This window comes from Schistocerca cancellata, chromosome 3 (genome assembly GCF_023864275.1).
Source record: "Schistocerca cancellata isolate TAMUIC-IGC-003103 chromosome 3, iqSchCanc2.1, whole genome shotgun sequence".
Lineage (NCBI taxonomy): Eukaryota > Metazoa > Arthropoda > Insecta > Orthoptera > Acrididae > Schistocerca > Schistocerca cancellata.
Genome location: NC_064628.1, coordinates 66,189,739 through 66,471,530, shown reverse-complemented (window position 1 = coordinate 66,471,530; position 281,792 = coordinate 66,189,739). Strand labels below are relative to the sequence as shown.

The following is a 281,792-nucleotide window of genomic DNA, read 5'->3' as shown; positions in this document are numbered from 1 at the left end:
AACAATGAAACATAAGGAGCTACACGAAACGCGGCACAGGTTCAGTGCTGTAAACGTTATAAAAATTAATTACCAATATAGCTCTGGGTACGGGAGACCCAACAGTAGAAATAGGAGGTTAAGGATATTGACAGTGCAGCCCATAACGGGCGATTCTGCCGACGGCCGACGTCGCCCAGCTCGCCCCAACATTTCAAACAGTGCTATAAATACGGCCACGGTTTCAGGTGTTGTCGACAGCACCTGGCATAACACAGACATTGGGCGAAATGCAATCCAGGTCAACGCCATCTTCTTTGTTTGAAGGAAAAGATAAACGCAATTGTTTGTTATTAAGATTTTTTATGTTTTAAAAAATATACTGCACACCCATTGCACGCCCTTCTACCTCCACCGCCCCCCCCCCCCCCCCTCTATAGTTTGAGAACCACTGCTGTACGAAGACTGGGATCAGTGCCACTCGCCAGTCCTGAGTCAGGGTCCACTGTTGTTTTTTGGGCGCACCACTGGCGATGCGCCTCCCTCTCCTTCCGCCTCAAGGGAAGCTGCAAGAATGACCCCAGTGCTGACAGTCCGTGGCGCTTCACACCTTATCACACTGTCCGTGTGGCGCGAAAGAAGCCTACTTCCTGATCGGGGTACGGTCCTGCGTGGCGGAGAAAACATTGTGTCTGTCCCCCACTTCTCCTTCCTGGCCGCTAATCGCGAGGGACCGTTGATATTCAGTGAGTGAGGTGGCACAGTGGTTAGCAGGCTGGACTCGCATTCGGGAGGACGACGGTTCAAATCAGCGTCCAGCCATCTGTGATTTTCCTAAATCGCTCCGGACAAGTACTGGAATATATTTATATTAGGGTGACCAAATTATTTTCGGTGAAATCCGGGACACATTCACCCGGGTGCCAATGGACACCTCATTCCACATGTACCAGGTTTCTTAATTTTAAATATTAATGTTTTGTTGATAAATTTTGTTAACCCGATTATTATAACTAATGAGAGGATAGAAAAGATTGATATAATCTAGATTATCTGTATAATTAATGACATTTAATAAACGTATACAGTAATAAAGAAATGTATTACGATTTTACAAAATTTTACACCCATTCAACTTTTAATCAATTAATATTAACATGAGCTTTAATATTACTGAGCACTTGTAGATGGAATTGACTGTCCTCGGAGAAAAGGGTATTTTTCACTGCCTCCAGCCTTCTTGATCGTGTCTTTGTTCTTTTAGACACGGTGATAAAACTCGGCACAATCCATTTTGTAGTTGTACAGGATCTGCAGGATTGCTTCAAGAGAGTCCACCTCCATTCTGTTTCTTTCATCAGTCCACTGGATATTCATGAACGAAAATATTCTTTCCACATTGGCATTATGGTCTGGGATTGCAAATAAATACCTTGTAATTATTACCAACTCAGAGTAATGCTGAAGACAGTCATAGCTTTTAAAAAAACTCATCCACTTCTCATGACATTCTAATGGTGTTCTTTTTTCATCATTCCACTTGTGAAGACTTTCTTCAACAAAATTAGTCAGTATGCCGAACTTATCAAAGAGAATGGAATCATCGATTTCAATCTCTTTACTCTTCAAATAAGAAACTATCTCTTCAACACTTTCCCATTTTGGCACTCTCTTCAGTAACATCCAATCAAACACCGGCGATGAGGGTAAATATGAGGCGCTCCACTTGCTGAGATATTCTACACAAGTGTCATAAAACTTGTAACTTCTTATCAACCCTCCTTTCCGTTGCTTCTTATAGTTCTGCTCTTTTATGGACAGATTTAACATTAAAAGAAATGAACTGCTCTTCTCTCCTCTTAGTAACAGTTTCCAGAATATTTTTCAAAACATCATTTACCTCTATTACACTTTTCGTGCTTCCCTCAATTTCCTTTATCCCATGCTGCAAAGTGCTAAGATGACTGTGAATGAACCATAAGTAGGCTTCACTTAAAGGGTTACTGAAAAACTGAACCAATATTTTGGGGGCTTTGTCTTCATTTACGAAAAAATCTTTTAACGGTTCAAACAGGCGGATTACTCTTTCAACTGCTGGAAACAGTGATAACCAGCGAGTTTTCGAGTGACACATTACATTCATATATTCAGTTCCCACATAATCACAGAACTCCTTAAGCCTCTCTGTTCTAACAGAATATATGTAAAAGTGTGAGATACCTTCATGACGATAGTTTCAACATCACAGCTTAAACTGTCAGCAGATGTCTGCACGCTATTGTGTAAAACATGTGCAGGGCAACCTATGCCATCAATGTTTTCATGCAATGTTGCCTTTAATTTGGTAAATACGTTGCATTTGCCTTGTCTTTTTCAACCACCAAAGTTTATGTTGGTGTTGTCTCCACAAAATGCCACACATTTATTTTTCTCAGGATCAAACATTTCGATAGTATTCATACAAAATCTTGTAATTTCGTAGGATGTTTCATTAGGTAGGGAGCCTACCTTCAAAAGTTTGGTCTGAATTCCCTGATTAATATCGAAAAACTGAACAACAAACGGAAATATTTTAGTGGCCTTATGATTGCTGGCATCAGTGGATATCCCGTAGAAAGACTTTTTTGTGTATTCAAGGCTTTCCTTTACACTCTGGGGAGCAATAACTCCTTTCACTAAGGCTGACACTTTAGTTCTTGCTGAACTAAACTTTTTAGCAATGGAAGAATCATCAGACATAATGCTGTTAAGCTTATTAGTACAATCACTAGATCTATAAGTTTGGTGATGTTTTACCGTGTGGTAGGCTAGTGTAAGCTCGGCTGCTCGAACTTTCGTCTCTTCACGTGACTGATGTTTCAAAAAATAATTTTGTAGAGTTTTACTGCAGCTCGGTGCCCTGTATCTGTTAATGTTTTTCTTTGACCTGATGTGATCAACTATGTCGGAACGTCCACCATGACTTATACTAATAAAACAGTTACATACGGAACACACTGCTTCGTAATCAAAACGACCTTTCTTAATGAAATTCCATTCCTTGGAATAACAGTCACTGAACTTGCAGGCACGTTTCGGCATTGCGTTTCACAGTACTGTAGCAAAAATACCACTAATATGAGAAAAAATTATTGCAGTTTGTCTGACAAAACATCAACTACCACACTGTTCTGAAAATGAGTGTGTGAGTAAGTGGCGCGACAATCCGACGGTTTCATAGCTCTGTTACAATAATACAACGTACTACCTGTTGGCCAAAGTACCACTCAAAGTAAATTATTGCCTGAGTGTATCAATACTGATTCTGTGATTACTAGTATGGGACAATGGAGGTTTTAGACAAATAAGCTAAAATATATTAATTTCTTGTGTTGTATTTCCTTTAATATAGCGAAATCCCAAAAATTTGAGAAAGTTTAACGAAATGTATTTAAAAACTGAATTCCGGGAATTTGGGTCACCCTAACTTATATGGATATGGTGCCTGTTCTTTAGGACATGTCCGAAAGAACAGACACCATTGATGACCTGCAGCCGTCTAGACCGAAATTAGAATTATACACTCCTGGAAATGGAAAAAAGAACACATTGACACCGGTGTGTCAGACCCACCATACTTGCTCCGGACACTGCGAGAGGGCTGTACAAGCAATGATCACACGCACGGCACAGCGGACACACCAGGAACCGCGGTGTTGGCCGTCGAATGGCGCTAGCTGCGCAGCATTTGTGCACCGCCGCCGTCAGTGTCAGCCAGTTTGCCGTGGCATACGGAGCTCCATCGCAGTCTTTAACACTGGTAGCATGCCGCGACAGCGTGGACGTGAACCGTATGTGCAGTTGACGGACTTTGAGCGAGGGCGTATAGTGGGCATGCGGAAGGCCGGGTGGACGTACCGCCGAATTGCTCAACACGTGGGGCGTGAGGTCTCCACAGTACATCGATGTTGTCGCCAGTGGTCGGCGGAAGGTGCATGTGCCCGTCGACCTGGGACCGGACCGCAGCGACGCACGGATGCACGCCAAGACCGTAGGATCCTACGCAGTGCCGTAGGGGACCGCACCGCCACTTCCCAGCAAATTAGGGATACTGTTGCTCCTGGGGTATCGGCGAGGACCATTCGCAACCGTCTCCATGAAGCTGGGCTACGGTCCCGCACACCGTTAGGCCGTCTTCCGCTCACGCCCCAACATCGTGCAGCCCGCCTCCAGTGGTGTCGCGACAGGCGTGAATGGAGGGACGAATGGAGACGTGTCGTCTTCAGCGATGAGAGTCGCTTCTGCCTTGGTGCCAATGATGGTCGTATGCGTGTTTGGCGCCGTGCAGGTGAGCGCCACAATCAGGACTGCATACGACCGAGGCACACAGGGCCAACACCAGGCATCATGGTGTGGGGAGCGATCTCCTACACTGGCCGTACACCACTGGTGATCGTCGAGGGGACACTGAATAGTGCACGGTACATCCAAACCGTCATCGAACCCATCGTTCTACCATTCCTAGACCGGCAAGGGAACTTGCTGTTCCAACAGGACAATGCACGTCCGCATGTATCCCGTGCCACCCAACGTGCTCTAGAAGGTGTAAGTCAACTACCCTGGCCAGCAAGATCTCCGGATCTGTCCCCCATTGAGCATGTTTGGGACTGGATGAAGCGTCGTCTCACGCGGTCTGCACGTCCAGCACGAACGCTGGTCCAACTGAGGCGCCAGGTGGAAATGGCATGGCAAGCCGTTCCACAGGACTACATCCAGCATCTCTACGATCGTCTCCATGGGAGAATAGCAGCCTGCATTGCTGCGAAAGGTGGATATACACTGTACTAGTGCCGACATTGTGCATGCTCTGTTGCCTGTGTCTATGTGCCTGTGGTTCTGTCAGTGTGATCATGTGATGTATCTGACCCCAGGAATGTGTCAATAAAGTTTCCCCTTCCTGGGACAATGAATTCACGGTGTTCTTATTTCAATTTCCAGGAGTGTATTAATACCTTCAGCTGGTAACAGGCTTTGTTATATATCAACGGGGACAGGTGAAAATGTGGCATTACCGGCAATGACCTTCTTCTTCTGTACGGATGCACACATATTCCCCGAACTCTTACGGGACTTGGTAAGAATGTCTTCCACGAGTAATGAGTGTGTTGCGGTGGAACACTACGAATATAGTGTGTGGACATACAAGGTGAGAATGTGGGTCCTGCGGGAGGCGTGCGCGAGATAGTCCCTGCAGTCGCGCTCTCCTCTGTGCCCTCGGTGGCTCAGATGGATAGAGCGTCTGCCATGTAAGCAGGAGACCCCAGGTTCGAGTCCCGGTAGGGGCACACATTTTCACCTGTCCCCGTTGATATATAGCGACGCTTGTTAGCAGCTGAAGGTATTAATATAATTCTAATTAAGTACTGGAATGGCTACTGCGGTATTGTCCGAAGATCGCGACGCCACACCAAGCCGGCAACGCGCATCGATACTGCAGACGTTAGAGATATCTCGCTGCAATCCGCAACGACTAGTGGAAGCCACATCCTCTCTCTCTGCACCAGAGCACCGTCACACGGAGGTCGATATACGAGGTGAACATCAATAAAACAGACGAACTGCAGGTACGGATTCCAGACTGGAAATGGAGGAAAAAAGGTCCTTTGAACATGTGTCCAGAAATGTATCGTTGCCAGGGTGCTGACGAATAACGGTTGCTCTAACCAAGTGTCGTGCATGCCTTCTGCGTTGCAGGCTGTGTGATGTAGATTGCAATTTTGCTACCTACTTTGTATTTCTGCACTCGATAATATTCATTCGCACATCAAAATCTTGTCGAACACTTCAAGTGAGTGTGACTTTTGTTGCATGTCGTCTTCATGGTGGTGCAGCTTTAATGAGCATGCCCTCTCTCTTAGCACCGCAGCGCCATCACACGGAGGTCGATGTAGAGCCGAGCGTGGACTCACTCTACCCCAGTTCGTGATCTCCGATGAAGCAGTTGACATCATCTACTTAGAACATCATCTACTTAGACACCTAGTGCTATTCAGGTCTCAGATATAACTGTGTTTTTGCAAATGTTGAACTCATACTTCAAGAGAAGAGTCTGCAATAGCGTGCATCAAGTGATGCTTTACTGTTCAAAGACAGTGAGATGTTGGACGCTCTGGAAAGTAAAGATAGTGAACGAATGGAAGACCTGTGTATTACTCGGATCTTTTCGTATGGAGGGAGTACCTGCACACGTAACGGCCAGAAGAAGATTTCTACAGCTCTCAAAGGCCACATAACAGCTCGCCCATTAGCGTTCAGTGATGCACAGTGTTGACAATCCCTAAGGAACAAGTGACGCTTGCTATGGAATCACTGCCAATTGCTGCGGAACAACTGACACTTGCTTTGGAACACCCGACCAATGACAGTAAAAGGAAATGTAGAGGACGGGACGTGTTAACTGCAGTATGCACGAACGCTTTGTGTGTATTCCACAGGCCATGCTGTACGGTGTGTGACGAAGGTTGTTGTGGAACCTGTTAGTGTGGCACTCCATGTGGTACAGCAACATGACTGCAAGACCTCATTTCAGTGCTTCAGATGCTGGATGTGCAATTTAATGGCCCGAAGCTGGCAAAGTGTCACTACTGTGGCCACAGTAATGGGTGTGCCCAAAAGTGTCATCTCGCGATTGAAGAAGGCCGCTGAAGGTGCAAATGCTATGCGAAAACATGTCGGTGGTCGTGGACGGACCATCACACCACACGAGGATCGACACGTAGCCCTAGTAGCGAATGGGAACAGACGCCTCACTCTTAGGCAGATCGCTGTAGACCTAGCAACTACACTCCTGGAAATGGAAAAAAGAGCACATTGACACCGGTGTGTCAGACCCACCATACCTGCTCCGGACACTGCGAGAGGGCTGTACAAGCAATGATCACACGCACGGCACAGCGGACACACCAGGAACCGCGGTGTTGGCCGTCGAATGGCGCTAGCTGCGCAGCATTTGTGCACCGCCGCCGTCAGTGTCAGCCAGTTTGCCGTGGCATACGGAGCTCCATCGCAGTCTTTAACACTGGTAGCATGCCGCGACAGCGTGGACGTGAACCGTATGTGCAGTTGACGGACTTTGAGCGAGGGCGTATAGTGGGCATGCGGGAGGCCGGGTGGACGTACCGCCGAATTGCTCAACACGTGGGGCGTGAGGTCTCCACAGTACATCGATGTTGTCGCCAGTGGTCGGCGGAAGGTGCACGTGCCCGTCGACCTGGGACCGGACCGCAGCGACGCACGGATGCACGCCAAGACCGTAGGATCCTACGCAGTGGCGTAGGGGACCGCATCGCCACTTCCCAGCAAATTAGGGACACTGTTGCTCCTGGGGTATCGGCGAGGACCATTCGCAACCGTCTCCATGAAGCTGGGCTACGGTCCCGCACACCGTTAGGCCGTCTTCCGCTCACGCCCCAACATCGTGCAGCCCGCCTCCAGTGGTGTCGCGACAGGCGTGAATGGAGGGACGAATGGAGACGTGTCGTCTTCAGCGATGAGAGTCGCTTCTGCCTTGGTGCCAATGATGGTCGTATGCGTGTTTGGCGCCGTGCAGGTGAGCGCCACAATCAGGACTGCATACGACCGAGGCACACAGGGCCAACACCCGGCATCATGGTGTGGGGAGCGATCTCCTACACTGGCCGTACACCACTGGTGATCATCGAGGGGACACTGAATAGTGCACGGTACATCCAAACCGTCATCGAACCCATCGTCCTACCATTCCTAGACCGGCAAGGGAACTTGCTGTTCCAACAGGACAATGCACGTCCGCATGTATCCCGTGCCACCCAACGTGCTCTAGAAGGTGTAAGTCAACTACCCTGGCCAGCAAGATCTCCGGATCTGTCCCCCATTGAGCATGTTTGGGACTGGATGAAGCGTCGTCTCACGCGGTCTGCACGTCCAGCACGAACGCTGGTCCAACTGAGGCGCCAGGTGGAAATGGCATGGCAAGCCGTTCCACAGGACTACATCCAGCATCTCTACGATCGTCTCCATGGGAGAATAGCAGCCTGCATTGCTGCGAAAGGTGGATATACACTGTACTAGTGCCGACATTGTGCATGCTCTGTTACCTGTGTCTATGTGCCTGTGGTTCTGTCAGTGTGATCATGTGATGTATCTGACCCCAGGAATGTGTCAATAAAGTTTCCCCTTCCTGGGACAATGAATTCACGGTGTTCTTATTTCAATTTCCAGGAGTGTATTACCGGTTCACCTATCTTTTGCAGAATCACATCGCGACGATGATATCAGATTGGTTTTTAGGCCCAGAAGCCTGTTGAATGCCACGCCATCGCCGAGAAACAATTCGTTGTTGCCTGGAGCATGTTGGTTGGGTTCAGTGACAGTGGCCCCAGAGTGATGTCCTCCGATGAATGCCGCTTCACTGTGGCAAGGGATTCTGGCCACTGGTTAGTGTGTGGAGAGAGAGGAACACGTTACACACCAGAGAATGTTCACGATTGTCTTGGGTATGGAGGAAGGCGTTACGTTGTGAGCAGGCATTATGCATAGCGGCCGAACGTCTCTACGTATCTTTACGCGAAGTACCGTTACAACACAGTGGTACTGCAGGCAGATTATTCTGGACTATGTCCGTTTGTTTATGCGTGTTGCAGGTTCCGACTTCCTGTTTATTGATGTCAATACCCGCCCACACTGAACCACTAAGGTGTCGGACACATTGGAAAGTGAAGATATTGAACTATGAAATGGCCTGCGTATTCCTCGGATTCAGACCTTATGCAACATGCCTGGGATCCTCTTGGCAGACGTTTCCCTCAACGAACACCTCCGACCCGGACCGTACAAGACCTGAAAACCGCCTTGAAAGGTGAGTGGGACAATGCCCCCACGGACTCCTCAACAGTTTCGTACCCACAGGAACGACAGGTGCAAAACGTGCATTAGTGCCCGAGGAGGAAATATTGCATATAAGAGTACGATATCGACATTTATGTTGGGAGTCTGACCTGCGTCAAACATGAATGTTATTTACGTCTTTTCTCCTGCTTTCCCATGTGGTGAAATCTGTAACATTTTTCGTCGTTAATTTACCATGCCACCTCTATTACGTATGTACTTTGTTTCATGACACCCATCATTGCCTGTGATTATTCCTGTCCAACAATATCTCTCCTTAAAAAGCCGTGTAACGTGTTGTTTCATATGGCATTATTGACTATATCGCATCGCAACTGCGACTGAAGTAAACAATCAGCTATAACTTTCCAACCGATATTGCATCTCTCTGTAAATCATTATATCTGCCCTCTTAGAAATTTCTTGTTGTGGTCTTGCCATCTTCGTAAAGATCATGAAGGTGTTTCTCACTCTAGAATTTGCACCTTTTAGCCCCAGTGCGATTGTGTTGGCCTAATGATTTCCATTCCATGTTGCATGGTGAAATGTCGAGAATTTGTCTGTAACCGATACTACGTTTGGGTCCTCTGGTGATTAGGTCAGAATCACGCTTGGCTGTCGCCAAAAGACAATGCAGAAGAACTTCACATAGTCGGAGCGATCTTCCCCTTTACTTTTCGTTTTGCTGCTGCCAACAAATCGCAAGCTTATATACGCAGATCACTCGGGATTACGACAGTGTAGGTCTTCAGGAGAAAAAGGGTTTCACTAATTTTGGGAAATGGTAAATGCGGAAAGACGGCGAAACTGCAGTTTGAACAAGTTAGCGCATGCAACCGTAATTCTAGAAGTTAACGTCAACCTACAGCAATTACGAATGCTCTGCCTATCGAGCGCGACTGCTTTCCTCTAACTCAGGAACTTACGTAATTCTCTTCAACTGTCGTTCGTATAGTGCCCCCTTAATTAGCTGCCGTGATCTGTATCAATAGATCTCGCCCGTGAGCGAGGCACAAAAATAATCCACTCGGTTGCTTGCCGAGACGTTCGCGTCATGAGCGCATAGTGGTTCTTGCCAAGAGTGTTGGCCAAAAAGGAAAACAAATAACTGTTTGCAACAACGGTACGCAGTTACCACGGGCATGAGAGACAGAAACTGATTAGCAAGGAGCCCAGATATAAAGATGGACATAATGAACCATCAAGCCTGCTACTAACCAAATGCGATCAGGAGGAGTATCTTCGCAAAAATGTGATTGTCTCAAGAAACATTTGAAAATAGAACCCAGCACATTAAGTTCCACACAGATGAAATTAAAATCGATTATGTTCCAAGGAAGTGTAATACGACTTCTAATGTTTTCAATGCAAGTAAACGATTTGTCAGATAGGATCAGCAACACCACTAGATTTCTTAACATGAAAGTACCAGCTTTGGACGATTGTAAGATATAAAGACTTGGACAATATTTCCAATTGGTGTCGTCAAATGTAGCTCGCTTTAAATGTGGATTAATATAACATCTGCAAGAGAGAGAAAGTTGTATTGTATAATATTATTATAGAAGCCTTAAATAATAAAATATAGCCATTCGGTATTTCTTGTGATCTTTCCAAGACGTTTAATTGTTGCTGTCTAAGAAAAACTCAAGCTTTGGCTTTACACACGGCTGGTTTTAATCATACTTCACAAAAAGAATGCAAGGGGCTGTGCTGAATAAATACTCAGACTATGAATGAACAATGCTATTGTTACGATAAATCCAATTACAATAAATCAGAGAGAAAACAGCAGAAGAGAGTTATAAAATGGTTTTCTGAAAATGGACTCTCCCTAAATTTTGAAAAAAAAAAAAAAATAAACCATATTAGGTCTGTACAACGCATAGTCATAACAACAACTGATGCAATACTTGAGCAGGAGTCCGCAAATAGGGTAGAACGATCCAAATTTTTGAGTGCACTTACTGATGAAAACTTGAACTGGAAGAAGCGTATTACTGAGCTCAAACAATTAAGTCCAGTTACTTTTGCTCGTCGTATAGAGGCTAATCTTGGAAACGAACGAATCAATGTGCTGACATATTTTGCATATTTCCACTAAATAATGTGTTATGAAATAATTTTCAGTGATAACTCATCACAGATAAAGAAAGTACTGACCGCACAAAAGCGAGTAGTAAGTGCAATATGTGGTGTTCACCCACGGACGTTGTGTTGGTAACTCTTCCAAGGAGCTAGGTATTTTAACTGCACCGACACAATACATTTATTCGCTAAAGAAATTTGTCGGACATAATGCATCAAAATTTGAGAAGAATAGTGAAGTCCATGAACACAACACTAGAGGGAAAAATAACCTTTATTACACATTATTAAAGTTCTCCTATAAGTGACTCAGAAAGGAGTTCAATATACAGCAACAAAAATTTTTGATCAATTACCTAACAACATAAAATGTCTGACAGGTAGTACAGCAAATTTTAAATTTAACTTAAAATGTTATAAAAGAGCCGTTCAAATGATCCGTGGAACATGTAACTAACTATTACGACATTATTGGTGAACATTTATGAAGCGATGTGAGATGGGACAAAACGGTAATATCAGTATTGGGAAAGGCTAACGGAAAATTTACATTTGTTGAAACGATTCTGGAAGAAGTGTGATGCATCATCAAAGGAAATAACGTACAAGATAACAGTGTGACCAAGTCTAGAGCACCGTTCGAATCTTTGGAGTTCTTAGCAACAGACATAGAACTAATTGAGAGACACGCTGTTACGATCGTAACAAGTCGGTACAGTCCAGAAATGTCACAGAAATGTCTGGCAGTTTTATTTGAATTCGTTGAAAGAAAGACTGCGTTGTTCCCGCAAAATGCTATCGGATAAATTTCCAAAACCTGTATTCGAAGAAGAGTGTGCGACCATTACACTGGCACCATCGTAAAACGCGCGTAAGGATCATGAGAAATAGATAAGGGAGGTTAGAGCACGAACAAACCCATGTAGACAGTCATGTCGCCCAATACGCTAACGGACCTGGAAAGAAAGTTGATAATATCGGCACCATGTTTCCTCCACCGTGCACTGTGCAGTTTCTTGCAGAGTATTTGCGTTTATGTAGATGTAGAAGCCTTGTGTTTGTAGTTTTATTGCCAGTTCGGCATACTTGTCTCACCAACATATTTGCTTTCCATTATCCACAGGGACAGCAATGTTCTACTTCTGTGTGATGCATCGATTTGCTGCTGGGTTTACGGACCAATTGAAGCGAAAGAAAAGGAAAACAACTGTCGAATAATACCAGGTTCCGCTGATCAAGTTAAATGCAAAGGCCTGAATCGCTTTTCCTAGTCCGGAGTACACTGTTGTGTTTCATAAACGGTCTCTTGAAATCAGCTGTTCCGGTTGCCTGTTTAGTTAGCGCAGTAACTGTTTCTCTTCCGTTAATTACAGGAGACGAATGATTTGTTGGTTAGTCCAGTATTTTCCTCCTTCACTGCACAAAATGTGACTCTGTCCAGATTTTAAGAAAAGGACAGATACCTACAACTCAAATATACTTAAAATAAATGGTCGAGCAATTACATGGGACTGAACAACGATTGTGGCAGGGGAAATCACGAATCCAGGGGAATGTATTTTAAAAAGGATATATACCGACTGTAACATCATTTATGTACTTAATTGCTTGGTGCATACCACAGACAACCTTCGTAAACACAGGCAGCGACAATCTACGCACATCCATGGCAGACATCTTACTTGCGAGACTTAAAAAACACAAAACCCTTATATGTATGTACCAGTTCAGTTATTTAACATGATACCAACACAAGCAGAAGGTGTGCCACTGTATGTCTTCAGAAACACTGCAGAAATATGGCTTAAGCAATAAGCAATAACCCAATATACGTGTGACTGCTAACATCCTATCAGTTAGTCAATGTTCACTAAAACAAATTACAGATACTTCTTTTAATTGATCTGACAGTAATACTTCTAGATCATTAATTTTCTTCTGCAATGACTGCACATTTTGATGGACCAATTATAAACTTGGGGTTTCTGCTTGGCATATCTAATTCATCACTTGCCTTATTTGTCTCTGCCTTCCTTTCGTTTTAATCTGAAGAACACTTCTGGGATGACCTAAGATGAGGACATACTGGCAAAATAGGAAAAAACAAGGGTAGAAGACGAATTTAAGTCGTTACATGATCTTAGTTGGTCAATACAAAAGTAACAAAATAAAAAATAGCTTCATACAAAAATCACACATCATGTAAACACTGTCTCTAGGCAGCTAGGTCACACTATTAAATGGCTGAACTTCGCATTTAATACTAATGCACTCTTTCTGGTTGACAACAAAACTGCAGCCGATGCTGGAAGAGGAATTTTTGCTTTAACCAATGTGCTGATAAAAGATTTTCGTTGTGTCGTGTATCTGCCACATAAAAATAGTAGATGTAGATGATTCATGTCTCCTTCTATATTTCATAAACCACATAATGGGGATTCCTTCAGTCCTATTCACAACAGGTGAGTAGGTGATTTCCTTGGTTTAAGTGCACGTGCATAATCATAGTTATTAATCGTCTGCTCCTACTCCACTCAATAAACCAAGGGAATAACGCTATTTTAGGTTTCAGCTGGCTGCTTTGTACACCTTTTGATATCTTGGTCGAATCGCATTGCGTCTGCCAGTCATTTTTCGCTTTTTTCATTGATTAAGCACAGCCTTCTTGATCAGGAAATATACTATCTGGGATTTCGCATAAGTTCATTTCTCGATTCGCTAAGCTATCTACTATTTCAGTATGTAAGATGCCACTGTGCCCTGAAATCCAGAAGAAATTTGCCTGTTTGTAACGACTTCTTTGATAATGGTTATGATGATAGGTGACACACTTTTGTTCCATTTTGGTTTATTACTCTCTTTAGTACACTCGCGGAATTGGTTAATATCACCATACTGCTTTTGTTTAAGATATGCCGTATTTTACTGATTCCCTAACTGAGATGCTTCTTCGTAATAGCTTGGTACTTCCTTAGGTACAAATCATCGGACTTGATAATTTTCTGTATGTTGCACGTTCTACTTTGTCACCATAGACGGTCCAAATATTTAGCAAAATTTTAATTTCATTCTTCATATCTGGAGGACCTTTATATTGTAAGATATTACCAGGGATTAGTACATTTCCTTCTCGACAGCTGACTGGACCTAGGAATTTTGGTAAGATGTTGTATTTCTGTAGTTTATTTTCATACATGGTCCACTAGTCAAGGTTTTTCATAATCAATGGTTTTCTTCTATTTCCAGAGAAATAGTCAATTTTTTCGGTGTCTGATCCATACTTCATTATGCCATTGATCAGAGAGTGTCTTGTCTGTGAGCTTCGCTTCAAAATGAATTTATTCACAAGTTTTCTCCTGCTGATACTCGGTGGTAGTTCCCTTGCCTCAACAAGAAGAGCATTCGTAGGTGTGGGTAGCACAGCGTCAGTGCATACTCGAATATTAGTTACTGAAATCTGCCCAGCTTTGATATCGAATTTCTTGTCCCATCATGACAAAACATGCTATCCATATTCCAAGATTGATTTCACAACAGTCCCATACAAATTGAGCAGAATTTTTAGGTGAGCTTTCCACCACATGCCAACCACACATCTCAGTGCATTCATCATTGTTTCTATCTTAGAAGCAATATCATTTATATGAGGTCTCCTTGCTAGCATCGAGTCAATTCTCATGCCTAGAAAATTCGCTTGACTCCTGATTGAGATATTTATTCCACCAACCCTCATACTATGTAGGCAATTTCCAACTCTTCTTTGCATAAAAATAACTACATCGTGATTTTTCTAGTGTTATCTCCTGCCAAAATCTAAGGTTTGATACAGCATGATCCATTATTTCTTTTGTTGTTCGTATGGAATAAGCGGTCGAATACAGGCAGATATAATCAGCGAACTGTAAGATAAATACTCTTGGTGAGAAACATTTTTTAGGGCCTTGCATATACACTATGAACAGGAGAGAATCCAGTGCCACTCCCTGAGGGAGAAGTATCCAAGAGCCGATGGCATGTCCATTGTTCTTAACACAGATTCCTATTTCTGTGAGCAAAGATTTAATTCCACAAATTAGTTTCAGAGTGAAACCAGTTGAAACAAATTTTCTTTACAATACTGTGATTTTCACATTGTCATAAGCTCTAGCAGTATCACAGAATACCAAATCCAGGAAACATTTGTACATGGAGCTCCATTGAAGGCCAACTGTCAAAATTCTTATTTTGTCAAGAGACTCTTTCTTTCCAAAAACGAAACTGATTCTTGGGTTGAACATTATCCATCCACCATTCTAATCTGTTTTTAACCATTCCTTCAATGGTCTTTGAAAACGTGAAGTTAGTGGTATTGGTATTGTAACATGATGGGTTTACAATTTTGTGTTGGTTCAAGGATAGGAATTAAAATCCGCATTGTCCATTCTTGAGGTGCTGGACCACACATTCACATTTCATTGTACAGCCTAAGTAGTATAGAAACTGCCTCATATTACAAGTTTTGGATCTTGTTGTAATGTATTCCGTCGATACCTGGTGCTGTACTGGGTGAATTTTGGAGAGCAGTAATCAGTTCCTGTTCTGTAAAAGGGGTACACATTTCATGCTATGTTCCATCCTCAGGAACGAAAAAAAACGTCGTTGCAGGTTGAAGCTGGTGCACTTCTGTCCAGGAACTGCTCTAACCAAGGCATTTGTTTTTCGATGAATTTGTCTTTGATTTACTATTTCTAAAACATATGATCTGATCATATATTTTTTATTGAACATAACTTTCCCTCTTACACGCCTTCAAAACTTTTTTATTGTTGCTTCTGTTCGCTTGTAATGTAAAAAAATTTCTAACGTTGGTGAATTTCTATATTGCAACAGAGATAATCTTCATGCTAAAGCCCTGGACCAGTCTGTGTTCCACCAGACAGCTGCCGGCAATTTGTCTTTATCATTGCTTCTATTCTGTAGCTGTTCATGTGATATCAATATGATTATATGTGAGTGCAGGCTTTCTCGGCGGATTTCATATATGAAGTCTTAACGGGTTGTCAGTCGAGTAGCGTCGTCGTCTCATAGCAACGTTTCGATGGAATGCGTCTCCATCATCTTCGCCTGAAGATAATGGAGACGGATTCCATCGAAACATTGCTACGAGACGACTACGCTACTCGGCTGACAACCTGTGAAAACTTCATACATCATTATCAATTGCTGTTAACTAAATAACTAAGCATAGCAATTGATTCAAATTTTATCTGTGCAATCTTTAGACATTCGTGTAGGAACCCATTTCCCCGTTTTCGAAGATCCATATCCATTATCAAGATAAACCCGAAAATCAAGGTTTTTGGCTACCAAAAGAACCATTTGCGGGGATGGCGAATTCTATAACTTCTATTCAGTGTAAACGGTCGAAATTTTTACCATGTATTCTCAAGATAATGTTCTCAGGGAACCCTGAAACTTTTTTCAATATCATTATCCTAGATCCACAGGTTCAAAGTTACCATACTTATGCATGTTTACTATGCATGTAATATCCAATCTGAGGCATAAAAGTAGTTTTAATGGATGTATTGAACAGATGTTAAGGTTTCTAAGATCACTGCAAGGTTTCTGAAGTAACCAAACTATGTTTTTAGGCAGCATTTTTTCACCAATAAAATTTATGGCACACTGTCTCTTTATGATGGGTACTTATCACCCATATAAATATGCCCAAAGTGGTACTGCAGTGACGAAAAACTGGCTGTAAATTGTCTTAAAATGTCTTAAAAAAACTTAAAATGACTGCCAAAAATTACATAAAACTGGAAAGTCTACAAATTCAGTAAAATATTTCTAAGAATATTTTTACTCTTTTAAAATACAAATCACAAGCTGTGCGTTTTTGATGAACTGGGATCAATGAGGAAAGGATCCAGAAAAAATGTAAGACAAACGATTTTGTGTTAACCTTATATAATGTGTTCTAATTTACTGTTTATATGTGTCAAAGTATATAAATGTGTCGAAATACAATAAATAATTTACTGACCTATAGAATTCGTTTTACCTATGCAGTACAACATGCTGTAGCAGGTAATAATTGAACCAGCGGAAAAATCCGCTGACAGGAGCTCAGAAAAGGCGAATATCTTCCTGTTTAAAAGACTCTGACAGAAAACACCATTTGCCTCAGTCCTCATTCCGCCTTCCTCATCAAAGATTTTGTCCTGCAAGCTGTTCAAATACTGCATAGCACAGTGGAAATAATGCTTACTCCCTCACCATACATCCTGCCGTCCATGTCAACGATATGGTGTGTGAAGCCAGATTATGAATCTACTGCCCCTCGTCGATGATTCCTGTGTAATAATTCAATAACAACTGATTAAAATTTGTTTTTGTCCTCTAAGAAGACTATCTTCAATAATCACATTTCCATGATTCAAGGCAAACTATTTCATGAGTATTAATTAGCAGTTAACATCACACCCTCCACTTGTCAGAATTTCTTTGCTAGGCTTGAAATTCAGTTCTGTATGTCATGATCTGTGAAGTTTTCACAAAGTTGGTGTTTCACTGTATTGCTCGTAATATCATGGAAATTGTTGCTGAATAATAACGTATTTATTGAGTGAACTTTTCAGGACTTTTTTTAGGTAAATAGTTCTGTTCCACTCATCTCAGTATCGAGCCCTCCTAAATAATAAATTGCACTGCTCATGTGGTAAATAACAGGAAGTTAAGAAGAGTGCATCAAGCAGTTAATCTACTGCTGTTGGCCTCATCTATCATATGTTAATCACAAAGATTATAATGATCCCAAGAAATGACAAGTAGTGACAGGTAATAAAACTGCAAGAAATTGTCTTGTAACACTTTCTGCCAAAGCATCTGAACAATTTTTTGGATTCAACATACAGGTTGTCTGTATTTCATTGTTCATATATAGTGAGTACATAAAATTTTGTAAATATAGCTGGGTCACATATATGCACTAAATTTACATATAATACTTCTCCCAGAAGACGAAAACTGAATTTCGGAAATTTTTTTCCACTGGCATGTTTATACCTTAAGGCTTGAAGCGGATTTGCTAGGCCATTTAAATATGGCGTCTGGAAAATAGCTGTTCCAATTTCTAATTTAGTCAGCACAACCTCTGTTTCTCTTCAGTTAAATAATGCAGGTAGACAGCTTCATGCTTAGTCTAATATTTATACTTCTCCATCACTGTACAAAAATGTCACTCCATCCGGATTTTTAAAAACAAGTCATAGCCTGGCAACCCAAGCATATTTCAAAGCTACCCAGTGTAGCCAAGCGGTTCTAGGCGCTTCAGTCTGGAACCACGAGACCGCTACGGTCGCAGTTTCCAGTCCTCCCTCAGGCATGGATGTGTGTGATGTCCTTATGTTTGTTACATTTAAGTTGTTCTAAGTTCTAGGGGACTGATGACCTCAGATATTACGTCCCATAGTGCTGAGAGCCATTTGAACCATTTGAGCATATTTTAAAAACAACTGTGCGAATACATGGGAACGAAAATCGGTTGTGGAAGTGGAAGGCTGGCAGCTATAACCGGATTTCGAGAACCGATTTTGGAGTGTGTACATGACCAACCAAAGCGGTATTGGGAAACTGGATTATGATTTAAGACCAACTCACAGTGGCCATCACGTCAGGTCACATTACATCCCGTCAAAACATTCTGCAATGCATTTCAATGGTGGCATCCACACTGGCTGTCCTGTGACATCATGTCCTGTCAAGGCTCCATCAAGGTGTCTTAGGGAGAAAGTTTTGACAGCTGACATCATCCATCCATTTTTGATCACGTGACTCCCAAGTTCAATTCCTCCTGATGCATGGCCACTTGCAGATCTCCTTAATTCATTTCATCATGGTGTTTGTGGTTGATGCATATTGTTTTTGTTTTTATTATTTATTGGAGATTGTTTTGTTTCATTATTTATTTTGTTAAAATTTATAATTTTATTATAAATAACCAAAGAGTAATTGAAGCAGTGAAGCATCAGTCTTAACTGTATGAAATGAGCATATTAAATTACTTACCATCTACTACATTTATAAAGTGGCTTTTTTATACATAGCAGTACTGTATTGATATTTTATAAGGAAATGGATTGTCGTATGGCTGCAGCTTGAAGTGAAAAAAGTACTGTGCATAGAATCATATTGATGAGTAAGTGGAATTTATTTGTATTTTGTCATGCATTTGTAATGTTTCTTAGGGAAATGGACTGATAAATCAAACAATGAAACAATAGCAAAATGCTTTTTTGTGAAGTACAATAGGAGTAACATATTATAGTTGTTTCTTTAAATATGTGTTTGCTGCAGAGTTATTTATTGTTAAGCAGCTGCCTTGTTTGTGAGTGAGACCGATTTTCAAGCATCATTTGTCAATATTTATGTAGTTTCAGTAACTATCCCCAGTACAAATAAGGCACTTGAACTGTTAAAAGCTGAATACAATATATAAAGATATAAATCTTGAAGGGAAAGGTATTGAGGGAGATATCACTATTCTGCAAAAATTTGCACTGGATTGGTAACTAAACTTAACCTTAAACAAACCATTTTTTCAGAGGATGTGATATAAGCTCATAACACTGTGTTGCTTTCAGTAATTTTGGGTACAATTTGACATAACTAATGAGACTGGTGTTTCGACTTCCGAAAATACTTTTTCAATGAATATTCCTATTCCTCAAGCTCCTTGTATAGTGTGTGAAATTCCCTTTCTCTACATTTAATGACATTTTTTGGACCCACACACTTCTTTTTGCATTGTTTTGCACTTCTGTCTTTATTCTTTAACATACAAGCTGTAAATCATTTGAGACCACGTATATAACCTGCTGCATTATGTATGTGCAATTTCGCATTAAAAACACCTAAAAATGATCTCGCAAGCAGTTGAGGACAGCAATGCGAGTTGAGATCAAGTGATCTGAATTGATTTGACATGCCGTAATGTGACAAACAGTGTGAATATACCTTGAAATGATGGTGCCATGATGTGCCGGTGCTGTGATGGCCAGTGTGAATTAATCATTATGAAATCCAGTTTTGAGAAACCCATGTAAACATAGTGAATGGATATTGTACCCTGGATGTATCAGCATAGACAGTATAATTAATTCTAATATGATGACAGAAGGAATTATGATTTATCCATGTGTTAACAACTTGGCTTTTATTTATGAATGTTAATACAAGAAATGCAATAATGACCACACATTTATAAATTCATCACATACGGAAAATCATTGCTGCCCGATCAACAGACAACACATCTATATGCCACTGCCACATGAACTCGACTTGTAATCACCAGTTGACACAAATTGCAAATGGGCGACATGAGCGTGGTCTTCCTGCCTTTGGCCACCTTTTGGGTGGAAACAGTATCTCCCAATAGAGTCACTTTACTGTTAGAGTGATATTAAAAAATTTCTGATGTGAATCATATTTCAGTGTAAGCACTATGAGAAAGGCAGCGTCAATTTTTTAAAAGAGCTTTCAAAATATGCTGTCTGCCGCTTTGCACTTCACCAGGAGAGCATATAATGTAGAAGCTAGAACTACAGCACAAAAAGGTATAAAAATCGTGAAGGAATGATAGACACTAATATTAATTACAGAGCTTAATTAAATATTTTAATATGAACAAGCCATTAGCTGTCAATCTGGGTCTAGTAGACTAATTAAATACACTCCTGGAAATGGAAAAAAGAACACATTGACACCGGTGTGTCAGACCCACCATACTTGCTCCGGACACTGCGAGAGGGCTGTACAAGCAATGATCACACGCACGGCGCAGCGGACACACCAGGAACCGCGGTGTTGGCCGTCGAATGGCGCTAGCTGCGCAGCATTTGTGCACCGCCGCCGTCAGTGTCAGCCAGTTTGCCGTGGCATACGGAGCTCCATCGCAGTCTTTAACACTGGTAGCATGGACGTGAACCGTATGTGCAGTTGACGGACTTTGAGCGAGGGCGTATAGTGGGCATGCGGGAGGCCGGGTGGACGTACCGCCGAATTGCTCAACACGTGGGGCGTGAGGTCCCCACACTACATCAATGTTGTCGCCAGTGGTCGGCGGAAGGTGCACGTGCCCGTCGACCTGGGACCGGACCGCAGCGACGCACGGATGCACGCCAAGACCGTAGGATCCTACGCAGTGCCGTAGGGGACCGCACCGCCACTTCCCAGCAAATTAGGGACACTGTTGCTCCTGGGGTATCGGCGAGGACCATTCGCAACCATCTCCATGAAGCTGGGCTACGGTCCCGCACACCGTTAGGCCGTCTTCCGCTCATGCCCCAACATCGTGCAGCCCGCCTCCAGTGGTGTCGCGACAGGCGTGAATGGAGGGACGAATGGAGACGTGTGGTCTTCAGCGATGAGAGTCGCTTCTGCCTTGGTGCCAATGATGGTCGTATGCGTGTTTGGCGCCGTGCAGGTGAGCGCCACAATCAGGACTGCATACAACCGAGGCACACAGGGCCAACACCCGGCATCATGGTGTGGGGAGCGATCTCCTACACTGGCCGTACACCACTGGTGATCGTCGAGGGGACACTGAATAGTGCACGGTACATCCAAACCGTCATCGAACCCATCGTTCTACCATTCCTAGACCGGCAAGGGAACTTGCTGTTCCAACAGGACAATGCACGTCCGCATGTATCCCGTGCCACCCAACGTGCTCTAGAAGGAGTAAGTCAACTACCCTGGCCAGCAAGATCTCCGGATCTGTCCCCCATTGAGCATGTTTGGGACTGGATGAAGCGTCGTCTCACGCGGTCTGCACGTCCAGCACGAACGCTGGTCCAACTGAGGCGCCAGGTGGAAATGGCATGGCAAGCCGTTCCACAGGACTACATCCAGCATCTCTACGATCGTCTCCATGGGAGAATAGAAGCCTGCATTGCTGCAAAAGGTGGATTACACTGTATTAGTGCCGACATTGTGCATGCTCTGTTGCCTGTGTCTATGTGCCTGTGGTTCTGTCAGTGTGATCATGTGATGTATCTGACCCCAGGAATGTGTCAATAAAGTTTCCCCTTCCTGGGACAATGAATTCACGGTGTTCTTATTTCAATTTCCAGGAGTGTATATATAAGGGATGATCAAAACGTTACTTTTCAAAGGCCACACAGTTCCGAATTGGTATGTCAATCAGGCAAAATTGTCATGAACATGGATTCAGTCATTCCACTGATGCATCGTGTAAGAGATAACCATTTGGTAAAACAATGTGTCCTGCTGTGTGAAGAGGTCTGTAACTGCCTGCTGCACATCCTCTTTTGACAGGACCCATCTACCCTTCAAGGCCTTCTTTAAATGTCAGAAGGCATGATAATCACATGAGGGAAGGACAGGACGGTAGGGCAGGTGCTCGAGGGTCTCCTACTTCTGTGTTACAACATTTGTGATATGGGAATGTGTGCCGGCCGTTGTGGTCTCGAGGTTCTAGGTGCGCAGTCCGGAACCGCGCGACTGCTACTGTCGCAGGTTCGAATCCTGCCTCGGGCATGGATGTGTGTGCTGTCCTTAGGTTAGTTAGGTTTAAGTAGTTCTAAGTTCTAGGGGACTGATGACCACAGCTGTTAAGTCCCATAGTGCTCAGAGCCATTTGAACCATAGGGGAATGTGTGTTATCATGAAGCGATCAGCACAGAACTTGGTGCACCATTCCACAACTGTGGTTTTCGACAGACATGCTGCCTCATGCCATTCTTCATTCTCCTATGGATGTCTACCAGTGTTTGTCTTTCTATAACCAAGAAAAGAATAACAAGAGTGTTAGTCCTGTTTGGACGCATTTGATAACAACAATTCCATAGTTCACATTTATGCTTTTACCGCATGCACATTGGAAAAAGATGAATTCCACACTAATACCATGCCTTTTTTTGCTTTATTGCTATTTCATACCACTCAGCCCACACAAGCAGGGTGTGGGCCGTCAGCAGTACAGTATACTACTCTCCAGCCTGGGTCACTTTAAAAATACACCATAGAGAAACAAAAGTCCAGAATTAAAAATTAAATGGCCTTCACCATATTGCTGCAACGAATAAAAAGTAACATGCAGTCAACAGGCCACGCGTCGTTCTCTAAAACGGCCGATAACTCGAATGGCAAACCCAAGCGGGAACATAAATGGTTAAAAAAAGTGGGCATTCCATCAGGAAATGGCAGACAGTTAAAACTGAAATGCGCACAAAGTGGTGGGGGAGTGCCACTTAACAAATGGTGATGGCTAAAAAGGCAGCGCCCAATACGCAACCTAGTTTAAATGACCATCTCGCCACAGGACTCTGAGAGGACGTCGTCCAAGCCTTGGGAGAGGTTTAATAACCTGGAGCTTATTCCCAGGATGGGAGGAACAGTGACGATGCCAAAGTGACACCACCTCCTGACAAACAGCAACACAGAGATCATTGAAGGAATAGTGAGCTGAGGTATGAGGTGTGCAGCCTTAGCAGCAGCGTCAGCAGCTTGTTTTCTGGCAGACTGACATGACCAGGAATGAACATAAACATCAGAGCGGCCCCATCAACAGTGAGCAAGTGACAGTTTTCCTGGACGCACTGCACTAAGGGATGGCAATGTACAGCGCACAGAGGCTTTGAAGGGCACTGAGAGAGTCTGAGTGAGGACACAATTGAAAAGGGGCGAAGAGCTCTGCTGTAAATACTGAGCAGTGTGCTGAAAGCTGATACTGAATAACGTCAGCGCCAATGATGAAGGCACACCTGACACCACAGTCAGTCCATGAGCCATGAATGTATACAAAGGTACTATACGAAGTTCCTTGTGAAAGTCGTGAAACTGAAGATGATAGAGTGAGGCTGGAGTAGTGTCCTTAGGAACGGAATGAAGGTCAAGGTGAACACTGGCCACTGCATGAAGCCAAGTTGGTAAAGGGTTCACACCCACTGGAAAAGTTGCAGGTAGTGTGAATTTAAGCAGCCAGAGCAAGGGCCAAAAGCGAACTCCAGGACATAACAGAGCAGAGTGATGCGCCCCATACTGGCGATCAAAGGAGTCATCAAAGAAGGAGGCATAGGATGGGTGGCCATGCATGGCAGACGAACGGCTTACATTCCTGCTGAGTAAAAGTCAGGGCGGTAGGACAGTGGTAATTCAGCAGCTTCTACATATTAGTATAAAAGGCATCAGTGGCCAAATGGATGCCATGGTGGAGGGTAGTATTGAGACAGCATAAGAGGGACAGATGTGCACATGCATAAACAAAGCACCCATAGTCTAGTTTTGAACGGACAAGGGACCAGTACAAACAGAGGAAGGTGGTTCGATCTGCACCCCAGGAAGTACCATTGAGGACATTTAGGACATTGACAGACTTGTGTACAGCAGGCTGCCAGGTAAGACACATGGGAGGAGCAAGAGTGTTTCCTATCGAGCATGAGCCTCAGGAATTTAGTAGTTTGAGTGAACGGAAGAGCAACAGGCCCAGGATGTAAAGATGGTAGGAGAACCCAAATGCGTAGCCAGAAATTCATACAAATGGTTTTGTAAGTGGAAAAACTGAAGCCATTGTCGATGATCCATGAGTAAAGACGATCGAGACATTGCTGAAGACGCTGCGAAATGAGACAAATCTGTGGAGAACTGCAATAGATCGCGAAATCGTCAACAAAAAGGGAGCTGGAGGTGCCCAGCAGGAGACAGGCCGTTATAGGACGACGCTCAGGAAGGAACCCTGAGGCACACCATTTATCTGGATAAAGGTGTCTGACAAGGCAGAACTGAAACAGACCTTGAAAACTCGGTCTGTTAAAAATCTCTCAAAGAAATGGAGCAGGCAGCTACAGAAGCCCCATATGTAGAGAGTACAGAGGATACTAGTCCACCCAGCCATCTTGATTTAGGTTTTCTGTGATTTCCCTAAATCGCTCCAGGCAAATGCCAGGATGGTTCCTTTGAAAGGGTACAGCCCACTTCCTTCCCTGTCCTTCCCTAATCCGATGAGACCGATGACCTCGCTATTTGGTCTCTTCCCCCAAACAACCCAACGCAACTAGTCCTCCAGCAGGTATTGTAGGCTTTCTCCAAATCGAAAAACACCTCACAGTCTGGGATTTCTGCAGAAAACCATTCATGGCACAAGTGGACCAAGTGACGAGATGGTCAACTGCAGAATGTCTTGCTCGAAATCCACATTGTGCAGACCCACCATCCCAGCTGGGCATGAATCATACATTCCATCACCTTGCAAACACAGCTGGTGAGTGAGATGAGGTGGTAGCTAGAAGGAAGGCGTTTTTCCTTACCAGGTTTTGGTATGGGTATGGCAGTGGCTTCACGTCAGAGTCTGGGAGACGTGTCCTCTGCTCAGATGTGGTTGTACGTATTAAGCAGAAAGTGCATGCCTGCAAGAGAAAGGTGCTGCAACATCTGAATGGCAGCAGCGACTGCCCCTGGGGAGGAGGATTGGGATGAAGTGTGAGCACTATCTAGCTCCCTACTAGTAAAGGTGGCATTGTAGCACTCACGATTCTGACAAGATAAGAGCCTCCTCCGTTTGTTTCCAATGGAAGAAGGCAGGGTAATAGTGGGAAGAGATCGAAATTTCCGCAAAATGCGGGCCCAAGGTGTTGGAGGTAGCAAAAGGGTCCATGATGATATCGTCTGCTACTGTAAGGCCGGTAATTGGGGAATGGACCTTGGTCCCAGAGAGCTGTTGGAGGTTGGCCCACATGACAGAGGAAGGGGCAGAACAGTTAAAAGAACTAGTGATTGAAATACAGCTAGCTTTTTGCCTATCTCGAAGAACTTGACGACACTCTGTGTGCATCTATTTGTAATTAATGCAGTTTGCCATCGTAGGATGACAATTAAAAACGTGGAGACCACGTCTCCGCGCGCAAATTGCGTCGCGGCATACCTCAGTCCACCAAGGGACTGGGACATTGCGTGGTAAAGAGGAAATGCGAGGAATGGAATGCTCTGCAGCGGTAAGGATAACATCTGTGAGATATTCCACCTAGTCATCACAACTGGGGAAATCTTGTTCATCAAAGGTCGCCAGGGAGGAGTAAAGCCGCCAGTCGGCCTTAACTGCCATTTGGATGTGCACGCTGTTGAGGTAGGAGTCAGCAAATAGATAGCACATGGGAAATGGTCGCTCGAGTAGGTGCCAGAAAAAACAGACCACTCGAGATGATGGGCAAGCTGGACAGTGCAGAAGGTTAGGTCCAAATGGGCATAGGTGTGCGAGGAATGTGGGTGCTCCTGTGTTAAGGCAGAAGAGGTTAAGTTGATTAAGAAATTCAATCAAGATGGCACCTCTCTTACAGGTTCTGGGAGAACCCCAAAGGGCATGGTAACCATTAAAATCACCGAGCAGCAGAAATGGGTGAGGTAGCTGCCCAGTAAGCTGGAGGAAGTCTGCCCTGGTGACAACGAATGATGGAGGAATATAAATGGTGCGAAGGGAAAAGGTCAAGTGAGGAAGGAAAAGGCAAACTGCAACAGATTGAAGATGGGTAGCCAGGAAGATGAGTTGACTATAAACATCATCCCGTATGAGCAACATGACTCTCCCATGAGATGGAATGCCGACCTCAGGGGGAAGCTCAAAACGGACCAGGAAAAAATGTGAAAGCTCAAAGCAGTCATGAGGACGAAATTTTGTTTCCTGAAGCCAGGAGCATCCCACTACATGAGGTCCACAGACGTATCGGCTTTCTTGTGCTGTCGACCCGCAGGGGAATCGAATGCACAGAAATGGTTGGTGGTGCGCACCGGCGACGCAGAGGCCGGCCGGGTGAAGGTATCACATGGCGACATCGTCAAAGACGATCTTTGAGTCAGTGAAGGAGAAGACCATTTGTCTTTGTTGGTCTTCTTCCAGCCTTTCCGGTTAGCAGAGGAAGACTTGGGTGTTGGTTGGCTAGAAGGACATAGGAAGTCTTCACAGGAGTATTCGTTCTGTCCTTCCTGGTCTGCTGGTTGTGTAGCTGGTGACATCGCCCCTTGAGGCGAGAGTTTGATGGCTTGTTGCACAGCTGGACGAGGGGACAGCGCTGCTACAATGATTCTGGGCAATTTCACAACCTCAGAGGTTGAATTTCAGGTCGCATGTCTCCATGGCCATGTCCTTCATGGGGCGAGATGTAACAAGAACAGTACTACAAGTGCCAGACAGTAGAGCACAGGATTTGAGACTAGCCAACAACTTGCGAGCGACCGGGTAAGGAACTTTTTCCTTTACCTGGATCTCCTGGACGGCTCACTCACTGAGATACATGGGACAATCTTGAGAAGAGGCGGTGTGGTCGCCATTGCAGTTGATACAGTGGGGAGTAGGAGGTGAACAATCACCGTCGTGCATGTCCCTATCACAGGCTAACATTTGGCTAGGTGTCGACAAGACATTTGAGTGTGGTTGAAATGATGACACTGGTAGCAGTGCATTGAGTTCAGAATGTGCAGTCGAACTGTGATAACTTCGTAGCCTGCTTTGATCTTGGAGAGAAGCGCCACTCGATCAAAGGTGAGAAAAAGTATGTGTGTGAGCACTAAGGAGACATCTACCTATTTAATCACCTGATGGATGGCAATGATGCCCTGATCAAAAACATATGTTTGGATTTCTGCCAGTCAGACCATCGAGCAGCCTAGTGTCAATAACACAATGGGAAGAGTTCAGGTTCTATGGGCCTCAACACGAACAGGATAGCGATGGAGAATTAAGGTGGCAAGCAGTTGTTGTGCTTGAGAATCAAAAGTAGCTCCAAAAGCAAAGAGCCATTCCGTAAACGAGAGCAGAATTTCACAGTTCTGGCAATTGCATCAACACCCTTCTGGATAATAAAAGGATTTACTGTTGTGAAGGACTGACCATCTTCAGAACTTGGTGCAGCTGGAAAGGCCTTTGAATCGTTAGCCTCATTCTGTTTACAATTTGTAGACTTTAATTGTGAAGATGACTGGCTCATTGCGAGGAAATCCCCCATGACTGCCAGTGTCTCCGATGGCACGCTCCTTCCAGCTGGAGACCCCCTTCACAAGTGGGCACAACTGTCTTAGGTGGCTGTTCACACCTCACACCTCAAGTCGCGCCTACCGAACACCTGACAGATGGACCAATTGGCAATTAGGTTAGATAGCAGCTCAGGTAATCACCCTTCCCTGGGTCTGGCCTTCCCGGGGGGTACGTGTGAACCCTACCTGTCGACCCGACCCAGGGCTGGGAATTACGCTTTACCCAGTGACCTGTAACACATCAGACATGTGGCCTGGCCTTCAAGAGCGCACAGGGAGGAAGAAGAAAAAGAGGAGCCTCAAACGCCGAAGCCGAGGAAGGATAGGAGAAGGTGAACAAAGAAAGGGAAAGGGAACGAAAAACAGTCATGAGAGTGTTCCTATGTCAGCTGCAGACAATGCAGAACATTCCCAAAAACATCCCAGACACGTTCCCCAAGGGAGGGGATAAAGAATAGCAAGAGGATAGACATGCAGCACAGAAGGGAAAAGATGCTGCAAAGGCTGGGGCCAAGCATGAAACCACCAAAGAGTGGCGAGCCCTCTGGGAAGGGGGGGGGGGGGCGAGTTGGGGAGATGAAGGTAGGCATTTGGGTGGACAGTGGAAATATAGAAGGTGGGAAAGACAGAGGGTGAGGAAGAGTTTGGTGTGTGGGCAGGGCAGTAGTAACAGGAAGAAAGAGATGGGGAGAGAGGAAAGTTGAAGTTGGTAGGAAGGATAAATTTCAGGATGGGTCTCATTGCCTGGGAGAGGAAGAACTAATAGAAATTTGGTGGGGCTGATATCAAGCAACATTTGCATGGTAGAGAAAGTGTCAGATCATGGTTTTATAGGTGTGGAGAACTTCCTTGCTTAACCCATGAGAAGGTGCACCTTAGAAAGTTACACAGTTTGGTGCACCAGAGCAAAATGCTCATGCTATTTAAATCGTGTTTTTTAGAAAAAGGTAATATAATACTATTACAAGAGGGTGCTTTGTGTTGTTGCTCCGGATGATGATTACGCGAATATTTTGTCAGGATTTGTAAGTGGCAGGTCCTTGATGTACGGCAATATGCGAACACCGAGAAGTATGTTTAAACAGTTTTATTAACAAAAGGCTGATTATAAAACACGTACTCTACATGCACCCAGTATCACTGTGTCTGCCATCCTAACACCGACTAATTACGGTCATATTGAAAGGCTCCATGGTGAGCTAAGAAAAGAGACATATTCGCGCCCGAGTCCGCACTAGTCAGTACTTAATCTTAGTCAGTACTTAAATCAGTTTACACGATTTCTGTTTTTACCATGAGTGAGAAGTGTGCGACATGCTGTAGGATCGTTAGTTCCAGGGTATGGTGTGATGGGTGCTGTAGTTTCTTTCATTGGGCCGAATGTAGTGGCGTGGGAAATGGCGACATAAATGAGGCTCACCAGTAGTATTGTAGGATCTGCAGTAGAGATAGGAAAATACTGGAACAGGAAGGGAAAATTGCAGCTCTTCAAGCTGACCTAGACAAGGCAAGGGAGGATCTGGACAGGTTAAAGAGGGAGAAGGTTGAACAGAGGTGGGAAGTGGCAACAGGTAATAGGGGGAACAGGCAAAGGAGAGCATCAGACAGCTTTGTCATAAATCTTAAAAATAGATTTGACCTGTTGCCTCAGTCAGAATCGGATGAGCCTCATGTAGCTGAAGCTGTAGAAAGGGCACAACAAGCATTCAAGGACTTGAAAAAGGTAGGGAAATCTGTAAAGAGAAAGAAAGTTCTGTTGTTAGGTAGTTCCCATGGTAGAGGTGTTGGCCAACTACAGCAGGAAAATCTAGGTCCAGAGTACCAGGTCACAAACTTTTTCTAGCCTAGTGCAGATCTGGGTCAGGTAACAGAGGATGTAGGTTCCTTATGCAAGGATTTCACAAAGGAGGATGCCGTGGTTATAGTGGGTGGTCCAGGAAATAGCATTGACAGAGACTCTGAATATTCCATAGTTACCTGATGAATATAGCATCAGCAACGAAGCATACGAGTGTGGGATTTGTATCTGTGTTGAGACGCCATGATCGGCCTCATTTGAACTCTTCCATAGGGACGGTGAACTTGGAGTTGGAGTGGCTGCTTAGGACAGATATAGGGTCCCATATTGGTTTGATCTCTGTGGATGTTATCGATAGGTGGGACTACACTAGGCATGGCCTTCACCTCAATAGGAAAGGGAAGGGAAAACTGTCTGGGTTGATTGCAGAAAACTTAACGGAGGACACTGTCACAAGTGGTAAAATACCAGTGGTCACAGGTGTCAGAGGGATGCCTTTTTTAGGATAGGGAAGGGGGAAAGAAAAATAGTTTTAAAAGAGATTGGCAGACACACTCAGTTTGAGAAGACAGATGAACTGGAGTCAGATTTTAGCATACAGCCTCCATTTAAACAATGTTTAACAGAAAGTAATCAGAAACTGCCAGTTCATCTTCACCAAAGCAGATATAATCCCATTAATATGCAGTATCAGTTATCTTTATTACACCAGAACATTCCGGGACTCAGAAATACAGTTGATGAACTACTCTTTTGTATCGCTGAATTGAATTCAACTAACCAAAATTGACATCATCTGCCTCTCTGAACATCAAGTGACCACTGGTATAGATATGTTAGACATTTCAGGATTTAAGCTTGCTTCCTACTTCTGCAGAGTAGATATGAATGGAGGAGGAGTTGCCAGATTTATTAAAAACAGCCATAAATTCAAGAACATTGACATTAATAAATTCTGTTTAGAGCAGCACTAGAAGCATGTGCAACAGAAGTAGAGTTCCATAACAGATCCTATATAATAGTAACTATTTACCGAGCACCTGCAGGAAATTATAATCTATTAATAAGTCATCTAGAAGCTCTTTTGGGTTATTTAACAGGAAGAAACAAAGAAATTTTGATTGCTGGTGTCTTTAATACAGATTTTCTAATGCAATCTTCCAGTAAACGTTCACTGCAGTTAGTAATGTTGTCTTTCAATCTAACTCACACTGTAAACTTTCCAGCTAGGATCACTAAATCCTCAAAGACAGCCATTGATAACATTTTTATAGACAAATCAAAGGAACAAAATCATATTATAAAACCTGTTATAAATGGACTATCAGATCACGACATGCAGCTCCTTGTTTTCGATGTAAATTCTAAACAGATTATCAAGACAGTTACATCTGAGTACAGGAGAGTAGTCAATCAACCAAAAATTGAGTGTTTTAGAAAACTGTTCAAAGATATGAACTGGAAAGATGTTTATAGTGCTCATGACATGAATGAAAAATATAACACACTCATGAACAATGTCAGTACCATGTTCGAAAACTGTTTTCCTCTAAAACCTCTAAAAGTTACTCAAATTAAACAGAAGTCTATAATAAAACCATGGATTACACAAGGAATAAAGATTTCCTGTAAGACAAAAAGGAAAATGTATCTGTTGACCAGGAATAGCTCCAATGCTGATGATTTAGCTAAATACAAGGAATAGTGTAAAATATTTAAAAAAAGTAATTCAGACATCTAAACAAATGCACTACAAGAAGAAGATAGCAATGTCAGGGAACAAAATAAAAACAATATGGGATATAGTGAAAGAGGAGACTGACAGAACCAGAAAGGAACAGGAGCAAATAGCACTAAGGGTAGATGACACATTTGTAACCGATGAGCATAGTGTGGCAAATCTACAGTATTTAACAAGTACTTCATATCCGTTACTGATAGAATTTGGCTGTCAGGATCAGTAAATAATGCCCTTGAATATCTGAAACTAGCCTTTAAAAATAGCTTCAGGTACATGAATATGTCACTCACTTCACAAAAGAAATAACTTCTATAATAAAATCTTTAAAAACAAAGCACTCTAGTGGTTATGATGAAATATCAACAAAGTTAATTAAGGCATGTTCTTGTGAGTTTAGTACAATTCTAAGTTACTTGTGTAACCAGTCAATTATAACTGGAACATTTCCTGACTGGCTAAAATATGCAGATGTTAAGCCTCTGTTCAAAAAAGGGGATAAAGAGATACCATAAAACTACAGACCGATTACACTTTTGCCAGCATTCTCAAAAATTTTAGAAATAGTAATGTACAGGCAGCTGCTCAACCATCTGACCACAAATAACATATTATCAAGCACGCAGTTTTGATTTCTGAAGGGTTCTCATATCGAGAAGGCTATTTACACCTACAGTGAAAATGTACTTCATTCATTAAATAACAAGTTACAAGCAGCAGGTATTTTCTGTGATTTGTCAAAGGCGTTGTCGATTGTGTGAACCACAACATCCTTTTAAATAAATTAGAATTCTATGGTATCATGGGCAGTGCTGCAAAATGGTTCAAGTCATACCTCGCTAACAGGAAACAAAGGGTGTCAGTGCAAGAGACTAGTGAATTAAGTCATCAGTCATCACCAGAATGGGAAGAAATTACATGTGGTGTCCCACAAGGATCCATCTTAGGGCCATTGCTTTTTCTTGTGTACATTAATGATCTCTCATCAGTTACACTGCCAGAAGCAGAGTTAGTTTTGTTTGCAGATGACAAAAGTATTGCAATAAATAGTATGCCGAGTGTAGTTATAGAAAGATCTGCTAATGATATTTTCATGGATATTAACAAATGGTTTAAAGCCAACTCACTGACATTAAACTTCGAAAAGACTCACTTTATGCAATTCAGAACCTGTAAGATGTTTCTACCCAGCATTTGCATAAAGTATGAAGAAGAGCAGATAGAAGAGGTTGACAGTCTTAAATTCCTGGGATTACAACTTGATAATAAATTCAGTTGGGAGCAGCACACCACAGAATTGCAGAAACGCCTTAACAAATCTGTATTTGCAATTCGAGTGTTAGCAGACATAGGCGGCATAAAAATGAAAAAGCTTGCATATTTTGCCTACTTTCATTCCATAATGTCATATGGTGTAATATTTTGGGGTAACTATTCGAGTCAAAGAAAAGTTTTCAGAGTCCAAAAGCGTGTAACACGTATTATTTGTGGAGTAAATTCACTTACATCCTGTACAAACCTCTTCAAATAACTGGGTATACTAACTACTGCCTCTCAGTATATTTACTCCTTAATTAAATTTGTCCTAAATAATATATCTCTTTTTCCAATAAACAGCTCAGTTCATACATACAACACCAGGAATAAAAATTATCTGCACAAGGACTTAAAAGCACTTAGTTTAGTTCAAAAAGGGGTCCACTACTCAGGAATACTCATCTTCAATAATTCGCCAGCAAACATAAAAAATTTAGTTACAAATAAAGATCAGTTTAAAACGAGCCTGAAAGACTTACTAGTGGCCAACTCCTTCTACTCCATTGACGAATTTTTTAATAGAAACAAATGATGTATTGTATATATTCATACTATTAGTATTGTTATTTCAGCTTCAAAAAAAAATTGACATGTTCCACATCCATGAGGATCTCCTCAGCATGGACATATGGAACGAAAAACTAATCTAATCTATTCTAGTTAATACTGCCCGCTGCAGACGGTGGCCAGTCGCATACCCTCGTCGCTGCGCGGCCAGAGTAGTGTCTACTGACCACACAAATTTTCAACATTCCAGACGGGTTGGCTGGCGAGCGCGTTTTAACGTACTGCACGGTTGCACGCAATCCGTAGACCCTTACACTATAATAAAAAATCATTATATGAAATGGAAGACACTTATCTACGTAATCATAGTATTTATTAAGGTATAAGTACCAAAAAAATGCAATCTTAGGCATAAAAAAGTCTTGTGAACTTTGGTTATTTACTTATGACACATATAACGAATACATTATATAAAAAATCAAAAATTGCATATAATTTCATTAATCAGTCTTCCATAGAATCTGGAGAAATATGTCTTTCGTAGCATCCCTTGCACATGAATGTTACATGCTTAGTGTAGAGTGATTTGTGACACAAATTACATGCTTTTTTAGAGTGTCTATTCTTCCTTCTTGGACAAAGTGCACAAAAGTCACTGGTCCTGTCTCTCTTTCCATATTAGGATGTGGTATAAACCGCTACATTCGTAACTTGAGATCTGATGAAATGCTCTGCAGTGTTATTCTTCTTGAAATATGTGGTTTCACCATCACTAGAGCCAAATATTTCAGGAATACACGTCTTACATTTTGTGTGGGTTATGTGTATATAATTTGCGCGTTGATCCCAGTTATATTCAAAATAGTGAAGAACAGTCTCATTGGCCACCATGAAGAAATTCGCGCAACAGAGTAATCGTCTTTCTTTTGGTCAACAACGTCCACACCTCCTTTAGTACTGTTGTAAAATATAACACTTTTTGGTTTAGCTTCAGTATTTGTCTCTTGATCGATATTATCGTCGTTGTGGAGTGCGAATAATATAAGTACAATTTTCTTCGTCTTTTTCCTTGGTACTAAGATATGATACATTGTTTTCACCAAAACCAAAAATAGAACTTGGCAATGGTCTGTTCTTTGTTGAAAAAAGTAATGGAGGGATTTCTTTTCTATTTTTGCGTAATGTGCCGACTGCTGTTGTTCTGTAGACATTTTTCAATTCTATGAATAGTGGAATGGACGTGAAACAATTGTCCAGTGTTATGTTCCTACCACTGATCAATATAGGAGCAGCAACCGTCTTAACCACGTCAGCAGCCGCGTTGCTCAAATTATAAGGTCCCTAGAGGCTGATTTCCGACAAATATCTCCAACTTACACGTATAAAAGGTTTTCGCATCTACGAGGGTGTAGATTTTTATGCCGTATTTCGCGGGTTTATTTGAAATATATACCCGAAACTTACAGCAGCCGCTGAACGACCCCAACATTTCATCAGTAGTACAGTACTCTCCAGGTGTATAATTGTCGTTCCAGTGTCTAAACATGCCCTAAAATATTTCTCGGATAGGCACTAGGTTATCAACTTGCTTTATTGCCTCCCAAGTATTAACATCATCAAAACATAATACTCGAAATTAAGAAGTGCTTCTGGACATTGTTGCTGTATAAAAAATTATAGGCTGTACCATCATCAGTCCACATTCTTTCACATTCAAATGATTTGTTTTCTTCAAACCAGCCATGTACAACAATCCAATGAATGCCTTTATTTCAACAACGAATCCCGTTCCTGTGAAAATTTTTCTTGTAATTTTGTGATATACGTATTTCTGTATATAACTATTTTATCAATTATTCTATCATCCAAATACATAGAAACACATTGTAAGGGAGTTTGTGCATTCTTAGCTGCTTGTTTGACCCCTGGCAAATGACTTACGATATTCCAAGTCCTAGTACACATATTACTTATGGATTTGTGTATAAGCCATTTTGTAGACCCATCTTTTCCAGTATAAAATGGTATCCTACCTCTTCGTTTGTGTGGCTCTTCATGTGCAGCTTCATCCGGAGATTGTTCCATATCTGTCTGATAGAGACTATCAATATCAGAGCAGTTGATTTCAGGATTGTCTACATGATTGTCATCTGTATCATCCAGATCCAATATACATTCTTCGTCCAAATCAGAGTTTTCCAGCCATGCAAGTATTTGTTTTGTTTGTCAGTCATCAATACTGATTGTTGTCAGCTGTATATAATAAAGAACATTATTGCTAACAATAAAATCACCTTCGGCTTGTTAAAATGTAATAAAGCAAGAAATAAACATTTACATAACAAGAAAAAAAATACTTACATGGATAGGAGCACGATGAGCAAAATGCTGCACTTAACAGCGCGATGGCACAACCAATTCGCTGCGAGGTTACAGGCACACTGAGCAACGTGAAAGTGTGTTGTACGGGGAGGTAATGAATGCTTAGGAAGGTACTGAGATGCTCCCCGTGCTATCGTGTTAACAACAAACAGTTATCGAAATGAATTTATATGTGAGAGAAATCCTCATAGCGCACCTGCTCATGGGTTAAATATCGGTGCTTATATACCCACATCAGAGTCCAGCTACATTGAAAGTACACTGCAGCAACGCCCTCAAATGGAAACTTGATCGATTCTTATACAATTTCAATCTGATGACTGACTTAAGAATGTGTGTCTTAAAATGTATGTATGAAGACGGTCAAATGTTACTTGTTGCAATCAATCACCTGCCTTACAACATACCACATCCTGTCATATGTTACACAGATGATACTACACTTTTTACCTCTCATCATAACATCTCTGAATTCAATCAGAAACCTAACCTAGTAAAAATAGAATCTGCAACGAACCATACAAATGTTGGCTTGGTTCCTGCTTTCATGCTGTATGACTGGCCCCAATTGAACAGCTCTGTCAGGAGGTTCAATATGGAGCTAGATCAGCTGCTTCAGGTGGCTACTTTGTCAAGCATATGTTTGGTTCCTGCTGATGGTATTGGTAGGTGGGACTTCCCAAGACATGGCCTGCATCTCAATAGGAAAGAGAAGGGGAAACTGGCTGGGATGATAGCAAAATCTTTAAGGGGGGGGGGGGCACTGAAACTCATGGGAGCACTTTTTTAGGCTAAGATCAGTATCAAATCATCCTACATTGATTGAAATAAAGCTTAATGAAAAGTTCAGACAGGCAGGTACTACAGATGTGAAAATATCACAACATTCTCATAACAGTACAGTGAAAAATAATGTTAGTATGTCACAAGGTTCACATAAAAGCACAGTAAAAACTTATTTTAATATATTGCATCAGAATATCAGAGGATTAAAAAACAAAGTAGATGAGCTTCTTGTTTGTATAGAAGATTTATAAACTGAGGGTGCAATAGATGTACTATGCCTGTCTGAACATCATATAGTCACAGGTATGGAAATGGTAAATGTAGGTGGATATAAGCTTTCAGCACATGTAAGTAGAGACACTATGAAGAGAGGAGGAGTTGCCATATATGTTGAAATCAGTCATAGTGTGAAAAATTTTAAAACTAGAAAATTTTGCGTAGAGCAACACATAGAAGCATGTGCATGTGAGCATAAACTAAATAAATGCACTTTTATAATTGTAGCTATGTATAGGTCCCCATTGGGAAATTTTCAACTATTTTTGAAAAACTTGGATTATTTTTTGTGCTAACTGTCAGACAAAGGAAAGCAAATTATTGTTTGTGGGGATTTCAATGTAGACTTTCTGAAAGAGTCAGATAGAAAGCTTGACCTTGAAGTATTACTTGGTTCTTCCAATTTGACACCAGTTATTGATTTTTCAACTCGGGTGGTACAGGAAAGCAGCACACTGATAGATAACGTTTTCATAGACCAAGATAAATTTAACCAAATAAAACCTTTTGCTGTTAAGAATGGTCTGTCTGATCATGATGCAAAGGTTGTTACAGTACATGGTATAGCTCCATACAGTATTGCAAAACAGTCCTCCAAAATAGTGTGTTCCATTAACGATTTAACATTTCAAAATTTTAGGAAAAGCTTGCAACAGTTAGACTGGGTTGAGGTGTACAGGGAACATGATGCTAATTTAAAATTTAACATATACAATGATACCTTTGTGAATATATTTGAAAACAGTTTCCCTAAGAAAACAGTGAAATATAACTATAAGAAACCATGTAAAAAGCCATGGTTTACTAAAGGGATAAACATATCTTGTAAACAGAAAAGGGAAATGTATCTTATAGCTAGGAGGAGTAATGATCCCGAAAAAATGAAACATTATAAAAAGTACAGAAGTATGTGCATTATGTCTGCGATTAACACATCTGATAATAAAATTAAAACAATTTGGAATATTGTGAAAAGGGAAACAGGGCAACCGAGAGCACAGGAAGACTGTATTTCTATCAAACAATGAAAAGTTTGTCAGCCAGAAGTCAGAAGTAGAAAACATTTTAATAATCATTTTTTAAGTGTTGTAGAGCAAATAGGTTAGAGCTATTCATTAGAAAATGCAAGGCAGTATATGAAAGAGGCAGTACCTATGTAATTTGATAAAATTTGAATTCAACCCACCCTTCTTACTGAAATTAGGAAAATAATAAATTCACTCAAAAGTAAAAGCTCACATGGAATTGATGGCATTTCCAACAGAGTTCTAAGAGCTTGTTCCCAACAAATAAGTAGGATTCTCAGCCACATATGTAGTAGCTCACTGAAACAGGGAATTTTTCCAGATAGACTGAAATATGCTATTGTTAAACCATTGCATAAAAAGGGGGATTGATCTGATGCTAACTACTACCACCCAATCTCACTTCTGACAGCTTTATCCAAGGTTCTTGAAAAAGTAATGTATTCAAGAGCAGCATCACATATTTGTAAAAAATGAAGTACTAACAAAATGTCAGTTTGGTTTTCAGAAAGGCTTTTCAACAGAAAATGCTGTATATGCTTTCACTGATCAAATATTAAATGCAATGAATAACCGAACATCATCCACCGGGATGTTTTGTGAGCTCTCAAAGGCTTTTGATTGTATGAATCATGAAATTCTTCTAGATAAGCTTAAGTATTGTGGCATGAGTGGGACAGTGCACAAATGGTTTAATTAATAGTTAACTGGGAGAATGCAGAAGGTTGAAATTAACAGTACAGATAGTCTACAAAAACCAGCAGAGTCCTCTAACTGAGGAGGTATCAAGAATGGTGTCCCACAGGGTTCAGTCTTGGGTCCTTTTTTGTTCTTAATATATATTAACGACTTGCCACTCTATATTCATGAAGATGCAAAGTTAGTTCTTTTTGCTGCTGATACAAGTATAGTAATCACAACCAACAAGCAAGAATCAGCTGAGGAAATTGCAAATAATGTCTTTCAGAAAAAAGTGGTTCTCTGCAAATGGTCTCTCACTAAATTTTGAGAAAACACAGTTATACAATTCTGTGCAGTAAATGGCATAACACCATTGATAAATATAGGCTATGAACGGAAGTCTGTTGCTAAGGTAGAATACTAAAAATTTCTGGGTGTGTGCATTGATGAGAAATTGAACTGGAAGAAACACTTCTGCTGAAACGGTTAGGTTCAGCTACTTATGCCATTAGGGTTATTGCAAATTTTGGAGATAAACATACCAGTAAATTAGCCTAATATGCCCATTTTCATTCACTAATTTCATATGGCATCATATTTTGGGTCAATCCGTCATTAAGAGAGAAAGTATTTATTGCACAAAAGCGTGTAATCAGAATAATAGCTGGAGCCCACCCAAGATCACCTTGCAGTCATTTATTTAAGGAACTTGGATACTCACAGTACCTTCGCAATACAAATATTGTCGTTCACTCTTCACCAGGCTCAACATACTTATATATATATATATATATATATATATATATATATATATATATATATGTGTGTGTGTGTGTGTGTGTGTGTGTGTGTGCTGCAGAACTTCATATTAAAAATAATATGACAGAACTTGTTGTTAGGGGGAAGTTCATGACCACAATATTAGGGTTAAATCGAAGTTAGATATACCTGGGTACAGGTTAATAAGTTGTACAACTGGTTAACAGATCACCAAGTCCTTTAACCCATACATGTATTTTTTCATCGTTACTGTTACGACAGGAGCGGGTATACAATGTAAAAGGCATATTACTATATACATAACTAGGTCTAGATTGGGTCTTAGCATCTATTCCACAATGCCAGGTCTTTTAAGCAATGACAACTCGGTCGGCGAAAGATTCTAATAGAGGTAAAGAGGCATTTTCACATCGGACGATAGCGAGAGTAAACCATCCACTTCCAGTACTCCCTGTGGCAACGTCAAGACTGAAATTAACTCGACATCCACGGAAAAAAATCGGTCCAATCAATATGATACTTTGTGCAGTTCCATTTGTGTGATACTTTGATTTACCAGATTATTATATTAACTTTAAGAAACTGTTACTTTTAATTGTATTATTATGTACTTCGTGAACTTTGTAGAACTAATATTTAATGCTACACATTGTACTACTGTGCATTGTATATACTTTATATTGCATGAAACTGATGAAACCTATATCATTGTGAACTGATTTACGGTGAATAAAGATTCTTGATTTTTGACATATTTGTAAATCCTTTTAATTTATGACTGCTAGAAGGCATGCATGCTACATGCTAACAGTAAATTAACAAAATAAACGGCTGTCAAGTGACGAGCAAGGATGTTAGAATTTTTCAGTTTTTGATGTATGTATGTTGTGCAAAGATGATAAAAGAAGGTAAACAACATGGCGTTTGTGCGCGGCGTAAAGACTAAAACAGTTGTTTGGAACAACTTAAAACAACAAGTCCGTTTGCGTGTTGTGCTGTGCTGGTATTTTTATTTTTTTATATAGGAATGTAGGGCTTATGTTACTCTAACATGTGACATTGGCAGTGAAACGTTTGTACAATTTAAAGCTGCAGCTTATGAATTAAAATGATCAGAAGAAGGTAAGCTCCTGCCAAGTTTATTGATGTACTTGTTGTAGCTGAAGTTGTAAGCTTGTCATGGCTCTATCATGATGTCTTTTTATGTGAGTTTTGAAGCGGTAACTTTTCCTCGATCGATAATAAAACATCCGATGTACTGCAAAATTTAATTGTGTAGTTTTCTAGACCCTACTACTACGCTGAATGTATTTTAAGTATGTTAATATTGGTGGAACAGCCAACATCGCAGTATTTCCTGTTTATGAAATTATATGCCAAAATTCAATGTTCTTGTTGACTCATTTTTAGACCGGTGCAGTAATTCTACAAAATGCTGGCATTTTATTCGAAGAAACAGTTAAAATGATCCGTAAACGTTAAACTGGATGTTGCAGGAAAGAGAAATTTAAGATTTTGCGTTCACCCAAGTATTTTAGCATTGCAGCAACACCCTTGCAGCAATAATTATACATATCGCCAGTCTCGTAAGTGTTTGGCCAGAATTTACTCTGTTGTTTGGAAATATCGAGTTAATTTTATCTCAAAAATGTTAAGAATGTAAAAAGTGGTACGATCTAACCTAATATATAAGATAGGTGGCCATACCATTTATATTACATGTTATTTTACTAAGCCCTCTTACTCTTTGCTCTATCGTAAAGTCAATGACTTGTTTACGCAGTCCGGAAATTCCAAATATTGGATTTACATTTCTCTTCAGAATTATATATGGTGACTGAATTGGTGTAATACATTTTTTCCCCCAATGGGAAAGGTTGGGTATGGAATTTAAGTCAGGCATTTGTTGATGCTACATTGGCTTGTTTACTTAAATAGGAAGATCTCAGGCTGAAAGGCAAAACATGCATAAAAATTCTTTAAAATATGAAGGTATATGTTCTACCACACATCAAGATTATTTTGTCTGCAAAGAAAACAAACAGTCATTTGGTTACATTTTATGTTTGAAGGCTACTGAATCTGAAAACTACAAAAGAACAACTTCTGATTTTGTACACTCTCCAATGGACAAATCAGTCACGTTACGTTCATCATCATATATCTTCGCTCTGTTTTTTTTTTTAAAAAAAAAAAAAAAAAAAAAAAAACAACCACACACTTCCTGCACATTGATGCAGTACTATGGTGTATATGTATGGCAAACATCTGGTTGCAAAGTTAGTATTCCTGTTGCATCATTTGATAATATGATCACTGTCACTTTTGGTATTAGACTACTACAGTGCAAATACCCGAACAGTTATGTGCCATGTCTACTTTTTAACTTTGTCAAGTGTTCATACTGTTCAATTCAACTGTGTTTTAAGCACTTAATTGAAACACTTTGATGACAAAATAGGGCCTAAAGGAAAAATATATGATAATGCAACTTCTATTTTGGGAGATATGTCTGTGTAAGTAGCGCTCATGTTAAAATGTGGTGTTTCGATCTAATTATTAGCTTCTTTCCAAATAGTACCTCATTTATGTCTTATGAATCTGATAACTTGCTTGTCTGTTACATGGTATCGAGTCTTTAGCAACTTTACATTTTCTAGCCTTCAAACATAAGTTCTACATGAATGGAGAGTTTTACAAATAAGTGTGATCTTGGAAGGAGGTAAAACAGGCACATCTCCATATTTTTATTTCGCTTTAGCCGTTTGGTATGAGATACTTACTGTTTCACTTCAGTATATTATTAAAGTGTAGTGTTGGGTTTCCAGAATTAGTCATATTTCCATGAGCAGATAGTGGTAAAAAATGCGATGATGGAATTTAAACAAGAAGTAACTTAAATATTTCGTGGGTCGACAGAAGCGTCCGATCCCACGCGTCGGCTTTGACCCGTGACATAAGGGTGTTGTGTGTGACGTCATGACGGTGCGGAGTTTGGTTTGGAGTGTGGCGTGTTTGTAGATGTCGTCGTGTTGTGATTTGTTGTGCTCTCTGGTGGTATGGTCAGGGTTTTCGTTTGTGTGGTGTAATGGGCTCAGTTTGCTTTTGCTCATTAACAAGAATTGTTCAAGTGTTGGCTGTGTTTGTAGTGGAATTCGTTTCAGTGAGTTAACGATTTTGTGTGAAGGTTAATTTAGTGTTGTTCGCTGTACATCGTGTGGTAATTTTAGTAAAATTAATCGGTTGTTGTTTTTGTTCAGGAATGTATATGACGGATAAAATTAACACTGCGCAGGTCAAGGGAAGTGTCCGATCCCAATGTCTGGCTATGTATGTTGGTAATGGTATCGGGAGATTTTTTTGAGCTATATAGGCCAAGGGAAGTGTTTGATCCTAATTTATGGGATCGGAAGCTGCTGTTGAGCTGTATAGGTCAAGGGAAGTGTCAGAGTCCAGATGATATTGTGTTTAGGGGTATTTGGAGAGTTTTGTGATGTCGGTTTTTTTCGTCGTTTTGTATGGGGTGGGTGTCTGAATTTGTTTATATTTAGTTTGCCCCCACCCAAAAACACCCCATTTCCCACGCTTCTCCCGTTAGTGTCATTAGGCTTTTTTGGAAATTGTGGGTGTTTGTTTTTCGATGTATTTTTGTCCTCATAATGTGTATGTAACGACTTTATACGTGCCATATTGGAATCTTGGTTTGTGGTCGTTTCTGCCAAATTTGTGACGTCATGGGTCAAAGCAGATGAGTGGGATCGGACACTTCCGTATTTCCTATTTCGTTTTAGGCTAATTTGAATTCCTGCAAAATTTTTGTATAGGTCAGTTTTTTCATTAGGCCTAATTATGTCTGCTGCATATTAACAATTATCATTGGGCTCATTAAGTTCTGAATGTGGGTTGGAGTTTTTGGCATGCCAGATTTTATCGCCATTTTATTCAAGTTTACAATCCATTTTTTGTAAGTAGCAGAGACAATTGCTGTTGTTTGCCACTAACTTATGTTCCTTTATTGAACCCCTCTAAAAGTTCAAATGCGTATGTTTTGAAGACTGGGGCTATTTAATGTAAATAATTATGTAAACTCATCAGACTATAAAAATATTGGAACACTTTTTATAGCCTGGATAATTGACCTAACTTTTTACATTAAATACACTAAGTTGTCAACATTTAAAAAGCCTGAAAAGTTGTTGATGTAAAATTTTGCATTTATGGCAACTACCAGCTGTGAGAGTGAATACTATGTAGTGGTGTTGTGGACACGTAATGCAGTATGAAAAGTATTTAAGTGGAGCAGGGATCAATGTAGAATCTTAGGCCACATATTGAGAAATCCAGTGAAATAAGTTGCTTCGACAAAGAGCAGATTGTTATGGCCTAGCACCTGGGAACTAGCATCTTGGAAAGAGTGAAGCTGTTTGCATGGTACTGTTTGAGCATCTAAGGAAAATGATAGAAGGATAATGAAACAAAGATTATGCGACAAGGTGGTGGACTGATGAATGAGTACAACACTGATGCAGGCACAAGTGTTTGAGAGCACAACATCCAGTGCACATTGTTGAAGGGATTCATGGTAGACAACAGTTGTATGTTCCTACATTTGTCTTACAGTGTCACCAGTTATGGTTGCAGTGGGCTTGGGATCATCAGTATTGTATCATGGATCAGTGGCAACATACTACCTGTTGGCTTAATTATGTTCCTTGTTACATCATGTTGATGGTGGTGTCAGGATACACCATGAAGAAGGCAAATGGTTTCTTGAAATGTGTACCATGTCACGGAGGTGGGCCAGTAGGGGCACTATTATGTTGTTAGGATCAATCACCTGGGTGTCCATAGTGTGCAGTATTCTTTCTCCCAGGAGCTAGTCCCAAAATGTATGCAGGAGAACTTCTGTGAAGGTTGGAAATCAGGACATGGGGTATTGACAGAAGGGAAGCTTCGAGGGCGGGTTATGAGTCGTGCTTCGACAGTTCATTCCTAGAGCACTACCTGCAAAACACAAGTGTCCCGGTTTCGAGTCACAGTCTGGCACACAGTTTTCATCTGCCAGGTAGTTTCATATCATTGCACACTCCGCTGCTGAGTGAAAATTCATTTTGGAATATGATACATAATTGGCAGAAAATGAGACAATTTGATTGTGTAAACTAACTGGCTATGTTACAGCTCCACCCAATCACTGAGGTGAAATGCAGTATTAAATACATCACTGGGTGAGAAAATCTGTTGTCGTTTTATTGCACAATTGTCAATAAATCACTGGAGACAGTCATATCCATTAAGTTCCAGGGACAGTGAATATGTGGTGGTTCAAAGTGGAACAACCATATAAAAATAATAATAGTAAAGTAAAATACCAGACTGATTTATTGGAAAACTACTCAGGAAGTGTAGTCTATCTGCGAACGAGTTTGCTTGCAGCACCTGACCAATACTTGAGTATTTGCTTCTCAGTGTAGGGCACCTGGAAGGTAGTATTGATAGAGGAAATAGAAAAAATACAAAAAGCAGCAGCTTGTTTCATTTTGAGTTTAGTTAGTAGGTTCAAAAGTGTTCCATGATAAATTCATATCATTATTTGAAAATAGTTTTCCACATTAGCTAACCAGAAAGGAACTAAACAGCCATGTAAAGAAAAAGAAAAGTAGGGATCCCGCAGTAGTTGCACACAACAAAAACTACTCAAAATTACTAAAAATGATTATTAAAAAAACGTGAAACATGCACACCAGCCTTGGAGATTGGCCTTTCGGAGAGTGACCTCAGGTCAGTTTTGCGGGAGAAGGTACTTCGCACCTGGGGTGAAGAATGGCGCACCCTTCCTTCACCCAACAGATTTCGGGCCATCAAGGAGGCTACCAGTGCGTGGCGCTTCTCCTTGCAGGTCTCTTGCAAGGACTGTGTTGTCCTCTGCCGGCTGCAAATTGGCCACACCTAGATGACACACAGCTATTTATTGTGCCACGAGAACCCACCTTTATGTCGCTGCAGGTCAGTTTTGACGGTGTTCCACATCTTGTTGGACTGCCCGCTTTTAACTCCGCTCAGGCAGACGTTTGCGCTGCCTGATACGCTTCCTGCACTTTTATCAGATGACGTTGCGATGGCAGATTTAGTTTTGAGTTTTATTCATGCAGGGGGTTTTTATCGCTTGATCTAAGTGTTTGTCCTTTTTTTGTGTTGAGTCTGGCCTTTGGCCTATGATTTTAGACTGGGTTTTTAGTGTGTTGCATGGTGGTTGGCTTTTCCTTTTTTGTTTCTATGGTCAGCCAACCACTGTCACACTCGGTATGATTATAATTCCTTTTTTCTAGTCTCTGTCTGTGTCTTTCTTGTCCTGTGTCGTCTCTTGTCATCTCCGTTGTTTGTTTTTATTCTTTGTGGGAGTTTCAAGTTCATGGAAAAAGGGACCGATGGCCCTAGTAGTCTGGTTCCTTCAATCCCACAAACCAACCAACCTCAAACTACCATTCTGTTATTACTCTCTACTCCATGGTGGTAGTCTTTCATGTGGACTGACTGAGGAAGAATGCCTTAACCCTTTAAGTGACAAAAGGTTTTTCTCAGCACAACAGTGAAATACATGGCAGTATGTTCCTCTTTGGGGATAGTAATGAATAAACGTGGTCAGTTTATTATGTTTTTTCAAGTATACCATGAGGTATGGGGTAGTAAATATTCGTAGGAGTGAATGAGGAAAAAACAGTTACGGTAATTCCAGTTGTTTGCCATTGATATGTATCTAGTAGTGTCACTTAAAGCATTAAATTGCTGCATACTATGTTGAAGGTCCCTTGTGCACAGTAACTTCTTATATTCATATGTGCATTTAAAAATCCAGTGCGATAATACAAGAGTCAAGACTTCCTACTCCTAGAGGATATAACACACATGGCAAAAATAGGATAAACACGGAACAAGCATTTTGAGATGTTTGCACACTGGTAAACTCAAACACCTTCAGTGAATAAATACCTATGAACATTACACTTCAAGCAGTAACCATTAGAGTACAACTGAGTATACTGATGACAATCTGTAGTTTCTACAGTCCACTTTGTTGAGATAGTATCTACAGAGAAACAGAAGACTGGGTGAGGTAACGCAGTGGTTAGCACACTGGACTCGTATTCGGGAGGATGGTCGTTCAAACCATTTAGGTTTCTCGTGATTTAGGTTTTCTGTGATTTCTTAAAGTTGCTTCAGGCAAATGCTGGGATGATTCATTTGAAGGGGCATGGCTGATTTCATTCCGCATCCTTCCCTCCCCCCTGTGGGACTGATGACCTTGCTGTTTGATCCCCTCCCCATAATAAATAAATAAATAAATTGTTAACCAAGAAAAGGAAGAGACAATTAAATAGTTAACCTATCTTTGACTGTATTGGGAAATTTTAATTACCATAATTACATAAGCAGCAGTTCGCTAATGACGCATAGAGGCCAACTACTAGAGAGGCTGTTCTCAGGCGCTGATCTCTGCCTAATACATTCGGGAGCCGCAACACATTTCAGCACCACCTATAGGTCCTATTCGGCAATAAATTTGACGATCTATAGTCCTAATCTTGCACCTGTGAACCTGTGGAACATTCACAATGACTTTTGTGATAGTGACCATTAAGTGATTACTGCATTGGTTCCAAATTTACACCACACAGATTCTTTATCATGTTGCTCACTGTGAAGGTGCAATTGGAATGCTTTCACTTCTAAAGCATAGTTCACAATAAATACAGGGGAGAGTAGTAAAGGTAGTAAAGATAGAAATAATCATTCAAACTGCGAACACTATAGCAATGTTCTCTTCAGGCCCTCCTAGATCCAGACAGATGACTGTTCCACAGTGGTGTAAAGAAATTGCAGATGCCTTCAGAGAATGACAAAGGACTCCACAGTGACATAGGCAAAGGCCAAAAGCACTTTACGTAATGAAACAAAGGAGGACTGTTGGGAACATGTTTCTTCAGTGACAGTACATACCCCAGTTTCACAAGTGTGGTCCAGATTATGACGAATTAGTGAGTTTCAAGCCACTAATAGCATCTGGAAAATCGTCGACAAAGCAGGAATTAACACTCATTGCCTAGACATTGCTGAACTTCTGGCAATATATTAAGCAGAAATGTTTGCATTCACAAATTACCATCATATTTTTGCTCAGTATCAGCTTTTAACAGAATGCAATACCATATCCATATCTTTTACATCAATAGACCTTGCAACTTACAGTGTGCCCTTTATGACCTGTAAACTAAATAATGCTTTGAAACAATGTACAGATACATCCCCAGTGTCAGACAGCATTCATAATTAAATGCTTTAACATCTTGGTGAACTGTCTTAGAACAAACCAGCTGGCAGCAGTAAAACTGGAAGATTTCCAGTGTGAACTTCGGTTTCGTTCAATTACCTGTATGCAGTACTTTGTCACGAATGCCTCCATGGTATGTTCCCCAACCAGTAGTTAAGATGGACCCAGGATGTGATACCAAAGACAAATAACTCCCAATTTTTATCACTATACATTTTATTCAGTCATGCAAAAGTATCATCATTTTATTCTCCCTTTACACAGATGAATCCAAAGATAATGAAAGAATTGGCTCAGCAAACATAGATAACTGAAATGGAGAACAACTTCCTGTATTAAAGGAATTCAAGCTTCATACTGTAGGGTTAATTCCCATCCATAAAGCACTTCAAAAAATGACTTTCCCTTTACAAAATTTCATTATATGCAGCGACTCCTTGAGTTTTTTGCAGACAATGCAAGTGCTATCCAAAACATCCATTGGTATCTGCTATTCGTGAGCAATGGTAAATCCTCTGCGGCACAAGGATACCCTGCTTGCTGAGTTCCACCATCATTCCAGGTAAGCTGTGACAATGGAAAAACACTAACTAGATATTCCAAGTACTGAATTTCAACACGATATCATGAAGAAATGGGAAGACAAATTGGACACAGTCCAATAAACTGCTGACTATTAAACACACTACCAAGGTGTGATAGACTTCACTACAAAGCTCAAGAAGGGAAGACGTTGCCTTATGCCATCTCAGAATTCAACATTCCAAAATAATTAGTGAATTTCTATTAAGACACCACTCACAGTGCATCTGTGGTGACATTAATGGTTCACTGCGTCATAGAAGAGTGTACGACTAACCAAGATCTTTGACATCAGATGGACCTAAGACACAATCTGTCAGAGATTCTAGTGCATGATGAAATGGCTCTAAGACGTGTGCTACACTTTCTATAATTAAGTGGATATTACAAAAAGATTTAAAGGCATTATCATTGCTCTGGGAATCACCCTGTCTGGAGTAGGGACTGCAGTGTCTTCCTTGAAGAAATGAAGGTACAAGAGATCAAAGCAATGAAACACAGCCTGTATAGTGAGGCTAAAAAGATCTATAGTGGCCATACATCCACCCACGTATGCCACATCCTTTACTTCAGTTATTAAACAGCTGGTTCATGAAACCGTTGCTGCTACATGAACTTGGGGTTGCTAGTGTCAGCACTTGTACCTGTGTTTGTCAATGCTCTTGTGCTGCAGCAGTTACTTTGAAGACCACACCTCTCCCAGAACATCAGACAAGGCTTCAATAACCCATGTTGCGGAGCTCCCTGGGGCGGAGCTCCTGGGGCTGGTCTAGCGCTGCCACTATCATGTCTGCGCTTTTGGCATCAAGGTCTCTCCAGGCAAAAAAGTCAAAGGCAAAGAATCTGCTGCTAATGGAGACGGGAAATAAGCAGTCTGATGTCGCTCTCTGACATCTCTCATGATTCATTTTCGGAGCCGACAGACGATGATGTAGGCCTGGGACAAGGCCAAACCTCCACTCATTGCGGGCACCCTTTGCTGGCAGAAGGAAAGGGTGAAAGTGCAATCCCCATGATAAATAGCTCCCGTAACATGTGGAGGAACTGAAACTCCTGGTGCAGGAATGCTCCTTGTGCTTGTGTTTGCAGGAAGCATATGACGCCTCTCTATTACAGGGCTGTACCCTTCATCACAAGGATGACCTGACAGACTGAGAGACTGCTGTGTTTCTCAATACTGAACATGTCCCAGTAGTTACCAGAGCATTGCATTAATGAACTGTACAGGAAAGACCCTAGAGTGCATGATCAACCATAATTTGGTTTGGATGTAGGCTGGGCAGCTCCTTAGCTGCTGTCGGTGTGGATTCAGGAGATGTCGGACAACTGCCAACAACCTGGCCCTGCTAGAGTCGGAAACCCAGCTGACTTTCCTATGTAATGGGCTTTGCCTAAGGATATTTTTTGACATCAGTGAGACATACAACACTACTTGGAGGCACATTATTCTCAGTTGGTAACACCAATGGGGCTTTCATTGCCATCTCCCTATCTTCATTTGGTCCTTCCTCCCAAGATGCCTTTTTAGGTACAGCGTGGGTGAGGTGCTGTCAGATAGTTGTAAGCAGAAAACTGGTAAAATGTTAAGTGTTGCTCTCTTTGTCACTATCCATTAACAGTATCACATACACGGTGTAGAGTCCTGTCCAATGTTTCTTATTTGTGGATGATTTTGTGGTCTTCTGCTCTTCATCCAATACTGCAACAGCAAGTCATCAGCAATTTGTCATTTTACACACATTCATTTCTTCTAATATGTGTAGTGGCACTGTCGAATTCACCATTGAGTGCCTTTAAGCTCTAAAAGACATAAGATTTTAGAGCAGCTACTCAAGCATACAAATCCATAGACAATATAAAAACAGAGCTTGTACAGACACTGGTAAGCCATTCCACTCAGTATGGATGTAGAATACCAAAAATTACAATAACAAATTTAATGATTAGCCCACATTTGGCCCAAGTCATGAAATGTGTTCAAAGAGGCTAAAGATAACCCACTACAGAAAGAAAAGAAACGAGTGCATATGTGCCCTACAGTATATCGAGCCAGCTACAGAAAATCACTTGCACACTAAAAAGGGAACCAGAGTGTTTGGGGGTCTGAACACTTGTTTACTAAATTCAAAATTGCTGTCGTAGCAGTAGATGGCCACTCACGATAAAGTCCACTGTCTTGAAGTGAGATGAATTCCCAAATGGTTGAGTGGCTGACCACTTGAACTCCAACCAGTGTCTCAGTGCTGTCCATATATTGTTGCTTGCTACCTCCCTATCTTTTGGCAGGAAGGTAACCTTTGATTACCTGGCAGCTGGTCAGAGACATTCACCATGAATAGCCATTATCGATATAAGTGAATAGACCCAATATGGAACATGCGTGGCTCGATCCTGTCCTCTTAAATTGGAACAGGTGGAGGTCTAGGTGATGAAGTGTTAGGGATCTCTCAGCATCCTGGCCGTAGTGAAGTTGGATGCCTACCCTTGTTATACTGGCCACCCTACCTCCAGTGTGGTGCAAGTGTGATGTCATTCCTGGCAGTTTCCCAGTTATTCTTGATGGCTTTGGGATCATTATTCTTAGCCAGGAGGTCATTGACGGACTAAAAGTTTGACAGTGGCGAATTAACAGGGAAGGTAACAATTAACTTGTCAAGAGTGGTCCTATGAGATTCGTGTACAGCAGTGTGGAAAGTGAAATTAAGCCATCCTTCATCTGAGACTCTGGGGGTAGATGATCAGGGCTGACTTAAAAATACAGTTAACATGCTCAGCAAAGGGAGGCTGTGGTTAGGAGGGGTTTGTGGTGACATGTGTTATAGCACTGGTAAAACGAAACTTCTGAAATTCCCAAGACACAAAAACTGGTAAATTCTTACCAACTAGAACTCTTGGGCTCCCAAAAGTAGAAAAAATGTGACAGATGTTTAATGGTAGGAATTCAAACGTCTCAAAAATGAAATCGACAGGAAGTGCAAAATGGCTAAGCAGGGATGGCTAGAGTACAAATGTAAGGATGTAGAGGCTTATCTCACTAGGGGTAAGATAGATACCGCCTACAGGAAAATTAAAGAGACCTTTGGAGATAAGAGAACCACTTGTATGAACATCAAGAGCTCAGATGGAAACCCAGTTCTAAGCAAAGAAGGGAAAGCAGAAAGGTGGAAGAATATATAGAGGGTTTATACAAGGGCAATGTAGTACAAGACAATATTACAGAAATGGAAGAGGATGTAGAGGAAGATGAAATGGGAGATACGATACTGCGTGAAGAGTTTGACAGAGCACTGAAAGACCTGAGTCGAAACAAGGCCCCGGGAGTAGACAACATTCCATTAGAACTACTGACGGCCTTGGGAGAGCCAGTCCTGACAAAACTCTACCATCTGGTGAGCAAGATGTATGAAACAGGCGAAATACCCTCAGACTTCAAGAAGAATATAATAATTCCAATCCCAAAGAAAGTAGGTGTTGACAGATGTGAAAATTACCGAACTATCAGTTTAATAAGCCACAGCTGCAAAATACTAACACGAATTCTTTACAGATGAATGGAAAAACTAGTAGAAGCCGACCTCGGAGAAGATCAGTTTGGATTCCGTAGAAATACTGGAACACGTGAGGCAATACTGACCTTACAACTTATCTTAGAAGAAAGATTAAGGAAAGGCAAACCTACGTTTCTAGCATTTGTAGGCTTAGAGAAAGCTTTTGACAATGTTGACTGGAATACTCTCTTTCAAATTCTGACGGTGGCAGGGGTAAAATACAGGGAGCGAAAGGCTATTTACAATTTGTACAGAAACCAGATGGCAGTTATAAGAGTCGAGGGACATGAAAGGGAAGCAGTGGTTGGGAAGGGAGTGAGACAGGGTTGTAGCCTCTCCCCGATGCTATTCAATCTGTTTATTGAGCAAGCAGTGAAGGAAACAAAAGAAAAATTTGGAGTAGGTATTAAAATCCATGGAGAAGAAATAAAAACTTTAAGGTTCGCCGATGACATTGTAATTCTGCCAGAGACAGCAAAGGGCCTGGAAGAGCAGTTGAACGGAATGGACCGTGTCTTTACAGGAGGGTACAAGAGATTAGGAAATGAGACACTTAAAGTAGTAAAGGAGTTTTGCTATTTAGGGAGCAAAATAACTGATGATGGTCGAATTAGAGAGGATATAAAATGTAGACTGGCAATGGCAAGGAAAGCGTTTCTGAAGAAGAGAAATTTTTTAACATCGAGTATAGATTTAAGTGTCAGGAAGTCATTTCTGAAAGTATTTGTATGGAGTGTAGCCATGTATGGAAGTGAAACATGGACGGTTAATAGTTTGGACAAGAAGAGAATAGAAGCTTTCAAAATGTGGTGCTACAGAAGAATGCTGAAGATTAGATGGGTAGATCACATAACTAATGAGGAAGTATTGAATAGGATTGGGGAGAAGAGAAGTTTGTGACACAACTTGACCAGAAGAAGGGATCGATTGGGAGGACATGTTCTGAGGCATCAAGGGATCACCAATTTAGTATTGGAGGGCAGCATGGAGGGTAAAAATCGTAGGGGGAGACCAAGAGATGAATACACTTAGCAGATTCAGAAGGATGTAGGTTGCAGTAGGTACTGGGAGATGAAGAAGCTTGCACAGGATAGAGTAGCGTGGAGAGCTGCATCAAACCAGTCTCAGGACTGAAGACCACAACAACAACAACATGTTTAATGGTTATGCTAGATATACCTGACCCGCCTGTCAGTAGCCAAACGAATCAGGTAAATGTGTCCACCATTACTAACATGTAACTGTTGATTTGTTTTGTGCAGAGTAGGGAACCTATGTAATCTGTGAAAAACCTTATTCATTGGGTACTCCAACCTATCAGAGCTAAGCTCCCCTGTCTGTGTCAGGTTTGGGCTTAGCTCTAATGCACTGTTCATACTGGCCAACTAAAATTCAGATATCATCGTTTGACGTAGACCAGGTGAGATGTTCCTTAATGTTCATGATAGTTTTGAATACTCATAGGTGTCCTCTACATAAGGAATGATGAAAATACTTTAATAAGGGATGAATCAACTCCCGAAGCAGGCAGATTTTTTTTCCTTTTTTGTTATAGCGGGTGTGATAGCAGAGCATTCCTTGTTTGAGTGAGTACCCTGGCAACTTCTTTCCCTCTCTAAGTGCTGTATGTCGTGTAACTGAGCTTCAGCATACTGTTTCTCTGCTCAACTTCTGGACAGACCCATAATCTCTCCAAGGATTGCTGGCACACAAGCAGGTTGCACAGCACTTTGCCGATAGACCTCTACCTCATCCTCAGGCTGAAACATTCGACTAAGGGCATAGGCCACTTGGTTATTTACTCTTGTTATAGGTCACACATCAAAAGGGAAGGTGAAGATTGTCAAAGTCCACCTGACTGTTCTCCCCATCTTCAGTAGTACAGCTAGTACCCAAGTCATTGCGTGGTTTTCCATCTCTAAATTGAATGGCTTATGCTCAAGATAAAACATTAAACATTCAGAGCCAAGTAATACAATGAGATCCTCTGATTTGTACACAGAATACTTGCTCTCCATGGCTGATAATGACCAGTAGGTGTACCATATAGGCTTTCTCTCTCCCCTTCCTTGTCATGGAGAATCAGAGCTGTGACACCAGAATTAGATGGGTCCATATGCAGAATGAATTCTCCATTGAAATAAGGCATGGTCTGGACAGGTATGCTAGCTAAAGCTGCCTTCAAGGCATCGAAGGATGCCTACTGATTTTCACCACATTGGAAACATTCTCCCTTCCACTGTAGCTGGTTAAGAGGGGCAGCCAGTTGGGCAAATTGAGAATGAATTTATGAAAAAAGAATTATCATGTCTATATGTTTCTTGTCCTTATGTCTGGGGAACAGGTAAATTTCTTTGGACTCTCAGGCCTTCATCGAACACGATACGACACAGTAACGAAAGCTTCTTTCGATCCAAGGTGACTAGATGGTTGTACAATCAGCCCTACTTTACGTAGACAGCAAAGGACTTGCCGTATGTGATCCAGGTGCTCATTTAAAAGGTTTTGCAGTAAGCCACCACATTCCCCAAGTAGTTTTAGACAAATTTAAAATTTAGGTCACCCAGTATCGAATTTTACATTCTCAAGACAGTACAACTACCCTGTAGCCCATCTGAATGGAACACATTTGTACGTAATGAGGTTCCAATCTCTTTGGTGAGAGGCAGCTGGTGGCAGACCTGGTTCAGGTTGAATATCATAAAGTACTGTGCACTGGAAAACCATGTGAAGCAATTATGCAGATCAGGCAGTGGTACTAATTCTAGAACAGCCTTTTGATTGAGGACCTGATAGTCAACCATTGGATGGCATCCTTCCCCAATGGGTTTGGGTTCTGAGATCATTGGTGATGCATAGGGGAATAGTGAAGGCCAGACTACTCCGTCAACCTGAAGTTGGTCAGTAACTTTGCTCACGTCTCTTGTCTTGGCTGGTGACACTCTATAGGAAGACTGTCGTACTGGAACCTGATCCATGAGCAAAATCTTCTACTGTGTGTTATTGGTCACCCCCAACCTATCAGTCAGTACCTCTGGATATCGTCCTGAAACCTCCAACAGAGCCCACCCCTGCGCTATGCCTAATGAGAAATATCAAAGTGCAATCCCTGTGCTTCCACAGAACGACTTCACAGCATCACTTATATTTACACAAAAGATACTTCTCACGTAGCCTAAATTTGAACGTGATTACACTATCTACAGAATTCAGTACATACCCAGTTTACTTGAGAAAATTGCATCTCAGGAGCACATCTGTGCTCAACCCTTCTATTATGGGAAACTCTAGGGTACAGGACAGCCACTGAATTGCTAAGATGCAGCTGAACCTTCCCCACAACATGTAATCATTTTCCATTTACTGTGTGACATGACATGTGACCTCTCCACACAAGGAAGCCTTGAATTCACTAGATACATATTACTCCACAAGTAAATGCACACACTGATTCTTGGTTCACATAGTGTGCATGAAAGGTAGATCAACCTGCGAAAGAGGTCCAACTTTACCACAGGATTTTGATAACATGTGCACGCTCCTCCACTCACCTGCACCAGAATGACTCCAACACTGGATTACCTTCCTCTTAGGGTACTGGGCAATCCTGTGCTAAATACCCTGCCTGGTATCACCGAAAACTCAATTTCACTTTGTCTGATGTAGGATTAGGTTGGCTGTACTGAATGGTTGACTTTTCCACCCTTAGGTTAGAAGTAGATGATGCCTTACGATACTTTTCATCACTGAAACAGACATTTTCAGTGCTCACCACTAACCTAAGTTATCTAGCTCAGAGATGATTGGAGGCTTGCTATAAAATGGAATCCTCATCTATGTAGTCGTATCCCTTATGATGCGTTATTTACGGCTTCCGACTCCCACACTTTAAGGCACAAAGCCATCGTGGCGATATGGGTATCCTCAATGTGCTGCACCAGGGTTTCTGTATGTCCCTGAACCTGATAAGAACATTGACTCATAAGAGCATTGCAGAATTGGCTAGACAAATTTCCTTTAGTCTTCTTTGGAACCCACTTAATGATTCACTTTTCTCAAGTGCTACTGAAACTATTCTGGTTAATTTACCATGAGCTGAAGTAAATATCCTGAAATGTCACTCTATCAGTGACTTGCAAGGTGGCTGCTTGGTCCCACAAGCACACAGCCACATAGAACCTCTCACTTATTCATTCACATCAGTGGATAGGCTCATGATTTCCTTACCAGAGACCAAAACAGGCGAGGCAACTTGTTAAAAAATCCCCTACCTTCTGCTGGACCCCACCTTATGAGCTTGGATGTTTGCTGCTGATTGACCTGCCCAGAGGCACAACTGTCTTTCTGTGTTGCACTTTCTTGCCAATTCAGTAAGCTACTTTTGAGTTGAGGATGGACAATGTTATCCAGCAATTCTGTAATTGCTGATTTCTGTTTAGAATCTGAGTGTACTAAACTGAGATAAGTCTTAGTTGCCTAATTGATTAAGCTTGGCTTGGATTCTAAATACCTGAGCACATGTAGGAACATTGGCCTGTATTAATTCAATGTTAGCTTGCACACCCATCTAGAGTCAGTTGTAAATAGAGCAACTGCCACTTACTCATTCATAGTGTCAGTTGTAATGATAAGCCTTCAGACCAACGCCCTTCATAAGCGTTGATCCAGTTCAACCACACTGTCCTTTCTGCCTACACCACATGTAGCTATCTCATATTGCAATTGGGCTTTTGTAAGATAAAATACTCTGAAGACTTGTCTCTGATCCATGACTGTCCATGTTTTGACAACTCTCTGAAATGAAAACGAAAATACACAGCACACAGCAAAATTGTATTTCCATAAATAGCAATTTATTACCTCTTAAATAAAACAATCTCTGAACAGCAAAAGGTATCAATTAAGTTGGAAGATTCAGTGACTTTTGATCAAAAATTAACTCAAAAACAATTACTACAGTTTTCAAAATCTTAAAAGCTCAGAACAATAGTACCACACAGCAGTGCCTAAAATAAGATACAAATACGATTCAGGGCAACACTAGCAATTTGTGATGAAGAGATTCAGATCAAGTGATAACAACAACAAAGATAATAATAATCTTGAATAACTACACTATGTGATCAAAAGTATCCAGACACCTGGCTGAAAATGACTTAAAAGTTCGTGGCGCCCTCCGTCAGTAATGCTGGAATTCAATATGGTTTTGCCCCACCCTTAGCCTTGATGACAGCTTCCACTCTCGCGGGCATACATTCAGTCAGGTGCTGGAAGGTTTTTTTGGGAATGGCGCCCATTCTTCACATGGAGTGCGACACTGAGGAGAGGTATCGATGTCAGTCAGTGAGGCCTGGCACGAAGTTGGCATTCCAAAACATCTCAAAGGTGTTCTATAGGATTCAGGTCAGGACTCTGTGCAGGCCAGTCCATTACAGGGATGTTATTGTTGTGTAACCACTCACCCCAGGCCATGCATTATGAACAGGTGCTCAATCATATTGAAAGATGCAATCACCATTCCCGAATTTCTCTTTAATAGCAGGAAGCAAAAAGGTGCTTAAAACATCAATGTAGGCCTGTGCTGTGATAGTACCACGCAAAGGAACAAGGGGTATAAGCCCCCTCTATAAAAACACGTCCACACTAAAACTCCACAGCCTCCAAATTTCAATCAGGGTGTATATGACCCGGGACAACCGGGAGATCCAGGAAAAACCTGGGAATTTTTTCATGCGGGAGAAAACCGGGAAAAACCTGGGAATTGTTTAGAATTGCTGGAATTTTTCATTGTTTTAGTTTTCAATTAATTTTTTGTAATTTTGACTGGCAAGAACCAATACTCTAACAAAGGATATTGTTGTATGCCGCTACTGCAGAATAATACTGCAGCAACGAAACATGGAAAAAAAAAAAAACTTAAGTTGCCTAGGAAATGCACTGTATACAACAACAAAACAGTGCTCATACAAGCGTAAAGTGTGTCAAAGGCGTTAGGAACACTATGCAATGCTTTATAACAACAAATTGCCTCCGATGAGCGTGACGTGACAACTGTTTAAATTAGATTCGTTTGAGCAGTTGCGGGCGGGCTCTTGCGCATACGCAGTTGAGTCGCGTATGAGTAGTACTTTCTCCTGCTTCTGGTGACGGAAGTGTGGCTGGGCGCCACTACTTAATATTGCCCCTGTTTGGAAATATCGTAGATCCGGGGCTGATGATGCACAGAGCAGTCAGAGTTGTGGTGGGGAGGTGGGTTGTCTCCACGTGATCTATGTTTATGTTCAGTGATTTTGTTGTATCATCTTTGTTTATTGCTCTCACATTAAATGATAACAAAACAGATTTTTGTGGTCAGGAGCTAGCAAATGAATTAAAATACGTTTGCATAATTACGACAGGCTAAAATATGTTAATAGATTCAGATTTTATTTCCACCTTTGACAGTCAAGCATTAATTGCCTTACAGAGCAATGAAGTTATTTTTGCCGGTTTGCGAAAGAAATTTGGCTTTTAAAATCCTTTCTACTTAGGCAGTCAATTTATTTGAAACCAAGTGTTTAATTTCACACTATTCGCTAGTTTCAACTGTTCACTGCATTTCAAGTGCACGTATGGCATAATGCTATAATAAAGAACCAAACATGTGCACTGGTACTCCAATAAAATTTACATACGGATATGCATGTGAAGCCTAATTATGCATTTAGTATGGTTTGCGAAATCCCAACGCTCTTGAAGTATCCTTTGATGTCTTGTTTCTTTTATGACATAATGTAAGATCTTTTAATGTTTTACATGTACAAACATATGGGCTTCCTATGTCGTCGTAGCTGCGCAAGCACGGTGACGCCAGTTATCTGGTGCTTTCTTGCAACTGCTGAAATGAAACTATTTCTAACAGCTCGCGGGAAAATATTGTGAATGGTGGTTTGAAAAGCATTACATTCAAAGCAGATTTCCTTTTATGCAAGATGAACTACGTGCGAGAATGTACGATGAATTTCTTAAAACACAAAGAGTTTTACTGTCATTTAAAAATCAACTCTTTGAGGATGACCATTTAGAAGAATTTTGAGCCTAGAAGGTCAGACATTATCGTCGTTATTAAAAATTTTACTGGCACATTTGTGTGATGTATCTTAAAGTGTAACACGCGCATAAAAGATCAACATTATATGTGGAAGCTTAACTTCTCTTCCAACTTATTAATCTTAGAGACCAGTATTCTATGTGAATGCTATGTATATTAATTTAAACCATTAACTTTTCTTACTTGTGTATTCGCGCTAATTAAGAGCGATCTTGCTATTGGCTGACTACATCACGTGTCCTATTGCTGTCATCAGCTGGCGAGATCACGTGAATGAGCTATGATGCTTGCAAAAGCGCATCGCAATCTCGAATTCAATGCTTTGGAAAGTGACATGCTTTGTTTGGTGGAATTTAAATTTATACCTTTGTAATATGAAAATATGCTGCGTATATGTTGCTGCAAATCAAAGGTCTTTCAAAACGTGTTTTTCCCCCCTGAGTTTCGTTTTCTAAAGTGCCGGGAAATTCTATATTGGTATGTTGTTGTGGCCTTCAGTCCTGAGACTGGTTTGATGCAGCTCTCCATGCTACTCTATCCGGTGCAAGCTTCTTCATCTCCCAGTACCTCCTGCAACCTACATCCTTCTGAATCTGTTTAGTGTATTCATCTCTTGGTCTCCCTCTACGATTTTTACCCTCCACACTGCCCTCCAATACTAAATTGGTGATCCCTTGATGCCTCAGAACATGTCTTACCAATCGATCCCTTCTTCTAGTCACGTTGTGCCACAAACTCCTCTTCTCCCCAATCCTATTCAATACCTCCTCATTAGTTATCTGATCTACCCATCTAATCTTCAGCATTATTCTGTAGCACCACATTTCGAAAGCTTCTATTCTCTTCTTGTCCAAACTAGTTATCATCCATGTTTCATTTCCATATGTGGCTATGCTACATACAAATACTTTCAGAAATGACTTCCTGACACTTAAATCTATACTCGATGTTAACAAATTTCTCTTCTTCAGAAACGCTTTCCTTGCCATTGCCAGTCTAGATTTGATATCCTCTCTACTTCGACCATCATCAGTTATTTTGCTCCCCAAATAGCAAAACTCCTTTACTACTTTAAGTGTCTCATTTCCTAATCTAATTCCCTCAGCGTCACCCGACTTAATTCGACTGCATTCCATTATCCTCATTTTGCTTTTGTTGATGTTCATCTTATATCCTCCTTTCAAGACACTATCCATTCCGTTCAACTGCTCTTCTAAGTCCTTTGCTGTCTCTTACAGAATTACAATGTCATCGGCGAACCTTAAAGTTTTTATTTCTTCTCCATGGATTTTAATACCTACTCCAAATTTTTCTTTTGTTTCCTTTACTGCTTGCTCAATATACAGATTGAACAACATCGGGGATAGGCTACAACCCTGTCTCACTCCCTTCCCAACCACTGCTTCCCTTTCATGTCCCTCGACTCTTATAACTGCCATCTGGTTTCTGTACAAATTGTAAATAGCCTTTCGCTCCCTGTATTTTACCCCTGCCACCATCAGAATTTGAAAGAGAGTATTCCAGTCAACATTGTCAAAAGCTTTCTCTAAGTCTACAAATGCTAGAAGTGTAGGTTTGCCTTTCCTTAATCTAGCTTATAAGATAAGTTGTAGAGTCAGTATTGCCTCACGTGTTCCAATATTTCTACGGAATCCAAACTGATCTTCCTCGAGGGCAGCTTCTACCAGTTTTTCCATTTGCCTGTAAAGAATTTGCGTTAGTATTTTGCAGCCCTGACTTATTAAACTGATAGTTCGGTAATTTTCACATCTGTCAACACCTGCTTTCTTTGGGATTGGAATTATTATATTCTTCTTGAAGTGTGAGGGAATTTCGCCTGTCTCCTACATCTTGCTCACCAGATGGTAGAGTTTTGTCAGGACTGGCTCTCCCAAGGCTGTCAATAGTTCTAATGGAATGTTGTCTACTCCCGGGGCCTTGTTTCAACTCAGGTCTTTCAGTGCTCTGTCAAACTCTTCACGCAGTATCGTATCTCCCATTTCATCTTCCTCTACATCCTCTTCCATTTCTGTAATATTGTCTTGTACTACATTGCCCTTGTATAAACCCTCTATATATTCCTTCCACCTTTCTGCTTTCCCTTCTTTGCTTAGAACTGGGTTTCCATCTGAGCTCTTGATATTCATACAAGTGGTTCTCATTTCTCCAAAGGTCTCTTTAATTTTCCTGTAGGCAGTATCTATCTTACCCCTAATTCAAAGTATTGATGACTTTTACAGTGCCGAGGAAGAGTGTACTGTCACTTAACACGGAAAAAGTGTATTTTTACCCGGGAGAAAGTTTATTTTTAACCGGGAAATCGGGGACTTTTTTTTCCCTTGATCACGTATACACCCTTTCACTGTTGGCACTACACACGCTGGCAGATACGTTCACTGGGCGTTTGTCATATCCACATTCTGCCATCAGATCGCCACATTGTGTAACCCCCTGTGGATCCGGGGGGATAGAATAGGCCCAAGGTATTCTTGCCTGTTGTAAGAGGTGACTAAAAGGAGTTTCACATGTTTCGGCCTTTGGGATGGTCCCCTGTAGGGTTTCACCTTCATTCTTCAAAATTTTCCTGAAGAGCGTACCAAGTGGGGAACGGCTCTTTACATGGTTCATTGTGTCCATCGTGCATTGAGATCTTTAGCCCACTTTAAGCTCACTTTCTTATCGTTGCATTGCGGTCCCACCCATTCTCCATCACTTGGGTGAGGACACTTTCATGGGAGTGTTTTCCACCATGCACTTTCTGCGTCAACGATGACCATGGACTTCTTTGCACCTGATATCCAGCATGGTAGCCGGTCTGTTGTTGTGGGGCTGCCATATACCCTGTTGGTTGTAGACCCCTGACCACACAAGGATCGCTCTGCTGATGCCTGCGCCATTAACTCTCCACATATGCTGAGGAGTAGATGCCCATCCCCCTGGGGCATCGGGACTCCAGGCAATGGCCATCCTGCCACGTGGCCTTTGCTGTGGCTGGGTGGCACCCATGGGCCATGGGGAGGGTTCCTGGTCGGAGTGGGTGGCATCAGGGCCGATGACACGCGATGAAGCATAGTCCATCATCTCTTGCTGGTGGTGAAACACCAGCAGTCTCTAAGCGTTCACGAGCTCAGTTCAATGCACAGAAGTACAACCTCTAATTGTTCCCCTCCCTGGCCACACCATGGGAAGAATGTCAGGCTAAGGATGGCAGCAGATTTTACTCGTCCCGCTACCTTGTATGTTCGAGTGCTGATGGGGAATGTTTCATGGTGATGAAGCCTCAGTTTTTTGTTGAGCATTTAGAAGACAAGTTCGGGGAGGTGGAGGGCTTGTCCAAAATGAGATCTGGGTCAGTCTTGATCAAAACAGCATCCTCTGCCCTGTCAAGGGTGTTACCGCTTGTGACAAGCTGGGGGATGTTTTTGTTACCATCAAGCCCCATAAGAGCTTAAATATGGTCCAGGGTATCATATTTCACAAGGACCTTCTTTTGCAGTCTGACGATGAGCTGCGCGCCAATTTAGAGCAGCGAGGTGTACATTTTGTCCGGCGTGTCCACTGGGGTCTGAGGGATAATCAGGTTGCCACTGATGCCTTCATCTTGGCCTTAGAGGGTGATACATTTCCCGAGAAGGCCAAGGTGATGGTCTACCACTGTGATGTAAAGACCTATATCCCTCCCCCAATGCGGTGCTTTAAGTGCTGGAAATTCAGCCATGTCTTTCCCCTGCACTTCCATCATCACATTCCAATAATCCATGTGCCCCGCCTCCCATCTGTGTCCACTGCGAAGAGCATCATTCGCCTTGCTCACCAGACTGCAGGATTCTCCAGAAAGAAAGGAAAATCATGGAGTACAGGACCCTGGACCTACTGGCCTAGACTGAGGCTAAGAGAAAATTTGAACGCCTGCATCCTGTGCGTATGACATCGTCTTATGCTGCCACTACAACAGTTCTGGCACCATCAGCTCCGCCAACCCCAGTCACCTCTCAGAGCTGGAAGACTACACCTGCCCCCTTGATGGTGGGGGGCATTTCCCTCCCTGTTGCTCCTGCACCATCTACTTCGGGAGCACCCCCCATCAACCATCTGGGACGTCTTCTTCGGCTTCTCTCGTTAGGAAGGGGTCCCTTGGGTTACTCCCTTCCCAGGATTCTTCTAGTGGGAAAGAAGACACCCGCCAGTGGCTGAAGAGCCCAAAAGCAGCTGGTCGTAAGGCTTCACACTCATCCACAGCCCCGGAGACTGAGCCAGTGAAGTCCTCCCAGCCAGGGAAACCCAAGGAGCAGCAAGAGAAATCCAAAAAGAATACCCCTAAGACCAAGGAAATTGCAGTGGCACCCACACCACTGCTACCTACAAGCTCTGCATCTGAGGATGGGGTGGAGATTTTGGCGTCCGCTGAGGACTTAGATCTCGCCAGACCCTCAGACACAATGGATATAGACTGCTCAGGCAATAAGTCAGTGGCAGCAGGTGACTCCTAGGTGTAAACTACCTCATTGAATGTTCAGTGCCTTCCCAGTCTCATGATGATGTCATCCTCCAGTGGAATTGTGGCGGGTTTTTCCACCACCTGGCTGAGCTATGCCAACTGTTAAGCTTTACACCTATTATCTGCATTGCCCTCCAGGAAACCTGGCTCCTGGCAATGCAGGCCCCTGCCCTCTACGGCTATAAGGGGTATTACAGGAATCATAGCAACTATAATTGAGAGTCAGGTGGAGTTTCCGTGTAAGTCCTAAACTTAGTCTGTAGTGAACTTGTGCCCCTTCAAACCCGTCTTGAAGCTGTGGCTGCCAGAATAAGGATGATGCAGGAAATGGCTGTCTGCAATGTGTATCTTCCTCCAGATGTTGCAGTACCCCTGAATGTATTAGGTGCACTGATGGATCAACTACCTAAACCTTTCCTACTTTTGGGAGATTTTAACGCCCATAACCCATGGGGTAGCACTGTGCTTACTGGCCGAGGCAGAGATGTCGAAACTTTACTGTATCAGTTTGACCTCTGCCTCTTAAATACTGGGGCCACCACGCATTTCATTGTGGCTCATGGTAGTTGCTCGGCCATTGACTTATCGATTTGCAGCCATCTATTCACTGGAGAGCACATGACAACCTGTGTGGTAGTTGACTACTTCTCCATTTTCCTGCCACAGCCCCAGTGTAAGGCCCCTGGACTTCTGTCCTTATGGTCTTTAAAGGAGGCTGACAGGGAAACTTTCACCTCTGCTGTAACCACAGAATCTCCCCACACGGTAACATCGATGTGATGTTTGAGCAGGTGACTACAACAAATGTTTCTGCTGCAGAAAACACGATCCCTTGCTCTTTAGGGTGCCAGAGTTGTAAGGCAGTCCCTAGGTGGTTGCCAGAAGTTGCTGAAGCAATTAAGAAGTGTCAGCGAGCTCTACAGCGGCATAAGCAGCACCCTTGCCTTGAGCATTCCATAGCCTTTAAATGGCTCCATGCCCGCGTTCGCCAACTTATCAAACAATGGAAGCAGGAGTGTTGGGAGAGATACGTCTCGACCATTGGGTGCCATACATCACCTTCCGAAGTCTAGGCAAAGACGAAACTTCTTTTTTGGTACCAGACCCCAACAGATGTTCCTGCTGTTACCATAAATGGTGTGTTATCTACCGACACAAATATGATTGCCAAGCACTTTGCTCGAGCCCTGCCTTGGAGAATTACCCCCCAGCCTTTCGCACTCTCAAACGGCGGCTGGAATGGAAGGTCTCCTCTCATTCACTACATGCCACAGTGAATCCTATAATGCCCCATTTACAGAGTGGGAGCTCCTCAGTGTCCTTGCACATTGCCCCGACACAGCTCGTGGGCCTAATTGGATCCACAGCCGGATGATTAAACATCTCTCATCTGACTACAAGCAACATCTTCTCATCGTCTTCAACCGGATCTGGTGCGATTGCGTCTTTCCATCACAATGGCGGGAGAGCACCATTATTCTGGTGCTCAAACCCGGTAAGAACCTGCTTGATGTGGAAAGCTATCGGCCTATCAGCCTCACCAATGTTCTTTGTAAGCTGCTGGAATGTATGGTATGTCGGCGGTTGGGTTGGGTCCTGGAGTCACGTGGCCTACTGGCTACATGTCAGGGCGGCTTCCGCCAGGGTCGCTCTACCACTGATAATCATGTGTCCCTCGAGTCTGCCATCCGAACAGCAACACCTGGTTGCCATCGTTTTTGACTTAATGTAAAGCATACGACACAACCTGGTGACATCATATCCTTGCCACATTGTATGAGTGGGGTTTCAGAGGCCCGCTTCTGATTTTTATCCAAAACTTCCTGTCACGCCATACTTACCGTGTCCAAATTGGTGCCTCCCATAGTTCCATCCATATCCAGGAGAATGGAGTCCAGCAGGGTTCTGTATTGAGTGTCTCTATTTTTAGTGGCCATTAATGGTCTAGCAGCAGCTGTAGGGCCATGCGTCTCACCTTCTCTGTATGCAGACGACTTCTGAATTTCATACTGCTCCACTAGTATCGATTCTTAAGACTGATTTTTGACGCTCAATTAACTTGGCTTCCTCATCTTCGTAAGCTTAAGCAGAACTGCTGGCAGCACTTCAGTGCCCTCCGTTGTCTGAGGAACACCAATTGGCGTGTAGATTGCTCTACGCTGCTGCAGCTCTACAGAGCCATTGTCCAATCCTGAACTAACTATGGGAGTGTGGCTTATGGTTTGGCAGCACCTTCAGCATTGGATTTACTCTACCCTGTGCACCACTGTGGGGTTCGATTAGCGACAGGAGCTTTTAGGGCGAGTCCAGTGACCAGCGTACTGGTGGAGGCTGGGGTCCCTCCTTTGCAGAGGAGACGTGCACAACTGCTCGCCAGTTACGCAGCACACATCCGTAATTCTCCTGAGCATCCAAATTGCTGTCTCCTTTTCCCGCCCGTAGCAGTCCATCTCCCGCATCGGTGGCCCAGGTTGGGGTTAACGATTGCGGTTCATATCCGGTCCCTTCTCTCTGAGCTGGAGTCCTTCCCTTTACCACCTCTACTTGTGGTCCATTCATGTTCACCTCCATGGTGTATGCCTCGGCCGCAGATTTGGCTGTACCTTAAACATGGCCCTAAGGACTCAGTTAACCCTGCGGCTCTCTGCTGTCACTTCCTCTCGTTTCTTGATGTGTTCCCGGACTTTGAAGTGGTTTACACAGACGGCTCGATGGCTGATGGTCGCGTTGGCTTTGCCTACGTTCATGGCGGCCGTATTGAACAGCATTCCTTACCTGATGGCTGCAGGGTATTCTCTGCAGAGCTGGTGGCCATTTCTCGTGCACTTCAGTATCTCCGTTCGTGCCCCAGGGAGTCTCTTCTTTTATGTACTGACTCCTTGAGCAGCCTGAAAACATATCGATGAGTGCTACCCTCGTCATCCTTTGGTAGCGTCCATACAGGAGTCCATCTGTGTCCTGGAACTGTCCAGTTGTTCAGTGGTGTTCGTCTGGACCCCTGATCACGTCGGAATCGCAGGAAATGAACTTGCTGACAGGCTGGCCAAACAGGCTACACGGAAACCACTTCTGGAGATGGACATCTTTTCAACTGACCTGTGTTTGTTATTGCGCCGCAAGGCTTTTCAGCTTTTGGAGATGGAATGGCAAAATCTCAGTACCACACAACAAACTGTGAGCCATTAAGGGGACCACAAATGTGTGGAAGTGCTCGATGAGGGCCTCTTGCAGGGATTCCGTGTTTCTCTGCCGGCTCCGCATTGGCCATGCCTATGTGACCTATGGCTACCTCCTGCGCTGCGTGGAGGTTTTAATGTGTTGCAGGGTGACACTGTTCCTTTTTATTTTTGTAGTCGGCCAGCCACTGTAATCTGCGTCCTTGTTTTACTCTCTTCTAACTGTTTCTTTTGTTTTCATGTCTTCTTTTGTTCCTTTTAGTGTTCATTGCCTTTCCTTTGTTCTTACGGTCTTTCCTTTCTTTCCGTTTTGTGTTGTCATGTCTGTTTTATTCCCACACTTCTGGCATTGTTTTTTATTAGGAACAAGGGACCGATGATGTAATTTGGTCTCTTTCCCCCTCTTGTAAACCAACCAACCAATCGCCACATTGGGTACTGTGATTTGTCACGCCACACAACGTTTTTCCATTGTTCAGTCGTCCAATGTTTACGCTCTTTACACCAAGCGAAACATCGTTTGGCATTTACCGGTGTTATATGTGGCTAGTGAGCAGCCACTCGACTGTGAAATCCAAGTTTTCTCATGTGCCGCCTAACTGTTATAGTACTTGCAGTGCATCCTGATGCAGTTTAGAATATCTTTGTGATGGTCTGAATAGATGTCTGCCTATTATACATTATGAACTCCTTCAACTGTCCGCGATCTCTGTCAGTCAACAGACGAGGTTGGCCTGTATGCTTTTGTGCTGTACGTGTTCCTCCACTATTGCATTGGAAACAGTGGTCCTAGGGATGTTCGGCACTATGGAAATATCGCATACATACGTATCACGCAAGTGACATCCAATCACTTGACCACGTTCAAAGTCCGTGAGTTCCACGGAGTGCCCAATTGTGCTCTCTCACGATGTCTAATGACTACTGAGGTCACTGATATGGAGTACCTGGCAGTAGGTAGCAGCACAATGCACCTAATATGAAAAACGTATGTTTTGGGGGGTGTCCGGATACTTTTGATCACATAGAGTATATTAGTGGCCTGTGTCAAATCAGGTCATTTCAGAATATGCTCATTAGAATACAAGAAGCCCTACCAAAAATATGAGGTTCATTCCAGCTGGAGATGCATCACGCTCATTCGGCTTCTTATGCCAGGAAGGGGTCCCTCGGGACACTCCCTTCCAAAGTTTCTGCTGATGTGCAACCAGACACCAGCTAGTGGTTGAAGGAACCACAGGCTGCTGGTCATAGTGCTTTGCGATCTCCCTCAGGCACTGAAACTCTTTCAGGAAAGCCCTCCCAGCCATCCAAACCCCTTTGGAGAAGAAAGACGAAAGGAAGTCTTCGAAGAAGGAGATACTAGTGGCCGCCACACAGCTGGATTCACATGTTCTGCTTTTGTGGCCAAGGAGTATATCTTGGTGGCCCCTGAGGCTCCAGATTGCACCACACACACCATGTCTTGGAACCTGTGTGTCTTGATACCATCACCTCTCCCCTGGTGGCCGCAGGTGACCCTTGGATGTAACATGCCTCCTTGGTCCCTTCACGCCCTCACAGTATACCAACAGCATGGTTCTCCAGCTGAATTGTAGCAGTTTCTTCCACCACCTTGCTGAATTATGACATGTCTTAAGATGTTCCCATACTTTCTGCATTGCCCTTCAGAAAGCTTGATTTCCAACAATGTGGACCCCTGCACTTTATGGCTACTGGGTATCTACATCTACATCCATACTCCACAAGCCACCTGACGGTGTGTGGCAGAGGGTACCTTGAGTGCCTCTATCGGTTCTCCCTTCTATTCCAGTCTCGTATTGTTCGTGGAAAGAAAGATTGTCGGTATACCTCTGTGTGGGCTCTAATCTCTCTTGATTTTATCCTCATTGTCACTTCGCGAGATATACGTAGGAGGGAGCAATATGCTGCCTGACTCCTTGGCGAAGGTATGTTCTCGAAACTTCAACAAAAGCCTGTACCGAGCTACTGAGCATCTGTCTTGCAGAGGCTTCCACTGGAGTTTATCTATCATCTCCGTAATGCTTTTTCGATTACTAAATGATCCTGTAACGAAGTGCGCTGCTCTCCATTGGATCTTCTCTATCTCTTCTATCAATCCTATCTGGTACGGATCCCACACTGGTGAGCAGTATTCAAGCAGTGGGCGAACAAGTGTACTGTAACCTACTTCCTTTGTTTTCGGTTTGCACTTCCTTAGGATTCTTCCAATGAATCTCAGTCTGGCATCTGCTTTACCGACGATCAACTTTATGTGATTATACCATTTTAAATCACTCCTAATACCTACTCCCAGATAATTTATGGAATTAACTGCTTCCAGTTGCTGACCTGCTATATTGTAGCTAAATGATAAAGGATCTTTCTTTCTTTGTATTTGCAGCACATTACACTTGTCTAGATTGAGTTTCAATTGCCATTCCCTGCACAATGCGTACCATTCCCTGCACAATGTGTCAACTCTTTGCATATCCTCCTGCATTTCAGTACAATTTTCCATTGTTACAACCTCTCGATATACTATAGCGTCATCCGCAAATAGCCTCGGTGAACTTCCAATGTTATCCACAAGGTCATTTATATATACATATATTGTGAATAGCAACAGTACTGCGCACACCTCTGCGGCACACCTGAAACCAGTCTTACTTTGGAAGGCTTGTCTCCATTGAGAATGACATTCTGCGTTCTGTTATGTAGGAACTCTTCAATCCAATCACACAATTGGTCTGATAGTCCATATGCTCTTACTTAGTTCATTAAACGACTGTGGGGAACTGTATCAAACGCCTTGCGGAAGTCAAGAAACATGGCATCTACCTGGGAACCTGTGTCTATGGCCCTCTGAGTCTCGTGGACGAATAGCGCAAGCTGGGTTTCACACGATCGTCTTTTTCGAAACCAATGCTGATTCCTACAGAGTAGATTTCTAGTCTCCAGAAAAGTCATTATACTCGAACATAATACGTGTTCCAAAATTCTACAACTGATTGATGTTAGAGGTATAGGTCTATAGTTCTGCACATCTGTTCGACGCCCCTTCCTGAAAACGGGGATGACCTTTGCCCTTTTCCAATCTTTTGGAACACTACGCTCTTCTAGATACCTACAGTACACCACTGCAAGAAGGGGGGCAAGTTCCTTCCCATACTCTGTGTAAAATTGAACTGGTATCCCATCAGGCCCAGCGGCCTTTCCTCTTTTGAGCTATTTTAATTGTTTTTATATCCCTCTGTCATCTATTTCGATACCTACCATTTTGTCATCTGTGCGACAATGCAGAGAAGGAACTACAGTGCAGTCTTCCTCTGTGAAGCAGCTTTGGAAAAAGACATTTAGTATCTCGGCCTTTATTCTGTCATCCTCTGTTTCAGTACCATTTTGGTCACAGAGTGTCTGGACATTTTGTTTTGATCCACCTACTGCTTTGACACGAGACCAAAATGTCTTAGGATTTTCTGCCAAGTCAGTACATAGAACTTTACTTTTGAATTCATTGAATGCCTCTTGCATAGTCCTTCTCACACTACATTTCACTCTGTGTAATTTTTGTTTGTCTGCAAGGCTTTGGCTATATTTATGTTTGCTGTGAAGTTCCCTTTGCCTCCGTAGCAGTTTTCTAACTCGGTTGTTGTACCATGGTGGCTCTTTTCCATCTCTTACGATCTTGCTTGGCACATACTCATCTAATGCATATTGTATGAAGGTTTCGAACTTTGTCCACTGATCCTCAACACTATCTGTACTTGAGATAAAATTTTCATGTTGATCCATCAAGTACGCTGAAAACTGCTTTTTGTCACTTTTGCTAAACAGAAAAATCTTCCTTTTTTAATATTTCAATTTATGGCTGAAGTCACTGATGCTGTAACCGCTGTATGGTCGCTGATTCCCTGTTCTGTGTTAACTGTTTCAGATAGTTCGGGTCTGTTTGTCACCAGAAGGTCTAATATGTTATCGCCACAAGTCTGTTCTCTGTTTAACTGCTCAAGGTAGTTTTCAGATAAAGCACTTAAAAAAATTTCACTGGATTCTTTGTCTCTGCCACCTGTTATAAACGGTTGAGCCTCCCAGTCTAAATCTGGTAAATTAAAATCTCCACCCAAAACTATAACATGGTCGGGAAATCTACTAGAAATATTTTCCAGGTGTTCTGCCACAACAGCTGCTTAGCCAGGGGGCCTATAGAGACATGCAGTTACCATGTTTGAGCGTGCTTTAACTGTGACCTTCACCTAAATTATTTCACATTTCGGATCTCCGTCAATTTTCTTCGATATTCACTATAAATACGCCTCCCCCTTCACTGTCCAGCCTGTCTCAGCGGTATGCATTCCAATCTGAGTTTAAAATTTCATTGGCATTGTGACCGTTTATTAATGAGAGCAGTTCTGGGACCTTTCTATAGACACTCCTGCAGTTTACTATTACCACATTAATATTGTCATTCCCTGTTGTGTTTTGCCTACTGCTACCTTGTCACGTCTCAGGAGGCATCTTGTTGGGCCTAGGGAGGGAATTCTTGAACTAAAAACTCACATGGGCCCTCCACACGTACTCTGCTACCCTTGTAGCTGCTTCCTGCATTTAGTACATGCCTGACCTATTCAGGGGGACCCTACACTTCTCCACTCGATAGCGGAGGTCGAGAAATTTGCACCCCAGATCTCCGCAGAATCGTCTGAGCCTCTGGTTTAAGCCTTCCACTCGGCTTCAAACCACAGGATCGCGATCGGTTCTGGGAACGACACTACAAATAGTAAGTTCAGATTGCACCCCATGAGCAAGGCTTTCCGCCTTCACCAACTCCGCCAACCATCTGTATGAACTGAGGATGACCTCTGAACCCAGACGGCAGGAGTCATTGGTGCCGACATGAGCAACAATTTATAGTCGGGTGCACCTAGTGCTCTCTATTGCCGCTGGAAGGGCCTCCTCCACATCTCGGATGAGGCCTCCCGGCAAGCAGACAGAGTGAACACTGGCCTTCTTCCCTGACCTTTCTGCTATTTCCCTAAGGGACTCCGTCACCCGCCTAACATTGGAGCTCCTAATCACTAATAAACCCCTAAACCCCTCCCCGTGTGCCTGCTTGGACCTTGCTGAAGGAGCAGCCACATGTCCACTCACAGGCAGAGCGGGCAATGCCACACGGCCAGCCTACACATTGACACTCTGCCTCGGGCGACATGAACGCTGTTGAACCCGCAATTCCCCTTGGGGAGAGGGTGGCTCAACCGTGCCCGGTATCCGCGAAGATGTTTCGACAGCAGGGACCATGGGTGCAGCATGTAACACCTGGGTTGGACCATGCAACGCACCAGACTCCCCACTGCCGCCACACTCAGAGGCAGCAGCCTGAAGACGGCTGACCGCGGCCATCAGCACGGTCAGCCGTTCGCGAACAGTGGCCAGCTCCTCCTGCATCTGTACACAGCAGTCACACATCCTATCCATCCTAAAAAATCAACAGTTTACTGTGGAGAGTTAAGTAATCAACTTTTAATTAGACTGCTAATTCACTAAAGGCAGCTGATAGCTGACTAAACTGTGGTTACTAGACACATTTTGTTGGAAACAATGAAAATAAGCACTAACTGTCTCTGGACTGTATTCAAAACAAACACGAAATCTATGGAACACTATTACTAGTACTCGAAAATTAAAGCTTCCTTAAAGCAAAAAAAAAAAAAAAAAAAAAAAAACACGGACAATGAAGTGACAAGTAAGAAAAACATAGTTAATGCTTAAATTTACGTAGCTTGCTGTGCGGGAGATGTGAACCAAACGGCAGTACGATTTTAAGAATCATGCTGACTATGTTACAGTGTTGGGTGGAGTTTCCACGTATGTTCTGGATTATGTATATAACGAACATGTGCCTCTTGATAAAACTTTGGAGGCTGTGGCTGTTTGGGTTAGGGGAATTTTAGGGTTTTAGCATCTGTAATGTTTTATCCCCCTCCCAATGGTTGAGTATCTCAGAATGTATTGTCTGCATTGTTTTTTCGGCTCTCTTCCATCTATCCTAATTTTGGGTGACATCAATGCCCATAGTGGTCTGTGGGATGGACTCGTCTCTGGTGGTGGTGGTGAAGATGTCGAAAACTTACTGGTAGCCCCACACACTGCAGTGTGGTACATGGAACTTACTCGGCTATAGATTTTTCTGTTTACAGCCCTGGTCTTCTCCCATCCATCCATTGGAGTGTCCATGATGACCTGTGTGGTAGTGACCACTTCCGACTCTTGCTGTCGCTTCCTCAGCATCACTCCTGTGAATACCTGCCCAGATGGGCTATCCACAGTGCTGATAGGGATGCTTTCACCTCCTATTCTCAGCTACTCACTATATGGGGGCATTGTTGCACTTGTCCGGAGTGCAACAACAGATGTTCTATTGGCAGCCGAGTTAGCAATCCCTTGTTTTTCAGAATTCCTGCTTCGGAAAATAGTACCTTGCTGGACTTAAGAAATTGTAAAGGCAATTGGGTATTGCAGGCAGGTTCTCAAACGCGATAAGTTGCATCCATCAATGGAGCATCTCATTGCCCTTACATGGTTCAGTGCCTGGGTCGCCACTTAATAAAAAGACGGAAGCAAGAATGCTGAGAATGGTACATTTCAACCATTGGACAACATATGCCTCCTTTACAAGTGTGGGCGAAAATCATACACGTTTATGGATACTAATCCTCTGCAGATGTACCTGATATTTCCATAAACAGTGGAGTTTTCACTAACCCAGATGCCATCACTGAACATTTTGCTCTGTCATGCTTGATCTTCTGCATCTGAGAACTATCAACCTCCCTTTTTTGTCTGTAAACAGCAGATGGAATCATTACACTTACCTTTCACTATATGTCACCTGGGGCCCTATAATACTCCATTCAGTGAGTGGGAATTCTTCAGCACTGATACAGCCCCAGGGCCAGACTGCATCTGCAACCAAATGCTCAGGTACTTATCAGTGGATTGGTAACATCATTTTCACACCATCGTCAACCATATGTGGAGTGTGGGGAGTTCCAAATCTCAATCGCAAGAAAGCATCATCATCCCATTACTGAAACCAGATAAGTGTCCCCTGAAGATGGACAGCTATCACCTAGTTAGTCTCATCAGTGATCTGTGTAAGTTGCTCGAACATGGTGAGCCGGTGCTGTGTTGGCTTCTTCAGTCTCGGGTCCTTCTGGCTCCAACCTAGGGCAGTTTTCACCAAAGTTGTTTCACTGTTGATAATTTGGTTTGTCTGAAGTCTCCCATCCAGACGACTTTTCACCAACATCAACAGCTTACTGCTGCCTTCTTCTATGTACAAAATGCTTATGATGTCACATGGGGACACCATGTCTTCACTACCTTTTATGAGTGGGGTCTCTGGGGTTTGCTTCCGATTTTTGTCTAGAACATCTTGTCGCACCATATTTTTTGAGCATGAGTTGGTGTTTCCCACAGTACCTCCTATATCCATGAGAATGTGGTCCTGAAGGGCTCTACATGAAGTGTCCCTCTCTTTCTAGTGGCCGTCAATGGTCTAACAGTAACTGCAGAGCCTTCAGTATCACCCTCCTTGTATGCTGACGACTCTTGCTTTTACTATTGCCCCTCTAGCGTGGGTGTTGCTGAACGCAGACTGCAGGGTGCCATTCGATAGGTGCAGACGTGTACTCTCACAAACGACTTCCAGTTTTCAGCTGCCAAGATGTGTGTGATGCACTTTTGTTTGTGTCGTACTGTTTGCCACAACCAGAACTTTATCTTGATGACCAGTTATTCAATGTTGTGGAAACATATTGCTTTTTGGGACTGGTCTTTGATGCCCGGCTGACATGCCTTCCTCATCTTCATCAACTTAAGCAAGGGTGCTGGCTACAGCTTAATACACTTGGCTTCCTCAGTAACACCAGCTGGGGTGCAGACTGCAATACCCTTCTGCAGCCTTAGGAACCCTCATCCTGTCCCATCTTGATTATGAGATTTTGGCATGTGGTTCGGCATCGCCCTCAGCATTACAGTCAGTGGATCAGATGACCATTGTGGGATCGGACTTGCAACAGAAGCCTTTTGAGCTAGCTCTGTGAACAGCCTACTTCTGGAGGCTGAGGTCCCTGCACTACGGATCAGGCCACAACAACAGCTACTCAGTTATGCTATACAAGTTTGCGGCACACCTAAGCATCCGAACTATTGTCCTTTCTTCCTAGTAGGGAGGTCAATTCCCACAACAGTGACCCAGATCTCTGGGGTCACAATTGCAGTTCGACTACTTTGTCTATGCTCTGAACTCCGCAGCTTGTGGTCTAGTGGCTAGCATTGTTGCCTCCGATTTTGAGGATCCCAGGTCGAGGTTTTTCTCTGCCAAAGGACTGGGTGTTTGTGTTGTCCTCCTCATTTCATCATCATTTGGGAAAAGTGGCATGACTGGACTGTGAAAAGATTGGGAATTTGTACCGCTGCTGATTACTCTGTATTTGAGTGCCCCACAAACCAAATGTCGTCATCGTCATCATCATCTGCTCTGCACTACAACTTCCCACACTCTCACCTCTGTTCAGGGAGTGTTCATGTAAGCATCTATGGCATGTACCTCGACCTTGGATCTGTCTTAATTTATCCTGTGGACCATAAGATCCAGTTGATCCCCATGGTATTTCACCATCTGCTCCTGGCTGCCATTGATGTATTTCCGTGTTTGGAAGTGGTATACATTGACAGCTCAACAGTTGGTGGATGAGCCAGTTTTACCTACACACATGCAAGGTGCAGTGAAATACATTCCCTGCTGAATGAATGCAATGTCTTCACTGCTGAATTGATGGCCATCGAATGAGCCCCTAGCCATGCTCATTCTTGCACCAGCAAGATGCTTCAAATCTGCAATGACTCCCTGAACAGTTTTCAGGCTATAGACCATTACTACTCTTGTCACCCATTAGTCATGTTAATTCAGGATCTTGTTTCTGCCCTCCATCAAGCTGGACAGTCATCTTTATTGGGGCCTCAGGGAATGAACATGCTGACCAGTTGGCAATATTGGCTAGTAGGATGCTGATTTTTGGAAATGTATGTCACAGACTTGGACATTCGGTCGACAATATGAGTTTAATTGTTGGAGGTTTGGAGCTTCAAATAAACTGAGGGCAGTAAAGAAGACAGTGCCACGTGGCACTCTTCCTTTTGTGCTTCTCGCAAGGAATCCACTGTCCTGATTCAAAAACCTGAAATTGTATTGTATTATAATAAATACACAAAGCGAGTGGATAAGGTAGACCAATTACTTAGTTCTATCTATCTATATTCGGATCCCGCTCCAGCTACTGCCGGGTCTGGGTGCTGACGAGTCCTCTCCATTTGGTTTGGTCATCCCACCACTTTTCTTCCTCCACTTGCTGCCAGGCCACACCTCTCCTTTCCTCAGATATTCTCACTCCCATTTTCCACCATTTTCTTGGGCGCCCTCTAGGTCTTTTCCTATCCATCTTCAGTTCTTCCATAATTTTGGGGAGTCTCTGCGCCTGCATCCTCTTAACATGCCCATCCCCTCTTATCATCCCCCCCCCCCCTCTCTCTCTCTCTCTCTCTCTCTTCCAATTTCTTCTCTGATACTTTCTTGTTTAAGGTCCTTTCTAATCTCTACATTCCTTACTCTGTCCATTCTTGTTTTTCCCTTGAACTGCTCTGAGAAATTTCATTTCCCCTGCTTGCAGTCCCCTTCTGTCGTTGTCCATGTTTCTCCACCATAGGTGACAATAGAGAAGTGATAATTCTTATACATAAGGAGCTCTGCTTTTTCTGAAACTTCCTTATTCCAAATCAGGTGTTTTATTGTTTGGTAGAAATTGCCTGCCTTCTGCAACCTCCTATTAATTTCATTGGATATTCTTCCCTCACTAGATATTTCACTCCCTAAATAAGTGAAATTTCTACCACTTTGAGGGGTACTCCATTCAAAGTAATATTTCCATTGATCGCCTTGTCTCTTCCAAATACCATTACTTCACTCTTATCTTTATTTATTTTTAACCCATACCTTTTCATTATTTCCTTCCACACATCAAGTTGTAACTGTACATCTACCTCTTTATCACCCCATAATACCATATCATCTGCAAAAATCATCTTTTTGTCTTTTTCTTTTATTATATCTTCAACTGCCCTCCATCACAACATTAAAAAGTGTGGGAGATAGAATACTTCCTTGCTTAAGTCCTTGTCTTATTTTGAAGTATTCAGAGTTCCCCAATGGTGTTCTAATTCTACACTTGTGTCTTCTGTACATTGTCTTTATTACAGTAATATATCCATCTTCTATATATATTTGCCTTTACAAATGTCTGCTTGTGTCTGTGTATATGCGGATGGATATGTGTGTGTGTGTGTGTGTGTGTGTGTGTGTGTGTGCGCGCGCAAGTGTATACCTGTCCTTTTTTCCCCTAAGGTAAGTCTTTCCGCTCCCGGGATTAGAATGACTCCTTACCCTCCCCCTTAAAACCCACATCCTTTCGTCTTTCCCTCTCCTTCCCTCTTTCCTGACGAAGCAACCGTTTGTTGCGAAAGCTTGAATTTTGTGTGTATGTTTGTGTGTCTATCGACCTGCCAGCGCTTTTGTTTGGTAAGACTCATCATCTTTGTTTTTAGATATATTTTTCCTACGTGGAATATTTTTCCTACGTGGAATGTTTCCCTCTATTATATATATTCTTCATTTCTTCCCAGAGTCTTTCCCTGTTAACTGAGTCACATGCCTTTCCTATGTCTATAAAAACCATTATCACCCTTTTGTTATACTCCCAACTTTTTTCCATCAGTTGACGGGTAGAAAATATCAGGTCGATCGTGCTTCTTCCTTTCCTAAACCCATGCTGTTCTTCACTCAGCTCCATTTCCTTCTTTTCACTTATTCGATATAGTAAAATTCTTTCAGAAATATTGGCTGTATGACTCATAAGGGTTACAAAGTCTTTTACTGCCTTTTTTGAAGATGGGAACAGTGTCTTTCTCCAGTCTGCAGGTATTGTACTATTTCTCCACTCTCTTGATAGTACTCTATACAGCCACTGCATTCCCACTGGACCTGCTGCTCTTATCATGTCCACTGATACTTCATCAGGTCCTAGGGCTTTCCCCCAATTCATCTTCTTCACAGCTATTTCCATTTTTTCCAGTGTAATTTGGCCTAATTCTGCTTCCCAACTTCTCTCAATTTCTCCATTATTTGTTCTTTACTCGTGTACCTGCTCCTCAGTGTTTAACAGTTTCTTAAAATGTTCTTTCCAGAGATCTTTTATATTCAATGGGTCTTAAATCACAGTACTGTCCTCTGTTTCCATCTTTACTGGTACTTCAAAGCCTTCCTCTTATTTTTCATCATTTTGTAGAACATTTTCTTATTGCTCTTTACATCTTCCTAAAGATTTTTGTAAACTCTTCCCACGCCTTTTTCTTTGCTGTTTCCACTATTTCTTTGCACTTCTTCTTCTCCTCTGTATATCTTTTATGGTCTTCGTCATTTTTAGTTTTCCACCACTTTCTCCATGTTCCATTTTTTTCTTCTAACTGCTTGGATTGTGGTATCATCCCACCAACTTGTCTGTCTTACTTTTTCCTTTCCAGTGTTCTACCACATACTTTTTGTGCGGCTTCGACTAAAGTGTCTTTGAATAAACTCCGTTCTTTTTCTACATCACAAAAAACTTCTTTTGGAAACTTTTGTGTGATTGATTCTCTATACTTCTCAGCACTTTCACTCTCCTTCAGTTTCCAATCCCATATCTTCATCACTTTCTTCTGTTTTCTGTTTTTCACCCACTGATTCATTTTCCATTGTCCCACCAGTAATCTACGGTCTCCATCTGCACTCACACCTTCACATTTGTTACTTTCTCTCCTCATTCCCTATCTTCTAGAATATAATCAATTACACTCTTGGTTCTTCCATCCCAACTGTATCTGGTGATAAAATGACTTTCTCTCTTCATAAACAAGCTGTTTGCTATTTTCATTCCATTCCTCTGGCACAAATCCAGGAGTATTTCCCCATCTTTATTTCTGCCTCCATATCCAAAACATCCCAACACTTGTTCAAATCCCTTTCTGTCTTTACCTGCCTGTGCATTAAAATCTCCCGACTCTATATTAGCACACTCTATATGGTTCTCTAACTAATTTTCAAAGTCCATCTTCTCTTCTTCATGACATCCCAATTGAGGTGCATAAATCTGGATAACTTTTAGTGTTTCTTTTTGGAATCTCAGGTTTAAGATTATGATCCTGTCTAATATATATCTCACACTTTCAATACATACTTGTACATTCTTATTCACCATCAGTGCCACACCATTTCTTCTAAACCTGCTATTCCCACTCCAGTACAGCTTTCCTCCTCCTCTCAAATTCTTCTCACCTTTTCCCTTCCACTTTGTTTCGCTTAATCCCAATATATCTAACTTCCTCTCTGTTAGTACATCTGTCATTTCTTCCATTTTTCCATTAAGGGTTAATATATTAAGGGTGTCAATATTTAGGTTATTTTTTAGTCCGGTTGGTTTCATCTTCTTGTACTGATGTATATCATCAGGTCTCCCATCATTCGCCCCAGTACTTGAAGAAGCAGTGGGGTCACATCCTGAATGGTTCATTCCGAGGCTCGTCTGTGTTTTGAAAGCAATATATGAAGACTTTCCTACTGGCTTGTTAGGCCTAACGCAAGAAAGGATTTTCTGTTTGGGTTGTCTCCCTTGGCCTTTGGAGTTTCTCCTCCACCACAAGGCAGTGGTTCCCTACTCATTTAATCCCCAGAAAGGAGGATTGCCTCATCTGCCAGCTATGCCGTTCTGAAGTCTTCCTTCTCCGCCGTCGCTGCCATTGAACTCTTCACACGTAACCCTGGGCATGGGTTCCGTGTTATACCCAATGGGATTGGGTCCCTGCTGGAACTCAGCCATCCTAACACTCCGGCCTACTGAAGTGTAGGATGCCCACCCCTGCGACATGGATGCGCCAGACAGGAATTACCCCAGTGGAGGAATAGGGAAAGGACCCTACCAATTACGTAGTTACTACACAATATTTAGGAAAACAATTAAAAAAAAGGTCAAAAAATTGTTGTTATATATGTTTGATTGCCCTTTATATAATGTGTTCATACTGTATCAACATTACAATACAAGATGCAAGAGTCTCCACTTTAATGATTTCTTTTTTTTTTTTTTTTTTTTTTTGTACTGAAAATATGTGAATCTTGCCTCAAGAATCATTTACCTGCTTCTGAAGAGAACATGGAGGTTGTCGTTACGTCATCTGCTCCCAGTTGTGATTCAGTCAACAGAGTTTCTGGGAAGCTAAAGCTACACCAGCTGACACACATTTCCAAAAGCAACAATTTTAAACAAAGAAGGTGCCATGTATCTTACGCAAACAGAAAAGTTAGAAATACATAGTATTCAAGAAAATACAATAAATAAATATATAAAACGAAAAAATCTTGCTTTGGTTACATACAGTTAAACCTTTTTTTGTGGGATAAATTGGGACTGCATAAGCAGCAACTAATAAGAAAACTGTTCAGAAACTACAAACCACGGGTGGTCAAGAGTTCAGGACCTTGCCCAGGCCTTAGTGCCAAAGTGCTCAGCCTTGATTCACATTTCCCCCACTGCCATGCCATTCTGTCGGAGTATGGGGAGGGGAAGAGGGGAATACAGTGAACATGCCACATTTAAATGACAGTGCAGTTGCACTGCATGTGACTTGGTTTTATTTTTCTTATTCTCAACAACATAGATTACAAACAAAACAAATTTTCAGTATTAATTATATTAGAGAAGGAAACTTGCTACTTGCCATATAGTAGAGATGCTGAGTCGCGATAGGCACAGCAAAAAGATACACACAATTATATCTTTTGGCCATTAAGGCCTTTGTCAGCAACACACACACACACACACACACACACACACACACACACACACACACACTCAAACGCTACTTACTTGCACACACGTCTACAGTCTCGGACAACTGAAAACACACTGCAGTGTGGTTTCAGTTGTCTGAGACTGCAAGTTGTGTGTGTGTGTGTGTGTGTGTGTGTGTGTGTGTTTGTGTGTGTGTGTTGCTGACAAAGGCCTTAATGGCCAAAAGCTATAATTGTGTGACTCTTTTTGTTGAGCCTATCGCGACAGCGTCTCTGCTGTATGGTGAGTAGCAACTTTCCTTCTGTGATATTGTTACATTTCATCCTGGATTTTAGATTGTTTGATTTCAGTATTAATTAATTATTTTTGGCATTCTAAAGACATAATTTTTATCTGGTGCAGACTGTCAGCATATGGACAGATGCTGACATTTTCACAGGGTTTCCCACTCAGCTTGTCACGTAATCATGACTTATTTAGTTTCAAAATTGAAAAGAGATCTTTCACACAAATATTTTGATCAAAATGTTGTAGCCTTTTTGCAACCACATTAGGGAGACTTGGGAAATCTCCCTGAGGAAAGCAAGTATACTCTTCATGAACAGCTTTAACGTAAAAAAATTTGTTATTGAAACTGGAATTACCTTGCAGGTCGATCAATTGTGCCTGCATAAGCACAGGGTGCTTTCAACTGAAACGTCAAATGGTCTCGAAAAGAGATGTAAGACTGACAGTGTCCTCAGAATCTTTATAAAACTATTCTTTTAATTCTTCTATCCTTGCACTTTCTTTAATGCCAGTGAGCTTAGAGAACTGGAGTGTCTTTGTCAGAATGTGTCCCTTCTACAATGCAATTTTCTTTTTAAATGCATCCCCATCATGTCAGAACTAAGTTGTTTCTCACCTTACATTGTCTTACTGAGGGCAGTGTGCAGTGAAGTCCACTTAAAATGCGAAGTCTGCAACCCATTCTGGATGTTCTAGTTTTCATTCCTGCACTCGTTTTTCATTTATACGCTCAACAATTCTGCGTTTTAAATTGAAAAATGGTTCTAGGCATACCCCTTGACTTCAACATACTTTGCTGTAATATATGAATTCTCCATTCTCTTCGTTCATTTACATTGAAAAGTGTTGCAACTGATGAATAGGGTAATGGATGCAACTTCAGGAATTTTACCATTCGTACCACCAGTTTCTTCAAATGCTCCATGCCAACAAATGTAGCACAAAGTACTTCTCGATGTACAGAACAATAAATCCTGTCTGTTGACTGTTGTAATTTTTTGGGCTTTCATTGACATCTAAATGTTTAAATTCTATCTGTGTGATACTGTAATGTTTCATAGCAAATAAGCAGTACTCATCGCTTATGCGAATTGAGAATTCTCATCCCTCTCTTCTGTCATTCCCATTCATTTTAAAGTATTGTGGTGAGAGATCGCTAGAGGGCCTCTTTTTGCAGCCACTGCACCTGTGAGTATCCTTCATACCAAATAGTGAAGGATAAACAGCACTGGCACCACAACGAACAATTCTGCCAAACTTGAGTTGTCTGACCAAAAAATGCCACAGCACAATGCTAAATGAAATGTCATACCGCTCTGGCTACTTCCGAGAAGGCTCCAGCAAACCCGAGTGACAGGCTGGGCCTGAGCTTGCCTGCAACCTGCAAGTGCTGCATGCATGAAGTTTAGTGTGCAGTGGCTGGCCTTGGTATAAATAGTTAACAACAAATAATTGTTTACAACATAGTAAAGAAAATTGTTATGCAGTGGAGAGAGAATGAATAAAAAAGTTGCACAAAATAAATAAGGCCCCTCAAAACCAGTATGAGTACACATCCTTCAGATTATGGGAAAATAGAGGGGCAGGATTGAGACCTTGTGGGAACTGACAATGAGATTAGTAAAATTGAGGATGTTTGCACTCCTGAAGATCTTGAAAACCCACAGCTGACAAGTAACGTAATCAGGGTCAGTACTGCTGGCACCAAACAAAAGAATCTCGATTAGATGTGTGGATAGCATAGTGTTAATACTTAAGCCATACAGCCTTGTTGTCATCTTCTGAGAGACTGTTCTCTAAAGCAGGGAATGTTCTCTGTTAACAGTGCAAGAGCCTGAAGAGGAAACTGTTCTCAGAACTCTTATTTTCACAATCTGTATCCATAAAGTGACATGAAGTGTACTTAATTATTGCTGCATTTATTGGTTAATAAATTCGATATTAAGTGTATTTGTGTGTTGCTTTTTATGCTGTTCTATAAACTCGTCTTTTGAAATCAATGATTTGAGCTCCGTTATTACTGACCATCAGTGTTTAGACATCAGTGAAAGGACAAAAGGTAAACTTATCATGCCTTGATGATCATATAATAATCGACAGACTGCTCTGTCATCGTCAGTCATTCTTCATTGTATGTGATATGATGGGACATTGGGTCAGTACACTGCCTCCCGATGTGTTGTAAATGTTCCAGTCTTTGGAGCCACTACATCAGGGAGCTCCTCAGTTGGAATCATGAGGTTGAGTGCAGCCAGGTCCAGTCCTCCTAGCAAAGAAAAAACCCTGGAATCAAACCTTGGTCTCCTGCATGAGGGTCTCTCTCATTGACCATTTGGCTATGGAGGCGAGCAGACATCATCGATGAAATCAAAATCGGCATCAATAATTTGCCAGCCTCACACATCTGTAATTCAAATCACAAAATTCCTCATCTGCTCAACTTCCTGGTTGTAGTACAAACCATCCAGTGAGTACACCTAGCAGAGAAATCTGTCCAAAGCATCCAAGACACCCTTTTTCACATACAATATCTAGAGGAGAAGGTGATATCCTGCTGCATACCAGTACATCTGGGAATTTGTGCCAATGGATTGGATGCAGCAGCCAAGGAGGCCTCCGCAGTACTTATTGTTCCACAATGTACATTTGCATACATACATTCTCCACATGCTACTGCCAGTGCATGGGAGAAGGTACTTTTTACCACTGTTAGTTATTTAGTTATTCCCATGTTTGTTCTACTTGTAATGGAATAAAGAAAAATGATTTCTTGTATAGGGAAAGTAGGTAGTGTCACTTTTTTTTTAATCGGATAGGTTCAACAACTTAAAATTCTTTGAAGTATGATCCTTGTGCTCCAATTTATTTTTGTCAGTGTGATTTCCATGCATCATATGGTCCCTGGAACCATCAACTGGGATGCTGTTGAAGGAAGCCGTCGAAGTAGCTTTGACAACATCCACCGAGATACTTTCCTTTTAGGTTTCTTTGCAGCTGAACGAAAAAAATGTTAACTGGGGCTGTGTTAGGACTATAGGCAGCTTAGCAATGTTTGAGACCAATCTGGGTCAGATAGGCCATGACAGCAAAGGGGATGTGAGCTGGCCCATTGTCTGTGTGGAACTCCTTTTGGACACTGGTGACCCTGTGATTCACTGTCTGGAGCTCTTCCTTGTAAAATTGAGTGTTGACAATCTGGCCAGCGGGTATGCACTTTTTGCATAAAAAGAAAAAAGCAATGAGCGTGGACTTAACCTGGGACTTGCTCATGCTAACCTTTTTCTGGCACAGTGAATTCCGCACTCTGCCTCTTTGACTCCGGATCATACTGAAAGGCCCGTGACTCTTTCCCAGTGATCTCATTGTCCAGAAAATTCGGACCATCTTCACAGAGTTGTTTGTGTTCTTCATGCACTTCCACTCTGTATTGCTTTTTAACATCAGTCAAAACTCGGGGCACTAGTTTTGTGCAAATCTTCTGCATTGCCAGGTCTTCCGATACAATCTCATGAGCAACAATTTTTGACAATTCCAGTAATTCTGACATAAAGTGAATACTTATTTGCTGGTCATGAATTAAGTAACAGGGACACACAAGTCACTTGGTTGTCCATTCATGATGTTGACGGATGTCCTGCATGTACCTCATCGGTGACCATCTCCTGACCTTGTCTGAACACAATGTGCCACCTCTTTACTGTGATATGGAGGCAATTGTCCTCAAAGGCTTTCTTAAGTGTTCCAAAAGTTTGCAGCAATGCGTTGCTGAGCCTCATGCAAAACTTTATCACATAGTGTTACTCTAAAGTTTCCTCCATTGTAAGTTCTGTTGTGCGACCACCACATAGAGGTTCACAAAAGAAGTTATCCAACCCACCAAGAGCATAGAGGTAACTGAGTGACTACCACCCTTGCCAACAGGTCCGACTGCTCTGTGACATATAGTAGCATCACAAAAAAACGTAGTGCATTACTTTCTGTTCAGTACTCCGTGACTACCCAAATTTGACACACATCCACACAGATAGATTCAAAGTCAATGATAGCATCAGTTTTGCATTTGGACACTCAAGGGGCTGCAAGTAGTACTCTCTGCCAAGTGCATGCAGTGTATACACTGAAGAGTTGGTCACCATACTACGAGCTCTGCAGGTACATTAAAACTCTTGCCACAAAGGGTTTCCAGGTTTGTATTGACTCCATGAGCTGTTTAAAAGGCTTATTTCAATTGTTCCTTAGAAACCTTTTGGTCACTGATTCCAAGCCCTATCATTTGACCTGGAATGAGAGTAACATTCTTCTGGACAGTGAGCCACATGGGTATTCAGTGAAATGAACTCTCTGATGAATTAGCTGAAGAAGCAATCATGGGAGACAAACTTGAACTCGGAAGTACTGGACACAGGGTTAAGACTGCAACTGTGATATCAAATTCGAAAAACTGGGTCAAGGCATACTTCTTTCCGGGCCTCTCGATGACATGCCATTTTACTATGCCGACTGCTTTATCAGCCACACCAGATTTACTCAAGAGTGCCTTTTGCATCAAGAGGACTCCCCTCAATGCAACTGTGGTAGTCATCGCGTGATTGCTGATCTGAGAAAAGAAACAAAGTTCTATGTTTCCTGAGGGAAAGTGAATTTTATAACAAAATTTAATGCATCTTCACATTCGGTGTCAGGTATGGCTATGGGTGCAGTGCTTCCCACTGCTGTGTGGCCCCGAGTGGCCTCAGGCTGCTTTCTCCTCCGCACACTATGTACTTTTTAAAATTTTTGTGTATGTGTTTTATTTAGCTAACTGCCTAAGTGAATTAGTTCCCTAGTCCATACAGTTTGCATTTTCTCACCCCATTCCAATGTCTTGCCCCATTTTAGTTGTGCTATGACGACCCTTCTTGGTGTATCCTTCAGTGATGAGCTACAGTTTTTAGCTGCCTGAGTTTTATCTAACTTTTAACTATCTGGCCAAAGCTACTGTCACGTATATTTTCAACCAGCAGATGCAGTCACAGACCCGGGAGTTGACAATTTTCCTTTTCTCGTGGAGACAGAAAACAAAAAAATGACGATCTCCTTTTCTCATTCCATTTCCTTTTAAAATCATTTTCCTGTGAATTGAGGGACTGATAACCAAGTAGTCTAGCCCCTCTAAACCCATAATCATCATCCCCTCAGGGTCCTTATGACTCTTCCATCAGTATGTGCATGGTGAGCAAAGCATCCTAAGCTATTGCAGCACCTCCTTCCTTTCCTGTGCCCCTATCTCTCATTTCTGACTAGCCTTCTTTCTCTTGCTCTCTTCCTCATGGTGAAAGCCTTTGATGTCCACCTGGCTCTCCCTAGATTCTGCCTTCCTTTTCTGGAATGTTCTTTCATCCCCCGTGTTTTGGCTAAAATAATTTGTGGGCCCCTTTTAAGCATGTCCCCCCCCCTCCCCCAATTTTTTGAGGTGTGGACTGGGGAAGAACATTTTAAATAGTGCATACTACATGCAGTGTTAAAAATCACATGCACACAATATCTGTGTAGGCTCTTATTTGTCCTTCAGCACTGTAGTCAATCTGACTTGATGGGCTCGCTATGTACCTTTTTAATTGAGCCCCCTGGAAACACAGGGATCACCCTGCTAATCTTGAGCTGCTAGCTCCCCAAGCATGCCAAAGAGTGGATACCCATCTTCCTGGGACATCAGGACTCCTGGCAGTGGTCACTGTGCCAGATAGGCATGGCTGTCATTTGCTGATGCTCATGGGGAAAGCCCTTGATTGGAGTAGGTGGCATCAGAGTGGTTGTTTCACACATGGAAATGTGTTACACTGAGATGACAAAAGTCATGCAATAGCTATAGGCCCATATACAGTTGGTGGTAGTATTGTTTGTATAAGTTATAAAAATGCAGTGCATTGGTAGAGCTGTCATGGTACTCAGGTGATTCATATGAAAAGATTTCCGATGGCATTATGGCCGCATGACGGGAATTAACAGCCTAGAATACGGAATGGTAGGTGGAGTTAGATGCATGGGACATTCCATTTTGGAAATTGTCGGTGAATACAATATTCAGAGATTCGCAATGTGAAGAGTGTGCCGAGAATACAAAAAATCGGGCATTACCTCTAAAAATGGACAATGCAGTGGCCAAAGGCCTTCACTTAATGACAGAGTGCAGTGTTGTTTGCTTAGAGTTGTCAGTGCTAATAGACGCACAACACTGCATGAAATAACAACAGAAATCAATGTGGAATGAAAAACAAAAGTATCTGTTAGGACATTGCAGCAAAATTTGACATTAAGGGCTATAGCAGCAGATGACTGTGACTGACGCAAGTGCCTTTACTAACAGCACGACATTGTCTGCAGCATCTCTCCTGTGCTCGTGACCACACCAGTTGGAAACTAGACAACTAGAAAACCATGACCTGGTCAATTTCAACTAGAAAATCATGGCCTGGTCAGATGAGTCATGATTTCACTTGGTAAGAGCTTACGGATGGGTTTAAGTGCAGTTCGGACTCCACAAAGCCGTGTACCCAAGTTATCAACAAGGAACTGTGCCAGCTGGTAGTGGTTCCATAATGGTGTGAGCTGTATTTACATGAACTGATCATTGACTGGAAATGGTTGTGTTCGGATAGTTGGATTTCAATTTTTGTTGTTGACAGTGCACCATGCCACTGGGCTGCAGTTGTTAGTGATTGTTTTGAAGGACATTCTGGACAGTTCGAGTAAATGATTTGGCCACTGAGATCACCCAACATGAATCCCATTAAATATTTATGGGACATAATCAAGCGGTCAGTTCGTGCACAAAATCCTGCACTGGCAACACTTTCACAATTATGGATGGCACAGAGGAAACATGGCTCAGTATTTCTACAGGGGGACTTCCAACAACTTACAGAGTCCATGCCACATCGAGTTGCTGAACTTCGCTGGGCAATAGGTCTAACACTGCATTAGGAGGCATCTCATGACTTGTCACCTCATTGTGAATTACACCAGAAAATGGCTGTTTTGATCCAGCCATCTCTTCAGATAGGCATCTAAACTTCTATGCTGAATGTTACAATCCTACTGCTTTCCCTACCCTGGCTACCCCATGGGAAGAGGGATAAGCCATACATCTTAGGGCAAAACAATAAATGCGATACTTACTATGTACTGAAACTGATGAGGATACTTTTACTGTGACAAAAACATTATTTTTTTTTGAGCATATTGAAGGTAAATTTGGAGAAGTTGAGCCGTTCGCAAAAATAAGCAGTGGATTGGTACTGATGGTGCTCCTTGTGTTGCACAGTCTACAGCTCTTCAGGCTTGTGAATGTCTATGTGAGAGACCAGTGACCGTTGCATCACACAACTTTGAATATAGTCCAAGGAATCGCCTGCCACCGAGATCTTATGCTCCAAATCGACAAGGAACTATGGGATAATCTTGAGTGGAAAATCATACATTTTGTCCAATATGTCCGAGACGGTTCCTAGAATAATAGACTAAATGCAGGCACCTTTTCCTTAGCCTTTGAAGGGAGTGTCCTCTCAGAAAAAGTCAGGCATGGTGTATAGATGTTATGTGATACCTTACATCCGACTGCACATGAGATGCTTTCGATGCCATACATTATCCTACTGCACGACAGACCCAAAATGTGGGAACTGCAGACGGTGACTTCATGAAGGTAGGTAGACCTTCTTAGCGGTCACTGTTGTGTCAGATACATGAAACACCATCCTGTGTGTACACCTCTTTGCTCAGTTTTCAAGAAAGTAAAGAAAAAAAAAACTGGAATACAAATCTCTTGGGCACCTGTCATGTACTGGGACATAAAAATATGAATGATTACATCCTGTTGATATGGCATCCCGTTACGGGAAAGTCATAGCCATCACTACCTCTTTTTTTTTTTAACCAGTTGCCCACTGTCCTCCTCTCTTGTGATTCCCACAGCACCATCTTCAGGAACCACTTCCCAGATGCAGGCAGAGAAGCAGCTCCCTCTTCCAGTGTCTGCTGGTGACAGGGCTCCATCTTTTTTATCTTGGTCCCAAGTTGTCTATATCCCAGGGAATGAACTGGCCAACTGTTCGGCCAAAGGAGCGATTACTCATCCCCAATTCACTTTGTCCGTCCCAGGTGCGGATTTGTGGCTGCAAATAAGACGTCTGCTCACTTGGAAAAGGAATGACGTGGTTGGCTACTCTCCCCTCTAGTAGACTCCACAGGATCAAGGAGACTATGCGACATAGCACTCTTCCATCCGGTCCTCCTGGAAAGAATCCACAGTGCCATGTTGCCTCTTCAGTGATCGTAACAGGCTAACTCGTGGTTTTATTTTATGTAATGAGCCACCACCATATTGTAGTTGCAGAGCCTTACATCCTAAAAGCCTCATGTCCTGGTGGAATGCCCCCTTCTTTTGGCCCTCTATGCTAAGCTTGGCCTATAAATTTATTTTGCTTCAAATATTAGCAGACACTTCGCAGATGATTGAACTGGTTCACTGTTTTCTCTGTGAAAGTGGTTGATTTCAGAGATAAGGTTTGAAGCTACATTCAGGGCAGTGGCTGGGCACTTGGGGTTGTGGCTTATCCCACTGCTTGCTGGGTCTGGGGGACTCCAACCAAACCTCCTTGACTAGCTCACTGTTCCACCCCTCTCGTACTCTGTCTTCATTGTTTTTAGGTGTCACAACCTGTTTTCTAGGACTCTGTTGAATGATTGGTGCTCTTTAATACCTTGACAAACTGGGAACAGGGCTGGGATGGCTGTGGGTCTGACGACTCCTGTCGCATGCAGAGCCTTGGGAAGCTTACCTGCTGCCTTACCCATTTCCCTCCACTTGTTCTTTTTACTGACAGTCCAACTGATGTCCATTACATTTTTAGTCATCCCAGTTTTTCTGTTTTGAATTTGCCAACTATAAAACATCCTTTGGTCTATGTATTCACCCTTGATTGGGCCGGGGTGGGGTTTTCTTACCATTGGGTGAGCCCTGGGATAACACTGGTTTGTTGTGACATCTGTACTGGTCTGATCCATACACTTCTGTCAATTTTTGATCAGCTCTGGCATCAGTATTGCTTCCAATGTCTCTGTCTTATCGTTTCTATGTACTTTCATCATCAGAATGTGTACTTCAGGGGTGTGTCTAATGCCTCTGAATCGAGGGACTGATCTTGTTGTTTAGTCCCTTAACCACCAACCAACAAACCATAATCATTATCTAAAAGTAAAGGGGACCTGTTAACACTGAAAATGTAGAGTGTTGTAGCACAGCCATAACTGACTGCAAATTGAGTACATACATGAGTATTTTCATTTATGAGTTTTACTTACAGTCAGTTACGATAACCTGAACATAAGACTAGCTTAGAACTATCACAATTGTGATGATCACCTGAGGTTGCAACTAGCTGCAAAAAATGTCTGTCTTGACTACAATCATGTCACTTCTACAATATTTAACATTTATGGGATGTGTAATGAGGAAAAGTTTGTAATCATATTTGTTTCAAATTTTTCCTTACTTTTTGACATTTTTTACGCAAATTGGTAGTTCCTTATGAGATTTTAATCACTGGTTTCATAATCCTTTACCTGTACAGACCATGACATTACAAAAATTAACTATGAAAGAGTTTCAAGTCTGACATTGTTAGTGCATTACTTGACTCTAGCATTGTAAGGGAATAATGACAAGTGACACACTAAATTGCAAATCTATACTTTGTTGGTAAACTTAAGGAGCTTTCTCTAACCCACAACTTCACTAGGAGCACCTAAAGGCTGTTTCACAGGGTTATACAAACGCTACTGCAGCACACCTTTTCAACGAGTGGCAATGCTGTGCTTAGACACGCCTGGAAACTGTGTTAACAACATATGAGGTACAGAAATTAGTAACTAATGTAACAATGCAAGAAATGCACATCAACAGAGTCTACATAAATCACCAGACACTGCTCTGTACTGCTATACAGGAAACTGATTCTTTACCAGAGAAGGAAAGTTGCTACTCACCATATAGTGGAGATGCTGAGTCATGATAGGCGCAACAAAAAGATTCACACAATTATATCTTTTGGCCATTACGGCCTTTGTCAGCAGTAGACACACACACACACACACACACACACACACACACACACACACACACACACTCAACTTGCACATACGTCTGCAGTCTCAGAGAGCTGAAAAGTGTAGTTTCAGCTCTGAGACTGCAGACGTGTGTGCAAGTTGTGTGTGTGTGTGTGTGTGTGTGTGTGTGTGTGTGTGTGTGTGTGTACTGCTGACAAAGGCCTTAATGGCCGAAAGCTATAATTGTGTAAATCTTTTGGTTGTGCCTATCGTGACTCAGCATCTCCGCTATATGGTGAGTAGCAACTTTCCTCCTCTGGTATTGTTACATTCCATCTTGGACTTTCCATTGTTTGATGAAATTGATTCTTTAGCCATCCTGTACAGCAGGTAAGATGTTCTTCTGGGAAAGCCCACTTTCCCCACCATGAACTTGGCTTGTTCTTTGGATTACAGACAGATTAGATCTTAGATAAGAGGAAGACGAGTACCTGCAATCTGTAAAAGTATCATGCCTTTGAAGTGGGTGTTATTCAAAACAAACTTTTGAGTGTTGGTTCCAATATGGTACACATTTACTTTATGAGAGAAAATGCCTTTGATGTTATTTGGTAGCAATAACTGTAGATTAGTGAGTACTTGCTTTATGGAACTGGATGTTCTCTCAGTAGATGGATTTTGGTTCTGTATACTTGATAAACTGAGAAACATGGCCTTCATTTTTATTTTTTATCAAATTTTGCTTCAACAAATGAACTATCACACAGGACAGGATATATATGCAGGGCTTAATGCCAACCAGGCTGCTGGAGTCCTCAGGGGATTCACATGCACTTCCCACATTTCAGACATCACAATGTTTCGGTAACATCACATTTGCCATTTACAATCTTGATGAATTAATGAAAGGGGTTAACATACCATGAAACCGAGCTTTGTTTGTTTAATTGACATGATGTCTATGGCTCATTGCAATTCTTGAAGTTTACAACACATTTCAAAGTTTCTACACAATAGGTATAATCACAAATATTACACGTTGTTTTCTAGAAAAAATATTTTGAACTGTGTTAGCTTTCTAAACTCTCCACAGTTCTGTGCAGCTTCATGAAGTAATATAAACAGTAGAATTTCTCTCAGACAGGACCATTGGGGTTTTGCCCATGACGTAATGCATTCCTGATTGGTGGTTAAACACTTCATGACACTTCCAAAATTGCTTGCTTCTCTTACAAGTAGTGGACTATATCCAGCTGTGCTTGTGTAGTAATAACAAGATCATTGGTATCAACACCAGTTACCTGTCCAACAATGGTTTCCTTGAATTGAGGAACGGATTCTTTCTTGAATTCATAATAAATGTGTACTGCATTCAGTATTAAGTTCATGTGAATCAGTATTTGTATGGCTGCCAGTATTTCAGTACCATTTTATCCTGTGATCTGCTAAATCAACAAATGGTGTGTATTTGTTATAGGTTCATTCCACATCAAATCAGCCAATTTTAGAAATGATCCCCACCTGACCATCTCCACTTTTGTTAAAACTTTTACCATAGCTGCAGGCACGTCTTAACAGAAGTTCTGTAAAGCTTTAGCTCAAGATATGGTGTACTTTTGATACCAGAACTGTCAGCTTGGAGGTTGCTCAGCTGATGTGCGTTTTATCACGAATAAGTCATTGTGTTCGACAACACTATATTATAAGTTCATTATTGCAGTGAGAAATCTGCAAATTGGTATTTCTACTCGACTTTTGGTGGTGTGTTCAAATATGACATGGATAAGATAAATGAGGTAGCACACATGACAGAAAAAGGGAGAGAATTGCTTGTGTAATGTTATAAATCCAAATACTGATGAAATTAAGCTGCTGCTTGCACCTGGTACATTTAGCCATGTTGGATCTGTTACTGACCTTTACATTTTTTTTGATTATGTATGGTCGCCTTTATGAATTGAATTGTTCTGGTAGTCCAGCTACACTGCCCTTCTGCTATGTACGAACTTTCTCTTCTTCTGGCTTTGTTTGTTTGCAGAGTGATGCTAAAATATGACATCAGAATTACTGTTTCGAGCTATGAAATAAACTTCGAACTCTTAAGATTCACTTCTCTATATTTTAAATTCTTTCGTTCTCATGACAACAGATCCCCTTAATTACAACTCGAACTAATGTAAACTTTCGCCACAGTATTATGTGTATGATCTGCAGGCCATACATAAAAGTTCCACCTTTTTACACCAGAAAGTGATTCATTTATTTCAAGTCCCCATTGACATTAGGTGCCCTCTTACTCCAAGCTATCCATGACAGTACCAACTGAATGTCGAAGCATATCTGTATCCTTGTGCAGCAAGCGAGTGGTGCTGATCCGCTTAAGACTTGTCGCTGCTCACGGTTCTGCTGCTCGCACAACCTCTGTACAAATATAACCCGGGGTGCACAGTATCTGCTCCTTTTTTCTACACTGCTTAACATATATTAGTTACTACAATCCACTTTAGATGGTATGAATTTCTAAAACCCCGAACTCAGGGATTGTAATATGCCAGAACAATTGAGAGGTATGGTTTGGGGGAGAGAGGTGATTCATGCCGAAGCATGTAGAGAAACACTGACAAGTATGTCATTAAATTTATTGGATCAAAAATACACAGTTGGCCTTTCGCTGATAACGGTGATGGGGGCGGCACAGCATGGGGGTGTGGGTCAGCGTCAATGACAGTGCCAGAATTTGTTATGGTGGCATCTAGTCATCCAGCCTTGCAGACACAGTGCTCCTACTCATGCCACAACTAAGTGGCTACCATGTGTGTTGGCTGCGCCATTAGCCCAGGGCGTGGCTGACTGGTCCGTCAAATGCAACTTGTGGACCCCTTGTAGAGCACAAAAGGGAAAGAGGGCAGCTCGTTCAGTGACCGCAGGCAGCTTTGCATCCCGGAGGCCGCCAGCTTGCACCCCGTCTCCACCCTTGTGGATAGTGGCTTGCAGTTTGCTGGACGATGTTACCCAGAGAGCAGAGGCCAACAATATTCTTGCTCCGCATACCGGTGCAGCTCTAAGGTGTGTGGCTACCCCACCAAAGCTATGTGCATACACACAGCAGAGGTTGGTGATAGATTCAGCAGGCTGGTTGATTGTTGATATCCATCACCAGAGGTCATCGTGGTTGGCCTGCTACTTAAGCAGTTGTAATTCTCTCCAGTTCTAGACATGGACAGAATCTCCGGGCTCACTTATGTATACTTTTTTCCCCTACTCCTCCAGTTTAGTTCCTCTGGAGGGGACAAATGGAATGCTCTTTAATAATTAAGTCAGTATGCCTCAGCCTGCTTCAGCTCCTACACTTGGCACTGTTGTAACTGCTACAGATGGGTTCTTCACAGCATATCAGGGCCCTGTGCTGCCCTAATTACTTCGAACTTGTATACAGTGCCCACTAGACTGTGCCTTCTCACCTGTGAGCCGTGTCATAAACCTGCCTCACAGAATTGTCTGCTAAATATCAACAGTGCCTGTATCTGCCATCCAATGTGACAGTTGGTCCCTTCCAGCTGCAGCTGCAGGAAATATACAATAATTCTCCAAATCCACATCTGTACCTATTCGTGGTGCACCAGAATATTAATAATGGAGCAGAGGATTTGATAAAATGACCTGTTACACTACATATGCTCGCACTCAACCTAAAGATTTCATGCCAAATTGCCTATTAGTATTTATCTATTTTGTATACTCAGCACATATTTTGTTTATATGCCTCCACTCCATTTCATAATTTACTATATTTAAGAAAAAACATTAAAAAAATGCATGATTTCTCACAAGTATTTAAACTGAGAAACCATTTTTATTTTCCATATTTTGTGTTCGAAAACCTTGCTGCTTGTTTGTTGCATGTCATATATTCCATTTTTTCGAATAATATTTGTAGTCCTACTTTTTCCACAACTTCTTTAAGAATTTCAGTTTGGTTTCGAGCTGTGGTAATATCCATACTTAAAATTGTCAGGTCATCTGCAAAGACGAGGCAATCTGCTCTATTATTACTTCTACCTAACTTGAATGATTAATCTATATTTTGACTCAACTTTTGCTCTCACCATTCTGTAATTACCTTTCCCAAAACACAGTTAAACAGTAACGGGGAGAGCCCATCTCCCTGTCTGACACCAGTATTTGTATCAGATGGTTCAGAAATTTCCCCCATGAATTTAACTTTAGAGTTAGTGTCAGTTAATGTTTCTTTAATCAGTGTTAGTGTGTTGTTATCTAGCCCTTGTTGTTCCTTTAAAATTTGGAAAAGATTCACAGGCAACTGAGTCATAGGCCTTTTTAAACTCCACAAATGTAAATACAGTATTGTTACCAGAAATCCTTTGATGCCTAAGGATTAGTTTTAAATTATGAACTTGTTCAGGACATGATCTATTTGGCCTAAAGCGTGCTTGGTATTCACCAATTTTAGATTCTAACTGTTCTTGCGTTTGGTCAAGTAAACACTGTGGGAGAATTTTGTATGTGACCGGGAGAAGAGAGGTTTCTCTGTAATTATTAGCATCAGTTCTGTCCCCTTTCTTATGAGTGGATGAATTAGGGCAGTTATCCAGTCCTCAGGTATTTTCTCTGTTTGTCAGATATGTCCTATTAGTTGCATGATCTCTTTTATAGTGTTAGGGCCAACTCTTTTTAGTAGTTCTGTAATCATCCTGTTTTCTCCAGATGCTTTATTGTTTTTAAGTCTCTTAATTTGTTTAATTAATTAGATTTTGTCTGGTTCTTTAGGATTCAGGGTTGGTGTTATCAGTTTGCCGTGGTTGGAATTTGTTCACTGGTTCTGGACAGTTGAATACTTTCCAAAATAATTAGCAAGTACCTTACAATTTTCCTGGTTGTTAGGAGCCAAACTGCCATTTTAATTTTTAAAGCAAAGACTTTGAGGTTGGTAACTGGTTAGTTTTGTTTTTGGAATGTTTTATAAAAGTTTATTGTATGAAGTCTTTTTTTATTTGTAAAAGTTGGGCATTTTCTTAGTTTCTTGTAGTCTGTTGGATTAATTTAGATGTTTCATTTCTTACAGTTAGAAAGGTGTTGTACGTATTTTCAGTTATGTTACTTTTCCACTTTTTGAATGCCTCATGTCTAGATTTAACTGCTGTTTCACAATCTGCATTCCACCAAGTGTGTTTTTGTTTCTTTCAATGTGGAATTAAATTTTGTGCTGTTTGATGAGCTTTTCTTTTAGGCTTTGCCGATTGTTGGATTGTTTTTTGCCAGGTTTGCTTGTTAGAGTTGGGGTTATTTTAGCAATGTCACATTTTGGGATAACATTTCTTGTTTTGAAGAGTTTTTGAGGTTGAAGTTTAATTTTTATTCACGTTAAATAATGGTCAGAATCAATGTTAGCCTCTTTCCTATCTCGGATATTTAAAATTTCTTTGTAGTGAGGGTATGAAATTGCTACATGATTGATTTGAAATCCCCCAATGAATGTATTGGGTGCCTGCCAAGTTTTGTTTGTTTGTTTGTTTGTTTGTTTGTTTAGAAGGGTTCTTTTTAAAATGTGTTCATATGATTTTAAGGTTAAAATTTTTGCATGTTTCAACAAGTTTTTGGCCATTTTGCTTTGTCCATTTATGCGTAGGAAATCCATTCACTGTTTTCTTACATTTTTTCTGTTTATGTAACTGAGCACTAAAATCACCCATTAAAATTTTAACATGGTTTGAGGGAATTTTTGGGATGATGCTTTCTAATGTTTCCCAAGATTCATTAACTTCTTCTGGTTTTTTATGGTTACCCTCATTTACTGGCATATGGGCATTAATTAAAGTGTACATTTCATTTGCACATTTATGAGAAATTGTCATTAAGTCTATTATTAATGGGTTTTACCTCCTTTATTGAATTTAAAATATTTTTGGAGACTGCAAAAGCAACTCCCAGATGTGGTGTATTATTAAGTATTTTTTATCAGTTTTTCTTTTAAAAAGACAATAATTATCGAAATCTATGGTGGTGTTGTCCGTCATTTGTGTTTCTTGAAGTGCCAAAATTGGAATCTTCTGTTCTTTTAATGTATTTCCCAATTTATGAAGTTTACTCGGTTGCAAAAGTGTTTGTATGTCAAGTGTTGCAAAAAATGCATTTGAGTTGGTTTTAAATTGACCAGAGGACTCAGACTTCCTCTGTTGAATCACATTTCATTTTAACCTGGCTGCACCAGAATCTGAAAGACCAGTTGTGCCAGTGATACTGGCAAGGTCAGCTTCTTAGACTTTTGGTTACAAAGTCTTGAAGCCTGGAAAAAAGTACATTGTTCGTTATAAACATCACATGTCATATTTAAGCCTTACACCATGTCTCTTTTTTTTCATAACTTCGCTCGGTAGGTGTTGTACTTTATCTCATTTAAGAGATCAGGTTGCTTTAAGAGATTCTAACTTCTTTGCATGTATATATTCTCTTCTACGTACTTCCATTACACTTTCCTGTTTCAGAGGAATCATAGATTGACTGTACCTCCTTTGTTTCAAGTACACATCCAAATTTCAAATGTTTTTGCATTAATATGCATGGAGATCCATACAATGTAATAAGGAAAATTATCTATCATGACTAGCTAGGAAACCTCATCTTTGGTGTGATCAGTTGTCACTTCAACCTTTTAAATCGTCTCTTTGCATAATTGCTGACCTCTTTCTCTGGGTAGGTACTGTACAGCCTTATTTTTATTCATGTGAAAGTGCCTCATACAAATTCCCTACCAATATACGGTGCAGACCATTTCTTTCCCAAATGTACCTGGCCGATGGCAAAGATTAGTCTCTATCATGGCTCTGTCTATCCGCCATTTTATTTCTACCTTCTGTATTTTTATTTTAAAGCAGTTGATAGCACCTCCTCAACTTTTCTGCTATTTTTCCCCTTACATTGGTTCAAAGCGGTTCCTTCACTTGACAATACCTAGATGTCAACCTATACTCTTCCTCATTTCATATTGTACAATTCTTTATGCTCTGATTATATCATTTTACTTGAAGCAAATCCACATTCTTATAATATTTTATACAATAATTTCCCAACTTACCTCTGTAATTAAATTTCAGAGCTTTGTACCTACCTTTGTATAATCTACCATGGTGCATGCTCATCACTGTTTAAGTTTATTAATGACATTATTTGTTAGTACAAGTGAGACATTGTTACTTCATGTTTCTAATTAATGTATGTTCTTGGGTCCATGCATCTAAATGACACTAAAATCACAATGTTTTTAACATGTCTTCTGCTTTGCACTTGCCTATTCCGCCAAAAATGTTTGACATGCCTAAACCTACTGGCACTTAAATTACTTGTTATGGTTTCAACGTCTTATGTTACATGGGAGTAGAACGATCTCGGCAATGGTGTGAAAACAGGTTGAAGGTAAATGGAAATGAGGTTTCCACAAAAGAGACTATTGCTTATGGCAAGAGAGGAAAATAAGACTGGAGCTCTCAAAGGAGAAGAAAGAAAGGCAAAAGAAGAATAGATTTGTTGAAACCAAAGAAGAAAAGACAGACTCCAAAGACAGATCCACATCCCCCCCCCCCCCCCCTCACACCACCCCAGAAGAGACCCCGTCTGGATAAGCTCTTCACTGAGATGCTGGAGAATGAAGAGTGTTAACATGCCCTACAGAGTGGATTGTTTCTGCTTCACTGTACAGATCCCAAAAATTGACTTCAGCAAACCCCTATTGTATGCCTGGAGACAGTGATCTAACACTACACGTTAAAAAAATCTAATAGTATAGAAACTAGTCATTAGATTGATTGTGTATCTATGAATTCTTAAAGTTGATGTAACTCAGTGTCATTGATATTATACTTTATGTGCATTTAACAGCTGACCAATAACAGTTGGTAGTGTTTTATGATTTGTTCATTATACTGCATAACAGAAATAACTTCTGATTATGTTCTCTTTATTTTACTTTTAACAAGGTAGTGGTTTATATGTCTTTGGTATATCTACATCCCTTGTATAGTCCATTTTCTTAATAGTCATTGCGATTGACCTGCAACCTACATCCGTCTGAATCTCCTTAGTGTATTTGAAGTAATGCGCTAGCAGAATAGAAATGTGGAGAACACAAGTCAGAAAACAATTTATTGGACTCACAAAAACAAAACAATAATAGTGTCTCCAAAAGAACAACAGACTCGATCACAAGTGCGGATCATCACAAATATAAAATAACAAATAATAATAGAAAAGACCCGACTCTTTTCGCGGGCAGAGATCACTGTAAAACAATTCTACAATATCAAGATGTTCGTGAACTACTCTAAGTCCATGTGCAAGAGATTGGTCAGCTAGAAGAGGCGTCTGACTGTGGCTGCTGGGATGGCACCTCTGTATACATCCAAACAGTGCATCAAACTGCCCTTTGCCAGCTGTGCGCCACCCTATAAAGCCTCTTCGGCAGATGTTATCTGCCAGAACCCTTGTGATCGCATGCTGGCATATCAAAGTAGTTCCTGGGCTAGCTGCGACCTTTGATGAAGCTGTTCTGCAGGCTCCGCGAACGGGTAGCAGTCCCTGGCAGCCATTTGTGGAGACCTGGTGTTGTGTTGTGTTGTGTTGTGGCTGCCAGTAAATATTTGTATTGACAACATAGGCTTTCCTGGTGAATGTACGCCCTGTGATGCAGGCATCCCGTGTTGGTTGGACGTGAAGTCTGATGCCTGTGCAGTAGGCATTACAATCTATGAACTGCGGCCACAGCAGACCTCCCTCCCCAGCTCCCACCCTTCAGGGGTGAGTGGAAGGCTCATTTCAATGTTGGGCCCCAGGGCCATCAGCGACAGGAAATCGGGGGCAGTCGAGGTGCAGGATCCAAGTCCATGGGTGTAGGGACCCTTGCTGGAGGGTCTGCCTGGGGTGTGATCGGTGTTGATGGCGAAGGTAGTGTTTGGGCTGGGAGAGGAGCACTGTCATCCTCGAGGACTGACAGCCGTGGAGATGGCAGAGGAACCACCTGCGGGCCACCCCGGGGGTGAAGCTAGTTGCTGTGCTTCCAGCACACTGTGCCATCGTTGAGGGTGACTGCCACCATAGTGCGGCTGATGAGTGATGAAACCCTGGCAGGGACCCACCGGGAACGATTGCTAGTGAACACCCTCACCCAGACCAGATCCTGCAGAGAAAAATGGGGCCATTGTGGAACACGGAAGAGCTGGGCGGGGAGAAGATGGAAACAGGAGGGACAAGGGGACCGATGAGGGCAGCCGTGAAGTTTTTCAGCTGAGGATGACCCATCCTGAACAGTGGATCGGTAGAAGAAAAGAAAGATGGTAAGGGTGTCACCCAGGGAGTCTTAGGAACACAATTTCGACACCTGGACTTTGAGTGTCTGGACAAACCGTTTGGCTAATCCGTTAGATGCAGGATGAAAGGGAGTGGTATGAATCAACTGGATGCCCAGGGAGGTGCAGAAGGAGGTAAATTCAGCAAAGCTAAATTGAGGGCCGTTGTCGGTCACCAACGTCTCCGGAAGGCCCTCAATGGTAATGATGTGGGAAAGAGCTTGGATGGTATAGGCATATGTCGTGGAGGACATGCGGGAGACATAAGGAAACCAACTGCTTGCATCCACAAGGATAAGCTAGGGGGAGCTGAGGAATGGGCCTGTGAAATCCAAGTGCAAATGGGACCAAGGAGAAGGAGGAGGAAACCACGGGAACAAGCGTCAAGGGGGCGCTGACTGGTGCCATTGACAATAGGGACAGCAAGCCATTTTGTCAGGACAATCCCCCAATGACCAACGTGCAAGAGCTCCAAGGCCCGTTGATGGAGAGAGGGTGGCAACACAACTCGCCAACAATCACCACCACCCAAGATGAGGAGAACCCCATCTCTGAGAGACAGGTCCTGGCAGCGGTGCCAGTAGGCCAGACCTCTGGCTGTGGCATCTGACAACAGTCTGATGGCCACCCATCCTGAATGTGGTGCATCAGCACCTGGAGTGTCGGGTCGTCTGCCATGCGACTAGCTAGGCATCTGGTGGAAAATCAGCTACTGCCTTGACAACAGCGTCATCCAGGTGGAAACAGGCAACCGGGTCAACATCGAACTCGGGGTCGGCACCCACCGGGTGACAAGAGAGGTGATCCACATTGCCGTGGAGAGTTGTGGCCCAAAAATGGATGTCATAGGAATATTCCATGAGGAACAATGTCCAGTGCTGGAGGCTGCGAGCTGTCCTTGTGGGGATGGCGGATATAGTGCTGAACAATGAGACCAGGGCTTGTGATCAGTGCATAAGGTGAAGCGACTGTAGATGAAATTGTGGAATTTCTTAAGCCCAAAGATTATGGCCAAGGCCTCCTCCTCAATTTGGCTGTAGTTACACTGAGCCAGGGATAGCATTTAGGAGATGAAGGCAATTGCTGTGGTGATATGTGAATCGGCGTCGCGGGGGGGTTGGGCGGTGAAGACCTGTGCCAGGTACTGCATCATGGGAGCAGAGCAAAGGGACTGTGCAGGAGCATAGATAATGGATAAGCAGGTGTCTAAAGAGGTATCTTTCAGCTTCAGAAGATCAGTCTGTAAGGTATCATTTGGGGCATGGACAAGAATCGTATCACAAATGAGAGCCAAACCATAAGATTGCTTGCAATGGGGATTACCACAGAAAAAACGACAGTCATGGGAGAGACCTTGCAGCATAGAAATCCATTCCCTGACAACAGAACAACTTCCAACGTGCCACCGCCACATAGACCTGAGTCCAATAGGCTAGAAGTCAACACCTTGGAGGAGGGAGCATGAGGTTCTGCATCGGGAAGCAACTGTTGCAGAAGATGATAAACTTCCGGGCCCACATAGATGAGAAAAAATGTGCGATGCTGAATGTCACCTGTGACATCATGAGCAATAAAGTGTTGCTCCAGATCAGTCAAGTAGTCCCCCAAGGCTCAAGGGATTTGTCGAACTTGGGAAAGGCAGGGGGTGCGGCATGGAGCCCCAGAAGCAGGGAAGCTGAGTGGGACCCCTGCATAGTCACCCCACAGTGGAGGGTGGACATCCCCTGTAACTGCTGAATAATGAGCTTGTTCATTTGTTACGTACTTACCAACAGCGCTATGACTCGCACTAAGGGTTCGTCAATACCTGGAATGCTGTCTGCCATAGTGGACAATAACAGAACAGTGTAGGAAACACTTAAACCAACTCTTCGCCACTGAATTATCTGCACCAGCAGAATAGAAATGCGGAAAACACAAGTCCGAAAACAGTTTATTAGACTCACGAAAACGAAACAATAATACAATCTCCAAAAGAACAACAGACTCTATCTCAAGTGCGGATTGCCACAAATATAAAATAATGTATAATAATAGAAAAGACCTAACTCTTCACGGGGAGAGATCACCATTAAACAATTATAAAATGTAAAGATGTTCGTCGACTGTACCATGTCCATCTGCAAGAGATCGGCCAGCTAGAAGAGGCGTCAGGCCATGGCTGCCGGAATGGCAGCTCTGTATACTTCCAATCGGTGCTTTGAACTGCCCTTTGCTGGCAGTGCACCATCCTATAAAGCTCATTTGGTGGATGTATCTGCCAGAAATATTTGTGATCATGTGCCTGGTGTATCGAAGTAGTTCCTGGGCTAGCTGTGACCTCTGGTGAAGCTGCAAGCTCCACAAACAGTTAGTGGTTCCTGGCGGCCGTTGGTGGAGACCTGGTGCTGTGTTGTGGCCGCCAGTAAATATTAATATTGACAATGCAGACAACGTAGGTTTTCCTGGTGAATATACGTCATGCGATATAGGCATCCCATGTTGGTTGGACATGAAGTGGGATGCTGATGCAGTAGACACAATCATGTATGAAGTGGGCGGCCACAGCGGTATTCATCTCTTGGTCTCACTGTACAATTTTTACACTCTACGCTTCCCTCCAGTACTAAATTGATGATCTCTTGATGCCTCAGAACGTGTCCTACCAACTGATCCCTATTAGTTATGTGAGCTACCCATCTAATCTTCAGAATTCTTCTGTAACACCACATTTTGGAAGCTTCTATTCTCTTACAATGTCATCGGTGAACCTCAAAGTTTTTATTTCTTCTCCATGGATTTTAATTCCTATTCCAAATTTTTCATTTGTTTCCTTCACTGCTTGCTCAATATACAGATTGAATAACATTGGGGATAGGCTACAACCCTGTCTCACTCCCTTCCCAACCACTGCTTCCCTTTCATGCCCCTCAACTCTTATAACTGCCATCTGGTTTCTGTAAAAATTGTAAATAGCCGCTCACTCTTTGTATTTTACCCCTGCCGCCTTCAGAATTTGAAAGAGAGTATTCCAGTCAACATTGTCAAAAACCTTCTGCAAGTCTACAAACACTAGAAAAATCTACCTTCTAGGAGAAGTCGTAGGGTCAGTATTATCTCCTGTGTTCCATAATTTGTATGGAATCCAATAGGGAATCCAAACTGATCTTCCCTGGGGTCGGCTTCTACCAGTTTTTCCATTCGTCTATAAAGGATTGGTGTTAGCAGTTTGCAACTGTGACATATTAAGCTGAAAGTTCGGTAATTTTCACACCTGCCAGCACCTGCTTTCTTTGGTACTGGAATTATTATATTCTTCTTGAAGTCTGATGGTATTTTGCTTGTCTCACACATATTGTTCACCAGACGGTAGAGTTTTGTCCTGGCTGGCTCTCCCAATGCTATCAGTAGTTCTAATGAAATATTATCTACTTCTGGGGCCTTGTTTTGGTGTAGATCTTTCAGTGCACCATCAAATTCTTCATGCAGTATCGTATCCCCTTTTCATCTTCATCTACATCCTCTTCCGTTTCCATAATATTGCCGTCAAGTACATCATCCTTGTATAGACCTTCTATGTACTCCTTCCACCTTTCTGCTTTCCCTTCTTTGCTTAGCACTAGCTTTCCGTCTGAGCTCTTGATGTTCATGCAGGTGGTTCTCTTTTCTCCAAAGGTACGTAAATTTTCCTTTAGGCAGTATCTATCTTACCCCTAGTAATATATGCCTCTAGATCCTTGCATTTGTTCTCTGGCCATCCCTGCTGAGCCATTTTGCACTTCCTGTCAATCTCATTTTTGAGACATTTGTATTTTTTTTGCCTGCTTCATTTACTGCATTTTTATGTTCTCTCCTTTCATCAATTAAATTCAGTATCTCTTCTGTTACCCAAGGATTTCTACTAGCCCTCGTCTTTTTACCTACTTTATTCTTTGCTGCCTTCACTATTTCATCTCTAAAAGCTACCCATTCTTCTTCTACTGGATTTCTTTCCCCTGTTTTTGTCAATCGTTCTCTAATGCTTTTTCTGAAACTCTCTACAACCTCTCGTTCTTCGTTTTATCCAAGTCCCATCTCCTTAAATTCTTATCTTTTTGCAGTTTCTTCAGTTTTGATCTACAGTTTGTAACAAATAAATTGTGGTCAGAGTCCACATCTGCTCCTGGAAATGTATTACAATTTAAAACCTGGTTCCAAAATCTCCGTCTTACCATTATACAACCAATCTGAAACCTTCCAATATCTCTAGGCCTTGTCCACTTATATACAACCTTCTTTCATGATTCTTAAACCAAGTGTTAGCTATGATTGGGTTATGCTCTGTGCAGAGTTCTACCAGGTGGCTTCCTCTCTCCTTCCTTACCCACTGTTCATGTTCACCGACTACTTTTCCTTCTCTTCCTTTTCCTACTGTCAAATTCCAGTCCCACATGACTATTAAATTTTCGTCTCCCTTAACTACCTGAATAATTTCTTTTATCGCATCATATATCTCTTCAATCTCTTCATCTATGGAGCTAGTTGGCGTGTAAACTTGTAGTATTGTGGTAGGCATGGGCTTCGTGTCTATATTGGCTACAATAATGCGTTCACTATGAACTATGAACCATGAACCATGGGCCTTGCCATTGGTGGGGAGGCTTGCGTGTCTCAACGATACAGATAGCCGTACTGTAGGTGCACCCACAACAACGGGATATCTGTTGAGAGGCCAGACAAACGTGTGGTTCCTGAAGAGGGGCAGCACCCTTTTCAGTAGTTGCAGGGGCAACAGTCTGGATGATTGACTGACCTGGCCTTGCAACACTAACCAAAACGACCTTGCTGTGCTGGTACTGCGAACGGCTGAAAGCAAGGGGAAACTACAGCCGTAATTTTTCCCGAGGGCATGCAGCTTTACTGTATGGATAAATGATGATGGTGTCCTCTTGGGTAAAATATTCTGGGGGTAAAATAGTCCCCCATTCGGATCTCCGGGTGGGGACTACTCAAGAGGACGTCATTATCAGGAGAAAGAAAACTGGCATTCTACAGATCGGAGCGTGGAATGTCAGATCCCTTAATCGGGCAGGTAGGTTAGAAAATTTAAAAAGGGAAATGGATAGGTTAAAATTAGATATAGTGGGAATTAGGGAAGTTCAGTGGCCGGAGGAACAAGACTTCTGGTCAGGTGAATACAGGGTTATAAATACAAAATCAAATAGGGGTAATGCAGGAGTAGGTTTAATAATGAATAAAAAAATAGGAGTGTGAGTAAGCTACTACAAACAGCATAGTGAACGCATTATTGTGGGCAAGATAGACACGAAGCTCACGCCTACTACAGTAGTAGAAGTTTATATGGCAACTAGCTCTGCAGATGATGAAGAAATTGATGAAATGCATGATGAGATAAAAGAAATTATTCAGATAGTGAAGGGAGACGAAAATTTAATAGTCATGGGTGACTGGAATTCGATAGTAGGAAAAGGGAGAGGAGGAAACATAGTAGGTGAATATGGATTGGGGGAGAGAAATGAAAGAGGAAGCCGCCTAGTAGAATTTTGCACAGAGCATAACTTTATCATAGCTAACACTTGGTTCAAGAATCATAAAAGAAGGTTGTATACATAATGGTAAGACAGAGATTCAGGAACCAGCTTTTAAATTGTAAGACATTTCCATGGGCAGATGTGGACTCTGACCACAATCTATTGGTTATGAACTGTAGATTAAAACTGAAGAAACTGCAAAAAGGTGGGAATTTAAGGAGATGGGACCTGAATAAACTGACTAAACCAGAGGTTGTACAGAGTTTCAGGGAGAGCATAAGGGAACAACTGACAGGAATGGGGGAAAGAAATACAGTAGAAGAAGAATGGGTAGCTTTGAGGGATGAAATAGTGAAGGCAGCAGAGGGTCAAGTAGGTAAAAAGACGAGGGCTAGTAGAAATACTTTGGTAACAGAAGAGATACTGAATTTAATTGATGAAAGGAGAAAATACAAAAATGCAGTAAGTGAACCAGGCAGAAAAGAATACAAACGTCTCAAAAATGAGATCGACAGGAAGTGCAAAATGGCTACGCAGTGATGGCTAGAGGACAAATGTAAGTACGTAGAGGCTTATCTCACGAGGGGTAAGATAGATACTGCCTACAGGAAAATTAAAGAGCCCTTTGGAGAAAAGAGAACCACTTGCATGAATTTTAATATCTCAGATGGAAACCCAGTTCTAAACAACGAAGGGAAAGCAGGAAGGTGGAAGGAGTATATAGAGGGTCTATACAAGGGCGATGTTCTTGAGGACAATATTATGGAAATGGAAGAGGATGTAGATGAAGATGAAGTGGGAGATATGATACTGCGTGAAGAGTTTGACAGAGCACTGAAAGACCTAAGTCAAAACAAGTCCCCGGGAGTAGACAACATTCCATTAGAGCTACTGACGGCCTTGGGAGAGCCAGTCCTGACAAAACTCTACCATCTGGTGAGCAAGGTATATGAGATAAGCGAAATTCCCTCAGACTTCAAGAAGAATATAATAATTCCAATCCCAAAGAAAGCAGGTGTTGACAGATGTGAAAGTTACCGAACTATCAGCTGCAAAATACTAACACGAATTCTTTACAGACGAATGGAAAAACTGGTAGAAGCTGATCTTTGGGAAGATCAGTTTGGACTCCGTAGAAATGTTGAAACACGTGAGGCAATACTGACACTTAGAAGAAAGATTAAGGAAAGGCAAACCTACGTTTCTAGCATTTGTAGACTTAGATAAATCTTTTGACAATGTTGACTGGAATATTCTCTTTCAAATTCTGAAGGTGGCAGGGGTAAAATACAGTGAGTGAAAGGCTATTTACAATTTGTACAGAAAGAATATGGCAGTTATAAGAGTTGAGGGACATGAAAGGGAAGCAGTGGTTGGGAAGGGAGTAAGACAGGGTTGTAGCCTCTCCCCGATGTTATTCAATCTGTTTATTGAGCAAGCAGTAAATGAAACAAAAGAAAAATTCGGAGTAGGTATTAAAATCCATGGAGAAGAAATAAAAACTTTGAGGTTCGCCAATGACATTGTAATTCTGTCGGAGACAGCAAAGGACTTGGAAGAGACAGTGTCTTGAAAGGAGGGTATAAGATGAACATCAACAGAAGCAAAATTAGGATAATGGAATGTAGTCGAATTAAGTCGGGTGATGCTGAGGGAATTAGATCAGGAAATGAGACACTTGAAGTAGTAAAAGAGTTTTGTTATTTGGGGAGCAAAATAACTGATGATGGTCGAAGTAGTGCAACCGAACTCGGGCTCGTTTACTACCTATTTTTCGCGTGGCTCATCTGTAAAGGGGGTTGGTAGTAAATGGTTGCATTTGCGCCCCTATTATTGAGTCTGATATTGGCTTGCTTTTGAAGAGCAGTGAATTGAACTATACACGTTCAGATTGAAACTTATTTATTCAAAAGAAACGCTTTAACGTTGTGGCCATGCATTTTTAAGTTCACAAATAATAATCGGTGCAATTCGTACACTGTTTGTCTCACACCCACACACTTTCACGTTGTTCCTTCGCATACCCTGGCGTCCATGCTTGCACTCGCGGCACTTTTCCGCTCCCAACTCGCCACCACAACGGCCAACCACAAAAGACCTCGATTTTCCCGCTCACATCCACAGTCCTGAGTCGGGTCACATGACACCACAGTAGTCAAAATAATTGCTAAACATGGCCACAATTTGTTTACAGTATTTTATAATATTTAAATACTTAAATCTAAATACATTATATAATTTTACAAATTATCACCACACTTATATAATTCGTTGCAATTAAAAGAAAACCAAAACACTATCCAACGGAACTACAATGTCCATCAAAACACAAACAAATATTTTCCGGTCTATTCTTGCCCAGCATACCATCTCTGCTGCCGTGCTTCAAATTTTAAACCACTTGAAAGAGTTCCATATTATCCCCTGTTACCTTACATACCCCCACTTCATGGAGACATTACCTTAGTAACGGCAACATGAAGTAGCACCAAATGGAGTGAACCCATATTACTTTATATATTAAACATTTTAATTATAACTATAATGGCACCAAAACACGTAGAACAGTGTTATAGTGGTGAGTTAATCAGTGTATGTACTGTCATTAGGAAACATACATACATAATCCAACAATGTATCCAACTCAAATATACAATTAGATAGTATCCTATTGAGTGACTGGGCAGGCAAAATAAATGCCCATGTTAATCTATATGTAGGTTGCCCACCACTGCACGTTAACACTTCCACTTTTTACACAGTTGTTTCTGTAAGTTGCATGAAGTTGTTGTAACCAGATCCTTTTGTTCACAGGTTTATGCATTGGAATACAGTCTTTCCAAACTTGCCAGCCAACAGCACTGTGGTTCCTCTCATTAGCCAAGCCATCCTATCAAAATTTAATCAAATCCTCATAAATCTTGGCTAGACATGCAGACCCACATTTCCCAGGAATCAGGCTATCCAAATCCTCCCTGGAACATCCTGTTTTCACTGATCAGTTCTTATTGAGGTTTGTACAAATGACAAACATGCACATAAATCAAACACAAACATGGCATAGTTAAATATATTCTATTTCACCCTTCAAATGTTCCCAGATCAGGACCTCCGACACTTCTACCCCCACGCACCAGTATCAACTCCAGGTGCCACAGATACATCAGGAATTTTAATCAAATCTTTTTTTTTTTTTTTTTTACAAACTATTTGCAGATTTCCTCCCTCCTATATTCTCCACATATTTATACAGAAATAGACTATATGTACAGTAGGTTTCAGTTCCCGTATGACTTTCAACAAGGCTTCTATCACACCCACACCAGTTGTGCAAATCCATTGGACAACAGATTCCCTTATTGCAAAAATATACAGTATAATGAAGTTTGTTGACCACCAACAATGGCATCGCAACATACACAGTAACACAAATAATACTCCAATTATAAATACACGTATACATAGCCCCCAATAATTTTTTTAACTCGACAATAGTGTACATGGGAATCTCACTTCCTTAACTTTTATTCTTTTACCACATATTTTTTCAACTCCGCTACATTTCTCAGTCCAAATGGCTTTTTGGACACTGGATATACCAACCTATATGCATTAGGGTGTGGACAACCCGTTATCTCAAAGGGTCCATGGTATAATTCAAATAACTTTTTGATTTCGCCATCAATGTCACTGGATTTTTTCTTGTTCCTCACCAGCACCTTATCTCCCTCCTTGAACTTTGTTGTCTTATACCTTTCTCCATGCCTCCTCTGTCTCTCATGTCCTTTCTTTAACATTTGCTGTCTGGCCACCTGCATCTTCTCTTGACTTGTCAAGTCTTGAGATGGAGGAAAATCTATGTGTTCTGCTATTAGATTGTCAGGCTTGATATCTTTCATGAGCTCATAGGGTGAGAATCCTGTTGCACAACTCTTCACTGTGTTCATAAGATCCTCAAACACAGTTATATATTCTGCTCAAGTACTATGCTTTTTACTGCAATATGTCCTACATAGCCTACCCAGCTCCCTCATATACCTCTCAGCAGGGTTTCCCGCAGGGTGATACACTGAAATCCTTATATGCTTCATCCCAGATCTTTGCATAAACTTCCCCCACACACTAGATACAAATTGTGCTCCATTATCAGACAGAACATTCTCTGGTTTTATAACATTCACAAAGTAATCTTTCTCTAGCTTGTTAATTATATTCTGGCTAGTGGCCTTTTTCAGTGGATACAGCCTTACAAACTTTGAGAATACATCAACAGCTAAAAGAACATACTTTACACCCCCTCGACCTGTTGGCAGCCTCCCAAATAAATCAATAGCCAGCAGTTCACCATTTCTTTTAGGAACAATATTCTGCATCTCTCCTTGTACTGCAATAGTATTATACTTCACTTTTTGACATTTGTCACAAGAAGCCAACTGTCTCTTTACTCTCCTGGCCATGTTGTTAAAACTAACATAGTCCTGCAGTATTTCCAAACATTTTTGAGCCCCATAATGCCCATGGCTAAGGTGGATGTAATTTATTAATTTTTCCACGTGCTCATCTGGAAAACATACCTTCCACTCCTCTTTGTCCAAATTTCTTCGCCTAAATAAAATACCTTTATAAATTCTATAATATTTAGCTATTTTTTCATGTTCTTTACTTCCAAAGTTTGTTTTGATAAACTTCAAGGTTTGGTCCCCATTCTGAAGTCTCCTCATTTCCTTACAGATGGATCTGATTTCCTTCTCTCCACCCACTCCTTTCATATACAATATCTGTAGTTCTTTCTCTTCTCCATTCGCTTCATGTTCTTCTCCAATGAAAGGTAATCTTGATAAGGCATCAGCCACATTGTTGTCTGTGCCCTTAATATATCTTATCTCATAGTTAAACTGCTGCAAAAACATGGCCCATCTCATGAGTCTATTATTTAACAGTTTACATTCTTGCAAATAGCTCAGAGCCTTATGATCTGTGTAAACAATCACTTTCCTACCTTCCACATATATCCTGAACTTCTGAAATCCAAAAACTATGGCTAAAAGTTCCTTCTCTGAGATACCATACATCAATTCATGTTTGGATAGCATTCTGCCTGCAAAAGCGATTGCCCTGTGCTCGGTCCTCCCATCTACTACCCTCTCCTGAAATAGCACTGTCCCTATCCCATAATCTGAGCTGTCTGCCCCAATACAGAAAGGCAAAGACAAATCTGGATAGAACAAAATTTTGCTGTTTTTTAAGCTATTCTTGATGGCTTTAAATTCCTGGTCACAGTCAGATGTCCAGCACCAGGTTACACTTTTCTTTAATAGTCTACATAAGTTAGGTGAATTCAGGCTATAATCACTTATGTACTTCCTATAGAATGAACATAGTCCTATAAATGATTTCAATTGTTTCCTGTTCGTTGGCACCTTGCAGTCAACAATAGCCTTGATTTTCTCTTTATTGGGCAGAATGCCATCAGGAGTTAACTGATGACCGAGAAATAGTAATGTTGCTTGAAAAAATTCACACTTACTTAACTTAAGGGTCATCCCCCCTTTAGATATAGCCTTGAATACATCCTCCAACAGCTGACAGTGCTCTTGCCAATTGCTACTCGTAATCAAAATGTCATCTACGTACACGGTCAATTTTCTCATTAGTTCATCACCCAATACATGACGTAAAGCCCTTACAAAAACTGCTACAGATATTGATAAACCAAATGGCACAACTGTAAACATATAAGTCCTGCCCTCAAATAAGAAAGCAGTGTACTTTCTGCTCTCTTCAGCCAATTGCACCTGCCAGAACCCTGAAGTCAAATCAACACTTGACAGAATTTTAACATTATAAAATTTTTGCAACAGCTCATCCATGTTCTCTGGCTGATCATTTTCTTTGACTATTATTTTATTTAGCTTTCTTGCATCCAGTACTATTCTTATAGAACCATCCCTCTTTTTCACCACTACTATTGGATTACAATACTCACTCCTCCCCATTTCCAGTATGCCCCACTTCAACATCATCTGTATCCTTGCCCTTACAGCCTCTCTATTAGCTATTGCTATAGGATAAGGTTTGGCCCTTATCACTTCATGTGGCAATACCCTCAAAACATAACTGAAATCTACGACTTTTCCAGGTCTGTCAGAGAACACATGCTTATGCTTACACAACAAACCTGTAAGCTGCACCTTTTGTTACTCATTTAAATGTCCCATTTCATTCACTTTGTCATGTATCTGCTGTTCAGTGCAGATCTCATCACCTACCTCTTCTATCCTTTGTAAATGAGTAATAGTCTCACCTCCTTTTAATTCCCCTTTAAATTTTATTCTTCGTCTATTTCCACCAGCATCAAATTCTACCATTCTGTCCTTTACAAAAATGCTACAGTCGTACTTGTACAAGAAGTCCATACCCAAAATTACATTCAATGCCAAACCCTTCACCACAAAGCAACTAATATCAAAACAATACTCATTACTATTAAATTCCAGTAATACTTCCCTGCTGATGGGCTTGCTACATGTCCCAGTTGCTGTCTTAATTTTGACTCCTGTAACTGGTAATTCTATTAATCCTAAACCTTTAATTTGCTGCCAGAAAGATTCAGAGATTGCAGATAAACTTGAGCCAGAGTCTAATAATGCTATATCTGCAACTCCTCCCACACTGATATCAATTATTGGCTGTATCACCTCTATTTCTACTCTGCTCAGCCCTGATTCCTGTAATAAATCTCTTTCTACTTCACTCCTGCTTTCCTCTTGCATAATGCAAATATCTTTAGGTCTTTCTCCAAAACATACATCAGTATCCCCTTCTAACAGATCCTTAATAGCAAACTCAACATTCTCTTCTTCACTTAATTCTTCCAATTTTCTGGCAATTTTAAATTTTATTTTACCCCATTCTTCAGGCATCAAAGCTTTATGTAATTTTGCATAGGACACCCAATCACTCAAATCATAATCAGCCTCCTCCTTTCCTAACCATCCACAATTAACATCTTTGAGGCTTGCATCATCAGTTAAGAAAACATAGGTTTCAATTTTATCTTCTGGGCAACCTACAGCAACATTCTCCATATCATTACACATTTCCATATCCACACTGAAGTCATTATCACTACCACAGTTAACACCTGCACCCACAAGCACAGTAACCTTATCAGTAGGTGATTTACCAGCATTTTCCACATTGTTAAATACACCACTCATATTAGCCTTTACATCACACTGAATAACCCTCGCCTCACCTTTTCCACAATTCTCCATACTATTTCCAATAGACATCTCTACCCATTCATCACACCCATTATTACTGTGAACATTGCCCCTTAATTCCATATCCACTTCTGTTCCCCCTTTTGATGAAACTACCTCTGTCTCTGATCTTTCAATGAATTTTGCTGCACACAAACCAATATTGTCCTCCTCTGCTTGTAATTTCTCTTCCCTTTTAAACATGTCATCAATGTAAAACTCCCACTGTTCATTGCTGATATTAGCCTTGTTCCCTTTTTTCCTCTTATACTTTTTATCTGTATTTCTATAATTGTTAAAACCCCTCCATAGATTTTCATTTCCTAAGACAGCATCCATATGACATATCCCAATTTCCCTATTTTCCTTGCTGACTTTATTACTCATCCCATCATGTCCTTGTCTGGCCCTGTTCACATAATTACCAGCCCCCCTGCGGACCTTAAGTGAGGCATCAATTAGTTTTTTGATTGCCTACCCTGTCCATTTGCATCTGGCATTCCTACTCTCATACCTTCTCTATCACTCCTCATCTGATCAAAATTGTCTCTCCTCCCTCCAAAATTTCTGTTATACCTTTGTGGCTTGCTTCTCCAATCTCTATCCTGATTATTCTGATCACTTCTATCTTCTCTCCACCTGTTATGGTTATTACTATATTCATAATTAATACTGTTTCCCCTTTCATGATACCTTCCACTCTCCCTATGTTCCATGTATTTAGGTCTGTAACACAATGCCCTGTCCATATTATCCACAAAATTAAGAAATTCTTCCACTGAATCTGTTGCACTGTGAATCAAATCCCATTGCAAATGCTCTGGTAATCTTCTCTTTAGTGTAGATATTTCTGTTAATACACCCAGTGGCCTATCCAGATGATTTAATTTATTCAGTTCTCTAACACAGAACTCTCTCATACTTTCCTTTCCACTCTTGTAACTGGATCCATTCAAAAAATCGTTTTGCAATCTTAATTGTTTTGCTTGGCCCCAGTATTTGTTCAAGAACAGGTTTTCGAAGGTTTTAAAATCACAAAATTTATCGTCATTTTGGTTTGCCCATGTTTGAGCTCCCCCTTCCAACTGCCTCTTAACATATTTAATTTTTGCCTGCTCACTCATCCCTGTCACAAAGTTATCCTTACATGCAGCTAGAAAGTCACCTGCATGGTATTTATTCTTCCCATTAAAAGGTTTTGACTGAAATCCATGCCCCAGAGGATATCCCAACAATAAATTTCCATTCCCTGCTGCCACAGTATTAACTGTTTCCCTCAAGACATTTATTTCCCCTTCTAATTCCTTCTTATTGTCAGTAATTCCCTTATGGCAATCCAGCACTTCTATCTTAATGGATTCAATGTCTGCCTCTGTTTGTCTTTGAAATAATGTGCATTTCTGTTCCTGTACCTGAATCTGCCCCACAAGATTACTTTGCACAGTGTCCACCTTGGCTACTAGGCCTCTTTCAACCTCATCAACTCTCTCAATAATTCCCTCAACAATTTTAACTGTGTTTTCAACTTTATCTGTAATTTGAGTGAATTTGAGATCTAGCTGATCAAATTTTTCACTCACTGTCTTTATTTTATCACTAAGCCTTAATTCCATATCCCCTATTTTCGAATCCATTTCTCCAACTATTGCAGTTTTTATATTCCCTATTTTCGAGTCTATTTCTCCTAATGTACTAGTAAGTTTTACAAAAAATGTGCTGAGGTCACTTCCTGGTATCCAGCCTATTTCTTTTGGCATGCTAGGGCTACTACAGGTACTCCTAACATCCACTGATTCGCCTTCACTTTGAGATTCACGAGTCTCATCGGCCATGGCTAATGAAAGGACACAATTTTGCAATGTAGCTGCTGGCTGTACTTATCTTTTAAATCCTCGTGTGACGCGACGTCTGCAGTGAGCTCCGCAGCACAGCTATGCAATGAATCTTAATCGGCAGCATGGACACACAGCAAACTCAATCAGGAGCGAGAACACGTTGCGTAGGCCCCTGGCAGCATGTAGTCGTGTTGGTCGGTGGCACGGACGACGGCGTTGATCGTCGGCAGCACGTGGATACAGCTTCGACTGCTTTACCCGTAGCAACACATGGACGTGGCACGGACGACGGTTTCTTCTCGCGGCAGCACGTATCGCGGCACGGACGACTGTTTTACTCGCGGCAAACACGTGGTCGACTCATCAGACTGTGTAACTGACTGCTTCACAATCGTGGTGGCCTTATATCGGCGTAACCACGGGGCAGCGCGTATCTTGTCCAGCACAAACACTCCGGTACTGCTAATGCACCGATTTAGCTCAGAGCCCCCACACTGACTGTTCAAAAGCCTAACATCAGACGGACATTCGATTCCGAAATACTATGGAATATGGAAGAAAGTCCTATCCCGGACGAGCCCCCAATTGCAACTGAACTCGGGCTCGTGTACTACCTATTTTTCGCGTGGCTCATCTGTAAAGGGGGTTGGTAGTAAATGGTTGCATTTGCGCCCCTATTATTGAGTCTGATATTGGCTTGCTTTTGAAGAGCAGTGAATTGAACTATACACGTTCAGATTGAAACTTATTTATTCAAAAGAAACGCTTTAACGTTGTGGCCATGCATTTTTAAGTTCACAAATAATAATCGGTGCAATTCGTACACTGTTTGTCTCACACCCACACACTTTCACTTTGTTCCTTTGCATACCCTGGCGTCCATGCTTGCACTCGCGGCACTTTTCCGCTCCCAACTCGCCACCACAACGGCCAACCACAAAAGACCTCGATTTTCCCGCTCACATCCACAGTCCTGAGTCGGGTCACATGACACCACAGTAGTCAAAATAATTGCTAAACATGGCCACAATTCGTTTACAGTATTTTATAATATTTAAATACTTAAATCTAAATACATTATATAATTTTACAAATTATCACCACACTTATATAATTCGTTGCAATTAAAAGAAAACCAAAACACTATCCAACGGAACTACAACGTCCATCAAAACACAAACAAATATTTTCCGGTCTATTCTTGCCCAGCATACCATCTCTGCTGCCGTGCTTCAAATTTTAAACCACTTGAAAGAGTTCCATATTATCCCCTGTTACCTTACAGTAGAGAGGATATAAAATGTAGACTGGCAATGGCAAGGAAAGCGTTTCTGAAGAAGAGAAATTTTTTAACATCGAGTATAGATTTAAGTGTCAAGAAGTCGTTTCTGAAAGTATTTGTATTGAGTGTAGCCATGTATGGAAGTGAAACGTGGACGATAAATAGTTTGGACAAGAAGAGAATAGAAGCTTTTGAAATGTGGCGCTACGGAAGAATGCTGAAGATTAGATGGGTAGAGCACATAACTAATGAGGAGGTATTGAATAGAATTGGGGAGAAAAGGAGTTTGTGGCACAATTTGACAAGAAGAAGGGACCGGTTGGTAGGACATGTTCTGAGGCATCAAGGGATCACAAAATTGGAGGGCAGCATGGAGGGTAAAAATCGTAGAGCGAGACCAAGAGATGAATACACTAAGCAGATTCAGAAGGATGTAGGCTGCAGTTGGTACTGGGAGATGAAGAAGCTTGCACAGGATAGAGTAGCATGGAGAGCTGCATCAAACTAGTCTCAGGACTGAAGACCACAACAACAGCAGCAACAACAACAACAACAACAACAACAACAACAGTAGCTTATTCATGCTCCTATTTCTTTATTCATTATTAAACCATCTCCTGCATTAACTCTGTTTGATTTTGTATTTATAACCCTGTATTCACCTGACCAGAAGTCTTGTTAGTCCTTCCACAGATCTTCCCTAGTTTCCACTGTATCTAACTTTAAGATATCCATTAACCTTTTTAAATTTTCTAACCTACCTGCCCAATTAAGGGATCTGTCATTCCACCCTCTGATCTGTAGAACACCAGTTTTGTTTCTCCTGATAAAAACGTCCTCCTGAGTAGTCACCCCCTGCGGGTTCGGGGGTAAGAATAGGCCTGCAGTTTTCCTGCATGTCGTAAGAGGCGACTAAAAGGAGTCTCAAATTTTTCGGCCCTTATGTGATATTCCCCTCTTGGGTCTGACCACCTTATTTCAAAATTATTCTAAACAGCAAGCCAATTGGGGAAGGGCGCCTTACTTGGTGCATTGTGTCCATCGTGCATTGAGACCTTTAGCCAGCTTATTCGTCGTTGCATTGCAGTCCCGCTCGCTTGCCATCTCTTGGGTGAGGGCACATTCCTGGGTGCGATTTTCACCATGCACTCTGCAGTGTCGCTTTCTGCGCTGACGACAACCATGGACCACTTGCCACCTAATATCCATCACGGTAGCCAGTCCGTTGTGGTGGGGCCGCCATGTACCCTGTTGGTTGGTTTTTTCCACCATCTTGCTGAGCTCTGACAACTTCTCAGCTTTCACCCTTTCCTCTGCATTGCTCTTCAGGAAACTTTGTTTCTGGTGATGCGAACCCCCGCCCTCCGTGGCTATCGGGGTTATTATAAGAACTGGGCAGCTTATGAGAGGGTATCTGGTGCTGCCTGCATCTACGTCTTTCACTCTCTTTACAGTGTGTCTGCCCCTGTACAAACACTTTTAGAGGCTGTCACTGTTCAGGTGTGGATGCCTCAGGCTGTTACTGTCTGCAGTCTCTATCTTCCACCGGTTGGTAATGTCCCGCAGCTTGCCCTGACTGCACTGATAGCCCAGTTGCCGCCACTTTTTCTGTTACTGGGCGACGTCAATGCCCATAACCCTCTGTGGGGTGGATCAGTGGCAACAGGCCAAGGCAGCATCATTTAGCAAGTATTGGCACAGCTTGACCTTTCTCTTTTATACACTGGTGCCTTCACATTTCAGTGTGATTCATGGCACTTACTCAGCTATCAACCTTTCGATCTGCAGCCCTAGCCTATTACCATCTTTCCAATGGAGTGTGCATGACAACTTGTGTGGTAGTGACCACTTTCCAATCTTTCTGTCACTGCCACAGTGTCACTTTTCTGGGTGACCCTGCAGATGGGCTATGAATAAGGCTGACTTGAACTTGTTCACCTTCATTGCCACTATTGAGCCTCTTTCCAATGACTCCATTGATGCAGTGGTTCACTTGGTCACCACCGGCATTGTTACTGCTGCAGAATCTGCCATTCCCTGTTGTTCTGGGTCCCCTCGGCGGAGGACTGTGCCTTGGTGGTCGCACAAGATCGCTGAGGCAATTAAAGATCGCAGGCAGGACTCCAGCGTCACAAGTGGCATCCCTCATTGGCACACTTCATCGCCTTTAAATGGCTCCATGCGCAAGCCCGCCGCCTCATTCGCCAACACAAGCAGGAATGCTGGGAAAGGTATGTCTCCACCATTGGCCTCCGTACCTCTCCATCGCAGGTTTGGGCCAAGATTAGGCGACTCTATGGCTATCGGACCCCCGTCAGTGTACCTGCGCTTCCACTGAATGGAGCAGTCTGTACTGACTCTGACACAATTGCAAACCGCTTAGCGGAGCATTTTGTTCAGAGTTCTGCTTCTGCAATTTACTTACTGGCCTTCCGCTCCCTGAAAGAGCTGTTGGAACGTTGGAGCCTTTCATTTCACACGCGCCATCCTGAATCGTACAATGCTCCATTCAGTGAGTGGGAATTCCAAAGTGCTCTAGCAGCTTGCCCTGATGTGGCTCCCGGGCCAGATCGCATCCACTGTCAGATGCTCAAACACCTCTCGGTGGACTGCCAGCGACGCCTCCTAGACCGTTTCAACTGTATCTGGGTTGAGGGTGAGTTCCCGTTGCAATGGCAGGAAAGCATCGTAATCCCCGTGTTGAAACCTGTCAAGAACCCACTGGAATTGCACAGTTACCGCCTCATTAGCCTCATCAACATTCTTTGCAAGTTGGTCGAAGGCATGGTGAGCCGGAGGTTGAGTTGGCTACTTGAGTCTCAGGGCCTTCTGGCTCCATCTCAGGATGGGTTCCATAAGGGCCGCTCTGCCGCCGATAATCTGGTGCGCCTGGAGTCTGCCATCCGTACGGCCTTTGCCTGCCATCAGCATCTGGTTGCCGTCTTTTTTGACATGCAGAAGGCATACGATACGACACGGCGACATCACATCCTCTCTACGCTTCATGGTTGGAGTCTTCAGGGTCCGCTCCCGATTTTCATACAAAATTTTCTGTCACTTCGCTCCTTCCGCATGCAAGTTGCGGCCTCCCATAGTTCCTCCCGAGTTCAGGAGAATGGGATTACCGCAAGGATCTGTCTTAAGTGTCTGCCTCTTTTTAATTGCAATTAATGGGCTCGCTGTGGCCGTGGGAACATCTGTCTCAGCTTCCTTGTATGCTGACGACTTCTGCCTATACTTTAGCTCCACTGTCATTGCAGCTGCTGAACGGCAGCTGCAGGGCGCTATCCGCAAGGCACAGTCTTGGACTGTAGCGCATGGCTTCCAGTTTTTGGCTGCCAAGACCTGCGTTATGCATTCTGCCGGTGACACACTGTTCACCCTGAGCCACGGCTTTATCTTGATGGCGAACCTCTTGCTGTGGTGGAGATGCATCGGTTTTTGGGGTTGGTGTTTGATACCCGGTTGACTTGGCTCCCTCATATTTGGCAGCTTAAACAGACGAGCTGCTGGCATCTTAACGCTCTTGGTTGCTTGAGTCACACCACCTGAGGCGCCGATCGGTCTACCCTTCTATGGTTGTACCAGGCGTTATTCAGTCCCATTTAGATTATGGGAGCTTGGCTTACGGTTCGGCATCACCTTCCACATTGCAGTTGCTTGACCCCATCCTTCACAGCGGGATCAGACTCGCCACTGGAGCTTTCTGGACAAGCCCTGTCAGCAGCATACTTGTGTATGGTCCCTCCATTGCGGTTCTGGCGATTACTGGCCGCTTATGCTACACACATTTGTAGTTTGCCTGGGCATCCCAATTATCATCTCCTGTTCCCTCAGTCGGTCATCCATCTTCCGGCACGACGGCCCTGGTCAGGGTGTACAATCGCGGTTCGCACCAGAGCTCTTCTCTCTGGGCTTGAGGTTTTCCCTCTTCCACTTTCCCTCTTCCGCCTCTTTTCTGGGCCCCTCTGCGTATACTTCCGTGGTATGTGCCCCGCCCATGCCTTCGGCTTAATTTGGCACAGGGCCCGAAGGACTCAGTCCCTCCTGAGGCCCTGCGCCGCCACTTTCTTTCAATCCTTGGCACATTTCAAGGCTCTGACGACATTGTCTGTACTGACGGTTCGATGTTGCTGGTCGTGTTGGTTATGTTCTTACTCTAGGGGATCATTATGAACAGCACTCACTGCCAGCTGGCTGCAGTGTTTTCGCTGCCAAGTTGGTCGTCCTCTCTCACGACCTAGAGTATATCCGCTCCTGCTCAGGTAAGTCCTTCGTTATCTGTAGTGACTCCCTGAGTGGTTCACAAGCTATCGACCAGTGTTTCCCTCGCTCTCGTCTGGTGATGGCTATCTAGGAGTCCCTCCACACTACTGCCCGTTGTGGCTGATCCGTTTTCTTTGTATGGACCCCGGGTCTTGTCGGCATCCTGGGAAATGAATGTGTTGATACGCTGACCAAACAGGCTGTCGGTGCACCAACCTTGGAGATTGGCCTTTCGGAGAGTGACCTCTGGTCAGTTTTGCGGAAGAAGGTACTTCGCACCTGGGGTGAAGAATGGCGCACCCTTTCTTCACCCAACAAACTTCGAACCATCAAGGAGGTTACCGCTGCGTGGCACTCCTTGCGGGTCTCTCGCAGGGACTCTGTTGTTCTCTGCTGGCTGTGCATTGGCCACACCTGGATAACACACAGCTATTTATTGCGCCGCGAGGACCCACCTTTATGTCTCTGCGGGTCAGCTTTGATGGTGGTCCACATCTTGTTGAACTGCCCGCTTTTAACTCTGCTCAGGCAGATGTTTATGCTGCCTGATACGCTTCCTGCACTTTTTATCAGATGATGTTGCTATGGCAGATTTAGTTTTGAGTTTTATTCGTGCAGGGAGTTTTTATCACTTGATCTAAGTGTTTATCCTTTTTTTGTGTTGAATCTGGCCTTTGGCCTACTATTTTAGACTGGGGTTTTTAGTGCGTTTCTTGGTGGTTGTCTTTTCCTTTTTTGTTTCTATGGTCAGCCAGTCACTGTCTCACTCGGTGTGATTTTAATTCCTTTTTTCTGGTCTCTGTCTGTGTCTTTCTTGTCCTGTGTCGTCTCTTGTCATCTCCATTGTTTGTTCTTATTCTTTGTGGGTGTTTAAAGTTCGTGGAAAAAGGGACCGATGGCCCTAGTAGTCTGGTCCCTCCAATCCAACCAACCAACCAACCAACCAACCAACCTGAGTAGGCCCTGCCTGGAGATCTGAATGGGGGAATATTTTACCTCCAGAATATTTTACCCAAGAGGACGCCATCATCATTTAACCATACAGTAAAGCTGCATGCCCTCAGGAAAAGTTACAGCTGTAGTTTCCCCTTGCTTTCAGCCATTTGTTGTATGTTACAAGGCCAGTTCATTCAATCATTCAGACTCTTGCTCCTGCAACTACTGAAAAGGCTACTGCCTCTCTTCAGGAACTACATGTTTGTCTGACCTCTCGACAGATATCTCTCCATTATGGTTGCACCTATGGTATGGCTATCTTTTATCGTTGAGGCATGCAAGCCTCCCCACCAGTGGCAAGGTCTGTGGTTTGTCATGGTTTGGATGTGGTAATACTTAGTATTGTATATGGTCCACTATAACAAGGAAAAAATTAGTGTTTTTCCTTCTTTATGTTAGAACTGTGGTGTACTTCTTTCTCTGATATCAAGTCGTGTATTAAATGCCTGGTTCTTGCATTCTCATGATATTTACCTAATTGTCTTTTAACTGTCTGCTACTACATGGAACTTTGTGAGAGAGCAGTTGTATATAATTACTAAATATGGAGCTATTGTATCCGCATACTCTGAAGGGAATCTGACTGGTATACAATCTGGACCAAAGGCCTTGCCTTTATTAAGTGATTTAAGATGTTTTGCTACACTGAGGATATCTACTTCTATGTTTCTCATCTTGGCAATTGTTCTTGGTTGGAATTCATGAATATTTACTTCAAATGTTGATGGTGTTAGGACAGCAACCAGCCACAAATTTACTTTGAGTTCCTTTATTCAAAGGAAACCGTTACCGGTTTCGAATCGTTGCGATTCATCATCAGACGGTTTACATGCTTTCTTTCTGACATTTGGTGTGTTTTTTATAGATTAATTGTCCTAAAATATAAATAAAACATAATTACAAACACGGATGGTTGCGTTGCAGATTTTCGTTGCATGTGACTTACGTGAAACGTCGGTTTCGAGTGATTGTTTCCATTTTTCCTTTGAATAAAGGAACTCAAAGTAAATTTGTGGCTGGTTGCTGTCCTAACACCATCAACATTTGTCTTCAAAAACAGCCACGGTCTCCAACATGTCATCATATGACAAAATTATATTTACTTCATATTTTTTGGTGAAGGAGTTTTGGAAAACTGTGTTTTAATAACTCTGCTTTAGTGGTACTGTCATCAGTGACTTCGCTGTTGTTATCGTGCAGCGAAGATTGTCTCTTGCCACTCGTGTGCTTTATGTATGACCAGATCTTTTTGGATTTTCTGCCAGATTCCGAGGTAGAATTTCATTGTGGAAGTTATTGAAAGTGTCTTGCATTTAAGTATGTGCTAAATTTCTAACTTGTGCAAAGCTTTGCCAATCTTGGGAATTTTGCATTCTTTCAAATTTGGCGTGCTTTTTTCGATGCTTCTGCAACAACGATATGACCCATTTTGTGTACCATGGGGGATCAGTACCATCACACATTAATTTATGTGGTATATATCTCTAAATTGCGGTCGATACTATCTCTTTGAAATCATTCCACATGATGAGATCAGAAGGAGTGAAGACTACCTCTTAAAATGGCAATAAGAGCATTTTTACTAGCTTTTTAAAATAGATGTACTTTGCATTTCTATTTGATGGTTGTGGGTGTTATGTTATTCAGCCTAGCAGCACTAATCCCTGTATTTGTCATGATACTCTCTATTTGTCCAGGATTACTTGTTGCTAAAAGGTCAAGTATGCTTTCACAACCATTTACACTTTGAGTGGGCTCATGAACTAATTGTTCAAAATAATTTTCTAAGAAAGTGTTCAGTACAATATCGGATGACATTTTATGCCTGCCGCTAGCTTTAAACATATCATTTTTCCAGCATATCGAGGGTAGATTGAAGTCTCCACCGACTATATTTGTATGGGTGGGGTACCTATTTTTCACGTTGTTGAAGCATGCAGTATTTTTGATTCTAAGCCACAGACAGTTGTTTTGAGGAGGCATTTGGGATCTTCTCTGAGTGTAATTCTGTCTATCATTAGCTGAAATTCTTATATATTGTATATACAGAAACTGAATGTGCTCCAGAACAACTGACACACATACGTTTTGGACTTAATTCACAGAATTTAAATAGCTCTTTTTGGTGCTTCTTGAACTTCTGTCCTTCAATTCTAGTAGAAACTTAATCTTTGAGCCCACAATACATCCTGCTATACTCACCATCTTCATAAAATTGTAGAACTTTTGACTATTTGGTCCAAAATGTGTTTCTTTGCTTTCTTTCAGACAGTCCAAGTATTCCCCTTTCTTTTTTAAACTTTTTGGCAATCTTCACATGGCTTTTACTTGGTTGCATCACTTCATCAAACTCGAAACCACTGGTGTTGTCGGTTTTGTTACTGACAAGAGCCTGTGCTTCAGCGATCTTCTGCTTTGCGTAACCATGCCTGCTTCAGCTACTTTCATACCTTCACCATAATGTAATTCTGGTGATGGTGGTGATTATGATTTGAATTTAGCATTTGCTTCTGTTCTGCATGCTGTACCAAGCTTCTGGCCATGCTTCACACAAATCTCTGTCAAATCTTCAAGCTTCTTGACATTGGGGTCATTGATTGGTTGAAGGCTATTTTTTCCCCCCCCTTCAAAAAAGAGTTGCAGCAACCAGTTAAACATGGATCTGTGGCAGGCATAATTCCACATCTTGGAACTGGATGGAAAGTTCCATGTAGGCATTCACAGTAATTAAGCTTGCTAATTAATTTGACTAAATAGCATAAATTATCAGTTTAAGTTTTAAGCCGAACGCGTGCAAAGATAAATGCAATGGTTATTCTTTATTTGTGAAGTCAAATGCCATGAATAGGCAGGTGTATAAAATAAAGTTCACAGCTTTGGAATAATTTCCAGTTTATAAGGCCTTCGTAGCAAATGGATTATCTTAGATCCATTTACATCAGACACCAGTTTACTGTAACAAAGTTGCTTACATTTGAAACTAAATAATATCCCTTAAACGAAAGATACCAACAAGCAAAAACAAGTTCCTAAAAGATAAGAATCTGCTCAATCTAATGAAATTAGTTAGGAAAAAATTGGTTGGCCTCTGTTTTGATATATATGACCCCAAACTTTGGTGAAATTTGATAATTAACTTGTACATCCAGTTTACGTCCAACTATCTAAATAACTAAACGAGCTTGAAGGTTAATGTTTATCATGTGGCCCTATATCGACTTCCTTGGGGAAAAAATATAATGACACAGAAATGTTTCAGGCAAGCTGGAGATCAGTGATTGAAACTGGAGTAAGTCTGAGTGTGTTAAGTTTTTTATTTTTTAAGCAGTAATTGTGGATAATTTGCTATCTCATTGACATTGTTCATGTCATATTCGAATTTAAAATCAAAAATTGAGTAGAAATACCAGTTTGTAAATTTCTCACTGCAACAGTTAACTTATAAAATGTTGTCAAACATGATGATTTATTCCCGATGATATACACATCTGCTGAGTGACATCCAGCCTGATGGCTCTGTTGTCAAAAGTGCCTTGCAACTATGGTAAAAGTTTTTAACAAAACTGGAGATGGCCACGTGAGGACCATTTCTAAAATTGTCTGATTGGACATGAAATGACCTTATAACAAATACAAACGGTTTGCTGAGTTAGCAGAGCAGGGGATGAAATGGTACTTAAATACTGATTGCCATGAGCATACCGAATGAAGTACATATTTATAATGAATTCAAGATTAGAATCCATTACTTAATTTTTTTTTGAAAAAGTTAAACATCTAACTGGCATTGTTTACAGTGATTTTGTTAATTTTACACTCGTACAGCAGAAAATATTCCACTATCTATAAGAGAGAGAGAGAGAGAGAGAGAGAGAGAGATTCTGGAAGTGTTATAAAGTGTTTAATCATCAGTCAGGAATGCATTATGCCATGAGCAAAACTCAGCGCTTGCAGGCCTCTGTTGGCTTGATACGGAAGACCATACACTGTTGTCCATGCATAGCTGAAGACATATGTGCCAATAAGTAATTAATAGTATGCTGACACTATGGCCTCACAAGGAATGAAGGTGCTGGAAGGTAAAGGTAGCGAATCCGTGAGACCACTAAAACTTGAACCCAACTAGAATTCTCGCAAGAATAATATGAAATATAAATTACCAACTAACAGATAAGATCCAGTATATTACAAATATTTAAAAAAAAATATATTGACCCTAATGGATATTCATTTCATCCTATATGTGGAACGCAAGGTGTTGAAGAGTTTTGTATTATATGTTGACACACATACATACCCAGTGTTCATTCTGATATTATTGTTTTGTTGCAGAAGGGGAGAGTGCGAGATAAGACTAGTCAACATATTGGTAAGTGATAAACATGAATATATTATTCTTTTCTATTATTTTATAGTGGCTTGCTCTGTGGGGCAGGAAAGGTGTCTTGCAAAAGTGTCTTGCGGCAGGCCAGTGCCCCTGAAAAGTCTGGCGTTCCTCCACTAGTTGTCTGGGACATCACATTATTTCTCTTTCTCATGCAAACACCAGCAACATTTATTAGGACAAAGGAAAAATTTGACATCACAAAACAATTAATAATTCAGTACCACTTTGATAAATATCTATTTTTGCTTACGCCCTTATGTACATTTCTACCTATAAAAGGGTTGCCTTTTTATAAGCTTCTACACAAACAATGAAGATGCAATTTTTTTTCCACATGAAGTATTTACCTTTAAAATCTGTACACTTCTGCATACATTCAACTGTTTCTGGAAACATTTTTTCCCATGCTGTTGTTGGTCCATCAAAAATGTGATTTAGGAAGGATTCAGCAGTTTCTCAGACAATGGAAAATCCAGGATGGAATAATGATAACATTACGAAAAGGATAGTTTCTACTCACAATATAGTGGAGGTACTGAATCATAGATAGGAACAATGAAGAAAGACTGTTAACAGAATCTTTCAGCCAAACAGGCCTGCATCAGAATTGAACAAACACACACACACACACACACACACACACACACACACACAAAATCAGTCTGACCACCAAGGTCTGCTAACACATCAATTAATGCTCACACATTTTTCATTTTACTTACGGAAACAAACAGTCGTCATTAGGCAATAAATAAATGAAGCGAATATTAGCAACAAGGCATCAGTTCGGTGATTTTTATCGTATCAGGTAATCAGTTGCTCAAGATGAACTCTGGTGCTTTGTGAAATCGCTTCCCAGGCGATAACTCCAGGTGTTGGTTGTGTGTGTAGTACGCAGACAGGTAGGTTGCAGGCCGTTGACGGGCCTCCTGTCCAGAAAGAAAGGAAAATCATGGAATACAATAATCTGCACCGAATGACCTACACAGAGGCTAAGAGGAAATTTAAAAAGCTAAACCCTGTGCATGTGACATCGTCTTATGCCGCAGCTACAACAACGGTTACAGCCCCATCAGTTCTGCCATTCATGGTTGGCCCTCGGCTGCAAGACTACACCTGCCCCCTCCCCCCCTTTTTTTAAATTATTTATTTTTATTTTTTTATTTTTATTTATTTATTTATTTTTTTTTTTACTTTTTTTTATGTTCTTGGGGCGGACGTCGTAAGACATCCATTTTAAGTTCGTCTTTGATGTGTTAACTCAGTTTTTTTATTACAGAGGGCTGCTAACCCTCTGACCGAACACGCTGAGCTACCGTGCCGGCTGCCCCCTTGATGGTTGTATGCTCTCCTGCCCCTGCTGCTCCCACAACGCCTGCTTCGGAAGCAATGGCCCCCTCAACCAACAGGGACATCAGACCCCACTTCTCAGCCAGTGAAGCATTAGTCTTCTTTGGCTCCTGTCACTAGGAAGGGGTCCCTTGGGTCACTCCCTTTCAAGGTTCCTACCATGTGAAAGAGGATATTTGCCAGTGGCTGAAGAGCCCGCAGGAAGCTGGTTGTAGGGCTTAAATGAAGTGAACTCCCGAAACCTTTCCTACATTTGGGAGATTTTAACACCCATAACCCCTTGTGTGGTGGCACCAGTAATCACCAAGGTAGAGATGTTGAGAATTTATTGTCTCAACTCGACCTGTGCCTCTTAAATACTGGTGGCCCCACATATTTCAGTGTGGCTCATAGCGCTTACTCAGTCATTAATTTATCACTTTGCAGCTCGGGACTTCTCTCATCTGTCACTGGAGAGCCCCGACGAGTTGTGTGGTAGTGTCCACTTCCCCATCTTCCTGTCTCTCTACCAGCGTCATTCCTCCAGATGCCTACCCAAAATAGGCTTAAACGAGGCAGGCTGGGAAGCTTTCTCCTCTGCCATCAATCTTGAATCTCTCCCACATGTTAACATAGACGTAATGCTACATAGAGAAACCTCATTGGTCGTTTCTGCTGTGGAAAATGTGATCCCTCATTCCTCAGCGTGCCCCCAGCGAAAGACCGTGCTTTGGTGGTTGCCGGAAATCGTGGAGGCCATTAAAGAATGTAGGTGGACTCTACAGCAACAAGCGGCACCCATCACTGGAACACCTAATAGCTTTTAAATGTCTCCATGCCTTTGTTTGCCAGCTCATAAAAAGATGGAAACAGGAGTGTTGGGAGAGGCATGTCTCAATCATTGGGTCACATACATAGCCTTCCAAAGGCTGGACAAAGATCAGACGTGTCTTTTGACACCATCTAATGGTTTCTTGGACAACAAGAGACAGTGCGGTGTTGGGTTGCACGACTTGCACATCTCGTCCAGTTGACGTTTACAAATTGTGCGTGCAGTCTATCCTCTTCTTTGGGTTATCAGCTATGTAGCTCTTGCCGTTTAATTCTTCTCCGAAGACTGTATCAGGTTAAGGGGAATATTATTAACCAGCTCTATATTCTTGAAATAAATTATGTACTTGTTGGCTCTTGTCAGATAAACAACCATAAATTTTTGACTCTAGTCCCAAAGAAACAATTGTTATGTACAAACTCCAGCAAGCCAACTGGTCCAAGATAAAAGTCAGAATCATTCATACAGTTACATATGTTCTGCCTCATGCAGACCCAAGACATAAAGTAAAAGTCTGTATAACACACGCTTCATCTGTCTCCGTAACAATCCTCATGCCACCACGCACCATGGAACATTATCCATATTCTCCTTGACTTTTTGATGTAACTTCTAGGGTGCTGCTTGTAACTACTTGTCGAGGCCACTCATCTGTCACAGCTCCTGGCTCCTCGTGAGAGCTGTCCTTCCTGCTCATACAGACGTGTGGCGCAGTAAAAAGGCTCTCTCACCCTTGTCATTACAATATCGGGCGTTCAAGATGGTGAAGAGCCAAGTGTTTCTAGAATTTACGCTGAAATTCTCGAAGCACTACAACCAGACCCCAACAGGTGTCTGTGACATATCCATCAGTGGAGCTTTGTCAACCAGTGCAAATGCAGTTGTGAAACACTTTGCTGCGAACTATACTCAGACCTCTGCATTGGAGAATTACCCCACCCCTCCCTCCATATTTTGTACCCTCAAATGACAAATGGAAGGGAAACTTCTCTCTCGTTCACTACAAGCCACAGTGAACCATATAATGCTCCATTTACTGAGTGGGAGCTCCTTCATGCCCTTGCACATTCCCTCGACACAGCTCCTGGACCAGATCGCATCCACACTTACGTGGTTAAACGTCTCTCATTGGACCACTGCAATATCTTCTTGTCATCTCCTTGTCACCTTCAGCCCCATCTGGAACGATGGCATATTCCCATCACAATGGCAGGAGAGCAACATTGTTCCAGTGCTCAAACCTGGTAGAAAACTGCTTGAAGTGGATAGCTATTGCCCCCTCAGTGTAACCTATGTTCTCTGTAGGCTGCTAGAACTTACGGTGAGGCAGCAGTTGTGTTGGCTCCTGGAGTTGTGGGGCCTACTGGCTCCATCCCAAGGTGGTTTCTGCCAGGGTTGCTCCACCACTGACCACTTAGTGTCCCTAGAGTTTGCCATTTGAACAGCCTTTCCCAGATGCCAACACCTGGCAGCTGTCTTTTTGGATTTAAGAAAAGCCTACAACATGACCTGCCAACACCACATCCTTACCACATTACATGAGTAGGTTCTCTGGGACCGACTCCCAATTTTTGTCCAAAATTCCTATTGCTCCTTACTTCCTGTGTCCAAGGTAGTGCCTCTCGTAGTTCCCTCCATATCCAGGAGAATGGGATCCCGTAGGCTCAGTATTGAATGTCTGTTTAGTTTTAGTGGCCATTAACATTCCAGCAGCAGCTGCGGGGCTGTTCATCTCACATTCTGTGTATGCAGATGACTTTTGCATTTTCTATTGTTCCTCCAGTAGTGGTGGTACTGAGTGGCACCTGCAAGAAGCCATCCAAAAGGCACAGTTATGAGCTCTAACCCACGGCTTCCAGTTTTCAGCTGCAAAGTTGTGCGTCATGTTCTACTGTCGGTGTCGTATCATTCATCCTAAACTAGAACTTTACCTTGATGATGATCCACTCACTGCAGTGGATACATATTGATTCTTAGGACTGGTTTTTGATGCCTGATTGACTTGACTTCCTCGTCTTCATCAGCTTAAATGGAAGTGCTGGCAGCACCTTAATGCCCTCCGCTGCTTGGGCAAGACCAATTGGGGTGCAGATTGCTCTACACTGCTGCATCTCTACAAAGCCCTTGTTCAGTCTTGCCTTTGACTATGTTAGTCTGGTCTATGGCCCAGCGGCGCCCTTAGTTTTGCAGTTGCTGGACCCAGTGCACCACTGTGGGGTTCGACTAGCAACGGGAGCTTTTAGGATGAGTCCAATAATCAGCCTACTGGTGGAGGCTGGGGTCTCTCTGTTGCAGATCAGGTGCTGACAACTGCTCACCAATTATGCTGCACATATTTGTAGCTCTCCTGAGCATTCAAATTACTGTCTTCTTTTCCCACCCAGAGGGGTTCCTGTCCCGCATCAGCAGCCCAGGTCAGGGATTATGATCACTGTTCACATCTGATCCCTTCTGTCTGAACTAGTCCTTTCCTTTACCATCTCTCCTCTGGGTCCATTCACATACACGTCCGTGGTATAGGCCACAGCTTCATCGTGACCTTTTGCTTGGCCCTAGTGGCTCGGTTCCTCCTGAGGATCTTAGTTGCCACTTTATCTAGATTCTTGAAACATTCCGTGCCTCTGAAGTAGTCTATGCGGATGTCTGACTCAATCTCTGATGATCACATTGGCATTGCTTGTGCTCACACAGGACGTATTGAACAGTGCTCCTTGCGAGATGGCTGCAGTGTTTTCACTGCAGAGCTGGTGGCCATATCCGTGCTCTTGAGTGTATCTGTTCCTACTTTGGTCAGTCCTTCCTTGTCTGTAGTGACTCCTTGAGTGGCATACAAGCTATTGACCAGTGCTACCCTTGCCATCCTTTGGTAGCAACCATCCTGGAGTCCGTCTATGCCCTGGAATGGTTTGGCCGTTCAGTGGTGTTTGTTTGGACCCCCGGGACACATCAGAACCTCAGGAAATGAACTTTCTGACAGGATGGCCAAACAGGCTACTTGGAAACTGCTTCTGGAGATCGGTGTTTCTGAAACTAACCTACGCTTGGTATTATGCCACTAGATTTTTGGGGTACAGAATGGCGTAATCTAGGTACGCCTAATAAACTGTGTACCATAAAGGAGACAACAAATGTGTGGAAGTCCTCCATGCAGGCCTCTCGCAGGGCATTGTGGTCTTCTGCCGGCCTTGCGTTGGCCACACTTGGCTAACCCAGGCTATCTCCTCCCCTGTGATGACCCACCCCAGTGTCAGTACGGCAGCTGGTTGACAGTGGCCCACATTCTGTTGCACTGTCCAGCTTTAGTTGGCCTATGACAGAATTTTCAGTTATCGTCAGTTTTAGCTGACAACGCCTCATCGGCTGATATAGTTTTGCATTTTATACATGAGGTGGGAGGGTTTATTGTTCCATCTAAATTTTAGTGCATATCCTTTGCCCATCTGTGTTCTCTACCCTAGTGCTTTTAGGCTGGAGGTTTTTGTGTCTTGCAGAGTGACTGGCTTATCCTTTTTTATTTTTGTGATCAGCTAGCCATGGTCATCTGCTCTACTGTTTTAATCCCTGCTACCTAGGTTATTTTGTCCATTGTAGTGTTTCTTGCCCTTCTGTAGTTCTTGTGGTTTTTCTTTTCTCCAGGTTTTGTATGATAAGTCTCGTTTGATTTATTCTTTCCCTAGTGGACTTGTTCTATAGGAACAAGGGACTGGTGACCAAGCAGTTTGGCCCCTTCCCTACCACCCCCCGTTAAACAAACCAACCAACCATCCTCATAGTGGCATTACTAAGCGCCACTCATATGCGACTGGCACAGAGTTTGAATGGACATCATCTTTCAGATGTAGAAGCACACCTCATGGTGTTGCAATATTTTTTCTGTCAGTGTATGTACAAGTTTCACTTATTGTAGTGTTGTATATGGAATTTGGACTACCTCATTTTTGAGGTTTTCTGTATACGAAGTGATACAAACATGATTTTGAGTTTCTGTCAAATTTTACAGAACGATTTGGAAACAGATCTTTATTCACAGCTAAATGTTCATGCAAGATCGAATGTACTGCAGCACGAAGGTGCCTCTGCCGCATGGTAAAACAAATGCTGATCCTTTTCATTCATGTAGCACATTGCATCACTGGAATAACTGCGTCATTGGAATAACAACTGATTGCTGGGTTGGTCTTCTCAAAATCTATCGATGGCAGAAGCATGAGCATGACAAAATTCTGCAAAAAAATTGTAAACATCATTTTCTGAAGGTGATTATCAAATGTGGAATGAAACAGTTTGAGCTGTGAGGCTTTTACAAAAGTCTTAAAAAATGATCCAACAAGAACTTCCATGTGAAATTGTTGTTTCAATTTCCCCTTCATGACACTATTTTTTAAAAGATCACTCTAAATAAACTACTTGGCCAATTTCAAATACTTATTTGCAAGACGTTGCAGTAAGTTGTACACTATAGCCAGCCAGTTACTACTGTACATATTTGTAATACTGAATACTGTAAAAATATAAAAGCATTTCTGATATCATGTAACTACACAGTTAGCAGTGTGTTACGTCTGAAAACATTACCAGCATTACATAAACAATCAAAGATAAATATGCTGAATTGGCTTGAATATAAGTTGCCCATTTTCCCCAAAATACAGCCATGAAATATTAGAGAGGGGTTTATCCATGTGACACTACTACTGGTATACTTTTACGTACTAGAAACTTCAATTGTAGAGTTCATTTCTTGGTTCAGATTAGAATAACAATGTAGCGAGAGTTTGGGAATCAATTGGTGTAAGTGAAATAATACTGTAACTGCCATAGTTTTTTATAGCAAGCAGGGTGTCACAGTGGTTACCATACGGGACTTGTACTTTGGAGGAATAGAGTTCGTGTCTGCATTTAGCCATCCAGATCTAGGTTTCCGTGACTTTCCTAAATTGCTCCAAGGAAATGCTGTAATGGATCCTTTGAAAGGGCATGGCCAAGCTTGTGTGCCGTCTCGACAATGTGCTGTCTCGACCTTGATATCGATGGAATGTAAAATCTTGATTTTCCTTCCTTCATGTCTTCAGTTATTGATGTTTCATTTATGTAGTGACTGTTATTGTCTTCACAATGTATTAATTTACGTGACATGACTGACACAGCTTTTGTGTAACTGAAGAGGAACCCAAAAAGATATTCAGATTGGCTTTTAGAAGGGCGTCATGCATCACTCCTTCAGCCATATGTATGAAAGGATTTTCTCTTCATGGCAAACAGTGTCACCAGATTTTATTACCAAAAGGTTAAAGAAGTGTTGCACATCCAGTGCCGTGGATGATAAAGAAAATAGAGTGCCATGGGATGAGCATGATGTAAATACTGGCAGTGGTATAACAAATACTGGCAGTGGTATAACAAATACCAATGACGAAGTTAATGGTTACATTAACGAAGACTGTGTGATTTATTTACATAACAACATTAAAAAAAATGTGACAATATTGTGAACAATTTTCGAAAATGGGTAGTGCAACATAAAATATTCTCCATTGAGTTCATATTTTTCTTCCCCCTCCAAAAAATTAAAAGGTGTGGCTTCAGTTAGACTGCAGCTTATATTTGAGCAAATATGGTTGTTGTTGTTGTTGTTGTTGTTGTTGTGGTGGTGGTCTTTAGTCCTGAGACTGGTTTTATGCAGCTCTCCATGCTACTCTATCCTGTGCAAGCTTCTTCATCTCCCAGTACCTGCTGCAACCTACATCCTTCTGAATCTGTTTAGTGTAGTCATCCCTTGGTCTCCCTCTACGATTTTTACCCTCCACACTGCCCTCCAATACTAAATTGGCGATCCCTTGATGCCTCAGAATATGTCCTACCAACCGATCCCTTCTTCTAGTCACGTTGTGCCACAAACTCCTCTTCTCCCCAATCCTATTCAATACCTCCTCATTAGTAATGTGATCTACCCATCTAATATTCAGCATTCTTCTGTAGCACCACATTTCGAAAGCTTCTATTCTCTTCTTGTCCAAACTATTTACTGTCCATGTTTCACTTCCATACATTCAGAAACGACTTCCTGACATTTAAATCTATACTCGATGTTAACAAATTTCTCTTCTTCAGAAACGCTTTCCTTGCCATTGCCAGTCTACATTTTATATCCTCTCTACTTCGACCATCATCAGTTATTTTGCTCCCCAAATAACAAAACTCCTTTTACTACTTCAAGTGTCTCATTTCCTAATCTAATTCCCTCAGCACCACCCGACTTAATTAGACTACATTCTATTATCCTCGTTTTGCTTTTGTTGATGTTCATCTTGTACCCTCCTTTAAAGACACTGTCCATTCCGTTCAACTGCTCTTCCAGGCCCTTTGCTGTCTCTGACAGAATTACAATATCATTGGCGAACCTCGAAGTTTTTATTTCTTCTCCATGGATTTTAATACCTACTCGGGATTTTTCTTTTGTTTCCTTTACTGCTTGCTCAATATACAGATTGAATAACATCAGGGAGAGGCTACAACCCTGTCTTACTCCCTTCCCAACCACTGCTTCCCTTTCGTACCCCTCGACTCTTATAACTGTCATCTGCTTTCTGTACAAATTGTAAATAGCCTTTTGCTCCCTGTATTTTACCCCTGCCACCTTCAGAATTTGAAAGAGAGTATTCCAGTCAACATTGTCAAAAGCTTTCTCTAAGTCTACAAATGCTAGAAACGTAGGTTTGCCTTTCCTTAATCTATTTTCTAAGATAAGTCGTAGTGTCAGTATTGCCTCACGTGTTCCAATATTTCTACAGAATCCAAACTGATCTTCCCCAAGGTCAGCTTCTACTAGTTTTTCCATTCATCTGTAATATGGTAATATGTTCATAAAAGTTTACACCCTTAATTTTTCATAAAAATTTTTGAAAGTGCTGTTTGAGGGACTAAGAGGTGAGGTCTAGATTTCTTAACCCTTAAATGTATGAATTTTTATTTATTTTCATTAAAAAAATTTCCACTGTTGTGTTTAGGAATGATAAAAGCCAGAAAAATAGTTAAAATTTATTTCAAAATTTGGGGCTCTTAGATACAAATTAATGGTTTGTAGCTGAATGGCTACAAAATGCATTTAGTGGTTAACTGACATACCACAGTGAAGTGACAACTTTGCATCAACTAGTGCTTGGTGAACATTGCCATACACTGTCACAGAGACTTATTCACCGACATTAAGCAAGGAATAATAATAATAATAATAATAAAACCCGTGGAGGCCCGGGAAAAGATTAGGCCTCCGGTATGTTCTGCCAGTTGTAAAAGGCGATGAAAAGAACAAACCACTAATAGGGCTAACCCCCCTTTTAGTGTGATTAGTTGGTTCACGACAGAACTAATGAAGCCTCGGACAAGCGCTGTCATGGTCGGGGACTACGCTTGAACCTACGCCCGTCCACAATGATAACGACACTGCTAGCCACACGGAAAATGATTTAAATCCAAATAGAGGTGTTTTGCAGGATATGCTTCCTGCAACCAACCTAGCAGGAAAACAAAGACAGAGGATGAGATTGCCAGATGAAGTTAACTGACACCTCATGTTCTGTTATTACCAAGCAACAAACTTAGGAACCAACACAACTGGATACAGATCACAAGTATATACAACATTTATTACCAGATACCCAGAATTAAAATTTTTAACAGAACAACGACTATCTGATCAGATCCGTGTAGTAATAAAAATAACAGGATACCCCAGTCAGAATTCGAAAACATCAAACAACAAGTACAGCAAATACTAGAACAAAATAATGTGCAATCAGAAGAAGAAGAAAATACAGTGATGGACTCAAACATCCCAGAGCAAACAAACAAAGAACAACACGCATCAATTAAACAATCAGAGGGAAACGAAATCTTAAGACAGCCACCAGAACAAGCACAAATAGAACACGAAGTGACACACGTTAGATATAGAAGAAAAATTTCAGCTTACATATATAGAATACAAAGACACAAATACAGACATTAGACCATTCTTGCATAGACTGCCAAGTAACCCACAAGTCGAAACAACAATAAAAACTATCAACACAATCATACACAACAAAATAAATGAAAACACAACTATGGAAGAGTTACAATTACTTGTTTATATAGGAGCACTCACTACCCTAAATATACACACTAGGCAGAGATCAGAACCAACCAACACACAGAAGAAACCCACAAAACCAGCATGGCAACACAGGCTACAGATCAGAATAGAAAAAATGAGAAGACATCGGACAGCTAACACAATTTATAAGAAATGAAATGTCAGAAAAAAAATGAAAAAGGTTAGGTAAAATCTCACAACAAGAAGCAATAGAGCAATTAGATGAAAAGAAGCAGACATTACAAGCATTGGCCAAACGACTTAGAAGATACAAAAAAAGTGAAAATAGAAGGAAACAAAACCAAACATTCAACACAAACCAAAAGAAATTTTACCATACAATAGATAACACACACTTTAAAATAGACAATCCACCAAACAAAACAGACATGGAACACTTCTGGAGCAACATATGGTCAAACCCTGTACAACATAACAGGCATGCACAGTGGATACAAGCAGAAACAGACACATACAAGATGATACCACAAATGCCTGAAGTGATAATTTTGCAACATGAAGTCACCCAAGCAATTAATTCTACACACAATTGGAAAGCCCCTGGAAAAGATAAAATAGCAAATTTCTGGCTAAAGAAGTTCACCTCAACACATTCACATCTAACTACATTATTTAACAGTTACATTGCAGACCCATACACATTCCCTGATACACTCACACATGGAATAACTTATCTGAAACCTAAAGATCAAGCAGACACAGCAAACCCAGCAAAATATCGCCCCATAACATGCCTACCAACAATATACAAAATATTAACTTCATTCATTACACAGAAATTAATGACACATACAACACAGAACAAAATTATAAATGAACAACAAAAAGGCTATTGCAAAGGAGCACAAGGATGTAAAGAGCAACTGATAATAGATGCAGAGGTGACATATCAAGCTAAAACTAAACAAAGGTCGCTGCACTACGCATACATTGATTACCAAAAAGCTTTTGATAATGTACCCCACTCATGGTTACTACAAATATTGGAAATATACAAAGTAGATCCTAAATTGATACAGTTCCTAAAGATAGTAATGAAAAATTGGAAAACCACACTTAATATCCAAGCAAATTCATATAATATCACATCACAGCCGGTACAGATTAAGCGTGGAATATACCAAGGAGACTCATTAAGTCCTTTCTGGTTCTGCCTTGCTCTGAACCCACTATCCAACATACTAAATAATACAAATTATGGATACAATATTACTGGAACATACCAACACAAAATCACACATTTGCTATACATGGATGATCTAAAACCACTGGCAGCAACAAATCAACAACTCAACCAATTACTAAAGATAACAGAAGTATTCAGTAATGATATAAATATGGATTTTGGAACAGACAAATGTAAGAAAAATAGCATAGTCAAGGGAAAACACACTAAACAAGAAGATTAAATATTGGATAACCACAGCGACTGCATAGAAGCGATGGAAAAAACAGATGCGTATAAATATCTAGGATACAGACAAAAAATAGGAATAGATAATACAAATATTAAAGAAGAACTAAAAGAAAAATATAGACAAAGACTAACAAAAATACTGAAAACAGAATTGACAGCAAGAAACAAGACAAAAGCTATAAATACTTATGCTATACCAATATTGACCTACTCATTTGGAGTAGTGAAATGGAGTAACACAGACCTAGAAGCACTCAATACACTTACACAATCACAATGCCACAAATATAGAATACATCACATACACTCAGCAACAGAAAGATTGTCATTAAGCAGAAAGGAGGGAGGAAGGGGATTTATCGACATAAAAAACCAACATTATGGACAGGTAGACAATTTAAGAAAATTCTTTATAGAACGGGCAGAAATTAGCAAAATACACAACACAATCACTCATATAAATACATCTGCTACGCCACTGCAATTTCATAACCACTTCTACAACCCTTTTAGATCACATATTATCAAAAGATACGAAGAAGGTAAATTGGAAAAAGAAAACACTATATGGCAAGCACCCGTATCATCTAACACAGCCACACATCGATGAAGACGCATCCAACACATGGCTAAGAAAAGGCTATATATACAGTGAGATGGGAGGATTCATGATTGCAATACAGGATCAAACAATAAACACCAGATATTACAGCAAGCATATTATTAAAGATCCCAATACCGCAACAGATAAATGCAGACTTTGCAAACAACAAATAGAAACAGTAGATCACAACACAAGCGGATGTACAATACTAGCAAATACAGAATACACCAGAAGACAAGACAATGTAGTAAAAATAATACATCAACAACTTTCCATACAACATAAACTAATAAAACAACACGTTCCCACATTCAAGTATGCACCACAAAATGTACTGGAGAATGATGAATACAAATTATACTGGAACAGAACCATCATAACACATAAAACAACACCACATAACAAACCTGACATCATACTCCCCAATAAAAAGAAGAAATTTACACAACTAATCGAAATATCCATACCCAATACAACAAATATACAGAAGATAACAGGAGAAAAAAATTGAAAAATACGCCCAACTGGCTGAGGAAGTCAAGGACATGTGGCATCAGGATAAAGTTGACATTATACCAATTATACTATCAACTACAGGAGTCATACCACACAATATCCACCAGTACATCAACACAATACATACATCCAAATTAATATATACAACTACAGAAATCTGTAAGTGTTGATACATGTTCAATTACCCGAAAGTTCCTAAATGCAATGTAACATACCATACAGTTAAAAGGAAGTCACGCTTGATCAAGGTCCGCGTCACTTTCCATTTTTAACCAGACGTAACGCCTGAGGAAGGAAAGAAATAATAATAATAATAATAATAATAATAATAATAATAATAATAATAATAATAATATAAAATTAAAAAAAAATTACATAACCTTCAGTAGGTTACGAAAGCAACACAAAAATTCACTTAAATGCAGCACAGAATTAATTTAAAAATTTTCAACATAATTTAGGATGTACAACAGTCCTATTGCATATGATATTCCTTAAAGCACTTTTTATTTTCGTGAAAGCATAATGGTACTACAAACTTTTCACAATAAACCCATGTAAATCCATTACATCCAGGAAATTTACATCTCTGCCTTATTTTACAGTGAGATGGGAAATGACACACTTGGTCCAGTCTTACATCCTTTGGTGGCATATGAGCAGTTGGTCCTCTACTCTTCTTTGCTTGGATCTGTTGTTCCAGTTCATTGCTTGGTCTCCCATATTTTGGTGTTGTGGTCCCAGCATGGCACAAAAACTCAGCAACTTCCCTGTGGAATTTGCTTATCTTTATGGTCTTTTGATTTCCTTTACACTCTGCTACTGTTTTGTATAAAATTTGTGTATTTACTATGCCCATATCTAACAGATGATAGAATATTCTAAGATAACACTTAAGAAATCTCATAAGGATTGTATGTCTGCCCATAATACTGTTCAATAAATCTACACCTCCCATATGTTTGTTGTAAAACTTTAACAATTGAGGGCATGGCACTGTTATTCTTGTTTCTGTTTTCCTATTATACCTGCTAACTTCTCCCACAGGTTCCTTTCCATCAAGAGTAGAAAGAAGCATTACAGTTTTGTTGTATTTCCAAGCAACATTGGAGACTTCAACCCATCACCAGTTACCACACATTCAATACACGTACTTCTTTCCAGTTTTTTCAAATCTTCTTCTTTTGGGAGCTTGCAATGTGTCACTTGTTTTCTTCTCACAGTTCCTAAACAATAAATGCCCTGTTTATGTAAGTAAACTAAAAGTGGTAATGATGTGTAATAATTGTCACAATGAAGTTTATGGCTTACATTTCTTTGCAGTACTTGGCTAAGGTGAATAACAGTATTTGCACTGGCTCCTGAATCCTCCTCCACAGGCAATCTTTTCTCAGGGCAGTTTTTGTCACCAGTGAAAATTTCAAAATCATATGCGGACCCTGAGATTCCACTATTAATGAATAGCTTGTACCCATATGGATGTGGCTTATTTGGCATATATTGTTTGAGATAAGTCCTCACTTTTGTGGAACACATTTGCTCATCAACAGACACACATTCTTCAATAGGAACTGTTTGGAATCGAGATCTCAGCAGGTCAGTTATACACCTCAACTTGGAAAGTCTATCATGGCCATTTTCTCCCCTTAGGAATCATGTTAACGTTGTCATTGAAATGAAGATTTTCTCTGATGAGCTAAACCTACCAACTGACATTGTACTACTGATCAATTTATTACCAATGACAGTATTCTGATAATCTCTTGTGTTGGGCACATGTACAACAGACATTACAATACAGATACCAATAAAATTTCTCATGTCATCACAGGATATAGCTAGTGAATTATTGGGATATTTCTGAACACTGTACTGTGTGATTCCTCAACAATTATTTCAAAAAATTCTGGCGGTAACATGTGGGTAAAAAAAACTGATAAGGAGTATATAAGTTCATTATTTCAGCTGGTAACACTGTGGTTCCATGAAATTTTGACTGGCTTTCAGAAATAACTAAATGGTTCTCTTTCCAAACAACATTTCTGCATTTCTTTGGCACACTCGTATGTGTGAAATTGGATTTATTGTTAGTATTTGCAAGTTCCATATTATTTCTTTCACTATATGGTGATATTATCAGTGCACTATTTTCAGAAGAAATAGGTAGGTCTGCCCGAGGAGTAGATTGTAAGCTTTGTGAAGTCTACATCATTCCCGTACTTCATCTTTCATTATTACTTCTGTTGCCAGAATCTTCACATTCTTGTGTAAAGTAAGTTGGGTCTTGTGAAGAGTCATCAGATGATGGGTGCAGACTATCTTAACTGCATAAAGGGGTGTCCAGCCACTCCAATATATCTTTTTCCCCATCTCTTTGTGTCATGGTTAGGTTGCATTCTGAAATATGGTAAATGCATGTTGTAGCTGATTAGCTACAAACAGTATTTCATGATTTTCTACACTTTAAACGTTACAGTATAGGCCTAAACATATTATGATTTAAATAGTTCCACATTCCATAGTAATGCCCCAAAAAATTTTTAAACCCAGTTATCAGTGTACAAACACACAAAATTTCTGGACTTAAGTTTTCTCAAACAAAACGCGCAGTTCAGCAGCAACCCAACTGTACAAAACATTGATTGTAGCAGCCTTGTGGTGCCATCTGCCAACTGTTGCAGTTTTCTTGTACTGTGTATCAAATTGAGAATATATACAAACGAAAATGGCACATATTACAAGTGAGAAACAAACTCATATGCTATGAATCGAAGAGGAATGGTTTGTAACTGATCAGCTACACTGTGCATGTAAGGGTTAATTTTTTCCCCTACAGAGGAGATGACAGTATTATGTTGATAGGAGAAGTATTCATAAAGTTTTAGTTATTATGTATTACCTAATTATTTCTTTGTTTTTCCGCAGGTACATGTCACATTGGTGGTGTGCATTGAAGTCCCCAAGCCACTACCACGTCATGTCAAATGAGCCAGAACAAAAAGGTGCAGGCCATTGATAAGGTGGAAGTTATCATTATCAGTGTTCTGCCCTAGGGCAGGTCTTCACATGTAGCTCTCCATGCAGTCCTGTCATTTGCTATCTTCTTCATTTTCTCATGATTGTTTCCTATCCACATACTATCCACCATCTGAACTACTTCTTCTTCTTCTTCTTCTTCTTCTTCTTCTTCCATTCACTGTTCCTTCCATAGCACCTATCAGTTAACAATCTCTTCTCATTCACTGTCCAAGCCAGTTGTGTTTCTTCTTCCCGATTAGCTTTAAAATTTCTTGGTCTTCCACCGATCTTCTGCAGCATCTTATTTCTCACTTTGTCTATCCATTTTATCCCTTCCATCCTGCTCCAAATCCACATCTCAGATGCTTCTATCCTTTTTTCTCCCTCTTTCCTCAGTGTCCGTATTTCAGCTATGTATAAAGCTTGGTCCATATGAAGCACTTTGCCAGTCTCTCCCTCAGGCTCCTGTCCATGCACCCACAGGAAAGCCTCCTCTTCTTATTAAATGGCACCTTGGCAATTGCTGTGAGTGTTTTCACATCCTTACTACATCTCATGTCTTCTGGAATAAAGCTTCCCAGATATTTGAAAGCACTAACTTGTTCTGCATCTTCCTGTCCTAACTTTACTTTCCTTGCATGTATCACCATACATTTTGTCTTATTCTTTTTCATTCTGATTTCCTCACTGGTCTTATTTAATTTTTTTTAACAGTCCAGTCATAGTTCTTTCACTCTCTGTCAATGACACCATATCGTCTGCAAATACATTGTATCCTCCTACCACCAACCTGCATTCCTCTTTTTTGTTTCAGATATTTCTGAATGATATGCTCCAAATATATGTTAAACAAAACAGTATTGAGGAGAGACAGCAGCTTTGCCTCACTCCCCTTCCAATTGGGTGTTCCTCTGTCATGGGGTGCACTATTTTGTTTTGGCTTCTCAAGTGACATGAAAGGGTACTGTGACATGGGAATTTCAATGTGTACTGGGACTGCAGATGCTCAGGAGGAAAGAGGTCATGACTGGTTGGGTAAAAGTTTAATGAACTTCATGTTTTCTCATTGGAGGCTGTTTTTCACATTATCTGTCCTCTATTTCCATAAATTCTGAGCGTAGTTCTGCAACCACTTTTGGATGTGGTGCTGTAACATTGTGACGTAGTGTATGAAAATCTTAGTTTAACCATGCAGATCACGAAGATGGTACAAACGCATACAACCGAGCAAGGTAGCACAGTGGTTAGCACACTGGACTCACATTCAGGAGGACAGCACTTCAAATCCACATTGGGCGATCGAGATTCGGGTTTTCTGTGATTTCCGTAAACCCCTCCTGGCAAACGCAGGAATGATCCCCACGAAAGGGCATGGCCGATTTCCTTCCCCATCCCTGACACAATCAGAGCTTGTGCTCCATCTCTAAAGAACTCTGTGTGTGTTTGATGGTAAACCATAATATTCCTTATAAATGTATACACTGAAAGTTGTACAAAGACTGTAGAGATTGACCAATACCCTTAAAATCTGAGATGCATAGCGTTCTTGGTTTCAGTGAGTCACTTCCTGAGACTGACTGACAGTCCGCCCACTTAGCTGAGTGGTTATGCGCTTGCCGGCAATGCAGTGGGTCCAGGTTAGATTCCCGGCCACACTGGAAATTTTCTCCACCCGTGGACTAGGTGTAGTGTTGTCCCCATCATCACCAACACACAAGTCACCCAGTGTGGCGTCACATGAAATAAGACTTAGAAGCAAGTGGCCAAGCCCTGATAACCTTGTCCACAAGATCCCAAAACATCACCACCACCCAGTGGCTGAATTTCCTCAGATGGGCCCTCCTAAACAACATTTTTTTTTTTTTTGGAAGGTTCTTGAGACATATTATTTTTGTAATATTTGTATGTTCTGGAATTTTCCATGTCTGTAGAAATACCAGCATTCTAGAATATTCAATGTGTGTGTGTGTAAGTAGCTGCTCCCGCCATCTAGGTAAGTTCTGTTCTGGCTAGTAGGTGTTCTTAATAAACATACTTTCAGTGTATTTCATTCATGACCATGATTTTGTTTGGTGGGGACGTCAGGTATTTCAAAATATTTACCTCACCATGGCTCCAGTTAGGCTAAATAAAAGCCATCATTTATACAGTCAAGAACCAAAATACGAGCAGTACACCATTCATAAGATCTGGATGTTCATGAGACATATGGGTACTAAAACAGCAGTAAGTCGTCTGCTCATCAGACATTTATCAGTGTTTTCCAGAGGCATTGGTCAGGGCCACACAAAGTGACTGAAGGGATTCAATCAAGTCACTGAATACAACAGGTGGGATGATGTGTTTGGCAAGTGTGTGCTTTTGCATGGATGGAACAGCCCAGCAGTATTTTCAGAAGAATGAGGAGGTGGTCAATAGCTGGGATAAATTCCAGGCCTAACCGAACAAAACATTTGGCAACACTCAGCAGCAAGTCCATTAGATGAACAACAACTGAAGAACAGGGCCTTTGTCATGTGGAAACGACCCAGTTGCACACACAGGTTGTTTAGGCCTTATGCCAGATCATGAATACAAATATGACAGAAGCCAGCAAAATGTCACACTTGATTAAAGGAGTCACAAAAGACTTGTACCGAGCTCTTCTGGTAAAGGATGTCATAATTACAGAGGAAAAGCAGCAGAAAAGAGTCAGACGAAAGAAGTGTGACCGACTGCTGAATGTGGTTCATGTGGCAGTTGTGAAAGACCACTAAGAACTCAACTCTCTTTTACCTTCTTAGTAAGAGAAGAGAAACAGCAATGTATGGCAGCCAGAACTGTCAAACCAAACGTACAAGGAACAGCAGCTATGAATGTAGACATGCAAACATCTGGATGTATTAGAGAATGTCAAATGAGGTGTATTGGTTGTTGTTTTATCAGAATGTAGTCATAATGTTATTTCGGATGGGATTTCTTGCAGGCATCACAAACAGTCATAGATGGTGGAAGATCAGGTCTCTGTATTGATGAAGCTGTTCCAACAAGCACACATAACAAGGGTTGCTCAAGGCGATGGTTCACCATTGAAGATGTTGTCATCATCATCATCATCAAGACAAGTTCCAATTGTCAGTCATGATGTTCAGTTAAACTGTGTAGCTTTTGCTGATTTCCAAATGCTAGTCAGGTTCACAAAAGAAATTTACGTGCATGTGATAAAGCATTGTAGATTGTCAAGGAGAACTTTGGATCACTGACTGTCGTGAGCAACTGCAGCTCATCCCCAAAGGCATGTGCATAAGGCAGCCAAACAGATTTGGAAAGCACATCTTAGTATCATCAGTGAAGAATTGTGTTCCAGTTCCACTATAGATAATGCAGGGTAGGAAGCTACTATCATACTGCCAATAGGATCTGGCCCAACTGAAATACAATGTCAGCAAATAGTGAGTCATTCTCTGTCGGTATTCGTTTGCTTTCAAATGTGTAGCAGAGAAAAGACAGACCAAGTAACCCATGTTCAAACACTTTATCAACACTAGTTAACTAGCATTTACATTGTGTGTCATCAGCTTAACAAAGGGGAATTTGGAAGACAGAGAAGATGCTGCAAGATGACGTCATTGAACCTTAAAGGAGGCCTTTGTCATCTCCAGTGGTTCTGGTAAGGAGGGGGATGGCACATGGCATATCTGTGCTGACTACAAACGTCTGAACAGAACTACAAAGAAGATGTCTGTCCATTCCTTCACACTGATGACGCCCTAGACTGCTTAAAGGAGCAAAGCTTTTGGAACTATTGACATGGAGACAGTCTTCTGGCAAATTAAGATAGACAAAGTTGACTGGGAAAAGACTGTCTTCATAACCCCTGACAGACTCTGAGTTTAAAGTTAGGCCATTTGAACTGTGTAATGATCCATACGGTGTACGACCTGCTTTGACACCTTAAATGGTTCGCTTGGCTACCAGGATGCCTCTTCTTCTTCTTCTTCTTCTTCTTCTTCTTCTTTTTTTTTTTTAAAGACATTTGAAGGACATCTAAGCTGCCCGAGTGCTCAGGCTGCATGCCTCTGCCTGAATCTGAAAAAGTGCCTCTTTGCTGCCCAAGAATAAAAATCTTGACGCATCTAGCAAAAAGATGGGGAACCCAATGTGATCCAGAGAAAATGAGAGCAGTCACAGATAGTTGAAATTTGCTCATACAACAGACAATACATAGAGGACTTCTGTACCAAGACAAGTTCCTTGCAAGAACTAATGCAGGGAGATGGCATGATTTCCTGAAATGAAATGCAAGAAATATCTTTTCTTGTCCATAAGGGGTTGTAATATCTTCTCCAGTCCTAGAATTGGAGAATGCTGAGACAGAACTTCACCACACAGATGCTAGCGGTTGTGGGACAGATACAAATTCAGGAAGGTGCTGAAAGGGTGATAGCTTATGCTTCCACATTACTCAGCAAGTCTAAGATGAACTGTTATATGCAAATTAGAAAGAACATTGCAGTCGTGTGGGTCATCACAAAGTTCCAGCCATATTTATTTGGCAATCCATTCACCATTGTGATGGACCATTGATCTCTGTGCTGGCTGACCTGCGTGAAGGATCCATCAATTTTATTGTGGGCACTGAGACTGAATGAGTACGGTGCACAGCAGTATGCAAAAGCAGATAGAAGCACAAGGCCGCTGACTGCCTTTCAAAGAATCATTTGGCCAAACACATCATGAATGAAACCTCTGTCATAGCTGCATTAAATGACATTGCTTCTGAACAGAGGGGAGATCCAATGCTGCAAACTGTAGAAGCCTGAAAGAGGAGGAATGGACCAAATGAGAATTCTAAACGATAAACAAAACATGATCTGTTGGGCATAAATGGTTGGCCATCATCCCAGCTAGTCTTTGGCCAGTTATTGTGAAGTATTTCCATGGCACTGTAACCTCTGGTCATCTGGGATACTTGTGGACAGAATTCGACATACGTATCACAGAACATGTCTGTAATGATTTGTGAGACGCAATGTGAGTGGCTGTAAGGAACATCATCAACAGAATCACATGCTGCAGTTACCTGTGAAGCACTTCATAGCTATCCTGCTTGCAGCAGTACCACTCCACCCAAGTGGAATCGAGCCCTTGGGGAGGGTCCCAAAATCAACTAACAGGAATCTTTGCCTAATAGTCTGCACTGACTGTCTTAACAGCAATGGTGTCACCAAAGTTGTACCAGCTGTCCAAGCTCCAGAAATTGGAAAGTTCCTAGTAGAAGACATCATTTTGGAGGCCAGAGCTCTCCATGTGGTACCCTCTGATTGTCAAAAAGTGTTGCATTCGAGAGTGGTATCAGAGGAAATTACGCATTGCGACATCATCCACATGATGACATGTCTACCATCCACAGACAGATGGCCTCACAAAACATTTTAACAACACATTTGCATATATGCTTTGATATATGTTGATATCTAACAGAAGTATTGGGATACAATACTTTTTGCCATGACTTTCACATACAACACAGTGAAACAGGACGCTACAGGCTTCGCACTGTTCTTTCTGCCCACAGTCACAAGGTCAAAATGACAATTGATGCACTGTTGCTGTTTCGACTGGATGATACTAAGGATGATTTATTACATTACATTACATTTATCATTTTCCATGGATCCCTTGGAGAGGAGTCTCTGGGATGTGGAAGAGTCAAAGTTCCCCCCTTCTCAGATACATGGGTATTGTACAGTTCTAATGCAGAAAGAGTTATGAGCTATAATCCTTGTGAAGATGTTCTTCAATGGAGTAGGAGGGATTGGTCAACAGGAAGTTCTTTAATTCACTCCGAAACTGATATTTATCACTTGTAAGACCTTTGATATGCTCTGGTAAGTTATTGAATATATGAGTACCCATGTATTTGACTCCTTTTTGTACTAATGTGAAGCTTTTATAGTCCTTATTCAGATTCTTTTTGGTTCTGGTATTGTAATCATGTTTTGCACTATTTTGTGTAAAAGGAGTCATGCTGGAAATGACAAAGGACTTCAGTGAGTATATGTACTGAGAAGTAATAGTTAGAATACCAAGTTCCTTAAAGAGGTCTCTGCATGGTGATCTAGGACTGACACCAGATATAATTCTAATGACTCGTTTCTGAATTTTGAAAATGTTCTCTTTGTGAGAGGAGTTTCCCCAAAAGATGATTCTTTAACTCATCAGTGAATGAAAGTAGGCCGAATAAAGTAACTTCTTCATTTTTAAATCACCTATTTCTCCTATATGTGTATTGCAAATGTAGCCGAACTAACACTTCATCACCAGGACTAAAGAAGTGAGGCTGCTGGATCGCGTCGGACACCGGATGACCATGGAAACACCAAGAATTACATAATGCCAAGTACTGGCCAGTGAGATACGGCATGAATGACTCAGTTTAGATTTTTATGCCTGTGCAGGAAGTGGCTAATGCAAAAGTTACTGAAGTGCTACTGTGGGCTGTATTGCATACTTTGTCCCTTGTTGGACATCATGTATGAAGTCGAGGATTATGACCCTTCTCGAGTAGACAAAAACACAGTATGAAACCCTACAACACCCAGAGGTGCTGATCATTGATGTGGGGTCAAAGAAACTGAAGACCCAGTCGATTACTGCAAAGCTTCTTTGGAAGGGATGGGGGCTGTCTTCAATGTGCATCATAGTCAAGAGCATGTAATAACATGATCAGAACATAAGAATCCATTAGACTCCATTAGGGCTATCATACAAAGTCCATTGACAAGATCTAAATCCAGGATGCTGCAGTCGGCTCCAGTGAAAACGTATGAAACAGCAGGTTGTTGTTCCTTGGAGGGGGTGGGGGGGAAGAGAACAGAGAGCAATGCCACAAACTGTTGTGTAGTGTGGAATAACAGTGTCAGAGGGTGGCTTTTTGTTATTTAATGTTTATCATTTCCAGAAGGTTCTTGAAATATATTTGTATATTCTGGAATATTTTATGTTTGTGTTAATACCACATTCTGTACTATGTGATGTTCAGGTCAGTTCTTTTATGGCTGTATGTTGGTGATGCTAATAAATGTGTTCTCAATTCTAAGTGATGCATTCCATTGACAACCCTGCCTTTGGATTTGGACTTGATTTTTGTTTTGACATGACAGTATCAAAACAGGAATTCTCTGTCTTTAAAGTATGGTACAATCCTATAGTCCTAATCTTTGGAACCGCAAATATCAATGCTTTGGCCATGCCACATTACCATATTTACCACGTATGTGTCCTGACCTTACACATCAAAGTTTTTTGTTAAGAAGATATGTTACATAAGTTACCTTCAAGTTCTGTAAACTATTCCCATAGTTATTATGTGTAGACGAGATGCAACCCAAGGAAAGAAGGGTCCAAGAATTGGAAATTCCTAAATCTTTACTTACTGTCAGATTTTAACAGATTTTTGTCTGTGAATTAAGAGTTGTACGGAGGAAGTGATTGTAGAGTTGATTAAAATTTGCATTGCTGCATGTTAGACAATTTATATTATTGAGCAAATGACCAGATTCCTTTCTGGAACTGACTGCTTATGTAATGAGTAGTGCAGGTCATTTTTTTTCCTAGTCTTGTAGCAGAGTACATCATTGTTCTTCTGTAATTGTGATGGATTGTTTATGAGGAATTTCAGTAATGATGTTATGTGTTTTGAAGCAGCAGTTAAAATTCGTAACTCCTTTATGAGGTATCTAAAGGGTAAATGCCATTGAACACACATCACATACACTGGGAGCAAATTAATTGGAGACATCTACCCAGTAGTATGCAGGCCCTCTTTTGAAGTAACCGCATTTCTTGACAAGAACACCACAAGAAACAGAAAGTATTGGAAAGCCACCCTGATCCAAGGGTACTTAAATGCCTCCCATAGCTCATAAAGATTGACTAGAGCTAGTTCAAAGGTGTGCATTGTGGGGTTCAGACAGTCTTGAAGTGATTTTTTTGTGTATGTCAACGCTTGCTGTTGCCCAACATTATTCATGTACCACAACTTCTACTAAAAAGTAAAAAGGTTGCATACATCCAGTTTACAATGTAAATGTTTAACAACTCACACTTGACACACAAAACATGACAGTTCTGTATCGGCTATCTCCTTTTTTCAATAAATACGCACAGGTCTCAAACTGTTGTAAAGCCCAAGGCACAGAACTTCACGTGGAGGGTCTCCATGCTGTGGTGCATGGTGCTACAGACCCCTGTACAATTCTTTTACTCATACATCCCTAGTTTATTAAATACACTTGTACCATTATGGCTGCTGCACCTGTAATTGAGAAATCATGTCAACTTTTAAAATACTTATTTTTAATATTTGTTACTGTAATTCTCTTTTTTATTAATTGCATGTTCAATGTTTGTATTCAATATTTCTTTTTGCATACTCAGTACGAACGACATTGCTTGACAATTGCAAAGGAAGAATTGACACATATTAAGAAACAACTTCCAGCTGCTACAGAACACACAACCATTGTTAGTAAAAGGAAATGTAGAGTGTGAGACATGTTAATGGCCGCGAAGCCTGTACACAAGCACCCTTTATGCTTTCGACAGTTCAAGCAGTGCCGTGTTTCAGAAGGTGATTGTGTGTGGATCTGATTAGTGTGACATTGTCATTCTCACAGTTAAAAAAGACCGCTGAAGATGGAAATGCTATGCGAATGCATGCAAGTGGCTTTTGATGGACCACCACACTGCAAGAGGATTGATACGTAGTCCAAGTGGTGAAAAGGAACAGACGTCTCACTGCTACCATTTACTGTGACCATTTGCAATAAAATGATGCATTTTCAGATTTTCAAGGTTAGCCACCAACACTTTAAAAAACTCTTTCATGATTGTATGACTGTCACCATTTCAGTTCTGTCTTGTTCACCCATTGTTTGTATTTTATATTGTCAGGCATCAAATCCTCTTCTTTGGCTTCTTCAAACATGTCAAATAAGGCTTGTTTGCCTGGACAATCTTCACATTATCGCTTGATCATACAATTGTAATTGTCAATATTGCATACCATAACTTCCAAAAGGTCATTATAGTCAACTCTAAGATTGGCCCCATCTATCATCAACTTTACGTTCTGATGATGCAAACACAAACATTGTGGGTGCCAGATGCCCCTGCAACAATACACCACCTTGGTCTCAACTTGCAAAACTTTGATCTTCCAATTTTAATGTCAGGATTTTCTTTTTTAAATTCAGTGAATATTTCATTTAAATTACACAATATTAACCTTTTTTGTCTTTGAATCTTAGAACCATTTTCTTTCACAGAAACAGTCTTTTTTGCAAGATACCAAACGGATGTTATTGTCATCATCATAACACTTAATACCTTTATTGATTGTGTTTTCATCTGCCAAATTAGATGCATTTTCTTTTGTAATGCAGGTAAAATTCCCTGTTCTTTTACTAATTGCCTTGTTAGCTTTACAAGACGCTTTGACACATTAAATTCATCACTAACTTTTGCTAGACTCCAAGAATTTGGCAGTAAACTGATATTCTTAATTTTATCCTATTTGTTTGAAATACTGCATTTAGTATGTAGTTTTTGTATCAAATCATCATGTTCGGTTGGTGAAGTTTTAGAACTTCAATCTGTTTTAGTACAAATTGTATTTTGAAATGAAACTTCAAAATTCTTTTTGACTGTAGCTGCCACTTTCTCCATTTTTGTATTCAAGGCACTTGGTGTTTTAGCTTGACTTAGTTTTCTAATTTTACTAGCAGGGAATATACCCAGGATTTCACAAGCTGTATCTACTTTTTTAATAGTTGCTGATAGGTCACAAAATTCTGTATCTGAGGTTTCACTATCCTTTCTGTTGTGAATTACAAATATCTTAGAATAACATGTTCCACATAATGATTTTCTTGGTATGAGATTGACTAACGGGCTTTTATTTTTAGAGTAATGATCAAATGTTATTTCTCGAAGACCTTTTGTTATAGGTTTCTTACGTTTCTCAAAAAGGTCCATGCAAGACTGACCAAAAAGGTGATGCTTTTTTTTAAGTATTTCGTTTCATGGTACTTGCATGTTGATTTGACCTCTGGGCTGACTCGTAAGTAAAACAACACTTTTTCTTCTTCACTGTAACCTTCGATCAAAGTAATGTCTTCAGGATACACTCCATACACACTTTTATGACATGCTTCATTAATAACAACACCAACAGAATACTGAGACACCATTTTTCTTTTGCACACTTCAAGAACTTCTAGCTAAATAAGTGTGAGTAGACAATTGTTGGTGTAAGGGGGAAGACAACAATCAGACTTGCATAGGCTTGCAGATGCAATTGTTAGCCGGCTGAAACAATTACCACAGCATTGTTTTGACAAATAATCATTAGCCATCTAATGTGGTATGTTACATTATGTAATTGGTATACTTTATTTGATTAGCCTACGGGATATCGCAGATGTTAAAAATCGTGTTTGTTACTCATGTTTGTAATCTTTTTTCCATAACTCCCAATTGAATCTCAAAGTTGAAGTTTATACTGAAGTTTGATATCATGAAGGTCTATTTTACGTGGTCCCCAAACAAAGATATTGCAGGCTACGAAATTGAAAAATTAAAAAAATTCATTTTTTAAAATAGTGTATTTTTTAAGTGTAAGCTGATCGCCATTAATACTCTATATAAAAAGTAACTATACTATACAGTGTAATAGCAGAAAAAATGTTAAAGCTGAGAAATTAATCTTTCTTTGGAAAACTGCTATTCAAAAATTGAGTTTTTTTAATTTGTTGCTGTTGAACTATTAAAAATATATTGAAGAATACATTCAGCCAAGTGATAATGATGTTAATTTGTAGGCTAGAGTGTGTTGAATTAAATGCATTTTATCTGAAAGGCTTAGGAAAATCCACTACTGAATAATTGTAAAAAATGTAGATGCTTATAAATACGAAAAAACGCATGCAGCCTGGAACAAATATGGCCACTATTCCAAAATAATAAACAATAATTTTAAAAAAAATGTTTTTGTGGCTACTAAACATTGGGGAATTCACCCAGCAAATATAAATTATTTCTGAGATGTTCAAGCAACCAGTGCTGGACCACTTGGTATGGATTGACCCAATGATACTTGCAAAGTAGAGAAGGGGCGGTTTAGCTATGATACTAAAATTGAGGAAAAATGCTGTCACATCATTGACTGGTATTGGAATTACTGTAAAATTGCTAAAATTGTTCGCGCTACCTACTGTGATGCTCATTATTACAGTACATCGGCGGTGTCTTTTCCATCCCATCCAACCACTGACAGGCTATTGGTTACCACATAATGATTGAATGACAATGCTTGTTTGAGTTGGAAAAAGAATTTTGTGGATTGGTGACACCTTCTGAGGGTTGCTAGCACCAAAACAGAGATAGCATACATGAGTGCAATATGAGGAATCAGTCAAAACGGTACGCAGAGCCATCAGCTATTCCGTCACTGTGACAGATGAGTTTAAATGTACAGGTAGCCCAGTTGATCTACCTTCAAACTTCCTGCCAGGGGTTCTTGGCAGGGGGTGTGGCTCTTTCCTGCAATCTTCGGTAATGGTACTCGTGTCATCAGCTGACGTCACAGCACCCATCTTGAATGACATCAATTGCATCACAGTGCAACGTCTTGGATAACTGTACTTTATGGTGATGTCCTTGTTGTCTGTGAGAGACTGTGGATCAGAATGTCTTAATGTCAGTTTCGAACCTGACACAGACCTCGAAGTTGTGGCATAAAAATAAAATGTTTGGCAGTGTACAAAGCTTGTTAGAAAATAATGTTTCAAACAACGAGACAGGGCCACAGGGGGGTCTCCTGTGACTTACCATATAGGCTGTGGCATACGGTCATCCTCCTAGAGTACAGGTGATGGAACTTTAAACTGGTCTGTGCAGTTGATCAATACCTGTTTCTTTAATAGGATCGTCACATGTGCTCGCTGCCTGCATGCATGTGGTATTTGTTTTCAATACATGGGAGGAGAGAGATGTGTTGAAAATGTTGTCCAGTTCTCTGTTGGTTGAAGTTAGTTGAGCTTTTATAGTTCATAATTTTCCTCTGATGAATGGTGCAGAATAACGAAAATAACATGTTAGGGAGATAGATGTGAATGGACATGGGCCTGTATTATCTGTATCTAGTTTGGGGACGTGCCACACTGTGCCCGTTTCCATCGGATGGTCAAAACATGGTCCTGTCATACTAACTCAGGTCGCTCTGTTTCTACACAGGTTGCATGAGGTGGTGGATACGGCTTGCTCCGACTTCTACCCAGTTCCGACTTAGATTGGAACGATCACATGCGCAAAGATGCAGCAGACGCAGGATGTGTAGGGACTGACTAAAAGCGTGTTGAAATTTTACTGTGGCAGACAGGTTCGAGAAAGGTGACTCGTTGCGAGAAATGTGAGTGCCAGAAATAGGATTCACTTGTGGCTGTAATCATTAAATGACTTCTCCATAGTATCGAACGCAGGTATGTGGTTGAATGAAGAAACTCGATTCCAAATCCCCAGACAGCATTTCTAGCAGGTAGCGTAGCATTAGAGATCTGAAAATTTAGCCTACATTTCTTACGACGTCAATCAGCACACCATCTACTGATTGTGATCCTTCTCAATCAACCATTGCCGATAGCCCAGTGGATATATCACCGAACCTTTGACGTGGGATCGAGACAGAATGCGTTACAAATACTGTAGCTGCGGTGGTGTGAGGGATTCGCAAATACCGGTTTCATACCACATTCCTTAACCAAATTACTTTCTATATTGGGAAATTTTATTATGAGGTTGTACCGTCAGCACCGTGTAAACGCACTGTTGATCCAATACTCCAGCGATCGCTGTCACGGTATATGTCTGGACAAAAAACTACCTCATTCAGAGGTAATGTCATACCTCGATTTGTAAAGTGGGTATATCATTTAACATGGATACTGGTATGCACCTGTAGAACCAAGCATGTGACAGTAGTTGTTTGGATCGGGTTTTTTAATATCTGGCAGTTTGTACGACGATTAAACCTTTCTAACACACTTACATGGATATTATGTCTGTTCTTTCGGACATGTCCGAATAGATAGTCTGCATGTTAGTACTCGTTAGTGCACATTAGCCCGCCAACATGGGTTGGTAAGGGGATGTGGCTGTCGGTTGAGGATCGTGGTGGAGACTTTATTTCATTCCAAATCCAAGGGGCCATGGCACTTGCGAAAATCTGACAAAATTTGAATTTCCCTCCAGGGAGGGGTGTGTGGTGTGGCAGTAATTAAGTAGTCAATCAAATTGATAAGGGTGAGAGGGGAGTGCCTATTCCGATAACTCAGACCTGAAAGTGTACCTGTAGCAGCGAGGGAGGAGGGCGTTGGAGGAGGTGGGGAGGGGAGCGACAATAGGTTAAGTGCCTGTCAATCAAAAGGAAATGGGGGTGACACAGAAAAGCACTTAACAGAACAATAGGTTTGCCCCTGAGTACATACCTGGCCCTGATGTAGGCAACCTGCACTAACAAAATGGCTCGTACGAAGGTAGCTCTATTACTGACGTATATTGACAGCAGGTTGAACATTTTGCCGTGAACCATTAGCACTGCTGGGTACACATGCACGCTAGACACAGCTCACAAATTCCATTAGGATCCCAAGGAACAATGTACCCTGTGTTATTCTGGGAAGTATTGCAACATCTCTCTCTCTGTGCTGGACCCTATGTGTCATCGCGCCAGCAATAGTACCTAGGTGAATTTGTATTTCGACAGGAATTTCTCAGATGTAAAGTATGAAACAGATAGCGGTGCCTTATCCTTGCTGGACCCGAACGGTCGCGTCGTAGCTTCGCGGGGACCGCTGATGCACCCTGACTCCAGCGTTGGCGTCAGGCACGGGATCTGTGTTTTACTAGCGCTCTTTTGTTTAAACTATATTCCTTCTACATCTACATAAATAGTCTGCTAGCCACCAAGTGGTGTGTGGTGGAGGGCACTATTCATGCCAAAGTAATATTCCCCCTCCCCCCTCTGTTCCACTCACAGTTCGCATGAGGGAAAAACGACTGTCTGAACGCCTCAGTACGACCTCTAATTTCCCTTATCTTTGAATGGTGATCATTGCACGGTACCTCTGTTGCAAGCAGATGACGCCAAGTGGCTAACCTGATTTTACTTTTCACCCATGAAAGTGGTTTCTATTTGTGTCTGTGAAGTGGCCCGCTTTGGCATCGTTGGCTGTCTGAGGGGTTCAAGAACACCTTTCGCCTGCTCTGGCCTGGTGGACCTACGGCGGCCCTTGCTCGGTGGTGGGGCCTGGCTCCTACACTTCCCATATTTTTATTCTTCTCATTCTTTTATATTTGTCATTTCTAATGTTTTGTCATTCCTAAAACTTTATCGCTGTGTCCGTTATGCTTATTACCGTAGGGTGATAAGGACGAAATACTGCTGGTCGGTTTAGTCGATGTCTCTCCCACTGCATACCATGCCCTGGGAATGTGCAACTGCACTCTGGGCGTAGCAACTTGTCCACGTTACTCTGTCTCACTCCTTTCCTAATTCTCCTTGCTTATATCTCTCTTACTGTATCTTGGTTACTATAGGGCTTCCCAGGATTTGCCTTTCGTGTCGTTCCTTTGTGGATTATTCCTGGTTCAATACGTATAAGATGAAGGGACTGATGACCCGCAGTTTGGTCCATTTAACTCCAGAAAAACCAGCCAAACCAACCAGCTGACACGATTATCCATCTCAGCCGCTTGCCTGTTGTCCCCCACATCTGTATAACCCAGGGGCCATGGGTCTCACTGACACCACTCTCTTCCCTCACATTACGCCTCTCTCTCTCTCTCTCTCTCTCTCTCTCTCTCTCTCTCTCTCTCCGTCTCCGTCCCCCCTCACTCCTTCTCTCCCCCCTCCCCCTCTCTCCAAATGACAGTGCGGAGCTGTATCAAATGCCTCCCTGAAGTCAAGGACCATAGCATCAGTCTGAGCGTCGATGTCTATGTTGCTCTGGATCGTACAGACGAACACAGTGAGCTGAGTTTTGCAGGGTCTTTATGATTTTTAATACTTGTGAGTTTCGTTCTGCAAAAACATCATAGTACGTGAACATTTTCGACACTTGGAAAGGTACATAAACTTTTCTTGAAAATTAAAATCTAGTTCACCAGACACGAAAAGCCACTGTACTTGCAAAAAACATAATTATGCAACCATGGACTGCACAAAGCCTTGCCACATCATTAGTAGTAATGCATGAGGATAAACCAGTGAATAAAACAAGATTTTTCTGAATTCCTAGATGTTCATATTGATAAGAATCTGAAGTAAAAGTCTCATGTTGTATATCTTCTTAAACATCTCTGGTCCGCTACTTTTGTGTTACGGATAATAGCCGAATTTTTAAGATTAAAATGTCAAAATTTTAATCCGCTTTTTGAGTTGCGTAGAAGCATGTAACAAGAATAATATGTGGTGCCCACTCCAGCTCCTTTTGTAGAAGGCTTTCATCAATTGAGTGTACTGACAACAGTCTCACCGTACACTTGCTCTCTTATGAAGTTTGTTCTCAACAATCAATCACAGCCTGAAAACATAAGTATAATACTAGAAGGGAAAATGACTTCCATTACCCATCAGTCAAAGTGTATAACAGAAAGGAGCGAGGTACTCAATCATAGAAAAGCTTTGACCTCTTACCCAGGGATGTAAAAAAAAAAAAAAATTTCAAATGTAGAATGATGTCATATCTGCTTGACAACTCATACACATCGTTAGGTACGACTTGTACACGTCATTACGCACGGCTTCGTTGTTGTAGTACGTGACAACTTCATGCATATTGGATGGTGGAGATGTTTATGTGGTTTTACTATTCCACAGGGTTTGTTGATGTTGGGGAATAAAAAGAAAAGTCAGTGGCTTTTGATGATCCAGTGCCTGTCAGAAGCGTGTTGCATGACCTCTGTAGACAGATATCGTCACTTTACTTTCTCAATTACTTAGCCCCTATGATGTGTGTCGTTGAGTCCCTCGCATCCAGCCTCACACATGCCAAACAGAGCTCAGATGATTGGTGAATAGGCTTACTGATTCGCAACAAACATTTGAAATTGCAATGTTACAGTGACTAATATGATGCAGTTTCTAACAAACAAAAGGGATCTGCTAGCACATGAAGCAGACATCCATTAAAATTATGACAGTATGCACGTAGAGTAATTGAAAGTGGAACTGAGATTCATTTGAAGAATCCTCAGAAAGTATTCCATTGACGGAGGAGATAGCTTACAGAACCCTTCTTCTTCGTCAGTGGAAAACTTTCTGAGGGTTCTTCAAAGAGCTTACAAAACCCTTACCGAGCGAGGTGGCGCATTGGTTAGCACACTGGACTCGCATTCCAGAGGACGAAGGTTCAAATCTGCATCCGGTCATCCTGATTTGGGTTTTCCTTGAGTTCCCGAAATCGCTTCAGACAAATGCCGGGATGTTTTCTTGGAAAGGACACGGCTGACTTCCATCCCCATCCTTTCTTAATCCGATGAATCGATGAGCTTGCAGTTTGGTCCCCTCTCACAAATCAACTAACCAACCAACAAAACCCTTGTTCGACAAGTACCTGAATATTTGTCTCCAGTCTGGGATCTTGCCAAATAGGACTGGTAGAGAAAATAGAGAAGAACCAAAGGAGAACAGTGCGTTTCATGTTGCAGAAAGGTGGCAGGGATGCTCATCCAACTCCAGTTGGCAGACATTACAAGAGAGGCAGTGTGCATTGTATTGTGGTTTAATGTTAAATTTTGAGAGCGCTTGTTGCAAAAGGGTTCAACCAATATATTTCTTCCTCCTACATATCTCACTCTTGGAACTGTCATTACCCGTGCAAGCTGATTCACTAGCTCAGATTATTGTTTTATAAAACTGCAATGGCTGTATATCTTCCCGTTTCTGGTCAGAATGTTTCTGTAGGAGTTTTTTATGTATATTGTGTTATAGACTGGAAGAGTAATGCCTTTGATCACAGTGTGAGGTGTCATTTGAGCCATCTTTTACACAGATTTTGATACTTCGCACTATCGTTATAGGACTGTTTCACAACAATCACTGTAAGAAGCCCGTGAATATGGAAATTAGTCTAAAATATTGGTGTTGTCAATGCACAAATGAAATATTATGAGCTCGAAGCATATACAGTATAAGGAATTATCTTGCCTACTGATGTGGTCTCCTTCTTGCATAATCAGGAAGCCCAAGATCAAACAAAAATTCTGTGACATGAAGATTGTTGCTCGTTCTTTGATACGGCCATTTATGAATTAACTGACTGCAAGGCTTGGTCTGTTCTGTTGCACGACAAAGAATTCAGTGCTACGTAATAAGAAGAAATGGGTGATTTCAATCTTGTTTCACCTGATCCTGATAAACTTCTGCTTCTAATTGATAATTAAAACTAATTTTCGTAAAAATTATGAGTTAGATGGTTTTGATACTGGACGTCTCACTCAATGAAGGAGTCGCAGAAGACATGTACCACGTTCTACTAGCAAATGACACCCTAGAACAGAGAACTTCATCAAGTGACGCTGGTGCTTCAAGGAAATGCAACCGAAAGTAGTCGGTTGAAAGAGGTGTATCCGACTGCCGAAAGTGGTCCCAACGGCAGTTCTACAAGACTACAATGATATTGCCTCTCACATACACCGCCTGGTGAGAGAAGACAAACTACATTTTATGGCGGCCAGAACTGTGAAATAGAATAACCAAGAGATAGCAGCTATGAATGCCGTCTCCATACAGCAGGAGTTAATAGAGACTGTTGTAGATGGTGTGTGTCGATCTTTAGCGCTAATCTTCGCTACCAGTCGAGCGCACCAGGGAGAGTGGATTCCGCCAACCCAGCAACCGACCCTGCAGATACAGCCCTAGCTGCCAATTACAGTGACCTACAGAAAAATAGATGTTTGGAAGACAGAAGACAACATGCCGGTATGTTTTCATTGCAGTCTCCTATGGCACTATAGCAAAGAAAGAAGACAACCTTTTGATGACTACTAAGCGACCAGACGCCGTCCATCACAACAGTTCTGTTAATGCCAGTCAACTGCAAACGATTATAGTAGACCTGTGGGACGAGGCCCATCGCCGTACCAACACACTGTAGCCATTCCCTATTGCCATACCCAAGTACTAGACATTCAACTAGCCGTCATACTGAGGAAAAACTAAATGCAGTGGCCATCTGTGGAGTTGATACCGCCAAAGACTCGAATCCTTCATGGTAGACAGTCCCCAAGATGTCAGGAAATATCATGGACATCATCATCTGTGGCCAGCCTGTCTGGTCTCTTGTCGACAAAGGGGCTTCCTTTTCTGTAGTGTCATATGCTTATTGCCGTCACCTCAAGAAGACTTACATATGTTCCGTCATACGGAAGCGACTACACTGAAAGTCGCAACTGCGAAATATTTCCAGCAGCAGGAACATTATTGCTTGACTAACTACGAGCAACAGAACACAGCCCTCTGAATTTGTCACTTTATCAGAGTGTAGTCACAATGTCATCCTGGGATGGGACTTCTAGCAGACATGCATCATAAGCAATCATAGACTGTGGAAGATCAGAGCTCCAGATTGACGAAGCTATTCTAACAAGCACGCCAAACAATGGTTGCCCAGGGCAGTTGTTCGCCGTTGAAGACTTCATTATCGCACCTTCATCAACGAGACACGTTCCTGTTGTCAGTCGAGGTGCTCTGTTAAACTGTGAATCTTTAGTCGATTGCAGAAAGCTACTCATGTCACAAAAGAAATGTACCTACTAACAATCAACATAAGCATTCTAAGTGGACAGTGAGAACATTGGATCAATAATTGTCACAAGAAACCATAACTCATCCATAAAGGTAGGTACATTGGTACAGTCCAACCATTCCAGGAAGAGCAGTTTAATGTCATTAACGAAGAATTGTGTTCCGCTACCACTACAGACAACACAGGGGAGGGAGCTACTATCCAACTGCCAATAGAATTTGGCCTGACTGAGAAACATCGCTGGTTTGTGACAGCAGTGCTGTGTCAGGTTTCAAATGCTTTCAAGTACGGAGTGGAGAAAAGACAAATCAAGCTGCCCATGGTAAGGCACCATATCAACTCTGCGGTTCAGCCACCCATTAGTCAGTGCTCCTACACAGTGACACTTAATGATGCATAATTCAGAAGCAAAGAAGAAGCTGCAGTATTACATCATTGAATCATCAGTGTGTGCTTGGTCCTTTTCTGTAGTCCTTGTGAAGAAGGATGGCACATGGCATTTTTGCGTCAGCTACTGGTGACTGGACAAAATCACGAAAAAAAGCCTACACGGTGTCACTCATTGATAACATCCTAGATTGCTTGAGAGGAACAAAGTGTTTCTGAACTATTGACATGCGGATGGGTCACTGAAAAGTTGAAGTTGACCGGAAAAAGACTTTTAATAACTTCTGACGACCTCTGAGGTCATTGTTAACACTGTTTGGACTATGTAATGCTGCAGCCAACGTCGAGATTATGATGGACAGCCTGCTTCAACACCTTGAATGGAGGCCTTGCTATCTGGATGACATCTTCTATTTATTTTAAAGTTATTTGAAGGGCATCTAAGGCGTCTGACAGCCGGTGTTAAAGTGTGTTCTGACTGCAGGCTTCTGCCTGAATCCGAATAAAGTGCCTCTGTGTCTCCCAAGAAGTAAAAAATCTTGGGGCACCTAGTAAATTGCAATGGAGTCCTTTTCGATCCAGAGGAAATAGAGCAGTCACAGATTTTCTGACTGCTCGGCACAGTCATAATATAAGTTTTCTTGGAGTGTGCTCGTACTACCAATGATTCCTAAAGGACTTCACTAACACTACGAGCTACTACTGAATTAGCAATACACTGATAATGTTACTCCTGCGAAAAGATACTTATTTGATCGTGATCGTGTGTAATGGAAAAGTATCGGGCTATTTTTGTTTCTCTAAAGATTTCTATAGAATGGAGGCTGTAGCAGAACAGAGGGCAATCGGACCAATGTTCTATTAGTAATCATGTAAATACCTAAAAGGAAACGGTCGCCAGCCTAAATAGACAAAGTTGTACCAAGTATGAGAATGGTTCATAAAGGAAGTTAACAACTGGGATTGAATTTACTTTATACTGAAATTCTGTTTCGCTGATAGATGAAAGACAGTAGCGCAGTTTAGCATGTAAGGTACCAGTGATTTGGCATGAACTGCACAGGAGCAGTATTAATATGTGTAGGTAACAACTGGTTCTCAATAACACGTACTATCTGTACATTTCAGTAAGGAGCTAGTGATCATTATAGGTAAATGATTACTAGTGGTGGAGCATTACTATCCTGGACAAGGGGTTCTTTTGTCAGTTTAATTATTGGAAATTACTACCATTGAAACAGTTGTCATGTAGTTGTCATGTACTGATCGTTATTTGCATTCTCAGAGAGTGTTCACTTACTTACACTATTTAACTCAAATGCGATACCTGAATCAAGTGTAGTTTGCTTATTGGAGTACACACACGTTATAATAATGAAAGTTGTATTCCTTGATTATTGTTGTTGTAAAATGAAATTTAAATCTAGCTCAGCTATTAGCATGGGGACCTACAAACTAAGCTGTCAGTAGACACAGATGAAGGCTGAACACTTCAGTCACAACACAATACAAGAAACACAATTAACTATATACATATGAAATTACAAACACTGTTACTGCATAATAATTAGTCCTTGCACTGGCTCTTCAAACTGTACTAGACTGTAATTCAAAACTTACGACCGAACGAAATGGCGCGGTTGTTAGCACACTGGACTCTCACTCGGGAGGACGACGGTTCAATCCCGCGTCCGGCCATCCTGATTTAGGTTTTTCGTGATTTCCCTAAATCGCTTCACGCAAATGCCGGGATGGTTCCTTTGAAAGGACACGGCCGACTTCCTTCCCTGTCCTTCCCTAATCCTATGAGACTGATGACCTCGCTGTCTGGTCTTCTTCCCCAGACAACCAAACCCAAACTCAAAACTTACGCTTACTGAGTAATTATGAAATTTACTACTTCACAGAGTTTATTAACTGCAGTGAAACTGTACTGTAATGACTTCTCAGCTCAATAAAATAGGATACTGGGAAATATCGCTGCACTTGCGGTAGGACCTTGTCTAGGTAAACGACTAGGGATAAAATATGTGTGCTCAGCACAAAGTTTACACAACACAAACTGATTATTGGAAAAGAAATCGCATAAATGGTCCAAGCAATTATACAGTACTCAACTGGTAATTAGAGATAAAAGTCAGCCTCTTGTGCTATTCAGAAATGGCGGCGAAAGTATTCATGGTTCCTGCTGTGTAACTAGCCGTGAAAACTCGCTTCCTAGGGTTGAATTTTCGTAGTACTGGGCCAGCCAAATATTCCATAAATAGTAACCCAAATTACGTCCATACCCCAGGGTGTATCATATAACCTTGCAGTTCTTCTTGCCTTGTACAGTTCACAACATGCGATTACTTTGCCTGACAGCCACCCACTGACTCATGCCACAAAGGAGTTTTGCAGTTCAACCGCCAGTTTCGTTGCAGGTTTCCCTCCACATTTTATATAATTACAAACCTACATGCCCTACGCGTGAACCAGTATTACAAATAAAATTTTAACTTTTCCATACTTTTGTAGCACATTATGTTTGAAACTACATTCATAGATTAATTAGCATTACATAAATTATAAAAAGTAATGTAAAACATTGAGATGGATGTTATGTCAAAGATCATGGTTATACACAAGTCACATAAGTAGAAACAGACAAAGTAGTTAGATAAGACCATCATTGGTGACAATAGTGTTAAAACTTCTGTACCAAATCACGCTCCTTACTGGTTCGACTTCAGGGAGACGCCAAATTTTCCTAGAATAAGGAACACCAAAGATCTTTCCTTGTCCTTAAGGAGGTGCTAACGTCTTCTCCAGTCCGAGTATTGTATGCAAGAATGCCAGTACAGAAATTCAAACCAATACGAGAGCGTATGGGGGCAGATGCAGTCCTAATACAAATCTGAAAAAGTGATGCTTCCAGTGTACTGTCAAAGTCAGAATGGACTACTTTACATCCGAGAAAGCGTGTCTTGCATTTGTTCGGGCTAGCAATGAATTTCGGCCGTACTCACTTAGCAAACCATTTGCCGTTGTGAAATACCGATCTCTGTGCTGGCTGATTAGCCTGGAGGATCCGTCGGGTCGAGTGGCGAGATGTGCACTAAGGATTCAGGAGTATGACGTCGCATCGGTATATAAAAATGGATGCAAACAAAGGACACTGCCTGGTTGCAAGGAACCGTTGGCGGAACACAACAACATGAACGAAATCTCAGTCGTCGCTGCATTAAATAACTTTGCCACAGAAGAGATGAAAGATCCGTAAGATAGGTAAGTAAAAGATATCTTAGTCTGGCCACCGTTAGCTGCTTTTCTGGAAGAATTGTAAGAGGTTGAATACTACAATTTTTTGAAACTCGGCTCAGAAATAATGTTATAATCCACGAAATATCACTATTTGGGCATTACGAATAGTCAGTACTGAAGAGTGAAAAATGAGGTTGAAGAACTGTTTTCCGTGCACAGTTCTCCATTTCCAAAGGCTAACTGTAGATAAAGGCATTTTATGTAGACACAGGTAGCCGAACAGCTACTTTCTATTATTGTTGTAAAGTATGAAATGAACTTTCAAGTTTTTAATTTAATACTGTTACCGTAATTTCCTTTCTCTCTTATTATTTCATAGAAATGGCAAACAAATTATAAGCTTTCAGGTAAATCTGTAGCGTTCTCTTTTGGTAGTTCCAATGAACAACGCGTTTTGAAGTCAGATATATTTATTTACTTTTTAATTGGTATTTGAGTACAATGGACTTTTTCCTGAGATAACTAATAATGTTATTTCAAATGAGTAATTTAGATAGAAGACAAAATAAAAATTTACCAGGAAAAATTACATGACAGTACTTAAGATATCAGTAATGAATTAATCCACTGGTCAATTTTTGTTGTCCAGCGTGTTTATAAACTTTACTCGTTCTACAATGTGTTGATCTGCAAGTCGGACTCCTTCCATGAGAAACAGTATCAATCGATGGCGATACCAATCTTTCAGAAGCCGCAGAACTTCCTAGCAAAGGTAAATATTTTTGAGTTACAAATGACAAGTCTGGCATGCACCATTTATTCTGCTCCTGAAAAGCGAAAGGATCACAGTTTCTGGGTAGTAGAGAATGCTGAAAGTATAGCTCTATAAAATAACTTTCAGGTTCCTCTAGGCCACTCTTAACTACTTCTTGATTAGGGTAGTGAGTAGAGGGATTTTTGCCAATCTTGTAGGAAATATTTTCACTGGGGGAGCGGGGGGGGGGGGGGGGGGTACTGCTAGGAGAATGTTGGGAGAACGGAAGAGGCTCTCTCCTGGAACTGCAGAGTATACAGTAGGAACATTTTGATTGGTGAACAGGAAAGGACAATCTGTGCCCTACAGGTACAGTTGGACAAAGCAAGGAAGGAACTCATAAGGATCAAGGGAGATAGGGTGGAGGAGGGTGGTTGGGAACTGGCACGTGATAGGAGGATAGGAAGAAAGAGAACACGATCTGACAGTTTTATCATCAATATCAAAAACAGGTATCTACCACTGCCAGAGTTAAGTGGAGAAGAGCCTCACGTAGAACGAGGAGCTGGAAATGTGCAGCAAACTTCAACAGAGGCCAAGAAGCCTAGGAATGTACAAAATGTTAGGACGAAGAAAGTGCTGCTGCTAGGTAGTAGCCATGGGCGAGGTGTAAGCCCTCAGTTACAGGAAAGTTTAGGGGCAGTGTACCAGGCTACCAGTATCTTCACGTCAAATGCTGGGCTAAGTCATGTGATAGAGGACGTAGGGTCTTTATGTAAAGATTTTATAAAAGAGGACCATGTAGTGATAGTGGGTGGGGTCGGAAACAGTTTGGACAGGGATGGGGCATACGACATAGATGGTGACCTGGACAAGATACCTTCTCTGACTCATGGCACCAACGTACACTTTCTTGAGCTGTTCCAGCGTCATCATCGACTACACTTTGATGGAACTGTGAGGCGAATCAGGATTCTGAGGACAGCGAACTTTGCTCATGTTTCTCTGGTGCCTGTCGGGACTATCAACAAAGGGGTTTCACTAGGCATGGCCTACACCTAAACAGGACTGGGAATGGAAGATTGGTACAGCTGATTCATGAAAGTATTGGGGGGGGGGGGGGGGGGGGGGGGAGGATCTCGGGCCACACATGGTCAAATACCTGTTGTCATAGGTAGGAAAAGTAGGTCTTCTTTTAGGATAAAGCCAGACAACAGGTTCCCTTGCCTAAAGAGTATCTCCAGCACTTTAAAAAAATACTGAAACAATCACTCACAAGACAGATTTTAACACCTCAAATATCACATATACCAGATGTCACAAAGAAAAACAAACCATTGGAAAGAGTAACATGGGGCATTTGACAGACTTAACAATCCTCCATCAAAACATGCAATCAGTAGAAAATAAAATAAAACTATTAGAAGTTGATCTCCAATGTTTGAACTGGATAGTAGTTTGTATTACTGAGCACAGGTGTAGAGACACAGGAATCCAACATGTAGTATTATCATTGTATGGAAAGGCAAACTCTTACTGCAGAACTACTTCAAGGGGTGGAGGATCATGCATTTATATCAGAAAAGAAACATTTCAAATCAAGACATGACCTCAGTACCATAAGTGAAGACAAACACTTTAAAATATCAGCTATTGAGTTAACAGGGCTTGATATCACCAAGAAATTACTCATTTTGTGTGTGTGTATAGATCTTCCAGTGGCAGTATGGACAATTTTTTCAATAAGTTAACAGAAGTTCTAGATAAAGTCTCAAGTACAAAGGTCAACAGAATCCTGTGTGGCGAACACTAATATCATAAATGAATCCAGCAGTACCCACATAAATATCCTTCAAAATTTTGGCGTGTCCCTATGGGTCAGTAGTGTAACAAGGGTTACCACAGTGACTGCATCAGTAATTGATCATGGGGCCATAAATATGGACAGGAAAAATATGATGTAGCTATAAAAGATCTTGGACTATCAGACCATCTCTGTCAAATAACAACAGTAAAATCAGGCATCGAATCATTTCCTAAACGACAAACGACATCTATTAGAAATCAAAATAAAAGATTTTTCAAAAGAACTAGAAAAACAAAGCTGGGATGAAGTGTATGAGGAAACCGATGTGAATATGAAATTCTCTAAATTCTCCACATCGTTTAAATTGAACTTTGAAAAGGCATTTCCAAAAGTATGCTTGTCTGTATCAACATCGCACAAAAACAGATTGATAGCAGGTATGAAGAAGTCCTCCCAAACACTTATACACATCGATTCCATGAAAAAGTTTTGAAATGATCCAGAATTCTTAAATTTCTACTATAGATACAAAAAGATCTATAGGAGGGTGCTGAATGCTGCAAAAAAGTCAATTAATGACAAAATAATATATAATGAAGAGAATAAAAGCAAAGCAGCCTGGGATGTTATAAAAAAGAAAACGGGGAGAGGCAAACAAACACAGAATAATATACTGCTAAGGTAGGGGGATAAGGTAATAAATGATCCACAACACGTAGCAAACTATGTAAACGAGCATTTTTCAAGTACTGCAGAGAAGTTACAGCAAAAATTCCCCCAAACAAATATAACACCTGTATATAATGTTGCACTAAATACAATGATCTTACCTCCAACCACAGAGAATGAATTCAGTAAAACAATTCAAAAACTAAAAAATAAAATGTCTGTAGGGTTAGATTAAATACCTATGTCTGTACTGAAACAATGCATAGGGATTATACAAGGCCCCTTAACAAATATAATAAATGAATCCTTCACATCAGGGACATTTCCAGAGCAGTTAAAACAGGCAAGAATTGTACCTTTGCTTAAGAAAGGTAGTGCAGATGATATAGAAAATTACCGGGCCATTTCCCTGCTGTCACCATTCTCAAAAATAATAAAAGCAATTATGAAAGACAGGTTAATGAAATACCTGAATAAATACAATCTTTTAAGTGAATCATAGTTTGGTTTCCGAAGTATCAAAAATACGGAGTCAGTCCTAGTAGAATTCACAAAAGTTGTACTTCATGCTCTTGATAAAGATGAGTTTGTCACAGGCATATTTTTGGATTTCACTGAGGCGTTTGATACTGCCGACAACAAGATTCTATTAAATAAATTAGAAGCATTGGGAATAAGAGGGGTAGCTAATGACTGGTTTCGATCATACCTAACAGATAGGGTACAAAGAGTAGAAATAACACATACTTCAAATAGATCTAAACATTTGGTGAAACACTTATCAGAACCAAAATAAATTAATATAGGGGTTCCACAAGGTAGCATATTAGGACCAATACTGCCCCTGATATACATAAATGACTTTCCCTGTAGTGTTACTCGTGGTGAAAAAATCCTCTTCGCTGATGACAGCAATATTATAGTCACTGAGGAAACGAGAACTCCTTGCCGAGAAAGCAAATGAAACTCTCAAGGAAGTTAAACATTGGTCAATAAGTAATAAGGTGACATTGAAAATAAAGAAAACTAATGCCATGAACTTCAGTTTGAAGAGGAAAAATGGCAATGTTAAATTAAATGGAGATGGCACCTCTATAGACTGTAACAAAAGCTTAATTTCTAGGATTGATTATTGATTCTCAGTTGAAGTGGTGTGAACACACAAAGTGGTGTTAACACACAAAGGTACTTTCACACAGAATGTCATCAGCATGTTATGCCCTTAGACTCCTATCATCAGTGTGTAACATGCAGTGTCTTTTAGTTACATATTATTCATATGTACACTCAATTCTTAGCTATGGCATTCTTTTTTGGGGAACAAATGCACAAAACATGAACAAAATTTTCGAACTCCAGAGAAGAGCCATAAGAATTATAGTAAAGATCTGTTCAGAACACTGGGGATTTTAACTGCTTCATGTGAATACATTTACCAGTCAGTTGTATGCATAAAAAATAACATTCGTAATTACTGCACAAACAGCTCAGTCCATGACCATGCAACAAGATAGACTCAACTTACATTTACCAAGAAAAAAATAAACAAAACTCAAAACAGCATTTTCTACCAAGGAATAAAACTGTACAATAAATTACCAAAAGAGATCAAAGAAATTGCAAAAATACACTTATCTAAAAAGGCAGCTAAAAAGTGCCTGTTATGCAATACATGTTATACATTGAAGGATTACTTAGCTAAAACAGTGTAGGGATTCGGTAAAAAAAAAGTTATACAAATAAATAATAAAAACAAAATAATAATAATAATAATAACAATAATAATAATAATAATAATAATAATTTTGCAACATGAAGTCACCCGAGCAATTAATTCTACACGCAATTGGAAAGCCCCTGGAAATGATAAAATAGCAAATTACTGGCTAAAGAAGTTCACCTCAACACATTCACACCTAACTAAATTATTTAACAGTTACATTGCAGACCCATACACATTCCCTGATACACTTGCACATGGAATAACCTATCTGAAACCTAAAGATCAAGCAGACACAGCAACCCAGCTAAATATCGCCCCATAACATGCCTACCAACAATATACAAAATATTAACTTCAGTCATCACACAGAAATTAATGACACATACAACACAGAACAAAATTATAAATGAAGAACAAAAAGGCTGCTGCAAAGGAGCACGAGGATGTAAAGAGCAACTGATAATAGATACAGAGGTGACATATCAAGCTAAAACTAAACAAAGGTCCCTACACTACGCATATATTGATTACCAAAAAGCCTTTGATAGTGTACCCCACTCATGGTTACTGCAGATTTTGGAAATATACAAAGTAGATCCTAAATTGATACAGTTTCTAAACACAGTAATGAAAAACTGGAAAACCACACTTAATATCCAAACAAATTCAGATAACATCACATCACAGCCAATACAGATCAAGCGTGGAATATACCAAGGAGACTCATTAAGTCCTTTCTGGTTCTGTCTTGCTCTGAACCCACTATCCAACATGCTAAATAATACAAATTATGGATACAATATTACTGGAACATACCCACACAAAATCACACATTTGCTATACATGGATGATCTAAAACTACTGGCAGCAACAAATCAACAACTCAACCAATTACTAAAGATAACAGAAGTATTCAGCAATGATATAAATATGGCTTTTGGAACAGACAAATGTAAGAAAAATAGCATAGTCAAGGGAAAAAACACTAAACAAGAAGATTACACATTGGATAACAACAGCGACTGCATAGAAGCGATGGAAAAAACAGATGCCTATAAATACCTAGGATACAGACAAAAAATAGGAATAGATAATACAAATATTAAAGAAGAACTAAAAGAAAAATATAGACAAAGACTAACAAAAATACCGAAAACAGAATTTACAGCAAGAAACAAGACAAAAGCTATAAATACTTATGCTATACCAGTATTGACCTACTCATTTGGAGTAGTGAAATGGAGTGACACAGACCTAGAAGCACTCAATACACTTACACGATCACAATGCCACAAATATAGAATACATCACATACATTCAGCAACAGAAAGATTCACATTAAGCAGAAAGGAAGGTGGAAGGGGATTTATAGATATAAAAAACCTACATTATGGACAGGTAGACAATTTAAGAAAATTCTTTCTAGAACGAGCAGAAACTAGCAAAATACACAAAGCAATCACTCATATAAATACATCAGCTACACCATTGCAATTTCATAACCACTTCTACAACCCTTTAGATCACATAACATCAACAGGTACAAAGAAAGTAAATTGGAAAAAGAAAACACTACACGGCAAGCACCCGTATCATCTAACACAGCCACACATAGATCAAGACGCATCCAACACATGGCTAAGAAACGGCAATATATACAGTGAGACGGAAGGATTCATGATCGCAATACAGGATCAAACAATAAACACCAGATATTACAGCAAGCATATTATTAAAGATCCCAATACCACAACAGATAAATGCAGACTTTGCAAACAACAAATAGAAACAGTAGATCACATCACAAGCGGATGTACAATACTAGCAAATACAGAATACCCCAGAAGACATGACAATGTAGCAAAAATAATACATCAACAACTTGCCATAAAACATAAACTAATAAAACAACACGTTCCCACATACAAGTACACACCACAAAATGTACTGGAGAATGATGAATACAAATTATACTGGAACAGAACGATTATAACAGATAAAACAACACCACATAACAAACCTGACATCATACTCACCAATAAAAAGAAGAAATTAACACAACTAATTGAAATATCCATACCCAACACAACAAATATACAGAAGAAAAGAGGAGAAAAAATTGAGAAATACATCCAACTGGCTGAGGAAGTCAAGGACATGTGGCATCAGGATAAAGTCGACATTATCCCAATTATACTATCAACTACAGGAGTCATACCTCACAATATTCACCAGTACATCAATGCAATACAGCTACATCCAAACATATATATACAACTACAAAAATCTGTAATTATTGATACATGTTCAATTACCCGAAAGTTCCTAAATGCAATATAACATATACCATACAGTTACAAGGAAGTCACGCTTGACCGAGGTCCGCGTCATGTTCCATTTTTAACCAGACTTAAGTCTGAGAAAAAAAAGTCAAAGATAATAATAATAATAATAATAATAATAATAATAATAACAATAACAAACCCGTGGAGGCCCGGGAAAAGAATAGGCCTCCGATATGTTCTTCCAGTCGTAAAAGGCGACGAAAAGAACAAACCACTAATAGGGCTAACCCTCCTTTTAGTGTGATTACTTGGTTCAGGACAGAACTAAAGAAGCCTCGGACAAGCGCCGTCATGGTCGTGGACGACGCTTGAACCCTATGCCCGCCCACAATGGTAACGACACTGCTAGCCAACTGGAAAATGATTTAAATCCAAATAAGGTGTTTTGCAGGATATGCTTCCTGCAACCACCCTGGAAGGAAAACAAAGACAGAGGATGAGATGGTCAGATGAAGTTAATCGACACCTCATGTTATTACCAAGCAACAAACCTAGGAACCAACACAACTGGATACAGATCACAAGTATACACAACATTTATTACCAGATACCCGGAATTAAAATTTTTAACAGTACAACGAATAGCTGATCAGATCTATGTAATAATAAAAAATAACAGGATACCCCAGTCAGAATTAGAAAACATCAAACAACAAGTACAACAAATACTGGAACAAAATAATGTGCAATCAGAAGAAGAAGAAAATACAGTAATCGACTCAAACATCCCAGAGCAAACAAACAAAGACCAACACGCATCAATTAAACAATCAGAGGAAAACGAAATCTTAAGACAGCCACCAGAACAAGCACAAATAGAACACAAAGAGACACACGTGTTAGATATAGAAGAGAAATTTCAGCTGACATATATAGAATACAAAGACACAAATACAGACATTAGACCATTCTTGCATAGACCGCCAAATAACCCACAAGTCGAAACAACAATAAAAACTATCAACACAATCATACACAACAAAATAAATGAAAATACAACTATGGAAGAGTTACAACTACTGGTTTATATAGGAGCACTCACTACACTAAATATACACACTAGGCAGAGATCAGAACAAACCAACACACAGAAGAAACCCACAAAACCAGCATGGCAACACAGGCTACAGATCAGAATAGAAAAACTGAGAAAAGACATCGGACAGCTAACACAATTTATAAGAAATGAAATATCAGACAAAAAACGAAAAAGGTTAGGTAAAATCTCACAACAAGAAGCAATAGAGCAATTAGATGAAAAGAAGCAGAAATTACAAGCATTGGCCAAACGACTTAGAAGATACAAAATAAGTGAAAATAGAAGGAAACAAAACCAAACATTCAACACAAACCAAAAGAGATTTTACCAAACAATAGATAACACACACATTAAAATAGACAATCCACCAAACATAACAGACATGGAACACTTCTGGAGCAACATATGGTCAAACCCGGTACAACGTAACAGACATGCACGGTGGATACAAGCAGAAACAGACACATACAAGATTATACTACAAATGCCTGAAGTGATAATTTTGCAACATGAAGTCACCCAAGCAATTAATTCTACGCACAATTGGAAAGCCCCTGGAAAAGATAAAATAGCAAATTTCTGGCTAAAGAAGTTCACCTCAACACATTCACATCTAACTAAATTATTTAACAGTTACATTGCAGACCCATACACATTCCCTTATACACTTACACATGGAATATCTTATCTGAAACCTAAAGATAAAGCAGACACAGCAAACCCATCAAAATATCACCCCATAACATGCCTACCAACAATATACAAGATATTAACTTCATTCATTACACAGAAATTAATGACACATACAACACAGAACAAAATTATAAATGAACAACAAAAAGGCTGCTTCAAAGGAGCACGAGGATGTAAAGAGCAACTGATAATAGATGCAGAGGTGACATATCAAGCTAAAACTAAACAAAGGTCGCTACACTACGCATACATTGATTACCAAAAAGCCTTTGATAATGAACCCCACTCATGCTTACTACAAATATTGGAAATATACAAAGTAGATCCTAAATTGATACAGTTCCTGAACATAGTAATGAAAAATTGGAAAACCACACTTAATATCCAAACGAATTCAAATAATATCACATCACAGCCAATACAGATTAAGCGTGGACTATACCAAGGAGACTCATTAAGTCCTTTCTGGTTCTGCCTTGCTCTGAACCCACTATCCAACATGCTAAATAATACAAATTATGGATACAATATTACTGGAACATGCCAACACAAAATCACATTTGCTGTACATGAATGATCTAAAACTACTGGCAGCAACAAATCAACAACGCAACCAATTACTAAAGATAAAAGAAGTACTCAGCAATGATATAAATATGGCTTTTGGAACAGACAAATGTAAGAAAAATAGCATAGTCAAGGGAAAACACACTAAACAAGAAGATTACATATTGGATAACCACAGCGACTGCATAGAAATGATGGAAAAACAGATGCGTATAAATATCTAGGATACAGACAAACAATAGGAATAGATAATACAAATATTAAAGAAGAACTAAAAGAAAAATATAGACAAAGACTAACAAAAATACTGAAAACAATTGACAGCAAGAAACAAGGCAAAAGCTATAAATACTTATGCTATACCAATATTGACCTACTGATTTGCAGTAGTGAAATGGAGTAACACAGACCTAGAAGCACTCAATATACTTACACGATCACAATGCCACAAATATAGAATACATCACATACATTCAGCAACAAAAAGATTGTCATTAAGCAGAAAGGAAGGAGGAAGGGGATTTATCAACATAAAAAACCTACATTATGGACAGGTAGACAATTTAAGAAAATTATTTATAGAACGAGCAGAAATTAGCAAAATACACAAAGCAATCACTCATATAAATACATCTGCTACACCACTGCAATTTCATAACCACTTCTACAACCCTTTAGATCACATAACATCAACAGATACGAAGAAGGTAAATTGGAAAAAGAGAACACTATATGGCAAGCACCCGTATCATCTAACACAGCCACACATCGATGAAGACGCATCCAACACATGGCTAAGAAAAGGCTATATGTACAGTGAGACGGAAGGATTCATGATTGCAATACAGGATCAAACAATAAACACTAGATATTACAGCAAGCATATTATTAAAGATACCAATACCACAACAGATAAATGCAGACTTTGCAAACAACAAATAGAAACAGTAGATCACATCACAAGCGGATGTACAATACTAGCAAATACAGAATACACCAGAAGACAAGACAATGTAGTAAAAATAATACATCAACAACTTTCCATACAACATAAACTAATAAAACAACACGTTCCCACATCCAAGTATGCACCACAAAATGTACTGGAGAACGATGAATACAAATTATACTGGAACAGAACCATCATAACACATAAAACAACACAACATAACAAACCTGACATCATACTCACCAATAAAAAGAAGAAATTAACAGAACTAATCGAAATATCCATACCCAATACAACAAATATACAGAAGATAACAGGAGAAAAAATTGAAAAATACGTCCAACTGGCTGAGGAAGTCAAGGAAATGTGGCATCAGGATGAAGTTGACATTATACCAATTATACTATCAACTACAGGAGTCATACCACACAATATCCACCAGTACATCAACGCAATACAGCTACATCCAAATGAATATATACAACTACAGAAATCTGTAAGTGTTGATACATGTTCAATTACCCGAAAGTTCCTAAATGCAATGTAACATATACCGTACAGTTAAAAGGAAGCCACGCTTGATCAAGGTCTGCGTCACTTTCCATTTTTAACCAGACATAATGTCTGAGAAAGGAAGATGATGATGATATAATATCCAACATTCCACGTAACACCTTTACTTTGTTTTTTCCTTTCTAGAAATACGTACCCCAAGGTATGGAGCACAATACTAACACCTCTTCCTCTTTCTGAGCTCAACATCTCACCCATTATGGAGGGATGCTGACTCATTTTTTCATGATAGCAAATGGGAAGTTGCGTTACAGAAACTGTCCCAGAGACCACCTGTGTGTGTGTGTGTGTGTGTGTGTGTGTGTGTGTGTGTCTTAGTGAGTGAAGTGTATGCAGTGACTGATAGTGAGATATGAGTGAACAATGTGGCATTACATTATTTAGTAAGTTATTTGTAAAAAAAGTTTTGTATACCAGGAGTAAATCTAATGATTGTCTCTATCTAGAAGTTTGTAATTATATGTGTACATGAATTAGCTTATTTTAAATTGATCTAAATTTGTAAATACCTTGACACGTCCTATATCCTTGTAAAAAGAGATCTACGGATGAACAAAGCTGCTGCTGCTACTACTACTACTACTACTACTACTACTACTACTACATAAGTGCTGACCAGAGAGCGTTTGCAGTTGGTTTGACACCTGCCGTAAAGGTGAAAGTTTACCGATTTTGACTATTTTTTTAAATCCTGGATCTGATAATGTACAAATGGACAGCACAGTGTTACATAATACATTAGCACTTCTGTCTTAAGCCTGCTCAGAAGATTTTGAGTATTGTTAGTGCATTTTACAGAATGGTTACTCATCATCATCAGTTATCTGCTATATTAGCAGGTCCTTTGCTTCTCCATTTTCTGCGATCCATTGCTTCCTTCTTAAGGCTGCTGTGTGTTGTACCGTCCATAATGTCATCCAGTATCTGGAATCCCTTCTTTCCTCGCTTCCTTTTCCCTTCTACATAACCTTCTAAAACTGTTTTTATCAGTCCGTCATTCTTTCTTAATATATGCTGAATCCAATTTATTTTTCTTCTCTTTATTACATCTAGTAACTGTCTTTTCTCTCCCACTCTTCTCAGTACTTCTTCATTTTTTACTCTGTCCATCCAACTTACTCATTCCATCCTCTGCCATGTCCAGATCTCAGAAGCCTCCAGCAAAATAGGTATGGTTTTCTCTAAATCAACAAGTTTCTTAACACCTGCGTTCATGTTGTTCCCACCAGCTGTGCAGATACCAACTATTTTTGACTTCGGTCTGCCAAATAGGCTACTTTAAGGAGATCTTCTATTTCTGCAGCAATATAATCGCCAGTCTTCCTATCACCGAATGCTGAAAATTATTCGTTCTGGCTAGGTATTGATTTTAGAAGGATCTCTAACAATAAAGTATGATTAGTTACAATAGACTTTTCATGTGACTCAGATATTTTAAGAAGGTAATATAAATTACTTACCCTTAAAGTGTAACGAACGACCAAAAATACTTTTGAGGGATTGGTCAGAGTACAACATGCTGCAGAGAGCAAAAAGTGCTTTACATTAGCCAATGTTGGATTATCCATTTGGAATGCTGCTTTCTAATTATTGCTAAATTCCGAGTCACCAGGAAGACGACCAGTTTTGGTTGTAATAGAGCTTTTTTTTTTACCCGTTTAGTAGTAAAGAATAAAAAACATGTTAAAACCGAGACAAAAAAATACCCGTTATCCGAAACTAAAATATTGGTTTTAGCCGGTCGGTTTACTCATCCCTAACATCGGCTAATGAAGCAAGAAGTTTTGTCACAATCATGTTTTTCAATTGCAGGCTCAAAAATTGTGGTTAAGGTACATACATATTCTATACACCATTTCATTCTGCAGGACATCTACCATAGTGATATCATCGGAGCCATCTTGTCTGGTTCTTCCTTTAATCCAACATTGTGGGGATCACAAATACTTGAGCAGTACTGTATGTGGTTTCCTTTATAGATGAGGTACAATAATTCCGTAGAATTCTCCCAATAAACCGAAGTCGAATCATTCGCCTTCCCTGTAATCATCGTTACGGGCATGTTGCATTTCGTGTATCCTAGTATCCTCTGGTAAACTGCCATTTGCTTTATCTGCAACTGATCGTATACTGTCGTTCCAATTCACATCTCTAAACATTGCACCATTTTGGTACTTTGTCAAGATATATCTAAATATTACTACAGTTTCACATAATAGAATTGTCCTCATAAATCATACGTAAAGAACTTGACATTGCAACAAACAGAATAGTTTGATTTGTCATGCCTGTCAGAATTTTCTTTTATCAAGTTGCAAGGCTGGTTAGATACCCAATAGGAACACGTTTTCCTTAACGGACATCGCTGCACTGAATCAAAAGCTTTTTTGAAAGTGAATAAACACAAAATCAATCTGGTTTCCTTTGTCCATAGCACGTAGGATATTTTTGAGGAGGGCAACCTGAGCTTTACATTGGCAATGGTTTTGGAATCCATGCTTATTTCCACCGAAAAGTTTTTTCTTTCTTTCAAGTAGGTAATAATATTTGAACTCTGAATATGTTCTCTAATATTTTGCTTCAAATAGATGAGAGTTATAGAGGACAGTAGTCATGTGGATCAGTTGCCCTTAATTTTTTTGTACACAGGTGTGGCCTATGCTCTCTCTCATTCATGGGAAACGAATCAGTGCTCAAAAGATGTGTTGTAACTTACGCTCAAGATCAGAGCTAATTCAGTCATAAATTCTACAGAGAACTCCACAGGGACTCCATCGGCACTTGGGCAGTTTTTGTGTTTTTGATTTAAGCTGCCTTTCAACACCGCTTGCACCGATGCTTACGTAATTTATTTTACCACTTGTACAACTACTGATTGAAGGAACAGAAAATAGCAAAACAAAAGGCGAACTGTATCTCAGTTCTTATCTCAGCTACATGTCTGCCACTGAGAACATATTATAAGAATTTCTTCGTGTTTTGTGGCGTTTTGGGATGAATTTTGTGATACCTTGCCTAAAAAAAAAATAACACATTGTCATTCCCCATCAGGACATTCGTACTTTGTTTTTTACATATTGGCCTGGAGGTGTTTTTTCATAAGAAACTTCCTAATATAGCCTTTATAACACGGTGGTAGAACTCGCATTTAATTATAATGCTAGTTACATAATTTTCCAGAGCTTTGGGACTTTTAGCTTGAACTTGAACCATAGGATGTCTAGATATCACTGCCCAAATAAGATAATTCTTAATCGTGTCTAAGAAATTAGATATCGCCTGCTTATATATTCAATGTTTAGACTATGTTGCTTACTGTTGAAGCCGTTTGCGCATAAGGTGCTATTGTTAATACAACTGCATCGCGATACCAAATACATTATTTCTGATTATTGCTAACAAACCTTTATGATCAAAAGTATCCTGACACCCACAAAACATACGTTTTTCGTATTAGGTGCATTGTTTTGCCACCTGTTGCCAGGTACTCCATATCAGCGACCTCAGTAGTCATTAGACATCGCAAGAGAGCAGAATGAGGCGCTCCGCGGAACTCACGGACTTCTCACGTGGTCAGGTGATTGGATGTCACTTGTGTCATACGTCTGCACGTGAGATTTCCACAATCCTAAACATCCCTGGAGATACTAGAAGATATCAGATAGATTATATAATGGTAAGACAGAGATTTAGGAAACAGGTTTTAAATTGTCAGACATTTCCAGGGGCAGATGTGGACTCTGACCACAATCTATTGGTTATGAACTGTAGATTAAAACTGAAGAAACTGCAAAAACGTGGGAATTTGAGAAGATGAGACCTGGATAAACCGAAAAAACCAGAGGTTGTAGAGAGTTTCAGGAAGAGCATAAAGGAACAATTGACAAGAATGGGGGAAAGAAATACAGTAGAAGAAGAATGGATAGCTTTGAGGGATGAAGTGGTGAAGGCAACAGAAGATCAAGTAGGTAAAAAGACAAGGGACAGTAGAAATCCTTGGGTGACAGAAGAAATACTGAATTTAATTGATGAAAGGAGAAAATATAAAAATGCAGTAAATGAAGCAGGCAAAAAGGAATACAAACGTCTCAAAAATGAGATTGACAGGAAGTGCAAAATGGCTAAGCAGGCATGGCTAGAGGGCAAATGTAAGGATGTAGAGGCTTACCTCACTAGGGGTAAGATAGATACTGCCTACAGGAAAATTAAAGAGACCTTTGGAGAAAAGAGAACCACTTGTATGAATATCAAGAGCTGAGATGGAAACACAGTTCTAAGCAAAGAAGGGAAAGCAGAAAGGTGGAAGGAGTATATACAGGGACTATACAAGGGCGATGTTCTTGAGGACAATATTGTGGAAATGGAAGAGGATGTAGATGAAGATGAAATGGGAGATATGATACTGCGTGAAGAGTTTGACAGAGCACTGAGAGACCTGAGTCGAAACAAGGCCCCGGGAGAGCCAGTCCTGACAAAACTACCATCTGGTGAGCAAGATGTATGAGACAGGCGAAATACCCTCAGACTTCAAGAAGAATATAATAATTCCAATCCCAAAGAAAGCAGGCGTTGACAGATGTGAAAATTAGCGAACTGTCAGTTTAATAAGTAACGGTTGCAAAATACTAACGCGAATTCTGTACAGAAGAATGGAAAAACTGGTAGAAGCCGAACTCGGGGAAGATCAGTTTAGATTCCGTAGAAATCTTGGAACACGTGAGGCAATACTGACCCTACGACGTATCTTAGAAGAAAGATTAAGAAAAGGCAAACCTACGTTTCTAGCATTTGTAGACTTGGAGAAAGCTTTTGACAATGTTGACTGGAATACTCTCTTTCAAATTCTGAAGGTGGCAGGCGTAAAATATAGGGAGCAAAAGGCTATTTACAATTTGTACAGAAACCAGATGGCAGTTATAAGAGTTGAGGGGCATGAAAGGGAAGCAGTGGTTGGGAAGGGAGTGAGACAGGGTTGTAGCCTCTCCCCGATGTTATTCAATCTGTATATTGAGCAAGCAGTAAAGAAAAATTCGGAGTAGGTATTAAAATCCATGGAGAAGAAATAAAAACCTTGAGGTTCGCCGATGACATTGTAATTCTGTCAGAGACAGCAAAGGACTTGGAAGAGCAGTTGAACGGAATGGACAGTGTCTTGAAGGGAGGATATAAGATGAACATCAACAAAAGCAAAACAAGGATAATGGAATGTAGTCGAATTAAATCGGGTGATGCTGAGGGTATTAGATTAGGAAATGAGACACTTAAAGTAGTAAAGGAGTTTTGCTATTTGGGGAGCAAAATAACTGATGATGGTCGAAGTAGAGAGGATATAAAATGTAGACTGGCAATGGCAAGGAAAGCGTTTCTGAAGAAGAGACATTTAACATCGAGTATAGATTTAAATGTCAGGAAGTCGTTTTTGAATGTATTTGTATGGAGTGTAGCCATGTATGGAAGTGAAACATGGACGATAAATAGTTTGGGCAAGAAGAGAATAGAGGCCTTTGAAATGTGGTGCTACAGAAGAGTGCTGAAGATTAGATGGGTAGATCACATAACTAATGAGGAAGTATTGAATAGGATTGGGGAGAAGAGGAGTTGTTGGCACAACTTGACTACAAGAAGGGATCGGTTGGTAGGACATGTTCTGAGGCATCAAGGGGTCATCAATTTAGTATTGGAGGGCAGCGTGAAGGGTAAAAATCGTAGAGGGAGACCAAGAGATGAATACACTAAACAGATTCAGAAGGATGTAGGCTGCAGTACATATTGGGAGATGAAGAAGCTTGCACAGGATAGAGTAGCATGGAGAGCTGCATCAAACCAGTCTCAGGACTGAAGACCACAACAGCAACAACAACAACAAACATCCCTAGGTCCACTGTTTCCGATGTGAAAGTGAAGTGGAAACGTGAAGGGACACAGAGCACTAAAACGTACAGGCCGACCTCGTCTGTTGACTGACAGAGACCATCACACAGGAATTGCAAACTGCATCAGGATCCACTGCAAGTACTGTGACTGTTAGGTGGTAGGTGAGAAAACTTGGATTTCATGGTCGATCGGGTGCTCATAAGCCACACATCACGCTGGTAAATACCAAACGAAGCCTCGCTTGGTGTAAGGAACGTAAACATTTGATGATTGAACAGTGGAAAAGCGTTGTGTGGAGTGACAAATCACGGTACACAATGTGGCGATCCGATGGCAGGCTGTGGGTATGGCGAATACTCGGTGAACGTCATCTGCCAGCGCCCAACAGTAAAATTCGGAGGCGGTGGTTTTATGGTGTGATTGTGTTTTTCATGGAGGGGGCTTGCACCCCTTGTTGTTTTCCATGGCACTATAACAGCACAGGCCTGCATTGATGTTTTAAGCACCTTGTTGCTTCCCACTGTTGAAGAGCAATTAAGGGATGGCGATTGCATCTTTCAACACCATCAAGCAGCTGTTCGTAATACATGGCCTGTGGCAGAGTAGTTACACGACAATAACATCCCTGTAATGAACTGGCCTGCACAGAGTCCTGACTCGAATCCTATAGAACACCTTTGGGATGTTGTGAACGCCATCTTCGTGCCAGGCCTCGTCGACCGACATTGATATCTGTCCTCAGTGCAGTACTCCGTGAAGAATGGGCTGCCAAAGCTGTCATCAAGGCTAAGGGTGGGCCAACCCCATATTGAATTCCAGCATTACCGAAGGAGGGCGCCACGAACTTGTAAGTAGTTTTTAGCAAGGTGTCCGGATACTTTTGATCACATAATGTCAAAGGTTTTTTTTAGGTTAGACAATTCCCTCCCTGGGCCCGACAAGACGCCTTCTGAGACGCGGCAAGGTGGTAGTAGGCAAAACGCAACAGGGAATAACAATATTAATGTGGTAATAGTAAACTGCAGGAGCGTCTATAGAAAGGTCCCAGAACAGCTCTCATTAATAAACGGTCACAATGCCCACATGGTACTAGGGACAGAAAGTTGGCTGAAACCAGATGTAAACAGTAATGAAATTCTAAACTCAGATTGGGTTGTATACCGCAGGGACAGGCTGGACAGTGAAGGGGGAGTAGTGTTTATAGCGATAAAAAGTGCAATAGTATCGAAGAAAATTGACAGAGATCCGAAATGTGAAATAATTTGGGTGAAGGTCACGCTTAAAGCAGGCTCAGACATGGTAACTGCATGTCTCTATAGGCCCCCTGGCTAAGCAGCTGTTGTGGCAGAGCACCGGAAGGAAAATTTGGAGGCCGGCCTGAGTGGCCGTGCGGTTCTAGGCGCTACAGTCCGGAACCGAGCGACCGCTACGGACGCAGGTTCGAACCCTGCCACGGGCATGGATGTGTGTGATGTCCTTAGGTTAGTTAGGTTTAACTAGTTCTAAGTTCTGTGCGAATGATGACCTCAGAAGTTAAGTCGCATAGTGCTCAGAGCCATTTGAACCATTTTTTGAAAATTTAGGAAATATTTCCAGTAGATTTCCCCACCATGTTATAGTTATGGGTGGAGATTTTAATTTGCCGGATATAGACTGGGAGACTCAAACGTTTATAACGGGTGGCAGGGACAAAGAATCCAGTGAAATTTTTTTAAGTGCATTATCTGAAAACTACCTTGAGCAGTTAAACAGAGAACCGACTAGTGGCGATAACGTATTAGACCTTCTGGTGACAAACAGACCCGAACTATCTGAAACAGTTAACACAGAACAGGGAATCAGCAACCATACAGCGGTTACAGCATCGATGGTTTCAGCCGTAAATAGAAATATTAAAAAAGGTAGGAAGTTTTTTCTGTTTAGCAAAAGTGACAAAAAGCAGATTTCAGAGTACTTGACGGCTCAACAAAAAAGTTTTGTCTCAAGTACATATAGTGTTGAGGATCAGTGGACAAAGTTCAAAACCTTCATACAATATGCATTAGATGAGTATGTGCCAAGCAAGATCGTAAGAGATGGAAAAGGGCCACCGTGGTACAACAACCTAGTTAGAAAACTGCTGCGGAAGCAAAAGGAACTTCACAGCAAACATAAATATAGCCAATGCCTTGCAGACAAACAAAAATTACGCGAAGCGAAATGTAGTGTGAGGAGGGCTATGCGAGAGGCGTTCAATGAATTCGAAAGTAAAGTTCTATGTACTGACTTGGCAGAAAATCCTAAGACATTTTGGTCTCATGTCAAAGCAGTAGGTGGGTCAAAACAAAATGTCCAGACACTCTGACCAAAATGGTACTGACACAGGATGACAGACTAAAGGCCGAGATACTAAATGTCTTTTTCCAAAGCTGCTTCACAGAGGAAGACTGCACTGTAGTTCCTTCTCTACATTGCCGCACACATGACAAAATGGTAGGTATCGAAATAGACGACAGAGGTATAGAGAAACAATTAAAATCGCTCAATAGAAGAAAGGCCGCTGGACCTGACGGGATACCAGTTCGATGTTACACAGAGTACGCGAAGGAAATTGCCCCCCTTCTTGCAGCCGTGTAGCGTAGATCTCTAGAAGAGCGTAGCGTTCCAAAGGATTGGAAAAGAGCACAGGTCATCCCCGTTTTCAAGAAGGGACGTCGAACAGATGTGCAGAACTATAGACCTATCTCTCTAACGTCAATCAGTTGTAGAATTTTGGAACACGTATTATGTTCGAGTATAATGACTTTTCTGGAGACTAGAAATCTACTCTGTAGGAATCAGCATGGGTTTCGAAAAAGACGATCGTGTGAAACCCAGCTCTCGCTATTCGTTCACGAGACTCAGATAGCCGTAGACTCGGGTTCCCAGGTAGATGCCGTGTTTCTTGACTTCCGCAAGGCGTTCGATACAGTTCCCCACAGTCATTTAATGAACAAAGTAAGAGCATATGGACTATCAGACCAATTGTGTGATTGGATTGAAGAGTTCCAAGATAACAGAATGTAGCATGTCATTCTCAGTGGAGAGAAGTTTTCCAAAGTAAGGGTGATTTCAGGTGTGCTGCAGGGGAGTGTCGTAGGACCGTTGCTATTCACAATATACGTAAATGACCTTGTGGATAACATCGGAAGATCACTGAGGCTTTTTGCGGATGATGCTGTGGTATATCGAGAGGTTGTAAAAATGGAAAATTGTACTGAAATGCAGGAGGATCTGCAGCTAATTGACGCATGGTGCAGGGAATGGCAATTGAATCTCAATGTAGACAAGTGTAATGTGAGGCGAATACATAGAAAGAAAGATCCCTTATCATTTAGCTACAATATAGGTGGTCAGCAACTGGAAGCAGTTAATTCCATAAATTATCTGGGAGTAGGCATTAGGAGTGATTTAAAATGGAATGACCATATAAAATCAATCGTTGGTAAAGCAGATGCCAGACTGAGATTCATTGGAAGAATCCTAAGGAAATGCAATCCGAAAACAAAGGAAGTAGGTTACAGTACACTTGTTCGCCCACTGCTTGAAAACTGCTCACCAGTGTGGGATCCGTTCCAGATAGGGTTGATAGAAGAGATCCAACGGAGAGCAGCGCGCTTCGTTACAGGATCATTTAGTAATCGCTAAAGCGTTACGGAGATGATAAACTCCAGTGGAAGACTCTGTAGGAGAGACGCTCATTAGCTCGGTACGGGCTTTTGTTGAAGTTTCGAGAACATACCTTCACCGAGGAGTCAAGCAGTATATTGCTCCCTCCTACGTATATCTCGCGAAGAGACCATGAGGATAAAATCAGAGAGATTAGAGCCCACACAGAGGCATACCGACAATCCTTCTTTCCACGAGCAATACGAGACTGAAATAGAAGGGAGAACCGATAGAGGTAGTCAAGGTACCCTCCGCCACACACCGTGAGGTGGCTTGCGGAGTATGGATGTAGATGTAGATGTAAGGACGAGGCGTTGTTTAACGTTGTTATAGAAAATCCCGAAAAGTTCTTGACGGTTTGCTGCTAATCTTAACCCTGCTGTTCTGTTCGGGTCTATATGACCCGAAACGAATATGAACGTTATTTTACATTATGTAAATACCAATATATATTTATGAAACTTTGTGACTTTGTCTGAAAATGGATGAGCAGCATGTGTTTTAAAAGGTTTTAAAAAAGTTTAAGAAGTTTGGGCTTCAACTGTAATAGTTGCATATGTAATGTTCGGGTCATAATGACCCGACACAAATATGTTTAGTGTAACTCGTATTTATTTCTAAAATCTGGAAATGGCGAAAATTATTTTTGTTGTGTTGTGTGGGAATAGTGACTGCATCATTCCAACTTACTCTCAACAATCACCTAAAGCTCCATGCGTTCACAACAATGGGCTTGTTTGTTGCTTTCCCCAGGAAATAATAATTGGCAGTTCTCAATAATTGGAATGCTTTGTTTCTGCCCAGTTTGACTTGTGACACCATGGCGATGAGACCATTGAATGATCGTGAGTTGGAAGAAATAGTAAATGCCTCACCAGATGAAGGATCACTTTCTGAGTTTGAAGATCACATCAGCAATGCATCTGAAAGCGAGTGTTCCGATGACAGTTACGACAGTCCACAGCCCATACAAAATAGTGTAGAGACTTTTCTTTCTAAAAATGGGAATATAGAATGGCAGTTGCATCCACCAGCACAACATGGTCGCCTACCAGCTTCGAACATCATCAAGAGTACCCCAGGAGTTACCAGGTATGCAGTCAGCAGAATATCTGATGTAAAATGTTCATTTGAAGCAGTATTTCACACAGCGCTTCAAAATGAAATAATAGAGATGACAAATATTGAAGGGCAGCGAGTTTATGGTGAACAGTGGACAGATATTGATGGTTCTGTTTTCCATGCATACTTAGGACTCTTACTCCTAGCGGGTGTATATCGATCTCATGGGGAGTCTACAAAAAGTTTGTGGGATAAAGATACTGGGCGAAACATATTTCGAGCAACCATGTCTCATGAAACATTCTGTAAGATATCACGTGTCCTGCGATTTGACAAGAAATCTACTAGAGAGGAAAGACGACGTACTGACAAACTTGCCGCAATTCGTAGTATTTGGGAGAAGTGGGTAGAGGTCCTTCCTCAACTGTATAATCCAGGAGAAAATGTTACTGTTGACGAGCAGTTAGTAGCATTTAGAGGTCGCTGTCCATTCAAGCAGTATATCCCAAGTAAACCGGCAAAATATGGGATCAAAATATGGACCATGTGTGACAGCAAAACTTCATACGTACTGAAAGCCCAAATTTATACAGGAAAGGTGAGTGGAGCGGCACCAGAAAGAAATCAGGGAATGAGGGTGGTATCTGATCTCACTTCTGAGTTACGTGGTCAGAATATCACGTGTGACAACTTTTTTACGTCGTACAATTTGGGGCAGCTGCTTCTGAAAAGGAAATTGACTATGTTGGGAACTATACGGAAAAATAAGCCGGAGCTTCCACACAAAATGACCAACAAGGAGGTACACAGCTCTTCATTTTACTTCACAAATGACACTACTGTGGTTAATTATATTCCTAAGAGACACAAGAATGTTGTACTTATGAGCACTCTCCACCATGATGCGGAAATCAGTGACAGGGCTGATAAGAAGCCAAAAATGATTTTGGACTATAATTCAACCAAAGGTGCTGTAGACACGCTTGATCAGTTATTAGGTACATATACATGCAAACGAAAAAGTAATAGGTGGCCAATGATAGTTTTCTACAATATTCTTGATGTTTCTGCTTATAATGCATACGTTTTGTGGATTTCGGTTGACCCTAATTGGAATGCAAGCAAATTGACTAGAAGGAGAATATTCTTGGAGGAACTTGGAAAGTCACTGATAAAAGAACATATTGCATCAAGAACGCATTTCCCAAGAACAGAAGATTCTTTGAGAATGGTCACAAGCATCCAAAACCCGAATGATGTGGGTGGTGTGTCAGAATCGGTAACAACAAGAAAATCTACAAAACGTGCACGCTGTAAGTTCTGTCCATCAAGTAATGACAATAAAACAAACATGGTGTGTGGAAAATGTAGTAAACATATTTGCAAGAAACATGTAACCTACTTGTGTCCACAGTGCAAGCAGTAAGAAAAGAACTGTAGTATTTTATAAGATGATTGTATTGAAAATTCTGTTGTTTCAAATTTATGTGAATACTTGTGCCTAAACTACAATCAGTAAGAAGAGAGGATTCTAAAGTTGTAGTGCTTTCTATGTTGGAATGTAATAAAAAAACTGTAGTGTGTTCTGTACTGTAGTGTGCTCTAAGATGAATATCTGTAATGACAACTGTCTGTTGTTAGAAAATGTCAATACTTACGTCTAAACTGTCAACAATAAGAATAGAAGTATGGAAAAACTGTAGTGCTTTCTAAGTTGAATGCCTGTAATGGAAACTGTCTGTTGTTTCAAATTTATGTGCATATTTAAATGAAAAATATCCCTCAATAAAGTTGTATGCATTGTTATTATTATTATTATTACCATTATTATTATTATTATTATTATTATTATTATTACTAACAAGGTACTGGAATAGAACAACAATGTCGATAGCTAAAACTGTACCAAAATTTATGTTTCTAAAGCATTTTGATATGTCGGGTCATATTGACCCGAACAGTATATATGTCAAGTAAAAGTGAACAGAACAGCAGGGTTAAACGATATTCTAATAACAGTGTCTGGTTTTATGACAAAACCGACTGCGAGCAAGAAGATGCTGCACTGTGAAATTATGTAGTTTAGTTTTTTTCTCGCAGTTGGTTTTAGCAGAAAAGAGGAAAGTTCTATTTGCGGCTTATGGGCTTATGATCAGAATACTAGTACAGAATCTGAATCGTTCGAAACTTCGTAAACCTACCCAGTCGTGGATTAAAACTAAGCGAAGTACTGTCATTGAAGCTACTATCATAATCCAGCAGCTAGAGAGATCTGTCTCATATGCTGTGTACCAGTGATCCCAACAGATTTCCCCACTAATTTCAAGCAACTTAAGTTCCAATCAAGGTTTTGTTTGCAATAACAGTGAAATAGACCTCAGATGAGAGCGACGGGGGGAGACGGAAATGGACGTAGAGAGGGGGAGGGGGTGGTGGAGATGGACAAAGAGAGGGGGGATGAGGAGGAGATCGGAACATATATCCAATTCCAGTACATAATTAGCAGTTGCGAAGCATTGCCGTGTAATATACGTCAAATTGACTGAAATTAAAGTAAGTTATATCCATGCTGGCAGGTGGTGGCGATCAGTGAAGCGGGCATCATGGATCCGCGAAAATCAACTGCTGATAGTGGTAGAGGGACTACAGTACTGATGCTCCACCCACCGTTTATCGCATTACGCCAGTAACAGCCAACGAGGCATACAGTACGTAAAAAGCTTTGTTACAAATAATGTGCAGATAAAACAAGTGCACAAAGATTAATGAGAAAGGTTACATAACACTAGATGAGTATCTGCCGTATAAAGCAGTTTGTCAGCTACATTTAAAGAGGTACAGGAGAATATACAATCGAATAGCCATTTGAAATCGGGTCGGCACACGGATTGCCCTCCATGGGCATCTGAAGAAAACTCATAGAGCCCAGTCATAGCAAATATAGAGCTATGTGACACCTTTGGTTTCCATGGAGATGGCGTGAAGGTATCGATATGTACCACCCAGGGCTGGTGGAGACCACAGAGATACATTTTTGTGGTGGAGACCGATGTCAAACATATGAGAACTGACCGATGCAGAGCGGCAACATGTAGGCAAGAAACGCAGAGATGTGCGCAGATACGCTAAAGAACATTGTGAAGTAACCATCGTGACAACTGGCGACAGAAGCGTACATAATATAAGCGAAAGGAGTATTGAGTATGATGACTGGCGATAAAAGCGTACATAATCTGAGGTGTGAGGTGGTAGATTGTCGTAAAAGCACCAAGGAAACATAAAACCAAAATCTCAGAAATTAGCAAATAGCGGATCAAAAGTTAAAAATATTGACAGTGTCCTTATTAGGCACGAAACTAAAGTTACATACGGGATGAAATAGTTGAAGAGCACGTGAGAAGCAGCGGAATACAAATAAAATTAAAATCAGAAATATAAAGTAAGAAATACTTGCTTGTTGAGATGTAAAACCAGCAAAGCGAAAGCATTCTATAGTAAGTCATCAAAGAGATCGAAAAATATCTTTCTTTGAAGTCCAACTGCTCTTTCAATAAGGACAAAGGTTTATTTTTATATTGAGCATAAATTTCTATTCCTTCCGAGGTATTCAGTAAAAGTCATTTCGGTGCAGTGGATAATTTTCAAATTATTCATAATGAATCATCCAGAATGGTTGTGGTGTGTTAAATGCTGGCCAAATACTGATGTACTGCGAGTAGTACCTGATGCACTGTCTTTAAAACGGATGTTAAAGTTTCGGCCTGTTGTCCAATATACACAGTCATCACATGATATTTTGTAAACACTGAAACCTAGATGATTGCTGTTGCTTTGATCAGTTGAGTGTTTTAGCCTATTCTGTAAAAGATTGTTGGTAGTAAAGACTGTGGTTAGTCAGTGTTTTCCAACAATTTATTTATTTTATCCGATACTATGTCCTTGTTGGTCATTTTACTAAATTTACGATTAGGAAATAAAAGGGTGTCATTCGACTGTTGTAACTCTTGAAACAAAAGATAAACTTCATTGGTATTAAAACCATTGGTTTTGGCAAGCCGGCCGGAGTGGCCGTGCGGTTCTAGGCGCTACAGTCTGGAGCCTAGCGACCGCTACGGTCGCAGGTTCGAATCCTGCCTCGGGCATGGATGTGTGTGATGTCCTTAGGTTAGTTAGGTTTAATTAGTTCTAAGTTCCAGGCGACTGATGACCTCAGAAGTTAAGTCGCATAGCGCTCAGAGCCATTTTTGGTTTTGGCAATTTGTTTTAAAATATTTCTTTCATTCTGGATTTCATCAGAGGCAGAAAGCAGCATTAACGATTACATCAGTCGTGTTTGGCCCTCTCTACATATGGTAAAACAATCTTCAACATTGCAAATAGTCAAATCAAAAAAAAATAATACTTTTGTGATTTTCATGTACTATGGTAAAAACAAGGGTAGGATGAACGTTATTTAGAATGATGGCAAGTGAGTCTAAGTCGGCGGCTATCGGTTAATCTGTAGCCTCTGCACAATTGTCATTATCGATAGTCCTGTTTAACTATCAATGATAATATTGTTTATAATGTAAATCATCTTAAATTGGCGGGCGAAAAATTGTCGGGTCCAATTACCTCAATGGTGTGTGGAGTGGAGGGGGAACGTAGATTGCATGGCGGTATTTAATCAGCATCAACTTTGGTGGCGCCTTAGCAAGCCTATGCTGTTTGTAAACACAAATTGTTAATATTGATGAAGGTTTCTCGGGTCTCCAGCCGGGTGGTAGCGTTGATGTCTTGCGACGTTTCGGGAAGTGTCATACTACCCATCTTCTGGCGAAGTGTCGAGATTCTTTTTTTAAGATGGGTCCCCCCCACGCCCGCACCAACGTGGTGACCAAACCAAAAGTTCTACTGTCACCTCCGTCAACGTGTTAGTTGTCTAATCAGTGGATCACAGGATGCTGGGCTGTGATGTTATCCGTGCGTCTGGGTAAGACTTTGCATTAACACGGTCCATCAGGTGATAGATAGTGGACGAAACGCGAATGCGGGTAGCAACTTGAAGAGCAGTGGGGAAAAAAGTGCCAAGGCTCGTGCCGTGAGAAAAAAGAACTCTGCGACAGTGGGATGGGTAGTAAGAGCAGTAGTGGCTTAGTAGCTGCGACAGTTCATGCAAGATTGGGTTTGTTAGTGTGGGTAGGGTATCATGGCGTGGCAGGCGATGGCGATGTATCCCGGTTTGCTGCAGCCACTGCATTCCTGAAACAGTCAAGATCGTTATATATTAGCGAGTGATCGGCCATAGATCATCTCACTATGTGGAGAGTGTGTATAGCTTGTCTGCATGTAGTATACGGTACGTCTTTCCTGCGTGGTGCCGGTTTGTCGGCAGGTGTGTTCTAACTGGATATCCAGTGATGATTGCTGAAAACAGGGCCTCACATGTACCGTTGTGTTTGCGTGTACTTGGCCATAGATGGTAGGTACTTGCAAGTATGTTTTTTGGTCTATTATGTTTCTATCTATGGTTGTGGTCGTAGTTCCCAAGATTCAGAATGAACGGGTTCTGCGAATGTCTGTAGTTTCCGTATAGTCGTGTGGTGAGTTTGTGGATTACCTCCGTGAGAGTCTCAAGTCGGTATTCCCGGTGAAGATCCGCGATGCGTGTGTACCGTGGAGCATTGCTTATGATTTTGAGTACTTTGTTTTGTATGATCTGCAGATGGCGCAGGCGTGTTTCGTATGATCTGCAGACGGCGCAGGCGTGTGGGCGCAGCGTATCCCCAGACAGGAGCTGCGTGCGTCATCAGGGGTCGAATAAGTGTCATGTACATGGACCTCGACACCCGTTTGTTCAGTGTGCTATGCCTGTTGAGCATAGGGTAGAGCTGTTTGAGCCTCGCGCTTGCGCTGTTGGTCATGTGTTATATGTGGTCCCCCCAGAGTAGTTTCTGGTCCAGCCAGACACCAAGGTATTTGACTTTCTCACGCAAACGTATTGGGTGTGAATGTAATGTTATTGGTCTGCAGTCTCGATGTTTGCGCAGTTGCTTCGGTGAGCAGAACAGCTTCGCACTTGTCGACGTTTACTCTAACACGCCATTTGTCTAGCCAAGGCTCAGCCACTCTTAGTGCGGTCTGTAAGCGTGACGTAATGTCTGATGGTTTCCAGTCTTGCGCGAGGATGGATGTGTCATCCGCGTACATTGCCATCGTTGTGTCGTGTGTGTTTGTGAGATCATTATGTATAGGTTAAACAGTAGGGCCCCTAGGATGCTTCCTTGGGGTACTCCCGCATGTATACCGTGTCGTGTTGACAGTTTGTAGGGAAACAGCCTACTCACGCCTTATATAAAATTCACATCAGTCTTTCCATTGTGTGCCAGCCAGTCCGCTGTAACTAGCGCAATACTTTAAAAATCAAGTAAATAACCTGAAACGTTTCTAGCATGTCAGGAGTGATACTAAATCAATGTGTGTTGAATATCAGTTCAATAACTTTAACCATTTTCGAAATTTGATTTTGTAAAAATCATTGGCGCAACAGAAAAGAGCTAGAAACTTAAAAATTTATATTTAGATTCCTTTCTCATAATAATTTAGTAGAAACAGTATTCTGGATCTCACAAATTAAAATTTTAGTTGAAATTCATGATTTTCTGGTTTTTGTCTTAAAACTTAAGGAAGCAAGATAAAGTAGACGAATAAATAAAGCTAGGATGTTTAAATTTAAGTAGAAGGGAGATCCGCTATAATCATAAAGATGTGAGAAGTTTCAACTGAATAACTATAAAACTATAGCGATAGCGTATCTCCAAAGGGCAAGTTCAGAGCTTGTCTACTGCGTGTAGTGTAATTAAATTAATTCTCTCGCCCAAAATATTTGACTTAGCCACGTCAGACTTTTTATTATGATTACTTACCTGTGTGCTGATTGCACATTTAAATTGAGAGCTTCATTGGCCATCAGCAAAGGAAGCAATGATTTATTCGATAACTTAAAGTGGTGCATTACGAGCCCAGCGGCTAGTCAGGAGAGCGGATTTGATCAGGCGTTCCCTTAACCGTCCGCACCGCGGCTTTATATGTAAGAACGCTGCGCGAGAGAGAAAGGCCCCAGTTCTCTCCAGACGCTGATTAGCGCACCACCTGTGCCGGGGGTCGCGTTGAGTCGGTATCATTGCTATAAACAGCCTCGGATGCCGTAATAAGTTACTCGGGATACGCGTAACCATGAAATCGTTTTCGAGTGAAGTGTTAATTCTGGGATGACTTTAATGATCTATCTTCAGTTTGCGTATGTCATATTTTCACGTGCCGCCGCGGGACAGACATTCTACCATTATTTGATGAACATTATCATCAAATTATGGCCAGCATTCACTTCAACATTTAATTTGAACAGTTATAGTTGCATCAGCGCATTAGACTCTGAACTTCTCCAGTAGTTGGATTGTGTGGATTCTTTTCGGTCTGTGACTTTCAGAATATAGTGAACATTTTAGAGAGAATCGTTTTTTGATTATGAATCCCAGACAATCTCCTAATTCCTCAGAGCTATAAGCTGTAGCTATAAGTGTATTTCTCAGATGAAGTGGGCACTAGTAATTCTAATTACAGGCTTCACATTTTGCTAATCACTTTCCGGTTGCCAATATTGTAGTTAGAGAGCCAGTGTTGAGAATGGCAAACAACAGCAATAAATAAATAATAGGAACTTTTTATAACAATCATTCCACCCGCCGCCCCACATATGGTGAATCGCCCGGGAAACATCTTTTTTACATTACATTCTACATTTAATAACAACAATTATTCCACCCGCCGCCCCACATATGGTGCTAATCGGCCGGGAAATGCATCTTTTATACATTACATTCTACAATCTATAACAATTATAACACCGGCCCCTCCACGTGTTTTCCTTGTATGTCAGTGTTGAAACTCCTGTCTGTGAGGTATGAGTGTATGAGACGCACCTGCCTCGGGGAATCTTGCGTCACTGAGTTTGCGGATGAGGCCGTTGTGCCATAGAGGGTCGAAAGCTTTTTCTATGTCCAGGAACACCGCCCCTGTTGCTTTGTTTGTGTTGAAGCCATGTGTTATATGTTCAACGACCCGTAAGAGTTGTTGTGTTGTGGAGTGGTGATTCCTGAAGCCGAATTGCTCCGGTCTCAGGATGTCATTTGCAATGCAATGGCTAGTGATGCGTTTGAGGATCACCTTCCCAACAGTCTTGCTGAGCGAACTCAAAGACTGATGGGGTATGTAATTTTGTGGGAGGCTGTGGTCTTCCACCAGCTTCCTGAACACCAGGACCTTTGGCCGTCTTCCAAAAGGTGGGGAAGTGTTGGTGTTTTAGTACGGCATTCGTGATGTGTGTTAGGTATTCTATGGCTTTATCCGTGAACTCCTGGAGGACGCGGTTTTGAATGCCTTCATGACCATGGGCTTTCCTAGCAGCGGAATGCATTAAAGCTCAGGAGACTTAAGCTGTACTAGCACGTGAATGTTGTCGCGCGATGGTTGGGCTAAAATGCGTGTGTAACCTCCTGGTCTGTAGCAAGTGTGAACACTGGATGTGATGGTGCCAGGTTCGGTGTGAATGACGCTGGGACTGTGCGGGCCATTAATTCTGCTTTCTCCTCCGCCGAGTATGCAGATCCGTCAGGCCCTTGGAGCTCTGGGATGTACATTTTCTCCCTGGTGAAGTGTCGGGCTAGATGCCACACGCCAGGACGCGTGGTGTCCAGCCCTTCAATTTTTTGGTTTCACTGTTGTGTTCTGTATGTTTGTATTTTGTCGTGTTGATGTCCTGTAGCCTGTTAATGTGCCGTTTGAAGTACTGACGCCTGGTACGCTCCCATTGTCTCCGGAGACGGTTCCTCATTGAGATTAGGCCCAGGATTTCCTGGGACAGTGCAGCACTGTGTTGTTGTGGGGTGCGTCCTGGACGGCGTTAGTGAGGATTTCTTCTGCCTCGTCGATTTGTGCTGTTTAGTTATTTAATATATGGGTGAGGTGTGGCTATCTTGCGTTTCCTTGAACAGTGTCCAATTCGCATGCCTGTAGTCCAACATCCTGCGTTGTTCCATTTGCTGCAGTGTTTCCTCTGTGTATACAGGTTGGTGATTTGAGGGAGATCGTTTTCAACGGCAACGTTGAGTGTCGATGTAATGCCCTTGATGAGGGCCATGCCTATCACGTCTGGCCTGTGTCCCCTCTGATAGGGAATGTGCGTCGGTTCAGTCGGAGATTCGCGGAGAGCGGGCTATTTATATACGCGGTCAGCCCCCTCCACTAGACCTCGGGTGGCTGCGGTGGACCAGTGGCTTGCGCGCGGAGGTGGGGATGGCGCGAAGAAGTGAAGTCAGGCCTTTCAGGCCGTATATATATACGGGCGCAGCGGACACCAAGGGAACATCTGCTGTTATCCGCTCTATGCCCACGGTAGTAGCCTCTAAACGGCCAATTTCTCGGACCCACAATATTTTACAAAACTGTTTTATATTAATTTAGAATCTTCATAATTTTTGTGTGAATGTTAATAAATCAGCTGTAATCACAGCAAAACATTTCGCTCGCGTGCATTTAAACTTTGCCGCCCAGAATTTTTAGAACAGATCTTTGTTATTATGTACACCCAGGCCTTGAAATTTGTTATAGCTCTATTATTTAATAGGTTTCATCAGGTGCTGTAATCAGAACTTTCTAGCATTAATATAACAGATACTTAATCTACTACAAATAAGGACGTTTTTGTTCCAAATTTAGTTTTCAGTACATTACTCGAAAACTATTAGAAGTAGCTCAGTGGGGATCACGTAGTTACTATTTTTATGTTGAACTGAAGCGTCATATAAATTTTCATATTTGTAAGTGTAATATTTAGCGTCTTCAATTTTTCGCAAAAACTTGACTTCTGAATAAAATTGTTCCGATCAAGTTGAAACTTATACCAGTTAATTTTGACATACATTTGCACATTCTGACCAATTTTTGGTTTCCTGGCTCTATTATTTAGCGCCACTTATTTTTTTCTTACAAACATGTGTTTAGGGAAAGATATTGATCTGGTCAATCTAAGATTTGACAGTTTAAACATTAATATACCAAAGTACATGCTGACAAAATTAGGAAAAGCAACTTGTAACTTTTAATTTCATTCTTAAATTATGGTGCAATACCTATGTGCTGTGCACGGAAGCTCTTGTGTTGCAAAAGCTGTGTACCAGAGTCTGTCAACTATAGACTGTACGACCTGTTACATATATTATAGGAATACATCGATATGATGGGTGCAGGTAGCAGCACAACTCTCTCTCCCCATACCTACTGTGCTCTTGATACTGCTCCGTGAGTTTCTCTCGGCGGACGGCGAAATTCTCAAGAAAACTTCTACAAGCTATACACTTCATATCGACTGCATTAGATCATGAGTGCCGCCGACCTCAGCGATGTAGCAGCTGTAGCACAACACAAAACAATACGGCCATCACTCTTACTGTAATAAGAGTGATGGCCGTATTGTTTTTGTGTTGAGTCTCAACGCAACAAACACCCCCTAGTGTCTTCAATGCGTTTTCCATTGCATGGCACGCCAGTAAACATTTCTCCTTTCGTGCCTCTATTCATTGTGGGGACCATAATCATCTCCTTCTCCAGCTTTTCCTATGCTTCTAAGACGCTGAAAAATGGCTCTGAGCACTATGGGACTTGACTGCTGAGGTCGTCAGGCCCCTAGAACTTAGAACTACTTAAACCTAACTGACCTAAGGACATCACACACATCCATGCTCGAGGCAGGATTCGAACCTGCGACCGTATTGGTCCCGCGGTTCCAGGCTGTAGCACCCGAATTTTTTGAGAATTATTTTTTGTATGTGAAAGTAATATTTCACATAAGAAAACGTTGGAAATTTTTTTTTAGAATATTAAGCAAAATTTCGGAGATATTGGCACTTAATATTAACATTACATTTTTTCAGGTCATCGATCAAGTCTGACTAGAATACAATATTCGTGATAAGACAGTAGTAGTGGATACAGACAACGCTGCAGTTACGAAAAAAACTCCTGAAATCTTAAGGATTCGACGTTCAACCTGTTTTGCACACTACATCAATTTAACAGCACAAGATTGTTTCAAATAGAATCATTTTCCGAAATTTTATTGAAAACAAAGGCTATTGTGACTTCTTTTCGAAACTCTACACTAGCCAGTGACAAACTGCGCAATGCTTAAAAAACTGATACAAGAGATGTCGACTCGATGGAACAGTTCACTACATGCTCAGATGATTTTTGGAAGTTTGAAGTGAGCTTGCAATTGCGATCAATGAAAGTTCAAAAGCACAGCTTTCTCTCACAGCAGAAAATTACCAAGCTGTACAAGCTCTTGAACCTTTTGAAGTAGCAGCAACAACAATCTCAGGGCAGTCATACGTCACTGCTTTCTTAATTATACCTCATACGCGAAAATCTTTCAAAGTTGTCAGACTTGGAAAGCACCTTAACAACTAATGAAGAACGAAGTGTTCTGGATTCCTTGATTAAATCAGTCAGTGAAAGACTGAAACAATTTAGCAGATGGACTGTTAATATGCTTGCGACATTATTAGATCCCAAGTTTTAAAAACTTGGTTTCAGGACATTCCAGGAGGCAGACAGCACTGCACAATTACTTCAGAAAGAGTAAATTGCTATAATCGCATCAACGCCAAGAATAGTATCATAAACAGAGGCATCCATGAGCAGTGCTAATACGTCTACCAGGTTGAAATGGGATGATTTCATTTTTTTGCCCAATCACCAACAGCCTAACATCGATATCGTTACACCAGTCAGTGATTCCATAATTTACCTGCGTCAGTATTTTGAAAAACCTGTAATACGCAAGCCTGCTTGTGTATTAGAATATTGGCAAAACCTAATATTATGTTGAGTGTGGTGGTGGTGGTGGTGGTGGTGGTGGTGGTGGTGCTGGTGAAGTCCCATACTCCTGGACAGGGCGTAGGGGCAATGCGGAAGACCCGCACCTGTCCGGCGACTTCAGTTCCTAAAGAGAGGTTTTTCTCCAAGTCCGGAGAATTGTTAGTAAAAAACGTAACAGACTAAAGGAGAAGAATTCAAATAATAAATGAAAAGCACCAGTTTGCTTTTGTTCTACAATATTACTTTCCGGCTTACAAGGCCATCATCAGACATTTACTGAGTATTATCACCAAAGAAGTTACAATGTTTGCAAACAACATTGGAAGAGAAGTAACACGTCCAGACTGAAGTAGAAATATACAGCAAGTAACATCTTTGACAGTGTGGTGGTAATGCAATGAAAAAGTAAAAATTGAACAGTACATAAATAACAACAGAGCAAACAGGAAAACCTTCAACACAAAACAGGAATAGCATGCCCACATAAGTTTCTATTAATAAACAAAACTAATAAAATAAAATAAATTATGTTGTATTTTAAACAACAGACTATAGGGGAGGAATTTTACCTCACTTTTTATAAAACAAAATTTGCATATTTTATATTGTTGTCTTTACTCAATAAAATTTTTACAAAGTTATTTTTCGTTTGAAATACTTGCACAAAAACAATCGATAGTTAATCATTATATAGATCAGCTATCGATGTTTGAGTAACACTAGTCTTTGGAGACATTGTACAGCAATAAAGTATCGCCCACAAATCTTTTATAGTAGAGAAGTTTACTTGCAAATTGAGAGTAATTCTTGAAAAATTGTAGCACGACGCGATTGACGAGAATGCCACAGCTAAAGTGCCAGCTAATGAGTTGCACATTTCCAAGCAATCTTTTAGCAAATAAATTTTGCTGTTAAATGTAATAATTGAGTTCTTTCAAGTTAATCAATAAACTTCACTTCACTTGTACTCATAAGTTTACGTTGAAGTAAGTTGTTTTTAATAATAGCAGTCGTTTCAATAATCAGTATGTTTGTGTATAGATTTGTAATATCTAGTGAAGCAAATCTTGCATTACGAGGAATATCCATCTTGTAAATTGCGCCAATTTGTAAGTGTTCTTCATGTGAAATTTTTCTTTAAAAATGTGGGAAGCTTTAAATATCGCATAAAGTAGTTTTGTGTAATTTATATGAGGGACAATTTGTGGGGACACCAGCAGTATGGACTTCCGTCCCCAAGAATATCGCTGCAAAATAATTTGCATCTGTCCGTATAATGTGTCTAAATAAACACTGTGTATGTGAATCGGTAACGCTGACAGTCGTTACAAGTTATGAACATCGTGTTCGTTACCCAATTCCTACATCGGTTACCCCGCATTTTTTGACATTTGCGACGCGACATTTTCGTGTAACACGTTGCTCCACCTCCACCCGGCGTCAGAATCCCAACACCTTACCGATGTGGATCCTACACACACCGACGGTTGGCCAGCTACAGTCGACGATAGCAAGTGCTGCGAGTGTTTATCTAACGACTTTTCACCACTACAAAACGGAAATTGCAATACTTCTGTGTTTATTACCCGCCTAACACTGCAACCATTGTCACATCTGCACACACATAAAGACTACGATATTGAGCTTCCATCGACCACAGTGCCTTTAACGAACACTCAGAATAGTTCTACGAGTGCTTATGTGGACACTAACCTCGTCAGACTACATAACGAAGGGACGACGACGACCGGTAATGAACAATGGTGCTACCCTGCCGCCCCTGCCATTCTCGAGTGCAGTATTCCAATTGATATACTTTCAGCTAGTACTAATGCTACTTGTAAGTCTCCCTATCAACTCTGCGACTCTACCATTATTGAGGTGTCAGGCATTGACAGTCTAATTACGGACACCAACCACAGTGACGTATAAACGCCGAACAATCAGTGGCAACAAACAAACATACAGGTCAGTGTATTTGGTGGTCTCAGGGACAGATTGTGCCGGTTAACGGTGATTTCGAACAGAGTGGCATATTAAAATCGCTCAAAAGAGGAAAGGCCGCTGGACCTGATGGGATACCAGTTCGATTTTACACAGAGTACGCGTAGGAACTTGCCCCCTTCTTGCAGCGGTGTAGTGTAGGTCTCTAGAAGAGTGTAGTGCTCCAAAAGACTGGAATAGGGCACAGGTCATCCCCGTTTTCAAGAAGGGACGTCGAACAGATGTGCAGAACTATAGACCTATATCTCTAACGTCTATCAGTTGTAGAATTTTGGAACACGTATTATGTTCGAGTATAATGAATTTCCTGGAGACTAGAAATCTACTCTGTAGGAATCAGCATGGGTTTCGAAAAAGACGATCGTGTGAAACCCAGCTCGCGCTATTCGTCCACGAGCAGGGTGTATACGACCCGGGACAACCGGAAATTCCGGGAAAAACCCGGGAATTTTTTCATCCGGGAGAAAACCGGGAAAAACCCGGGAATTTTTCGGAATTCCGGGAATTTTCGGAATTCCGGGAATTTTTCATTGTTTTAGCTTTCAGTTACATTTTTGTAGTTTTGACTGCAGAATTGATTCTCTAGCAAAGAATGTTATTGTATCCTGCTACTGGAGAATGATACTGCAGCAATAAAATATAAACGAGAGGGGAAAAAATAAAACTGTAGTGGCAAAGGAAATGTGCATTTTACGACAACAAAACACCGTGCACGCACAAGCGTCTACAGATAGCAAAAATATGTTAAAGGCCGTAGGGCGCAGACTGTAATTCTTAGTAACAATAAACTGCTTGCTATGAGCATGACGTCACAACTGTTCACATTAGGTTCGTTTGACCAGTTGCCAGCGGTCTGTTGCGCATGCGCATTTGACTCGCGTATAAGCAGTACCTTCTCTCGCTTCCCGCTTCTTGAAGTTTGGCTGTTAGCTGCATCGGTAGTAGCAGCAAGCAGCCAGATGCAAACGAGAAAAATTTTTCTCGCGCGTCCTAGCTGCCAGATTCGCGCTTGCACAGAGTTGTCTGAGTTGTAGTGGGGAGGGGGTTAGTCTCCACGTGACGCGTGTTTACGTTAAGTGATTTCGCTGCTTCTCTTCGTGTACAGCTCCCACGTCAAATGAAAACAAAACGGATTTCTGTGGCCGGGAGCTATCAAGTGAATTAAAATGCATTCACATAATTACAGAGGGCAAAAATATATTATTAATTTCAATTTCTGATTTTATTTTCTTTCCAAGTTAGTAGCAGTCAAGCATTAATCGCCTTGCAGAAGAATGAAGTTATTTTTGCAAGTTTGCTAAAGATATTCCGCTGAGGCAATCATTTTATTTGAAACGAAGTGTTTCATTTAACAATTTTGGGTACTTCCAACTGTTCGGTGAATTTCAAGTGCACGTTATCATCTTCTGCCATGTATGGCATTATGCCATAATAAAGAACCAAACATGAGATCGTAGAGTACTGGTACTCCAAGAAAATTTACATCCCAAAAACCACACTGAAAAGCTTAATATCAGATGGGACCTACTTCATTGTGAATCTGGAAAAAACCAATGTGCACTTCAAGCCGAATTATGCATTTTAGTATGATTCACGAAATTTTGATGCCTTTTGGAGTATCCTCTGATGCCCTGTTTCTTTTATGGTGTAGTGTAAGCTCTCTTAGTGCTTTATACACACGAACATGCGGGCTTCCTACACCACTGCAGTTGCACACGCACAATAATTCGTTTCTGGCGCTCTCTGGCAACTGGTAAATCGAACCTATAACTAACAGTATTGCGAACGGTGGTTAGAAAAGCGTTACTTTCAAAGTAAATTTCTTTTTACGCAAGATGAATTATGTTACGTGTGTGAAAGTGGGATGGATATCTAAATCACAGAGCGTTCGAAACTGAACAGTTTGAGGACCAGCCACTTCAAGAATTTCGAGCCGAGGCATTTATGTCACAATTTTAAATTTACTGGCACATTTGTGTGATGTATCTTAAAGTATATCACACCAAAAAAAGACCAATATTACACGTGAAAGCTTAGCTTTTCTTGTAGATATACGGTACTGTGTACATTAATGTAAACCGTTAACTTTTCCTCTTGTGTGTTCGCGCTATGTTACCAGTACTCTTGCTAGTGGCTGACTATAACACGTGCCCTATGCTCTGAATAGCTGCTGTCATCGGCTGGCGAGATCTCGTGGCTTGAGATATGACTCGCTTACAAAAGGACATCACAACTTCGGGAGGACGACGGTTCAATCCCGCGTCCGGCCATCCTGATTTAGGTTTTCCGTGATTTCCCTAAATCGCTCCAGGCAAATGCCGGGATGGTTCCTTTCAAAGGGCACGGCCGACTTCCCTCCCCGTCCTTCCCTAATCCGATGAGACCGATGACCTCCTGTCTGGTCTCCTTCCCCAAACCAACCAACCAAGACATCACAACCTCGGTTGCAACGCTCCGGAAACTAACAAGCTGTTTGGTGCAATTCGAATTTATACTTTCGTAATACGAAAATATGCAGCGTATATGTTGCTGCAAATCAAAGGTCTTTCCAAAACTTCTCTGCTCCGGCTTTTCTTTTTTTTCCGGGAAGTTCTACGCGATTATATAAAACGTTAACCATTGAAAGGATTGATAAGTTTTACAGTTCCGAGGGAACTTTTTCTGTGCTAAGTGACAGTAGGTCGCCCGGGAAAAAGCATATTTTTTAAACGGGAAATCCGGGAATAATCCGGGAATTTTTTTTCCTTGTCCCTGTATACACCCTGCACGAGACTCAGAAGGCCATAGACACGGGTTCCCAGGTAGATACCGTGTTTCTTGACTTCCGCAAGGCGTTCGATACAGTTCCCCACAGTCATTTAATGAACAAAGTAAGAGCATATGGACTATCAGACCAATTGTGTGATTGGATTGAAGAGTTCCTAGATAACAGAATGGGGCATGTCATTCTCAATGGAGAGAAGTCTTCCGAAGTAAGAGTGATTTCACGTGTGCCGCAGGGGAGTGTCGTAGGACCGTTGCTATTCACAATATACATAAATGACCTTGTGGATGACGTCGGAAGTTCACTGAGGCTTTTTGCGGATGATGCTGTGGTATATCGAGAGGTTGTAACAATGGAAACTTGTGCTGAAATGCAGGAGGATCTGCAGCGAATTGACGCATGGTGCAGGGAATGGCAATTGAATCTCAATGTAGACAAGTGTAATGTGCTGCGAATACATAGAAATAAAGATCCCTTATCATTTAGCTACAATATAGCAGGTCGGCAACTGGAAGCAGTTAATTGCATAAATTATCTGGGAGTAAGCAGTAGGAGTACGCATTAGGCGTGATTTAAAATGAAATGATCACATAAAGTTGATAGTCGGTAAAGCAGATGCCAGACTGCGATTCATTGGAAGAATCCTAAGGAAATGCAATCCGAAAACAAAGGAAGTAGGTTACAGTACACTTGTTCGCCCACTGCTTGAAAACTGCTCACCAGTGTGGGATCCGTTCCAGATAGGGTTGATAGAAGAGATCCAACGGAGAGCAGCGCGCTTCGTTACAGGATCATTTAGTAATCGCGAAAGCGTTACGGAGATGATAAACTCCAGTGGAAGACTCTGTAGGAGAGACGCTCAGTAGCTCGGTACGGGCTTTTGTTGAAGTTTCGAGAACATACCTTCACCGAGGAGTCAAGCAGTATATTGCTCCCTCCTACGTATATCTCGCGAAGAGACCATGAGGATAAAATCAGAGAGATTTGAGCCCACACACAGGCATACCAACATTCCTTCTTTCCACAAACAAACGAGACTGGAATAGAAGGGAGAACCGATAGAGGTAGTCAAGGTACCCTCCGCCACACACCGTCAGGTGGCTTGCGGAGTATGGATGTAGCTCGCACCAGGATACGCTGATTCCCGCCACGTGCTGGTTAGGACGTATGACACGACCGTTCTACCACCACCAGACATCAACAGCTACCAGGATGCCAAAATAGATGCGTCAACAGCTTTACTACAACAAGTTGGATATCAGAATTACAACCTGACTGCTACACCACCCGCAAAGGGCGTCAAGCTCGAGCCAGACATCACCGCCACGCCTACAGTGAACCCCATACCAAATGGGCCGACGATTTACCACGAATTTATCCAGCCGACGATAATTACACGACACGCCACCGATCCTGTGGGCACACCGCACGGAGCTCCCGCGCTGCGATGGCTTCCGACCTATCGTGACTTTGTCCCACCTACCGCGATACGCGTTACGACCGATTGGTGCGATGCCGTTAACGCGTACTTACTTGCTACACCGTCCGCGCCGCGCGCTACGTTTCATTACACCGACGCCACCACAACCACCACGAAGCGACTAACGAAACAGTGTGCACAACTGACACACGGACAAACACCATCATAAAACTGTGATATCCAACGGAACTGTATTTCTCCGCAGTCCCACCGATGCTTCAGAGATATTACCCGCGCCGCCGACACTCGCCATTCCACGGGTGTGACGTCACCACCACCCGCCTGGCCGTCGTACATCGGACCACCGCTCCGACCGGAATATCACATCATACCACACCATGCCGATAGGTACAACAAACAGTGGCCATACCTCATAGGCCATCAGTCGGTCCGAGCAACGCCAAGCAACTACTGCACGGTGACAACTGTGGGAACAAAACAAAACGACCACTACGGGAACCACCCACCATCTATCAAACTCCACCTGCCGCCCGTTCACACATACATTTGCTGTAAGCGAATATATGATGATGACAGCAGGGATCGATGACGACCAGAGCAAGCTCTTAACACTTCTCAACCATCTTGGTGAACAATCTGAGCTCATCAGCATGCTACTGCTAAATACCCCAACTGCGTACAAGTGTGAGACGATGTACTCACTAATATTGCAACGATTATCACGCACGCAGGAGCGACAACTGCACCTCGTCATAAGCGAGACGACGCTGGGCGACACACCATCGGCGTGATGACGCAAACTGTGCCTGAAAATTGATAGCAACCTACTACCAGACCGGTCCCTGTAGTCATAATGCTTACTCACGCTCCCAGAGCAAATACAGACGGCACTTCTAGTACATGCGGACACACCTTTGGAAACGCGCCTACAACTGGCCGATACGATGCTGGAACTCGTACGCCAGCGACGGATGCGGCGCACAATATACAGCAGCGGCAGAGACAGCTCTAAACACTGCGCGCAGACCTCGGGCAACCTCCTCCCCCCCTCCCCCCAAAACCGTCTTGCTGGCCGCGACCGCTGCACGTCGCAACAATCACGGCGCACAGACCCAGCTCGTGCAGGAAATAAACAAACAAAGGAGACGGCCAACTCCCTGGCCGCCACAACATAGCCCAGCCAAAACAAGACAAGCGGCTACTGCTGGTTTCACGCGCGATTCGGCGCCAACGCACGCCGCTGCCGACATCCGTGCGGCTATCCAAACTAAACCGGCGCACCAGCCCGCCTCCCTACAAGCCGCCCTTCTGCTGGAGATAAGAAAGCATATAACACGCCACACACACGGGCAGACGGCGCGCGCATTTTTGTTCACGACCGCCAGCTACACCAGTACCTGCTGGTCGATACGGGCGCGGACATCATCACAGGAGATTACTAGCTCTCATCCATACAACTCCGAACTGCAAATGGCTCAGTAATACTGGTAATGGGGACAACCTCCGCGAGGCTCTGACTACACGACCATACACCATATCCGTGGTCTTTCTTTGTGGCCGAAACGGTGGAGCCAGTGCTCGGAGCGCACTTCCTCAGTCATTACTGGATCATCCCCGACCTCCGCAAGGCTCTGTTATTATAAAGCGATGGACTACACCCTATAGGGGGCGTCTGTGGTGACAGTCTGCCGTCCACCACAGACACTCCCCCTCCACCTCTAGACACGAAAATATCACGGCCTACGAGAACATCTGCAAAGAGAACAACAAAACATGTACGAGCAGCTACGCAGCCGCCATCATGAACTGCACAGCCAACTGCAACGAATCCGGCAGCAACTACAGTCGGCCAGGTGCACCCTAGAGCCACAGGGTAACTGGACAACCGCTAGCACTGATACACAAGTTAGTACAGTGCCCATTATACGTGGTGACACAGCTCTCGCGAGCGGGTTGAACAGTGACAGTGTTTACGCTCTCGCGAGCAGGTCAAATAGCGACAGTGTTTACGCTCTCACGAGCAGGTCGAGAGCGGGTTACCCACCGACAAAGATGCAACCCCTGTAGACAGATAAGACAATAGGGTTCGGTCCCCTGGACCAGCCCTCCTACCAAACAAAACAGTTGGTGTAGTTACGGACGACACCGTCCAAGAATTAATACGACCCCGGGACCGCCCATAAACCCCCCCCCCCTCCACAAACTCAAGGAGGCCAAGGCAGCCATTGAAGAATTTAAGTGTTTCTCCAGGACGGTATAATCAGACCTTCAGACAGTGCATTGGCACCACCTATCACGTTGCGACAAAAGAAAGATGGTACATGGCTCCTCCGTGGTGACTACCGGAACCTCAACGCCAGAACGATTATATATATCACACACGAGTTGGCAGGGGCAACCATCTTCAGCGTACTGGACTGTAAAAGAGCATGCTCCCAAATACCTAATACCTACGGCCCCAGGGGACGGTCACAAAACAGCCATTACCACTCCATTCGGTTTATATGAAATCTTATTCATGCCATTGGGGCTGAAAAACACAGCTTGGACATGGAAAAGATTCATTGATGGGTTGTTTTTCAATGTGTCACACTGTTACTGCTATTTAGATGATTTAATTATATTCTCAAAATCCACAGAGGAACATGAACAACACTTGCATGGAGTATACAGCAACCTGTCAGTACACGGGGTGGAAATTAATATTGACAAATGCCAGCTGTGACAGTTTTGTATCACATTTGTTAACTAGCTAGTCGACACAACAGGCACACGGCCAACACAGGACAAATTTAAACAGATCACTAACTGGTCCCCTCCCACAAATTACCAGGAACTACATAAATTTCTCGGCCTTGTCAATTTCTACCGACAATACCTTCCCCATGCAGCTGAAACTCTACTTACCATCACATCAGCTCTACAGTGGAAAAATACATTGGGAAAGAGGAAGCTAACATGGAAGCCTTGATGCAAACTGCATTCGATGACATTAAAGCTCAACTAGCCCATACCATCACATTCCCACTACGTTCACCGGATGCTCATTTATCATTACATCAGACGCAAACGACTGAGCGATAGACACTGTATTACAGCAGGAAAAGGCAGGGATGATGCAACCTCTCCTGTTTTTCTCAAGGAAACTTACAGACTCTCAAAGGAAGTGGTCGACCTTTGACCTCGAACTACTGGCCGTGTACGACATGGTGCGCTACTTCTGCGACGATATTTAAGGGAGACCATTAATTAGCTGACCCACTAAAGAATCTGTCTGCCAACTCCATACCACGCAGATTTAGGCACTTGGACCACATCCCACAGTTCACAACAGACGATCTCTGCATCACAGAGCAGACAATATGGTTGCAGTCTACCTGTCTTGCCTAGCCACTGTGACCACTCAGCTGGATTTCAATAACCTCGTGGATGCACAGCCAACAAATACGGACCTGGAACGATTCTTTTCAGGTGGCAACACGGGGTTACAACTACGACAATGCCCAGTGCCTGGAACCTGCGAATTAGTTTGGTGCAACATGTCAACAGGGAGATAATGACCTTTCGTCTCTGCCAACTATCGCCGAACAATATTTGACCTGCTCCAGAACTTAGCTCACCATGGAGTGTGTTCAATGACGAAACAAGTTTCAGAGCATTATGTGTAGCCCAATATGAAGAGAGATTGTGGTACTTGGACATGAGTATGCATTCCTTGCCAGAGGGGAAAGAGACAACTAGCTGCTTTTAGGAAGCTTCCCTGTCCTGAAGGGCCATTTTTGCTGTGCACATATAGATTCAGTGGGGCAACTACCTGAATCTAATGGATTTTGTTATATCCTATCAGTCATCGACCGAACAACTCAGTGGGTGGAGGCCGTTCCACCCAGGGACATATCAGTGGAGACATAGTTCATCGACTGATTTATAGTGAGATTTGGCTGCCCTGAGTCGCTTACAACTGATAAGGGCAGACAATTCAAACGACCCTCTTTACGGAACTGTGCCGCCTTTGCAGCTGCCACCACTTCCATATCACAGTCAAATGGCCTAGTGGAACGGTGGCACTGCACGCTGAAAATAGCACTGGTGTGCCACGATAGCGAATGGTCAGAGGCCCCACCTTGGTTGCTGCTGGGTATTAGAATGGCCCACAAAGAAGACCTCGATGCCTCGCTAGCGGGGATCATCTACGATGAAACGATTAGCCTCCCGGCGGAATTTGCTACGCAGACAACGGACGAAGGCAACAAGTACCTCCCAGATCACATACAGGTCAGAGAATAGATACACAGCTTCAGAGTCCCACTGCCGTCACACCACACAACACCCACAGTATTTATACACAAAAACCCTACAGACTTGCATTCACGTAATGCTACGCACAGACGCCGTCAAGCCAGCGCTGCACCCGGCGTACAGTGGACCATATAAAGTACTGAGACAGGGACCCAACACATTCAAAATCATGCTAGCCGGCAAACCCACTACTGTGTCCGTCAGTTGACTGAAGCCAGCATAGACTTTGGCGGAGATGCTGGGGAACAATACCACCCCTTTGGCTCCACTCCATGACACAACCTCCTTTTCCGTCACAATTGATGTCAAGCACTACCTTCCTGAAGACTTCACAGTGTCTCTACATGACACGATGATCGTGGTATCTGTCACAGACGAAAACTGACAGTTTGGCAACAGCACTGCATCACGATCATTGTACCAGATGATGATGATGGTGATGATGATGATGATGATGATATTTGGTTTGTGGGGTGCTCAACTGTGTGGTTATCAGAGCTGTTACAAAGTTCCAGTCTTTACACAGTCCATACTCGCCACTTTTGTGAATGATGATGAAATGATGCGGACAACACAAACACCCAGTCCTCGAGTACGCCTCCACCACAGGATCACGTATAACCACTGGCGGACGACCTTAAGATGGCACCTCCAGTACCACCTCCTTAGCCAGTACTGATTTCACAAATAGGTAGACCGCTGCGCCGACCCAGACATCTAGATGAGTACGAGCTAGACAGCATCTCCAGAGACTACCAGCACCACACTGCAACATAACTTAAGCACTCCTTGCCGGGGGGGGGGGGGGGGGGGGGGGGGGGGGGGAAAGCCATGTGGAGACACAAGCTCTATGGACTTCCATCCCCAAGAAAATATATCTGCAAAACCTTATCTTTGGACCTTGGGTAGGGTGTTCTGAGACACCATGTGTTTCAAGTTGTATCTGGCCATGTAATGTGTATAAATAAATATTGTGTGTGTGAATCGGTAATGTTGACAGTCTTTACACACCATGAACACCATATTTGTTACCCAATTCCTACAAATTCATATTGCTGACAGTTGGGTGAATTGGTATATTCGGTTTGTGTAATTTTAATTGAGATCTTAACTTTGACAATTGCAGGGTCATAATTTTCAGTGACACTTTATCTTTAGGTAAAAATAGAAAATTATTTTCATTGACTAGCTTTTTTACCATCATTTGAATTTGGCATTGGCATTGGATCCTTATTGATTTCAATTATTCAATTTTTACTGAAAAACTTTAAAGGTTTGGAAATGTAATCATCTTCACTAACCACAACTAAAGTATTTCCTTTGTCTGCCATTGTTATAATAGCTTTACAGCATTTTTAATTATTTTGGATTTGTTGTTTCATTTATTTTTACTAATTTCTAATTTACTAAAATTTGAATGTTTAGTAGCAACTTGAACGTCAACATTGTAAAATGTGAATTAGTCATCTGTAGTATTGAGCAGTTTTGAAAAAGTTAAGGGACATTTGGTTACTTAAGAGTAGATGCAACTTACACATTTCTCAATTTAACATGTATCTTTATTTTTTTTTTTTTTTTCCCTCTCTTAAAAGTGCTCCTGATTTCTGACTTCATCTATAGAATGCTGCTCTTATGTTGCACAAATGACGTAACATAAGAGTTTGGCCTTAATATTAATTTTGTTGTATTTTGATATAATATGTTTAGCTAAGCACTGTTTATTAAAAAAAAATTCATATTCATATTCAGTTTCAGACACAAGAAAATGTCTGGTTGTGTCTGTGTGTGTGCGGATGGATATGTGTGTGTGTGCGAGTGTATACCTGTCCTTTTTTCCCCCTAAGGTTAGTCTTTCCGCTCCCGGGATTGGAATGACTCCTTACCCTCTCCCTTAAAACCCATATCCTTTCGTCTTTCCCTCTCCTTCCCTCTTTCCTGATGAAGCAACTGTTTGTTGCGAAAGCTTGAATTTTTGTGTGTATGTCTGTGTGTCTATCGACCTGCCAGCACTTTTGTTTGGTAAGTCTCATCATCTTTGTTTTTAGATATTTTTTTCCCACGTGGAATGTATCCCTCTATTATATTCATATCATTAATTTGAACCCAACAATTATGTTTATTAATAATGTTACATTTATTTATATCTCATGGCGTAGGTATAGTTTTAATAGAGTGAATTCAAAGTTTTCAAAAGAAAATAGGGGCACAATTCACAGAGCCCTTGTAAAATGTTGGTAGGCATTCAGTGTTATGTTCCTTTGCTGTCCTACTTGTCACTAGAAATTAAAGATGATCAAGTTTTAACTTTGTAAACTTCAGATATTCTCATTTAAAGGAAAGGTAAAACAACTACCCATATGAACATGAGTCAGTCATTACTTCATTACTATTGATACTTGTTGTTGTATTAGCTTTTGATCATTGAAAAACATAACACAACTGTCCCTGTCATGACAGTGGAATCACCCAGAAAAATTTACCATCAGATTCCTTCCTCTGCCTAATTGTGCAGGAAATCTCATACGCTTAACTTCTATTGTTCATAAAATTGCAGGTTCCTTATATTAATGTGGTATTCAAGTAATGCGTACCACACATTTAGAATTTTTGTCGGATATGTTCTTACTTTTTTTTACATAAAATTTTCAACATAATGCAGAACTTCTTATTGCAGCTTGTCTGATAACCAATATGATAGTAAAATGACAATTGTTTCCTCTCTATGAGCTACTTCCAAATTGGCTGAAAATTGAATAACACTTCCCAACTGTCTCTGCGAATACTGAAATATACCCACCTAGCAGGCACCCAAACGAATGTAATCACTGGGATCACAAATGTGGAGTGTGAATATTCCATAAACTAAATACAAGGATTTCTGTTCCTGTAATGGGTAGTGTGGATATGTAGGTTGTCACCCTTTCTTAAAAACTAACTTTATTTTTCTGCACATAATCGTCTCAACTCGTAACTGCTTGTGTACACACCACTGATCTACACTCCTGGAAATTGAAATAAGAACACCGTGAATTCATTGTCCCAGGAAGGGGAAACTTTATTGACACATTCCTGGGGTCAGATACATCACATGATCACACTGACAGAACCACAGGCACATAGACACAGGCAACAGAGCATGCACAATGTCGGCACTAGTACAGTGTATATCCACCTTTCGCAGCAATGCAGGCTGCTATTCTCCCATGGAGACGATCATAGAGATGCTGGATGTAGTCCTGTGGAACGGCTTGCCATGCCATTTCCACCTGGCGCCTCAGTTGGACCAGCGTTCGTGCTGGACGTGCAGACCGCGTGAGACGACGCTTCATCCAGTCCCAAACATGCTCAATGGGGGACAGATCCGGAGATCTTGCTGGCCAGGGTAGTTGACTTACACCTTCTAGAGCACGTTGGGTGGCACGGGATACATGCGGACGTGCATTGTCCTGTTGGAACAGCAAGTTCCCTTGCCGGTCTAGGAATGGTAGAACGATGGGTTCGATGACGGTTTGGATGTACCGTGCACTATTCAGTGTCCCCTCGACGATCACCAGTGGTGTACGGCCAGTGTAGGAGATCGCTCCCCACACCATGATGCCGGGTGTTGGCCCTGTGTGCCTCGGTCGTATGCAGTCCTGATTGTGCCGCTCACCTGCACGGCGCCAAACACGCATACGACCATCATTGGCACCAAGGCAGAAGCGACTCTCACCGCTGAAGACGACACGTCTCCATTCGTCCCTCCATTCACGCCTGTCGCGACACCACTGGAGGCGGGCTGCACGATGTTGGGGTGTGAGCGGAAGACGGCCTAACGGTGTGCGGGACCGTAGCCCAGCTTCATGGAGACGGTTGCGAATGGTTCTCGCCGATACCCCAGGAGCAACAGTGTCCCTAATTTGCTGGGAAGTGGCGGTGCGGTCCCCTACGGCACTGCGTAGGATCCTACGGTCTTGGCGTGCATCCGTGCGTCGCTGCGATCCGGTCCCAGGTCGACAGGCACGTGCACCTTCCGCCGACCACTGGCGACAACATCGATGTACTGTGGAGACCTCACGCCCCACGTGTTGAGCAATTCGGCGGTACGTCCACCCGGCCTCCCGCATGCCCACTATACGCCCTTGCTCAAAGTCCGTCAACTGCACATACGGTTCACGTCCACGCTGTCGCGGCATGCTACCAGTGTTAAAGACTGCGATGGAGCTCCGTATGCCACGGCAAACTGGCTGAGACTGACGGCGGCGGTGCACAAATGCTGCGCAGCTAGCGCCATTCGACGGCCAACACCGCGGTTCCTGGTGTGTCCGCTGTGCCGTGCGTGTGATCATTGCTTGTACAGCCCTCTCGCAGTGTCCGGAGCAAGTATGGTGGGTCTGACACACTGGTGTCAATGTGTTCTTTTTTTCCATTTCCAGGAGTGTATTTACTAATTCTTTGTTAGTGTATCTTTCCAGAATCAATAACTATGAAAGTTTCTAGGGCATAGCACAAATAAATAAAATTATTGCGGGTAAAGTTCATATGCTCTTCCTAAAATAGAAAATGTTAGTCTATCAGTTAATTAAGACTAAATAGTTCAGTTTCCAGTTGGCTCTCAATATTATGAGGGCAGTCAACTGAAAACGGAACACGTACTGCAATGGGATCATGGAATGGTAGTTCCATTCAAAAGTAATCATCAGACCATTAAGACATTTATCATGCTGGGACATGCGATGATAAAGTCTTGTTTCATAGAATGCGGTCGGCCGCTGCCTTGTCTGACTGAAGCTGACATCATGCATGTCTTTCTTCAGGTCACCAAAGATGTAAAAATCACGGGGTTGTAGGTACAGACTGTATCGAGGATGTTGCAGTGTTTCCCAATCAAAACACTGAAGTGTAGCCTTTGTCTGCTTGGTATTGTAGGGGGGGGGGGGGGGGGCAGCATTATCATGCAACAGGATGATTCCGTCTGACAGCATTCCATCATCCTGAGGCCAAATTTCAAAACCAGCAGTGGAAACATCCCACATGTTCACCACCAAAGAATTGCAAAGCTGTTCACACATTTTATGGTAAAGTCATAATGACCTCCTTCAACTGCAGTGGAGCTCTGCTCGTGAAGTTGCTAGTGCATGGAATTACAATCAGTGCGCAGCACAATGAAGACACTTTACAGAAATTGTGATGCATCATAAAGTCAGAATGCCCGCCCCCACACTGCCAATCAGACTAAGGCTACGCTTCAGCTGTTTGGTTTGGAAACACTGCAGCATCCTCCTTACAGCCCATATTTTCTACTGTGTGATCCTCACATCGGTGGTGACCTGAAAGAAGACATTCATGGACTTCAGTTTCTGTCAGACAAGGAAGAGTAAATGTGGATCCAGCTGTGGACCCATCAGTGGCTGACTGCTTTCTACGAAACAGGAATTTGATCATCTCATCTCCCAGTGGGATAGCTGTTCTAACAAGTGTGGTGATTACTTTTGAATGGAACCATTCCATGGTCCCGTATTGGTGTGTGTGTGATTTTCTTTTGACTGCCCCTTATTCATGGACAGCTCACAGTAAACATATGAAAACATTTGAAGTCTGAAAGGCAGATTGATTTAAGTCTCAGTTCCTCAATGATTTCCTTTATGAATTGTATTTTGTCATGTCCAAAACGTACCGCACAAACACTCGGTGCAGAATCTTGAGTCTGTGAATGCACTTATCGTGATAAATCCAAACCTGTTTTAAAGTTCACTGATTCCAACGCTGGTATCTGTGGCAAATGTCCTATTGACACAGGAGTCCATGTCAGGAGTACCAGCAGCTCTGCCTTGACTGACCACAGATTGAACAAGCACTTAATTGCTGTTTTGGTCACAGTGAAAAGTCATGGTGTCAATCAATGTCACTTAAGAGTTTTTCCAATTGGGACTGTGTCATTATGTAGTAATTTTTCGTATGTAGGTTTAATTTCTAGAGAATCTGAGAATAGTGTGTCATTCTACTTCAAGAACTGTGCTCAAAATAATGAAAACTGTGCAACTCACAAATTAACCATTATGGAACCATATGATAGAAATTTGTTTTAAGCAGACCATTGACTTAACATTTTTTGTCAGTTTGTACAGTTTCCTCAATTACACAATAAGGCAGATGCCGGAGGATTTCTACTGTATATTGAATTGAAAGGATAATTGATGAACCTTAAATTTCTTGTCTCTGGCTGTCATTTGCAGAGGACTTACATTATTTGAAAAACAGAAAATAACTTGAAATCTGAAACTTGGTGGCAGTTTAAAGTTATGTGCCCAACCAGTGTTTGGACCCACGACTTCTGCTGTTCATGAGCAACTTCTCCACCAGCTGAGCTAGTTAAGCAAGACTTACAACCGTCGTCACTGCTTTACTTCTGCCAGTACATCATCTCGTACCTTCCAAACTTCCCAGAAGTCCTCCCACCAAATTTGCGGGACTAGCTGCTCTCCTGGAAGAAAGGGTACTGTGATGGCATGGCTTAGCTGCAGATTGGGAAGGTAGGAGATGAGGTATGGCAGAAGAGGTAAAGCTGTGAGGACAGGTTGTGAGTCGTGCTTGGGAAGATCAGTGAAAGTCCCGGCCTGGCACACAGTTTTAATATATCAGTAGGTTTCAGAGCAGCACACGTGTCATTCTGGAATCTAGAAAGCTACTTGTACAAAACTTGTGAAAGTACATGTTCTCTAAGTTTTTCTCAATCCATATCAAATGATCAGTACATTATATGCAGTGCATGATGTCATAAGGTGGTGAGTGCATGTCAGGCCCTACATCTGACTTCGGCTATGAGAAGTACATCTCAGCTTCCTTGACACTATGCAATATGTTAATGATCATGAAAGTGACATATAGCTCATGTTAAGGTGGTGTTCATACACCCATTTACTGGCCGGTGACGATCTTATTCAATATACAACTAGGGCTAGGAACATTCCCTGCAACTGTTCCCACTCTTCTGGCCCCTCCTGTTGCTGTTGTCAGTGAAACAGTACTTACCATCTCTGATTATACCATTGCCATGCAACATTCCAAATTCCATTTCACAACATGAGAGGAGTGCTGTCTTTTCAGTGTGGTAATCAAGCTACTTTTCATTAATTTTATTTTGTGGGTGCTAAATTACTTCATTATGTCACAGTCAGACACCTTTGCTTGTATTGTAACGGTCCATTGTACATTGGTTTTGAGTGGAGAGAAAAGTCAGTTTGATCACATAAAAAACTGCATCATCTCATTGCCTCAGAATTTGTTGAATGCTTTAATGAAAAAAATATTTGCTGCATTACAAATATTATTATGTGCAGTGTGTGGGTGCATGCCTACTTGCACTTGTGCATCAATTCTGTGACAACTGAAATATTGTTTCATGCATTGTCTAATTTTTGTAATATTCTTTTGCAGACCAATCGGGAGTCATGGGGTAAGGCAGCTTATTAGAGGTAAGCCCAATTCATTAGTTCATTTTTCTTTATTGATTCCCATGCTTTCACACTTACTTGCTTTTGCCAATTGCAAATCATAATTGTTCTTTTTCAAAATAGTGTGTTCATCATTAATTTGTCAATCTTTGGTTACAAATAAGATATGATTTACATTCTGTTACAGTGTTGTTTATATTCTTTCTTATGTTCAGCATGACTCAGTTGGTACTTTCTTGTTTGAAATGAAACATTACAGCATTTATTTTCAACTAGACACAGTTGACATCAGCTTGCTGATGTTCTTTCATAACAAAGGTAGCAATGTAATTGCTGTCACTGTGTGTGTGTTGATTTTTGTTTCAGATAGGATTAATAGTAATCTTTTTGAACTAGTTTCTCAATTGTGAGAAGAATAGCTTATGTTGTCTAATTGTGTCTGAGCCAGACACAGACACGGACACAGACACAGAAGAGAATGCGGACTGGAGTCAACATAAACACGTCAATGAGCTGTATGGTGCCTTGACTTTCTTCATTTCACAGAGCGTGATAGTAAACACATTCTGCCAAATGAAATAAGTTTATTGTAGCTGCATGCATGAATATAACCTTTTACATTGTAATAGAAACTGTGAAGTTGTTAAACTAATAAAGCAGTTATCTATGCAGTACATACTGACACAATGTATAGTTGCGTTATGAAACTGATTCTATAGTCAGAGAAAGTGATGCATTAACAGGTATAATTTAGAATACAATATGCTTTGTAAATCTGTCTAAAATATGTGACTTACAATGTATGTAAACTTAGAGTTTATCGATTTTTGAAATGGCAGAGGTACTGTGAGGCTTTGATTGTAAAAGTACATACTTCACACTTTATTTACTGATGCTATAAACTGCCCCTCCCCAATCCCACCCACCACACGTTATTATTATACCATTTATTTCTATCACAAACGAGTATAATGTACAGTATATTACAAGATGTGTGTGAAGTAATCGAACAAAATAACCACAGTAGAACAATGTGACAAGTTATTGTTGTTGTATATTTCATTTTATGCCTTATTGCTATTGTTATTTATTTTGCGATTTCTGAAAACAATTAGCAGAGAGTTTATTAGTTATGAAAATATGGATATTAACTTTTCTGTTGTTTTGAACTTATTTTTTTGTGCAGGATGGATAGTTGTTGCACCATTAATCTACCCACAATATAATATTTGTTGTATTACTGTATAAGTGATATTCTTCTGATTTTTTTTATAGAGAAACTTATATTGTTGTGATACCATTTATTTAATGTGCAGGCTCTGTGTTTGTATCTGCTATTTAATTTGTCATTCATTGTTCTATGAAAAATTTTATTACCTGTGCCATTAGCAAATAAAGTGCTGAGGAAGATAGTCAGGTATTGCCTCTTCATCAAACGGGTGCTGCCCTATTGCATATGTCTCGATGACACTGACAGAGTTATTCTGCTAGTGTAAATCTATGATACTGGCACTGTCATTCGGCTATGGTATCGCCATGGAACCTCTTCTGGGTGTGGAAGATACTTTTCATATAGAATGTTTTATGTGATAAATTAAAGGTTGAGAATGAAAAGACATACAGTATGAAAAATTTGGTTGCAAAATAGATTGTGGTATCTCTGCCCAAGTACATACAGGTGCATTATTTGATTGTTTATTTTTTGAAATTCAAGCTATTCTTATTGTTCCAAAAGTATGACACAATATGAAACTGACTAGAGTGGGATGCTGCTGAATTTGTAATTCAGATGAGATTATACATGTTCAAAAGACAACACACTCAGTCGAAACTGCAATAAATCTTTTATCATCAACTGATTTTTATTTACTACTGTCATCATGAGCATTTAAAATGTGACACAGTGTATTTTGAATTCAACAATTGTATATGGCCACAGGTTTAATGAGGACAGTATTTGTCTGCATTTAGACTTTTCACTAAACTTTAAATTGAATTTTTGTCTGTTCATCAGCTTGCTGTGCATCATTTGAGGTTGATTGTGTTTTTCCAGATATGATGATTGTGATAATCCATCTAAATGCTTTGGTTGAATTGTATTTATCATTCAATAATTGATGATGTGCAAAAACTAAACAACTATAAAAGTGTAAATGTCAAATGCCCAGGACAATGATGCATGTTTATTGAGCACATGTGTCATTGAGCATTGATAAATTGATTAAAACTGTACATAATTTACATTTCTGTGGATAATCTTCTTTTATTTTTTGATGTACCGCACAGTTACAAGGTTTCTCATGACAACAATGTTCAAAGTGCATCAAAATTGCTAAATATGTATGGCAGTTGGATACACGATCTAATTTTCACTCTCATTTCTGTGTGTCCATATCCTCCCCCACCTCTCTCTGTCCATCAACTTGCATTCCCTCTCTCAATCTCCCCCCCCCCCCTCTCTCTCCCTCTCTAATCTTGAGCATTGTTTATTGCTATTGACAATGAATCCTTGATTGGGAATTATCCTAGCTTAAGAAGGAATGGGCAATTTGGTTGGGATCATTGATATATATATATATATATATATATATATATATAAAAAGATGATGAGACTTACCAAACAAAAGTGCTGGCAGGTCGATAGACACACAAACAAACACAAACATACACACAAATTTCTAGCTTTCGCAACCAACGGTTGCCTCGTCAGGAAAGAGGGAAGGAGAAGGAAAGACAAAAGGATATGGGTTTTAAGGGAGAGGGTAAGGAGTCATTCCAATCCCGGGAGCGGAAAGACTTACCTTCCTCTACAAATGTCTGCTTGTGTCTGTGTATATGCGGATGGATATGTGTGTGTGTGCGAGTGTATACCTGTCCTTTTTTCCCCCTAAGGTAAGTCTTTCCACTCCCGGGATTGGAATGACTCCTTACCCTCTCCCTTAAAACCCATATCCTTTTGTCTTTCCTTCTCCTTCCCTCTTTCCTGACGAGGCAACCGTTGGTTGCGAAAGCTAGACATTTGTGTGTATGTTTGTGTGTCTATCGACCTGCCAGCGCTTTTGTTTGGTAAGTCTCATCATCTTTCTTTTTAAATATATTTTTCCCACGTGGAATGTTTCCCTCTATTATATATAGTATTATATATATATATATATATATATATATATATATATATATATATATATATATATATATATATATATATATATATATAGTGTGAGAAACTTCTCCTGCTGCTGAGTCAGTGAGGATAGTAGCTTCATTGATGTACTTTGCATAGTTTTAATCTGTAAATGGGTGGGATTACAAAGTTTTATACAATTCATATTCCGCAGTAGTATCATAATCGTATTGGCATAAATACAACTTTCGTGTTTTCTTTTAAAACTGACTGCAAGAAAGAAAACAGAATATAAGGAGAAAGAATATGTATGGAAGAAACAATTTGTATAATGGTTTAAATGTCCCACTACTGTAGTTGATACTGACACTTTGTGGTGATAATGGACCTTTGTAGTTTCAAGATTGTCTGTCTCAGTCAATGCATTAGTACTCCTCATTGTATTGTTTTTAGTGCCAGATGAAACTCTGTGGACATTGTTTCTAATTAATTGTGCTGGACTTAGATTCGTTGTTCAAAGACCCTAATGGTCAGTAGTGATTGTCCCTCTATGTCACACTCAGCTACCATTATATGCTCACTTTGACTGTTGTAGCTAATAAACATAATTACCAGTTACTGTGTGGGCATACATTTTTTGTTCTGGCATTTTGCAGTTGCAATGTACATGCCCATCACACTTAACATCTTCAAACAATGGAAACTCCAGGGAGGAACATCAACAGTTTAGGAAAAGACAGATTGCTTCTTACTGTAAAGAAGACATGTTAAGTTGCTGACAGGCGCAATTAAAAGACACACAAGAGAAACACAGACACCTTTTATGAACGGTGTGTGTCACTCTTTCACTGATGAAAGCTGTGGCTCAAAACTTTATTTAAGTCTGTTTTAACTGTGCCTGTCTGCAACTTAACAAGTCTTCTGTACGGTGAGCAGCAATCTGTCTTTTCCTACAGTGTTAATACACTTAACATACTATCATTCTTAATAGCTATTGTAAAACACATTGTGTTAATTCCCTTAAAAAAAGATACAAATAAGTTATTGAAACATGACGCTACCAATAAGCTATGGATAAAGAAATTTCAGCATTAAACCCACACACCATAGTTTCATACAAAAGATTTACACGTCATGTGGACAGTATCTGTCGATAGACAGATCACTTACAGAATGAGATTTTCACTCTGCAGCGGAGTGTGCGCTGATATGAAACTTCCTGGCAGATTAAAACTGTGTGCCCGATCGAGACTCGAACTCGGGACCTTTGCCTTTCGTGGGCAAGTGCTCTACCAACTGAGCTACCGAAGCACGACTCACGCCTGGTACTCACAGCTTTACTTTTGCCAGTACCTCGTCTCTTACCTTCCAGACTTTACAGAAGCTCTCCTGCGAGAAGGTTCGCAGGAGAGCTTCTGTAAAGTTTGGAAGGTAGGAGACGAGGTACTGGCAAAAGTAAAGCTGTGAGTACCGGGCGTGAGTCGTGCTTCGGTAGCTCAGTTGGTAGAGCACTTGCCCGCGAAAGGCAAAGGTCCCGAGTTCGAGTCTCGATCGGACACACAGTTTTAATCTGCCAGGAAGTTTCGGATCACTTACAGGCTGAACTCATCTCAAGTCATACAGGTCAAGACTGGATGTGTCATCAGTATTTCAAAGTATGCAGAAAAAAGTATATGTTGAATTTCCACGATACCTCTCCAGAACTACAATATTTTGATTTTCTGGTGATTTGTTAAAATGCTACAGACTCTATAAATGAGAGTATTTGTGAAAATTTTGTAACGAAAGTGAAAATCGAAAAATAGCAATAAAGAAACCAAAAGTGATTGAGATCTGAATTTATTTTCGATAAATACTTTATTCCCAATACTCAAACAATGGAAAATGCAGGATAGAATGTAACAATATTATGAGAAGGAAAGTTGCTACTCACCATTAGCATAGATGTGGAGTCGCAGATAGGCACAACAAAAAAGATTTTCACACTTAAAGCTTACGGCCAATGGCCTTTGTCAACGACAACAACAACAACAACAACACACACACACACACACACACACACACACACACACACACACACACACTGAATATTTGTAACAAAATATGAATAGTCACAGAATTTTAACTGCCTTGAGAAATGATAAAGTGGAAGGATCGCCAACTGTCAGCCAAGACATTAATCCATGAAATTCTTTAACTGTTAAAATATTTGTGCATAAAGATAAAAGAATCTGAATTTTTTGGTTACTCAGAAATTATTTTCTCAAAATCCTCCGCCCGAAATGTTCTAAAAATTTCACGGTACACTGGTTGGTGATTGTACGCAGGGAATGTACAGTCAGAGTGGGCAATACTTGTCTGTACAAAACGTGAGAAATTTTTTAGGTATACATTGCTCTACTCTCAAGGACACTTAATTTAAATTGATGACTGATTTTAAGTACATGTCATGTTAAACTGGTAGTTCTGAATTGAAATAAATTATTTGACAACATTATCAAGGAGTGTGAAAACAGTTCATAATTTTGTTTGAAAGCATTTTATAACGAAAATGGGATATAGAATATTTATACCCATATTTCTTTTTATGATATTATTCTCAAATTATTACTGTCTTTTGTTATGATTTTACTTCATCATGACTTGCCATGAATTAAAATTTTCTGCAATGTAACAGTCAACACTGCACTGTTGAAAGGAGTTCATTTGCTTTTTCATCTGTTTCTCATTGAACCTGTATAGCCAAGCTGAATTTGCACATGGACAAGAATGATCCAACAAGAACAGCACTTGGGAAACGGGAACTGCACACTGATCTTTTGATGATGGCCATTTGAAAGCATTCTCAGGACCATGAAGTGTCGTAAAGGAGATGGTTCTATCTTACAGCTCATGAGAGAGACTTGGGATATGTCCAATCCACCACTGATCGTCATACACACAAGAAATGAAGGGCTCACTACAAAGTCTTCTAATGTACACTGGGGTCTCTGCATTTCACACACTGTAACAGGTTGCATTTCATGGAAAACCAATCTTGCAATGTATTTGCCACTCCAGGATGCAGCCCACTAATGACTTGATTGAATTCCTACCACAGACTTCATAGCAGACCACTCTTCTCTCTTTTTTAAAAACAGAATTCCCTTAATATACTTCCATTTAGAATTAAGAGTTTCGTGTTTGTTACTGATGTTGAATTGATGTGTACAAGTCCAGTAGCACCTCTTATAGTATCAATAGCTTCATGCTGAAGATTAAATCTTGTTGCAAGATGTTTACAGAGACCTCCTACCTCATTACATGCACTTTTCCCATGGCCTGTTGCTGAAACTATCAATCTTTTTGTCTTAATTCCTGTACTACAGTATTGACAAGATCATAAAGCTGAAAGCAGTTTTCAAAATGAGATGCCGCACCGTCACATACAAATGTTTAGAAAATCCGTGGCCTCTAGATGCTGTGTCGTCAATTATCAGTCTGACAATGTACCATACGTGCACTGTCATGAATGAGATCATCACTGACAATAGTAAAGCAGTGTGATGTTCCAGGGAAGGGAGCAACACATGTGAATATTGATACCTGTGAAGTGTGCAAGTGTTAACAGACCAGTTCTCAGCAAAGTCAGAATGAAGAACTGATGTGTCAGTATTTGGGGATATAGCTGACTTTACCTCTGCTACGGCTTGTCTCTAAATCCTCTGGATATGATAGTGAGGTGTTCCTTTCATGACCCAGTGCCTAACCTCTATAAGCAACTTCTCTGGCTCTACTGTCTTTTTCACTAACTCTCCTCTCTCCCACAATGCATATGTTACATCATTGTCAGTATCCTGAAGGTGTAATGCTTCTGCAGTCATCACTTCAGCACCAGGACACATTGCATACTGCTGCAACCAACATTTATGTTGCAGCTCTTGATGTATACACAAAAACATCAGGTCAATCTCTGTGTACTTCCTTCTTGTGACACTGCTTACAGCAAAACAAACAAGTTTCAAATTAGTGTTGTTATAATAATAATGGAGGAGTAGAATTTTGTGAGACCAATTTTTAAATTTGGGTTCTCCTTTTTCATTAGGGGATATGTTTCTCTTATTGATTGTTTCATATATCTTTTTACCTTTTTCACCATTTTCACTAACAGAGATAACACAGCCTGATTAGGACTTTGCCTGCTCACTTAGGTAATATTCCAAGCAACAGTTAGCATATCATTTTTCAGCGGATGCCCACAGTAATAATCTGGGCATTCCCAAATACCTTTCTCATTCTTTATTTTATGAGCTTTTGAAATCAAATAATGTGAGGAAGTGGGTATGTATTTCTGTATCTGCTGCTTAGAGTAGCTACCTGGTATCAGTGTCAGTAACTGTACCTTCTCAGTATAGGTGGCTGCTGAAAGAACAGTATTCAGGTTTTGAAACCACACATCCCATTTCAGGCACATATCACTATCTTCAGGTTCTGCACGAAGTGCGTCTACATTATACACTTCACAAAGTTTTAAAGATGTTGCTTGTGTAAAACTTGTTTCACTTCCTTCCACTTTACTTTTGCGTACTGTTTTCTTCTTGTGCTTCTTACCTTTCCTGGATGTTTAAGGGGGTATATAGTAGGGCTGCAGCAGAAATGCTAACATTCAATTCATCAGCAACTTCAAACCCAGGTATATAAACGTGGATGTGATGTGAATACCGTTACTTGAGGACCAAGATAATTCTGCAATACCTCTGACAGATTTCCAACAACTGTGAAGTGGTTTTCATTTTCCTTAAACACCACCTTCTTGTGTCTTTTTCATAGTTTGCACACCTCACTCTTGCACTACTGTATTTCCTCACTGACGTTGTATCTAACAAAAAGTTCAAACAAAACTCGATGGTTTATGTGCAAGTTCTCACTCATTTGCTATAAACAGGAGAGTATTGGAAACAGTGTTGCCAATATGCATATTTTACACTAGAAATTCAGTGATGTGAAATATGAAGAATGTTGAAAAATTTTTAAGACTTTACACAGTAAAATATTGCCCACTGTGTTTGCCCTGACTACAAATGCATTAACCAAACAATGTTTTGCGTAATTCTCAAAAACTTTTGGATAGGGGTTTTCAAGTAAATGATCATAAAATCTTGTAAAAATGCATTTTTTTACATTTTTAGTTATAAATATTTACATAATACAGTTAGCTGGCCAGAGAAGGTACTATTCATAATTACATGTCATATCTGGTAATACGACAGAAAAGATAGCATTCTGTGACTTTCCAAATTAGAAAAAGAAATTTTTCAAGTGGAAAAATTAACTTAAATGTCGTATTTTTGTCTTAAATTTGTAAGTTAAAGAAAGCCCATAAGTGTGCAGATGTCAACTAAACTTCAATACACTAAGAGGGAGCTTTAATGTAAAACATGTGCCAGGTCTCGAGTACTTTCAGATTATTAGTTATATTTCTTTTTGTTCTCTACTGTTTTAAGTTATTTACAAAATACACATTTTTCAAAGAGCCTTACCATTTACAAAAAATACGATAAAATGAAAGTACTTTATTTCATAACACTTATGATATAGAGGTCTAATATATATTTTTTCCGGAGAAATTCATGACTATGAGTGGACATCACCTGTATGATTTTTTTACATGAAGTCACGCTGTATTAAAGTGGTTGAAAATTACATGTAATAAAAGTCAGTTCTCTTTGGTTGACAGCAAGACTGCAATCAATGTTGGAAGGGAAATCTCTGCCATAAACAGTGATTGGATAAATGATTGTGGTTATATCTTGCATATTGCGCACAAAACAGATGATTCATATCTTCTCCTTCATTACATAAATCACATGGTGGAAATTCTTTCATTTCTATTTGGAACAAGTGGACTGGAAATTTGCCATGACTGAAGAGCAGGCACATAATTGTTATAAATGATGGAGATAACGCTATTTTAGGTTGCAGCCAGGCATTTTCATTCCTTTCGATTCTATTGTGTTCGCTAATTGTCTCTTGCTTTTTCATTGATTAAGCTCAGCATTTCTTGGCAATAAAGCCTATAATTTAAGATTTCACCTAAGCTCGTGGCTTGTTTCACTAATCTGTCCGCTGTGTCATTATGAAAGATGGCACTGTGCCCTGTAGTCCATAAAAAAAAAATGCATTACTATTCCTGCTTCCCGTCCGTAATGATTTCTTTACTACTGTATCACCATACTGCTTCATGTGCAGAATCTGTCATATTTTACTGCTTTTCTAATTGTGATGACTTCCATGTAGTACATAGTTGTCTCTGTAGGTAGAGAATATACTGAAGAGAAGGTAAATACCGAGTGAGGTGGCACAGTGGTTAGCACACTGGACTCGCATTCGGGAGGATGACTGTTCAATCCCATGTCCGGCCATGATTTAGGTTTTCTGTGGTTTCATTAAATCACTCCAGGCAAATGCCGGGATGGTTCCTTTGAAAGGGCACAGCAGACTTCCTTCCCCGTCCTTCCCTAATCCAATGAGACTGAAGACCTCAGTGTTTGGTCTCTTCCCCCAAACAACCCAACCCAACCCAACCTCCTATCCCTATCATTTGGAACATGGAAATATGGAAAAGGTAAATATAGTGCATGAAAATTTTTTGTACAGCTTACTTCATTGCCTTCAGCAGTCTTTGATCCACGTGTATAAATCTTCATTGAATCCTGGAGGATGGTACTGATCCAAACATTGATTTAAATTTTCAGATTTGCAGAATATATGTTGTATGACATTACAGTATATTGGTTTCTTTTTATCCCAGTCAGGTCCACCATTCAAGCATTTTCCTAATCATCAGCTTCTGTTGAAATTCTTTTATTCTTAAATGTGTGATCAATATTTCGTTAATCAGTTGATTAAAGAGTGTCTTGTTTGTGACATTCATTTGAGTATGAGTTTATTTGCACATTTTTCTCTCTTGATACTCGGTGCAGGTTGTCCCGCCTGAAAAAGAAGTGCATTCACAGGTGTTGATTGAATGTTTCCGGTATATATTCAAATGCAGTTATACTTAAGTCTGTCTAGTTTTGATATCATATTTTTTACAGCATCATCATGAAATATGCTTCCATAATCAAAGAATAATTCTGTTCAAAGTGAGCAGAGTTTTCAAGTGAGGTCCCCACCATGTTCCAGCTACACATCTCAATGCACCCATCTTTTGTTTCTGCTTTAGGAGAAAATTCATTTACAGTATACGAGGTCTTCAGTTTAAGTTTGAGTCCATTCTCATGCCTGAACTCCTAGTTGGGGTATTTATCCACCAGGCTTCATAATATTGTAGCAGTGCTGAACTCTTCTTCGTGTAATGATGATTTTTGACGGTTATTTGTGACATTTTTGCCAGCACATTCCCATTCAACGTAAACCTACGATTTGATACAGCCTCATACATAATTTATTATTTTGTTATTTCACTGGAATAATCTGTAAAATACAGGCTGGTTGTCAGAGAATCTTGAGGTGGTTACTCATGGCAAGAAACACTTATCAAGATCTTGTAACTCCTACTATGTATAGGAGACGGCTAGGATTATTCACTGATGAAGACTTCTGTCAACTATCCAAGCCCCAGTGGTATTGCCATTGTATTTAACATAGATTCTTCTTGCTGACAGTCACTAATATCTTTTACAGAAACATGCTTTCTTGCCAAAATTGTGATTTCCGAATTGTCATAAACTCCAGCTATTTCACCTAATACTGAAAACAAGAAGACATTTATTCACGAATGTCCATGTAGAATCATTTGTCCAAATTCCTATGTTATCAAGAGCACTCTTCCCTTCCAAAAACCCAAACTGGGTCTTGAAAGAATATGATTCTTCTCTATCCACCATTCTACTATTTTTTTACCATTCTTTCGAGATAGAACTACCGATCTGTAGGGGACGGGATAAGAGGATCTTTGTCTGGTTACAAATAAAAATTGAAATTTTCATCATCCAGTCTTGAGGTATTGGACTTCACACCCACGTAGTGTAACCTATGTAGTACAGGTAGTGCCTCATATGGCAAGTTGATACATGGTGGTGTACTGAGTGAGTACTTTGAGGTATAATAAAGTTCCTTTATGTAAAAGGGATATACAGTTCATGCTCTGTTTCATGAAAATAAGCATCTTCGTTATGGGTCAAAGGTGGTGCAATACTGGCCAGGAATGGATCTAACCAATGCTTTCACCTCGATGAATTCTCTCTAATTGATTTGCTACTTCTAAAACATCTGAACATTTTCCATACCTTTGTCATGTTGCTATCTTTTCATATCATCTTATTGTCTGAAGCCAGATTTACCTTTTGGGGTGTTTTAAATTTTTTTATTTCTAATTCTATTCACTTGTATTGTTAAAAAAAATCTAGCATTAGTCTCTTCCTGTATTGTAATAACAGCTGATCTTCACCTTGCTATGGTCTTGGGACAGTTTGTGTTCCACTAGACAACTGCTGATTGTACACCTGTGCAGCATCTTCATGAAGGGATACTTCTATTAGCTGCTCCTTCAATTACTAATACTAACTTCTCATTATCATCAGTTGTCTTGGATACACTGGAATTTTCATTTATTTCTTCTGTTACAATTTATGAGTAACATTTCCATTTTGTTTTTCCAACATTACATCCAACTGTAGGGTTTGTGTATTGGCAGTGACTTTTTTCACACCCAATCTTCATAAGATATAGAATAATGATTCAGTCCTAGAGTATCGTGGAGCACTTGTCACATAAATGTTACTCCAAGGCAAGAGGAAATTTTTCACAAGAATAAATTTGCAGTTAACATGAGGCAAGTACTTTATGAAAGATGTTGTTGACTATTATGCAACAGTGTTTAAAAGTTCTGTATGAAATCAATCTGTTTTCCTCTAAGGGGGTCCCCTGGGGGATGTGATTCTAGATCCTCTTTAATTTTTAAGAGTTACTTCTTCTGTATTGTCCATTTCCAGGTTTCTGGATCTGATTGCGAGTCAAGGACCACCAACTTTTTCTTTCCACCTCTCCTCTATTTCTTTAAGTATGTCGTTTGGTGCTCCTTCTCTCTGCACCCTTCACTGTATCTGCAAATACTTTTTGCCCTGTCCCAATTACAGCTCCTACTATTATCTTATTCTGCCTCACTCATTTTTATTAGCATACTCATGTTTGTCAACTCATGCACAGGTTTTATCAATAGTACTGGAATAATTTTGTGAGGAAAACCATTGTCAGAGTTTCATAAACACGTTTTGCAGGTAGCACATTTGTTGGACTCAACCCTTGATTTGTGCTGGCCTCTCAAAATAGGTTGAAGTAAGCTGACCATCTTTTCAAGAAAATATTTCACATTGTGTAGTGTCTGTGTTCTCAAACTGGATATAGGATTTTATTGCAGTTTGGGCAAGTGAACAACACTGATTGCTATGTGTGGCTCTGCAGCGTAAGTGTTACATCGTCTGCCACTATGCATATGCACTAATAATAACACCCATCAATCTAAACTAGGCTTTATCTGGTAAGTACCAATCACACACAAAAGTTTTGGTATATATTGTAAAGTAAGTTAAACAAAATGGTAACTTAGTGGTAACAAAAAATTATTTAATATAGTTAATACAGTAGCAAATTAAATTTTGCATCACCTCGGTTCCAAGAGTTCTGGAACCTGTACAGAAAATTGGAATAGAGATCAACATAAACATAATTTCCACCCTTTTCATTGCTCAGAAAAACCACAATATGCATGTTGTACCACCATACAGTGAGACCTTAAGAGGTGGTGGTCCAGATTGCTGTACACACCAGTACCTCTAATACCCAATAGCATGTCCTCTTGCTTTGATGCATGCCTGTCTTTGCCATGGCATACTATCCACAAGTTCATCAAGGCACTGTTGGTCCAGATTGTCCCACTCCTCAGCGGCGATGCGGTGTAGATCCCTCAGAGTGGCTGGTGGGTCATGTCGTCCATAAACAGCACTTTTCAGTCTACCCCAGGCATGTTCGATAGGGTTCATGTCTGGAGAACATGCTGGCCACTCTAGTCGAGCGATGTCATTATCCTGAAGGAAGTCATTCACAAGATGTTCTCGATGGGGGTGTGAATTGTTGTCCATGCAGACAAATGTCTCACCAATGAAGAAGAATGCCTCGCCAATGCTGCTGATATGGATTCGCTATTGGTCGGAGGATGGCATTCACGTATTGTACAGCCGCATAAGTCAGCCTCACATAATGTCACCCCAAAACAGCAGGGAACCTCCACCCTGCTGCACTCGCTGGACTGTGTGTCTTTAAGTCGTTCAGCCTGACCGGGTTGCCTCCAAATACGTTTCCAATAATTGTTTGGTTGAAGGCATATGCGACACTCATCGGTGAAGAGAATGTGATGCCAAACTTGAGCGGTTCATTCGGCATGTTGTTGGGCCCATCTGTATTGCGCTGCATGGTGTCGTGGTTGCAAAGATGAACCTTGCCATGAACGTTGGGAGTGAAGTTGCACGTCATGCAGCCTATGGCGCACAGTTTGCGTCATAACATGTCATCCTGTGGCTGCACGAAAAGCATTATTCAACGTGATGGTGTTGCTGTCAGGGTTCCTTCAAGCCATAATCAATAGGTAGCGGTCATCCATTGCAGTAGTAGCCCTTGGGCGGCCTGAGCAAGGCATGTCATCGACAGTTCCTGTCTCTCTCTATCTCTTACATGTCTGGATAACATCGCTTTGGTTTACTCCGAGATGCCTGGACACTTCCCTTGCTGCGAGCGCTTCCTGGCACAAAGTAACAATGTGGATGTGATTGAACCATGATATTGACTGTCTAGGCATGGTTGAACTACAGAAAATACCAGCCGTGTACCTCCTTCCTGGTGGAATGACTGGAACTGGTCAGCTTTCGGACCCCCTCTATCTAATAGGCACTGCTCATGCATGGTTGTTTACATCTTTGGGTGGCTTTAGTGACATCTCTGAACAGTCAAAGAGGCTGTGTCTATGATATAATATCCACAGTCAACATCTATCTTCAAAAGTTCTGGGAACCGGGTGCGATGCAAAACTTTTTTTGATGTGTATGTATATTGTTCACTCAAAATACAAAAGATATAATGGCTTTCCATTAAGTAATTAACCTCTTAACTGTCTGTCCTGAGATAACTCGGGATAGACTGTTTTGCCGATAAATATTATCCAGAGATAACGTGGTCTCCTGATTTTCTTGCATTAATGCGCCAGCATTTCAATTATAATCGTCTTAGTTCCTTCCGCTGCCACTAGTGAGCACCAGTGATGAGTTATAGTCGTTCCTTCTCCTGCCGTTAGTCGGCATTTTTCATGTTTTGCTTCGGTGTATTGCTGCTGGGTGTTGCTCTTGAAGCCTCGTCAGTAACGTTTCTATGGTTGTTGCAACAATTCTGCAACCTTTATTAGCATTTTGGTGCAGTTGTCGCCATACTACGCCTTTTGCAGTCATGTAAAATGAATAATTATAATAAATTAATAATTCTAACAAAATAATATTATTCCATCCTGGATTTTCCTTTGTTTGAAATATTAACATCATGATATGACGCCTCATGTACAACTGTTAAAAATAAGAAATACAAGTAAATAGTTCAGTTCATACAAGTGTGGTACATCAGCACATATATTCCCACTTGTTTATGTGGTTCTTACGGCTTTTATGTAGCACTCACCAAATTTGAATTACAGCCAATTTAACTGGAGTCCTGTCTAGGCATTATTTAGTCTGGTTTGGCACATAAATAGCTTAAATATCTAATCATAAATATACTTTGGAAAGGGTAGGAATATAAGGAATCAGACACTGACTGTGGAGTACTTTTAGTTGTGGTGATTTGCTTGAATGGTTTTTAAACAGTGTCAGAATTCTGGATCCATTGAAATTACTGTCAGTCTGTGTTTTTAAGTATTCACTGTACATTTCAGCTACTGTTTAATTAATTGTTTGTAATTATAGCTGTTATGGTTCGCGAGTAATGTAATTTAAAGCGTTTTTGTAATCATTGCTTGTAAAAACTGAACTCAGGTAAAAAGTAGATTTTGCATAGTGTCCTGTATAGAACTCGAATGTCGAGACATACAATTTGATATCCTCATTTATTATATAGGTGCACTGGATTCAGTTTTATTATTTTTCTGTATAGCTTTCGTGGGTAGCACTTCATCACTGAAAAAATATTTCGACAGCTAGCTGTACATTCGTAGGTGGCTTAAATAAGCAGAACCTTGCCTAGGCCTCGCAGGCGGCTGTTTCCTTTGGGGCAAATGGGACCATGCTCCGGTCAATTATATTATGTTCTGTATTGCTCACTTGTAGTCTGTAACTTTATTATCGTTTGAGTTGAATTTGATCAGGAGAGTTTGGGAGTAAAGCTATCTGCTTTGATAATTGCTCCATCATGGAAAAAGAAGTGTCAGTTGCCCACACTCTGATAAAGGAGTGCACTATTTTGTTGCAGAAAAAGACTCTTTGTGGTACTTAGCCGAATTAGATAAGTACATGATAACATTCTGTCTTTAAAGTTGTGTTGTTAGTCGGCAACAATGAAACAATAAAAATTATATGATTTTTGAAAAAATTTAGTTTTATGGGAACAGCAAATACTACATTAAAGTCATACTGATGATTGCTGCTGCAGTGAACATACATGACATTAATAACTGAGGGAATACTTTTTTGATGCATGTTGCATTTAAGAAAGATAATGGGTTTCAGTTGTTATTGTTGTACATTCTAATTCTATAGACAGCTGAGAACTGTCCTGTGTGTTAAGCAGTTGCCTATGTCTGTGCTTGATTGACTCTGTTTTGAGATTTGGCACCAAGATTTTCAAGTCCTACAGAGTGTTTGTGTGTGTGTGTGTGTGTGTGTGTGTGTGTGTGTGTGTGAGAGAGAGAGAGAGAGAGAGAGAGAGAGAGAGGGGGGGGGGGTAGATATGGGGATGTGGAGTACTTTCAATATTTTGGAAGATTAGTGGCAACTTGTAAGTAGCCATAAGAATGTTCTGATTCCGATTCTGTTAAAAATGTACGTAATACCAACTTTTAAATCTTTTCTTGAAAGAAGAACTACATCATATTTTCTTCCTTTCCTTGAGTGTGGAGGGGATGGGAAGGGGGAGTGGGAAACATGGCCACCCTTTCCTGGCAGATGTTCTTACTTTATTATTGTTCTTCACTGACTGTGTACTCACTAGTGTGATGACAGTTCAACGTGATTGAATCCAAGTAGAAGAAATTTTCATCTGGTAAGGAAAGGATAGGTTGTGGAACAAATTTCTTAATAACTTTACTATGAAGCAATATGGAGTCTTAACTCCAAACCTCTTGGGAGGGTAACACGGATTGATGACATTTTATCTCTATGGTGTAGAATACACAGTTTAAGATGTTTCTTTAGGGAGTAGCCCATTTTCTGCTGTAGGTTGCTGCTTCTGCTCTTGAACATGCCATGGGTGAAAGTATGGCACTGATTCTCAGTCTTACGCCTCTTGGATTTTTATACTCACATAGATTTCACTAGGCACCATGTATGTAAACGATTTCTTAGCAAAAAAGTAATTGTATTGTGAAGTCATCCTCCTCCTCCTCCTCCTCCTACTACTACTACTAAAAGCTAAATTTTACTCTTCATAGAATATTTCATTTTTCTTTAGTAAAGAATCTGCTCATAGAGACCCCCATAGAACTGACATAAATGTTTTATTCATATACTTTTAATGTAGACAATGTATGCTTTATTTTGTATGCCTGCATAGGAATAATTGCTGCATACGTAATTGTAAATGCAGTAGATAATTGGATTTTTCGTATGGTGCTGGAAATAGAATTGTAAACATGGAGTGCTAATGTCCTAATGATAAAAAAAGAAGGTCCTCACTGTAGATGTGTATTATTTTCTTTTTTGAATTCTTCTAGCTTTGCAGTTGTAATAGCTTCTAGCTTTAAGTGACACAGACAATTTTTTGTTACATATCTGAGTACTGGTAGTGATAGTTGTTTTATACAGTGCTTTCAGAAACTTGGCATTCTTTGTAATTATCTCACTGTGTCAGTCTTTTTTATGCAAACATCGTCCTAAATACTTTGTTAAGTCCACGAGTGAAGATCAGTATTGTCTATCCATATGCTGTGTTGCATAGACAGCAGAAGTTCAATGAGGATCCAAGATGGATCAACAAATGCAAAGAGAAGAGACCATCCGTTTTCCATCACTGAAAATTGCTGTGCTATTGTTTCACTATATTTACATTTAAAATGGATGCAGATGTATACCATATTTAATAAATAGAAAAAGATTTACTTCCCTCCAAGTTACGATATTTAGCTACATAAGCCTTTAAACTCATGTTTCGGGAGTACATGAATACGAATGATTCCTTGTTGAAAGAAAGTGGCTGTCTGTGGAAAGTGGCTGTCTGTGAACTGTGAGTGTATTGGGAATATTCCATTCGCCCAGGGTTTTACTAGAGTGGTGGTCAATAAAATTCAATTACATTTTAAAATTTTTGAGGATTCCTAGTTTCCCACTTTCAATCAGTGAATAAGTTTTCATTTTTTCACCAGAATAGATTTCAACTTAGAATAAGGAATGCAAATTGTTTTTTGAAACAGCTTTTATACCATAATTTGTAATTATGTGTGATCATGATTGAGTAGAAACTGCCTTTCTTTACTCACTGGAAATGCCATTAAGAAGCAAATGTGGTGTCATTCGAGAGCAATAATGCTGCTGAATTTCTTGAAGAGGCTTCTATACAATGAGTTATCATCAATCATTTGTAGTGTATCCATTAGCAGAATTTTTTGTTGCACTTTTTTGTGCATTCTCCCAGAAATTCTCACGGTGCAGCTGGCAGTATAGTCTGTAAAGTATGCTAACATTTTTTGTCTGTAGATCAATTTTTAAATGTAGGATATTTGTCAGTGTGTACAGTGCAATGATTGGAGATTTTTGATCATTTTTTCATTCTATGTTTTGACCTATTAAACATGTGGAGATTTTTGTGTTTTACTTACATAATTTCATTAATATATTCCTATGAAAATGAATGTCTGAACCTACTTATCATGTTAAAATTTTCATGTATATCTGATGCAGTTCTGACGCAAAGAGATGACTAGAGTAGGTGTACCAGTATTAGCATTGCTTTTTTAATATATGGACATGGACAGCTGTCATGTTGGTCTAGCTTTTAAGATGTCTGCTGTCTTATTATAATAATATTGAGGATCTTAAATGTTTTCTAACTATCTTTCCTAATTTTATTTCAGACATTGGGGGCAATTACGTATGCCATATTTGTGGCAGAGCTTACATGACAAAGAAAACATTGATACGACACATTAGATATGAATGTGGGCAGGAACCTCAGTTCCCATGTCCTTACTGTCGAATGAAGTACAAACGGAGATATATATTGAGAGCTCATATTATCAAGAGACATAATAACTGGACAGTGTCTTACACAGCTTAAGAACTCAGAAATAATTGTTTTATTGTAAAATAAAATATTTACATTTGGAGGAGAGTAACGAATCTGCGAAAGAAAATTATTATTAGTTCCATGTTCCATAGATTATCTGAAAATGCAAATTACTGCATGTGCTCAATTTCAGTTGTGAAATATGTTTTATGTAAGATCAGCCTGTAGCACTTCGTAATGCTTGTATTGAATGGTGATAATAAACTGAACTTATGGAGATTTGAGCAGTTCATAATTATGGATGAATGATTTACCTATGTACACGGTGGGATTAATAACTTACTGTAGTTGCATTTATTCACAGATCAGAAGTGCTACAGGAAAGTAAGAGCTGCTTATACGAATGTGAACAAAAAGATGTATTGGATTTCTTTGAATGAAATTGATACCTGTACCAGTTTGAATTTTTTATAGTTTAGATGGAATCCAAGAGAGAACTCAATACTTTTGCGCATTGTCTGTGTGTTACTTTTTGAAGGAGAGACATTTTTGATAATATTGCCAAGAGAGAGAGAGGGTGGTTGGAAAGTATTGGGTAGGGGTGGGAGGATTTATTAGGCTTAATGGAAATAAATTAAGGTAGGTACAATTTTCTGAATGATTTAATGTTTAATCTCAGCTTCCAACACCCTTCAACAAATTTAACAGAAAATTATAAAAGTAGTAGTTGTTGTTATTGTAGCTGTTGCATGCAGAATTGTGAATAGAATTTTTTTTCTTTTGTGTTATTTCATCAAAGTTGGTCAGTAACTGGGAATAATGCAGAAATTTCACATTTCTGGCTTGGACAAGGTGCTACTGAAAGTGATAGGCCAAGGTCTGTCTCCACCCTGTTACAAAATATATCTGTCAGGTGGATATCTGTGATGAATGCTTGTGCAAAATAATTTTGTCTTATTTGTGAGTGCGACATTAAAAAAAAGGTGAGGATGAAATATAATGATAGTACAAAATCTTAATGGCAAGGGATATGCCTTGTTTAATGCCCTCATCCAACAAATGGCTCTTTATGAACAGTGTCACATTCTCTCACTACATAGGATACTACTTTTTTCTATCTTATTTACAACTAATACGCATGTAAATCCTTTATTTCCTGCAAGGAAACTAGGACAAGCCTGATTACCAGTAAGTTATGATGCAGGTTTTGTTTACTTTACTTGTCCATAAGGTGACTCTGTTGTGTAATATTTACATTGTCCCATGACAGAAAATGCTACGAATCAATGATAGATCCATTAACTGCTCAGTGCTATTCAGAGACATACAGTACAATACAGTGGTACAGTACTGGTACAGTATTTCCTGGTTGCTTGATTGGAAGTGGAGGTCCTATTCCATGGCCTGCAAGGTCCCCTGACCTGGATCCCCTTGATTATTTCCTGTGGGGATGTGTAAAGTCACTTGTGTATGAGGCTCCAGTGGATACAGAAATGGAATTAGTTTGCCAGACTTTACAAAAGACATCATATTTATGCCAGTGATTGTAACACTTTCTTTATTTCACAATTGCAATTTTGGCCTTTGGCCATTATCAAGTGAAGATGTTATGGCTATTAGGCTATGTCAACCTAAAAATAATAGCCATAACATCTCCACTTGATAAAGGCCTACGGCTGAAATTGCAATCATGAAATAAAGAGTGTTACAGTCACTGGCGTAAATATGATGTCTTCTGTAAAGTTCTGCGTGACTGTGAATCACAGGTATAAAATATTTAATTAGTTTGCCAGAATTGTAGCTGCCCATGATGTGATTCGAAACATGCCAATCCGTGATGTGATTCGAAACATGCCACGGATATTTGTCAGGATGCATCAGAATCTTGTTTGCTGATGTCATGCTTGCATTGCGGTTGATGGCCATCAGTTTCAGCACATTTTGTAAGATGCAGTACAAATGGTATGTTCATTGCATCAGTGATGGTATTTTTAGTTAACTGATGTAAATAAAAAGTATATAGTTGTGTGATTTTATTCCTATTATCTCTTTAAGCTGGCCTGTCTGACCCCAGGTTTGTACCTGAAATTGTTTATTGGAGCATCATCTATGTCGTGTTAATTTTGCACGCTCTTATGGAAACATCATGCATAGCAGATGGCTTGACAAGCCTGCAGTTTGTCACTAGTACTGTTACCTGTACACAAAGATGATGTGGCTTGAGCATTGAAAGCAGGAATGACACCAGGGATTCAGCTAAGTCACCAGAACACAATCTGCAAATGACCTCGACAAATCCAGTCATCTGATGATTAAAATTTCTGAAAGATGTGGTTGTAAAATCTGGATGACAAAAACTAAAACCATGTCATTTTGTGGGAGAGACTCCATTCAATCAGCTGTGTTAGCTCTGTTGTGTGGGAGCAAGACATTGGAGATTAAGCTCTAAGATAAATCCCAAATCCAAGCAGCAGAAGTGATTCTTAAGTAGAGTTAAGAGCTCCTCCAAAAGAGACGACATAAGAATTGAGTATACAAGAAAAGTAGTAGACATGTGTTCTGCAGGAGGCAAAATTAATGAATATAAATGTAAATGGTTGAAACATGAACTGAGAATAAGTGAAAATTATGTACCAAATTTGTTACATCCCCTCAGAAAGACAGTGTGGCAACCCCCAGAAAGAGATGATCTGTGAAACTGCAGCAGGTTAGGTGGTTTGTTGGTGAAGATGATGGCAAACAAAAATCCAATTTTAAAACTGGAATAATTGAATGCAATATTTGTGCTAAGATAACAGACAGAGAACAGGACAAATTATGGGTAACAAAGTACATTGAGGGATTTGTGTTGTAGAAATACAAAGCCCATGATGAAGACAAATTTTTGCCTTGTAACATTTGACTTAAGTGTTTATAACAGAGTGATTCTTATCTGTGAAAGTGGTGAAGTATGACAGCAGAGGTTTAATAGCCTCAGAATTTGAAATTGTAGGCTGACAAAGAAATTGTGTGTGATATTGCGGTTACATTTATGAATGCATATATGCAGCTATCCTGTATACACAGTTGTCATGCAACTGGTAATTACTCTGAAATATGAGCCAGTTGACCTCTATAAATAATAGATACATACCAGTTGACAATTATTAATAACAGACATGACCTACATGGGTTAATATTTTTTATGCTTAGTCCAATGTATGTTATTCAGATTGCTTGAAGTCTTAGTGCCATCAGTGACCATCATAAAGGCAGGAGCCATTTCAACTTTAATATTCAGCTTGTTTCTTTTGTATTGAAGTAGTATCAATAAAATGTGTCGTAAATATCATATGTGATGAATCACCACTGTAGTTCAAGTAAGATGAATGGAAAGCACAGACTGTTGGCAGTGCACATGGAAGATAATGGAGTTTGATGTGGTCTGAAAATGGTGACAAAAGCCATACTTTTGATTGATGTACTCATAATGTCATGCACATGTGATGATGGGATATGATGTCCCAAAATCAGAATTTTGAAATAAGATAAAATTTTATATCTTCAAATTTAACACTTATTTCAGACAACAACACATATAAGTCACTGAGTAAGTTGACCTGTGTACAAGTCGGCATTCGATTAAACACTGAGTCTCAGTCTAGCGGCCGCTGCTCGGCTGGCCGCTTAGGTGGCGCAGCTGCTGCGTGGCTGGCAGACAGCGCCGCACGTAGAGGACGTGCGTAATTGCGCGGCGGCACTTTGAATAATCGGCGAGTCACAACACTTTTCCCCCCTTTGAAATTGTTGCACTGGTCTTGATGGAGGTGTCCTGGAGATGGCTAACGTCCATGGGCGTTGTTTGACTCGCCGTAAAGTCTCGAGGAGGAGGCTTCCCGTACGGACCGAAGTGTCCCCGATGATAACGGGTTGAGATGACAGGAGACGTAGGAGTTGAATCTGCTGGGGCCCCCTGCACCAATCTGCCCGTTGCGGCAAGTCCAGTTGATATGACAGGAGACATGGGCGATGTGTCGGCGTCTGTTGGAGGAGGAGGAGAGTAGATGTACTCTGACAGAGGACGGTCCTCCGGTTCCTGCATGGGCACGTCTCCTGGTGGCGTCCGTTCTGGTGCTGGCATCGCGATGACGGTGAGAGGGCTGCGTTGTGAGTATTGAGAGATGCCAAGATCCCGAGCATCAGGTAGAGCCAAAGGTGGTGTGGCGGCATTCGGAACAGACGTTGCTGGCACCCGAGGCCGAAGCTGGTCCGAATGACGCACTGCAACGCCCGTGTCCATCTGGATTTCATACAGGCGTCTGCCACGGTGTCGTAAGATGCGGCCCGGGCTCCATTTTGGCCGCCTGCCATATCCCCGCACCCAGACGAGATCGTCGGCGGTGAACCGGCCAAGTGAAGGCACCCGTGGCCGTGAGGTGGGAGGCCGCAGAAGATGAAGTAGCGTGCGGGGCTGTCGGCCATGTAAGAACTCAGCCGGGCTGTGATCGCCCATGGGGGTGAAACGGTAAGACGCCAGGAACTGGAGAAGCGCGTCAGCAGCAGCAGAAGAAGTCAGAAGTTTCCGCATCTGAGCCTTAAATGTGCGGACCAGTCGTTCAGCCTCACCGTTGGATTGTGGGTGGAACGACGGGGCCGTGATATGCATAACGCCGTGACGAGCACAAAAATCCGCAAAGTTGGAAGAGGCAAATTGCGGACCATTATCAGTAACAAGAGTAGAGGGGAGGCCTTCCAAAGAAAAAATGCGGGCCAGAGCACTGGTGGTTGCCGCGGTGGTAGGCGACGTGCAACGGACAATGAAAGGAAAGTTAGAATAGGCGTCAATTACGAGGAGCCAATAAGTACCTATAAAGGGTCCCGCAAAGTCAGCATGAATGCGCTCCCAGGGCTTCTCAGGCGAAGGCCACGGTGACAAAGATGACTTCGGGGCAGCGGCCTGTGACGCACAAGGGCCGCAGGCAGCGACCATGTGTGCGATGTCAGAGTCGATGCCAGGCCAGTACACATGACGGCGTGCCAGAGATTTTGTGCGAGACACACCCCAGTGCCCCTGGTGAAGGAGGCGCAAGACCGAAGCACGCAAAGACGCAGGTACCACAACACGCGGCGAAGCATTGTCAGTGGAGAGGAGGATAACACCATCCCTAGCCGTGAGGCGGTAGCGCAAAGTGTAGTAGTTCCGCAACGGATCAGAAGTCTTAGCGGACGGACGATCTGGCCAACCCTTCTGAATACAGCGTAAAACCCGGGAGAGGGTAGGGTCAGAACCCGTAGCAGCCGCCAGCCTGTCCCCAGTGATGGGGAACCCGTCCACAACCCGCTGCTCGGCAACATCCAGGTGGAAACACAAAAGTTCGTCCCTATCGAATGCCTGATCAGGACCCATGGGAAGGCGAGACAAAGCATCAGCATTCGCATGTTGAGCCGTTGGCCGGAAGTGAATCTCATAATTGAAACGGGACAAGTAAAGAGCCCAACGCTGGAGGCGGTGTGCAGCCTTGTCGGGAAGTGATGTTGATGGATGAAACAAGCGCTTTGTGATCTGTAACAAGATGAAATTTTGAGCCATAGAGAAAAACACCAAACTTATGAAGAGCATAAATGATGGCCAAAGCTTCTTTCTCAATTTGAGAATACTTTTGTTGGGCATCCGTGAGCGTTTTGGAGGCATAAGCGATGGGTTGTTCCGAACCGTCAGAAAAACGGTGCGCAAGGACTGCACCGACCCCGTATTGAGAGGCGTCTGTGGCAAGAACAAGATGTTGGCCAGGTCGATAAGTAGCCAGGCACGGGGCCTGTTTCAGCATAGCCTTTAATTTCCGGAAAGCCGCGTCACATGACGCGGACCAGTGAAAAGGCACGTTTTTATGCAACAGGTGATGCAACAGCTGAGCCACCGACGCCGCAGACGGTAAAAACTTGTGATAGTATGCTATTTTCCCCAAGAAAGCCTGCAGTTCCTTAACAGATGTAGGGCGAGGAAGGGCATCGATCGCAGCAACAGTGTGTTGAAGCGGACGAATACCATCCCGAGATAGTTGAAACCCCAAGTACGTGATAGATGCCTGAAAAAAATGTGATTTCTGAAGATTATACTTAAGACCGGCAGTCTGTAAGACATTAAAAAGTGCACGGAGATTTTGAAGATGTTCTTCAGTGGTGGAGCCAGTGACAACAATGTCGTCCATGTAATTGATACACACCGGGACAGGGAGCAATAATTGTTCCAAGAATCGCTGAAAGAGAGCAGGGGCGATAGCAACCCCGAATGGCAAGCGTTGGTATTGATAGAGGCCGAAAGGCGTGTTAAGGACCAGAAACTGCCGGGAAGCAGCGTCGAGAGGAAGTTGATGATAAGCTTCCGACAGGTCAATTTTAGAAAAATACTGTCCTCCAGCAAGTTTAGTGAACAGTTCTTCAGGACGGGGCATAGGGTAAGTGTCGATGAGGCGTTGAGCATTTATAGTGGCTTTGAAATCGCCACAGAGACGAATATCACCATTGGGCTTAGCAACTACAACGACAGGAGAGGACCACTCACTGGAAGTGACAGGAAGCAAGACCCCTGAAGCAGTGAGACGATCCAACTCTCGTTTTACCCGATCACGAAGGGCCACAGGAATGGGCCGGGCCCGAAAAAACTTAGGCCGAGCAGTGGGTTTGAGCGTGATATGAGCTTCAAAGTCGTTTGCACGGCCTAACCCAGGAGAAAAAAGGGACGAAAATGTCGTCGACAAGGAATCCAGTTGAGCATAAGGAATAGCATCAGAGACAATATTGACAGAGTCATCTATGGAGAACCCAAAAACGCGAAAGGCATCGAAACCAAAAAGATTTTCTGCGGTGCTCTGGTCGACCACAAATATGGGAACAGTGCGAACGACGGATTTGTAAGATACCTCAGCCTTAAACTGTCCCAAGAGAGAAATCTTCTGTTTATTGTACGTCCGTAATTGCCGAGTGACAGGGGACAGGAGTGGAGAACCCAGCTAAAGATACGTCTGAGAATTAATTATAGTGGCAGCAGAACCGGTATCCACTTGCATGCGAACATCTCGACCAAGGATTTGGACAGTGAGGAATAACTTCCCTGAAAGGGAAGAAGTGCAATTGACAGACAACACAGAATCAGAATCAGCGTCATGTTCATGAACATCATGTATGCGGTCGGATTTACAAACGGAAGACACATGACCTTTTTTTTTGTAAGTGTGACACACAGCCCAACGTTGGGGACAATCCTCGCGTGAATGTTTCGTAAAACACCGCGGACATGAAGGAAGTTGCCGGGGATGTTGCTGCAGTTTCTTAGTGGGTTGTTTACGGCTAGGCCGAGGCTGCGCGTGGGAGCGCACTGCGGCCACGTCGGCCGGCGGGGACGCGCCGCACGCGTCGTCAACAGCGCACAGAGGTTGTATTTCCCCGACGTCACCCCACGCTTCTATTTGCGCCCCAACGGTGCGAGAAATTTCAAAAGACTGCGCAATGGAGAGAACTTCATCTAGAGTCGGATTCGCCAACTGAAGGGCACGTTGCCGAACTTCTTTGTCGGGCGCCGACCGGATAATAGCATCCCGTACCATGGAATCGGCATAGGATTCTTTGTGAACATCAGTAACAAATTGACACTTTCGACTGAGTCTGTGAAGTTCAGCAGCCCAAGCGCGATAGGACTGATTTGGTTGTTTTTGACAACGATAAAAGGCAACACGAGAGGCTACCACATGCGTTTGCTTTTGAAAATAGACAGACAGAAGGGAGCACATTTCAGCAAAGGACAAAGACGCAGGATCCTTCAAAGGAGCCAATTGTGACAACAACCGATACATTTGAGGTGAAATCCAAGAAAGGAACAGAGACTTACATGGTTGTTCGTCCGTGACATGAAATGCCAAGAAGTGCTGTCGAAGACGTTTTTCATAATCAGACCAGTCTTCCGCCGTCTCGTCGTAAGGTGGAAAAGGAGGTACAGCCAACGACGAGAAACGCCCCGCATTTGATGCCGCGACGAAATCGCGAATCGCCGTTGTTAGAAGCGTGTGCTGATCGCGAATCGCCGTCGTTAGAAGCGTTTGCTGATCGCGAATCGCCGTCGTTAGAAGCGTTTGCTGTTCAAGGAGATTTTGCAAGAGCTGCTCGACAGTAGCCATGGAACCCTGTGAGTCAACGGTGAAAAGGAAAAATCCACTACCTCGTCGCCAATTTTTTTATCTTCAAATTTAACACTTATTTCGGACAACAACACATATAAGTCACTGAGTAAGTTGACCTGTGTACAAGTCGGCATTCGATTAAACACTGAGTCTCAGTCTAGCGGCCGCTGCTCGGCTGGCCGCTGAGGTGGCGCAGCTGCTGCGTGGCTGGCAGGCAGCGCTGCACGTAGAGGACGTGCGTAATTGCGCGGCGGCACTTTGAATAATCGGCGAGTCACAACATAAAATAAATTCAGTACTGCCTGAGAAGTTAATTAAATTAGGCAACATAATATTATGATTGCATGTCCCTTGAAAATAGTGGAAAGACTTCGTCAGTACAATTTGCAAATAGTGAGTGAGGCATTGTTTTAGTATGCTTGTTTTTGCTGTAAATTAAGGAGAGAAAAAGGAAAGAGAAGTAAGTTCAGCAGAGCCAAGCAGTTGGGAAAATGCAGGCTAATCCATACTCCAGAAAAACATAAAAGCACTTATCAGAAAACTTTCATGAGGCACAAGTGACAATGCTATTCCACAACACGTGTACAATATTGGGTACTGTAAGGCCTCATAGTTTTAGTGGCTGTGATCAGAAGTTAACACATGCCTCTGGATCAGTAAAGGTGTGCAACTGGAGACAGGAAGAAGACAAGCTGAAGTTACAAGGTAGGCTGACATTCATCCTTCATTGATTTATAAGCTGCAGGACCATTAGTACAAGTGTTGGAAAATGAATATGCTACAATATTAAGACAGTTTGGTGGAAACATTCCAATCACTGAAATCTTGGTGCCATTGATAAGTTTATCAATTGCCAGGCATCAAAAAGCACAGTTTCTACATTAATTTTAGCTTGTGGATTGATTCCATATACAGTGAAAAGCAATCCTTGTCTCAGAAATGTGCCAGTTTTCTTAGTAATAATTTTTTACATGTACTTAACTGGAAGGGACAGGGGATAAGTCAGTGTCCTGCATCATTACTGAAAAGCCTTTACATGTCATCCTTGTTCTGGGTTGTGTAGACATACCTCATTCATTTCTCTGATTATTAATATGTCTCAAGGTACTGAACTGTTGAGTCAGTAGTCCTAACTGAGGGTGTCATGTCTAATTTGTGTGTTTCTGACCATACACCTGAAAACCAAAGTGTGTTTGTATTGAGCATAATTTGTCATTGCTCATAGGTAATCTTCTTTATTGTTTGACTGGTATTCTCAAAGGTAAAAAATAGTTTCCAGAGACTAATCAAGACAAGATACTGTTAGGACTGATCCCACAATGATTATTCTCATTACAAGTTGTATTGCTCTTTAGAGAACTTGACTGCATCTTATTTTTCTTGTTGGTACAGATTTCTCAGTTTTCTAAAGCTGTTTTCCCTAAAAAGTTACAAGATTGTGTTGTTTTTATCAGTTCTGTGTCTCATGAACTCAACAGCTGTTAATGGTTGTTGCTTAATATTGTAACTAATGACAAGTACATTTAAATTGATTTATTTCAGTCTCATAACAGATTCTAGGCATTCATTCTCATCCTCTGATGGCTAATGTTTCCAATTACTTCCATGTTTTCATCAGCAGCATGTCATCAACTCCAGCACTGCACAAGAATATTTCAGTGTTAAGCACCACTTTGTATGTTATTTTGATATTAAAAACTTGCTTATGTCCATGTGTTTATTAAGTTATAATGCGAATCAGTTGTATTCACTTACATATGTTCCAGTGGGTGATACTTTGTCTTAGTGTGGACCATATGCTTTACCAGGACACAGTGTAGGCTGTTTGTGTTATTTTTATCCATACACTTTGCACCCTTATAGTTAATTTATTATTAGTAAATTGGAAAAGAAATTCCTTTTATTGTATTGTATACTCCTGTTAGCATCTGCCATAGTAGGCATTATATTCCCTTCATAGTCTTGAGCAAGTATGAGCTGCTTCCAATTTTTCTTCAGCAATGAGATAAGAATTTCCCTCATTAATTTTATGTTACAAATGTTGTGGTCATTTCGCTAATTGATGCCAGAAGTGAGCTTGCTTGCTGCTGTTACTGCTCCAACACAACATGGACGTTTAAATCTTTGTTATAATTGTTACATTATAGAAATTAACATATTTCAGCAGTGCTCAGAATCAGTTAATTTTAGTGTGAAAGAAACAATGAGAGGAGGAACACTGCAGTGAGAGTTCTCAGTTTAGTTGCAATATGAAAGTTCTCAGTTTAGTTGTAATATGTGAAATTTGTCCAGTTTAAATTTTGTACAGAACGTTGTCGCGGCAGACTAATGTGCTGTGCAGAAAGTAGCACAACTTCGTTTTCATTGCTGCCATTGATGTTCTGTCTAAGAGTTTCTCACAGTGGGAAATTTAAGAATCTTTGTTGAATGTTTTAACAGTGCAACAGTGATAGTTTCTCCATGTCTGCATGATGCTGCTGCTGCTGATTCCACAGCTGATGTTCAATTAATGAAAAGCCACTCAGTTGCTTTTCGTAGAACTTTGTTAGATTCACACAGCTAGTTTCAGCTTTTATATTAGGCCTTAATCAAGTGCATCTGAAATTTATGCTGTAGAGAAGCAACATAAAATTTTGACTTTTCTTCTCTACAGCATAACTTTAAGGTGCACTGGATAATTGCATAATATAAAGGCTGAAACTGGTTCTGTGAACTTAACAAATTTCAGATAAAAGCAACTAGAGTGGCTCTTCATTAATGAATGTAACAGTGTAGAATAACTGGACAGGGAGAATCACAGTTTTTAAATCCCAGCTGGGATGTGAACATAGCTAAGAGAAACCATAATTAATCAACAATGGGTAGCCGTTCCATAGTTAAACACAAACCAGTAAAGACTAGAGCAAAACAATAAATGGCAGCTGATTGTTTTCAGAGAAGAAGGAAAGTTTTTGTTTGGCATTGTGTCAATGGTGAGACAGATAGACTTCTTTGAACTTGAAACCCCTTTAAAATGTAGCCATTCAACTCTGCAGGGAGGACCCTGAAACACAGAAGCTTCTTTTATTAAGTCTACTTTGTGATATCCTGTTACTAGCTCATATGTTCAATTAAAGGAATGAATTAAGGGTTTTGGCATTATATATTTGTGCTGCCTTGTACCGTATTTTAGGTTGGAATGACTTGTGTTCTGAAAATTGTAGGAAGGTTTTGTTTTCTCCCACTAGCTTTCTGTGAAAACTGACCACATCCCTAATGTCAACTTACAGCCAGTTACACTATCCGAACCTTACCAAAGCAGATGTAGAAAAATATTCATTGGAGGCATTAGACAGTATATGAACTTTTACTGCAGTTCATTTCTGTGCCTTGGCTCTAGCAGCTGACTTCTGTTCCATTCATCATGATTTTGACGATGATTATTAATTGAGTAATTTTATTTGTTCAGATGAAAGATTATGTTTACTATCCTTGCCATTAAACTGATTGACATACGAATACTGTTATGTCAACTGCACTAAAGTACAAACAATGTAAAGTAATAAGAGCCCATGTGGTTATGTTGAAATATTTATGACTTAAAAATGTGAAAAAATAAAAGTATCGCAATCAGCTAAAATTAAGTGACAATATCAGGTGGAACACGAAATATTGAAAATTAGTGTCGAGCATCTTTCTGCAATTATGTTTTAATATATAATTATTGGATTAACTATCTCTTTCTGCATTAGGATAAGTGAATATGATAAGTTATAAAAAACTAAATAGTAAAAATAATACCACCATTTCATTTTACTTTGTAATGAGCTCATTTGCTTTCCTGGGTATCATATTAGATCAGAATTCTTCTTATTGATTATATTGGCCAGATATGAAGATATGACGGTTTTATTTTCAGCCAGAAAACATAGAGGCTCAATCCATTACCACTGAATCTAAGACTAGGGGAGCTGTTGAAAGCTTCCATTTTTTTCGAAGAAACACTATAAATGACAAAAATACAAATAAAATATTCAACAAGAATAGTAGTAGTCTCCTGTACTTGAACATTTACTACTGAAGCTGAGGTGCTATGTTAGAAAAGTCAGTAACATTTTCTTCCATAAAGTTCATTGGTTATGAACATTGTATACAGCAATTTGTGTTTGTGCTAGGCATATGTGAGTAAAAAATCTGTTGTTACTGTCTAAACTCTCTCATTTTGTAAAAGGGAGAATTTATATTTGGTTCCATCAACACTGAGCCCATCTGAAATGAAGCACTAGCTCAGCTTGACAACAGTAGGATAAGAAACTACACACAATGTAGTGGAACTGCAGGAAACCTAATTTTGGAAGGCAGGATGTAATTTTCCTATAATGTTATCATATTATGGTAATCCTTGTTATGTGAATTGGGTATCCTATAAGCTGTTTGCCCCTGATGTAATTTCAGTTTGTTACTGTATTTTGACCTTATCAGTATCCAAATCCTTAGAATTTAAATGAAACAAGCAGAACTCAGGCAGTTAATACAAAAGTTCTTGATAAGTGTTAATGGAGGCAATGGTATGTTAACAAATCCAAAAATAGAATTTTGAGACCACATTGTCCACCATGTTTACAGTTGTGGAAACAGAAATAACTGGAACAAGACTGACATGCACAAAATTGTGATGTTGGCTGAACCTCTAGTTTTCATACCTTTTACACAAAATTACAAAATAAATAATCACTTACTAAGGGGTTTCAAGTTTCTGTTTATTTCCAACAGCATTTTCACTTCTTCCTCTTTCCTTTTCTCCTTTATTTTTTCCATTTGAAGCTACTATTCATAACTTCAAACTTACAACAGTTCCTTTTAAATTATTCAGTATCTCAGTCATGCTCAGGTCTTTCTGTTTTGACAACTGGGAAGTAATTGTGACTCCCCTGTGGCAAATATTATTATTATATTAAAGTTAAAATTGTAATAAAACTGTAAATTTCATAAATTGTGTTAACTTAATGTAGAAAAGCTCTATGATGTGATAATACTTTAAAATGTAATGATTACTGCATAATTGAATTGAATGTTTATTTCTAAATTTTATTTCAGACACTCAATTCTGCTTCAAATGTGAGGATTGTGGTAAAAACTACACTGCAAAGCAAAGTCTGACAAGACATCTGCGCTATGAGTGTGGAATGGAACCTCAGTTTTCGTGCCCATTTTGTCCAATGAAATACAGGCAAAAGCATTATTTGAAGACTCACGTTGTCAGAGCACACAGCAACTGGACTGCACACACAAAATAAAAACACTGGAAAATCAGCAGACGTGTTAATTGAAATACAAGAGTCATTTAAACATGTAACTTAATTTAATACTTCCTGTAAAATGTGGTATCTTTTTTCTAAAACAGTAAAATATATACAGAGAAGTCAGCTAAGTTTATAAAATGTTCTTCATAAAGATATCTGAAAATTGAAGATAAAGTGTGAATTTTGTAGGTTTCTTAAAAGATAATTATGATACCATGTTGATTTTACTCTCTGGATCTATGGTTGTCTGTGTATTAACATATGTATCTCAAATATTTGTATTAATATATACATTTATCAACTATTATTTTAATTTATAATGCCGTGAAATTGATAAATAAGCGACTAAAATATATGTAGAAATTTTGACCTAATGTGTTCTCATGTAGTGGACATAAAATTGTTTACATTTTTTATTTAAATAAATATTAAATTATTTACCCTGCCATTTCCTTTCATTTTTCAATCCTTTTTTTAAATTTTTTTTCACCTCTATTTTTAGTACCATTTTTTGATGTTGTACATTTTTTTTTTAAATTACAAAACCCAGGATTGAAACTATAAATAGTAGTGAGGAGGAGCAATTGCTCAACTTTAACTGATTAATGTGTGACACACACAACTGCACAGAGAGAACTTAAATAAATAATAAAGAAGTGGTAGCTGAAAAGCTAGCTCGTATATGTGCTGTTACGTGAGTCTGTCTGCTACGCATCAGTCAGTTAGCGGCAACATGTATCTTCCTTATTTTAAGTGTCTTATTTCTTTAGGACAGTCATATGATTATATTTCTTCCTATTACAGACTGTTACACATCGAAGTTTTGCCTCAGGTGAATGTAATAAAGTGGAATGTTGTGTATAGCAATTGAGGTAAACAGAAGTTAAAAATTCAACTGAAAATGATTGATACATGTTCCCACATCCATTAATCACATCTCTTATGGATATTTATTTTGCCAGTTCTCTGATACGTGACATTAGTAGTGGGTATTAACAAAAAGTGTTTAGCCCTGATGCTCGTTTAATGGGACAGAATAACTTATTTTACATAGTTTGAAGCTATGGAAGTATATCTGCAGACACAAACTTAAGTGAGTAGAAAATTTTGTATAAGGAACCATCCATTAATATTAAATCCATTTTAACATTATGTTTATAATTTAAAGTGGTAAAGGTCCGTGGAAGAGAATGTGAGAGGGAAAGTTAAATTTGAATTGAACACATATTGTTTTAGTATTTCAAGAGTTAAATGAATTAATCCATGTGATCTGCATTCTCAATGCCATTGCTTCATTTTAAATTATGATATGTTGTATTGTCAAGTATAGTTGTGAAATAAAGGATTTTTTTGTGTATTTGTTTGATGACGTATGTATAAAAAGAGTGCATTGAGTCCATGGCCACAGTTACAATTTGTTGTAAATTGCTGCTCTTCAAATGGTTGTGTTGGGGGTTGTGGTGGTGGTGGTGGTGGTGGTGGTGGTGGTGGGGGGGGGGGGTTACAGGTACATTTCTCAAGGGAGAATTGGTGTAAAAGTTTCTTGAGGAGCTGTCAACTGTCATTTGCTTCATTCCTTTCTTATGTTGCTGGTTGCATTCAAGAGACAAAGGTGCATTAGAGATTTCTAATTTTTACCAAATTAAGTAACCAAAATTGGATACATAGGCATCATTTGCGGAATTTGAGTTACTTACCACCTTAATGCAGCCCTCCCTGCTGCACATATAAATGATTCCAAGTACGAAACTGTGACAGTTTGTTTGTAGGTAAGGAGCTTGCAGATGGAGTACTAACCTTAATTCCATAAAGCAGAATTTAAATTTAGAATGTGTTATGCAAGAAGATGCCTGTGTGCTCATACGAGAAAACTAATGGGCTGTCAATATACTTGCCCTTACATTAACCTAAATTCTTCATCTAATGCAATTTTGGTGCAGTTTGATTGAACTATGGAGAAAGAGAGATTTATTAGCTGACATAGATGGCATGATACCTGGCAAGATTAATATTTTGTTTGTATTGTATCACACTGGTATGAATTTAAAACAAATAATGGAGTCCCTCATTGTGCTGAAGCAGGACAAAATCTTTCCTTAGCACATATCAAGTACCAATAAAAATATTTTTTTGCTGGTTATTAAATTGCGGTGCAGAACTACGAGGACATGTCATAAGGTTGGCAGGCTTTTATCACTGCAGATAATTTCAAGTTATTTTTATCTTATACACCAAAACAGCTGAATATTACAAAAATAGAAAGAGAAGTTTATCATGTAAAAAGAATGTGTATGTGAGGAGACGTGTCAGGAGTTGTAAGGCTACAATAAAAATTTATTTTCAACCTGCTTGCACTTCGAAGTACGGCAGCATAAACAGTAGCATAGCAGTGACTGCTTCAGTCAGTCCTAAACTGATACATATTTCATTTGTCATTTAACCATTTTTGAGGGTCTTAGTTTATACTATTTTACAAGGTCCACCTGAAAAGTCTGGTGAATGGTCTCGGCAAATATAGGAAACAGGAGTTACAAACACAATAATTTTAATGGCCTTGAAAGTAATCACCATTAGCTACAACATGCTGTTGGAAACTGCCAGCAAAAGCTTTTTGTGGAATCGCTCAAAAATCTGCAAAGCATAAATCTTTTAGGGCTAATTTAAGGTGGAGAAACAAAAATAAGTCTGTCAGTGCCAAATGATGAGAATTGCGAACATTCACTTTGCGTAGAGTGAGAGAGTTTAGTGAGCAGATCCATGTCCAAGCTTTAGAGTTGATGTGAAAATTGTGTAGTAGCTAATGGTGCTTGCTTGAAGTCCGGTAAAGACAGTTTGCTTGTAACTCTTGTTTCCTTTATTTTATGAGATCATTTATTGAACGTTTCAGAAGCACAATGTATCACTATATTTATGAATAACGCCATTCTGTTAAAACAAAGATTTTTTAAAAAATTAAAAAAATTTGTCATAATGTATCTGTTCACTTTGTGATCTATGCATGAGAGATGCATGCAAAAATGAAATTGTTTGGGTCATTTACTTGTGAGAGTTTCTACTTATCATTCTTGTTTCAAGAATCTGTATTTTCAAAATATTTCTGGTGTATTCTTTGCATTTCTGATATCTACAGTACTTTCAGAGGTTCTGTTTCGTAGATGTAGAATGTTATTTTGCCTTAGTTCTAATTTTCTCTTTTCTTCAGAACTTGGCATTACACATTCTTTTTCAGGAACAGAGATTGGTGGGCAAAATTCATTTCAACCATGCTTCATTTGTCTACGATGTGGTCAGCAGTATTCAACCAAGAACAACTTGAGAAGCCATATTCGATTCATATGTGGTAAAGAGCCACAGTTCCAGTGCCCGTGCTGCTTTAGAAGATTTAAGTTAAAGGGAAATCTGACTAAGCATTTAGCTTCACATAAGAGGCAGTCATTGCAGTCGTTACCATTTATTCCTACTGATGAAGAAATTTCATTTATAAAACAATAAAACTGTACCTGAGACTGTGATATTGCTCCACAATTTTTTTATTTTTTATTTTCAGAAAAGTCTGTGTAGATATAGAACAACTTCTTCTAGCCATGTATATGTTACTACCAGATAAGAGTATTTGATAAAGTGGTAAGTGACTGCTTGCATTTTAGGTTGTCTGAAGTGTTAGGAAATCAGTTCTTGACTATAAAACCATATATCCCCATATGTTACCTGTATCACTGCACTACTACTAAAATGTAATCATTATTGTTTGTAGCCCTCTGTGGGTCAATACAGCATTAAAAAATGATTTTAATACCTTTTGTTCTAATATATATTTTTGTTTGTTAGTTACCTGTTGGGAAAACAATCAGACTTTTAAACAAATAAATGGCCTTTAAAACTTCTAATATGCATATGAATATATACATAAAAATGCTGCAATAACCAGGTGATATTAAAATTGTAAAAAAAAAGGTACATACTAATTATGAATGTATCTAGACCATGTGATGATTTAAATTCGTAAGTACCACTCTTGTGTCTGTCTTCGTTCTTCTACATACTGGTATGTTTGATTTCCTGTTTGTGCTACATAAACACAACACAGTGCACTGCTTCGTTCAAAACCCTTTGTCTCCCCACCCTCATGCAGTTAATTTAATTGATGTTCTGTTATATGTCTCAGTAGGCCTATATTAAAGAACTGAACTCATCCAGAGAAAAATCTTCAGATATTACTTTATGTTATGAGTTGTTATTGATGGAAGAAGCTTTTAGCATTTTTACTGAAGGCAGGCTCTGAAATCCATTACATGCATTCTCTGAAATTATGTCCAGCTATTAAATTTTTTCACTGAGCGTGTCATAATGATCATATACTGCATATAAGGAAGAAATAAATAAGAGCAAAAAATAATAAATAAATAAATTACAAAATTACTGTTAAAACTTCATTTAAATTTCACATTTTATTATGTCCACAGATCATTAGCTTATAAAAATTATGAAGAAAATGTTTCTGGAAACTACTTAATGTCATGGAGAAGTCATTTAGGCGGACTTCTGATAGCCAAATGAGAGAATAACAGATGTTGTTTACTGTTTGGGTTGAGGAATTGCACCAGGTCAGAAAACATTGTGAAGAATGTTATTTTGCCCAAATAAAAGTTTAATGTCAAAAGTAATGTATGTCAGCTTTTGTGATTTATTTTTGTTGCCATATAGCCATACTCAGCAGCTTGTGTGCTCTCTTGCTGCAGTGCTCTGTCATTTTAAACCAAACTTGTCACACACTCTAGTATCAGTTAATAAAACTTTGAACATTAATAGTTCTGAAATGATGACTAACATAGTAACATACTTTCTCAAAAACGAATTACAAAGTGGCATCAAGGCATAAAATATATTTAATTGTTGCACACCTTTTTTGTGGCACATTTACCATTTCCAAAAGAGCAACAACAAAATTCGTTGCTATATTAGAAGAGGGGAAGAGGAAATAAGTTACGAACCTACTTGTCAGTACTTTCCTTATATTTACTTTTCTGTATAGCCATATTTTCTCTCTGTAAGTTAATAATCCTGTTGATGGCAAGGAAAAGGCTGTGATTTGGGAAGAAAACCTGGGTTGATATGTAGCACAGTTAAATAACTATTAACCAAATGGTGTTTTTATATCTGTCTTTCCATTAGTGTTTTTGTTGTGTATATTTGCAACAGAAAGCATGTAATATGTAAGTGCATGCAGGGGCAGTATAACTGTAGGCATGTGGCTGGAGAGATTTGTTGTATTATGATAAAGAGATTTTACATTGTTCAAATGATGTTATTTGCTACACTTTTTATTATGAAGGTAGTAAGAACAGCACACGTTCAGGATGTGTACGCTGTTTCTTTCTCTTTCAGGAAGTCATTCTCCATGGAGCACTTCAGTAGTAGAACCACCAAGACAACAGTTTGAGTGCATTCAATGTGGTCGACAGTACTCAAGCAAGGATAATTTGGGGAGTCATTTGCGCTTTATATGTGGGAAAGAGCCACAGTTCCAGTGTCCGTTCTGTCCAAAGAAGTGCAAACTAAAAAGTAACCTAGTAAAGCACGTCAGGCGGCTACATCCGGTTCATCAGCTTCTTCATATATAACAACATCCTGTTTTATCCAAATTTGATCATAGTATCACAAAATGTGTAGAATGTGGTATTCTCAGATTTTCTACTTTTGGTCATATATGCTATTTTATAGTACTTTACTTGGAGAAACATTATTCGAGCAAGTTGGGAACTGACCAAACTGCACGTGTGAAGGTATTTGTCTTTTCATTGAAAATTGTTTTCAAATTGCTTTCGGCTGCGCCCTCAAAATTGTTTTCAAATTGCTGTGGGCCTGTGTCTTGAAGAGTTTGCGAAGAAAGATTGCTTAGTAGCCAACAACTGATTATAATATATACAAGTCCTGTTGCCAACTCTGCCTTTGAAAGGTTTGTATCTCTCAGACATTAATTGCTAATTACTATGGGAATTAAAAACTGATAACAAGTTCAAGATGTTTCCTTGTGGTTTGCTTGTGAGGTATTAAAATAAAGTGTCTTGTTTACTCGTATTTCACTGCACTGCATTGCAGATTTTTTAAAAGTTGTAATAGCAAATGAATTCTAGCTCTTTGTCGTGGAGTAACATGTTGATTCTATACTGGAAACCTAAAAACTATAAATCAGTCACACTGAGTAACACAAGTAGCAGTATGTCTAGGTCATCTTGTTTTTCTGGGTGAGTTGAATTTATGACTGTTTGTGGATGCATCCATTTATTTATTGAGAGAATGCAGGATCATCTTACAAATAAGTTGTTCAAAGGTATGACATCAACCACTACTTGTTGATTGAAATACTATATTACTTTTAAAATATAAATTAATACCTTTCACTTGATTTTTAATTATCCTTTTCCAAGTATTTGTAATATCTGAAAGGAGATGCGAGAACAATTTTTGAGATGGTGTATTTGATGAGGAAGATAAAAACATTAGTATGTCATAGAAATTATGGTCTTACTACAGATATACTGTTGTGCAGTGGCAACAAGTCTTTTCAATGTACGTGTGCTCCCTCCTCTCAACCCTCCCCAACTCCTCCCTCTCACACACACATCCACTGCCCTACGTCTATCAGTCTCTCTTCCTTCTACCACTTGATACCACTTTGTCTCTGGCTTCCTCCTCCACCCCCATCCACCACCCCTCCCTAACTCACCTTTCCTCCTCCTCCTCCTCCTCCTCCTCCTCCTCCTCCTGTTTCCACTCCATCTTTCCTCCCCTAAAATTGTCCTTGTGTCACAACTCTCTTCCTGCCGCATACCCTACCATTCCCCCATCCTTCTGTCTCATTGATTTTAATGGAATGAGGAAATATTCAGACATACATGACAGACTTATTCCATATACCACAAAAATATAAACTAGAGATAAATAGTGGTAGTGTCTTTGTTTAGTAATCAAAACATCCTGGGCCCCATCCTGGTCACTGCTTACATTTTGAATAAAAATCTTCAGCAATGGCAGACAAAGACTGCTGGCATAATGACTCACCCTTATGCCCTTTGAGTGGGAAACTGCTCCTGAAAGGCGGAAGAATTAGCAACAAAGTTCAACGTCATGTTTACACAGAAGGCAGTGTAAACCACTACATCAGACAAACACTGTCCCTACAGGACATGTTGCATCAAATTGAAAAAGTGACGGATGATCTATCCTTTGGCATAAAATTCCAAATAATTACTTCCTGCTCCTCCCCCCACAATTCCTTTGCCTCACAGTGTATGTCCCAGTCAGTTAAGAGTTCCTGTCCTTTTGTTAACCAGGTTTAGGAGAGTTCTTTGTTCTTTTGCCCTTTCTGGTACTTCATTGTTCTTCATGTTATCTACCCATTTAATTTTCTCCAATTCTTCTCCAAATCCATTATGCAATGCTTCAATTTTGTCTTTTTCTCTTTTCTTCAATGTCCCTGTTTCACAGCCATACAGAAATAGACACCTTTATCTTAACTTCCAACCCCAGTTCATTGCATTTGAAGCATTTCTTTTCCTGGAACGGTTGCTTTGCTGCTGCCATTCTTAATGTTATTTCTTTTTCAGTTCTCCAATTATCAACATGTTCCCCAAATATCTGTAGTGTGAAACCTGTTCAATTAAACATTCTACTTGTTTCATTTTCGTATCTTGTTCATCGCCTTAGTTTTCCTTTTGCTAATTTTCACTCTGTATCCTTGCAATCCTTTTTCGTGTGTATAGTGTTCTTTGAAGAAATATAATAAAGAAGATTAGCTTCCCAACACACATTAACTGTGAAATGAAAGTGAACTTTACGTATTTAATATTTGTTCACTCTTTCTGCTAACTTTGTTGTGAAGGACAGAATAAAGAGCAGCTCATCATGTCAGAAAAAAAATATTTAAAATTAAATGTATAATACACATTTTGCACTATTTTCCTATGTAAACAGCTACTTCTTAGACAGTTAATTTGTCTCTTAGTAGCAGGAGGGCAAGCTTATAATCCTTATAGATACTGTCGTATAGACATACCTGCATTTCAAATGACTTTGATCACATTTTCTCTGTTACATCTAAGACATTGTTACTAAATCTGATTCTACATGAAAGTCATGCTTGAGACAGAATGTAGTATCTGAATTAAAAATAACTTAAGCATAGCAGATAGAGAGACAAATTAGAAAACACCATTAAACTTCTTGCAACTGAAATTTTTGAAGAGTCTTTTTTCAGTAAGAGGGAGAGATATCAAATATAAGGGAACTTCTACAGGATAGGTCTTACCAAATACAGGATTAGCAGGTGCTAAGGAATTTCAAGATAATCCAGAGTAAGAATTGGAATTTAAATTCCAAAGTATCAGGAATGAGTCAAACAGAAGCAGAAAATAAATATGGAGACACCAATTAGAGAGGAAGGAGGAGGGGTGAGCTGAGAGAGACTAATGTTACAGAATAGAGATACAAATTGGTATGCAGGCAGGCTGTGGGAAAAAATGGAAAAGGCATGGAAGAGACTGGTATAAATTAAGACCCACTGCTAAAAGATTCAAGTATGAAATGAAAAATGGGTATGAATCTTTTAAAGTATGGAAGTACTGTTGTTAGGGACTGCTTGATGGACACTAGTGTTGACCCAAATATCCAGCATGCAGTTGTTCTGTTCCTTGTGTCTGTATGTGTCAAGCTCTATTCATTCCTGTGCCAGTGGATGAGAAGTAGATGCTCTTCGTGTTACCAAAAGATTGTTAATTACCATTAAGGACACTTGCAGTTATAATTAATACTTTGTAATATTGCGCTTTGTTTCATAGTAGTGCTTCTTTATTTTAAATTGGCTGCTCTACCTTTCCCATTATTTGTGAGCGTGTATAGGTCAGTTATTACTTTTTGAATCTCTGTTTTTGCCTGATGTGAGTAACGTGGCACATTTGATAGTTACTTAAAAATTTCGTTCCACAGAGTCTGTTATTTTGTACACACATTCCAAATCCGTGAAATTGTGGACAACTGTGTGACGAAATGATACATCAGAATCTAATATTATTGTCTGTGGATTGTGTTTCAGATGACAGCAGTTGGCTCCAAAGGACGGGTGGGTGGTCAAGTGTAATAGATAGTGTCAGTGACGGTAGCTTTGTGTGTAGTAAGTGTGGGCATGTGTATCAACATAGGAAATCTCTGCAGCGACACTTGAAGTATGAATGTGGCAAGGAACCTGGTTTCAAGTGCCCATTTTGTAAGAAAAGAAGTAAACTTAAAGAAAATTTAAAGCAACACATTAGGCATATGCATTGGTTCTTATTTCAATCACCGTGAAAGATATGCTTGTAGATAGGTCTGTTTCATTTCCTTTTACATCACACTGAAAGTCACTCGTCTGAACATTGTGTAAATGGTTACCCCAAACATATGTTGGATAAGACTTAGAATTTGTCTCCCTCTATAGGGGCAGTTTAAAACAGCTGAATTCCTGGGTGAAATGAAAGACAATTACCACAGTACAAATGTTCATGACATTGTGCGTTAAAAAGAATTGGAGAAACTTTTTTGTGCTCTAGCGTAAACTCCCCAATTTGCTGCTACTTATTCTCAGAAGTTGTTGTTCTATGTTGGCATAAGCCGATGAACCTTTTCACAAACTGGAGTTTTAAAAAATGATAATGCTAAAATGTAGTTTTATGCACATTGTAACAGGAAAATAAAAATGGTTAAAGAGATACATAAAAAGTATGAATTATTGTAGTACAGACTGCCTCCCTCCATAGAGTAGATACCTCCATTTAGTATCTGTTCCCACACATTCTTTTTAAAATCCTTTTTTTTTTATTTTTTAGTTTTAATCAAAGTGGATATACTGTGTTACAGAAGTTAAGAGCTAATGAGCTTGAATTGTTTTATGTAGACTAAAAGAGTGGCCAAAGTCAAATATTTCAGAAATTACACATTAGAGGACTTTGTAGTTCAGATCAGTGGGTTAATCTGACATGGGATTGCCAGCCACTGTTATTACAGTCGTGGTAAGAACAATGATGTTTATACTGTGGGTGAATTATTGAAGTGCCAAATTCATTACCAGTATGTAATTATGAGTATGTAATGTATTGTTGACTTGTTGGTTATTGCTGTTGAAATTTCTCTGTACCTTACTAATGAAGAGTTACTCTGAAAATGGTGTAAGGCTAAGTGTCTGGAGTTATGTGACTGATTTCTGCTCCATCAGAACATTTTTCAATTTTATTTATCTATTGCTTTTAACTTTCCTGTATTTTGCTATAAAATTTGAAACTTACTGGCCATAATTATTCACAATTCAAATAAAACCATGCATTTTTTACTGGCAATTTCTTTGACTTACGGATTCCTACAGAAAAATAATGATTTATATAGATATTAACAGCAGTGTGTTATGTGCCACTACTATACAAAAAAGGAAGACGATGTCCAGACAGTTTAAACTTCGTTATAGTGCCTTTGTGTCATTATATGCAGCTGCTGTCTTGCCATTTCTTTTCGTATTATAACAAATGTGACTCTCAACCTCTGTAGAATGTTGTAGCCCAGTACCTTACACACATTACTAACTTGAGAACAAACATGCTAGACTTTACAAGTATTGATCATTTTGTGTAAACATTTAATTCATATTAAATGTTAAGCTCCTTTTGGTACTCACCTAATGCCTGTTATCTGTTTCACCATAGGAAACTAGTAATAAAAACAATATGTTGTGTGTTTTGTTGAGTGTCATTAGGAATGTAATAGGGGCATATTTCCTCATATCATCACCAGGGCAGAAGAAACCAATGAAGTGGGAAGCACAATATTTCTTGACGAGATCATGATCATCGAGAATGAATTGTGTGGTGTCAAGACTGGTAAGAAATAAAAGTTAAGCTGAAACAAATAAGGTGTTTGCACCATGTATGTGTTTGTGATAGAGGCCTGTAAGAATTTTACAAATGGGTTTGAAGATAATTTTGTGAGGTCTGAAGCTGCATAGGGACTATGTTGAGACACATGGAAAATACTAGTTTTTAATGTCAGTTTGTCAATTATTTTCAGAGATTTGTGAAACCAACAATTTTCAGAGGCATGGACTGTTGAAGTGGGGATGCTCCAGCCAGCAACTAACAACTGATTGAGCAGTGCTATGCCATTTACCAAAAATAAGTAAAAGAAAACAAAATTCTTCACTTGTTGTTGCAGTTCTATGAAAGGGCAAATCTGAACCAGAAATTGATAGACTCAGTATTCCTCTTTCTTTCTGTCTATCTTTCTTCACCCTTTAGGATAACAGGAATGGGTGTTGTGAATGAAAATATATGAGTATAAAATAACTAATGATATTACTCAATTTTTGACAATATAATGTAATTGGATAGACAAATCTACTCACCAAGCAGAGGCAGAACAAGCACATAAAAGAAGGTTATAAGTATGCAAGATTTCGGAGCCATTGGCTCCTTCTTCCAGCAGAAGGGTTGAAAAGGAATGACTTGGTTCTGGGTGACTTTTCCAAAATCTACCCCTTTTCCTGGACCTATCCAGTCCTTTTCCTTCAGCCCTCTTCCTTCCCCTTCAACCCTTTTGGTGTAAGGAGGAGCCACTGACTCCAAAAGCTTGCATAATTATTATCTTCTTTTATGTGCTTGTTCCGCTGCCACTTGGTGAGTAGGTTTTTTTATGCATCCAATTACATTATAATGATATTACATAGATTCACATCATTGGAATTAGTTGAAATTTCGCTTATCACCTTTCTACAGATTGCTTTACTTGCATCCATTGCAATGCTGCATTTATCTCAAGATTTACTTATTATTTCATATAATCACAATATGTGATGATCCAATATTACCATGGTCACTTACTTCCATGATTTGTATGTTTGCATCAATATGAAATGCATATGAAGTACTGTAGTAGTGCAGATTCACAGAATGAGAATGCTGCTGCTATCATGCTATTTGATGCATTGTAAAATGTTTAATCTGGCTTTCTCCAGCAATTACAACACATGATCACCACTTATTTTTGTGAATCCTTCTACCAGTTTCTTTCTTTAGTATCTTCAAGACTTTTGACTGAGCTTCACCTGTAGTCATAATCAGAGGCCTTCAGTAGGAGGTACCATCTGAGCCAGATGGATGTAAGAGGCCAGCGCGTGCACGCACTCACACACACACACACACACACACACACACACGAACCCCTCCTTCCTTATGACTTGCAAGATGGGGCACCAGACTGGGATTAGCAGTAGCAAAGTTTTTGTGAATCTGCACTAAACATCAATATTATTCTCATTAGATTCATCAAGTAAGATGACTCTTTGGACTGGTATTTGGGAGGGGTTAAGTTTAGATCCTTGTCTGACTATACAGATTAAGTTTTCCATAGTTTTTCTATTGTGCTGAAGCCAAATGTGATGATAATTCCTCTAGAAATGCATGATTAGCTTCCCTTTTATCTTTACCTTACCTGACCTGCTACATTTGTAAAGACATCATTGATAAGCCGGTAAATTGTAATATTCTTTCCTTCCTTTATGATGGTACCTAACAGTTACTGCAGAGTAGTTGCTCTTTCAAACAATATCCTATACAATCAAACCAGTTGCATCTTTACCTGTGGTTACCCATACTTTAGGTACGTGCGCTATGCACAGCTCTATTTGAAAAGAATAGCTTGATGTTGTCCTAGGGTTGAGCCATGCGTATCTGCTTTCATGCTAATTCGTTGCTAGTAGTAACCCTTAGCTGTCAAATAGTCTGTGTGTTGGCTAGAATTCCGAGTCAATAAAATACACAGAAATAAAAAATTGAAGTTAAAGGAATAATTTAATAAAAAGGGTTGTATTGTAACATCTGTGATTGATGTAGATGATTGAGAATTATGTTGAACGATGTTTATTCAAGAAAGGACATCTCTGATAAACAGGAAGTGGTCCTACAATATTCAGATAAAGTACAGACAAAAAAATACCCATGTAATAAAGATATGGTGAAAGCATTACGAGAATGGTAGAAAAATCTCCAAACTAAATAGTTATCAAAAATACAAAATTTCAAACAATAGGCGAAATATTCACCGTTTCAAAACAGTTCAGCCTGTTCATTTACAAATTATCACATGCGATAAAAAGAATAATAACTCATAATATGTCTATCAAATACTAACAAAGAGAGAGAGGGGCTGGCCAGTACTTACCTCAGCTCAGTACAGCCGATAGATACACAAAAAACAGATCCGAAAATTTACGTTCCTAGCTTTCGGAACAAATGTTCCTTCATCAGGGAGGAGAGAGGGGAAAGAAAGGGAAGAAGGGAAAGTAGATTCAGTTACTCACAACCCAGGTTATGAAGCAACAGGGAAAGGAAAACAGGGAGGGTAGCAAGGATGGAGGCATGGTTGTCAGAGGGAAGCCAAAGATATTCTACTGTAAGTACTGTGTCAGCTTCAAACCAAAGAGGATGCATACAGAAGTAAAGAGGTATATAGTATAAAGATAAACACAACTATGTAGGATGAAAAGATGCGTGAATGGCTAAAGAGGAAAGGGAAAGAGGAGAAGACTGAAGAGTAAATGGGAGTGAGGTTGTTTAACGTAGGTTCAGTCCAGGGGGATGGCGGGATGAAAGGATGTGTTGGAGTGCAAGTTCCCATCTCCGCAGTTCAGAGGGACTGGTGTTGGGTGGGAGAAGCCAAATGGCACATATGGTGTAGCAGGTTCCTAGGTCCCTAGAATTATGCTGGAGGGCATGCTCCGCTACTGGGTATTGGGCATCTCCTAGGCAGACAGTTCATCTGTGTCCATTCATGCGCTCAGCCAGTTTAGTTGTTGTCATACCGATGTAAAAGGCTGTGCAGTGCAGGCATGTCAGTTGATAAATGACATGTGTAGTTTCACACGTGGCCCTGCCTTGAATTGTGTGTGTTTTACCAGTAGCGGGGCTGGAGTAGGTGGTTGTGGGGGGATGCATGGAGCAGGTTTTGCAGCAGGTTCGGTTACAGGGGTAGGAACCGCTGGGTAGAGAAGATCGTCTGGGAATATTGTAGGGTTTAACAAGGGTGTTACAGAGGTTAGGGGGGCGACGAAAGGCAACTCTGGGTGGTGTGGGGAGAATTTTGTCAAGGGATGATCTCATTTCAGAGGTTGACTTGAGAAAGTCATATCCCTGGCGGAGTAATTTGTTGATGTTTTCGAGGCCAGGATAATATTGGGTGACAAGGGGGATGCATCTGTGTGGTCTGGGTAGGAACATTGTTGTTGGACGGGGAGGAATGTATTGCTCGGGAGATCTGTTTGTGGACAAGGTCTGCAGGATAGTTGCGGGAGAGGAAAGCACTGGTCAGGTTATTGGTGTAATTGTTGAGGGATTCGTCACTGGAGCAGATACGTTTGCCACGAATACCTAGGCTGTAGGGAAGGGAGTGTTTGATGTGGAATGGATGGCAGCTATCAAAGTGAAGGTACTGTTGTTTGTTTGTGGGTTTGATATGGACAGAGGTGTGGATGTGAGCTACAACAAGATGAAGGTCAACATCCAGGAAGGTGGCTTGGGTTTTGGAGAAGGACCAGGTGAAATTCAGATTTGAAAAGGAGTTGAGGTTATGGAGGAAATTAAGGAGTGTTTCTTCACCATGAGTCCAGCCCACAAAGATGTCATCTATAAACGTATACCAGGCCAGGGGAAGCAGCTGTTGGGTCTTCAGGAAAGCCTCCTCCATGCGGCCCATGAAGAGGTTGGCATACGACGGAGCCATCCTGGTTCTCATGGCTATTCCCCTGATTTGTTTGTAGGTCTGGCCTTCAAAAGTGAAGTAATTATGGGTGAGGATGAAGTTGGTAAGTGTGTTAAGGAACGAGGTTTTTGGAAGATCTTCGGGTGGGCGTTGGGAGAGGTAGTGCTCAAGGGCAGAGAGACCATGGGTATGTGGGATGTTTGTGTAAAGGGATGTAGCATCTATGGAGACCTGCTACAATGGGACGGCCAGGATGGTTCTCTTTGTGGATTTTGGGTAATAGGTAGAAGGTAGGGGTATGTGGCTTAGGTGGAGTAAGTTAGTCTATGGAAGCCTTTGTGAGGCCTTGTGAGGGACCGTGGATTTTTAGGATTTTCTGCAGCTCAGTCTGTATGGAGGGAATGGGATCCTGGGTAACAGTTACATCAAAGGCAAAAACCACTTCCTAGACCGCCTCAAATCCATTCCCACTCCTCTACCACCTGAAACCTTTCTTGTCTCCATAGATGCTACATCCCTTTACACAAACATCCCACATACCCATGGTCTCTCTGCCCTTGAGCACTACCTCTCCCAACGCCCACCCGAAGATCTTCCAAAAACCTCGTTCCTTATCACACTCACCAACTTCATCCTCACCCATAATTACTTCACTTTTGAAGGCCAGACCTACAAACAAATCAGGGGAACAGCCATGAGAACCAGGATGGCTCCGTCGTATGCCAACCTCTTCATGGGCCGCATGGAGGAGGCTTTCCTGAAGACCCAACAGCTGCTTCCCCTGGCCTGGTATACGTTTATAGATGACATCTTTGTGGTCTGGACTCATGGTGAAGAAACACTCCTTAATTTCCTCCATAACCTCAACTCCTTTTCAAATCTGAATTTCACCTGGTCCTTCTCCAAAACCCAAGCCACCTTCCTGGATGTTGACCTTCATCTTGTTGTAGCTCACATCCACACCTCTGTCCATATCAAACCCACAAACAAACAACAGTACCTTCACTTTGATAGCTGCCATCCATTCCACATCAAACACTCCCTTCCCTACAGCCTAGGTATTCGTGGCAAACGTATCTGCTCCAGTGACGAATCCCTCAACAATTACACCAATAACCTGACCAGTGCTTTCCTCTCCCGCAACTATCCTGCAGACCTTGTCCACAAACAGATCTCCCGAACAATACATTCCTCCCCGTCCAACAACAATGTTCCTACCCAGACCACACAGATGCATCCCCCTTGTCACCCAATATTATCCTGGCCTCGAAAACATCAACAAATTACTCCGCCAGGGATATGACTTTCTCAAGTCAACCCCTGAAATGAGATCATCCCTTGACAAAATTCTCCCCACACCACCCAGAGTTGCCTTTCGTCGCCCCCCTAACCTCTGTAACACCCTTGTTAAACCCTACAATATTCCCAGACTACCTTCTCTACTCAGCGGTTCCTACCCCTGTAACCGAACCCGCTGCAAAGCCTGCTCCATGCATCCCCCCACAACCACCTACTCCAGCCCCGCTACTGTTAAAACACACACAATTCTAGGCAGGGCCACGTGTGAAACTACACATGTCATTTATCAACTGACATGCCTGCACTGCACAGCCTTTTACATCGGTATGACAACAACTAAACTGGCTGAGCGCATGAATGGACACAGATGAACTGTCTGCCTAGGAGATGTCCAATACCCAGTAGCGGAGCATGCCCTCCAGCATAATTCTAGGGACCTAGGAACCTGCTACACCATATGTGCCATTTGGCTTCTCCCACCCAACACCAGTCCCTCTGAACTGCGGAGATGGGAACTTGCACTCCAACACATCCTTTCATCCCGCCATCCCCCTGGACTGAACCTACGTTAAACAACCTCACTCCCATTTACTCTTCAGTCTTCTCCTCTTTCCCTTTCCTCTTTAGCCATTCACGCATCTTTTCATCCTACATAGTTGTGTTTATCTTTATACTATATACCTCTTTACTTCTGTATGCATCCTCTTTGGTTTGAAGCTGACACAGTACTTACAGTAGAATATCTTTGGCTTCCCTCTGACAACCATGCCTCCATCCTTGCTACCCTCCCTGTTTTCCTTTCCCTGTTGCTTCATAACCTGGGTTGTGAGTAACTGAATCTACTTTCCCTTCTTCCCTTTCTTTCCCCTCTCTCCTCCCTGATGAAGGAACATTTGTTCCGAAAGCTAGGAACGTAAATTTTCGGTTCTGTTTTTTGTGTATCTATCGGCTGTACTGAGCTGAGGTAAGTACTGGCCAGCCTCTCTATCTCTTTGTTAGTATTTGTTTCACATCTTTATATGAGATTTTCCATTAATCATAATATGTCTATCCTCTGTTCTGTGATAACAAGCAGAATAAGTTTAGTCCTATTCTGGAACATATTCAGACCTCTCAAAACATAAAGTCCCTTCAGAAGATATGACTGTTACCTGCCAAGAATGAAACATCTATATGACATAATCACTCACTTCACCCCAGGCAGGTCTGGTTTCTTCAAGAACTCAGCATAAAGTGTTCAGAGTCACTCCTTTGATCTCTTTACTTGAAAAGTCCCAGTCTTCACTTGACTGCCGCAGTGTTCCACTACTTTGCTTTTCTGTTGGTTGAAGGCTCTCCACCAAAATTACATCATTTTTACATTCAAAAAGCATGATTTGATCATCATGACCACTTGCTGCACTAAACTAATATGTTACAACAATATTGAAATAAAGAAATATTATAAATATTTGGTCATACTCAGATCATTCACAGTAATTACAAATAAGGGTTGGTTCATAAATAAATAAGCTAGTGTTCTTGCGCAAGTGCACTGACATTAAATGATGATGAACTGTCATTAAATTTTGTTTAAACAGTTATTTATGCCTTCTTGACAGAAATGTCTTTTGGTTTTCTTTTTAGTTGTGGTGTCCATTAACATGTGTGATTGATCACTTCTAAATTAGCACAATTTTTTAATAGAACTTGCAATCAGCATTTGAATAAAGTTACTGGCAAAATAGTAAACTGTTCATTAAATAAAGACATGAATATGACAAAATATTAGGACTGTTACTGTGTTCATTTGCTGTGTAATTGTAGGGAATATGACATTCTGAGAAACATTTGCGTAGCAGAAATGATGATAAACATGTAATTAATCAAGAAATAAAATAGATACATAGACTTAGCTTTCAGAGATGATGGCTGTTGTGCAATGATATCAGCTGAGATATTGTTTGTTGAAACTGCATGAAGTGATTAAAAGTTGTTATTCAGAGGATCATTGTGTAAATGTGTATTCATTGTGAAATATTAACTTCCACAGTTTTAATGCTACTGAAATATTGTTGTGGCTTTGGATGTGCCTCATTTTTCTGAGTTCCCAAATGTATTCAGATTTGCATTAATGTTTGTCTCTGATTATTGTTGAATCTCAAAGAACTGTAACTTGGCTACCTTTAAGACTGTCTGACAATCTGCGATTTCTTGGAGCATCTCCTACACAGAGGTTATGTGAATAACAGCCGTCCAAATTCCCAGCTTTGGTATTTTCCCAATTTCCACCCATGCACTCCTTGTCTCTACACCTGCGCTTGCCTGGGGCAGTCGCGTGATGTCCTCATCCCGCTGACTCATACCAAGCAAAGCAAACAAATTCAGCTCTCCTCAACACCAGCCCTAGGTGGAAAAATAAGTTGCTTACATACTCGTAATTTTACACCTACCTTCCTTCCTTTTCCTGCCAGATTCAACAACTGTTTCCCATTTAAGAGTCAGTTTTCATGTTTTAATTTCAACAAATTCTTTATTATTTCCAAAAATAAGCTATTTAGAGATGGAAGGCACTTCATATACTGAAGCACCAAAGAAACTGATACAGCGTGCATTATCAAATACAGAGATATGTAAACAGGCAGAATACGGTATTATGGTCGGTAACTGGTATAACATTCATTTTCGTAAACAGGCAGAATACAGTATTATGGTCGGTAACTGGTACAGCATTCATTTTCAAATATAGAGATATAGAAACAGGCAGAATACAGTACTATGGTTGGCAATGCCTATGTAAGACAACAAGTGTCTGACACAGTTATTAGATCGGTTACTGCTGCTACAATGGCAAGCTATCAAGATTTAAGCGCATTTGAACATGGTGTTGTAGTTGGCACATGAGTGATGGGAAACAGCATCTCCGAGGTAGCAGTGAAGTGGAGATTTACCCATACATTTCATGAGTGTACCCTGAATATCGGGAATCTAGTAAAACATCAAATCTCTGACATCACTGTGGCCGGAAAAAGATCCTGCTAGAATGGAACCAACGATGACCGATGAGAATTATTCAACATGACAGAAGTATTACCCTTCCGTAACTTGCTGCAGATTTCAATGCTGGGCATGTGAACCATTCAACGAAACATCATCGATACGGGCTTTCACAGCCGAAGGCCCACTCGTGTACCGTGTACCCTGGATGACTGCACGACACACAGCTTTACAACTCACCTGGGCCTGTCAGTACCAATGTTGGACTGTTGATGACTGTAAACATGTTACCTGGTTGGACGAGTCTCATTTCAAGTTGTATCGAGTGGGTGGATGTGTATGGGTTTGAAGACAACTTCATGAATCTGTGGACCCTGCTGTTACGAGGGGACTGTTCAAGCTTGTGCAGTTGAAGATATATGAGACCTCTTATAAATCCAGATATGACTTCGACAGGTGACATGTAAGCATCCTGTCCGATACCCTGCATCCTTTCATGTCCTTTGTGCATTCCTGCGGACTTGAGCAATTCCAGCAGGACAATATGACACCCCACATGTCCAGAATTGCTACAGAGTGGCTCCAGGAGCACTCTTTTGAGATTAAACACTTTTGATAGCCACCAAGCTCCTCAGACATGAACATTATTGAACATATATGGGATGCCTTGCAACATACTATTCAGAAGAGATTTTCACTGCCTCTGTTCACAAATCCATAAGTGTGTGTGTGTGTGTGTGTGCGTGTGTGTGTGTGTGTGTGGTTTGCAGAAGGAGGCCTTTTGGTTGAATGCTCACATCTTTAGCAGTCTTTCGACTGTGACTCAACATCTTGTCTACATGGTGAGTAGCAATGTATCTTTCATAATATTGTCAGGTCCCATATTAATGTGGTGGAGCACTTACTATATGCTAAAGTTAAAGGTTAGCAGTTTCTCCCTCTTATTTGACATCTGTGATGTGTCTCCTAGGTTTGGTCACATTTCAGGTTGGCTGTTCTTTTTCTACAGATCATCTTGTTGACATGAAGTGAAATTCCTCTGCAGGGGACAGACAGATGGTTACATTTGAATTTTAGCTGAGAGTTGTGTCAGATTTCCAACACTAATCTCTCCCACTCTTCAGCTTGTCAGGCAGCAAGTCTGTCATAAACCTGAGTTACTAAGTATGAAATAATTTGTATGTTTGTATCAGTATTTTATTTTTAAGAATACTTGGAATTGCAGTGTCGTATCCTTTCTGTACATGTGCTTCAAATGTCGTACTGATTTACAGGTATATCCAGTCTTCTAGACATTATTGATCAACCTGAGTTGTCTTCATTCAGCGGGATAGTTGGCAGACTCCCATTTACCTGTTTCCAGTGTGGACACACATACCGTCACCAAGCATCACTCAGAAACCATGTTCGTTTCCAGTGTGGGAAAGAACCTCAGTTTGAATGTCCTTATTGTTCCAAGAAATGCAAACTGAAAGGAAATCTCAAGAAACACATATTTGCAGTTCACACACGTGAACTTGGTAATTAAATGTTACATAGTTTTTGGTTGGGACAAAGAAGACTTGAAACTGTGAGTGAAATAGACCTTTAAGAACTGTATTAGAACCTCCGTCACTAAGCAAATTCCAATTATGTTTGAACTGTTTTGCATTGTTGTAAAGCTTTAACATGTGACCAACCAAATTAATTATGACTCTATTGCACATCGTCTGTTTAACACAAGGTGATTGTAATATCATATCGCCTATGTCTATTATTGAAACTTTTGGTTTACTGTGGTATTAAAAATGTGAATTAAACAGAAACTTGATTTTACTTCATTTCTTATCTTGTTTCAAAGTACAATCCTTCTCTCTTCCATTTTTAAACTTTATTGGTCACAGCCAAGTCTTAATTAATATGTAAATTTTCTTTTATCACATCTATTTGTATTATTGGCAACAAGAGGTAATATCTTCATAGCTATTCCCTCTTTTCTATTACTTAAGTGTTTTATGCACTCAGCATTCCTCCTCTTGTGCAACATATCATACAGAAAGTCATTTTTTAATAAATAAGGTAAAACTGTCGGATAAAGAGAGAAAAAGAAGTTGCTTTTTGTTTCTTGACCAAGTTTTTGCAGCCTATTTGCATAAAATTTGTAAATTATTTCATAGTTTTTCAAATCATAGTTGTGATTCCTTATTTTTTGTATTAGATAGCTATGTAATGCATCTAACTATAAGGCAAGATATTATGTGGGAACACTTAAATTTGAATAAGCAACCAATTAAAACTTACAAAAGCAAAAACAGTATATTTTCAGTTTTTTGATGAAAGTTTTTTCAGGGCTTAGTTATGCAACTACCTACTAATGTCTAAATAGTAAAAAGAAGATATTGTGAGATAAGTCTTTTGTGTGCATATATTTGCAATTTTGTGAACACCATTCTGTTGTTGTAACTTTTTCATGAAAAGATGTCAAAACATAACTGATTGTGAGAACCCCCCCCCCCCCCCCCCCCCTCCCACTTCCACCCCCTTCAAAAAGAAATGTTTTCCAGAAGGAACTAAATTTGTAACTCAAGGATTACAAACTATTTGCCCCATTGTTTTTTTCCATTTGTTGATAATTATTTCATCCTACCTAATTTGTGCTGCTAATATTTTAATTCCAAGCAAATCTCTGTAGTTTAATACTTATTGACAATTTGTTATTGCAACTTCTGTTAGCTGAAGACACTTGCTGCAACATCCAGAAAGTAAGATACTGACATTTTTGCTTTATGTTCCATTGTTATGGCTTTTTCCTTTTTGTCCATCCCTCTCCCTCCCCCTTCCACTGCAGAAGTTGCTTTACATTTGTTCTGTAGCTCTTCTTATAGCTTTTTCTCGTATGAATTCATTTGAGGCAACCTAATTGTGTCATCTCTAATGGATTCAGTTACATTTACTTCACTGGTTGAGGTGGTATAGTGGAAAAAGCACTGAGCTGACATTTGAGCAGTCATGATTTAGGTTTCCTGTGGTTTCCATACATCAGGGAAGGTGAACACCAGGATGATAGGCTTTAAAAGGCACAGCAAATATTCTTCCCCATCCTCGTTTTTCACTTCATCTCCTATAGTGTAGTCATTAACAGGACGCTTTGTGCCTTGCATTATAGTTTTACTCTACTCTTTCTGAATACATTTTTTTTTTTGGTAAAATTTTGCATTGGCTTTCAAACTGCATGATTTGGTTTTAAGAATCAGGCAACCAGTAACATACACAAATATCAAGCATTGGTGACAAAAATAATGACTGTAGATATATCGAGTTTATCTACAATTCAAAGTGTTTTATCAGATGTTATGTCACAGTTTATATACTTTGGGATAATTATCATTATTCTCTCAATTTGGGAACCAAACTTAAACATTATTTTCATAAGCAATAGAGGTGGAATTTCTGTTTTAACAGCCAGTGCAGTCCAGAACCCAATATGTGTGATATATAAGAGAAGAAAGACATGATTCCTATACACCCTAGGGCAACTGAAGTTGATGGTATGTATATATGGGAAACTTCTTTAGTTGTTTCCATTACTTTCAAATTCTCATTTTCATGTGTGATGTACATTCAGTCCTGTTCAATATGTATATAATATAGATTGTTGATTTTATGCAGTTAAATATCATAATTTGAAAGTGTTTTCTTTAATTAAATTTTAGGTGTTCATGTATTTGGAACAGATGAAATTTCTGCCCTTTTAAAATATATGGGACTAGGTAATACACATTTGTTGAATGTCATGCTTTGTGTAATGTTAATGCAAATGTAACAAATTTAAAAAGTATTTGGCTGTACATCGTATTCTGTGTTTGTCTACTGTATTCTCACTAGAATATGAATATTTTTCATGAACAGTATGCTCGTACTATAAATGGACCCAGTTTTCTGATGTATAGTAACAATCGTTAAATGTGGCTGTTGGTTACCTCCTAAAGTAATATTTCCATTACATATTTATTCCAGAGCCTGACTTGAAATGTGGAATCAAGAAGCAACAGTTCTTTCGAAATAAAAGTGTTTCTCGAAGTGGAGCACAGTCTTCTGCTGAACTAAGCTCTACACAGCTAGTGCACAACAGCTTTGAGAAGCAAGCTGCTCATTCATTTTTTGAAGTTGCAACACTTCTGGATTCTGACACATGGCAACTGCCAGAAGGAACACAGGAATCCCTCAAGAATAAAAGGCCAACTGGAACAAGAGCTTTTCCTGTAACAGAAGGTCCAGGTGTATTTCCATGTGATAATTGTGGAAAGTCATATAAATGGAGAAGAACACTTCGTCACCACCTCCGTTTAGAATGTGGAAAAGAACCTGCATTTCAGTGCCCATTTTGCCCCTTGCGCTCAAAAAGAAAGAGTAATATTTCTGCGCATATAAGATATGTTCACTTGAAATGATTTTAAGAATCTAAACAAGTTAATCAGTCAAGTATCTTACCACTTTTTGACTGGTCTCCTTTGTAGTTTGTGTGTTGCATTTAATTCTTCATCATCCTTTGTATTTGTTTACTTCTGCTGAAATGTCATCTAGAAACAATTTACTGTTATGTTTAGTCACACAGTTAAAATGAAGCTTGTTGACTGCTTACAATGATTACTAGTGTTGAATTTATCTGTTAATAAATCTTATACCCTCATGACTGTAACAGTATTCTTTGTTTGCCTGAATAGTATCATGCACAAACAGGTTAAAAGTAATCTTTTTATGACTCATGTATTGCTGTTATTCAGCCAAAAATACATTAGTAATGTAAGTATGTTCTTTCATTTTTTAGTATTTCTGACATTATGCATTGAAAATTACTTCTCATTTTGTTCTTTAAATACAAGCATCCATTGTGTAGCTTATTTATTTATTTATTTATTTTGTGCAGCACAATTTAAAGCAGTCATGCTGTTTTCTGTGTGTGTGTGTGTGTGTGTGTGTGTGTGTGTGTGTGTGTGGGAGGGTGGGTGGGTGGGTGGGCGTGTCGGGCGGAGGGGGGGCTGTTTTATGGGTTCAGAGGGTGTACACTAGATGCGCACTGCCAAGCTCTGATCCTTTTATAAAAGACAGGGTGGAAACTGGTGAATCGTAAAGAATTGGGTCATCATCTGGAATCAGGTTATTAAGTTGAGAAAAAAAGAACAGATGAGTGAATGAATGTTACTTGTATGCAAATAAAATGCTACATCTCCAAAAAAGAGGGTTTAGGCAATTAATTCAGATATTTACTATATTTTACGGACAATAAGACACACTTTTTTCTTCGAAAAATTGCCTCCAAAATTCAGGTGCATCTTATACTCGAAATTAATATAAAAATGTCCAGTGTTTGATTTAAAATTCCTGTCAGTCTAAAAAACTACATATATTTGATGCCACAGAAACCTATCTCTATCTTGCAACATTGGAGTCAACTGGCGTCAGCTGTGCACCGATGTGAGGAACATGAGTTTGGGGGATTCACAAGCTTGCTAACATTGTCTCCCTCCCACCCCGCCATCACAAACCCAGAACACTGTCTAGCCTGTGATATGTCATTGCAGTCTATGAACCAGTGAACTTGAATTGAAAGTAATTTGTGTTATCTGTAACCGTACAGTATTTTTGTTAGTAGCTAGTTAAAAGTTAAAGGTAATCATATGATATGGACTATAAATTGAAAGTAATAGTGTATACAGGAGAACATGGAAACATAGCAGCTGAGTGGCATTTCGGCCCTCCACCAACAGAAAAAACTATTCACAATTGGTGAGCTAGTAGAGGATAACTGAAAAAAATGATGAAGACTAAACATTGAAATAGAGGACTGAATCCACAATGGCCAAAACTAGATGATGATGCATTGAAATGGTTTCAAGGAACCATCAGAATGGCATTGGAATTAATACAAACATGGTTCAAATACATGCTCATGAGGTAACACTATAGGCAAACTGAACAGACGTGAAGGATGAAGTTGGTTGGTGCTACAGTTTTATGAAGCATCATGGACATAGGTTGTGAACCAAACCCAAAATATCTGAGAAAATGCTACAAGAGTATGAAGAGAAAATGTTATCTTTCCATCACTTTATTCTTCAACATCGAAAGAAAACCAGTGTGGAACTAACTCCCAAACCTCCAGATCTGTACCAAACGTTGTATGTTGTTGTATGTCGACTAAAACTCCCATTTAGTTGGTACTGTGTGCTGTCGTCCAGCAGTACAGGCATAAACATTAATTAAAAGTAACACTTGAATTACCAGAGCACAGGAAAAGCGTTACTACGATTAAATAACAAGTATAACTTCCATGGGTGAATTGGTAGGCTGTTTGGTACTTTCGTACACCGTTTGATGAATCCCACATTTGTGCATGCACCCTGTAAATGGCAGAATGAAAGCTTGTGTCTGAAACTGAACTTTGTTGAAGTTTCAAAGGGTCTGGGTTCATCAACAAGTTTAGCCATTATCCAACCATGAAGGTGAGAATTGTAGAAGCATGAAGAACGCAACTGACTGTATGTGAGGTACTGCAGCTTAAGAAGATTATTCCTTTGTTGCAGACTGATCAGTTCCAAAGAATCTGACAGAACACCACACGTCTGTACCCTATAAGGTTTGCTGCTTTCACTAACGAGGTGAAAGCAGAAAGCAAAAAGAACATTTCTACAAACTCTAAAAAGTCTCTCTACATATCAGGAAAATGTTCTCTCATGTAACAGTTTCATGCATAAACAGTTTAAAAAATAGTCGTTAATGGGGTTTGTACCAGGGATCCTTGAATCAACGACCTAATGCTGTACCAACTCACCCTCAGAAACCATACACATTAACTATTCACAAATACTCTTTTCATTGTCCCTGGTAGTTCTGGTGTTGCTTTAATTAACGTTTACACCTGTTCTGCTGGGCGGCAGCACATAGTATGAACTAAATCGGAGTTTTCATTGTTAATCTATCAACACACAACATTTGGTACCAATCTGAGTTTCTGACATCTGGAGGTTTGGGTGTAAGCCAAATAGCGAGTATGGACGAAGCTCTTCTGACATTTGATGTGCTGAGTGACAGAAATGTTGCCATGAAAGGTGCTAAAACTGTAACTATAAAAATAAGTGGATGTGAAAAAAGCACTACACGGATGTCTTTTCATGTTGTGGTTACAGTACTAAACTTAATCCAGCGATCACTTTCAAGAGAAAACAATGCCAAAACCTTCTGAAATACTGCCAGTTGTTCTTGTTCGCGCACATGGCAAGGGTTGGATGGATGAGGGTGGTGTGCAATTATGGATTAACGGAGTGTGGGAAAGAAGGAAAGGTGCTTTATTGAAGAAGAGTTCTCTTCTTGTGCTAGAACAGTTTAGAAGTCATTTGAAAAATTCGGTGAAAGAGAAAGTGAGACAGAGAAATGCAGAGCTTGCTGTTATTCCAGAAGGGTTTACTTCAAAATTGCAACCTCTTGATGTCTCGATAAATAAACCATTTAAAGTGTATGTGAGAGAGGAATGGAACAAATGGATGAAGGATGAAACCCAACATGAATTCATCTCAAAGGGAGCTTTAAAATGACCTACAATCAAACAAGTCAGTGGATAAAACAGTCATAGTGTACAGTGAGAGAAGACATTATTGTTAAATTCTTCAATAAGTGTGACAAAGTAATGGTCTCAGTGGCAGTGAAGACCATCTTATATATGAAGAGGATAATGACGACAATGAAGAGGAGAAAGGAGAAGAAAGTTCAGATGATGATTTTCAGGGATTTTAAAGATCAGTTCGGTTTTATAAACTAAGATTTTTTTTTTTAGTCTGGCTTTTTACTCTAATAATAATAATGGTAAAAAAGTTAAGTTTTTTGTAAAAAATTGCATCTTACAGTCCAAAGCATCTTATAGTCTGTAAAATACAATATCTACCTAATAATTTATAATATCAAGTCTACATAATTCAAAGACAGAATAGTGGCAAACCAGAGACAAATTAGATGATAAGCACAAGAACAGATCAAAACCAAGACGAAAAACAGTTTTATATTTCCTTTGGAGGAGATGATGTCAAAGAAAAAGAATAGTAAAACACTGACTGTCATACGTATTTCAGATTTGACAGTTTTACAGGTTCAGTAAATACGGTATATACAAAGAAACCAATAAGAAGTCATGAAATTCACCAACTCCTTTTGATTTAGATCACCATATTTAGCATCTGCATCATCATCATCATCATCACCACCACCACCACCACCACCACCACCACCATCACCATCTTGCTATGAACTCATTATTCTTTGTTCTGCCTGTTTTGTTCCTCCATTTTGTCAGTTAGCCTCTTTAGATTGTTCTGTTTTATGTCACGTTCTTCTTCAAGAGAGACTGCTACCAAACATTGTATAAAAGCTGTACTTGTATATGCGACATGCATTTCTCAAATCCTGACCTAGACATTCTGTTTTAGGTGTCCTGTGGACGCTGTAAATCACGTCAGGCAAATCCTAGGTAGATCCCTTAACACAGCCTCTCTTGACCTTGATTTCAGTAAGATACTGATGCTAACCTTTTGCTCCAATAATGTTTATACATTACTCTTAGTGTTCTACATCTTTGGTTCATGGTGACTGTATTTACACGTACCCATTCTCCCATACTATTAATTGATATAAATTACTAATAGATAAAATAATGTGAGGAAGACTGACAAAAGAAAATAAAAGGAAGAGGAAAAGAAGAAACAATGGATAGGAAAACAGCACAGATGTACAAAATTATGGCACACTGTATTAGATAAAGCAGAAGAATGAAAACATTCCTATGAGGTGCTACAGATTTTAGAATGTACAATGTTGGGTCAAAGTATCTGGGCACATGTGCAACAACTATGTGACACAGTAAACTCATTAATCCATAACCTAGAAGCTGTCAAGATGTATGTTGTTCAGTAATCGAAAACAAAACCGAATGGGTAGTTAATGGCACTCGGGCTTTTTGTTTACCACCTTAATAAGAAGTACTTATAGAGGTACATCTACATGAGCCCAAATTTCTGTTATCATCATGGTACTTACACAAAATGTGCATTAGTGGCAGTGAACTTCAAATGCTGGTTCTCTAAATTTTCTCATTAGTGTTTTGCGAAAAGAATGTCATTTTCCCTTCAGGGATTCCCATTTGAGTTCATGGAGTGTTTCCATAATACCCATGTGTTGATCAGACTTACCTGTAACAAATCTACCAACCCACCTCTGAATTGCTTCAATTTCTTCTTTTACTCCAGTGTATTAGGGGATCCAGACACTTGATCAGTACTCAATAGTGGGTCACACTAGTGTTTTGTAAGTGGTCTCATTTAAAGATGAAACACACTTTCCTAAAATTCTCCCAGTAAACTAAAGTTGACCATTCAACATCCCTACTGCCATCCCTTCATACTCATTCCATTTCATATGGCTCTGCAATGTTACACATAAATATTTATTCAATGTGACTGCATCAAGAAGCGCTCTACTAATGCTGCAGTCAAACATTACAGTATTGTTTTTCCTACTCCTCTTCATTAATTTACATTTTTTCACACTTAGAGGTAGCTGCTATTCATCTTCCAACTACAAATTATGTCTAAGTCATCTTGTATCCTCCGTTGATCACTCGGTGACAACAACTTTCCCTACACAATAGCATCATTGGCAAACAGTCACAGATTGCAGCTCGCACTGTTAATAAGATCATTTACATATATAGTGAATACTTACTTGGAGCACACCTGAAAATACATTCTTGTCCGATGATCATTCACATATTGGGGAACCTGATCCATATGTTCGGAACTTCATTAGTAAAGTGCAGTGGGGCACTGTGTCAAACTCTTTCCAGAAATCTAGGGATACAGAATCTGCCTGTTGCCTTTCATATGTGGTTCACAGGATATCATGCAAGTAAAGGACAAGCTGAATTTTGCATGAGTGATGCTAATTTTTGGACAGTAGCTTTTCTGTCTGAAGGAAATTTATTGTATTCAAACTGAGGATATGTTCAATAATCTTGCAGTGACTCAATGTTATGGATATTGGTCTGTAATTGTTATATATACAGGACTACCCTACACCTTTTTCCAGGCACTGGGTACTTTGCATTGGGGGAGAGATTCACAGCAATTGCAAACTAAGTAAGAGGGTGATACTGTAGATTACTCTCTGTAAAACAGGATTGGGATTCCATCGAAATGTGATGGTGTATTTGTTTTCAGCTCTTTCAGTTGCTCCTCTACATCGGGAATGCCTATTACCTTGGCCTCCATATGGGGGTTTGTGAAACAGTCAAACGACAGTATATTTGTGCAATCCTCCTGTGTGAATGATTTCTTAAATGTGAAATTTAAAACTTCAGCTTTCCTTTTGTTGTCTTCATTTGCCACACTAGACTGGTCATTGAGTGACCGGATAGAAGCTCCAACCTGCTTGTGGATTTTACATAGGGCCAGAACTTTCTAAGGTTTCTCAGCAAGATCTTTTGTCAGTGTACGGCAGTGCTAGTTGTACACTTCGTGCATCAATCTCTCTACACACACAAATTTCTGCGTTCTACTTACTTTTACCTGTTGTCATTTTTGCATTCTTTTTTGAGCTGCGGGTACAACATTCTTTGCTTCTTCAGCATTTTCTCGATTTTGTTATTAAACTATGGTGGGTCTCTTTCATCTGTAATCCACTTACTCGGCACATACTTCTGCAGAGCATGATTTAAAATTCATTTAAACTTTGCCCACAATTCCTCTGCATCCATCATACTGGTACTAAATGATGTTCATCATACTGGAACTAAATGGTGTCCATTCACTGTCTGATTGGGATATTAACAACCACTTATCTGCTCTTCCTAGCACTAATATCATCCTAGCCTTCTTGTCATATTTATTAACTTTAGAAACCATTGTTGCTATAATGACTTCATGATCACTAAACCCTGTCTCTATACTGATACAGTTCATAGGGTGAGGCCTGTTTGCAGCTACAAGGTCTAAAATATTTCCATTGCATGTGTGCTATTGAAGTATCTGCTCTGGACAGTTTTTGGAAAACATGTTCCAAAGTGAAGTTAAAATCTTCTGCGTTATTAGAGATGCGTCATATTTCCTCTAAAATAATTGATGTTTCAACCCTTCTACTGTGATCTTCTTCGGGAGCTTCTGATGTCCACTACTGCTAGAACACTATCAGAGGGCAGTGTCACATTTTCTTATAAGGACATTTTTCCCAGATTCATGCTGGAGAAGCTGTAGTATTGGTTAAAATTCTTGTGACTACCATTGGTGGCCTTCATCATAGGCTAATATTCCCTCACTGATGCAGAAAAAGGGGCATTATTGGCTAAACTCTTGTGGATACTATTGGTGTCCCATTGTCATTGGATAGAAAGACACTAATCCACACTTCTGCAGAAAGGTTATTGGTTGAAATTCCTGCTACTGCTATTGGTTGGCTGTCATCATTGACTAGATGCAAAACAGACAGAGAGAGAGAAGGGCGACTGTTTACCCAAAATATTATTGTCTGCCAGGTGATTTGCAGCATGTTGTTTATGTTGCTCGCACACTGTGGTGGCATATTCACTTCCTTGCTGGCAGGGTTCCACGATGCTGGAAGCCTGTAGCTGTCCTCTTTATTGACATTAGATGCATTCTTGGAAATTTCAACCACTTCTTGGACCTTTCTTCTATAAATGTTTGTTTCCTTAGCCAGCACACATACGTTATCGATGTCAGAGCCACACCTCTCATGATGTTCCACTACTGCCAATTTACACTTTGTTTTAGCCTTGTGTGCCATTCGTGTTCCTTAATGTGTTCTTTAACAGTTCTTCCTGTTTTGCCTATATACACTTTGCTGCAGCCACATGTCACTGATAGACGCTTGCATCGTGGAAGCAATCAGTTGCATCCGTTTTTCATTTGAAAAAATCTTATATTTTGTTTTGACTAAGGAAAGATATCTGAATACCATTTTTCTTTAGAATTCTGCTTCTGTGGTCAGTGATCCCAGAAACAAACAATAACCTAACGGAGTGAGAAGGCAGTTCCTCGTCATTTTTATTAACGTGATTAATATTCTGCCTAAAAGCTCTGTCGATTTAACAACTATCATAGCCAGAGAGTAAAGAAAGCCGACCAATACAAGCGGATATTTAGATATCACTTTGCAGCACCACCCAGCTCAGAAGCAAGCAATGCTCAACACACTGTCTTCACGTGCCTTCCGTATCAGTGATGGTGACAACTTGGAATTGGAGTTGAATTTTTTAAAGAAGACATTGATGGCAGTGCTTGCACAACGTTCAGTAAAATTTAATGTAACCATTTTATACAACTGGTTGAGAAGTATCATTTCACACTTGATCGAGAAGCTATACACATTTCTTCCCTTATTTATTAACAGTGCATGAGCCCATGTATTCTCTTTCAGTCTTCTGTGAGATGATGAAAAGTGGTATATAGACCTACATATGTAGTCCAACTGTCCAGCAACTACAGAAATGCTCATTCAAGTAAACATTCATCAGTGGAGAAAATTGTATGCCAAGAGACATGGTTAGCACACAGCATCAAAGTTCGCACACTTTTGATGCGTAACTTCTGCATATGAAAATTTTAAAAACACTTTTTTAATACCAAGTAAAACATCTAGGATTGTAACAAGTTTATTCCTCACTTCCTGCTTATGTCTTGCATTCCATTTCTTGATCATAGTTCTGCCTAACATAAAATAGTGTACAAAAATTGGAACAAAATTTAACTAATAAAATTCACAATGTGTAACAGTAGTACTGTGCAACAAATGTAACTTCATATCAGGTTCAATATTAATACCTTCATGGTATTGCTGCAACAACTGTACTTTTAAATTAGAAGTGTGACTTAAATAGCATTTAATAACATCTTTTGCTAGTAACCAAGCAGTTTTGGATTAATAAAATGAGTAGATGTTTCGTATATCACTAAAATAATGTCATTCAACTAAATTCATTTTATATATGAATATATAATTTCAGTGATTGGGCTGGTATTTATTTTCTTCGGTTTCTCATTCTTACAGTTTGTGAACTTGCTGCAAAACATCTACTTCTTTTATAAATGTGAAACTTGATCAGTTACTAATGAATGATATAATTTTTTTCTCCTTTTTAAGATTTACTGCTCAAATCATTTCAGTTTAAAAGCATTTTTTTTTTCAACAATACCAAAGCAGCATGTATGTGTGGCATTGTGAACATCAATAGCTGAGAAACTGACATGTTATGTCCACTACAGTTTCACAAAGTGTTTTTTGGCTCTTGATTAAATTATGGAAATGCCATCAATGGAGTGACTTGATCTTCTTATCTGAAAATCTCCAGTGACGTATATCTCGAAGCAGTTAGACTTATAACTGGGCCAATAGGTCAAGTCCCACTCCTAGCATTTGGGCAGAAGCTAATGAGCTACCTCTGAACAGTTCTCCTTCCCATGTTATATGTATGTTTTCAAGGTCAGGGAGACCACAGAGTATAACATTATTGCATCCCCGCTAACTCTGCAGTAGAGTATGAGGCATGTTCATAAACCCATGTTGCAGTGTCCAGTTGCATGAAAGGTGTCAGTAAGAAATCCCATCCACTGCGAACGATGTGCTATGATCCACTTCTTACTTGTGGAGGGAATAACATCTACTAAAATTTTTTTGCGAATAAAAATGGTTTATGATGGTGGTGCTATGAACAGAATGAATGTGTTTAAGCGGTGTAGGGAGCTTAGTGAAGGCAGAACAAATGTTCATGACAAACATAAGACTGAAAATCTTTCATTTTGACTGATGAGCTGGCGCAAAAATCGAGCAAGACCGCCCATTGACAGTGGATGAAATTTCCACGTTGTTTCCACAATTTTCCAGAACTGACTTAGATTAGGCACTCTCAGAAACACTGGGATGCCTGGAACTGTGTGCAATGGAAGATGGGTCCCAAACAGTTGACACAAAGTAGCACAAGAAAAATCGAGTCAGTTGTGCCTGTGAGTTTCTTGACTAACTTGAATTGGAAGGTGAGGATTTTCTAAACTTTGTTGTAACTGGAGATGAAATGTGGGTGGCTCTTTACACACCTGTGATGAAAAGACAGTCATCACAGTGCCATCAAACAAATTATCCATCTGCCAAAAAATTCAAAACCGCAATTGTGGGCCAAAAAGTCATGACCTCAATGTTTTGAGACCGAAAAGACATCATTTTGGTCAGATTTCTGCCTCTGGCGAAGGCCATCAATGTACATCAATATTGAGGCCCGAAAAAACTCAAAAGGATCATTTGGAACAAAAGGAGGGGAATACTGACAAGAGGAGTGTGCTTGTCGCATGACAACGCCCGTGCTCACATAGCCTTAGCTGCCAAGGCAATCTTGGCCTGATTTGGTTGGGATATTTTGAACCACCCCTATATTCCTCTGACTTGACATCTTCAGATTATCGTCTTTTCACCTCCCCAAAGGCAGACATGAATAGGATTAAATTTTCAACCAACAAGCAGTTGAAGAAGAGGCTCTAAGTGGGGAAAGGAAGTGCCAGGAGAGTTCTTCAAGGAGGTCGTAAAGAAGCTAGTGCCATAGCTCACCACTTGCAGTGAATGGGACATTAATGATGTGAAAAAAGTCAACAGATGTATCAACAACATCCTGTAATTTTTTTTCACATGCAGTTTTTCTAAAGAAATAAAAATCTAGCACCCTCACTTTTTGAGTATTCCTTGCAATTAGTCTTAGAGTTGTTAGGCAACTGAAAAAAAGTAACTCATGATAGATCACAAAATAGTGTTTTGACACATCTCGCTCAAAGTTCCAGCAAACAGCTTTCTTGGTCGATCACAAGCCTAGTATAATTTTTAAATTTCTTACTTACAAGAAGTCAGGCACTGCAAGTTGTACCTTACAGCACACTTTCTGTTAATTTTAACTGTGACTGCACAGGAGCATAATATATCAATAGCTTTTGGAAAGGAAATTAGTCTGCTTTGTCATTTTCATACAGAAATTCTTGGAA

The 281,792-nt window shown here is 40.7% G+C and overlaps 1 long non-coding RNA gene across 1 annotated transcript; it reads left to right on the top strand.

Moving 5' to 3' along the window:
* Positions 1-40,200: 40,200 nt before the first annotated feature.
* Positions 40,201-217,753, top strand: LOC126176999 (uncharacterized). Its single transcript, XR_007535735.1, has 4 exons — positions 40,201-40,414; positions 125,675-125,711; positions 215,664-215,701; positions 216,047-217,753. It is a non-coding gene; the product is annotated as an uncharacterized LOC126176999 (long non-coding RNA).
* Positions 217,754-281,792: the final 64,039 nt, after the last annotated feature.